The 288,358-nt window shown below is 33.2% G+C and overlaps 1 long non-coding RNA gene and 1 pseudogene across 1 annotated transcript; both read right to left on the bottom strand.

Annotated features, from left to right (window-relative positions):
• Nucleotides 1–37,439: 37,439 nt before the first annotated feature.
• LOC134475690 (uncharacterized) lies at nt 37,440–44,234 on the bottom strand. Its single transcript, XR_010046874.1, has 2 exons — nt 44,003–44,234; nt 37,440–40,854 (listed from the first exon to the last, which is right to left on the bottom strand). It is a non-coding gene; the product is annotated as an uncharacterized LOC134475690 (long non-coding RNA).
• Nucleotides 44,235–99,022: 54,788 nt separating this feature from the next.
• Nucleotides 99,023–257,868, bottom strand: LOC100714216 (elongation factor 1-alpha 1-like; annotated as a pseudogene).
• Between the last annotated feature and the right edge of the window lie 30,490 nt (nt 257,869–288,358).

Below are 288,358 nucleotides of genomic sequence, written 5' to 3'. Positions count from 1 at the left end.
ACATAATAGTGTTCAAGTCATACTCAAATTTTTATCATTCCAGAACACATGAAATCCATATATCTTCTCTATTTACATATCCTACCAGAGACAGATATTTGCTTCTGTTGGTGCATCTCCACTGATAGTTAATCATTAAAGTCCATAATATATATTAAGTTTAATTCTTGATGATGCATTTTCCACAGGTTGGGATACATTTATAATGGCAAATATCCATCATTAGATAACAGAGTACTTTCACTGAAAGTATCCTCTATCTGTTCACTGAAAGTATCCTCTATCCACTACCTATTCATGTGTATGTCCCACCAATCCCCTGTGAGGGGGATGAGGTTTTTTTTTTAATCTCCAGAGTTTTGTATTTTTTAGAATGGTACGTATTTAGAATTATACTGCATATAATGTTTTCAGTTGGATTTCTCTCACTTAGTCATAAGCATTTAAATCTTTCCCATGTCCATGTGTAGCTCCATAACTGATGTCTTTTTAGTATTAAAAAATACTTCATTTTCTAGAGGCACAACACCATATTCGACACTTTCTCCTCATTGAAAAAAAATTTGATACCTGCAGTTTGAAAGATGTTTATTTTGTCTCATGATGTCAGTGTGTTCAGCCCATTACCAGCTGGCTCCAAGGCAGAAACTGTAAGAGAGCATAATGGAAAAGTATGGTAGAGGATATCTGTTCACCACAGGATGACCAGAAAAAAAGAGAGAAATAGAATGAGCCAGGTGTTCAAGTACATTCTTACAGGTAATATCCCTACCAATAGAAACCATGTTGCACTGTCTCACAAGACATCAAACTGTAGATTCATCAACAAATTAACCCGCTAATGGTTAATAATTCAATCATGTCCCAAAAAGCCCTACCTCTGAACAAGGAAGACTTTTGTGGAGCATTTCAAATCAAAATAATAGCAGTTTATCCATTTTCCTACTGAAAGACACGTTGGTGTCTTATAGTTTGTGGCAATTATGAATAAAGCGGAGATAAGCATCCATGGGCAGTTTTTGTGTACATGTAACTCTTTACTTCAAGTAAATATAGCAGAATGTTTGGTGTATGGCAAAAGTATACTGAGTTTCATAAGAAATCATTACTTTGTCTTCCAAGATGGCTGTGCCATTTTGCATTTTCATCAGCAAACAATGAAAATGCTCATCAGACTCTGGTGGTTTCAGTGTTCCGCACTTCAGGCAGTGTTCTGGTGGTGGCTAGTGTAACTTCTTGTATTTATGCACATTTCCCTAATGATATGTGATTAGAACATCTTTTAATATGTTTAGTTTGAAAGTTACTGTCCTGTTAGAAAATAGCTGAGATATTCATGTTATAAAAGGTAAGTTTATTTTGTCTTACATTTTGGAAATTTTCACCCTATGACTAAGCTAACATAAAACTTTGGACCTACCATAAAGGTGTACCGTTATAGAAAAATATAGACTAGAGACACCTATCTCATGATAGGTACAAATAATGACGATATGGTTGTGAAAAACAAGAGAGAAAGAAACAGAAAGAGACAAAGGGACAGGGGAGATGTGACAAAAGGATCTGCTGTAAACTGGTTTTTAGTAATGTGGGAATGATAGATATATAGGTTAGGGATGAGGGTGTGTTCTGTATCTCATTAGTATTCTTTTGGTGACCTTTTCTCTCTGGAATGAGAACCTTTATCAGTGTTTCTCATGTCTGCTGATTCTTGACTAGATATAACAGGAGGGTTCCAGCAGGCTGATGTTGGGTATTTCCTTTCCTTCCCATAAAAAGCAAGCCTTTCGCTTTCTGAGTTTAGGTTTTAATAAAACTGAAATATTGTGCTCTATTTCAAAATTACTCACTTAGTTGTCTTTCTCAATTGGAAGCATGAGGAGATTTCACTTTCAGATCATGGTATATCTCTTGATGATAAAATCATAAACATTTAGCTACTCTCCAGTGACAAGGTCTTCTTGGAGGGTTTACCACACAGACTTGGCCTCTGAGCTTCTACCAGTGAGTTCATTACATTTCAGGTATTTTACAGAAAGTTGTGATTCTCTGTTTTGCTGTTGTTGTTGTTGCTGTGTTTTATTTTGTTTTGATTCCCCTATTTAGCTGAAATTTCAACATTACTTGAGTTTTGTTAACCTTAAAGTTGTCCTTCTACAAGACAATATTCTTCTGTATATGAATTAATTCACTGCTTTTGTATAGATACAGTTTTATGTGTATTGGTGGTTTTCATAATTTTAGAATGAAGTAATTTTAGATATTGCTTATAATTTAGAAAAACAGGGAAATCACAAATGTCACATAGTTCTAATTTGTTTTCATGTTTCTCTTTCTAGAATGCATTTCTCTGAGAATATCTTAGTAATTGTTCATGTCATGTTCGATTTCCTTTCTGAGCTTAAAGATAAACAATGATTTACTGGGGGTATGTGTTTCGGGCCTAAGTAAATGAATATACTGAAACATGTTGACACAAAAGATGAATTCTCCTCTGTCGGCGCTTCTGTCCAGCCTCTCATCTTGCTTTATAATTAATTAGCTGTCAGATCTGCTAAACTTCCATGAAGAAACTCCACAGATGTCATTGCAAATTGCTCTTGAAATTAAGATCTGAGCTGGGAATGTTTTTCAGTCTGACCTTACAATATTCTTTATCGATTTTTCTGTCATTTTCACCTGTTAAGAACAGAAATAAATGGAAATAGTGCTTTATTTGAAGATTTATGGTACAATGTTTGAAAAAATAATTACTAAATCTCAAAATTACACACACACACACACACACATGCAGCTTTAAGTACTCAACACTGAATTTACAACATTTAAGTACCACAATGAATTTTACAATTTAAATGACACATATTTAAAGTGGATATATAAAATAAAGTAATGAAAATGTCAAAATGGAATAATCAAAGTATTTTCAAATTTTCATCATTATAACTTATTTTAACAAGATTTTTTTCTAATTTGTTATTCATTAGAATATGGTGATTTTATTCATTAAAAAGCAGTTTAAATTTTTAATATTTTTATGTGACTGATAAAGTTTTGGAGTCATGTGAGAATTAAAGTGTTCCCCGTGGCATAGAGTAAACTAAATGATTACAGATTGAAAAACAATTTTTGGAATGTAATAAACAATGCAAAAATATAAGAAATATTATAAAATATTCATGTTTATTAATATGTGATTAATTTTTGATAATTTATTTTAATTTCAAATTCATATATTATTTTTCTTAATGAACACTATGCATTAGAATGGTTTGATATCAATAAAGCACCTATGTATTCTCATTTTTAATTTTACAATTGTATGATTTGGGTATTGACTATAATAGTACATGAAGATAACAATCTCAAAATATTTTAGTGTATAATTTTTATAAAGATATTTCAATATAATGTCTTTTGCATAAATATTTTTGCTTTTAGAGTTTTTTGTTTAAAAATAATTTATCATATTTGGATTGAGTGTAAATTTTGGACAAAATATAACTTCCCTCTTAGAGGTGTGAAGTATTTTCCTGGCTCACTAAAAAACAATAAACTATACTTTTAAAATTTTGATATGGTCAATATGTTAAATGAAGGATACTAAGATACTAAGAAATCCTTTTTATTTTTGCAGTAATGCTGAGGTTGTTTTTCATTTTTTGTATTTTTAGGATAGGCCTCCCATCCACAAGGGCAATCAAAGCAATTCAGAGAAGGCATAAATGTAAGATTTCTCTGAAGATAGAAATATACTAGAATATAGGGTGGGTATGACAGACATTTAGAAATAACTGAAAATGTATTGCACTGAGCATAAAATTTGATGTAGCGTTTTCTTTTGCAATGCATGCTAAATGGAAAGCAGAGACATAAATCAGAACGAGGTTTTCAACCATTGTTTGGTTTTGAAAAATACACATTAGAATCTGCCAAAGAAGTCTAAATTCTATATTTAGCCACTGTAGCACCTCACATTAATGTATTTAACATAACAAATCAAATCAATCATTAATTTAACAAAAAAGGTTGACCTTTACCTTCCATAAATTCTAGCTGAAAGAAATCGTCACTCCTCTTTCGAAGAATGTAATATCATCAAATCTTCAAATAATGTCACACATGTCTAAAGAAGGTGTTAATCAAGCAGTGCAGAATAAACACTTAAAATTACCAAAAAAAAAATCCGAAATAGAGTCAGAACAAATATTTATTCACTCACATAGCCTTTAAAACACCTACTTTATCTTCTGAAAAATATAGAGTATCAGGTGAGGAAAATAAACAACGCAAACAAATAGAATTCTGAAAATAAGACAAAATAAAGTAGTTCTGCGTGCCCATCCCTTTCCTTGCTCTGTTTTGAGTCTGCAATGCTTCTCTCATATGCAGCTGGGTACTCCATCCTTGGAAAGCTATTATCACATGAATCTTCCTTCTGGCTACTGACTTCTCTTCCAGAATCTCAATATTAAATATGTAATGCATGCCTGTTTATTTTGTTTTGTATAATCTCCATGTTTTCATTCTAGTTTTATGTTAGTGTTACAGTTTGCTTATTTTGTCTGGTTATCTTCCATCTCTTGAGGGCTTTTTCAAATTTGTCTAATTTAACCCACGATTGGCATAATGAGATGCACCCACTTTATTTTTTTATTTGTATTTTATCTCTCTATCCAGCTAGCTACAGGATCTGAGTAAGTAGCTAAAAAGCCCAGCCAGGGCCAGAATTGCATTTTGTAAGTCCAAATTTCAAAATCATTACAGACTATTTAGTTTAACTACTTTTGTTATTGTTACCTGAATAGAAGTTAATATATAAAACTCCAGTTAAGTTCTTTAAGTCAACATGAAAAACTAGAACTACAATTCATAATTAAAATGACAAACATGCCTCAGAATATCGTTAAACTGAACACTTATTTGCTACACATATAAGATTCAAAAATAAAAATAGATTTCAGGCACATAGATCAACACACAGGAATCTCATAAAATATCCTTGAGGGAAATTGTAAGTTGTAGACTAACTGCACAATGATATTTGTTATATACAAATTACAGACACAAAACATCAATATAAATGTACAGTGGTAAAAGTACAAAAAGAGAAATTTTGTGTGGCTAATACAGTGTAAGCAGATTTTCAACAGCTTTGCAGTAAAATAACCAAAATACAAATTCTAAGGTAGAGCATAGCAGGATCTTCAGAAACATTAGTAATACTTTTTAAACAATTCTTTATGGTTACATAATTATTTTTATTTTAATTATTTTGTTCTAAATGTCACATACACATAATTATCTCCTCTTGCATATGATGATACACTCTGTTCACATAAAATTTTAATATGTTTACTATAAAATATGATGAATTTAATAGAAACAAAATCTGGAATCAGATGTATTTTAATATTACTCATATTGGAAGAAATACAATTCAATAAATTACCTTTGTTGTTAGATTGAGAGGAAATATTAAATATTGATTTACAGTGGTGATGTAAGTTAGTAAAAAATAAAGCATCTTTTTTACATGTAGTTGATAGACAAGTAAAATAATTATTGCAATTTATATAAATCATAAAACACATACATTCCATATTCTAGAATTTACACTTCTAAACACTATCTTAAAGTGCTAACTACAGAAAATAAGGAACCATTGGATAAATGTCATTCTAAAATGATTAAAATATGCACCATGTTTTATAGGCTATACTTTTTTCAGTAGTTTTGTATGATATTGAAGTGATTATTGGCTTCAATGCTTTCTTATGTAATATCTATTGATAAACCTCTAAGATACCTTTTGTATGTGATTGGTTGTTTTTCTCTGATGTTGTGAAGTTTCTTGTTTTCCTTAACTAATGATGACTTTATTGTAATGTGCCTAGAGATGAGTATGTTGGAATTATAATCTGTGTTCTCCGAAATTTATCAATGTTTATGATCATGGCTTTCACTAAAATTAGCATAATTCTGGGACTTTAGAATTTTCTACATGTTTCTGTCTCTAATTTTTAGAATTTGTTTCCATTCATTTAGGTTATTTTACTTGTGTTAATCTGGGTGATCTTAAGTGATCTATCTTTTACTTTGTGGATTATTTCAGCTTAAACAGCTGTGCAGCCTACCTAATTATATTTTCATCAAAATTATTTTAATTTTATTTCATAATTACTTTTTGGATTCATGTTGTTATTTCTGCCCCTTTATTGATATACTTTATTTGGTGAAACACTGCTGTAATTCTTTTACTTACTTAGAAATGATTTTCTTTAGTTTTTTGAAATACTTAAAATTTGCTAATTAAATATCTTAGAATAAATGTTCCTCTTGAGTTCCTGTTATCTGAATATTTCCCCAGTCGATGTAACATAATTTTGTATTTATGACATATCTAATTTTTGTTGTTAAAAACTGAGTTTTTAAAAATAATGACATAAATCTAGAAATCATATTAACCATATCTCAGCTATTTTGGGTATTCATTGTGGGTGTTGCCCCTGTTAAAAATTCAAGTATCTTGGAAGAATTCTGTGAGGACTGTGCTGTATATTTTATGTAGTCACTGCAGTGTGCTTAAAAAATTGAATCATCTCTCAATCACTCAATTGATTTTACATGAGACTAAATATATGTTCAATGATTCTAAATGAACAAATTTTAATAAATTTTTGGTAGTAAAATGAGAATTTTGCCATATTGACTTCATATTTAATTTCAGTTTATTTCATTGGTGAAGATGTTTTAAAATGTATTATTTTTCAACTTACTTTATAAGATGAAAAACAATATGACCATGCACTTAGTCATTCATCTCTCCTGAAAGAAAACAATAGATACCAATCACATAAATTAGTTATTCATTGTGAGTGCATAAAATAATTTTGTAATGTATCCAACTCACACCTTTATGTATGACACAATAAAAATTCAATGATTACATGACTATATTTTCTAAAATGTACTATGCACTGCTATAACAATATTATTCTTTTGCAATAACTATCAATTTTCTTAATTGTAACCTGAATTTAATATAAATGTAAGTAGAGAAATTCCACAATATCAAAGAATCATTAAATTAACATATATTAGAAGGAACATTAATAGAGAGAAAATGTAGATTATTATGAAATAAAAGTCTAGTTATATATTTTGCCATTTAGAAAATGATTTGTATTATGAGACTAAAATCTGTCAATAACTCGCAAGCCTACATAATATTGAAAATCTCTGACATAAAATATTAGAAACACATAGAATTTATATTATGGTCTCAGTTCAATGACTCTTTCTATCATTTATAGTTTTCAAGAAATTTTTGGTTTTCAAAATGCTATATCTCTTGAATATTCTCCTAGGATATTAATAAACAAAAATCCTATATAAACAGTGCAAAAATGTACAGGGTACAATACATCATTTTATATATTAAATTCTATGTCATTTTCTCTGTTTCATGATTCTTACCAGCAATAGTCACATGCTTTAAAATATCTCACTTTTTAGATAATCCAATTATGTATTCATTAATAAACTGAAATTCATCAGTATTCTATGTACATTAATCTACTGAATAGTAAAATATTTGCAAATGAGAAATGGTGTGAATTAATATTACATTTTTAGGATAGATCATATTATTAAAACACATGTTTTGAATGTTGAAAATTTCTAATTCACGTATTATGTAACTTGTCACTGATAGATATATGAATGTATATTTATATTCAATTTTAGATATTCAGACTCTATTCCCAAAATGGGCAATAGAACATACACAAAGTAGTATTACTACTTACTGCACATATATTGCTGTTTCTTCACTTAAAGAAAGGTAAATATTAGTATTTTATGTGTTTTAAATAAATATAAATCTTTATATTTGAAATTCTCTGTGACCTTTGAAGCAATGCATTCTGATTAACTGTTTCCTCGTGTTTATCGTAGCTTTCAGGGAGAGGACTGAATGGCGACTGAATCAAGACACAGAATTTTGAAAAGGTCATTGTGGCATGCTGGTGAAAATCACCTCATAAAACTTCCTAGAGCTATTTCCTTCTAATAAAATAAGCTGAAAATTGGCAGAGTAAAACATTCAAATCAAATACTTTTTGACATTAAATATAGTTTATTTTTAAAATTTGGTTTTAATTGATGTGTAACAACAATGGTGCATATTAATGTGGTAACTTGTGATGCTTGGATATATGCATGCATTCTACATATTGCATGTATGTATCTTCGTAAATATTTATGATTTATTTATGATAAAAACACTCAAAATACATTCTCCTAAATTTTGAAATGTATAGTACATTATTTTTCTTACAGTTACCATACTACGGAGTGGCACACCAAAACCTCTCAATCCTATCTAATTGCAACCTGGTACTCATTGATCAATTTTCCTCTTTTCTCTCTCACATTGTTATTTTTAAAAAAGAATTTTAAGTTATGCATACATTAATATAAGGTTTAAAACATGGCATATATTTTTAATATATTGTGACCTTGATCATAACACTGGGTCCCACAAAACATCCCTTACATTTCTACTGTAAAATTTTCCTTTAGTGTAAAGCACCTGACTGTGCATGTCAGTATCTTTACCTGAGAGATACAGAAAGCAATCTTTGGTACAAGGAAAGGCAAGGTGTATAGATGTGTGTGAAATGTCAATCCAGGATTTCACACATTATCCTTCATGAAACAGTTTTTTTTTCATATGCTTGTCTAAGCATCACAGAAGGCATAATACATCCACAACACTAGGATTTGTTTTTAAAAAGTTTTCTTTTGATTTTTTTCAGATTGCAGCAGCCTAGTTCAGTACAATGGCTCATGTTAAACCAGATTTACACATTTTGAAGGAAGTCAAAAGTGAATCATCATATTATTCATGCATGGAGGATGAAGATGATCCATTATGGAAAAATATATGTTTTTATAAGGGAAGAGTGTTTGGGTGGTGGATGATGATGCTGTTGATGATGATGATAATGATAATGATAATGATAATGGTGATGATGTTGATGATGACTTTAATGTTGGTCACGTGAGTCTAAGTTCCAGTGAAAGTGAAAGGGAGCAAGAATTGACTGGTACAGACATAGGCCTCCTAGATTCAGATGACAAAAAAAAGTGAGTGTATATTTGACTAGATAAAATGCTGCAAAATTATCACACAGCCAAATGGAATAATCCAGTGTTAGAACTAGATCTGAAAACAGAGTGAGGGTCTTGGCAGAGATGTAATTTATTGAACAGAAGGCCAGCAATGCATTCTGTGTTGTAAATTGAAGCATAAAATGCTACAAGATGCTGTGAAATACACAAAAACTGAAATACATGTAAAACGTTCTGTATGCACCAAAAGCCATATTCAAAAATGTATTTATATTATGACTCCTCACTAGTAAAACTGAAAGCATCCTTAGGTCTATTATACTTAGTAGGGATTTCTCATGATGATTGCAGGAATGTAAATGATTATGGAGGAATGATGGGTCAAAACATGGCATAAAAATTAACACCATTTTAGATGCAAAGCTTACTATGATTTCAGCCAAGAAATTTATCCTGGAATTCAGCCATTGAGTCCTTTTTTGAGTAGTAATAAGTCAAATAATGTGAACAGTCTTTTTGTTCCCATCTCCCAAACTAATTAGAATATGACATTTAACAATTGATTTGCCAGTTTTGAAATGTTACATTTCCTAACCTAGCACAAATTGACTAGTTCAGGAAGTGTACAGGGAAATAAAGCAGAAAATGGAAAGTTTCAATTTCAAAACAGACAATTGTATAGTATAACTTTTGGAGTTCAAAAAGATTTATATTGGCCTCACATATGACAAAGAAATCAAACTGATACTGCTAATATTAACATTGCACCATGATGAAAATATTGATAGGGAAACCTTAACAAGATGGAAGCCTGAGATAGAAACTCTCTACAAAATCAAAGGGAGAGTAGATGTTGTTAACGAGTTATGCAGCAACTATGAACACACTCAGAACAGTCACTCAGAACACAAAGCATTAAGAAATGTTTGTGTTTTATTCGAACCTTAGTGTGTGGCATAAAGATTTTGACAACTTACAAAGAAAATAAGTACAAAACATCGTGGAGAAGTTTTCTTAAGTAGATTGGGACTAGGATTCATAAGATAACATGTAGAGCAGAAGAAAAACTAAGTCTCTCCCCAGGGAATATACCAAAAAACAAACAAACAAAAACAACAAACAAAAAGCTGTGGACCATACTGGTGAGCTGACAGGTCAATAAGCAGGAACAACATTCCAAAGGCCTATTATGACAACAGGAAAACTAAATAAATGTCAACTGTACCTTATAAGAAAGGACAGGAAAGCAAAACGTATGTGTTATTAGTATAAGTGATACTTGTTTATAAAACATGCAGTTCTGTAGTGTGAAGACTGCCTTGGATGTAACAGGTGGATCAAAGATTATTTTTTGCTGTAGATGTGCTGATACTTCCCATGTAGTTCACATACTTTTTATTTCTGATGTTACCTCTTAGGTAATGAATGCAAGTACACAACTGATGTGAAAATGGTGATGTGTATTCTAATCACCCATTAAACATTTGATATTTTATATATTTTATTTTATTGATATCTTATTTCTCTGCAAAAGGCACATTGCAGAACATGCTGGAAAGCTTCTGACAAAACAGAAAGAGAAGAGAGGTGACAATAATGGCCTACCACATAGGCAGGGAAAGCTAAGCACATGTGGTATTAGTGTAAGTGAGATGTGTGTGTGTGAAACGTACAGTAGTCACGTGTAAAGACTGCCTTAGGTCTGACAATTGAAGTAAAGATTATTTTTATGGTAGATTTTAGTTTGTAGTTTATATAGGTTTTAATTTGATGTTACTTCTAAAGTGTTATAAGCAACTAAACACTTGAAGCAAAATTTTTGTGTATTGTAAATGCATAATACTTATTAAATATTTAATACTTTATGCTATTGATATTTGATGTTTTTATTAACTACAGATTGCATCATAAAACAAAAACATCCTGAAAAAGCAGAAAAAACAGTGAGAAGCCAAGTATGTCCTACAAAAGTATGAGGAAAGCAAAACACATGTGCTGTCAGTGTAGGTGATATGTTTGTATGGAACGTGTGAGATTGGCTTTGATATGGTAATTGAAGTAAAGATTATTTTTTAAAAATATTATTGGTACTTTCATTGAAGTTTATATTGGAATTTATTTTTATTGTTGTTTTTCAGAAGTTGGACACCAAAAACCAATGAATGCTGAAAATTTTCACACTTTTTTTATAAACAATAAATACGTAATCTATCAAATAGTGATTTCTTAATTTTTTTGTTATGCTGTATCATTTCTACCCTTTTTCCTGTTTTGCTTTTTTTAAATAAAAAATCAATATTTCATTTTTGAAATTTTCCCTGTTAAACACTCAATTGTTTAATATAATAAAGCTCATAAAAGAAAAAATAAAACATCAATAGAAATATTCTAAAACATAAAAGTGAGTCTGACAGATCCCTGCTTAAGGATCTTTATGACAAAACTATGATATGCTTTGTGGGTTACAATGTTTCATAGAAAAAATATAACTGTGGATTTAAAAAGTAAGTTCAATGTGTCTAGTCTTTCAGAGGGCCTTGAAGAAATGCATTTGTCTCTGCATTTGATTTGTCTAGAGTACCTTTAGTAAAAAATCCTGTCAAAGATATTAGAAGGACAGTAATTGCAAAGCAACTCCTTCAAATGTGAAAGCAACAGTTATATCACTAAAACTACCAGCAAATGAATTTGTAAAAATAACTACATTGGTAACTAGAAAAACACTAAAATGCACATATGGGCAGATACTTGAAAATGTATCACGATTTCTCAAAACATTCACAGCTGAGAAGCAAGATATTCTTCTCATTAATTAACTAAAATAACAAAGAAAAATGATGTAATGTAAATGAATACTCACTGATGACAATACAATTACGACAAAATACAAAAGAAGGCTTCAGTAAATATTATATTAATTGGTGAAACATTGAAAAATTTTCACCTAAGATAAAATGAGAAAAAAAAAAAAACCCCTCCAGTATCTGGTTGTTATTCACCATTAGACAGCCAGATTCATAACCTATAAATCTGTATAGACCAGCTTGGCTGTGTCACACTAAGTTAGAACAAAGAGAGGAGGAAAATTGAGAATAACCAAATGTTGCATTTCAAAAAGGGAACAAGTGTAGATAAGATGAGCCACTAGAACATAACCAAGACCATTTTGAGTGCAAATCATCTTATTTTTGAATATTCTAAGAGAAAAACAAAAGTAGGAAGCTGCTTGATGTTGTAAAATAGTATTTAAACTATAAAATTCCTGAAAGTCTAATAAAATCAATTTTCATTGAAATGAACACTGGAAAAATATTGACACTAGAACTTGCACCCTGCTAAGAAACACAGAGACCAGGAAAAATAATAAAATCCTCATTGCCAGTGCCTTAAACCAAAATCTCCAAGAAGACACCTACAATTGAACAATTTGTGCCTATTGCTTGTTGCAATAAGAGACCACACTCCAGGAAGAATCATGTGTTTTGGTTACATCATGTATAAAACAGCTTATAATAGTATTGGTGCAAAAGGTAGGTAATTTTAGAGAGACATTTACAGAATTGGAATTTTACTCTATGGTAGATTGAATGTGATCAGGAAATAGGCAATTTTATGAGTATCTTATGAATGTCTAGAAAAATGTTGACAATTAAGGCTCAAACTCATTGGCAAAGCAATAGCTATTATTGTATGTAATATACCTGATAGCTTAATTTTGCCTTTATATGGAAAGTGTGTGTGTTTGAGAGATAATCAAAATTTTTAAAATTTATTCTTTATTTTTGTCTTGATCAGTGATAGTCAAAAATTGTTTATGCTTGCCATGTAAGCTTGGTACACTAAAACTTACCTGTTAGGGTAATTTATCAAAACAGAGTAGGGATACAGCATTTGAAATAAATCTATAAAAAGCTACAAGTCATATGGGTTGTGTTTTGTCAACAAAGTCATAAGCAAAGAAAAATATAAATAAACTATAAAGAACACAAAATCTGTGAGATAAAAGAATTATACATAAAAACAATATGGCAGTGAGTTTAATTATTAAAATTCCCTGTGGAGCAGTGTTTTTAGAAGCTGAGAGAGTCAGGAAATGGGTAAGAAACGAGAAACTGTTGATCAAAATTTAGAGCATTTCAGTTAGATTGGAGGAACAAGTTTTGGCAATCAATTGCACTGCATGGTGAATATAGTTAATAAAAATATATTATTTAATATTGATAAGAATTGCTTTGTAACATTCATCACAGAATTCATAAGACAGTGTGGTGATAGGTGTATTCATTAGCCTAATTCAACTTTTTTACAATGTATACATAGTAAAAATGTATCCAACAATTATACAGTTATCATTGATGAAGTTTTGTATAAAATGAACCTCAATGAACATTACAACAAATGATATAAACGTGATCACAAAACACTATGAATAAGTGTGAGGAAATAATTACTGTAAAAAAGCCATAGGATAGTTAAATATAGTAGTAATAAATGGATAAGATCCAAACCCAGTACATTAAAGTATTTCAAATGTCATTGAAAAACTATATTTTTGTGTATGAATGGTGGTCGCAAGTGTAATTGTCCTACAATCATTCACTAACTTCATATTAGTTTTGTGTAATTTTGTTTTATGATAAAAATCTATAATTCTCAGTGATTATTTTCTATAATATTATACTTAATGCATCTTATAACACCCAAAGATTTAAGGTAAATAATAGGTCCTCAGTAAAAATTTGCTAAGTGATATAGTACAGTTAAAGTTTTATACTTTCATGGAATCATTTTAATTGAATTTAACTTTGACATGTTTTCACGTTGAGCAAAAATTTCCTTTTTGGTGTGTCTCCAGTGTTTTCTACTAGCGCTCCTTGTATTTTCTGTATATTTCTGCAGGCTTTGAAGCTATATGAGTTTTCTTTGTCTAAATTCTGAATGTGAGTGAGACAATACAGCTAATAAGAGTAATTAGCTTTGAAGTATTTCGGAAATTTCAATTTCATTTATTGTTGATTAGGGTTTTGTTTATTTGTTTGCACGATTTTGTGTTTCTTTGTTTCTTTTTTGGTCAACATTGCCCGATCTCAAATTGGCAAACATTGCTAAGGCAATAAAGTAAATTTTATTTTATGTATAAATAAAAGACATATTTGCATATGAATTCACTAATATTTCATAACTAGAAACCGTAGAAATAGTTTTTGCTAAAGTTACTCAACTAAACTTTCAAAGTTTCAAATATCAAAGTAAATAAAATATTTTGAAGAATGTATTTGTGTTAAGGTCTCTTTTGTTCTATATTGTTGTCTAAATATTAGAATTGAACTAATGTAGAGAATTCTAATCTAGAAATTAATAATTTGTTTTATAGTATCTACTGACAAGAAAATTTTTTTTCAATAATGTCATTTTAGGGTTGATCTTGATTAATTACTAGTATATCTCTGGCCCTTTCTGATTATTGAATAGTATAAAAATTATCTATATTACAAATCGTGTTTTTGAAAAATGAGTCTTCCAAATGCAAAGCATTACAGTTCACACTGTTACAGATAGAAAAGAAAAAAGAGGGAAGACAAAAATCTTCTTTATCTTGAAAATAAATTAATTTAATTTTATGGAATGTAATTTACTTTGCAGAATGAGGGTTTAAAGGAAAAATCCAGCATATGATAAGAGTGATTGAAAATAATTTGTCAGAGTAAAATCCTCTGATTTCTGTAATGATTTCTTTCATTATAATTATGATTCTTATACCATTTAGAATTGTTTAAAATTATTAAAAAATTAATAAAATTACACTAATAATTATTATTTTGTGATACAGTAAAAGATGGAGACTTAAAAAGTCTTCAGAAGTGCACCCCATCCTAGTTATTGAGACATGTTCTATCAGTGGGTATCATTGCTTTAAATTTGTTTCTTCACCAATTTTCGCAAGGATCACATGTATAAACTTGGTTGCAAGATCTATGTTTTTTTAAAAGCATAATTTTCTAGACTGAAAATCTGATATAAGAATGTACAAGAAAATTTGGTTAAGCCACAAAAATTTCATCTCTGATAGTATATACGTTACTTGCATCCAGAAATCTGAGGTTTGTTTAATGCTCAACATTTAAAATCTTTCTACAGAACATTAGTGGCATCACTTTAGAAGATAATAAAGATATGTATGGCTATTCACTTATTGAATGGAAAAATTCAGTGAAAAATGTTCATTTTATAATCGGTGATATTTTAGCTTGTGGCTCTTTTACAAACTTACTTCAGAAATGTGATTATTGTGGTATAACAAAATGTGTGACAATATGTGTATATACATATCGTATATACATATTGTGTATTTTTTTTCTAAAAATTTCAACTTTATATACAAATTAAAGTTTTCAGTAAATTTATAAAAATAAAATGTATTTGTTGTTAAAATGGATTGTCACTAATATATTTGGCAAACTTTAGTTTTTAATTAGGTGAAACAAATTTTTGTAGTATTTTTCTAAATTGAAATAGGAAACTAAAAATAAAAGGATATGTAAAATTCCATGAATTATTCATGGTTTGTTGTATTTGTGTTAATATGGTGAATCATACTCTAAAAATAGTCATTAAATATCAGCTTTACGTTGCCTTCATTCTTCTCTTTGAACAGTCTCTCTCTGTCTCTCTGTCTCTCTAAAGAAAGCAGGTTTCAGTGGTGTTCACTGACTGAAGATTTATGTCTCTCAAATGTTAGCATGTTAAGGTTGAAATAACCATTCAGAGTTAAACCTAATTTCCGTAATTATAGGCTGTTGTGTTTCCTTCATAAGATTTATTACTAACTCAAAATAATTTTTGTTTTGCTTCTATGTTTATATTTGCTAGAAGATGTTATGTGCATGACTTTTTTATTTAATATAATATATAGTATCCCCAAGTTTAATCTTGGAATCCAGTATACTGTTACGGTTTATATCTAGATGTTCTCTCAAAACCTCACAGGTGGAGCTGTGGAGAGGTGAGTGGACCCTCAGAATGTAATATTCATCCATGTGGATTAGACCACTAATGAGTTTAATATGGGAGGAGGTGGGTTACTGAGGGCATTGCCTGGCAGGACTGTCCTTCTTTGATCTCTCCCTCTCTGATTCCCCTGACCTGACATGATGTGATTCTCTTCTGCCATGTTGTCCTGCCTTGGAACTAGCCAATTACTACTAAAAGAACCATAGTAAGCCTTTTCTCCTTTAAATTGTGAGTGTTGAGTATTTTGTCTCAGAAATAGAGATGACTACAAAGAAAGACATTAAAATCCATCTTTATTTAAAATAAATGCAAGAATTAATTTCATAAATACAAATATAGTTAAATATATCAATTTTCTCTATATTTATACATTTTTTGGACAAGAGTATTACGGCATAAAGTATCATACACACACACACTCAGTTGAAAGAACACATTTGTTTCTAATCTTGTTAAAATACTCTCTTAAACCATAAAAGAATGCACATTCTCAAATCAAACATAAGTTTTACCTTGTAACTTCTGTGAATGTTATTTAATAGACAATGTTAAAAACAAAATGATTTCTCTTGAATTCCATGTCAATTGATAATTTAGTACACTAATTTTAAGGGATGAGGGAAGAAAACCTTGCATGCCATTCCGATTCCACACAGTGACAGATCACAAGTGACTTCCTTGCATATGAGTGATGGACTGGAACAGTTACATATGTTGAGCAAATGAATGTCAAGCATATTAATATGAAAAATAAGCAGGCCTTTGAGTTTTATGACTTGTGTCAATTTTTCTGAAAGTGTATATCACAATAGCTGGTTCAATACAATTTATTTATTGAAATAATCACATTTAAGTATCATACCAAAACAAAATTGAAGTGATTTGCGAATATTTCATTTTGTTGGAAAAAACATGAAGATCAAAGTTTGATGAACACTTTATTTGTATTCTTAAATGTTCTAATGAAGATATTCTGACTTCATTGGTCTCTCAACTTGGAGATAATTTCTTCTGTTTCATCAAATAGTTGATATGGATTTGATTTCTCTTTTCTTATATTTAAATTTATGAGGTTTAAGCCTCCAATATGTAATGCAATCTCAAACATAGAAAAACAACAAATTTGCCTTTGACAGAGTGAATGCTATTTTGGTATTCTTGTGATTCCTCCTTGCAGCAAAATTCTTGGTTTCTAATCTTTTCCCCCCTATTTTTTCCCTCTAGTGACTTGGTTTTTACAGAAATTCCCTTATCTTAACATTGATCAAAATCTCATATCCAAAAAACCTATTTTTTTTAATCTCAGCATGACATACTGGCACAGGTATCTTGGGTCGCATAGGCAAGATGCTTTGCCAGTTTATACTCATAGGATAAAAAGAAATATCCTATATTTATAAAAAATAGAAATAGAGCTATTGAGATCGACTTTATATTGTTTAACTTGCTGTCCACTAAGATCTCAGGAAGAAACATATCTTTTTCAGATCTGTAGGTAAGTAGGTAGGGTGCTTGTGTGTGTGTGTGTGTGTGTGTGTGTGTGTGTGTGTGTTTAGGGACACTTTTTCACTTAAGTAGAGTTTACAAATGTAAATTCAACTAGATCAAAAGTCACACTCTAATCCCATGCTTTCTTCAAATTGTTATACCTGTTTCTCTTTGTTTCTATAGTGAGACTATGCCCCTCATCCATCGGGCTCCACATTGCTGTAATATAACAGCATATTTGCACAATAAATGGGTAAGTGATTGGTAAGATTATATGGAATCATAGAAAATTGTGATAAAGAGAGAAGCAGTAGCAAAAAGAAACAGGATCAAATCTGGATCTGATGATCATGTTTGCATATGACTCATATAAAACAGAAAAACATTTCTGGTTCGTTTAGAGATTAGTGAGCTAGCAATATAATATGATTTAATCGCCTTAGAACATCTGAAAGTAAGGTTTAGCTGTGTTCTATAATGAAGGAAATGAGAAAAGAGTTACACATTTACAGTGAAATATTTTTATCTAAAAGCAATATGCATCTCTTCTCTTTAAAATTCATGGGTAAAACTGATCAAATGAACTTTTCAAACTACCAGAAGCCTTCTTCATGAAGGGTGCCTAAGTGTTCTAGATGACACAGAAAGAGGAAGTATTGTTGAATAAAAGATGTAGGGTTGTTAGATAAAATATAGATGCCCGTTAAATTTAAGTTTCATAAAGAATATATTTATAGTAGAAAAGCAATACATAATTCATACAAAGAGTAATCCTTTGTTTTTCTGAAGATCAAATTAGACAAAATATCAAATCTAGAGACTCTATTCAGAAATATATACCAAATATTGATGAATAACAATATCCTCTACTTCAGTTCATAATCATGTTCATAACTATTTTGTTAACTTTCTTCCTCATGCATTGAAAACACTTTCCATGTAAAACAACCTAAATCCTATCCCATTGAAGTTATCCCTGAATAGTAAAGAGATGTCACTTTCTCGACACCAGATACATTTTTTCCAAAAGTACGCAATGAAATAAAGATATCTGACATACAAACTCCCACTACACTGTTTTGAAACAAGGATGCACCAACAGTAAGAAATGCTCTGAGTCAGAAAGAGGATTGAAGGTTCTGATACCTCACTGGACAGATATGAGGGCAACAAATGCTCTTTAATTAGTTTTTGGTATTGCCATTTAGAAGGAACTGCAAGATGCCTTGCTTCATTGATACGTGTTTTCTTTGATTCGACTTCAGCCTTTTGAGAGCTTCTTTGCTTATCCATCCTCTTTCGAAATGAATGAGGAATTTGATCTTCATAAAATTTATAGCCTTATTTGCACACATTCATGTAATAGACAAAGATTATTTTAAGGTTCAATATTGTATTTTGTGTATATAAATTCTATGTGTAGATATTACATTATACATAGGATACGCTCACATTGTTTGCATGTAGTTACCACACTACCCCAAATTGTAACAAATGACTTTCCTTATCAACCTGCTTCCAGTAAGTTATTTCCAAGATACACACGGTTATGTGCTTTGTTTTTGTTAAAAAAGACAAGCAACACTCAAAGCAATGTTGGATAAGGTAATCTAGAAAAGACAAAACACAAAAAATTTGACTTTTCCCAGGGAATTGCTCTATAGTTATAGACTGTTTGTACATAGTAGCATTAGAATTTGTTGTGAAACTTTTTAGTTTCTTCAAACTTACATTACAAAGGAAATTGCTTTGAAAATGAAGTTATTTTATACTACTTTGTAAAGTATATGCTTTACATTTACACATTACCAAACAATATATGTTAGATCTAATATACAGAAGTACAGTAATGTATAAAGATTTAAAGGTTTTGTGTGTTAAACATATACATTTCATTCTCACATGTTTAGAAATTTATAAATATTTAAAAATCATAGAGATGCAGAAAAAATTTCCTACATATCCTGGTACTTTCAGTAAAAATTAAATCTAAAATATAGGACATGTAACTTTACTTTTAAAAGTAGGTAGTGATAACAGAACTGCTTTGCAATTAACTGTTTAGAAAAATAACCTGACCACCTGAGAAGAATATAAAATTTTTAGAATTGTCTCATTAGGATCATCATTTTTTTGATGGAAATCCTACAACAGAGCTTAAAGGCAGTTCTTATGGGAAGAACAAGTTTTACTGAATAATTTACTAATAACTATTATGTTCCTATCAAGTGTATTCCCTCTGCAATTTAACTGTCCCTATTTGAAAGCATATTCTCAGTTTTTCTCAGACTGACATTACTGCAGATGTCAGTGAAATGTATATGAGCAATTTTTGTGAAAATGAAATAAGTTCAAAGTAATTTAGGTGAATATTTATTGGAGTGTCTGAGTGACTTTTACAATTTAAAGGTACTTCAAAGAAGCTTCAGAACAAGCATGTTACAATTGATTAAAGTATTCCTATTTTATCTTTATAGTTGCTTTCAAATTATCCATATAATATAAACCATAACATAGCAAGTCCTGAGAAATGCTGGTTACATTAGATTTCTGAAATGTAACTTTCTTCTCTCAAAATGAGTCACTGCCCAATTAAAATGTTAATTAGCATTGGCAGGACCAAGATATTTTACCAGCTATCACTGCAACCTAACCTATAAAGAGAAAAATTATGATTCCCCTGTTTTCCTATGAGACATTTCTGTATTAATGCATTGTTGAAATAATTTCCACAAAAGATTTATCTTGCTCACTAGAACTCTGGAAATCATTTATAGTTTCTATATTCTATAAAACAGTTATAAATAGCTAAAGGAAGACTTCCTTTTTGTTATTTATATGAGTTTGGACTTCACACAGGGTCAGATTAAAAAGTCATGCTAGAACCACCAATCCCCCTCTGCCACGTATACACATACATTGATTGCTTCAGTAGAGAAATAGATAGACTTGAGCAGAATTAGGAATCCGTTTTCCTCTACCTAGGTGCATTTTCTATAACTCAAAGACGTAATTACCTCTGCACTACAGGGAGAAAGTAGACAGCTACTCTAAAAGTTTAGGCCAACGCAAGAAATGAATACCACCCAGTTAAAAAAAAATTCTAAAATCAGGAGCAATATCTCAGCCCCAGGTCATGGGAGACTGAATATTGGACCAATAGTATCACAGTGGGCCAGATGGAAAGTGGAAAACCATGATTTGAATGCAGCAGCAGTCAACAATGCAGCCCTGAGGGATTGCGCTATAGTTCCCATCACAATGATATAGTAAAATCATGATCACACAGTCTGCTTTGCAGAAAATACTAAAAGAATCCCAAACAGACATGATGCTTGAGTCTAGGGGCATCCCTGCAGGAACCAGTAAAATACTAGGTACACATGGCGCTAATACATACATAGGTTCGGAATACTCATCTCCATGCTGACCTGCTCAAAGGTGTCATTGTAAATATGGCAGGAAAGACCCCACTCACACCCTCGAAGTGAAGACTCAAAATTGACAAAATTTAATTCATGCTCCTGACTTGCTATCAGTCTATGCAACTGACAGATTCACAGAAGAGCCCAGTTTTTCCTGCACCTTTATTCTCAAGTACAAAAGCAATTCAATTCTTAGCTGGGAGCTAGTGCTGCCACTGCCAGACCTAACTCTGAACAACAAAAACTAGAACAATGTTCACATGCATCCCATTTTTAAATGCATTCCAGCATTCAAAAAGTGTCTCCAATGTAAATGAAACCATAGGAATGAATACTGAATGTGTGTGTTTATATAGCTATTTTGCATGTTTTATGGGGTTGTGTGCAGCTATTGGGGTGTCTTCTTCAGTGCTTTACCATGTCAAACTTATTCTCCCACATCAAGGGTGGTTTCATATGTTTTGTTAAATTTCTATTTCTGTTGGTTCTTTATTTGGAATCCTTTTTCCCTATGTCTTTTCTTTTCTCACTTTCTATTTTTATTCCTTCCTTGTCTCTTCTATTAATCCCCTCTCACACCCTCTCAAATCAACCATCCCCCTATTCTATTTTTGTACATAAATATTAACCTTAAAATTTATTTTACTATTTTTATTAATGAATGTGAGGGTGCAGGGATGGAGGCATATGCATGCAGAGAATTGTGTATGCGTGTTAGCTGTGGTTTTTGCTTCTATGTTGTCTTACCTTGTTTTGTCGGATTCTTCCCAACAAACATGCTTACTTGGGTCTTTTTTGTAGCTGATTGTCTATTAGTTGAATTCTATGTCTATATTGTTTCTGAAAGTTTCCATTTATGTTACCTTTTAAATAAAAATCTTTTGTTTGAAAATGAATTAAAAATTCAATATCATATACCCATAGACACATGTAATGACAAGCTAACAATGGATTTTATTTGAATAATGTCTAGTCTTGTATTTACATTTTTGTTAAGATTTGCAATATTCTGCTAGATATTTTAATTTTAAAACATTGCATTCTATTAATACTATCTATAGATAAAAATAAGTGTGTCAAAACGAGAATTCTTCACTTAATATGCTTATAAAATAAATTTGCACACATTTAGTGCATAAATAAAATCAATATTATTGTCTCATCTTTCTAGAGGTCAACACTGCAAATTATATCGTTAGAAAAAAACAAGATCGTGATAAGAATACATTCATTTCTGAGGACTCTAGGAAGAAATTCATCTTCTTTCATTTTCCATCTTCTAGAGGTTGCATAATTCTTTTCCTTTATGGCCTAGCCAGTAGCAGCCACATGACTACTTTCTTAAACTGGCACATTTTACCCTGTGATACATGAAGTATTCCTGATTCCTGAGAAGCCTTTAAGCAATATTCCCTACTATTCTGATACAAAGTATTTAGCTTATTATTAAAGCTAATTTTTCAGGAACTACATTCACCTGGATCCCAACTTCACAGGCACTTACTTCACAGGCACAGGTCAATAGCAGAAGTGTAGAAAGATTGGAAAATTTTCAAACCTATTTCTTGCTTCTAAAGTTCACAAGTCATACATACAAGCAGCCAATACTATCAATGATGCAGCCTTAATATTCAGTTGCCCTGAAGTTTCCTCTGGTCAGTTGATTTGTGCATCACCTTTAAATTTAATCTCCTGCAAAGGAAATCTCCCCCCCAAAATACAACTTATCTGCCATACTATAAAATGTGTGGCCTATTATTCAGGTTGTGATGCAAGCCTCATTCCCAAATGGACACTCATGAGCCTCACCTGAAGTGTACTCATTCTAGTCTGTATTCTGGTCTGTTGTAGTCTGGTCAGACTCTCATCAATTTCTGTTTACAGCATTCTACAGCTACTCTTGTTAGCATCTTTACCCCTTGCCAAATTACTCCTCTGAACCAGTTCCAAAAGGTTTTAAACCAGGAGATCAGGTTCAGTCTTTCCCATTTTTAGCAAAACATTTTTGTATTCCTCAGGTTTCTCCATCACTGGGGTGATATCTTGACATAATTTAAATGAAGAAAAGTTTATTTTGGCTCATATTTCAGAAAATCTGGTCAATGGTTGATTGCCTACAAGGCAAAAATAGCTGACAGTAGAAAACTGCTCAACCTGTGGTGGCCAACAATTAGAGAGCAAAAGGAGTCGGACAAGAATACACCTTTTGAGTCATGCGTGCCTCCAGTCAACACCCTGCAGCAAGGCCCAGCTTCTTACAAGAAATTTCAGCTGCAACTTCGTCAGACTGATGAAGGTAGCACCCATAATTCAATCACTTTTCAGAAGCTACATTTCTCACAAAAATGACTTTGGGGGACATTTTAGATCCAATCACTAATAATATTATTATTTTCATTTTATATAAGTGTAGTGGTCAGATTTTCTAGTAGAGAACTCCATTTTATTGTAATCTCCAATCCCATTCACCTTTGTGTAATGCAATAACGCATATTGTTAACTCAGAGTTATTTGCAATTAAGAGTTTTATTAGTGTTATAAATGAAATTAATTGTAGCTTTACATTATACTGACAGATGTGTTAGTAAAGATTACTAACTTTTAAATAAAGCAGACAAAATACCCAGCATCCAAAGTTAAAGGAGGTAAGCTTTATTTCAACCCACAGTTATAGAGATGTCAGTCCATAGCAGGCTTGCTCCACGGCTGGGTGATACCCGAGAGGGACATCACAAAGGAAAAATAGTCCATGGCAAAGCAGGCGGGAGATTTTGAAGCAGCAAGCAGCAACAGCAAGACAAGGCTGTCTCTTTCTCCCCTTATATTCAATCCAGGCTTTAAGCCTGTTGTTTGGTGTCACCCAAGCCAGATGGAGCCTTCTTATATATGAACATGGAATATCTTTCAAATTACTTAGTTCTTAGATTTTTTTTGCAAGAGTTTTGTAGTTTTTCTCATAAATCCTGTCATTTGCGCTATATTTATATATAACTATTTCATTTTGATTCATGTTAAATAGTAGTGTTAAATTTCATGCCACTCGTTAATTACTATATCATAGGAAAGTGAGCTTTATAAAAATTGTACTTACAGATTTGCTATTCTTTTGTTACTCTAGGCATTTAAGGTTGATTCTTTAGGATTTCTAAAAAAAGTGATTCATATAATTTGTGAACAAAGACACTTTTTCTTCCTATCTTCCAATCCATTCCTCCTTTTTTATCATTGTTGTCCTTTTGCATTACTTAGGACTTCCAGTATGATGTCAGTATCGTAAGTATGGAATTTTTATGGAAATTATTTAAATTGAGGAAGGTGTCCTCTATTCCTAGTCACTAAAATTTTTTATTATAAATATGCATTTTCATATAATTTGCCATTAATTACTTTAGAGATATATTCTTAAAGGTAAATTGTTAAGAATCCTTAATGTGTATTTTATTACTGAATTAATTTAAAATTAATTGTACTTACTTTTAGTAGCTATTCTTTAAATCATAATTTTAAGACAAGTATTCTTTTACCTTATTGAGGTTCTTCTATGTCATAGTGTTTGTCAATGATTCTATATCCTGCTATTTTTAAAAATGGAAATTGAATTTTCAAAAGTTGAAGGGACATTTTACTCCTATCTTTTTAGAAACAATAAAAGTATATACAAATCTTATTAGTACCATCATGGTACAAATAATAATACTTTAATTAGTACTAATAATTTTTTGTTTCATCTCTGCTTACAAATTGCTATTACATTTCATTATACAAGACTCATTTTCTTGGCATGTTCCTTTCCTAGTCTTATGCAATTGGGATGGAGGTATTCAAACTTCACTATATGATTTTACATCTAAAAAGTACTATAATCTGAAAAAGCAAATTTAACATTAATAATAGGCATAGCCATATTTAAAATTTGACTATTAGAGCAATACTTTCACAAATACAATTAGAAATTCTATAATATTATCTGTATTAACCTTATATTTTTTTGCCTCACAGTTCATTTTTGTAATCTAATACTTTGCCATAGATTCAATATTTTGTTTCTCAATTCAAGTTTTTGTTTTATTTCAACAAATTAGTGCATGAATTTCTTTTTGATACTCCAAATTTCTAAGTTAGATTTTCCTCTCTTCTTAAAATACTCCTATGGTTGGAATCAGCAGTACCATTCTCTTTCCAACTCCATGATTATTTCTTGATGTTTGAATAATCTTAAATTTCTGTCTTACCATCTATATTTCTTTAAAATATTTACACTCTTTAAGCATATTTTATACTATTCCAATATTGCATTTTTTTTAGATTTTCTCTACTAATGATTTTACTAGCATGTAATGACTGTGATTTTAATTCTTCGAAAACTATTATCAATGGCATATATATGTATATCAAAAAATTTGATTGCTAAACACTAATGCTTCAGAATCTAATGCACATCATGTCATCTATTCATTCATTGTAGTATTTATAGTTAGTAAATTTTTCCTATAGAAAAATAAACATATATGCCAGAACATTTTGCTTGTACACTAAGAATGATGTTCAGAGATTCTAAGGTATGTTAAAAAAAAAACATTTGCAACATAATAAATGAATAACATCTCGTAATTACTGAATAACTTTGAAAAATTAAGGATTTTTTAAAGATATGTTATATAATTTAATATATACTATACTTTAATAGATTTTTTTCTATGTATTTATTACATGGGAAAAATTAAAATTTGAAGATTTTTTTCATATTTCTATTTTTTCAAGTTGAAATAATTTCTGTGTTTCAGATGATCCTAGTCAGTATAACAATTATCCCTTTATATTTAAGCATATATATTTATTGAATTTATAATTAAATTCAGTGAGTTTTCTACATTATGATTTCAGAAACATAAAGGACATTACTTACATACATAAATTAACTCAATATTAAGAAAAACTGCCACTTCAAAAGTTAAAGATTGAAAATGATTTTCTACCAGTATGGGAAAAAAAAGATGTAGATGTCAATAAAAAAGACATTATCTCAGTAAATATGACTCAGTTTATGGTGCACACAATGTTTATCTTTGTTTCTGCAGCAGAGCACTCTAAGTAGGTGCCTTAAATTTAATATTTATGTCAAAGAAAAACTAGTAGAAAACAATAAAAAGAAAAAAAGACACGAAGAGATAATGCTAATGGATAAATTAAGAACAATTTTAAGACAACAAATATATCCAGTAGTTAAGTGTCACAGTTTTCCACAAGCAAATATATTTATTTAAATTTATCATCATTGTTTAATAAAACATGGGCACCTGTCATATTAAGTATCCTTGAAGAAAACTGTTGATATCCATATGCTGTCAAAGACATGTTTCTACATGATGAATGGTAGCAACCTGTTTTGTAACCAGGTGTGAGTGAAATAGCTTCCTAACAAGTCATGCCAGTATCTATCTTGAGTAAATGATTTTCTTTTTTTCTCGTATAAATGACTCTTTCCTTAAACAATGTAAGTTGATTTTTATTCTATCATATCATGCAAGTGGGAAATCTATGATTTTCTTTACGAGAAATATTTGGCTTTCAAATATAACACTTATTTTTCATATTTTTGATTTATGTTTGTGACAGATAATGAATGTTTTTTTTTTTTTTTTCTGGTCCTTGGTGCAGACACATAATGAACCTCAATTCTTTTGATTCCCCCGTCCTCGTCTTCCCACGCACAGATCTCCTTTTACTCTAAACAAAGTCTATCTCCCTGTTTGACATAATTTTCTATTTTGACCTTTAACTTATATATTTTTTGTTTTTCTTATATGAAAGAAACCAAGAAATATTTAATCTTTTGTGTACCTGGTTTGTTTCACTTAGCATTTGGATTAAATGTGCATTCTTTTTCCTATAAAAGACTCAAAATTATACTTCTTTATTATTTATTGGTACTTTGAACACTATCATCAATAGATCTAGCAGTTGATTTCATTAAAATATAATCAATATCTGCTATGTTTATCAATTAGTTTTAAAAAGTCTAAAATTCTGCAACAAGTCAACAAATTCTGTTTATATTTGGTAAAAACTATGTATATAATAATATGCATTTTCCAAAATTATTATTAACACATCAATATCTATAATGAATATTTGTTTAAAATGATGAAATAAGACAAAAATCTTTGGCTGTTACTTGAGAAAAAGTATTTGTTTTTTGTTACAATGCAATTTTACGTTCTTAATTTTAACACTTCCATACCCATATCATTATTATTGAAATTACTTTCATCAAATGTACACCACTAGGTTTTAAGTTTAAAAATAATTTATATACAATTTGACTGATCAATTTTAAGTATACAATATTGTGAAATTGATAAATATATCTAATCACATAAAAACACCTATAATGACCCAGGAACAGCACATTTTGACAGCCTCAAAATTAATATGTTTCTGTGATATTTGTGTCATTCTCCATTTTCTTCCTAGCCTTAGTGAACATTGGTCAGTTTTATGCCTTAAATCTATGTATTATTTTCTATTATATCAGAGAATAATATTTCTCCTTAGTTGATTTTATTCCAATGTCTTTATTAAATTTAACTTTTTATGGGTTAATGTTATGTCAGTGAATTTTAGAAGTCAGCTAATAGTTGATCAAATATTATCCTTTTATAATTTGAGCCAGTATAATATTCACCCTCTAACCATGGATCGTGAGCAGATACATGAGGGAATATCTTTGGATTTCAGAGAGTATTCAAGTCTGCCGTAGCCTGCATATATTATGAATTTTTGAAGTCTTATCTGTACATGAACATTGCTTACAAGGTAGGGAGAAGTATATTTAGGACTATTGACTTTTATGTCCATTCTGTTACTATATGAAGCCTCTTAGCCTGCTGTGGTTGTATATAACACTTGTTTCTTTTTAGTGTTTTTTCATTTGTCTGTTTTTGATTTTCCCCATATAAGTACAAACTTCTGTATTCGTTAAGGATATTGGATAGATAACTTTTTACTTATTGACTCCTTTGCAAGACTCATATTTTCCTTTAGTTACCTATCTTGCCAACTGCCTCACTGACAAGACAAAATGCAAATTTATCATGTTATGGGGAACAATGGATTTGAATTTGTTATCTGCATTTGTTTGATTTTCAATCATAAAATATTTTATCTTTTCAAATTATTAACTGCCCAATAAATTGCTATATAGGGTACCTATGATAATGAGGCTTTATTCAAATGAGAGAAGAGATTCTTAAACTTGAACTATATACTTTAGCACGATACATTTTAAAGAGTAGACCAAATAGTCACTTAAAATGTTATCACTAAATATATTCGAAAATGGATATATACTCCAAGTTAAGGACATTTAAAAAGTTAATGGTCATGAGGACCATTAGAATACAATGGTTGTCTACATAAGCTCCATATGTAATATTAACATACATTTTAGTAAGCAATGTAATAAAACAAAATGTTTTCATTACAGATGGTGCCACGTAAGTACAAGTTGACAGTAGAGTGAATTGCATGTCTTAGTCAGAAGGAATAACAAGTACAGAAAATGTGATCAAACATAACTAGTTAGAGATTAAAATAAAATTAACAATTGCACATGTAATAAATAAATAATAAAACAGAAAAGTTAAAACAATTATCTTTTAAGATAATGTTTTTTTAAAAATGACCATGAAGGGAGAAAAAAAGTAAAATATACAAACCTGAGTAGGAAATCAAGAACATAAATTTGAGAATAGAAATGCAAAAATGGATATAATTAGTCCAGCTAATTAGTGAATTATAGAGACAAGATCATAGAAAATTAACAGTGCCAGAAAAATATTTACCGCCAAAGACCGTGGAGAGAATCCAGCTACCAGGTGCACCCTAGTTCACTGTGTATGGTTACCTTGTCACCACTTTAGGCTTCATTCACCATTAAATGTAATAATTTTTCTTTATTTCTAATTATGCAGTTCCTGTTCTTGCTTTTTGTTTAGGCTTGAGAACATTTCAATATTGTTTATAAACTTGAAAACTATGATGTTTAATTTTTAACTTACTCTTTCCCCATTTTTGAGTATCCGTCATCCTGATTATTTAAGGCGCAGATTTTCTAATAAATTTGAATGGTTATTGTGATCATTAATGAATTTCCACATTCTAATTGAAAGTGGAAAACCATGAAATTGACTTAACTATTGTTAAACTTAATATTGAAGAAGAAGAAAGATGACTTCTGAGTTACAGAAAAAGAAGAAAATTCACAGCCATCTGTTTAATGATACTGGCCTTAATCACTTCATTCCCTCATGTATATCAAGTGCAGTAAAATAAAGTTATGCTGGCTAACGCACAGATGATATTTCTTTAGATGAATGACTTCCAATTCAATAATGTGCAAAACTAACTTTCATCATAATGAGAATATAAAATATCCATTAAATTTATGCCATATAGTAGCTGCCTAAGTGACTGGGTCAAAGAAAAATATTACACATAGAGATTTTAGGAAGCAAATAAAAACTCCCATCACACAGATGTGTGATTTTAGTTACTCTATATGTGGACTTCAAGAAGTTGAAATATTTTGAAAGATGTCTTTGGACTCTAATAATAATGATTTGATATTTTTAATGACTTGAAATTTTGTCCATTGGAATTAGTTTATTAATATTTTTATTTATTAGTATATTTTGTAGTCTATTAACGTAAAAATCACTCTGAGGAGTTACTACATGCACATAACACAGCCAGTTTCTTTTCATTTATTCCATTTCTACCCCTTCCCTCCTTCCTCCTCCAATTACAATTTTTCTCTTTTCATTCTTACATTACTAATCTTAGCTCATATTTATGACGTTTAATGCCCATGTTCATTGAGGCTTCTGTACATGCAGTCTACCTATTTCCCTACTCCCTCACCTTCCGCCTGCAGCCCTGGTCCCTGAACATCTGCCCATCTTCAAGAGATCTATTTCCTTGTCTCTTTCTAGCCTTCCTTTAGAATTCTATTAGAATTCTATTCTTGCCTTACTGATATGAGAGATACCACACAGCATTGAAGCTTGTGTGTCTGATTTACTTCATGTAAGTTTATATTTCCCAGGTGTATCCATTTTTCTACAAATGTCTCAAATTTGTTCTTCTTTATAGCTAGGTAGCTAGAGTATTCCATTATGTATAGATGCCACATTTTCTTTAAGCAGTTGTCAGTTGATGGGTACACAGGCTGCTTCTAGGATTTAACTATGAAAAATTGTAATTCTACAAACATTGGTAAATGTGTATTGCTGTAGTATAATAATGTAAGTTCTTTGGGGAAGATACATAGCATGGGATTGCTGAGTCATATGAAATTTCTTATTTTAGTTTTTTGAGAAATCTCCATACTGATTTCCATAATGATCGTAATGTACTGGTTTATATTCTCACCAACAGTGTTAGGATGTTCCTTTTGTACCCCAGTCACACCAGCATTTGCTATAGTTGGATTTCATGATGATTGCTATCATTTATATAATCCATGTACTGTGCCTAGTACAATAGAAATGACCCAAAGGAATGTATAGCACTGGGTGCTCTTTTATATGTTTTGTGGTCAGGTTTTCTCAGAGAAATGTAAACTTGCCAAGAGCATGCTATATTCAGTAACCGTTAACTGTGTTGCTTTGATCCCAAAATAAAACTGTGTGCCATTTTTCAATCGGTATAAAGTTTAATGTAGTGACATTGATGACTGTGAATATGTTGACTGTTGAGGTCATTAGTCTATTTTGTGTTATACAATTATTAGTGATTTATAAAATAGTTCAATGATGTTCACAGATGCTACCTACCATAAATTATTCCTTGGAACATTCCCAATAAAATGTTTTGAGATCTTCTAAAACTTAACTCAAATTGCATATTTTGGTAGTGTGTACAGTTCAGCAATTATCCTACCAGAAAATTTGTTTTCTCATTGGATGAAATACAATATAAAGGGAAGCTTATTAAAAAGTAAAATCTAGCAATATGTTTTGAAATTTTTTGAATTTTTAAATGGAATTTATATTACATGGTAAATAAACCATAAAAACTGGACATTTTACTGGATAACATTTTATTATTTTCCTATATGCATGTACTGCAATGTTTAAATTACATAAGCACAGTTCCTTAAACATTTGTCATTTCTATATGGTAAGATCTTCCAAACTCCTTTTTTCTAGCCTTTTAGAACATAATACATTATCATTGCGTGTGACTGCTGTAATGTAGCACCGCAGAACGCTTCGCTCACTCCTCACTATAAATTAATACTAACATGCAGTTTCCATCACCCACTCTGTATTTTACCAGGCTCCAGAAACCACTATTCTAATCTAACACATATAAAATTGTTTCTGTCATTTCACCAATGAGTGGAATCATGAGTTACTTGTCTAGCTTACTTAATATAACATTTTATGAATGAATAATACCTCACTGTTAATATGTACATATTTTATTGATCCTTCCATCAATTTATTGACACATAAATTGTTTCAATTTATTGGCTCATGTGAATAGTGCGGTAATGAACCAAAGAATGCAGATACTTCTTTAGCATAGTTATTTCATTTCCTTCAGGTTTATACCCACTAATTGAATTGCTGGATCTATGGTAATTCTATTTTTAATTTCTTCAGTAACCTCCTAGCCTTTTCCATAATAGCCTTGCTAATTTACATTCTTACCAAGAATTTGTAAGAGTTCTTTTCTCCATATCATTATCAGTACTTTGTTTTTTAAAAAATGTTTATGATAGCCATTCAAATTAGAGAGCAGTGATATTTCATATTAGGTTTGATTTGCATTTCTCAAATGATTAGAGATATAGAGAATGCCTTCATATGTCTTTTGATTGTTGCTTTTAGCATGTTTTAACTGCTATTTATTTGTTTTTTAGTTTTTGGAGTTACCTAAATATTCTAGACATCAAGCCATGTCATGAGTTCATTTCTCAGATCAATGTTAAGAAGTGTTTTTGCTTTCCTCTGGTAGTTTGTAAGTTTGGGGGTTCTGTATCCAAGTCCTTAACACATTTTGAGTTAATATTTCTATAGCATGTGATATTTCAATATCATTTTACTGAATGTGTATATCCAGAATTTTTATACCAATACTTACAGACTGTTGTGGCCCTATATTATACTGAAATATATTGCTTCATAATAAGAGTAAAGTGATAATGATGAATAGGTGGAAGGGTAAACTTATAAAACAGAATAAAAATATATAAGATCCAACCAACATACATATACTCAGACTCACTAAAAATGACATTTTAAACTCTTTGGAAAGACAGACTTAAAATAACCTTGTATTGATAAAACTGATAACAACAATAAAAATATAAAAACTCAATTTATTTTCCCACTGTGCTTAACAGCTAACTGCAGTGAAATTAGATATTTGATGAGACAGCATAAATTATAAATTTTTCTAATGTTCAAGGAGAAAGTTACCCAGATATAATTCTCTTCAAATATAGTAAAAATTGATTCATTTAATAACAAATAATATAAATGACAAAAGTACATTAAAATGATAAGTTTTAAAATAAAATCGGGACTGGTAAATGTGTTTGTGTTTGTGTGAAGAAAATGTCTGTGGTCATTTCTATTACCTGATCCATAGCTTGCAAAAGAAAGTGAAATTTTGCTGAACACTTTGTTTGCAAACAGAGGTGTTTATGAACCAAGATATTAAGGTACACGGTGTGTGTGTGTGTGTGTGTGTGTGTGTGTGTGTGTGTGTGTGTGTGTGAATGTATATATACACATTACCTGCATGTGGAAGGAGAAAATATAAAAGGGGTAAAATGTAATGTAGATTTCTTTGATTATAACTTGATTTATAATTGCAGTTTCTTATGAGCTCTACATTTTATATTACAAAAACTTTTATGCTACTGATTAGTTGTGTTTGGTTTTATTCTCTTTAAAATAAAAATTTTTTAAAAAACTGATGGCACTAACTTTATGTTGGCATAATCACATGACAGGAAGTATAATAAGGTTTTCTAAAACACAGCAATGTGATTAACACTTTTCTGAAACTGATTAAGGCTCTTAATGTGACATACTTTATAACTAAAAATGCAAAAATTAGAAGTGTTTCATGTCAGCACATTATTTAATTTATTATCGATATGCAGTGTATTATGAAATGGCAAATATATAAAATATGTTAATTTACATATATCCAGTTCCAACATATTTTTGACACTGAAAAATGATATATAAGTTTTTTAAGCCTTCCATAGACCAATATTTGGAATGGAAGTGTCATTCCTAATTTATGAAAAGTAATTTACATTTTGTTTTCTCTTTGTTTTGTTTAATTACCACAAAACTGACCATTTTCTTAAATCCATACTGCTATTATATTTTTAAAAAGAAAAAATAAACAATTGAATTGTTTTCTGTTTGGCAAGTGTACTATGTAAAGTAAAAAATTAATATTTTTACAGCAAATCAATAGTGGAACGAACCAAAGATTTATTCTTACATTCGTATATGAACTTTACTAAATTGTTAATAAGGGAGTTGTCAGTCAGTGAAGTAACTGGTGAACAGATAAATAAGGAATAACACAACGAATGCATTGTCATTCTTTTACCACCAGTGATATTGAATCCAGTCAGTGGTCATCACTAATTGCTAATGTTTCAGCCCATCACTCACTCATACGTTATGTCCACACTGACAGAGGCACAAAATCACATCCATAAGTGTATCACAAACACAGGTCTCCACTGGTATCTAGACATTAAAAGATACTTAAGGAAAAGAAGGATATCATGAGGTAAAATATAGTTAAACAGTCATTTCTAGCATCTGGGTTGCAAAAATTACAAGATAAATGACTGACAATTCCAAAACTAATTTGTAAAATGAATGGACAAGAGATTTGAAGGGTATTAACTGCTTGCGACTTATGAATCTGCTTCAGTCCTAATTTGAAGAAAATAAATTAAAAGCTTTTCATGAAAAATGAAGGAAATTTTAAATGTGTTTATTTTAATTGGTTTTTGAGATCATTACCGATTCACAGGCAAGTGTAATGATACAAAATGTGATTAAGAAAGCTACTACAATAAAAGACAAAATGCCAGTAATCTCTCTAAAACCTTTTCATTCTGGCTACTTATTGAAACAGATATAAATAGTCCTTTTTTAATAATATCATTATGACACATAATTTCTCCAGCTATACCACACATTAAAATTGACCAATATGAATCCCCTCGCTTTTTGCTTCTTTGGGATTATATTCATTATTCCTTTATCTTTCCAATAAAATACTCTAATTGGGGTGTCAATATCTATTAATATTTTTTGGTTGGAATCTCACAAATGTCATATAATACAATTTTAAAAATAACATCATAATATTTTCCTTTGAGTTCAGTGATATGGAATATTTTAATTTTACTCATAAAAACTAACTTTATTGTTTCTTTAAAGTTTTAGTATCCTGATTGTACATCACATACATGACCTGTTTGGTACTACCTGCGTTTTTCATCAGCGTGTATTTGCATTGGCCTTTTATTATGTGTCCATAAATTCATTATAGAAATAAATACAATTCATTTCTGTTTTATCTTGTATCTTATAGCACTACAAAACTGGTTGATTATATGTTGCTCTTGTTGTCTAGATATTTTGGGATTTCATACATAGATTTACATATGGTCTGGCAGTAGGAAGATATTTATTTTTTCTCTTGCTTTCATTTCTGCTGTTTAATGTTTTGGCTGGAACTACTACTACGGTGAATGAGAGTTGTGAGAAGAGCTATCCTTGCCATTTCCCCAAGGCAAGGGATACAGTAAAATCATTCAGTACTTTTGGCATTAAGTAAAATGTGAGCTCTAACGTTGTAAATGTTTTAGGTGGTTTAATTATTTTTTTCAAATTGAGATGATGCTACTGCATTAGTTCTTTTTTGGGGGTGGTTAATTTAATTTAATAGGTATTTAATTTAATTAAATATTTATTTATTTCCATATAGACTTAAGTCATCATGTTTTGGGAATTTATTCTAAATAACATTGTTAAAAACATTGATTTTCAAACCCTTACACAGCATTGCATCACTGGAATAAGCACCATTTGGAAATAATAGAGAAATGCATATGGATTCTATATTTTGTTCCATATTTAGGAAGATAGTTTGCATATATTCAGGAGGAATTGTGAGATGTAATTTTAAATTGTGTTTGTTAACCTCAATATCAATATAGTTTAGATTTTATAAAATGAATTTTCAATCATTCTTTTACAATTTAATTATGTAACCATAACAATAATTATTTATTTTATGAATAATCATATTTTATACAATATTAAAAATGATACTTATAATGAAGAGTACATGTTGGAGTGTTTTAAATAACTTGTTTTTTAAAAAAGAAATTTAAATTAAGATGTATATAGAAAGTTGATTGTGGCTTACGATTTATTATTGACAGGTACATAGGTTAATTCTTCCTGTCTATTTCTGGGTATGTTTAACTTTTTCTTAATTCAATTTTATTATACTACTCCTGTATTTTATATCATTATTCTATTATTTTGTATGTTATTGCTTAATTTTATTGGATGAATGAGTGGAAAATTGCATTGGTTATACTTTTATTTGAAATGAAAGACCACTTCTAAAGTAAGCTTTCACTTTATCTTGTTCTTGATATTCTTTTTAAAATACACTGAAAACAGTTCTGGGAGAAAAAGCCATATGGCATCTGTCGCTATTGTTGAATTTTTCTAAAACACCATTTAATTTCTTCTCATCTGCTGTCAGTCTCATCGAACAAGAATAAACATGACAGATTCATGTTTGGAGGACATAGGAAAATAACTTGTCACTCACTCCCCAAATCTGTCTTGTTTCAGAACACAGATGTGGAAGATTGTTTAGCTGATGAAATATTTTAATGTTTTTATTGTTATTTTGTAATTTTGAAATATGAATTCTTAAGTAGAATTATTCAAGTTAAAGTTTTCTGATTGAAAATTTTTATCTAAGTCATATTACATACATCTCTAAGTTACTTTTCCAAATATTTTTAACTTATATTTTCTTGTGACTTTTATAGTGATAAAAGGAAATACCATTAAGGAGAAGTTGAGTAAAACTTGTTGGGTTGTGGTTATAACTCTGACAAGATTAATGTATTTGCAGAAAGATTTAAAATAGTATTTCTTTACTTATCCCATTCCACTTATGACTAACAAAGTAGTTACAATAATGAAATACATTGTTCTGGAGAATAGACAAATAAATTTATTTTAAATAAGACACACTGATGTAGTGTATAAAATAAGGTTTTTAAAACCATAAAGAACAAATAAATAGGTTAATAAATACTTTTAGTGTGTCATGAAGTTTAGATGTTGAAACTACTTTGAATTGTCTGTCTGAATATATCTAACAAATTGTTCCCTTTATGGCCAGGGGTTTAGCTCAGTGGCACAGTGCCTGCCTGGCAAAGTGTGAGGTTGTGAGTTCCATCTCTGGTACAAAAAAAAAAAAAAATTGTTCCCTTTGTATTAAACAGAGATTCAAAATGAATAAGCAATGAATCTGGTAAACATATAGAAAATGAGGAAAAAATAAATTGAATTTTCTGTAGCTGGATCAATTGGTATACGTGCTGCCAAAGTGAGCACATAATTGAATCAACTGCCTCTGAAATTAAATGTTGGCTCAGGCTTTAGTTTTCTGCAAATATATTAATGTATTCACCTAATAACTATTATTTGTTTTGTATAATGCGTAATATAGAAAATTAGAAGCAGGTTATAAAATGGAAAAATGCTGATATATTTTATTTAATAGGCTTGCCAATATTCAAAGTACAAAAGATTAAATTTTTGCTTAGTTTAAAATCCATCATAAGTTTATGGAATCAAAATTTTCATTAGCATTGCAAATTTTTTTGGTTACATAAAACAAAAACTATTAGAATGAGACTATCTTTCATACATAGCTAGAAAAGTATTAACGTGTCCAGTGCTAAAATGTTTATAGCATTTTTGGTAGATTTAAAAAAATATATCCCCTATTACCTCTGATATCTATCATTGCTTCAGTTATCATAATATATTAAAATGTCTGTATGGTAGTATATCTGTATGATAGTGAAAATATTAATAGTGTTTTATATGGTTATATTCATTATTATTAAATTATTTGAAAGTACTGTAAAGTGTTACTAAACTTTTCTATCATTGAGACAGCATACTGAAAAATCACCATTTAAAGTAGAAGTAATGTAATTTGGCTCATGGCTTCATGGCATTCAGTCAGTGCTCAGCCCACTTCAAGAAAAAAACATCATGGTAAAGAGTATGGCAAAGATGTTTACTTTGTGGTAGGTAGTAACCAGAGAAAAAGAACAGAGGGAGCAGAAAAGATATCAGTCACCAATTATAGTACCCAAAGTTACACTTCTATGACCCTTTCAGAAGTATGAATTTTTAATCTTTTGGGTATCTTTTAATTCAGTCAAGTTGACATGACATGATTAATGATTGCCATCCATCCCTTTTCAGCTTTACAGCCTTGATGCTTCTCCCTAATCCTCACTCAAAGGCAGGTTTCTATTTTCACCAAACGTGACAACAATATACTGCACACAACTGGAAATGCACTAATTTCTTCACAAATATCTCAGGAGTTCCAGTCTTTTCCAAAAATTAAACTTTCTTCTTAAACTTAAGGTAAACTCTATTCTAATATAAAAAGACAAGCTACGTAATCTTAAGGTATAAAGACACATGTTAAACATTCTTTTTCCAAAAGGAAGGATTATGAGAATAAAAGGGTCTAAAGCAAGCTTGAAACCCATTAAGCCTCAGATCTAGATTCTGTGCACACAGAAGTGGGATGTGAGTTCCACAGGGCTTGAATGGCCTCCTTCCATGACCCTGCTGGCTGTAGCTCATCTGGTCCTTCTCTGTGGTTTTTCTTGTCAGCTTATCCAGCAAAAATTCCACTTCTCTGGCATCTCCAACAGCTTGGGGTGCTGGTATGACTTTGACCTCTTTCCCACAGCCACAGGCACAGCTGCCTCGGAGAAACTGCGCTTGCTCTCACAGCTCCTTAGACATCTGGGTGAAAACTCCCGCGGTACCACGACTCGTACGATTTTCACCCCCACATATGAAAAACAAAACAAAACAAAAATCAATCAAACAAAAAGCATTAAGTAGATGTTTTCAAACTTTGGCAGGAGTTCCTGCAGGAGCTGGGACTCCTCCGCAGTTTCAGTGGCTTCTGAATGCCTGAAACAGTGACCATGGGGAAATGAGACCCAGGGAAACAGGCAGCTCCTTCTGATTGGGCAGTGGGGGTTTCTATTAAATAAAACATTTACACCCTTCCACCCTTTTGCCTCCTGTCAACGCAATATTGCTGATTTTTAAAATATCCTGGAGACATATATCTTCTTGTCTAGCTTCAAAGTACCAGGTGTCTCTTGAACTCCTCCTAACCTCTAATCCCTATAAAAACCACACTTCCTCTGCCCTCAACTTTAGTTTTCTTCATAATAAAATTTAAGTCTTTCAAATTTTTATGCTCTGCTTCTTACTTCTGATTCTATAAATCTAGCAAAAGCAGCCAGTAGGTCTCACACAAGAGTCACCATTTAAATGGTGATCTGTAATAACTTCTATTAATCTATCACTCAATCTCAGCCCTCTACAAAGAAAAGTATAGACATTATTTTCCAGAATGTAAAGCACATTCTCTTTAGTCTACTTCCCAATAGATTCCTTAACTCCAGTTGAAACATCATAATTTAGGCTCTTATTATTTACATTCCTATCAGCTTTTTGTTGCTCTAAATTCTGACCAATAACACCGATCAGGCACTGCTTACAACACTCAAAGATTACTCCAGCTCACCTTCCCTATACCTCCCAAAAGTCAGTTCCAAATACAGTTAACCACAGTTCATGTATACTCAGTAAGACACCCAACTCTCACTACTGATTTTCTCTAGCTGTTAGCTGTCCCATTGCTAAACACAACTCCTGGCACCCACAATTTAAAGGATGTGAGGTATAATTTGACTCACATTTCCAGAATGTTCAAACCACTAACTTGAAATCAGAAACCTCATGATGAAACAGTGTGGCAAAATAAAGACGTTCAGTTAATGGTATCCAGAAAACATCAGGGAACAATAACAGAGAGGAAGAGCTCAGGGACCATGTACGGTACCGAAAATTATGCCTATATAACCTACTCAGGTTCATCGAAAAATGTTCTTTGCTAATTTCTAATTTTTACATTCAATAAATTTGATTTATCAGGAATAACAGTTCCACTCCAGTTCTGTGTGTATGGATCAACTCTGATATAATTCTATATAAGTTAACTAAAGTTTTATACTAAAACTTTATAAAGTTTATAAATACAGGATAACTAAAGTTATAAATAAAGTTTTGTACTACATAAGAATTTTGGTCAAAAATGGGCCACCTATTGGTGATGCTCCTGTATAATTATAATTGGGCAAAAAAATGTACTTGACTGGTGATTTCATAACTTCATAAAGCAAAACACTGCTCAAAATTTATAGCAATTAGTGTGAGTATATCTACTGCACTAATAATGTAGCACAGGCAATTATGTAGTCCTTGATCATAAGCAGCTATGTTGATGATTTATTTTTAACTATATTTTAATCATTATTGATAAGTTCACTCTATATAAATATTATAATTTAAAAATAGCCACTTATAGGTCCTGTAGAAGGTACTGTAGAAGAAGGCAACATTACCATAGTGTAGTTATGTTGTGATTTTTGCCCGCTGAAAGACTATAACATGGTATAGAATATGGCAGTGGAAGACAGAAAACATATATTGATGATTCTGAATCTGTGTAGACCAAGTCCTGATCTTGTGCAGACCTGATTGATAGGGTTTTGTGAATTAATTTTCAGTGAAAAGCAAAATAATATATGAAAATAGCAATATATTTGTGTAATATTGTCTTTGCTGCCAAAGTGAGCATGTTTTCATAATAAAGACAGAAAAAATTATTTTGTACAGTGCTAACATGTATATTTTCAGTGTTATTACAAGAGTTCAAAATTAAAAGAAAAATGTTTATGTAGCTGGGTCTTGAGTTAACCAACCTTAGATATTATGTATGAGAGGAAATTTTATAAAAATACTGTAGCATAATTGTATGTTCACAAAGTTTCAGTAATATAAATAAATTCTTAAGCCTTTACATTCACCAACAACTCCCTAACTCACACTGAGAAAATTCCATTCCTCCATACATTATAAGTGCTTGATGCAGGGCTCTATTTCTGATATCTTATTGTGTATTTTGACTGAATCTTCTTATTAAAGTGTGTTTACATACAAGAATGCTTCCCATGGCTTACAATTGATTTTGATACCCAGGGGAAAAAAAAACATATTCTGCAGATTTCCTGGCTTAGAGCAAAATGATACACCACAGAGCTTTAATTTGTTGTAGACATAACATTCAGTTTTGGGTGTGTACACTCTCTAATGTTGACACAAGGACCTAATTGTACAGGGACACAGTTTTCAAAATGTGTCTTGTCATTAAGAAATGTGTGACTTTATTCTCACTGTGACCCTTTAATATAGAAACTGAAGTAATCTTCAGATCTAGGTCACACTCTATTATGTTCTTACTCACTGCTTGATGCCTCCCCAGTTTGAAGTCCACAGTGATAATAATGGCCGGCACATGACCCAATACTCTGTGAGAATGGAAAAAAGATCAAAGGCTTTAGAAATCAATTTGACAGTTTTTTAGAATGCTGAACCTACAACTACCACATGCCCAGCAATTCAAGAATCCATAAGAAATGAAAATTTGTTCAAAATATTTATGAAGTCTTTACCTTTAGTCAGGAAAACCAGAAAACAACACAACGGTCTTTCAAGCAGTGAATGGATAAAGTATAGCACACTCACTGTTATAAAGGAATACTAATTGGCAATATCAAGAGAACAAACTGTTCATACAGCACAGATGAAACCTGATGCAGTTTGCTTGAGAAACCTCAGACCTCAAATAATAATGCTTTGATGTTTATGTTTTCTGTAAAGGGAATTATACATATATAAGCTGATAATAATTAATATCTATATCTGTCTATATCTACATATTATTAAGTGTCAGCATTTTGAATTTAGGGGCAAAATTGAGTACAACAAATTTGTAAGAGCAAAGTTTTGCTGCCAAACATATAAGCAATGTAGTTCTAAACTTGTAGCGATGCATACATGACTACTACACACTTGTCAAATCCTATCGAGTTCTGCATTACAAAAAGTGAATTTTAACTAACAAAAGATTAAAGAGAAATTAACCAGGACGTGTAATGCTCACAGTGGAATCTGTAAGTGATAAATGATTTTAAATGTACTAAAAAGAATGCAAACATCAGCTTTTATCAATACTATGGGGAGAAACAAGATGACCAAAGTGAATTTGCAGACTAGTTTTTACAGAATACTGCATGCTGAAGACAACAAAACTATAGAAATGCTACATTCTGAAGCCAAAGGTCTTTTGGGGTCTTTTTTTTTTTTTTTTTTTTTTTTTTTTTTTTTTGCTAAACTAAAAGAAGTTTACCAAATCTAAAAGTAGTTTATATATGTGATAGGATTAAATAAGTATATACCTATGTCCTGGCAAGTGTCTCACATGACATGAGAAAACAAAATAGTGTAAACAGGAAGAGGAAAAGCCAGAACTAAACCTAAAGAGTTTGATTCGAGGCTGAGATATAAAATAGTTACACATATAATTAAATTCTGGTTAAACAAATAATTATATTAAAATGATATGATTAATAATTTTACTTATTTATGAGCACATATATTTATAGTCAATATTAATTTTCTAATTATATCTGTTTAAAAAGACGAGAGGAATATGACCTCAGCAATCTGTATACCTCGTGCCTAGACCTTGTTTTCTGAATATGTTTCCCCATAAAGGAAGCGTTAAGGTTCCCTGGGAAAGTGGTTACTTCTTGGACCGCGCTGGTGATAATTTAAATGAGCCTAAATCATCTTGTACTCCCAGAAAGCCAAACTGGCAAACAAAAAACAGCCAAGAAAAATACACACAGAGAAAAGTTAAACAGTCAAAGATAGAACAATTTATGCAGTAAATAAAAAATCATAATTGGATTGTACTTTAATGAATATTCTTTATTCTGTGATGGTACATCATCAGTAGATAAAAAAGAACAACTCTCCCATACAGAATAATTCCTATTTCAAATATGGATGAAATAAGGAAAATAGCAAACCCCTGTTAAAATGTCATAGCAATTTTAAAAAGAAAAGAGAGCACCACAGTAATACTTATCACAGGAAAAAATCCATCAGTGTTGGCCAAAATAATTGGTTCACAGTTAAAAAGAAAGATTTTTGAAATTATAACAAATAGTGTTTGGACAAATCTGAAATTCTTTTACCCCTATAAAGATACAAATTATTTTATCCTTTTTCTGTGCCAGGGATTGAATTCATGACCTCAGGCTTGCCAGGCAGGAACTTATGCCACTACGCTAAATCCCCAGGTCTAAATTATTTTACAAACTTTGTTTCTCCTTATTGTTTATTTACTATATAATGATACTGTTTTAAATTTAAAATTATAGTATGAATATCAACTAAGTAGTAACCACAGAGTATATATAATTTAAATGTAGATGATTTTAATCTGTGAACCATAATGACATGCAAATTAATAGCGCATATACATATAGAGAAGTAAACACAATAGCTAATCGCTGAAATTATCATGTGAGATGATACAAATATCACCATGTGTCATATTTTATCTGTTCTGAAAAATTTGCCTTGAAGTACTTACCTAATTCTTATTTAAAAGAATTATGGAAGTGACTGAATTAAATTTACCAAGCTACGCTTTTGCTTTTGGGACATCTAATTTTCTTTCTCCGTTGTTCTTTTTTTATTGGAATTTTTTACAAAACTGCAATATTGCTGTGTTAGTTTGTTTTTCTTCTGTGAAGTTGTTTATTGTCCATGCTTTGGCTGTTTTTGTGAGTACTCTAGAGGTCCCATGTAATCTTCACATACTTAAATTCATTACAAAATATTGCTGCATTTATTTCCCTGTTAAGACTAAAAGCATACATTTAAACCTGTTTATTTCCTTCTCACTTACTTCATTAGTCTTGTTCCGCACTGTAATTACATTTTAAACTCAGCATTTCATTACTACCAAACATTACCACTTAATATTTACCAAATAGTCATTAGATTTACCTAACATTTAACTTTGTGACGACCTTTATTAGTCTCATGTGTCATTTTTCTCTCCTGTGCTAGCAAAAGGAAGGTTAAAGCATCTCCTTCCTAAGAGAGATAACATTACTTGAAGTCATCATGTTGGATGACAAGACTGCACATTCAAGAATCTAGACTTACACACATAGTCTGTAAAATCAATGTTGTTTGCCAGATAACAGAAGAAAAGCACTCTAGATAATTTAAAGGATGTGGTACAGAAAATAGAGAATAAAATGAGCAAAAAAAAAAAAAATAGGATAAAATGAAAGCAGGAAGCATTTCAATGGAAATCTGAGACATAAAAAACAAATCTTATTAAACATTTAGAAAAGTCAAATATCATAGGTGATCTTCACACTCATAATGAGCCTAGCAGCTAGCAGAACTAGAAGAGCAGAAGGCAGGAAAACGGACCATTTCAGTAGCCAGCATCTACACAAAACACAGAAAGCACTAATAATTTAAAATACAGAAAACATTAGAATCCCACAGAATAAGGTTAAAATACCTAACTTTGAAATGAAATAATGGGGTATCAGGTTCAGTGAGAGAAGAATCTCAGTTCCTCACCAAACAGATCAGGCCGTATAAAGCTGAATCGATCACAGCTTCGCCTCTTAACCTCCAGTACCATCTGCTAAAAACCCATCTACTTCCATCGCTAGAGTGCTGATACACCCTGTTTTCCACAAACTTTTCAATCAAATATTTGTTGCCCAATTCACTTCTACCTCTGCAGGAAAAGGAAACAGGCTTCAGCCAGAGAGCTCGGGTTCTCCCCAACCCTCTGGCCTGCAGTTTGTGCCCCGAGGCAGCCCCCTCCGGAATAATCCGAATTCTTTCCTGCCTATTATTTTTTTCTATTGCTGCCACAACAAATTACTACCAATTTTGCAGCTTAATGGAACACGCAGTAATTATCCTACAGTTCCCCCAGAGAGAAATCCCCTCTGTTCTCACCAGGCTAAAATCAATGCATCCACAGAGCTGAGCTCTTTTCTAGAGGCTAAAATGAGAACATCAGATTTTAGCTTTCCAGTTTCTAGAGACCACTTAAATTTCTTAACCTGCACACCTTTGCTCACTCTTCAGAGGTAGTAACATACAATTTTTTTAAACTTTTCTTCAATTTTCACTTTTTTTTTCATCGTATCCAGGGAAAGTTCTCTACTTAGAAAGATTCGTGATTTGATTTTGGCTCATTTAGACCATCTATGACTTCTTCGTCAGGGTTACCTGATTATTAACCTTAGCTGTATCTGAAATCTTAGCTCTTTTTACAATTTCTGAAGATTATAACTCTTTATAATGAGCACCCCCAGAAATATAAGATACCTCCAGGGTTAAAGTTTATAAAAGCCAACTGAACTGACTTTCCCCCTGTTGAAGGTTTGACTCTTTGAATTTCTCTATTGTCTCCAACCACATCATTTCTTTATTTTAATATTAATTTTTCTTCTAGTTTTATTGGAATTATTGGTCACTAGATAATCATTCTTTGAAATTGAAATATTCTTTTAGAATTTTGTTTTTTAACAAAAATATATGTAACAGAATTTTTATAATATATAAATTGAACACAAACAAGGAAAAAATAGCTCAATGACATTAGTAAGTAAATTGTCTAATTTTGTCCATTGAGGTAAAAATATTGTGCACGGTTCTGTTGATGTTTGGAATATAGTATTCAAATTACGTAAGAATGTATTTCAGTCTTTGCTCATATAGAGGGTTCAGAAAACCAAAAGTACTTTAAAAGTTATTATGTACTCCACAAAATTAGAAAAATACTCGCTGTTCAAAAGCTATTTTGTCATTTGTAAAGTCCTTTGGAATAGTTTCTTTGCATTTTAACTGTTACATAATTAGCCAATCCTAAATGGAAATTAGATTATCTCCTTGTTGTTCATTTAACTGAAATATGATTAATTGTTAAAACAGTATTTTAATCACAATTTGCTTTTAAGGTCTTAATTTCTTGTGATATATAATTTATTGTGGTATATATTATATACATGATGTTATTTTTGATAAGGAATTCTCTTGAAATTTAGATAGTCAAAGATTATGAGTCATGAAGAGTTGAGATCAATAATATTGCCTTCTGAAAAAGCACAAATATTATTGAATTGTCTACATAATGATGCATTTTTATGGTTTATTTTCAGAATTCAAATGTTATAAGTGCCTTTTAGAATTCTGTAATTATTTCTGTAGAACCACAAGATGTTCAAAAGTTATTGAGACCATATTACTATATCCCTAATGCAAGTACATTGGGACCACTCTAGTAAAAATAAGTTTCTTGGATATTTCTAATAAATGCTGAAAACTTCAATTGTCTCTCATTATGTCCTGATATTATTATTCTGTCAGGCAAATAGTTTGATATCAAACATTTATTGTTTCTTTATGGCAAAATCTTGCAAAATCATTTCTTCTATCCTTTTGAGATATACAGGTACATTATCATAATCTATACTGACACTACTGTATAAATAGCACAATGGAGTTTCTTACATGTATATCACTGTAATTAAGTAAATTTTCCCTCCTCTCTCTGTTCTTACACATTTCAGCTCCATTCTACTCGCAGCTTCTGTGAGACCAAATTTTTAGATTATGCATATGAATAAATTCATGTGGTACTTCTCTACACCTGGCTTACTTTACTCAATATTCTGGAATTGCATCTTTTTTCTTGCATGGCAGAATTTCATTCATTTTTAGGCCTTAATACCATTCCATTTCATTATCCACTCCCAATTGAATGACACCTTGTTCACTTGTTAAGTGTAGTTAATTCATATAAGTATACATTTCTCAAAAGAAGACATATAGATAGCCAATAAATAGATGAAAAATTGTTCAGTATCACTAAACATCAGGAAAAGGCAAACCAAAGCTGTAATGATATATTACTTCACCTTGAAAAAATGACTAATACAAAAAAATCTACAGAGAAAAGTGCTCGTGAAGAAGTGGAAAAAAGGGAACTTCTACACATAGTTGGTGGGAATGTAAATGCTGTTGCTTTATTGGCCATTTTTAATTTGCATTGCTTGTTTTTGTGCTAATGATATTTGAGGACATACATAAATCCTAGTTATTAACACCCTGTCAAGTATTTTGCAAATATATTCTCCCATAATGTAGGCCATCTCTGCACTTTCATTATTATATCCATTAATGAACTGCATTTTTCTGTAATATAACTGATTTCACTATTTTTGCATTTGTTTCTTGTGTTCTTGTAATGTTGTCTAAAAATGTCAGCTAATTTCAATGTCTTAAAGCATGTCCTTAGGTTTTTTTGCTAGTACTTTCATATCTTACTCTTAAATCTATTTACTGTCTTGTTGCATTAGATAGTATTTGAAAATCAAAGTCAGTTAGATGTAGATTTGGGGATTCACTTCAAAGCTCTCTATTACTGTCTAATGATCTATGTGTATCCTTTTATTCCAATACAATGCCGATGGCTATAATATGTATATATACATATTATATATATTATGTATTTAATATGTAGTAATATATATAATTTTATATATACTTTATAATATGTATTTATATATGTTAATTTCAATATACATATATTGAAGTTAGATATGATTCCTCTTGTTTTGTTCTTTCCACTCAGTATTTCTATTGATATTTGAGTAGGATATTTCTATTAATTTTGTGAAAGTGATATTAGTATTTTGGTAGAGATTACATTGAAACTATTGGAGAGTGAAAGATTTTTTTTTTCAATTTAGGGGAGTGCCTTTCAATTTCCTTCAATGTTTTGTCATTTTCAACGTTGGAAATTTTCATTTCATTACCTAAATTTACTTCTGTTTTTTTTTTCTTATTCCCAAGAGAGTTGCTTTTTGTATTCCATTTCAAATACAGTGAGTTCAATATTGGGTACAGCAAAGCTAAAAATTCTTTCTGATTTAATTCTCATGTGTTTAAAGTTCAAATTAAAAGCCATTACAGAGGTCAGTATGAAGATTTCTCAAAAGACTATACATGGGAACACAATTAGACACACATATCTTGTTTTGGGCATATTCCTGAAATAATCAAGGGTTGCATATTTTAGTGATACTTGCACATTCTTATTTATACCAGTAGCATTCATAATAGCAAAGCTATGAAAATATTCTAGATGCCTACTGATGACTAGATAGAGAACATATACACAATGATATATGACTCAGCTATACACAGGAAATCAGGTCATTTTCAGGAAAATAGACAGAAAAACCGTCAAGATGATTGAAATTAGACTTAGAAAGTTAAATATTGCATGTAGTCTTTTACATGAGAAGCCAAAAACATCCTGCATAAATAAAAAAAAATAATTACAATAAGAGAGAAAGGACAGGAAACCAGAAGGTAGACTTATGCAGTCAGGGAATGGGAAAAGCAGAGTGGAAAATTGAGCAAGACAGGGAAAGGGAGCAAGGGAAATGAGGTAATTTAAGATTTGATAATGCACATACAATGTTTCAAAATAATCACAATCGTATTATATTCACATTCACTACATCATCATATCATAGTAATTCTTGAGAGAGGGAGAAGGTCAGAAAGACAGCCAGCTAATATAGTTTCTACTGATGCTATGAATTATAACAGATTTCTTAATCGCTTCATGCCTTAGTTTCTGTATTAGTAGCTAAAAGCAAAATTGCCTTTTTCATTGGGTTTTGCAGTGATTAATTACTTAGGCTTTTAAAACTTTTAGAATAATATCTAGCACACAATAAGTGCTGAAATAATTGATTTTATTTTAAATATATATCAAATGTAATATTATATAAATACATATTTACTTATATTTATACTTTAATGTGTTATTTTATACTATTCACTCACAGAATAATATATTCATGAGAAATATTAATCTTATGTATATTCTTGTTTCTATATGTTGAGTATTTATCATGTTTATTTGTTGGCACTGCACTGTTTTTATAAATGTCACTTTGATACTTAAAATAGTTATTTAGGATGGGAACTATTGTGACTACATTAATGAGGCATCAATAGCACAAATAACTTACTTATTGTGGATCTAGATATAACTAGACAAATACACTGAGCTCTGTCTGATCTCAAATAATGTTCAAAGCTACTTCATGGCCTAGACATGGAAAAAAGAGAGCTTAGACCATAAAATTATTGGACTAATTAGAAATAGGTTAAATTCAATGTTAATCTGTATTTTAAGATTTTTTTGTTTTATTGCTACTAAAAATACAAATTTATAGTTTACAAAAGTGAATGAGTATTTTTTCTCCAATCTTTTTGACCAACTTGGTCTCAATAACTTAACAACTCGTCCCTTAGCTTTACTTTGCAGGCACAGTCAGCTATGCATTTGTGACTCTCTGCCATATTTAGAACTTTTGAACGAAGATCTGATTTTATATTTCCTTTATCCTATTTTAAATTCTAAGGTAAAATGCATTGGTGTTCTCATTCATCACCATTGTCTTTGCTGTTCACATCTGCTGTCTCTTTTCAAGTGATTTTTGACCCATTTTTGAACTTGATATGTACTGAAAAAAAAGTTTTTTTGTTCAGCAAAAGAACTTGCTGCATTAATATTAAAATTTGCATTTTGCCTAAGTACTTTGAATGGTTACACTCTAAATACACAGTTTTATTTACCTAGTTAGTAATATACAAGATGACATGTTGCCAATTCCCCAGTAACAGGATTGGTTGGACTCTGTTACCTTGTTTGTACCAACAGAGATAAAAAGAAACAAAGTGTAAATGTTCATATTTCATCATCTATCAAGTCAGTATTTACAGAAAAAAGCAATAATAATATACATTTCCTGTAAAATCATGTTCATTCATTTTATTGCAATACCTTCTGGAAACTTTGTGCTAACACTGCTCTAGAAGAGATTATAGAGTGTGACAAAGTGATGCAATAATAAAGAAGACACTGATTTTGGATACTCTAATCAACCCTGGAGTCTTAATTTATTGTCAAATATTTATAAAAGAAATGACACAAAAACACTTTTACATTTCTATTACAATAGACTCCCCGGCAATCTTATCAATAGCGTCTGATTTTAATATTTCCTGCTGCACATGAACAAGTGACATATTTTGGTTACAGAAATACTATAAAGGCACCACGTGAAGACATACTTGTTCATAAGTGAAAGTGATCAACATTATACCCAAGCTTTCATATTTCCATTGAAAATTCACTGTTTAAAAACATTTTTAATTGGAATGTATTCACTGATTTATTGATTCATAATTATATTTTACATAGATTTAAAAAATATACACTTCGGAAATAGTTTCCAGCTTTCTTTTGTCTTTTATTTCAACCATTTTGTTGATTTTTATTTTTAATTATGTAGTCAATCTTAGTATTTTTACAATTTGTATTATATTTTATTTTTATTCTTCTCATATTAAAATTTTCATTGAGTTTCTTTGCCTTCTCTTGCTATATTTTCTTTTGATCCTTTTCCTTTGCTTTCTCTGCCCTTTCATTTATCTAGAATGAAAATCAGAGTTTATCTTATTTTGGCTTGATATGAACATTCATTGTTTTTAGTTACATTAATTAACAAATTAATTTATCTCATTTTTCTTTATATTCTACTATGTTTACATTGATAACAATAACCTCTTTTTTCACATTTTACATGCTATGATGCAATGGAGATATTTAAAACTTTTTCACTTTTAGTTATTTATGGGTCTATATTGGCACTGGAAGTATATAATTTAAATACAGAATTATATATTTAATTTTCTCATAAAATTAAATTGTTTTACCTCTACTATCTTTAGAAATTTCCATGGATATATTTGTTGATTTTATTTTCCTCCTAAACTTTAGAATCAGAAAAAAAAAATTCTGGTATTGACAGTACAGTACATATTTTAATAAAAGGAAGACTCTCATTTTGTGATTTTGAATATTCCCACTTAAAATGTATTTAATGTGTGTCTTGGTTCAATTAAAATGTAATATTTATGAAAATTTTAAAATTTTGAAAAATATATATGTTTTGTAATTGTGAAGATATATATATATATGAATTTAGTGGTGTTATACTATAAATAAATAATAGTTATTTGTATATGAGAAAGTTATTTTTTCCTAAATATTGCTTTATAACCAAACTGTGGTCTTTCCCATTTTGTATTAATCTCTTTGATTTTTGAATTATCAGAAGTTCTAGTACATAATCATTTTTTTTGTTTGTTTGTTTCTAAGCACATTGCTATCTTGTGGGATATTAGTTCCTATTTCCAGGACATTGTTGAATAACAACGCTGATGACTATGTTAGTTACTCTAACCTTACTGGGACACAATACCCAAAGGCCACCAATTAAAGAAGAAAACGTTATTGGGTTTTGGAGTGCTGAAGTCTCTTTCTGATGTGTTCTTTCCATCTCCAACAAATTGAATGAAACCAAGAAACTAAGAAAATTAGTAGCAAAGCTTCCCATTTATTTAACATAGGAAAAATTAAAGAGATTGGGAAAAATTAAAAAGTAGGGAGAAACTAGCTCTGCAGAGCAAATTTGAGTCAAGTACAACAAAGGAAAGATAAAACCCAACATAAAAGACAAAAATATAGGAGAAGTTAAACGTGTACCCAAGGGCACAAGGTGGTATATCATGTGGAAAATTGTACTACCTAGATTCCAATTCCATCTGTCTCCTTTTATTCAGTCCATGTATCACAGGTTCTCAGAAGCAGTCCACATAAGGAGGCTGAAAATTGTTTTGCATATGTGTCCTGGGATCTGTTCATACCTCATCTCCCAGCCAGTTTAAACCACACCCTAGTTTCCTAACTTACAAAGTTTTTATTGGCTTATAGTTTCTAGAACTTTCCATTCATAGTTGGCCGGCTCCAAGCCATCTCAGCATGGCAGAGAGACATGGCAGAAGAAGCTTGCTCAGTGTGGAAGAAAGAGAAAGAGAGACATCAAGAGAAGAGGATGAGGACAGACTTTCGCCCACACACCTACAGGGACCCAGATATTCCAAAGTTACCTTCCAAGTCTCATTTAGATATAAACCCATCAGTGGGATCATCCACTGAGAAGCACCACTCTCATAACCAAGCACCTCCCCAAAACTCTACCTATGAATTTCAGAGGCTTTGGGGGAACATTCAGATATAAACCATAGCAATGATGGTGCCTGAAAATACATACAGGTTTTAAATTCAATGGCACTGTTTCTGACATTTCTTATTAAGCCTTAGTCTATTCATCGTTTAACCTAAACATATTTTTATTATTAAAAACCATGTTTGTTATTATCTTATATCAGCTTCTCTTTCTTGTTGATAGCATTTTATCAAATGCCTCTTCTCAATCAATATATATTATATATAGTGATAGAAAAGCATCTTATTATTTTGCTTTTCAATCTATCATTTGTGTTTTCTGACTGTTCAGTGTTGCACAATGCTCATGTTTATGTAAATTTGCATCCTTGTGTTTATTCTCTACCATCATAAACTTTGGAAGACTTGAATATGTAGTGAAGATCAATTGTAGTTTCAGGTCTAGTTCTAGATACGTGACCAATAATTCAGCCGCATACTTACTGCTAGACTATTTGTTCAGAAATCAGAAGCAAAAGTAGGTACAATTTCTATGAAACTCATTTTGCTGGTAAAAGTATATAGATTTCAATATCAATAGAAGCGTAAGTTTGAACACTAACACTAAAATCACATTGGTGTGGTGATATCAGTGGAGTGATAAATCTTTTGTCCCATGGTTTCAGTGATTTTTCTCATCAAGTCAAATTCATAGCATTATTTTGAGCAGCTTAATTGAAAGATTAAATTCCTGTTTAGTCAGAATCAATAAATTTTTTATTAAAATTAATCATTGAAATTTACTTGAATTGAAGAAAGATATAAATAGAAGCTACTGATCTTCAGGGTACTGTTGGAATTCCATATTTTTTTAAAAACAATAAAGACTTAGACAATTTTAGTAGAATTTCATTGAGAAACAAAAAGATTCATGAACTGAACAGCACCCAAGAAAAAAACAGTAGCTCGGCAAATTTCACTCTACAATTTTGGCAAGAAATAGATAGATACAGGCAGAAAAACAGAAGTGCTATTATGGAAATAGCTTGATTGACTACAGCTCACAGTTTGCTTTATTTGCAGTGGTGTGATCAGTTGGCAATCAGTGATTTGCATAAGCTCTATTTCTGTGATTGGCATTGATTCAAGTATTGGTTACATGAATATACTGTTTGTTTACAAAACTGAATTAGGGTGCTGTTCACTACATCACCACCAAAGCGTCAGAGGCACCATTAGGCCAAAGTGAATATATTTAGGAGTTTATAGGTCTGGCTTGGAACTTGGTCACTTAAAAGGATAATTAAAGTCTGTGATTTGTGAAACTCTATGATACACATTGACAGAGTTCCTAAATTACTTTGAACAGGCAGCAATAATAATGTACATTTATGTATAACACATATAGGTGTCATATACAGATAATGAGAATAAATCATAGTTTTATTACTTACTTTTTTCATTAGTAGGTATTGGACTTATACATGCTAGGTAGACTGTCTACCTCTTGGTTATCTAAGACAATTTGGTGTAAATTATTCAGGAAACACTTGGATTTGTGATGCTCATATCTCCATCCCCTTAGAGAAGACTCTAAGGTGTCTTCCACATCATCACCCACTTTTTGTCTTTATACTGGGAAGCTTAATGGAATGCTCGTGGTTGTAATTTCTCAACTGCAGATAAAAGTTGATGATATAGCTGCAAAGAGATAGGTAAAGAACTCCTTACCAATCATATCTGCAGGGAGGATACACTTGAAAGGTAAAGTTTGTCTTAATGTTTTGTAAATTACAATATCTGCTGTACACAGATTTATTTGGTACAGTAATAAAATCAAGAGCATTAAAGACTACATTGTTTCAGGTGCTATTCTGTTATTCTTAACTTTTGTGGCATGGGAGACATTTCTGAACATCAATTTTGCCATTGGGTATCTGTTATCTAAGGTAGTGTGAGGAGTGAGTTTCTGCCTAGGAATGCTCAAAAAAGTGTCAAAAATGTATTACAGTGCTCTTTGATTTGTGATTGCGTTGTGTCTCAGTAAACTCATGATAAAACAATGATACTATAAGTTGAAAATACTGTTACTGCTTCTAATACATTAAATATTGTAGCTCAGGAACATGGTTTACACTAAAGAATTGGTTGCTTATTTAGCTTGGGGTCTTATGACTGGCTTGCATTCATGTTTTCTTGTCATTGCTCAGTATTGTGAAAGAATGTCTACCTACATTGTACTTGCCCAGAATAATTAAAACTGAAAACCCGAAGTACAATTTCTATGAAATGATATAACTTTTGCGATGTTGAAAATTTTAAACCTGAGTGTGGTGCTGTGCGTGTGAAATTCCAGCACTCAGGAGGTTAAGGCAGGAGGATTGTTACGCATTCAAGGGCTGGGTGATACAGGGTGTTCAAGGCCAGCCCAAAGTATGTGATAAGACACTATTTCAAAAATCAAAACCATACAAATTTAAAACTTAGAAGACAAGTATCATAATTCAGAGATAATTTCACCTTTGTTAATTACAGAAATTATATTTTCTCATAGTAAATTTAGAAAATAAAGTTTGTAAAGGAGATGAACAGGGGCTGGGGATTTAGCTCAGCAGCATAAGTGCCTGCCTTGCAAGCAGGAAGCCGTGAGTTCGATCTCTGGTACCCATAAAAAGGAAAAAGACAAAAAAAAAAAAAAAAAAAAAAAGGAGATAAACAGGAAGACAGATGTGGTATAATAAGGGGATTACTAAATTGCTGAAATATTTTCTAAAATCACTAATCAAATAACTTCTTTATCATCAGAGCCAAGTCTTCTTCCCCAAGGTCCAATGAAACCATTCTTGACTTAATCAAAGCACCTAGCACTACAGCAGCACCCAGAGCTATGAAATCTACTCCTTCACAAGTCTCTTAATTCTGATTTTATTTTAGCCAGATTAGTTTTCAGATTGAGAGTCTTATTACACAAGGGTCTAACTATAAATTTAGCCCTTAGAAAATAAGTAAAATTCTCACAAAACTTTGTTAACCTATATGGAAGATAATTCATGAATAAGATTTGCGAAAAATGGTTCTTGGAGTAGTCAACTAAGTATACAGCTATATAATTTTAATAGATGTGATTTTTGGAATTCACACTTGTTAAAAATTGTGGCCTAATATTCAACTAGAGAAAATGGACAAACAGTATCTCTAGTTCTTTGTGACTGGCATTTGAACCTTAACTAAATAAGAATGAAGAGCCAGAAATTGTTTGGCTGCATGTAGCAGAATAAGTAGGAAAATTAGTATTCAACAGTTTTGAAGTATATATAAGCAATATAATCCTCCATTATTTGGATTTTAATGTTTCCACAAGTGACTTATATAAGATACTGCATTTATCAGGGTGAAGAATCATTAAATTTATATGAATGAAAATATTATCAAAATATTGATATGTATTTCAATGAAAGTCTGAAATGTTGCTAACAGAATTTACTGGTTAACTATGTTTCTGTAATTTATTTTGGGATGATGTAACCACAGGGTAACGGAGACAAATACAACTTTACTTAAGTGTGAAAAACAATTGATCATGGAATTTTCAGGTCTAAAAGAGAGAGATAATTTGTTAAAATTCAATCTGAATTGTAAAAAGGCAAATAATTACAAAAAGCAAAATGAATTGAAAACAATTAATTTTGGGCTGGGGATTTAGCTCAGCAGCATTAGTGCCTGCCTGGCAAGCGTGTGGTCCTGAGTTCGATTCCCAATACAAAAAAAAAAAAAAAAACATTGAATGTCTAGGTCAGTAAAGCAGAGGTCTACTTTGAATTAGTATGGTGAAAATTTGAGACCTCTCTTATGATTTATATGTTGCTGTCCACCAAAACTCTCAGACTCTGATAGGTGGGCTTTCAGAAGGTGACTGGATGACTGGATAATAGGGCTCCGGCTGACTTGCTGTTGGGAAGTGGGGGTCTCATATTAAGAAGTAGGTCACTAGAAGTGTGGCCTAGAAGGCTCTAGATCCCTTTCTTGCTCCTTAATGACTTTCTGCTTCCCAGTTACCATGCCTCAAGCAGCTCTTTGATCATGTCCATCTGCCTCCTAGCGTGGAGCCAGCCAACTATTGAATGACACCTCTAAGAATTATGACTCAAAATGGAACTTTCCTCATTTAAATCTTGTGCATTTGCCATTGTTTCTCAGCAACAAGGAAAATGGCTACAACATTTTATCTGAGAAGCATTCAGTACCATTGTATAAAATGAATGAAGTTCCAGTTCACAATCTCAGATCTACTTTACAAAGTATACTACTGTTGTAGTCAGGGTTATAAGGAGAACAATTAGAATCAGGACACAGTATTTATGTTATTATTTTATGATGGTCACCCAAAGTTAACACAAGAAAATGCAAGAAGTCTGTCCACAACATTAAAGACTCAGAATATTCAGCTAAGGACCTGGATCCTATAGCAATGTCCTGCATGAGTCCCATGACAATACCTCCCACAAGCCCAACTGGAGATCTAGAGTCCACGAGAAGGACTCACATCAGTCTGTTTTATGGATCTGTGATGAGAAGGATCAGTAGTGGAATCCAGAAAGTCTATGCCAGTGGGGTGAAGGAGCTGTGCTGGTAGGTAAGAAGTCACACTCAAAATAAGAACCAGGGCTGCCCTGAAAAGCACCACAGCCATCCTCAGTGACATTTGGTCTGGAGCTCCCCTAACAATAATAACAGTGGAGTACATGCCGGAAAGCCAGCATGACAAGTTTGTCCTGGAGATTAAGTGGCACTTGTCTTCCTCTCTGAAGTCAGGAAGCGATGCTTGATGTAAGGACAAGAGCTCCTCCAAAATGAATCACAGCCACTCTCACCAAAAAGGTCCCAAGCTCCTCTGATGACAATGGTTGAACTCACACTGGGCAAGCTAGTCATGAGGAACTCCTCCAGGAGACCCAACTGTTCAAACAACAACACTTAGAGAAACTCTTAAGGCCTCACTCGTCTTCTCCATATCTCTATTGAAAGAGTTGCTGGCCCAGACCGGACACTTTAACCAGGAAAAGCCTCAGCCAAGCTGGGGGGCTCCTGCCTCCCCCGCCCCTATAGATTTGCCTGTAACCCTATACCCCCATCCCTGTAACCCTGGCACCAAACGTGTGCCAATGAAATACCTGTGCATCCCTAATGCCCTTTGGGGTCCGCCCCAGACAGAGGCTACTTATGGGCCTCACTCCACGTGGAGAAGAAGAAGAAGAGGAAGAAGAAGAAAGGGAGAGTGTGTTCCAGAGAGAGACCATTGGCCCCGGGGTGGAGATGCTGCCCCCCCCGGGGCCGGGGGGTCTCTCCCCGCCTTCCCGAAATAAAGGTTACTTATATTTTATATTTCTTATCTTTGCAGCCACCGCCGCCCACTACTTTCACGGCCGTCCACTCCACTCCTTCCACGGACCTCTTTCCCTTCCTTCTCCTCTTCCTCTCCCCTCTTCTCAGACCTAACATCTATCATGCTGGCAACTTTCTTCAGGTGGAACATCTATGCTCAGCACCAGGCTGATTTAATTCAGCTGGTGTTAAGTTGACCACCAGTTTTTAATCCATAACAACTACATACTACAATATACTGCATTATACAATATATCACATACTACATATTTATGTAGTATTATGTATACTTTACTGTTATCTTCATACTCCAATGTATAAACCCTATGACAGCAATATATCTTTCTATATGCCAATGTGTACTACCTCTTTCAAGTAGTGCCTGTCATATATTAGCTACTCAATAATTATAGAGTAAAATGTTTGTTGACTGAAAGAAATTCATATTCTAGAGATCATTATATCATATCTCTTGTCTATATAATTTCTCTCTAAAAGAGATATAATTATAACTATTCCTTTCCTTGAGTTTTTATATTTCTACTTTGTTCCAGTGATGTTAGATGTATTTACAGCTTTAAGTATCATATTTGTGTTGACCAGTTTTATCACAAGGTAACAAAACAATTCTCTCATTTTTTATATCAATTTTATATTTTTATTTTTCCTTACAGTATCTTACACTATCTTTCTAAATATTTTTTCATGGAGGAGGTATATGTTCCTGCAGCTGTTTATTTGCAGGAGGTGTATATTATTACATGATTAGTAGTAGGTGCAAGATTATTGTAACTTTCTTTTTATCCAAGGATTTTCAGGATAAAATTGTTGACCCTTAATTTTCACTATTGAAATAGGAAAGAATTTTCCTGTCCTGATGTAGAGAATGCTTCCTCAAGAACATGTTATTTGCCTGAGATTTTTTGTTTTGTTTTGTTTTTTGGTATGGGAAATTGAACTCACAATCTTGCACTTTCCAGGCAGGTACTTGTGTGCTGAGCTAAATCCATCGTCCTTCCCTGATATTCTTTTGTATTCACTTTTAGGTAGAAAGCTCATTTTATTACATTTATTTCACTCTATGCTGTTTGTCCCTTGCTACACAAAATGGATTCACTGTAGGCAAGGCCATGAACTTCTGGGAGAGTTTTTAATAGTGACTTCTGGATTTAAAGCCATATTGTTTTCTCTAGAGCAATTATTAGTATTCAGTACCATTGTATAAAATGAATGAAATTCTAATTTTTTCAAGTTTTAGGAATATTTAACTGAAGTTCAGTGTCCTGAATAGCTTTTTTTATGCATGCTCTTTCTGGTTTAAAAACATGAGCTGCTTTTTATTTTTAATCAAATATAGTTAAGCTTTAAATAAAAAAATTGATACTTTTATGTTAGAATGTTGGCATTTTTATTAGAATGTTTTGATGATTTAAAAGTGATAAATATTGTCCCTTTAAAGGGTGCATAATTTTTCATGTAGGTTTAAATAATATCTGACTCAAATTCTCTATTTTCTTACTAAATTTTCTTTTTACCAAATGCTTTAGCATCACAATTTAAACACCCATTGACTATTCCGTTAGCTCATGTATTAGTTTCTTCTACTTTTATCTTAATGGTCTGTATAAGTAGCTTGCATTTAACTAATATGAGATTATATTAATCAATCATTTGCTCAAAATTGTGACAGAAGTTGCTGGCTGCTCCAGAGATCCAATTTCCATTTTATACAGTGACAGAATGCTACCACCAGAGTTGGGTGTATGGTCTTTATTCTATGGCCTCTTATCTTTTCCATAGTTGTAATATGGTCAGTATAGCACAGGAAAGTATTATGAGTAATCTGTAAGGGGACATGCCTGTTTTTACTTTTCCTTTTAATCTTACTATTAGAACACTGACATGATTTTGCATCTGTTTTGTATACTGAGAATGAGAGATGATTGAAAAAATGAAAGTACCCTAGTTATCCAGCAACTACGCAAATATAGCACTACATGTGGTTGCAAATATAGCACTACATGATTATCTATAAATTCTGGAAGTCTTTTCTGGGTTCCTGTCTTATGGTAGTAAGAGTGTTAGTACAGAGTGAAAAAGTCAGGAGTGTTTGACTTACGTGATAGATGGCTCTAAGACTGTGTTCCTGTGTGCTGTAGTGCAGGGCTGGGCAGGGCACTTGGAAACAACCCTGAGGTAGTCTTCTTCCATCCACAACCTAAGATTGCCAAAAGCTCAGTATTCAAGGTGTGTAATATCTAATGCAGAATAAAAACTCTAACTTAATGCAAAATTATTTGATAAAACACAGCAACTTTAAATACATTCTATTGTTTTTTTTGTTTTTTTTGCTATACTAAGTTACTGTCAATTCAAAGCCACCTACCTAATAATGGGTGTGTGCATTTCAAATGTCTGAGTGTTAACAATAAGTAGAGAATGGATTGCATAAATGAGCACTTAAAGAAATTCACTGATTGAGAATACTTACATTATATTTTTATTTTAAAGTTAATAAAACAAAACAGAATAGAACAAAGCAGATCAATGCAAGTAATGCAAGACTTCAAACCAACACAACAAGAAATCAACAGTGGCTACCATAATGTCTTTTGTTTTCTTTGAGATAGTTGACTATACCTTCACACACAATAAATTCAAACAAAACAAAATAGTATAAAACCAATCAAAACAAAAAACAAAAGCATTACAAGCATTCAAAACCAAACAATGGCTACCAAGATGTCTCTTTTTTTCTTCAAGATAGCTATCCATAGCTTCACACATATTGAAATCAAATAATAGAAAACAGAATAAAACCAATCAAAACAAAAAATAATAGCATTATAGAACTTAGGGTTTTTTGTTATTGTTGTTTATTTGTCTCTTTTATTTCTTGTTTTTCTTGGTTTTTTGTTTTGTTTTTCTCTCAATACAGAAATGAAAGATGTACATATATAGGCTTACACATGCCTAGAACTTCTCCTCAAGAGTTTACAAGAATTGACTTTATTACGTGTGATGTATGAGCAGCTATTTTGAAGAAAACAAGAGACATTCTGGTAGCCATTGCTGATTCTCTGTCATCTTGCATTATTTTTTCTTTTTAGATAAAAACAATGGGAGACATTTTTCTAAGTGTATATAACGGTGCATATTTCTCCTTTTGCCCCAGGTTCTGACACTAATTGGTAGGGCACTGTCCCCTCACTGTAGCAGTGTTTGCAGTATCTGCACAAAGTATCTCTACAAAGGGGAACATTTCCTACTGCCTTTATTTACATTACACTGTTTGATTTCAAGAGGTGAGAGCGGCCCTTGCCTTTCACCCTCCCTAAATTCCTGCATACTGCTGCCAGCTACTGGAATCAAATCACACCAGACACTGAATGCCCGTGTTTTCTAAGGTTTATCTGGCATGGACCTTACACCTGATGTTTAGTTTTCTGTATTTGAATATTTGTGGATAATTGACAAATGTTTAGAATGGATGTGTTACATGAAATTTATTGAGTTACCTTGACCACTCATTAACAGCTGCCAGAGCTATGCATAGAACTCAGGGTCTTGTCAAAGCTAAGCATGTGTTCTGTCACTGAGTTACACTTGTGAACCCCAGTCTTGCATATTTCCCAACAAATGATAGGACTGAATTCTAGAAAACTGGGTGGATTTTGTAATACAAATGCCACTGAGGATGTTATGTTACATATGGTGCTCCTAATGTGTGTGTATTTGAGAGTTCTACATGAGTGAGAGAATTAATTAAACCTAATTTGTAATTACTAGGAAATAATACTGGGGAATGCATATCTAGAGCAATTTACCACTTCTCTGACTATCCTATTATCAAGAATTGAATACCTTTGCAAAGCTATTTTTTCCTTGACGGTAGTTGATCTAATTATACAAACCTATAAAGGAAAATGTTATTTATTAGGTGTGCATTTGTTTTAACTTTCCTCCTACAGTGTGATTTCTTCTGTGGAGCCACACTGACCAAAATTTCTATTATAAGAAATTATTTATTTTTCTCACTTTAGCATACATGATGGAAAATAAGTGCATCCATTTCAAATATTTTTTCATAAGTTGTGGAAGTTTAAAATGTCACTGATTAACTTTTAATTAATATTCAGTGTTTCATTAATTGAAGCATAGATTAAAGCATTTATTATATATATCTGAAAATATTTGATATTAGTTTATAGGAAAGATTTACTATCACATATTTAAAAACTTGAAAAATTGAAAGTCTGAAAAAATAAGAAAATTTCTGAGTAATTTAACACACAGTTTAAAAATACTATTTTTGTCTAATGTGTATCTTTGTAGATTTTTCTAAAGAGTTAGAGGATTGTTTAAATAAAAAAAAAAACAGAAATAAAATCCATTTTCAGTTAGGATGTTTCACCCAAATTAACGGTAAACTTAAAAATTACAGAACAAAAAATTCTCATTATTCTATCATTTTTTAGCATATTTTATAATGCAAGTGATTTTCCTGAAAACACTTCAGCCTGAAAGACATTACTTTGTAGGTCAATCTAGGAAACTGACAATAAGAATAACTTTACTGTTCCAGTCCAAATGCCACACAGTGTAGCTCAAAGGGAATCTGAGTATGCTGAATATTGATTCATGGTTCCTACACAGAATGTGAGAAACGACTTTTATTTATTCAAATAGAGAGCATTTGAATGTGTTCAGTATCAGGAATCCTCATGGATAACCTCAGTGACAAAGGTATAACAATGCATTATTTTAGAGAATATCAATACCCCTGACTTTTCAGGCTGTACAACAGTGGGACCTTAGTCACCACATGTATAAATGATACTCTAGGTGAACCGCAAAAATGGTGTTGAGCCATCATTCAATTTGAGAATTTTAAAGACTATCATTCTTTTCCTTTTTCCAGTTATACTTTATGAATTTATTTCATACAAAATGCTGTTTGATATACATACCACAATCATTAGTACAGTTCAGAAAATTACTGTGTTAATCACCTTCTGCAGTTTTATTTTCCAGTGGTTAAAAAAAAGCTAAAATTATGGTTTCTTGGAAAGTTTAAGTATATAATGCATTATCATTAACCATAATTTTCAGTCTGTATGTTGGATCGCTAGAGTCATTCATTTTACGTAATTGTACTTTTTCAATCCATTCACCTACTTTACCCACTTCTACCATTAACATACCTTACAGATCTAGAGAAAACACTACTAAAATTCTTTTAGAAACAGAGGACAACTAGAATAGCCAAGGCAACTGTGGGCAACAAAGGCAAAGCATCAGGCACGTCAATTCCTGACTTAAAACTATACTACAAAGCCACACTGATAAAATCAGCATGGTACTGGCAAAGAAATCAATCTGGATCAATGGAGCAGTTTAAAAGATACAAACACAACTATAAAGACACTCAGCCACTTTATATTTGACAAAGAGGCTAAATGTGTTCACTGGAAGAAGGATAGCCTCTTTGGGATAAATGGTGTTGGAAAAACTGGCTTTCCACATGCCAAAGACTGAAACTAGACCCAAGCCTATCACCATGCAGTAAACTAAAGTCAAAATGGATCAAAGATCTAAATATTAAAATAGAAACACTAAATCTGTTGGAAGACAAGATAGGTAGAAAACTTGGAGACATATGGGTAGGCAGAGAGAATTAATGAACAAAACACAAACCTCATGGGAAATACTTAAAAGAATCAACAACTGGGATCTAATTTTTCGAGTAGTATAATTAAACCATGCCTGCATTCCTGGAATGAATCTCACTTGGTTATGATGTATAATCTTATTGATATTTGTTGCATTCTATTTGGGAGTATTTTTTTTTTTGAGAATCTTTGCATCAATGTTCATTAATGAGATTGTTCTATCATTCTCCTTTATGTTTGGGTCTTTTTCTGGTTTTGGTATCAGAGTAATACTTGCCTCCAGCAATGATTTCGGGAATATGCTCCTCTTTCAATTTCACTGAAGAGTTTAAGGAGTGTTGCCATCAAATCTTCTCTAAATTTCTTGTAGAATTCAGCTGTGAATCCACCAGGACCTGGGATTTTCTTGATTGGTAAATTTTTAATCATGTTTTCAATTTCAGTAGCTGATATTGGGTTATTCAAAATTGTTATATCTTCTTGATTGAGCTTTGGTGATTCATATGTTCCTAAAAACATCTCCTCTGTGTTTTCCACCCTATGTGAGTAGAGATTTTTAAAATAAGTATTCATGATCTTTTGAACTTCCACGGGATCTGCAGTGATTTCCCTCTTTTTGGTCTTATTGCATGAATTTGAGTTTATTTTTTTTCTTGGTAAGGTTGGCTAGAGGTTTATCAATTTTGTTTATTCTCTCAAAAGCCAGCTTTTTTATTTGTTGTTTGTACTTTTTTTAGTTTCAATTGCATTAGTTTCTGCTCTGATCTTTACAATTTGCTCTCTTCTATGAGCTTTGGGTTTCACTTGCTCTTCCTTTTCTAGGAGCTTCAGATGTAGCCTCAGGATGTTTATTTGCATTCACTCCACTTTCTTGATGTGAACATTTATTGCTATATATTTCCCTCATAGGACTACTTTCATGGCATCCCACAGGTTATGGTATGTTGTATCCTCATTTCCATTGAATAGCAAGTATTGATTTTTTTGTTCTATAATTTTTCCTGTGGCCCACTGGTTGTTCAGAAGGTTATTATTTAATTTCCATGTATTTATGCAGGTTTTGAAATTTATTTTGCCATTGATTTCCAGTTTCAGTGCCCTATGATCAGACATTATGCATGGGATAATTTCAATCCCTTTGCATTTAATTTACTTAAGAATATTTTGTGGGATAATATATGGTCTATTTTGGAGAATATTCCATGTGCAGCTGAGAAGAGTGTATATTCTGATGTGGTTGGAGAAATACTCTGTAAACATCTACTAAATCCATTTGCTCACAGGTATGAGCCAGTTCTACCATTTCTTTGCTTTTTGTCTAGTTGCTCTATTTCTATGAGACAGTGGAGTATTAATTTCTCCTACTACAATTGTGTTCTTGTGTATTTGATTTTTCATGTTCATTTACATTTGTCTTATAAAATTCGATACTCCTGCATTTGGTGCATATATATATATATATATATATATATATATATATATATATATAATTGTAGTTTTTTTCTTGAAGGTTCCTACTAACAAGAATGTAGTGACCATTTTTATCTCTAAACATTTAGGTTTGAAGTTCACATTGTCTGCAAACAGAATAGCTACTCCTGCTTTTCTCTGGGCTTCTATTGCATGGAATGCTGTTTTCCATCCTTTGACTTTTAATCTATGAGTTTCCTTTTGAGTCATACATGTTTCTTGTATACAGCATATTGTGAGTTCCTGTTGCTTGATCCATTCTGTCAACCTATTTCTCTTGATAGGTGAATTGAGGCCATTTATATTTATGGATATAACTGATATGTACTGGCTCAACTTTGGAGATTATTGTCATTTTTGTCTCTGTCTAGTATGTCTTTCAATACTCTTTCTAGGTTTCCATTGGTAAACATGAATTTCTTCAGTTGTTCTTTGCATGGAAGTACATATTGTTTCTCCATTAAATTTGAAAACCAGTTTTTCTGGGTTCATTAGTCTGGGTTGAAACTTGTTTGCTTTGAGGGCTTTAAATACTGTACTCCAACCTCATCTTAACTTGAGAGTTTGGTTTGAAAAGTCTGCCATAATTGTGATGGACTTTCCCACATAGGTGAGTTGTGTCTTTTCTCTAACAGCTTTTAGTATCCTATTTTTATATTATGTCTGGGTTTTCTTATTATTATATGTCTTATTATTATATGTCACATGTTATTACATGTGACTTTTTGGCATTCTATATGCTTCATTTATCTATACATCAGTTTTTTTTCCATGTTTGGTAAATTTTCTTCTATTTCTTCTGTGAATAGTTTACCTGTGTCATTCGTGTTGACACCTGTGTCTTCATTGATGCTTATTATTATTATATTGTTTCTCTTGGCATCATGCTGAAGCTACTGTGCTGTAATTTCATGCTGATTTGTTGTTTTTAAAAGTTCTACTCTTTCATGATCACTAATTGTGGTCTTGTTCTCAAGGTCTGAAGTTCTATCCTTGGCTTTGGTATGCCAACTTTAAACAGAAGTTTTTGTTTCTTGCATATCCCTTTGAGTTACAGTCATAAATTCTGATTGTTTTCTATGTTGTTCATTCAAGGTTTTAATCAGTTTCTAATGTTTCTGTATTTTTTTTATCTATTTCTTCTCTAGCTATGCTGAGTAATTCCTTTACTAAGGTTGTTATTTCTGTCTTTACATAGGAAACTATTTCTGATTTGATTTCTTTTATAGCCTCATGAATTAGTTTCTTTATCTCATTTGCTATATTTTTGGAGACTTCTGGGGTATAACTTTTAATATCCTCTATTTCAATGTCACCTGTACTTGCTCCTGATAGACTAGATGTTTGAGATTGCATTTTGCCTTTTCATTTTGTCACTTCATTTTTTTGATAAATATTTGGTTTTTCAATTCCAATAGTTTCAGCTGCCCATAGTGTGAATCTTAGTTCCTACTGTGCGGTTGATGTTTGTCCAGGTACTGGGTACCACAATGAAGAGGAAAGGCATTCACCTGAGTCCCTCCTGCAGGGCCTGTTGGGTGAATCCTATATTCTCCCTGGACTAACTATCCCAGGAGTATTGATGTAATGAATATTGGGTAATGAAGAGTTTCCATGAAATTCTGAGATTCTTGCTTTCTAGTAAATATTTTTATGTCCAGTTCATTAAACTTGGGATCTGGCAGAAGAGTGTGAGACTTTCACCCAATTAGTAAAATATTTTAACAGAGAAATAGATAATAATAAATGTTTTCTTATTTTCTAACTATAGTAATTAGCAAAACAACCCAGGTAATACAAAATCATATTGTCTTTGCTCACACATACCATCATTTATTTGACTGAAAAATGTTTTTCACTAATTACAACATGTATGAAAGGGCTAAAAAATAAGTCAAGATGGATAAACTCAAATAAGACTTATTGGCAAAAATAAACATTACCCAATCTTTATAATGAAAAACAAATGTATTTGCCCCAGGTAAGTGTGTGTGTGTGCGTGTGTGTGTGTGTGTGTGTGTGTGTGTGTAATTTTAGTGTGTATTTAACACTAAATACAATCATTAACAATATACATAAGCATTTAATTCCTACACTGTAAAGTTTATTTAGTAATAATGACTTAACATGGTTAGTTTGACTATTCATGGCCAATTTTCCATGCTGTCCATTAACCTTTAAAGATCTATCAGTAAACAACCAGTAACAAAACCTTTTCTATAAGGGAAAACATAAAATTCAGCATATGTTTCAAGTTAGGAAATTTTTAATTTTAATTCAGTTATCCTACTTCCAGCCTGAGTCACATTTGAATGTATGTGATTGTTTCATTCTTATAATTTGACCTATCCTTTTCTTCACCCTCATTCATTAAGAGCATATCAACTTGACACATAATTATTACCCTAATCTAATTGGTAAGTGCAAAATCTTTGCACAATGCTTTGCATTTAATGAACATTTGGAAATATTACATGAGTCCCATTAAAAAGCAAATGTTAATCACATTGCAAGGCAGTTTTTTTTTTCCTAAAAGTTAGAAGTGCATCTTTAGTCCACATTCCTACCAATTCTCTTAACTATTCATTTTGTTAAAATTTTCCTCAATTCTGTTATATATTTGAGGATTTTACAGTTTAGTTATGGACATAATTTCAACATAACATTCTCATATTAAAAGGTTAATTTATTCTATCTTTTTGTTATCAGTTGCATACAAATTTTTCTTTGGGAAAAATCATGGGAGGACAAAGTAAAGATTGCAAGAAAGGTTGAAAATAGTCTGATTGCCAAATTCTACCTATTGGATATGTGAAACTGGTTTTACATATTCATGCTGTCAGTTCCTTATCTGGTAAATGGTCCCAGTTTTGTTGAAGTGATATGTGTATAAAGCATAAAAACAGTGTTTGACATTAGAGTTGAGTCCTCGGTGGCCACTATCATTTTACCATTAGATTGAAACTTGTTATCTAAATGTTTGCATTCATCAGAGACAGCACCATGATCAGAAAGACTTGGGTAAAGCACAAAATATATGCAATAAAGTATAATTAGCATAGCTCAAACTCATACATTTTATCATAAGATTCTGAGTTTTAACAAAATCACATATTTGTGGAAAAATCACCTGAATTAAGACATATAAGACTGTATTTTTCCCAGAAATTGTTTGTGTCCAATTGTAATCAATGCTTTCCTGTGCAATTGCAGCCTTGGAAAAAATCACACTTCTGGTTTTTTTCCACGTATTTTTGATTTTTGAGGAAGTAAACTCATATAAATATACAGACAGGAACAGCTAGGCAGGTCTGAGGCACCTGCATCCACCTCCTCATTCCAGCTGCACATGGAGAACTCTGGAGTTCTAAGCAAGAAGGCAGGCACCCACTTTCCCCAGAGCACAGCCTGTTTGGGACCCTTGTACCATCTGGGTGCAGTGGAACACCTAGGCGGTTCTGGGGTGCCTACATCTGCCTCTCTGTGTGTCTGGAGGACTGTGTTGTTCTAAGCAGGCAGGCCAGCACCACAGGTTTCAGAGGCTTGGTGTTCTGGGGTAAGTGTCCCATGCACTTTCCCCTGAGCCCAGCTTGGTCACGATCCTTGAGTCTTCTGGGTGCACTGGAACAGCTAGGTAGATCTGAGGTGCCTGCATCCACCTCCCTGTTATGGCTATGCTTGGAGAACTGTGGAGTTCTAAGCAAACAGGTGGGTGCCCACTTTTCCCGGAGCCTAGCATGTTTGGGACTGTGGAGTTCTAGGCAAGCAGGCAAGTGCCATGGGTTCCAGAGGCCAGGGGAATTGGCTACCAGAATCCCAGGAGCTGCAGGCATAGAAGTGGATTTCCAACAGACCCTGAGGAAGCTTTTGGATAACACTTGAAACACAGAAATATAGGAACATGACAAGACAAAAAACCAAATTATAATCTCAAACCTCCAGCCCATCACAAGAAACCCTAGGAGCAATGGGTACAGAAGAAAATATATGCCATACACCTCAAATATTGGAAATAATTGCAACTGAAATAAACAAGCAACTCTGGGAAGCTTTAAAGGAATTCAAACTAGAAATAATCTCCCAGGTAAAAGAAGAAATAACAAAAGAAAAGAGATGCTGAACAGATCTAAAGAAAACACAGTTAAAAAATTGGAGGAACTAAACAAAAGATAGAATCCCTAGATGAGCAATATATGAAACAAACAGAATACATAAAGCAGATGTACAGAAATATATAGAAAATCAAAAATTCCACTGAAAGCTGTAAAAACCACCTCAATGAAAGTGAAGATAGAACTTCACATCTTGAAAACAAATTGCAGGAAGTGAACAGGAAAGTAAAGACCTTTTAAAAATAACAAAGAATCAAGAAATAACAATTCAACAACTGAAAGATGATGCAAAGAAAAACAACATAATATTGACAGGGATTAATGAAAAAGAAGGGGATGATATAAAAGACCTCAAGAGGATATTTAGAGAAGTAATAGCTGAAAATTTCCCAAGCATGAGATCAGAAACTGACATCAGGTTCAGTGAAGCATACAGAAATCCAAATAGTCATAATCAAAATAAAACTACATGCAGACATATAATAATCACCATCCCAGATGCAACAGCAGAGAGATAACATGTCAACAATAAACCAACATATAACAGTTATAACCATTAATGTAAATGGTCTAAATGCACCAATTAAAAGAAACAGACTGGCAAAATGGATCAAGAAACAAAATCCAACCATATGCTGTTTACAGCAAACCGATCTAACCCAGAAGGATACTCACAAACTCAAAGTCAAAGGATGGAAAACAATACTTCACACAACAGGAACCCCCCCCAAAAAAGCAGGAGGTAGCCATTTTGTTTGAAGACAAGGTGAACTTAAAACCAATAATGATCAGAAGAGACAAAGAATGTCACTACATACTCATTAGGGGAAAACTTCAACAGGAAGAGATAACTATCTTAAATATATATGCATCAAATTCCAGAGCACTCAGTTATATAAAACAAGTATTAACAGAAATGAAAAATCAAATTATCAGTAACACAATTGTAACAGGAGACCTTAACACACCATTGACACCAAGGACAGATCAACCAAACAGAAAATCAGCAAAGAAATAACAGAACTGAATCACACCTGTGAACAAATGGACTTGATAGACATGTACAGAGTGTTCCATTCAACAACATCAGAATACACATTCTTCTCAGCAGTACATGGGGCATTCTCTAAAATAGACCATATATTAGCTCACAGAACATATTTAAATAAATGCAAAAGAGTTGAAATCATCCCTTGCATGTTATCGGATGATAGCGCTTTGAAATTAGAAATTAATGATAAAAGATACTGCAAAAATGCCACAAATACATGGAAACTGAATAACACACTCTTGAGTAATCAGTTAGTCACAGTGGAAATTAAAGAAGAAATTAAACAATACCTACCAAAAAAAAGGAAAATACATATACAACTTACTGGAATCTGTGGGATGCAATGAAAGCCATCCTCAGAGGAAAATTTATTGCACTGAGTTCCCACATCAGGAAAACAGAATGAATACAAATAAATAGCCTGATGCAGCACCTCAAACAGCTAGAAAAAGAAGAGCAAGTCAAGCCCAAAGCCAAAAGAAGAGAGGAAATTATAAAAATCAGAGCAGAAATCAATGCAATAGAGACTAAGAAAAAAATCCAAAGAATCAATGAATCAAAGACTGGTACTTTGAAAGAATAAATAAAATTGATAAGCTCCTAACTAGCCTCATTAAAAAAGGGAATAAAAAGCTCAAATTCATGCAATAAGAAATGAAAAAGGTGAAATCACTACAGACTCTATAGAAACACAAAAGATCATCAACACCTATTTTGAAAACCTCTACCCTCAAAGGTTTCATAACAGAGAAGAAATAGACAGATTCCTAGAAACATATGAAGTACCAAAGCTAGTTCAAGATGATATAAAACTGCTGAATAACCCAATCTCTATTAGTGAAATTGAAAATGTAATTAAGTCCTTACCTACAAAGAAGAGTCCAGGCCCAGACAGATTCACTGCAAAATTCTACAAGAAATAAAACGAAGACCTAATGCCGACACTCCTCAAACTCTTCAATGAAATTGAAAGAGAAGCAATCCTTCCTAAGTCATTCCTGGAGGCAAATATTACTCTAGTACCAAAACCTGAGAAAGACCCAACTGAAAAAGAGTACTATAGACCAATCTCCCTAATGAACACAGATGCAAAAATCCTCAATAAAATATTGGCAAATAGAATGTAGCAAATCATGAAGAAGATTATACACCATGACCAAGTGGGATTCATTCCAGGCATGCAGGGATGCTTCAACACACATCAATCAATAAATTTAATCCACCGTATCAATAAAGCCAAAAGTAAGAATCACATGAGCATTTCTATAGATGCAGAAAAAGCTTTTGATAAGCTCCAACATTCATCCATGACAAGAACTTTACAGACAATTGGTACAGATGGTCTTTACCTCAATATAATAAAGACCATCTACAACAAGCCAACAGCCAGTATCATACTAAACGGCCAAATATTGAAGGCCTTTACTTTAAAATCAGGCACAAGACAAGGATGTCCTTTATCACCACTCCTATTTAATATAGTACTGGAAGTACTAGCCAGAGCAATTAGACAAGAGAGAGAAATAAAAGGGGTAAAGATAGGAAAAGAAGAATTTAAATTATCATTGTTTGAAGATGACATGATACTCTACATAGAAGACCCCCTAAACTCCATTGAAAGACTCTTATATGTAATAAATTCAGTAATGTAGCGGGATACAAAATCAGTACTCAGAAATCAATTGCATTTCTATACACTAACAATAAAATCACAGAGAGAGAAATAAGAGAAGCCACACCCTTCACACTAGCAACCAAAAAAATGAAATATTTAGGAATTACTCTTACGAAACAAGTGAAAGATCTATACAGGAAAAATTATAGTACACTGAAAAAACAAATTGAAGATGACCTCAGAAAATGGAAAGACATTCCTTGCTCATGGATAGAAAGATAAACATTGTGAAAATTGCCATTCTCCCAAAACTTTTATACAGATTCAATGCTATCCCAATAAAAACACTATCAACATACCTCATAGATTTAGAGAAATCACTCCTAAAATTCATCTGGAACGAAAAGAGACCTAGAATATCACAGAGAGCTACAAAGGCAACAAAAGCAAGGCAGGAGGCATCACAATCCCTGACTTGAAGTTATACTACAAAGCAACTGTAGTAAAATCAGCATGGTACTGAAATCAAAACAGAGCCAAAAATCAGTGGAATAGATTAGAAGATACAACGACAACTACAAACACACTCAACCACCTTATCTTTGATAAAGGAGCCAAACAGGTTCACTGGAAGAATGACAGTCCCTTTAATAAATGGTGCTGGAAAAACTGGCTCTCCATATGCCAAAAACTAAAACTAGACCCATGCCTATCACCATGTACTAAATTAAAATCTAAATGGATCACAGATCTGAATATTAAAACAGAAACACTAAATCAATTGGAAGACAAATTGGGTAGAAACCTTGAAGACATAGGGGAAGGTAGAGAATTCATGAACAGGACTCAACTGCACGGGAAATACTTCCTAGAATCAATACCTGGGGCCACCTCTTATTAAAAAGTTTTTGCATGTCAAAAAAAAAAATCTCCAGCATAGTGAAAAGAAAACCTACACACTGGGAAAAAATCTTAGTGAACGCTCCCTCAGACAAGGGAATTCTGTCTAAAACAGGTAAAGAATTAAAAAAATTCAGACCCCCAAAATTCAAACATCCATCCAAAAATGGGCATCTGAGATGAATACACACTTCTCAGATGAAGAAAGACAAATGGCAAATAAATACATGAAGCAATATTCATCATCATTAGTCATTAGAGAAATTCAAATTAAAACCACACTGAGATTCCATCTCACTCCTGAAAGAATGGCCAAGATCAAGGAAACTACCAATAACAAATGCTGGAGAGGCTGTGGGAAAAAGGAACTCCCCCTGCACTGTTGGTGGGAGTGCAGACTGGTACAACCATTGTGGAGGTCAGTCTGGAGATTTCTCAAAATGCTAGGATTGGAAGTCCCATTTGTTCCAGCTATTCCACTTTTAGGCATATTCCTACAAGAACTGAAAGCATGATAGCATAGTGATATATGTGCACCTATGTTTATAGCAGCACAATTTGTAATAGCCAGATCTTGGAAACAACCTAAGTGTCCATCAACTGAGGAATGGATAAAAACTTGTGGTATTTTCATACACTGGAGTACTACTCAGCTATAAAGAAGGAGCACATTGAGATATTTATAAATAAATGGACACAGCTTGAGACCATACTCATAAGTGAAATAAATCAAACTCACATGTGTGAATGCCAAATAGTTTCCCTAGTATAAGAAATGATTCAAATATATAAAAGAATGTGGTTATCATGATTCCCCATTATGTGGCCTTGAAGCCTTATAAAATTTTTACTCATTAATTGGAATGGCTTTATTTTAGGCTGCTTGATATTATTGCCTGTTATGAAATGAACAGCTATTTTAAAGAAAACAAGACATCATAATAGCTAGTGCTGATTTAATATCATCTTGTTTTGAAGTCCCACCAAACTGTTTCTCTTCTGTCTCCATTAGTTTTATTATGTTGTATCTTACTGGATTTTATTATATGTGATAGTATAAATAAAATTTTTATAGGCAAAGAGATAATATAGAAACCATTGCTCGTTTTCCGTTAGCTGGTTCTAAATACCCTGTAATACTTTCATCCACTTGAATGGTTTCACACTGTCTTGATATGTTTGATGCTATAGTATACGAAATTGTTATATTCAAATATTTCAAGAAAAGAGACACTATGGTAACTACTATTACGTCGGGTTATTTGGTGGTGAAGCACTAGGTTGCTGAAATTGTCATGCTTTGACCTGTATTGTTATGTTGTTATGTCCTCTTTTATCTCAATCTCCTCCTTATTCATTAAAAAAATATTTATTTTTATTTTTTTATTATTTTTTAATTAAGGGAAAAAATCAACACAATTAACAGGATATATTATAGCAACATTTTGATTTCCTATTAACTTGATTTGAAGCCCTGCATTACTCCCACTATCTTGTTTTGACTGATTAGATTCTGTTCCATTCTGTTTGATAGTATCAAGTTTGAGGGTATAGGCAACTCCTTTGAAGGCAATAAGATTCAGTACGATGCCCATTCTGGTTTGACTATTATCTTCTTTTGCAGTCCTGTAATATTTCCAATGTTTAGGTTTTATTGGTCTTGTTCTATACTGTTTTGTTCAATTTTATTATACCTAATGATATAGGCAATTCTTTTTAAGGAAGCAAGAGGCATTATGGTAATCATTGTTTAAAACCTTGAACACTGTTTTTACATCATGTGCTATGTCTATTCTTTGTTTTGATTGACTGCTTTGTTTTGTCATATTTGGTTTTATTCTCTTCCAAAAAAAAGTAATAAGAACCATGGGAGTAATAAAACCCAAAGTGGTAAATTTTGTTGTAAAAAAGAGAGGGAAAAAAATGCTCTAAAGGATACAATTGCAAATGTGTTTAGATGACCATATTACTGAGTTTTTGTTGGATCATTGAACACAACTGTTTGCAGTCTCACTGTTTGAATGCCCACTTTGTATACTTTAATCCTGTAACTAGAACAACTATTTCTAAGATGACAATATGTAATCTATTTACTGGTGATTTCTTACCTTTTTTTTTTTGTAATTTTGTATTACTTGTGCCCTTATACTGTTTTGTTTTGGTTTTTTTTTTTTCCTTTTTTTTTCCTTCTAAATAAAAAAAAAATAAGAAATATAAATATACAGGCATAGGCTGTTGGATTAAGGTATGACTGAAATACAAAAAGCTCCACAATTTAATGTATACAATTTGATGAGTTAAGAGACATATATGCCCTCATGGGACCTTCACCGTAATGTATATCACAAATATATCCATTAGTTCCTAAAATTTTCTCCCAGTACCTTTATATTTTTAAAAATCGGAACACTTAACAAAGATTTACCCTGTTAACAAATGTGTAAGCCTATGTATGTATTATGGACCTGGCCAAGATTCCCAATCTCCCAAAAAATGCATAACAAAACCTTAAATAAATGAGACAAGTGATACGATTTTAGGGCTTCAGGAAGACCAAATCGTCTAGCAGAATTTGAGACTCTGGGGGCTGAGACAAGGAATGTGTCTGGGCAGCCTGTATATTTAGCTTTTCAAACAAGGAAAGGGTCAAAATGAAAAACACAGAAAATTGAGCAAGAAATTGCAAGTAGTTCAAGGACTTTTCCAAGTAACAGACTTTATTAATTTAGGACAACTACCTTATGTTAATTTAGGAGAAGTATCTTAGGAGAAAGTCTCTAGGTGACTTCACTCCAGGAATGAAATGACTGTAGCTACAATGTCTGTCTTGTTAATTGAGGTTGTTAATTGAGATGGGAGCCAGATGTCCTCAGCTGTGGCCTATCTTACCCTTCAAGGAGTCTCTTTCTTAGGTCGGCCATGGCACAGCCCTGCACATGTGTTCAATTTCTAGCTTCAACAGCCCCCAACACATACAAGACTATATTGTTAATTATTGGTAATACGCTTTGAAATACATCTAGATCTCTATAACTGTGTGTGAATTTTCCCTTTTCTCCATATTTTAATTTTTTTCCTGCTTCCTGATACTAGCCATCCAAACAGAGATCATATTTCACTGTGATGGCATTTAGCACTGTGCTTTTTTCTGACTAATGACATGGAACACTTTCTGATGTATTTGTTGGCCATCTGTATATCTTCAATTAGTCATTTGAATATGTTGTTTACTTAACAAATTTAATTGTTTTATATATGTTGCTGTATGTAGTAATATTATTTCTTGCTAGTTATTGTCCACAGTATGTCTAAAAGCAGTTCTTATCCATACACCAGTTGTAAAATTTTAGCTTTCTTCCAGTCACTATTGATTATAAACATGTTTTCTGTAAATATAGAGTTATATATATATATATATATATATATATATAAAATCATATAAACACACTTTTAATAATACTTGCAGTCTTTTGAGAAACAGTAATGTAGCTTTTGTTTGACCGCACTTTGTAACCTGTGCTTTGTATTTGAACATTTTGAGAATTTTTATATTGTAATGTCTATATGTTAAAGAATAAGAAGCAGTCATTAATGCATTCTTTTCTCTTGACTCAACCATTTATGATAAAAGCAGGACAAAATTGTTTGCTCCTTGGGAAATTATAAACCTAAGGTAATAAAAATAGCAAGATTATCTTTTTATCCAATTAATAAAGCAATCACTAACTGCAGATTCCAGTAAGCTGACCAAAGCATTCCAAAACCATAATTTTTCATTATCATTTGCTTGACCTTTCTCACAAGAAGGTTCAGATATTACATAAAAATGTTTACAAAGAGCAAACACAACCTGCATTATTGCAATATATCCATTGCTATTTTTAGCAACAAAATAGATACATGCCAACAGGTGTTAAAATAATAATACTTAAATATTTCCATGCATGGCATGTTATTTGAACATTGAATTGTTAAATATTTTAAATAATTTCAAAATAAAAATGGGTAAGTAATATAGATAAATGTTGAAAACATTAATAGTAACATTTAAATAAATTTTTAATTAATATATGCATTATCAACTTTGTAGTAAATATAATATTTAACCACAGGCCTACAGCAAAAAGATTATTATATTACAAGGTAAGATTTCTCCTGTGAAAAGAACAGTTCAGTTAAAAATTATAACTTCTGATATAAAGTTTGAAATTGTAAGAGTTTTTTGTTTGGGTTTTGTGATACAAAATAATTTGAAATAATATATATTTTTTCTTTGGAAAGAGAATATAACAGAGAAAGTAAATATGGTTTCCATATTTTTAGCACAGCGATGCACTATGAAAATGTATCACATAAAAGTCCAAATGATAAAGTACTCAACATTATTAAAAGAAACACAATTCATTCCATAGTCTAGAACTTTCCACAAAAATATTTAACTTGATTTTGAATTGTTTTGTTCTTTCCTGTGGTTCATCACCATGTTTAAATATCTAGAAGAGGCTAATATATGATTAAATTATCTTCTCTATTTCTCTCTCTGTCTCTGTCTCTTTGTCAATCTGTCTCTGTCTCTTTTTCATTGGTGACATTATTTCTGCACCTTGACACATTTGCTATGCTCCAATATTAGGAGAGAAGTAAAAGCCTAGAGCTAACAGAGCTTCTCTTTCTTAAGTTAAGGATATGACTCTAAAAAGCTACCAGTGTTTGTGGATGCATCTCCCAGATGCTTAAAATGACAAGAATCACCTCTGTACTACTATGAACCTGCACATTTGAATGCAAATTGAAAAAACAAAAAGTCACTATTAAAATTTATTTTAGTATCTTTTTGAGATTCCATAGGGAATCATAAAGTTCTAATTCTCATATTTTGAAATATTTACAAAATGAGAATTCACCTTGCCAGGAAAAATGTTTTTCAGTTACTTCTGATAAAGAAAAAGACAGACCTCAGGATATAATTCTAAGCAGATAGTAACTTATATCTTAAGATATTTTATAGCTCACTGACTTCTTAATTTCCTTTGTTGAACAAGAAAAATCACCATATAGTAAGCTAAGGTAGAAGCTCAAGAAACTGTTCTTAATCCTAAATTTGAAAATAGAAAGAGGGATTTTCGTTCCGCTTTCCCAGTATCATCAAGTATAATGGATTAGTATTTGAACATTATCTCACTTAAATTTCTTAAATAAATATTATGATAATATAGGACAGGATTATCAACAAATATTTTCTTTATTGAATTGTAAACATGTATGATCAAATTTAATATACTTCACTCGATAATTTAGACTGTACACATGTAGTAGTAAAATTATTCTTCAAGTATAAACATTGAAAGCCGGATTTCTATAATCAAAGTGATTTTCCCTTATAAATGGTCTTAGAAACTGAAATGTTCTCCAGATATCATTAAGTTTCTCCTAATCCTTTTAAGGATATATCTTGTTTCCTTAATGGCCAACAATTTTTATTTGCTTATTAACTGCCATTATATTGAACTTTGGGGAGCAGATTGCCATCTAGTTTATAGTTGCAAGTATTTTATATATTACATAAGGAACTGCATTTCTCTGTCCTTGCCTCAAATTAGGAATCTACCTAAACAGTATTTTGTTCACTTGTGTTATGTTACAGTCTGGGTTTACATACACTACCTTTTCATATTGGATTTTCTTGCATGTGATAAGTAACTATACTGTTTGTCCCTCTCTCTCCTCTTAAGGGAATAGTGTCTCTCCTGGCTGGACATTTTCATGACAGTCTCCAGGGACAACAGATGGCAAGGTCGGAAGAAAGCTGTAGACAAACTATCTATAAATGAGTTTGGTTTATCAGGTTGGAATTTTGCTAAATTTCCCTAAATTTAAGTAAAATGAAGCAAAAGACCTCAATTACAGTTGATTTATGGAGATTTATATACAAGTAAAACAGCAATTAAGATTATTCTGCTCCAATCTGTTGAAAAACACATGTATTTCTTAAAGGAATGTATTGAAAAATATCTGTTACAAAACTATAAACCAAGATACTTTGTTTAGATTTATGCTGTTAAAAGTATGAAAACATTTAGATTCCAACTAGTATAAAGCATGACTTATAAAACTGCTCATTAAAGAAAGCAGACATTTGACCTGTAGCGTGCTATGCTATTACTTTAATTCAATATACATCTAATTCAACATGTCTGTATTTTTGGTCTTCTTTGTACCAAATTTAGTCAAAATCATGATGTACTGACCAATTTGTACTATACCAATGCTAGCCACATAAAATTGATACTTGAGGGAAATTCTTACAATTTGATGGGCAGATAAAACTTAGAGTGGGTTACAAAAGTGATAGATGTAGTAGGTTGCATTATTTCAAGTTTAAAACACTTCACTTTTGATTATTTTCTGTGGAAATATACTCTTTTTATCAGTTACTTCAATCTAGTTTTGATAAATCAGGTTGGTGTTTAGCATCTTCCTAAGTTTACTTGCTAATAAAATCCCTTCCTTAATATTACTCATGCTTTCCTCCCATACTTTAAAAATTCTCCCAAAAGTGATCAAATCTTATTTTTTGTTATTTTTATTAGTATGCTTACTGTACAAAATGCTTGCAGTTAGCACATGCGCAGAACACATCCCAGTTCCCTTGCTCATCCCTGTCCCCTTCCTCACCTCCAACCTTCCTCCATCCCTTGATCCCTCCCATTTCCTAAAGTTCTGTTTGCCCACTTCATATTACTTCTCTTTCATTTTGTTCTTTATTTGTAATTGGGATGTGTATCTAAGAGAATCATGTGATAGCTAAGCTTTTGCACCCTTTTTAAAATTTCACTTAATTTATGGTTAATTCAAGTCTCGTTTTTCTAGTCAAGATCACTTATATCCTAAATTAACAATTGTGAAATTATATTACTTCATTCTAAGTATGACAAAAATCACAAAATAATGGATGTATTTGAATGTTGTGTTCCTGGTAAATTTAGGGTATCATATCCAACAACAAACAATGAAGAGAAAAGCAACTGATATCTCTATGGTAACACAGATACATATTCCATTATACCTGGGTTGGGAGGCTGGTGATGGGTTATAGTGGTGCCTGAAACATTATAGGAGGCATGTGAAGAAAAGTAGTGATCTGAGAAATGTAAAACTGAAGAAGAGATCACAATTATAATGTCTTCACAGGTAAGATCCATATTGTTGCTTTTTTTAAAAAAAAAAAAAGGTAATTTAGGTAATCTGCAAAAAAAGAAGTGAGACAGAAAGACCATCATAACTTGGAGGATAGCCTTGCCTACATAATGAGTTTAAGGATATTTTGAATTACATATTGAGATCTTGTGAAAATTAGAAAACGAGAAAGTAGACAGACTGATAAAATAAATAGAGGAAATGATTACACAGGAAGCAAAACTATCTTTACCATCTCAAGTATGTTCAAAATTGATTGATTTGTATGTGCATTCAGTTTGATGCCGGTATACATGCGGTTACAAACACAATCAAGTTAGTAAGTGCTATAGCAAATTGGAACACAGTTAATATCCAGAGACTTTAGGTGTTTGTCTTGGTGCAACTGCAGTCACATCCACAAATACAATTTCTGTTTGAAATAAAGGTAAATTGTAATTTCTTTTCTATATGGTTTGTGTGATTTTTGTTTCTTAGGGTAATGACTAATACATTTCTCAGTATAAAGATAGAAAGCACCATGAGTATTATGAAAATAGTCCTAGCAAATGATGTTTCTTCCCAGGAGAAGCATATGGGGATAATCAAGTAATTTCCTTTGGTACCGGAGCAACATGGTCATTGGTTAGTAATTCAAAACAAGGAACAGTATCAGTGGCCTTATTACTGCCATTTTGCATTAGTGACTTACGTAACTAATGACATAAATATGTACGATTAATATAACCAGATTAAATTAGAACTCACAATATGAAAGGTAAATCTTTTAATTCCGCAGTGATTTTCTTCAAAGCAGTAACAAGGGCTTTCAAATATCTGTCAAAAAGATAAAACTATCCTTGCTATACGAGTTCATAAGAAACTACAAAGCTTCATCCTTTATTTTTGATTCTAATTTTTAATTCTTTGTCTGTCACCTTTCCTTCCTTTCCCTCTGCCCTCGCTCCATCTCTTGATCTCTTTCACTTTTACGAAAGATCTATCTCCCTGTTTCCTATTACCTATCTTATCCTTTAAATGTCACAGTAATAAGGGAAGAATTACTGTTTCTATCTCTCAGCAAACCTGGTAGTACCTGAAGATGTAATCAGCTCTTCTCTTCCCTGGTATTTAAGTGCTAAATGTCCCAGACCCTGAATTGTGAAATACTGCACTATCGCATCTAGTAGAAAAAAACAGGGTTAGATCTCTGCCAATTTGACAAGGTCCTTGTGAAACAGTTCAATATCATCAGCAATGAAAATCTGCTCTCCACTTACTCCTTCTTCATAATATTTATTAAGAATTTTAAAATTTTCTTAAGTCTCTGGTCTGCATACCCTGCCCTGATTGTTAATCTTGTGAGTTAATCATTTCCCCATGTTTGGAAGCCAATCATCAGGGACTAAGGATTTTCCAGTTTCCTGACCCTTTGTAACATGATTGCATGTAACATTTTGGCTTCAAAACTCACATCAGTACTGTCATTCATTCTTCTAGATTATTTCATATTTTAAGCATTTTTGTTAGCATTTCCTAGGGTTACCATGCAGAGTAGTTGCTATGGAGATGCTTCCTATACAAATCAATGAATTTTTGACTGTTTCTGGATGTATATCTTACACCTTTTTCTTGATTTACAGTCAACATCATTATAAACTATGGCTAAGGGAAGTCAGTATTTTGTCCAAATCCAGACTTAAGTTACATAAATATTAAATGGTAAATTCAGCACTGTGTTTGGGATCCATTTTCAACAATAAAAACATCCAAGAAAACACAAAAGTCATGCTAAGTAGACTGTAAAATACATACTGGTATATAGGAGGAGACTTAAAACAGATGCCTAGTTCAGTCTCAGTTGGGAAGGTGAATCCTGAGTGAATCAAAGTTTTTGTGGTTTTGAGCATGTCTGCACATAACTAAAAATATTGTGGGAATTGATTTTTGACTAATAAATTTCAATGAGTAAATTCATAGGTATGGATTTCACAAGTAAAATTTTAATCTGTATAGGTCAATCAATGCCTATGCCACATTTGGAATATATGATTTTGATTGCTTTGACAGGAAAACATTTACAGCTAGCAATGAATATTCACATTTATGTTAAAATTACTACTGTATTAAATATATTTTTTAGTACTTGGAACTTAGCCCAGGGCCTTTTCACTGCTATATGACCTAACTGTGTTTTGTTTTAATTTTTTTTATTGTGATGCCACATCTTGGTTATATTGCTAAGTTAGTTACATTAGTCTTGAACTTTTAATCCACCTGCTTCAGTCTCCCAGTTTGCTTAGGTTACAGATGTATCTCACCACTCTGTTAAGCGTGTGATTATTATAGTTTAATCTTTGTAGAAAATGTGTTGACAATAACTACTATATTGACAGCTTATGGGCAAACAAATGATGAAAACTGATGAACTTTTACACTAATCAATGGAACCTAAGTGATAGAGGTTATATTCAAATCCAGGTGATATGACTCTGCCATTTTTAATATATGCCACAGTCACACAGATTGTGTCAGAATTTCCTCAGAACACGATGACTGACAGAATGGTTTAAAGGCAAAAGCAATATCAAAAAACAAAAAGAATGTTCAATTTAATGTCACAGTAGAAAGAGCATTAGACCTCAGGAATGGGAACAGACATTCAGCAACCTAATAAATAGAAAATATGGCATAAAACCAGAAAAGAGCATAAAAATGAGTATCAGACACATAGTCTGAACTCATAGCTTGTGGAATTGGCAAAGAAACATAATCAGCTGGCTCCAAAGCAGGGTGGCACATGGCAGAGGGGCAGCAGTTGATGGTGGAGGAAAACAGCAAAAATAACAAAGGCACAAAAAGGGGGAGCACAAATCTCTTTTCTTCCTTTATACTGTACACAGGCTACCTCCCATTGGGTGGGTGTACCACTAATCAACCTGTGATCTTCTCTTACTCAGAATGAGGATGTTTACAAGTGAGGATCCTGGTCCACTGATGAGTCACTTAGTTACACTTTGAACTTCTCAAATTGTCAAAATGAATCAACCATTACAATCCACCCCTTGTCAACCCGGCAGTCAGACACATTTCTCTCAGCTGGTTTCCAGATACAAAGACAGGCTTGTCCTCCTCATTTCACAATTTGAACGTTAGAACACACGCTTAACAATCTTTAAGAATCAGTATTAAGTCTATCAATGTTATTTTTTTTTCAATGTTATATTTTTTTCTGGATTTCTTTGTCATATTCGTAATCTTCACTGATTTCTAATAAATTTTAGGGGTTTTTTCTAGTTCTGCTTCTTATAGGTGATGGAAATTGAATTAAAATTACATCCATTTGGTATTATTTTTTCTGCCAACTTTGGAGTGGGGAATATCTTTCTAGCATCTAACATTCCCCCCAGTCTCTTGTTTAGAGTCCTATAGTTTCCATTAAAGAGTAGTTAGTCTAATTCCTTGGTATTTAATTTTTGAATCTACCCTGAATGAGACTGCTTTCCTGATTTAATTCCAAGTGGGTTCTTTCTTGGTGCTCAAGAACACTACTGATTTTTTAATCAGAATTTTGTATATTGCCACTTTGCTGAATTCATTTGTTAGCTCTCAGTCTTCCTCTAGAATTTTTGTGTCTTCTATGTAAAAGCATCACATCATCTACAAACAAAGATAATTAGTTTTATGCTTTCCTAATTCTATCCGGTTTAATTCTTTCTTTCTTTATTGCTTTGGCTCACTTTTTGAGTACTATAGTGAAAAAAAAAGCAGTGACAACAGATATCTTTGAATCCATTTTTAGAGGATTGCTTTTTATTTTTTTACCTATTTTTTAGGTTGTTGCATATGTGTTGAATGTGTGCAATTACTGTGTTGGGAGGAGTAGGGATTGATAGAGGTAAGGAATATTAGTTTTGTGTGTAGAGATATAGAGTGATTGCTATTGTTTAAATATATAATACCTGAGTTTTCAAATCTGAAGCCAATATGTTTTAGCTTAAAATATAATGAGTTCTCAAAGCAATTAATCTTCACTTAAATCAGTAGAGGAAATTTGAATGAACCTAAGTAAGCAGAAGAAAAATCACTGATACCAGGAACTATACCTAGTCTCTGTGACAAAATGTGCAGGATGATTAAAGCTTGTCTCTATCTCATTTTAGCCTATGGAGTCATCTGGCATGGATTTTAAACCATTGCTTTTAGCTTGATGATCGAAAGTCAACATTCTGGATAACTAAATTTAAAGATAAGATAATGACATACTGCAGATCCTGTCAGCCAATTTTCATTAGAAATATAACAGAAGCCATATATGGTATATTTGTAAAAGAATGGGCTCAGGGGCTGGGGATTTAGCTCAGCGGCATAAGCGCCTGCCTTGCAAGCAGACAGTCATGAGTTTGATCCCCAGTACCAATAAAAAGGAAAAAGACCAAAAAAAAAAAAATGGGTTCAAAAGCTTTTATTCAAATACAAGTATCAATTTCCTTGGATGTGTAGAAACATTTCAAAATAACCAGAGAATAGAAGAAATATTCTGAGCTAAAACAAGTTTTGACCCTAGATATTTCTTATAACTTTATTCAAACAGTTTACTTATATGATAGTCTATTTCTTGTACTTTCAAGAAAACAGAGTTTGGAATATCAACTGCTGCATTTTTAAATCAATCTACAGAGTATCTACAAATCTATAAATTATATATCTACCAGATATTATGGAGTGCTTTGTTGAAGGAGACTAGTCAGATGGTGACAAATGAGTAAATTTATCAACCAGTTCATATATACATATGTGTAATTCTGTTTGAAGAATATTTAATCATAAAACACTAATGTGTTACTTTATGATTTTATTCTGTGATCTTACAATTTATAGTTTTTTGGCAAAGTCACTTAAAAATCCCTACTGCTTTTTAATGCAACTGAAATAATGTTCTCCTTAATATTTTAAGCACTTATGAAGAATTGACCATTTACCAGTTATTACACTATTATAGATAAATGTCTCCGATTAATAATTAGCTTGAGACTAAAGGAAGATATCATTATTCCCTCTTTTACATAAAGTAGATAAACATAAAAAACTCATAGAGCTAATAAATGATAGGAACATATTAGAATATAATTTTATTTCTATAATGTTATGTTCTTAAATAATAATTTTATATTTCTTTGTTTCAGAGTGCTGGAAGAATCAAATAATACAATTTTTAAAATCCTCTGTAAACTTTGAAGGCACTTGTCTGCAGTGCCTACTGGCAATATTATTATAAAGACATCAGGTCCCTCTAGAAAAGTCAACAGAGGTTTTAAAAAATAAACATTCGTTTTCTGAAGTATTAATATAGGATATTGCATATAAATATTTTAACATTTATTTTATACATCATATTGTCTCATATTTGATAATTAAAAGTACAGTGTTTTCTCCAGGAAAATTGCTGTGTTCTAGGCTGGGTTTAAAGTTTTGAACAAAATGTATTATTGTCTTTATGATGACAAGTTTAATTATATGGATAACAATGGACATGACCAAAAGTACAAGGTAAAAATTTTGTAAAAGATAATCAACGGTTTGAGGTATGAAATACAAAGAAATGGATAAAGCATGGCTTGCTTAAGTGTATAATGTATGTATGTTAAGTCAATATTAATAACAGTAATATTAATATTAATAATAACAAACTATACACCAGTAAATATAATGCTTTTTATTACCCTAGATCAGAAGAATAAAAGGTTATGGTTTTAAAAGTCTATCTGATATATATTTATTATGAATAAATTACATATAAAATATTATGGTCTAGAAAATGCTTGACTCTACAAAGCACTGTGTACATTGAAAGGGTTACATTTTATTGAGGAATATATTTTAATTGTCTCTTGAGGTATCTGAAAATCACAATAACAGAATTTCATGCACAGAAATACTAATATTTATTTATTTATTTATTTATTTATTTATTTGGTACCAGGGATCAAAATCATGACTGCTCACAAAGCAGACGTTTATGCCATTGAGCTAAATCCCCAGCCCAAATACTAACATTAAAAATAAAGTTTTATCAAGAATGTATATGGAAGAGAATATTTTAATGCTAATGATATATTTGGGAAAATTAACTTACTGAACACAAAATGCTTTTGTGAAATGTAAAAGAGACTATTATTTAGTTTTGGAAAATAATAAGTTTTTAAAACAAAGTATTGCGTTCTCTGAAAAATGAATAAAAGTTTGCTTCTTGATTATAAAAGAATATATAAAATATAAATGTTTATTTGTCAGATAAACATGAAGTTTCAATAATCAAAAAATAATGAACAGTATTTTAATTTTCTAAACTATCAAGGGAGTATCTATGCCCCACAATTAAGTAATTAGTATGAACATAATTAAAGATATAAAAAAGTGTTTCAAAACTACATAGTATGAATTTTGACGTCAAACTCATTTGGAAGTTTTGGATCTTCCATCAATGAACACATTAAATAATTACTTTTTAAATTTATTAGTATCTTGAATTATTTCTTCAGGCTCCTAAGATTATATTTCTTTTAATTATGTTGAGAGAGATAAATCTTTGCATTTAGCTTTCAGAGTTTTTTTGGGTCATTAATTCTTAAATCATATGGTATCTAAAATCAATCATCATTATTATTTTTTACCTACCCAGCGTTATCATCCCAGGGTCTTACTACATGGTCCAGTCTGCAATTCAACTTTAGATCTTTCTGGCTGCCACGTGCTGGAATTAGTGATATGTATCTCCACAGCTTTCCATGATTTATAGGTACATATACATGTGTGCAGTTAATGTAAATTTCATAAGATTTTCTTAATGCCTGGTGCATCTTTGTTTACTTGTTCTGACCATTTTTGGTATCATTGGTATTGCTGTGACACTGATTTCATAAATTGTTCTGGCAAATTTTCATCCTATACTATTTCTTGAAAAATAATTCTTTCTAATTGGTACAATCTCTTCTCTAAACATTTGTCAGATTTAACCAATAAAGAACTAGACTTGTCTCCGAGAGACAGTTTCTAATTACAATTTCAGCTTTTCTAAATTATAAGGACTAGGGATTTAGCTCAGCAACACAAACACCCGCCTGGCAAATACAATGATTGTCATGAGTTTGAATCCGGATAACAAAAAAAAAAAAAAAAAAAAGTTACCTAAATTATAGGTTAGTAAATTTTTTTTTCTAGAATCTGTTTGGATAATTTATCATATTCAAATAATTCATCTATTTTATTAAGGCTGTCAAATGTATTGACATAAATTAGTGTAAAATATATTCTAATTTCTCAATTAATGTCTGCAGTTTTTTACAGCCATGTCCTTTAACTGATAGTGTCTTTTCTGCTGTTTTTATTCTAACTATGCACTTTAATTTTGTTATACTTTTACATGAGAGAGATTTTTGTTTCACTGGTTGTATGGTTTTTCTACTTTGAACTATATTGTGTCTCACTCATTATTTTCTTCCATTTCCTCTGTTTTGACTTCATTTATTGTTTTTTTCATATAATTTTACCATGAGGAGTTATAGAAGTAATTTAGATCTTTACTCTTTTCTAATATGAGCAATACATTCATATGTAAGCAATTTAACATCTTTTTCAAATTACAGATGAAATTTTCATTGTCATTCAATTTAAAATGCTCTCATATTCTGTTTTTAACTTTCCTTTGGTGAATTATTTAGAATTTGCTATTGTCAAAATGTCTGGGTTTTAAAAAGTTGTTTTCTCAGGGCTGGGGATTTAGCTCAGCAGCATAAGCACCTGCCTTGCAAGTGTGCGGTCGTGAGTTCGATCCCTGGTACTGATAAAAATGAAAAAGACAAAAAAAAAAAAAAAGCTGTTTTGTTATTGTTTCTGCTCTTATCCAGTTACAGGCATTTAGATAGAGATGTTCAGAATTATTTCCAGTTAATTTGAGAGTAACTATTATGCAAGAAAATTTTGCATTATGCATTACACAGTTGGAAAATTTTGTTACATATTTTAAAACTCATACAATTATTTGACATAAGCTTTTTAAATATAATTTTAGGCAAGGTGTTTGAGTGTATAACATTGATTTTATAAATTATTATTAAAGTTTGGACTAGTTCTATCAAATGCTGAGACATATTTAAGTCTTCAACTATGTGAAGTTGCTAATTTCTGCTTATATTTCTCTGAATTGCCCCATCATTTATTTTGAAGTCTTTAATTAGGCAAATGCATAATTATGCACATTATATATTTCATATAGAGTAACAGTTTTATCATTGAAATGATATATTTGGTATTACATTTTGTCTTGTAATCTACATTAGCTAATCAATAAATCCTCTCCACTTTCTCAGCATAGGTTTTCAAGGGCTATTATCATGCAAGATTGAATGCTAGCGTATACTTTCTAAAGTATTTCTTTTGCAGACAGTATATAATTTATTTTATTTTATATTTTGATAATATCTGCCTTTTTATAAATAAATTAATATATGTTTGAATATACTTTGTACATATACATCTATTTGTTTTATTTTAGTCCTCTCTGGTCTTAGTTCCTGTATATTTTTGAATTTCTACTGAATTTCTTTTTTTGTAAAGATAACATTTATTAAGTAATTATTTAGGGTTGACTATTTTGCACATTTTAACTTATTTAATACATTTAAATAATTAACCAATTAGCTCTTAGTATAATGTAAAATAAATTTTGTTATCACCAATTTAAAAATAGCTAATAATAAAAATAAAAATATTCATTAACTACTAATAATATGAAGCCTGGATGAGAACTTATGTGATTTTAAAAATTGTACTGAAATCTGTCTGCCTACCTATCTATCTGTCAAATGATGTTTGTACTAATCATTTGAAAATAACATATTTGACAATTCCTTTCAAGTGCTTATAAATTACATTTATTTGATCTATTGTTACTTTTGTGATCATTTTACAGGTTGCTGTACACACACGTATATGTATCACAGTGAGCTTTGAATGATTTCATGACAATATTTTTCATCCACAGACTTCTATGTATATATTGCACATCCAAGAGGACAATATTTTAGACTTAACTGTGTAAAATTTTATAAAAGATTACAAAGAAAGAAGGAACAAGAAAAAATTTTTTTTCTTTTATTAAATATTTCCCTTATCTAACACATTTTATTCTTATCTGAGGATACAGGTTTTCATTATCCTTTTATGATAAAATTATTTTAAGCATTTGTGGGTGTATGACTCCTCTATCAACAAATTTTCTTAATCTATAAGCTAAAATGTATTGCCTCATTATTAAATTATTAAAAGCTATTTTCACTAGATATAGTATTATTTACTGTAAGAAAATACCTTTTTCCATGTGAATCACTTTAATCACTTGCAAATATATTGCTCCACTCGGTAGCTATAAAATTTGTTTTGACTCTTTTTATCTATTCCTCTTATGTCTGGCTTACATGATTTGCTCAGAGTTTCAAGTCTTTATTCATATCAAAGTTTACCTGAAAGTAAATACACTGCTTTTCCCTTGCTGTGTTCAAATTTTCTCTTTAATTTTTCACAGTTTGATGTTGGCATATTTCAGTGTGGACTACTTTGGATGATTTCAATTGATGTTTGCTTAATACAATGCATCATTAAATCTCATTTCTTTATGTCAAATCTGGAAAGTTTTGGAACGTTATTTCTTCTGTTTCTATTCTGTTCAGTATTTCAATACTAAATTTTTTGTGTCCTTTGAGATGCTAATCACTCTTAGTTTTGCCACGTGGTGCCTAACAATTCTCTAAGACCCTGTAATTCCTTTTAATAATTTTTACATTGACACATAATTACACATATTAAAGGGAAAATGTGGCAATTTATTATATGTGTACTATGTACAGAGATTAAGGAAGATTAATTAGCTTTCTGTTCTCTCCTTAAAATATTATATTTTCCATGTGCTGTGCAGCCTCAAACTCCTCTCTTCTAATTCTTTATAAAATATCAATAAATTGTTGTCAACTATAAACATTCTATTTTCTGCAGAACATTAATTAGAATTTATTCCTCAAAAAAATTCTCTATTTTTATATTACTTCTACCCAGCCTAGCATCTGGTGGTCACTATTCTAATTTCTATTGCTAAGAAATTGTTATTGGATTTCCTGTTTCTAAAAGTGGCTCAATAATGAAATGTTACTGGGTTCTGGGTTGCTCACCTCTTTGTCATTGGTTAGGTTCTTCTACTCTCAAAGAATTAAACAAATGAGCAAAAAGTATTGGCAAAGTTTATTTAAGAAACTAAAAGTGAAGAATGAAGGAGAACCTGGCTCTCGTGATCTTAGGCCAAGTAAACGTTAGTTTGTTAAACTTTTCGTGGCTTGTCTCTCCTTTCATGCTGTCCAAATATAGGGAAAACCCACGAGAATTTCCATCTTTTGGTTCTGAGAGGAGGTGCTAGACTGTCGTGTCTCAGGCTGACTCAGGTCTAGGATGCCCTATTTAAAACTATTTGAGTTCTCACATATTCCACCTGCAGGGCTTTGGGAATTGTTCTGTGCATGCTTTGGAGTCAGCCAATTACAAGCTGAAATCCTTACACACTGTGAGCTAAATCTTACCTTTTTAATATTTGGGTGTCAAGTGTTTTATTTCAGCAATGAAGAAAATAACGGAGGCAAGTGATAGCTTATTTGAGTTATGAGTTACCATTCTTTGATGATTAGTTCAGAGACTGTGATTCTAAATATTTATTTGCCATTTATATTTTGAGAAATGTTTATTCAAATAATTTGCCCATTACTTATTTTGTTTACTTACTGTTGAATTGTTTGAGTTTTTATGTATTCTGGATATTTCATGGAGTGTTTGCAAACTTTTTGCAACATGCAAATTGTCTTTCTACTCTGTTTCTTTTTTCTTTGTTTCCTATGAGATTTACACTTTGTTATAATCCATTTGTCAGTTTTTGCCTCCATTTTCTGTACCATTGGTATCTTACCAAAAAAATCTCTTCAAGATCTTGTTAATACTTTTGCTTCTATTTTTCAATTTGTACAACTCTTAATGAAATATCTTCATATATAGTTGCTTGCTTCATTCCTTCTTCATTTACCTGTTAACTGAGTATCTTTTCTCTTTGATTTTTAAGTTCTAAGTGTTAATATTTTTCATTTCTACAGTTTCCACATGGTTTATTTGTATGTTACTATTTCAGAAAAAGCTAACATTACAATCTTCTTGGTTTTGGGATACCTCTATTAAGCTAAGTGATTAGTTATTTAAATAACTTATTTTTAATATTGTTCAATGTTATTAACATCTAATTTTATGACTGAGGGCAGCTGATTTTCTTTAATATGGCCAATGCATTATTTTTACTTCATTTTTACTGTAAAAATTTTATATTATTCCAAGATATTCTGAATGTATATTTCATTACTGCATGGTTTATGTGTCAGTCAGAGATATCAGTATTTTCCCTCGCTGTATCCTTAGTCAAATACTTTCTTCAAAACCTTAATTTCCTCAGCTTTTTCTTTTTCTTTCTTGCTATTTTTTTTACAGTCTTACTGCAATTGTTTCATGAACACACCATAAAAATTTCCTTAATTTAACAAATCTAATAAAAGGGGCCAGGGATTTAGCTCAATGGCATAAGTGCCTGCCTGGCAAGTGCAAGATTGTGAGTTAGATCCCCAGTATCAAAAAAAAAAAAAAAAGGAAGAAAGGAAAAAAGAAGAAAGCCAATAAGAAGCAACACAGTAAGGCTCTCTTCTCTCTTTTTCCATTGTGTACTGACTACCATCATTACCATCATGTGTTTCTAGACCACTTACAGTCTAAAGTGTTCAAGTAATTGCTTTTCACCATCTCAAATATTTAGGATGATCTCACATGGAAGAACCATTTAGCAGTCATAAATACAAATATAAAAATGTAAATGAATATGCTAAAATCAGAAATTCCTTGCCATATTTATTTATTATGTGAAATAAATTTGAAAAAAACTATAATTTTATTTTACAATATATAAATGTACTTAATTGTTGAGATCGGATAGTACCATAAGTTGCACTTTAATAATTTCTTCTAGGCAAGCGTTTGTTTTATTCCTGTAGTTCTTGCTGCATTCACTGTAGTGCTAAGAATAGAACTCAGGGCCATGAATATGCTAAGCACACACACCACGGAGCCACACCCCTATGTCTTCATTGTTTTACCTCTTAATATGGAAAAGTTTATGCTATCTCAAGCTAATTTGTTTTATAAATCCTAAAAGTGTTGTTGCATTAATTCCTATTTATTTTGTAAACAAAATGAAATATTTACAGCTGAATATAGTATACATGCTATTAATTATTGAGAATTTGAAAAATTTTCTGGAGTATCTGGAAAAACTGACTTTAATTTTTCTGATATTGGCCCTAGATTGCATTGCTGGTCTTTTTCTACTTCTTATAATCCTTATTATTTCTTTCAAAAGGTGTTGTCGCCACTCAAATTTAAAAAGTTTAGTACATAAGGTCATTACCTCTATATTTTTTATCCCTCAATTTCAACTGGAAAATTTCATTTATATTTTAATTAAGAAAGAATCAAACTTTGGGAAAATGTCTTTTTTAAATGACATTTCCTTCAGTAATCTTGCCTATTATCCATAAAGCTGTTTATTTTGTGAATATCTTTTTCTGAGAGTCTAATATTTATAAATAAATAATCTATATCAATGTATTTTGAATATTCATTTATTCTTTTGTTAAATTTTTAAATTAAAACTTTAATTTGACCACTCTATATTACATGCTTGAAAGTAACAATACTTCTGATTTGATTCTATTTGTTTTAAAAATAACTTTTTTCTTCTCACAGATATATAATGATATCCACATTTATTTATTTTACCTGTTGCCCAATTTTCTAGTGTTTATTTTTCCATTAACCATTTTCCTAGTGATAAAAATCTTGAATTCTTTCAATTTTTGTTTTCTCTGAATGTTTCACTTAATTTTCACACATAATTTTAACCACTTGTGTGAAAGGTACCATTTTATAGACTTTACCACATACCTTTATTGCAAAATTAGTGAATTCCCAGGATTAGAATTCTCTATTTGTACCCCATCATCTCTCCAGCCTAATCCCTAACTATAGTCAGGATATTGTTTGTAAAATAAGAATCATTTCATTCACCTACTTCTTCCATCTTCTGATAACTTCTCACTACAATGAGAAAAAGCTAAAACTTACAATGAAATTAGAATCTTATGTTAGTCTGGTTCTGTTTCTTTCCCCTCTTAAAGTATCATTTCTTCACATTACTCACTCTGTATCAGTAGCTCTTCCCTGGACTTTTCAAATCAGAAACTTTGCATTTACATTTCACTCTGCTCAGAGTATACACAATATCTGCAGGCAGATATTCATTTAGTTGTCAACATTTTAAATTAAATCTAGATCCCATCATTTTAAATTGAAAATTTTTTTCTGTGACAAAAAAAAAAAGACAAGGGCACTTAACATATAAAAAATTCCTCCACTGACCTTATTTTTCTATGGAAGGTTTACAACAGGGTGTTGTAAAATTATTTCACTTATTTGGGGAAAGCCATTTTTAAAAAATGAAGCTTATAGAAGTATAAATACATACTTTTCATTTCTACCATTCACAGGTCTTTGAGGATGTCCAACTAAGTAAACAGCACCACAGCTAAAATTCAATACACAACAATTAGTTCAAAACTTTCTTTTAACCTATTTACCCACAGCAAAAGTTACAGAATTTTTGTGAAATGTCTTACAATTTTATCTAATAATGAATGTCATTCAAATGCAGTCATACAGCATGTAGACTTCCTTTCTCTAAGTTCCCTAACTTGGCATAACTTATGATATATAAAATAATTTTAATTAATTTACATTTACCTAACATTTAAATTGGACACTCATCCTGTTCAATCATTTAATAGATAGAAAACATAAATACTTTTGAAGTTCAAAAGAAAAAATCATATCATTGTCCCCTCTAGGAATACCTGGTACTGTTTCTACATATTTTATCATATTGAGGCGATGTTCTGGCTGACATTGTAACACTGAGGATGTAGTGTTGTGGCCTAGCTCTAACCAATGCGCCTCCTTCTGCTCTGTATGTGCCATTTCAATAAAGATTAAAATTCCATTTCCAGTAAAGACTTAAGTTTCAGCTTCTTGTAAACCCCCCTTCCCCCAACCCCTTTCCACATGCTTCTGCAAGTTGTGCCATTCTGGGAAAATGTTTAACCACAGAGAACAATGGAATTTACCAAGAATGTTATCTGAAATAGTTCAATAGCTTTGTGGTGTTTAGCTTTAAAAACTCCACCCTTAGCCTGTGAGGTGCGCAGTCTTCCATATTGGCTACTGGAGGCTGTATCGCCAGGCCTGGCCTAAAATAAAGCCTTTGTCCCAAATTTCTTAATTTCTTGCTTCCTTGGATTTTATTCCAGGGTCTGAACAATCACATTTGGGGGCTCATCCGGGATGGAAGCAAGACCCCTAACTCAATTCTGAACTTCTAAAAGTAAGTACTCTGGAGGGTTTATTTAGACTGTGGCCAGTTCATACTTCAGGGAGGGGATGCTCTCAATTTGGGGAGTGGGAACCTCCTGAGGACAGAGTCAAATGGTTTTTTTTGGACCAATTTCATCTGTTTGTGACTCTGCCCTGGGTGGGGAACTACTCCGTTGGTTAATTTGCTAATGCTTCCAGATCCCAAAATTTGACCGATTTTTGAGCAAAGGCCATTTTTGCTGCAGCTTGTCTTGTCTTGTATGTCTGTCTGTGTGTCCATTTGGTCTAACTGTTCTCCTTTTGGTTACCCAAATCTAACAGAATATTTTTCTCCTAGGAACCCCTTCCACAAACCCAAAATGGACAAAGGGATTTTGACCATTATTTGCATCTCATTGTTGTTCTGTCTCTTCCTCCTAATCTTATTTTTGTCTCTTAGACTCTCCCACAAAAGAAAAAAAGGAACCAATATCTTTGCTGGCCATGGGGCAAGCTGAATCTAAATTCAGCACACCCCTTAGCCTTGTGCTTGATCACTTCAAGGAATCAAGTGGTGGGCCGAAAGATATGGGGAAAGAGTTGATAAAGCCAGATTAACAACTTTTGTCATACAAGAATGGCCATTAGGGACCCAGGGGGTCTGGCTCCCCCTCCAGGTCTTTTAACATGGAGACAGCACAAGCTGCTTGCCAGTACGTTTTTGGGCCCCCTGCTCACACTGACCAAATTGTCTATATTCAGATCTGGATAGATGTAATTAATGATGCCCCTTCCTGTATTAAGCCCTCTCAAGATGGAGTCATTGTGGCCTTCAAACCAAAAGTAAAACCCGAGAAGCCGTCTTCTGATCCTACCACACCTCTGGTCCTGCCCTCCAAAGAAGGCCCCCTTGGCCCACCTGGAGGCACTCTCACTGCTCCCCCATCTCCCACCTCTGACCCTCAACCTAACTCCACTGCTCCAGCCCTGCCGCATCCTGTTTGCACCCGCCAACACCTGTGGCCCTAGACTTCTTCAGAGCAAAGCTCTGAGGCATCTCTGCTTTGTCCATTACAGGAGGTCCCTCTGCCAGAGGGGAGCTCAATGTTTGTGTACACCCCTTTCTTGTTTTCAGACCTTCATAATTGGAAAGCCCAAAATCCTCCATTTTCTAAGGATCCTGAAACTCTGATTAACCTTTTAAAATCTGTATTCTCCACTCATCGGCCCACTTGGGATGACTGCCAACAGATCCTGTGCATCCTCTTCACGGCCGAAGAGAGACTGTGCATTTGCATGGGCAAAGAGGGGTCTGAGAACTGAACGGATCTACATCCACTGATCGGCAGAGAATTGCATACCTGTTCCCTTCCTCTCGACCTCACTGGGACCCAATACAGACGGAGGTAAGAGGGCTCTCAGTGATTATTGCCTGAGGCTTCTAGATGCACTCCACACTGCTGCCAAGAAGTCCACCAATTTATCTCAAGTAAGACTGAGGTAAGACAATTAGCCAATGAATCTCCTGCTATGTTTTTAGAGCATCTTCTAGAGGCATATGGATTACATACACCAATTAATCTGATGGCACTTGAAAATGCATAAACAATTAATATTGCTTTCATGTACCAGTCAACCCCAATGTTAGGAGAAAATTACAGAAGCTTGAGGGATTTGAGGGAGTGCCCCACAGATAGTTAATAGAGATAGCACAAAAGGTCTTTGAAAACAGAGAATTTACAAGAAATTACCAACAAGAAGATGGCCAACGTGTTAGAATTGCTCTGTGAGAAAGAAACTAAGAAGCCAACCAATACCAGCAAGAAGGAAGCTCAGGGACAATGATCTCCACTAGATGAGGAACAATATATATATTGCAAGGAAAGGGGACATTGGCAAAGAGATTGTCCAAGGTTAAAGGCTAAATTAGAGAGAGAAGCAAAAACTTTTTGTCTCAACAATGAAGAAGTCAGGGCTCACTGCCACCCCCGAGCCCTGGATAACCCTTCAAGTGGGGGGGGGGGCATCCGGTGGACTTCCTGGTAAATATGGAGCCACCTATTCTGTGCTGACCCAACCATTGGGAAAATTGACTAAAGACTCAGTTAATGTAATAGGAGCCACAGGGGGACGAAGATCATACCCAAAGGTGACCGCTAATTTGGCTCAACCAAGCCATAAGTTAGTCCAGCATGATTTCTTACGGGTACCAGAGTGTCCAGACCCCCTCCTAGGATGAGACCTCCTTCATAAGTTGCAAGTACAAATTGACTTTTTAACACATGAAGCAAAATTAAGATTGGGAACTGACTCAACTCAAACTCCTGAAAAGAGTTTTAGAGTTTTGGCTTTGGACCAACTGCTGTAAAATTTGACCAATCCTCCTAAGCTGTCACTTGCAGACCCAGAATTAAAATTATTAGAAAGGTGGAGGCAAGAAGTCCCTGAGGTCTGGGGTGAAACCAACCCTCCAGGTCTAGCGGTCAACCAAGTGCCCCTTGTAGTAGAGCTCCTACCTCAGGTGTGCCCTATTTGTTTGTGTCAATATACAATAAGTCTCCAAGCTCAAAAGGGAATTAAAATTCATATACAGAGACTAAGAGAAAATGGTATCCTCATCCCTTGTGTCTCCCCTTGGAACACGGCCCTGCTTCCAGTCCAGAAATTAGGGACAGCTGACTATTGTCCTGTGCAAGATCTCCGAGAGGTCAACAGATGAGTATTGACTCTACATCCAACAGTACCTAACCGCTACACTCTACTCAGCCTCCTCAAATCCAGAGTGCACCTGGTACTCCATATTGGACCTCAAAGATGCCTTCTTCACTCTACCTTTCGCCCCAGTGAGTCAACCCATTTTTGCCTTTGAATGGACTGACCCAGATTCCAGGGTCATGGAACAACTGACTTGGACTTGGTTACCACAGGGTTATAAAAACTCACCCACTCTTTTTGATGAGGTTTTGGCTAGAGATCTCTTGGGTTTTTGTAAAGGATACCCTGAAGTAGTGCTTCTACAATATGTGGACGACCTGCTGGTAGCCTCATCCACCTTAGAGTCCTGTCAAGAGGCGGCAGGGAAGCTACTCAAAACTTTGGGATGATTAGGTTATAAGGTTTCTGCCAAGAAAGCCCAATTGTGTAGCCAAACTGTGACTTATTCGGGCTTCGAGTTACAGAGAGGAAAAAGAACTCTATCCAAAGAAAGAATTCAAGATATATTGCAGATTCCAACCCCAGAAACTAAAAAACAAGTATGGGAGTTTCTGGGGATGGTTGGATACTGTAGGCTATGGATTCTAAATTTTACTGAGATGGCTCGCCCCCTGTATGACTCCCATAAGGGAGAAACTCAAAGTTCACTGAACTGGACTAATGAATGTTAAGGGCCTTCCAGCAGCTCAAGTGGGCCCTGACAGAGGCTCCAGCCCTGGAACTCCCTGACGTTATCAAGCCATTCACCTTGTTCATAGATGAACTCGGGGCATTGCCAAAGGAGTCCTAATCCAGGACATTGGCCCTTGGAAGAGGCCTATAGCCTACCTCTCCAAAAGACTTGATCCAGTGTCAGGAGGATGGCCCCTGTCTGAGAATGCTAGCTGCTGTGGCATTGTTACTTAAAGAGGCTAAAAAACTCACTTTTGGACAAAAGATTTCTGTGGTGACCTCCCATAGTTTAGAGACTCTTATAAAAACCCCTCCTGAAAAGTGGCTCTCAAATGACAGAATTCTACACTATCAGGCCCTGCTCCTAAACCCAGAGTCAGTGGTTTAAAGACCTTTTCACCCTTAAACCCAGCCACCCTTATGCCTGACGAAGACCCTGAAGTTCAGAGTGCACCTATCCTTGAGTGTGCTGATCTCCTTGAAACACAGCAGAATCTGGGCTGATCTTACTGACTAGCCTTTGGGGAATGCTGATAACTACTTCACCGACGGGAGCACTTTCATCCAGGATGGCAAACGAGTGGCTGGAGAGGCAGTGACCACCAAAAAAGAGGTACTCTGGGTTAAGCAGTTAGAGCCTGGCACCTCAGCCCTAAAAGCTGAGCTCATTGCTTTGACCGAGGCACTAAAATTAGCCACTGGGAAAAGGGTAAATATCTATACTGACAGTAGATATGCTTTTGCTACTGTACATGTGCATGGAGCCATCTATCAAGAACGAGGTTTCTTAACCTCAGCCGGGACTAAGATAAAAAATGCTCCAAGGATTCTAGACTTGCTGGCAGCTGTCTGGCTACCTCAGCGGGTTACTATTATTCATTGCAAGGCTCATCAGACAGGAGATGACCCTATCACCCTAGGAAACAATTTAGCAGACCAGGCCGCTCAAAAAAAATAGCAACCACATCACAGGGGTCAACCAAGGAAGTAACTGCTCTGATGTTGATTCCTCCCACTTTATCAGAACCAATCTACACAAAGAAAGATCTGAAGTTAGCATCTCAACTTGGAGCAGAGTCCCTCACCCCAGGAGGTTGGTACCAATTACCAGAGAAGCCAGTGCTGTTACCAGAGACACTAGGATGTGAGCTGCTACACCACGTTCACCAAATCACCCATTTAGGGGGACTAAACTTGCTGAATTGTTCAGAACTCAGTTTTTCATTCCAAGACTCTCCAAACTGACTGCCTTTTTGAGCTCCAGATGCCTGCAGTGCTTGTTAGTCAACCTGACCAAAAGCTCTCCACAGGAGACCACCTGGCATCAAGGAACTGCTCCAGGAGAACACTGGGAAGTAGACTTTACAGACATGGTAAAGCCTGGTTTACAGGGACACCGCTATCTTTTGGTATTAGTAGACACCTTCCCTGGCTGGGTAGAGGCTTTCCCTACCAAGTTTGAGTCAGCCTTAGTGGTAGCCAGAAAGCTATTGCATGAGATACCTCAATTTGGCCTTCTATTATCAATGGGGTCTGATAATGGCCCAACTTTCATAGCCCAAATCACCCAAAAGTTAGCCCAGGCATTAAAGATTAATTGAAAACTCCACTGTGCCTATCAGCCACAAAGCTCAGGGCAAGTAGAATGTATGAACCAAACTCTCAAGGACACTTTAGCTGAGCTGTCTTTAGAAACTGGCAATAATAGGGTGAGCCTTCTTCCCTTTGCTCTGCTGGGAACTAGATGTACTCCTTATGTTTCTGGAATTTCCCCATTTGATGCTATGTTTGGGAGATCCCATCCACTGGTCCCAACTCTCTGAGGACCAATTATAACCAACATCTCATTAAGTCCCTGCAGGCACTCCAGCCTGTGCTGACCTCCATTCACCAGCTGTTTAGACAAAAATACCCAGACCTGCCTTCAGAGACACCACTCAAAGCACCCATCGAGCAGGGAACTTCTGTCCTGGTGTGATGTCACTGTTGAGACTCCCTTGAACCCCACTGGGAAGGACCATTTACCTTGGTGCTCAGTACCCCCATTGCCATCAAGGTAGCAGGAAAAACTGCATGATTCACCATACTCATGTAAAGTCACTAGAAACAGTGAAAAATGAGGGACATACTCAGTGGACTATACAACAGACTGGTAACCCCTTGAAGTTAAAATTGACTAAACATAGTTAGATTATACCAGTCATGAGCTGCTTTAGCTTGCTTGCTTTTGATCCTTCTATCCCATTGCTGGGGATTTTAATAACATTGATGCTGACCTTGCACAGTCGCTTTGGTCCCCCTGTAAACAAAGAACAAATGTTAAGTTCTTTGTAAGGGAGCCCCTGTGATTGTGGAGGGGGCTATACTAAAGGCAAAGACACCAGCTGGGGGAATCATACATACAATAGAAAAAAAAAAAGATCATGCTCTTCCCACATAAATGATAAATTATATACATATAGTCTTCAGACAGATTGTGGGGAAAAGTTAGCATTCCTTGTTGCTATACCCTGAGTTATAAGAGGTTTGATTCAAATATGGATGTGTAAGTTAAAGCCCCACGTGATACCTAACAAAGGCAGCCAGCCAGGGCCATGCCATCAGAATTGTTCTTAATATTCAGAAATGCATTCCTCCTGCTATGACTCTGTACAAAAATGTATAGGCATCGATAGCAAAACTTACTTCACTGCTGAGCTCATGAGGACATGGGCTGGAAGTGCTGGAGTGATTGTTCCACCAATCCAACAGTAATAGGAAATTCAAAGTATGCCCAATTCTCACGTCACAGCACGGTTGGTGAATCAGTGTGCTGGAGCAGGTTGGCCCCCAATACATGTGTCTGATGGGGACGGCCCACAAGATAAGATCAGAGAACTCATGGTTGAGGGATGAGTCAAGCAGCTAATAAAAATAATGTTTCCCCAGATACATTACCACCCCTTGATGCCACCTAAATCATGGGGAATTGATCTGGATGCTCAAACTTCTGATATTTTAGAAGCCACACATAAAGCCTTAAATGCTTCCAACCCAACTTTGGCTGAAGATTGCTGGTTACGCATAGCACTGGCCTCCTCCATATTGTAATCCCCACTAATGTTTCTCTGTCCACGCTGGAGGAACAAGATTACTTAAATTGTAGTGCTGGTCCCCCCTTTAGAGTACAACCAGTAGGCTTCAAGGACTCACCCTGTCTCCAAGGATGTTTTCATTACGATACCTCCGACGTTGACGTGGGGTTCATTGCTTTTACTAATTGTAGTTCCATAGTTAACTAGACTACCTCCCTTTATCCTGCTGAAGGACAAGTATTTATTTGTGGAGGAAATATGGCCTATAATTTCTTCCCAACTAACTGGACAGGGATATGTGTAACAACTGTCCTATTGCCTGATATAGATATTAAATAACACCATAGCTGATTTCTCTCCTAAACAAAAAGATAAAAAAATTAATTTAACAGGCCATCCTCTAAAAATCACATGGCATTAGACATTTTAATAACATAAAGAGATACTTATATATGACATAAATGATATGTCAGTTCCTAAAATTCTCTGGACCTGTCCTCCTTATGAGAAGCCATTGCTAAACTCATAAATACCCTGTTGATTATACTTGACTCCTGCATACTTACTTAATTCTACAGATACCTTCTACTGTAATCCAAATCCCCCCCAAAAAGGCAAAACTTGACCTTCAAACCTCATAGAGACCTTAATAAATCCTCAAACTCTAGGGTATATTGAGGGTCAACCTATGCCATTTACAAAAAGGGCCTATTTCGTGCAGGTTCCAGACTGCTTCTTCCCAATCCACCCAGTGGTGCCAAATCTTCCCACCACTACTCACTCTACAGTCCTAAATCTGAAAAATGCTTTTTATTCCCTTGTGTTTATACAGGCTGACCCAGACACTGAGGTCTCAACAGCTCACACCTGTTATCACTAGTAAGCCTCTCCTAGGCATATGGATGAGACTGTCCCCATTCCTTGTTTAGAATACATTACAGGCCACTCAAATAGGCAGTTCAATTTATTCCTTTATTGGTAGGCATAGGAATATCAAGAGCCTTAGGTACGGGGGCAGCAGGAGTAGGGGTTTTCTCCCCCTTTCATGTGACACTCTCAGGTCCTTAGACAGCCCAAGGCAGAGTCTTCTGGACCACCCTGGATTCACACTGAGAGGCTCTCATGTCCTTCAGAGCTTTAAGCTCTCACAGGCAAAGTTGTTACTAAAACCCACAAGAAATCCACTCATGGATCTCTGTGATGACTGAGAAATATGAGCTCATTCACCAAAATCCCTAAGTAATTGGCCAAAGATTTGGCCTTAGTCACAACATCAGATGGGAATGTTGTAGCCTGGTTCTAACCAATGCACCTCCTTCCTGCTCTGTATGTGCCATTTCAATAGAGATTAAAATTCCATTTCCAGTAAAGACTTAAATTTCAGCTCCTTGTAAATCCTTCCCCTCCCCATTCTTTTTAAGTTGTCTCCATTTCCCATAAAAGCCTTAAGTTTCAGTTTCTTGTAATCCACCCACCCCCTTCAGCCTATATGTAATGAAATGTGCTGTTCTTTAAAAAAGTTTAACCACAAGGAAATTACAGGAGATATCAAGAAGCCCAGATGCTATCAAACTGTGTCAAAGTTCACAACATTCCTGTGGTTTTTCAGCTTTAAAAACCCAACCCTTTAGCTGTAAGGTGCACAGTCTTCCATAGTGGCTTCCAGAGGCTGTGTCGCCAGGCCTGGCCTGAAATAAAACCTTTGCTCCCTAAATTTTAATATCTTGCCTCCTTGGATTTTATTCCGGGGTCCAAGCTATCACAATAGTAGCCCCAACAAGCCATTGGTGGGCCTGTACTTCAGGATGGTACCCCTAAATCACCTCAAAAAAGTTTGTTATTGACCAAGATGAAGTTTGCGTATTGACCCAAATTTTACCTAGAATTTACTGGCATCCAGAGGAAGAAGGAAATAGGATCCTCATTTCTACCAACCAACAGATAAACAAGAGAAGCCCAGTCCTTCCTATTGTAGCTGGAATTAGTATAGTTTCGGCCCTTGGGCTGAGAGCCACCTTCCTGGGAGTTGGTAGGTATCAGTACAACTTGCTATCCCTGCAGGTAGATGAGGGGATGAAACAAATTCATGATGCTATTGAAGCTTTAGGAAGCTCGATTGACTCGCTAGCTGAAGTGGCCCTTCAAAACCACTGAGGTTTAGACCTCCTATTAGCTGAAAAAGGAGGATTATGCTTAGCTTTGGGGGAAGACTTTGGGGGAATATTACCAAAAGTAATATTCTTTGATGATTCAACCTTTTTCCTTTGCTCATTATCTAAATATGTCTTCTTCAGTAATAAACCATGCCACATAGATTGCAAAAAAAGACCACTGTTGACAGTTTCAATATATCATGATTTTCAGTTTAAAGACAATATGTTCCAATGCCTAAAACAAAAAGAAATATGAAATAATTATAAAAACAATTAAAGTAATGTAATTAAAGTAGGTAGTATGTTGCACACTAAATTTTCTTGATGTCTATAGCATCAGAACATGTTAAATGAATATATGTTCTTCTAAGTCCAATTATTTAAGGAATAATATGAACTATTAGTGATACATACAATATTGCACTATGATCAAGTACGTTATGGTTGCATATAAACTATGTATCTGTGTAATGATTTTGGAAATATTAATGATAAAATTTCAGTTTATTAATTGAAAGGATTTTGCCCCATTTGGGACACTGTAGCTAGTATAAAGCCTTGGAGGTGGAGCCAGGAGGCTCTATCTTCCCCACCCCTAGGAATTTACCTGTAGCATGAAATGAATACCAATGGGCTACCTGTGCATCACTAATGCCCCTCAGGCACCACCCCAAACCTAAGCTACATGTATACCCCCACTCCATGTGTCCAACAGAGAGATTGCCAGACCCTGGAGAGAATGCCAGCCCCTGGAGACCGCAGAGAGTCAGGGGGTCTCTCCCCGCATTCTTAAAATAAAGGTCATTTATATTTCATACTTCTTATCTTTTCAGCTGTGCAAGAATTCTATCATATGGTTCCCTGACCGGGAATCCAATTCTGTCAATAACCAGTCTTGTAATATTCAAAATCATACTGTTAATAACTTAAGTATTACTTAACATATAATATAAACATGTATGCTCATGAATAGTCATGTATACAAATATATTTATATATAAAACTCAAGAAAATCTACAAGCTAAATGAGTCAGAGAATAAATACATAGAACAACAGATGACACTGATGTTTCCTGTATTTTTGTAGAAAATTTTAGTTACTGTAAGTTCTTATAATTTTGAAAAATTTTGCTTTTTGTTATAAAATATACAAACAAAAATTAAATTTCATGATCAATATCAGGTACTAAATAATATAGTGAATTCTTTTCTTTAGATATTTGAAATGATAAAATAGTTCCTTAAAACTGGAAGTTAATGTACAGCTACATTATCTTCTGAAAACTAAATGTTATTTTTCTATTAAGAATAAAATACATTCACATCAATATTTGCCTATTGATAGCCTCAAGGGAATGAACCATGTCACTTTTAAGTACTTTCAAAAACAGAAATAATCATGTTTTTGTAATTTATTAATAATAGAGTGCTAAAATATAAGAAATTCAGAATATTTAAAGAATATGATAGTTTTAGACAAGAAGAATGTAAAGCTAATGAGAACAAAGTGAAAAAGACTACAATTTACAAAAATTACTCATTGTCATTTGTTCTTAAAAGTAGATCATTATTCACTTACCAAAATTATATTATAAATTACAGTACAATTAGTTTCATTTTTAAAAATTTCTCCCTGCCTTATACATTTAAAGTAAAAAATCCTAAATATAAAATGCCAAATACTTTCTTGTCCTGTAAAAGTTTTTGAAGTATTTTGTAAAAACTCACTTGTAGTTACGCAAATATGTTTAATGCAAGTATGGTTTTCTTAATAAATGTGATATGCGTGAATGTCAAGTCACTGGGATTTTACATTTGCTGTAATCTCTTTATCTCATTTCCTATCTCAAGCTCACACTTGTGCCTCCCTGCTACTTGATATAAGATTGACGACTCACACATCTACTTCATTATTGCTTTTACTTTCAAAACTAATACATAGCCAACTGCACGGTTTCCACGTGAAGTTTATTATAGTGAATTTGATTTAATTAATTGGAACGGACAATACCAATATTTTGGGGTTTTTTTTCTTCTTTTTTTAATACTTGGGATTGAAATCACAATCTCCTGCTTGCCAGGTAAGCATTAGCACCACTGAGCTAAATGCCCCCTCTTCTGATTATTTTTCAACCTTTCTTAAAATATATTTTCATTTACTAATTGTCATGAAACTGAAAATACTGGACCTGAGTTGCTCTTTGAATCACATTCATCAACTCAGTCATATCCACAATACCAATTTGTGAGCTACGTATTAATAATTTAAATAAATGAATTACATTCCAATAAAACTACACTATCTTAAACTAGTTTGTGTTCTTTTTTAACCTTGGAAAATCTAGCTACCATAGACTTTTTTATTTCTTCATATCTACTCATTTTCTTTTATTCTTTTCTAAGTTTATTTCAAAATACTACTAGTTTTTAATTATAGCTGGCTATGAATATGTTATAATCCTTAATTGCTCACAGAAGCTCAAGATTTGTCACTTTCATATTATTGGGCCAAAATACTTGATACCCATGACTTAAAGAAGAGGTGGTCTGATTTGGGTCACAGTTTCTGAAGGGTCAGAGAACGCCTGTTCCAATGGCCTGAAAGCAGAAATGGCATGATGGAAATGCCGGGTCAGTGAAAGCTGCTCGAGCCTGGTGGGCAGGAAACACAGAGAGAAAGAAGAGTGCAGCCGTGATGTTAATACAACCTGCTGTGTTTCACCCTCAGGGAAGATGTACCTGGACCTGGCACCTCCTCACAAGACACTCAACTGAACACTTACCAATGTGAGTATAGCACACCCATGATCCTTAGGTAGGATGAAATAAACCTAGATAACTAAGAGACAGGGACATTCACAATTATAAAGGTGGACTTTGAATACTTTTTTGCTGTTTTTTAAAATTTATTTTTGCTGTTTTTAAATTACTTTTATTATGTTTTAAATACACGTGATGATCACATTCATCATAAGGAATTTATACCTGTACATGGTATGTTTTGATCCCTTTCTTTTGCCCAGTCCCTCTCCTCTATTCAATCCATCTTCTCTTTCCTATTTACAAAGCTTTGTAATTTTAAGAAAAACTAAAGTTCATGACACAAAAGTTATTCAAAACTATTTCTCTTTCAGGAAACTCACTCAAAAACAAAACAAAAACATCTTTAAGAGTCTGAAAGACACAATATGTGGAATGTCATGGTGCAGGAAAGACACACAGCCCAAGGGAGCCAGGAAGCACACAGGGAAGGGAGAAGCAAGGGTCATGAATTCACCTTTCACCTCTCCAGGTCGAGCTCCTGGTAGTGATGGGGGTGGACGCATCACTTTCAGCTTTGACTTCACCAGACAGAAGGGAGGTGTCCCCGTGACCCAATCATCCTTGCTAAGCCTCATCCCTGAAGATAGGGAGCTCTTCTGAGTACTTTAGATAACACCATCTCAGAGTCCTTACCTTCACACCCACATGTAAGTATACTCAATGCCCAGAGTACTTTCACTCAGAATAACCAAGGCAAAGACTTAACATTTAAACAATATATCAAGCATACTCAGTATCTTTGCAGAATATTGATCACTTCACAGGTCAGTGTACAACCTTACAGCCTTTCAATAATCATAACATTTGTGTTCCTAAATTAGCAGTTAAAATGTCCATTTATAACCTTTTTCCACCATGATAAAAAACTTCTCCGGAAGTCATATAGGAACCATGATCAAGCAGCTAACTGGGAAATAAAGGACTGCAGCGATCCTTTATGTTTACTCTACAGGACAGTACTTGATTCATTGGGAAAAAAATTACATTTGCAATATATTAAGATTTATATACTCTATAATAGGAAAATTAAAAATGTTGCTAGTATTATCATTTACCACTCTTGAAGCAAAAAAATTCTTTCATTCTACTTTTTCTATTCCATGTTTTTCTCTCTTTTTTCTCTGTGTCTCTATGGGATGGAGTCACATCCTATAATCGTTTGTCTCCCGAAAAGACATTATGTTGAGCGCTATTTTCTTTTGTCCCCAGCAGCTGCAACACAGCAACACATGTCGACTTTGTCTATGGATTCAGAGAAGTTTGTTGCATACAACTCAGGTCTCAATTTCTCCTAGCCTTTACCAGTCTCCTACACACATCTGTAACATCATAAATAAATAAAATCACATGATTATGCAAATACATTTAAATTAGATGGCAAAACACTGGTTTTCACCACTTTTTTTCTACCACAAAAGTTTAAATCAATAGTAGATTTGTCAGCCTCAAGTGTTTGAAGCGATTTATGCATCTTTTTGATTTATGACTGTGTGATCTGGAACCTTCCTGTCTTAAAGATAATGTGTCCTCCAGAAGGAAGTATGGAAAAGATGCATCCCCATCACCTCAGAGCAGAGACCACTGGCTACAAGCCCCGGATCCAACAGCATGGGTCTGTATGACTACAGACTGAAAGCTCCAAAGCCAACTCAAAATAACTTCCTTTTTTAAATAAATTAATTATGTCAGGTGTTTGCTATACAAATGGAATTAACAGAAGGCCCCACCAAAGAGGAAAGATGAAAGCAATATACCAGTTTTGTGAAACATCTGTTCAAACTGCTAAGTACAGTTTCTCATTCAACCTGTTGCTTGATTTGTCAAATGACCAAATGAAGTTGCAAAACGTTTCCACTGGCTTATTGTCAGCTAAAATTTTTATCATTGAGTTAGATATAGATTCATTTGCAAATACAGTACTATATTATCATTAATCATAAAATATAGAAAACCTAGGAGGTAGGAAAAGAAAACAGTAAAATTTGGCTTTCAAGAAGAGTAATATAATTAATTTTATAATATATATTAACAAAAAATATTTTAATTCCTTTTTAATGTAAAACACAAAGAACAAAGCACTTTCTTATTTCTACATGCTCTCTTATATTTTCTTTTGACTGGTTATGTGTATAATATTGGTGCTTACAATTCTCTAACAATTCTCTTCTAATTTTGAGACTATCAAATTTATCTCAGTTCTTTCATTCATTTTATTTCTTCATTTTGCAGTAGTGTTTACTCTGAAGCATGTATCTATTGTGCGCTTTTCTTTCCATACGGTGGTATAAATCTATTTTTAAAAAGAACTATTCTTAAGGTACTATCACTGTACATAGCCAGTTGAGTGTCATATTACACTTTAAAATAATGAATGAAAGTATTTCAAGTTGTTTCTAAATAGGTCACAGCTCTGCTAGAAAAATAAACCAGGTTAATCATTACTTTATTTTGCAAGCATTAGACAAGTTGATTACAGAAAATTCACACTGAAGAGCTATTTGTATTATAGCTGAAATTATGGCAACAATCTTATTTTATCATTATAGTTAGAAAGGATAATTCTAAAGAGCCAGAGATGCTTTTCTGATTCTAAAGTGCTATATATATGTTGAAATTATCTTGTCACAATTTTGTGGTTGTCTGAATCCAGAAAAACTTCTAAACATCAAAGCAATATAAATGACCATGCTTGTAGCAAATATATTCATAAACATAGATATATTTTCCCTCTGCCAGATTATGTGGCAATTAAATTCTAAGTACAAGATCATTTAATACAATCTATGTGTTAGGAGAATGAGGACATTTGCTTTCTTAGTGATTTATTAAAAATATGGAAGGTACTTTCCCAGCTCTATTGGTTGCAAAATATAAATGAAGCATGAGAGATTATAAATGTATTTAATCAGACATTTAAAAAATCAGAAGTAATGTTAAATTAACATTAATTAGAAACATGATCCCAAAATTCTACATCAAAACATATATGCGTGCATGTATATATAATAAAACTTTTATTTTTATAACAACTGAAGTATACCCATGAAATCTGTATTCTTCAAATCGAGATGATATGTTATTAAACTCTGGGAATAATTGATATATAATTAAAACAAAAGCATTTTACATTCAATAATATATGGAAATGTTCTGAATATAATAGCACAAGGAAGACAAAAGAAATTCCATTTAAAATGACACAGGAAGCAGGTTTGACTCCATTCCATGAGTCAAAAGTAACTGGAAATACAGATAAAGATAGATGATAGAGACAGATAACAAGAGATAGTCCTATTTTTTCTTTTGCTTTTGAATCCAGACAACTGGTGAAATAAATATAGACTATGACTTCATCACCTACCAGTATTACCCAAAATAATATATAATGCATGTGTAAAATATGCTCATACAAAAAGGTTGCATATGCACATCAGAAATCTATCTCCTAAAAATATATAGAATTACTAAAAAGTAAATTTTTGGAAGAACCACTGTTGCAACATCAGATCCTGAGATCCAATAATTGATGCATTATTGATATCCATCATAACTACATTTCTAGAAATATTTTCATGTATTTTATCAGTGTTTCCATATATGTCCATGTCATGAAGTTCACTGTATATAAATCATTTCTATATATAATATATAATATAAATAATATATAAATGACATTAGGTTTTAGGAAATATATATGAATATGTCTTTTGGAGGGGATTTTTCTAACCCATAATGTAACTGTCAATTATAGTAATTGACATATTTTCCAACTAATTTAAACTTAAAATGGCATGACACCTTACCTGTTTCAGTTTGTCTTTTGCCCTTGTTTCTGACATTTCAATGTTATGTTGCCATCTTCAGTAATGATCATCCTAATTCAGTTCTCCTTTTCATCGGAGGCAAGAAGATCACTTACAAATCAGTGCAGTCAGTCAATTATTTTCTTTCCTGTCAAACAGCTTTCACTGTTAAAATTCCTTGTAAATTATTACAGTTGTTTTCTTTTCTTTTTCCTGCAACCTTAGACACCATAGATTGTGATGGTTAGACCTTTATAAATAAAACATGCAAATATGTAATGTTGATTAACTCCTTTGATAATTACTCTGAACTATTGTTTAGCTGTTTTTGAACATTCCCATTAATGGGACATCAATCTTTGTCAAAAGTATCCACCAATATCCCTTTCATTTACCTCCATTTCCCCCTCTATATATACTAACCAGATTATTGAAATTAGTGTTTGCTTTCAAGGAGCCTTCTCATTACTCAGTCCTTTCCATACATTGCTGCCAAAATAAAATTTCTACATACTGATATAAGAATATTTATCACATACAAAAATAATACATAAATCCTGATTCCCACAAATTGGTTCCCTTTTCATTATTACACAACCTCTATTTTAATTCTTTAAAATATTTATTAGTGTATGTTTGAAAAACGTGATTATATTCAGCTTGGGTGACTGATACAGAAACATTCCACATCTTGATCATTTTTGCTTCCCCTGCACTGCTATTGTTGCAATACTTACCTCACTCTCTGGTGTATCCAAACACTGTGGTCTTTACTAACCACATTAGAATTACTTTATATTGAATAAATTTCTGAGCCTGAATAAATCTTTGAGGTTGGCCAATACTACTCTGTGTACATTTATTTCCTTGGTTCAGCACTACTGGTATTTACTCAACTGTCAGTGCTTCTTACCTATGTGGGATGCCAACTCCCCCTCCAAAATGCAATCTAACAGGTGCAGTTGTGGTTCGCATATTTAAGGGACATGCACAATCAGTATGAAAGCAAATCACATGATTCCAGTTCCTCTTTAAGCCTATGTTAAAGAGAAAATAAAATCTGCATATTTTCAATATTTTACTGCAAAAATTATTAAAATTAATAAAAATTATTAAAAGAAAAAATATTCAAACTAAGTGTGTAGAAAAGTACAGAATAGAAGTTCTTGTATTAGGGCTATAGCTCCATGTATCTATGAGGTTCTAAATTTAATTTTTAACAAAAGAAAAATACCACAGTGATGGCAAAAAGGAATAATAATATTAAGGTATAACCAAACTCTGAATGGCAGGAAAAAGTTACTTGGTTTGTATTTGTGTCACTCACACATATTGTGAACACATACTAATAAAAAGAAAAACTGAAAAAAAATTTCTGATTCTCTTGAGCACATATTTTCAGAGAGAATATTCAATATCATGTAAATAACTTTGAATAAGTACAATAAATTTCTATGCTTATAATGAATCCTTATTATGATAAACGGTAATGGAAAACAGTAATATGGAAATTTCTCTTGGTTTGAAATTTTTTGAGATCTTTTGACTCTGCCATAACAAGGGAAGGGACATGAAATGTTAAAAAATAACAGGATGAGGACAAGCACTTGTGTATAAAGATATGAAACTAAGCTTGACAGATTTTTTTTTTGATTCTTTCTTTTTCAAAAAGATCCAGCAACCATAATATACTTGTGCCTACTCACTGTCTTAGATTATGCCTCAGAAAGCACCGCATTTCATACTGAGTTGTCCAGTAACTCTGCAAGTGAGTTTCTATCCCAAGTACTGTATTTTAACAGTGCTTTACTTCACATGTCCTCTTTGCAATCCTCTTTCATAAGTCCTTGCAAGTTTGTAATGTTTTCAAAGAAAAAATTTAAGGGAAATTCTTATTCTTAGAAAATGCAGACATTTGGTCTTTAATAATGAAACATTTTTGATGTAACAAATTGACTACAAAATTGTATATATGTTTATATTTTGTAACAGAAAAAAAAAGGTCTTTAAAGTGATCTTTCACACTAAACAGTGGGAAGAAAGGACACTGCAGAATTTTTCAAAAAAGCACCAGTAACACATCGACAGCCTGCACTTCTGGCCCCCATGCCCAATGGTGCTCATCCTAGCATTGCTTTGTTGTTCTGGTCATGCTTGGATATTGATACAAAAAGTTAAATCCTCTGTGCAGCAAACTTCTTGGCTTCCATTGAGTCTGCCTGAGTGAAAGGGGTGAAAATACTTGCAAAATAGCAAAAGACTGTAACTGTCTCCAAATCACCTATTCAAGAAAATCGTTATATAACAAAAGCAGAATCTTAGCTTATCAATTTAAAAAATGATGAAGAGGTTGAATAAAAATGTTAATATTTCAAAAGTTGCTCCCTCATTCATTTTGTCTTAAATTATAAATTAAATTTATGTATCTTCAATTAAATGTATACTTTGGTTTATAGTTAATTTCAGTAGGACTTCAGTAATATGCCATAAATTTCACTAATCAAAGAGCATGTATACTTTTAAGATAATATGTCAAACATGTTAAAATAATAACATGAAGATTGTCATGGTAAACATCTGCATATGAATATACATCTTTAGTATGCTGCAAACACATGCTTTATATATTCCCTTTGGATAAAGACCAAAAAGTGGAATAGCTGATCCTGTGGTGGACCTATTTTTAGTTTGGTTATGCATCAGCATTGGATACAGTCCTTTCTCTCTTCTTCATCCTTTCCATCATTCAGCATTAATTTTGTGTGCTTGATAATAGACATTCTAGTTGGGGTGAAATGGCATCTCATTGTCCTCTGGGGTTCCATTTTCTCACAGCTAATAATGTCAAACACATCTCAATATATTTGTTGGTCATTTGTTTTTCTTGATTTGAAAAGTGTATATTCAGATCATTTACTAATTTTTAATTTAGTTATTTGACTTTTTGTTGCTAAGGTTTTAGGGTTATTTAGAGATAGGTTTTGAAAGTACCAATGGGAATTCATGAAGTACATGAAAAACTGGAATAAAAGTGATGGATACCAATACAGAGGAGATACTTACGCAACTTGATATCAGTGAATTTTACTTTTTAATTCTAAAACTGCTGAAGCATTAATTGCTCCTAAGTGACATTTTAAAAGATGATACTGGATATAGTCAAACAAATTCATCAGTTATTTACTTAATTTAACTTTACATTCATGGACACTAATATATTTCAATTCTACTGTTCTTAACTTTTGGCAAAACAATCCTTAAACCTTACAGTGCTCATTCCTAAATCAAAGACTATGCATTTGTATACCTGCTGATATTATGCTTGATAGTCACTTTCTGGATGTTTATCCCTGTGCAATTCTTACGTGCCAGATACCTTCCCTAACTTTCCACTAGTGAGATCCCCTATTCCATTCATATTTTATACTTTCTTAGTAGTATTGCACCAATAGATATAATTTATTTATTTGCGTACCTTCAGTGCACATAACACCACTTTACCCTGCAATCTATGCCTAGTGACAACGGCTGGCTGGTTGATGTCATTCTCTAGTATTGTTATACACCATTGACTGTCAAAAGTTTCTTATTATGACTTATTAGACAGAATAAAGTCAATATCTCCCTTAGCACCTTGAAGGACAATTCAACAATGAGAAGATGGTTCTTTAAAAATAGGGAATAGTGGGTGTGTAGAGGAAGCAGATGCTTTCTGGTTGTGTAGCTAAGTGTCATGCTGCCTGTCTTCCTTGTAGCTTGTTTTCTGGGCCTGCTTGACTCCCAGCAATAAACTAGAAATCTGATCTGGATTTTAGGTGATGTTTGTTCCTCCGTACATTACGGTAAATTAAGTTTTCCCCTACGTTCGTTTTAAAGTAAGCATATTGTATTTTGCCAATCCTCTGGTAGCTATTCTATGGTGAATTAATCATGTTTGAGTTAAAATACTTGTTTCTTTTTCACAACAGAAAGTCCTGCATAACAACAATAGGCCTTCTTAATACCCTCATTAGTCTTCTTTTTTTCTTTTGGCTGATGACTTTTTCTCAGTGCCAATGCTTTTCCTTTTATTCCTCCTACAGCAGGGTGGTGATGCTGGCATTCTGATTAAATACTGTGCCTTAGGAGACTGGAAGTTTAAAAATGAACAGGTCCTTTCATGGATGAGAGAACTCATTTTAAAAGAAAATCTTTTTCTTAAAAAGACAAAATGTTTGCTTTAAAAAAAATTCTGAAATGTGTTGACAACAATTTATGATTGTTAAATTTTTTTGATTTATGATTGTTAAATTTTTTAAATGAAAAAAAGGGAATAGGTGAAATACATTTAAATAGTGGAAGACATGTCATAACTTAAAAATTATTTGCAGTTGCTAAAATAACATAAACTCAACCAAATATATCATAGTACTAAATTTTATAAAAGAATACGTCATCGCTTAAATAATTGTAAAATTAATATATAATGTAATAGATAGATATTACCAAAATGTTTCTACTTTTCAATGTAAAATCAGAAATACAACTCTAAAAGGCCTTAAAAATTCCCAATATATATAGGAAAGTTACATATATATATATATATATATATATATATATATATATATTTGAGTAGGAAAATTTGGCATTTTTCAAGCAAAATGATTATAATCAGCCATTAAGATTCAGAATAAAATGTCATAGTGTTTATGCTGCTATAAAAGAAAAAATTACATAAAATTATTTATTTCACATACAACATTTTTCCATCTGTGATATACGTGTTACTTGGGAAGCTGTCATATATTTGCTTTATATATACTAGATAATAATAGGAAAATATATATTTATTATATATAATAAATACATATGGTATTACATAATAAATTTTATTATATATAACATTCTATATTATACTAAAAAAATTCTCCAGTAAATTAAGGATTATATTTATTTGATGAAATAAATGCAATATATATAAAAATCTCATACAAAAATGAGAGACTGAATTTTAGCAAATAGAGTACCTGTCAATTAAAAAATCTGAAAGGCTAGATATTGTAAACTACAAATCCAAACCAAAACAGAACTTTGTGAAAATTTTGTAATAAATGAGTCTCATGTGCTCAATGTTGTCATGAAACTATGATTTTTATTTGAAAATGTCCCACACATTTTTCTTCTATTTAGCACCACTGAAAGATTAGAGTGTGTTTCCACAGACATCAGAATTCAAAAAGTATCTACTGATCAATTAAATACAGTCCAGCTTTTTCTCTCTGGCTGGAAGTGAGAAACTTAGAACTGAAATCTGAGTCTTTTTCCTATGTTTTACTCACCAGTTAATAAGGAAACTAATATCAATAGGTAATTATTACAGGCAAGACTATTTTCTCATATATATATATATATATATATATATATATATATACACACACACACACACACACACACACACACATGCATACATATATCACAACAGAGCTTAGAGTTATGAACACTATGTTTTGGGAAAACCAATTAAGTTATCTCATCTATATCTAGGTCAGGTCAATATTCATTGAAATTATTTCATAGAAAAGGAAAAAAGAGACATTACATGCTTAGTTACTGGCATTACCCATCCTTACTTCTCTTTTCAGTTCATTCTTTCTGATTCATAAACAAAATCCATCACCCACAGTGTTTCATCTTCTACTATTATTTTTTAAAAATTGTAGTTACACTCTTCTTTTGTAAAGTATTGAGAAAATCACTTAATCAAACAGTTTCTCTTCTTAACTCAAGTTATTGCCATAACTGTTCACAGAATAATAACAACCATCCTTATGCTATTTCTGTGAGCTACCTGTTAATGCCTTGACAAAAGATATAATAGATTATTAAAGGTATACTATTTACTTAGGTAGCTTTATTGTAGCATTTTCCTGAGCTGATTTATTGGGGTCTTTAATAATGGAACTGGTGAGAATAGTCACATTGTTTCTCTACATATGCCATTTATTTACAAAAATAAAAATAATTTTTAATCAGATTTTATTGGTAAGTTTTAGACACACATAATGATCACTTCATTATGTAGAGAATTTATACCTGTACCTGGTATAATGTGATTCTTTTTTTATCTCATTTTCTGACCCTCCTTCAACCCACTCAGTCCCTCCCTATTTACAACAGCTTAATACACATTAACAAAGGATACCTTGTTATTTTATATAATTGTCACACTAAAATAATTTCAAGTTACAAATTAAAGGATTGTTTATATTTTTATATAAATTACATAGTTGTTATACTTTTATATAGTTTTTCAACATTAATTATACATCCCTGCCAATATCATCATCAGATAAAACTTCAGATTTAATACATCGGCAGCAGCTGCAAGGAATCCCACCCAGCCTAAGGGAACTTTCTTCCTGGCCTGTTTACCAGGCCAGCCCCTGGTGAGTGGAGCAATGGCAGCTGGGAATCCCACCTAGCCTGAGGGACCTCTCTCCCTGACCTGGGGACCAGGTGGGCTCCCTACAAGACCTTTGAGTGGAGCAGTGGTGGCTGGGAATCCCACCCCAGCCTGAGGGAACTCTCTTCCTGGCCTGGGGACCAAGCTCTGATTCCCTGCCATGTCCAGTGAGTGGGGGCACTGCAGGGCACCCCAACCCAGACTGGCAGAATTCTCTCCCACACCTGGACCAACAATTGAAGCTCCAAAATACAGGCAGGCAACAAAACAAAGACCAAAATGCAATCTCAAACATCCAGCCCATCCCAAGAAAGCCTAGGAGCCATGTGCATAGAAGAAAACACATGCCACATAACTGAAATTCCTGAAATAATAGTAACTGAAAAAAAGAAGCAACTTGGGGAAGCCTTAAAGGAATTCAAACTAGAAATAATCTCTCAGGTAAAAGAAGAAATAATAAAAGAAATGAAGCAGATGCTAAACATAGCTAAAGAAGACACAGTTAAAAAATTGGAGGAACTAAACAAAAAGATAGAATCCCTGGATGAACAATGTAAGAAACAAACAGAATACATAAAACAGATACAAAGAGATATACAGGAAATAACTCCATTGAAAGTTGCAAAAACCACCTCAATGAATATGAAGATAGAATCTCAGACCTCAAAGACAAGATTGCAGCCAGTAAACAGGAAAGAAAAGATCTTTTAAAAATAACAAGAAATCAGGAAATAACAATTCAACTCCTGCAAGATGACGCAAAGAGAAACAACATAAGGTTGATAGGGATAAATGAAAAAGAAGGGGACAACATAAAGGATGTCCAGGGGATATTTAGAGAAGTAATAGCAGAAAATTTCCCAAACACAAGATTGGAAACTGATATCAAGAGCAGTGAAGCATACAGAACTTCAAATAGCCATAACCAAAATAAATCTACACCCAGATATATAATAATGACCATCCCAGAAATCAAACAAAATAATAGAATATTAAAGGCCGTCATAGAGAAAAGACAGATGACCTATAAATGAAAACCTATCAGAATCAAAGAAGACTTCTCAGCACAAACAATAAAGTCAAGAAGACCATGGAGTGAAGTATTTAAGATCCTAAAGGAAAATGATTTCCAACCTAGGCTCATGTACCCTGCAAAACTGTCCTTCAAAATCAATGGAGAAATAAGATACTTCCATGACAAAGATCAGCTGAAAACTTTCATGATCACCAAGCCAACCATGCAAAGAATACTGAAAGATAGCCTAGGTACATTTAGGAAAAAACCACTAAACAAAGCAGACAATTAAACACAGCAGAAAGATAAACATGCTGTAGCATGATAACATGGCAACAATAAACCAATATATAACAGTTCTAACTATTAATGTAAATGGTCTCAATACACCAATAAAAAGAAAAAGACTGGCAGAATGGATCAAGAAACAAAATCCAAACATATGCTGTCTACAAGAAACCCATATAACCCAAAATGATACTCACAGACTGAAAGTCAAAGGATGGAAAACAATACATCATGCAGCAGGAACCTCCCTCCCCCCAAAGAAAAGCAGAGGTTTTCTGATTGTAGACAAAGAGACAGAGAGATTCTGATTGTAGACAAAGTGAACTTCAAGCCAATAATGATCAGACGGTATAAAGAAGGTCACTACATAATGGTTAGGGGAAAACTCCAAGAGGAAGAGATAACTATCTTAAACATATATGCACCAAACTCCAGAGCACCCAATTATTAAAACAAGTACTAACAGAAATGAAAAACCAAATCAACAGTAACACAATTCTAACAGGAGATCTTAACACACCATTGACACCAATGGACATATCAACCAGACAGAAAATCAACAAAGAAATAAAAGTACTGAATCACACCTGTGAACAAATGGACTTAATAGACATATACAGAGTACTCCACCCAACAACAACAGAATACACATTCTTCTCAGCAGTACATGGGACATTGTCTAAAACAGACCATATATTAACTCACAGAACATATTTAAATAAATGCAAAAGAGTTGAAATTATCACTTGCATGCTATCAGACCATAGCGCTATGAAATTAGAAATTAACAATAAAAGATACTACAAAAATCCCACAAACACATGGAAAGAGAAACAACACTCTTGAATAATCACTCAAGAATAACACACTCTTGAATAATCAGTGGGTCACAGAGGAAATTAAAGAAGAAATTAAACAATACCTACAAGAAATTGAAAATATGGATACAACTTACTGGAATCTGTGGGATGCAATGAAAGCTGTCCTCAGAGGAAAATTTATTGCACTGAGTTCCCACATCAGGAAAACAGAATGAATACAAATAAATAACCTGATGCTACACATCAAACAGCTAGAAAAAGTAGAGCATGTCAAGCCCAAAGCCAAAAGAAGAGAGGAAATTATAAGAATCAGAGCAGAAATCAATGCAATAGAGACTAAGAAAACAATCCAAAGAATCAACGAATCACAAAGTTGGTTCTTTGAAAGAATAAATAAAATCAATAAGCCCCTAGCCAACCTTATTTAAAAAAGGGAGGAAAAAGCTCAAATTCATGCAATAAGAAATAAAAAAGGTGAAATCACTACAGACTCTACAGAAATACAGAAGATCATCAACACCTATTTCAAAAACCTCTACTTTCAAAGGTTTGATAACACAGAAGAAATAGACAGATTCTTGGACATATGAAGTACCAAAGCTGGATCAATAGGATGTAAAACTGCTGAATAACCCAATCTCTGTCAATGAAATTGAATGTTATTAATTCCTTAGCAACAAAGAAGAGCCCAGGCCCAGACAGATTCACTACAGAATTCTACAAGAAATACAAAGAAGACCTAATGCCGACACTCCTCAAACTCTTCAATGAAATTGAAAGGGAAGCAATCCTTCCCAAATCATTCCTGGAAGCAAATATTACCCTAGTACCAAACCTGAGAAAGACTCAACTAAAAAAGAGAACTATAGACCAATCTCCCTAATGAACACAGATGCAAAAATCCTCAATAAAATATTGGCAAAAAGGATCCAGCCAATCATCAAGAAGATTGTACACCATGACCAAGTGGGATTCATCCCAGGCATGCAGGGATGGTTCAACATACATAATCCAATAAATATAACCCACCATATCAATAAAGCCAAAAGTAAGAATCACATGATCATTTCTGTAGATGCAGAAAAAGCTTTCGATAAGGTCCAACATTCATTCATGATAAGAACTTTACAGAAAATTGGAATAGATGGTCTTTACCTCAATATGATAAAGGCCATCTATGACAAACCAACAGCCAGTATCATACTAAATGGCAAAAAATTGAAGGCCTTTACTTTAAAATCAGGCACAAGACAAGGATGTCCTTTGTCACCACTCCCATTTAATATAGTACTGGAAGTACTAGCCAGAGCAATTAGACAAGGCAGAAAAATAAAAGGGGTAAAGATAGGAAAAAAAGACTTGACTCCAGTCCAGCCCCGCCTGCTGCCTCTCCTGCCTGGGGCCCATACTACCACTGCTGTGGGCCTGAAGTTGAGTGCCCAGCCAAGCGGAGGCAACTCCGGTCCGGCCCTGCCTGCGGTCTCTCCCGCCCGGGGACCACATTAAGACTGCTGCCGGCCAGAAGGAGAGGTCCCAGCCCAGCGGGGGGGGGGACTCAGGTCTACCCGCCGTCTCCTCTGGCCAAGGAGCACACCACAGATGCTGGCCGGAAGGAGGGAGCTGGGCTGAGCTGCTAAAACTTGCTGTGGCCTCCCCTGTGACCTTCTTATGATCTGGAGAGCACCAGCACTACTGCCAGTGCCTGGAGGAAGGAGCAGTCCTGCTTAGGAGGTTTGAGGCCTACTTATGCCATAAAGGAACCTTCTATAAGCCTGGGGAATTTTGCCATCCAAGGAGCTGGATTGTTACAAAACATCCAATCCCTGTGAGATTATGAGATCCTTGCTTTAGGGGGTTGTGGGCCCACTGGCCTTGCAGCCACACTATACTGGGCTTAACAGGATTTGGGATTGCCTGGATGACACCAGGTGGCCTTCTATCCCTCAGTGGAGCTTTGCTACCAGAAGGGGAAACTGTGCAAATTGAGGAGGCTTTAGCTCTACCTGAGAGGAGCCTGGCAAGCCTCTTTTAATGCAGGGGCTCCACTGCCCAAGGAGGGAGCTACTACCTGAGGAGTCCCAAGAGCCCAGGACATAAGAGTCAATTTACAACACGGCCAGGAGAAACTCTGGAACAACACTTGAAACACAGTAATATAGGAAAATGACAAAAGGAAAGACCAAAATGCAATCTCAAACATCCAACCCATCTCAAGAAAGCCTAGGAGCCACGTACATAGAAGAAAATACATGCCATATACCTGAAAGACCTGAAACAATAGTAACCAAAATAAAGAAGCAGCTCTGGGAAGCTTTGAAGGAATTTAAACTAGAAATAGTCTATCAGATAAAAGAAGAAATAATAAAAGAAATGAAGGAGACACTGAACATATCTAAAGAAGACACAGCTAAACATTGGAGGAACTAAACAAAAGGATAGAATCTCTGGATGAACAATATAAGAAACAAACAGAATATATAAAACAGATGCAAAGAGATACACAGGAAATCAAAAGCTCCACTAAAAGTTGTAAAAACCGGGCTGGGGATTTAGCTCAGCAGCAAACCCTAACCCTGCTTTGAAAGCAGGCAGTCATGAGTTCAATCCCTGGTCCCAATAAAAATGAAAAAGACAAAAAAAAAAAAAAAAAAAAGAAAGAAAGTTGTAAAAACTGCATGAATGAATGCAAAGATAGAATTTTGGATCTCGAAGACAAGATTGCAGCCACTGAAGAGGAAAGGAAAGATCTTTTAAAAATAACAAGAAATCAAGGAATAACAATTCAACACCTGCAAGATGATGCAAAGAAAAACAACATAAGGTTGATAGGGATAAATCAAAAAGAAGGAGACAATACAAAGGATGTCAAGAGGATATTTAGAGAAGTAAATGCTGAAAACTTCCCAAACATGAAATTGGAAACTAATATCAGGATCAGGGGGGCATATAGAACTCCAAATAGCCATAACCAAAATAAAACTACACCCAGACATATAATAATCACCATTCCAGAAATTGAACAAAAGAATAGAATATTAAAAGCTGTCAGAGAGAAAAGACAGATTACCTATAAAGGAAAACCTATCAGAATCACAGCAGACTTCTCAACACAAACAATAAGGCAAAAAGAGCATGAAGTGAAGTATTTCAGACCCTAAAGGAAAATGATTTCCAGCCTAGACTGATGTAACCTGCAAAACTATCCTTCAAAATGGATCAAGAAATAAGATACTTCCACGACAAAGAACAACTGAAGAAATTCATGATCACCAAGCCAATCCTGCAAAGAATACTGAAAGACAGTATAGATACACTTAAGAAAAAACCACTTAACAAAGCAGACAATTAAATACAACAGAAGATAAAGATGCAACAGCAGAAATATAACATATCACCAATAAATCAATATATAACAGTTCTAACCATTAACGTAAATGGTCTCAATGAACTAATTAAAAGAAATAGACTGGCTGAACGGATCAAGAAACAAAATCCAACCATATGCTGTCTACAAGAAACCCATCTAACCCAAAAGGATACTCACAGACTGAAAGTCAAAGGATGGAAAACAATACTTCATGCAACAGGAACCCCCCCAAAAAGCGGGGGTAGCTATTCTGTTTGCAGACAATGTGAACTTCAAACCAATAATAATCAGAAGAGATAAAGCAGGTCACTACATACTGGTTAAGGGAAAACTTCAAGAGGAAGAGATAACTATCTTAAATATATATGCACCAAATTCCAAAGCACCCAGATATATAAAACAAGTATTAACAGAAATGAATAACCAAATCAACAGTAACACAGATCTAACAAAAGATCTTAACACACCGTTGACACCAATGGACAGATCAACAAGACAGAAAATCAGCAAAGAGATAAAAGAACTGAATCACAACTGTGGAAAAATGGAATTGATAGACATATACAGAGTATTCCGCCCAACAACAACAGAATACACATTTTTCTCAGCGGTACATGGATCATTGTCTAAAATAGACCGTATATTAACTCACAGAACATATTTAAAGAAATGCAAAAGAGTTGAAATCATCCCCAGCATCTTATTAGATCATAGCGCTATGAAATTAATAATTAATGATAAAAGATACTGCAAAAATCCCATAAACACATGGAAACTGAGTAAAACACTCTTGAGTAATCAGTGGGTCACAGAGGAAATTAAAGAAGAAATTAAACAATACCTACAAACAAATGAAAACACATATACAAATTACTGGAATCTGTGGGATGCAATGAAAACTGTCCTCAGAGGGAAATTTATTGCACTGAGTTCCCACATCAGGAAAACAGAACAAATATAAATAAATAACTTGATGCTACACCTCAAACATCTAGAAAAAGCAGAGCAAGTCAAGCCCAAAGCCAAAAGAAGAGAGGAAATAATAAAAATCAGAGTAGAAATCAATGCAATAGAGACTAAGAAAACAATACAAAGAATCAATGAATCAAAGAGTTGGTTCTTTGAAAGAATAAATAAAATTGATAAGCCCCTAGCCAACCTTATTTTAAAAAAAGGGAAGAAAAAGCTCAAATTCACGCAATAAGTAATGAAAAAGGTGAAATCACTACAGAACCAATAGAAATACAGAAGATCATCAACACCTATACCAAAAACCTCTACTCTCAAAGGTTTGATAACACAGAAGAAATAGACAGATTGCTAGAAGCATATGAAGTACCAAACCTAGGTCAAGAAGAATTAAAACTGCTGAATAACTCAATTTCTATTAATGAAATCGAAAATGCAATTAAGTCATTACCTACAAAGAAAAGCCCAGGCCCAGATGGATTCACTGCAGAATTCTACAAGAAATACAAAGAGGTCCTAATGCCAACACTCCTCAAACTCTTCAATGAAATTGAAAGGGAAGCAATCCTTCCCAAGTCATTCCTGGAAGCAAATATTACTCTAGTACCAAAACCTGAGAAAGACCCAACTAAAAAAGAGAACTATAGACCAATCTCCCTAATGAATACAGATGCAAAAATCCTCAATTAAATATTGGCAAATAGGATGCAGCAAGTCATCAAGAAGATTATACACCATGACCAAGTGGGATTCATTCCAGGTATGATGGGATGGCTCAATATATGTAAATCAATAACTGTAATCCACCATGTCAATAGAATCAAATGTAAGAATCACATGATCATTTCTATAGATGCAGAAAAAGCTTTCAATAAGGTACAACATTCATTCATGATAAGAACCTTACAGAAAATTGGAATAGATGGTCTTTACCTCAACATAATAAAGGCCATCCATGAGAACCCAACAGCCAGTATCATACTAAATGGCCAAAAATTGAAGGCCTTTACTTTAAAATCAGGCACAAGGCAAGGATGTCCCCTGTCACCAGTCCTATTTAATATAGTACTGGAATTACTAGCCAGAGCAATTAGACATGAAAGAAAAATAAAAGGCATAAAGATAGGAAAAGAAGAAGTTAAATTATCACTATTTGCAGATGATATGATACTCTACATAGAAGATCCCCAAAACTCCATTGAAAGATTCCTATATATAATAAATTCAGCAATGTGGCTGGATACAAAATCAATATTCAAAAATCAATACCATTCTTATACACTAACAACAAAATCACAGAGAGAGAAATAAGAGAAGCCACACCCTTCACACTAGCAACCAAGAAATTGAAAAAATTTAGGAGTTACTCTCATGAAAGAAGTGAAAGACCTATACAGGGAAAATTATAATACACTGAAAAATGAAATTGAAGATGATCTCAGAAAATGGAAAGACATCCCTTGCTCGTGGATAGGAAGAAAAAATATTGTGAAAATGGCCATTCTCCCAAAACTGTTATACAGATTCAATGCAATCCCGAAAAAAATACCATCAACATACCTCATAGATCTTGAGAAATCAATCCTAAAATTCATCTGGAGTGAGAAGAGACCTAGAATAGCAAGGAAATTTCTAAGCAGCAAAGGCAAGGCAGGAGGCATCACAATCCCTGACTTGAAGTTATACTACAAAGCAACTGTAGTAAAATCAACATGGTACTGGAATCAAAACAGAGCCGAAGACCAATGGAATAGATTAGAAGATACAACCACAACCACAAACACAATCAACCACCTTATCTTTGATAAAGGGGCCAACCAGGTTCACTGGAAGAATGACAGTCTCTTTAATAAATGGTGTTGGAAAAACTGGCTTTCCATTTGCCAAAAACTAAAACTAGATCCATGCCTGTCACCATATACTAAAATAAAATCTAAATGGATCAAAGATCTAAGTATTAAAACAGAAACACTAAATCTATTGGAAGACAAATTGGGTAAAGACCTTGAAGACATAGGTGTAGGTAGAGAATTCATGAACAAGACTCAAACCACACAGGAAATACTTCCCAGAGTCAATAACTGGGATCACATCTTATTAAAAAGTTTCTGCACATCGAAAGAAATCTCTAATATAGTGAAAAGAAAACCCACAAACTGGGAAAAAAATCCTAGTGAACTGTCCCTCAGACAACAGACTTCTGTCTAAAACATACAAAGAATTTTAAAAAATCAGACCCCCAAAATTCAAAGACCCCATCCAAAAATGGGCATCAGAAATGAATAAACAATTTTCAGATGAAGAAATACAAATGGCAAATAAATATATGATAAAATGTTCATCATCATTGGTCATTAGAGAAATGCAAATTAAAACCACACTGAGTTTTCATCTCACTCCTGAAAGAATGGCCAAGATCAAGAAAACCAACAATAACAAATGCTGGCGAGGCTATGGGGGAAAAGGAACTTTCCTGCACTGTTGGTGGGAGTGTAGATTGGTGCAACCATTGTAGAGGTCAGTCTGGAGATTTCTCAGAAAGTTGGGACTGGAAGCACCATTTGACCCAGCTATTCCACTTCTAGGCATATTCCCAGAAGAACTGAAAGCATCATACCACAGTGATATATTTGCACCTATGTTTATAGCAGCATAATTTGTAATAGCCAGATCTTGGAAACAACCTAAGTGTCCATCAACTGAGGAATGGATAAAAAACGTGTTTATTTCTATACAATTGAGTACTACTCAGCTATAAAGAATGATCACATTGAGACATTTATAAATAAATGGATGCAGCTCGAGACCATACTCGTAAGTGAAATAAATCAAACTCACCTGTATAAATACCGAATAGTTTCCCTAGTGTAAGAAATGATAATAATACATGAAAATAAATGGTAAACATGATTCCCAGTCACTCTGGTTTGAAGCCATATAATGTTTTCACTCATTAATTGGAATGGTTTTAATTTGGGTTGTTTTATTTTATTGTCTGTGATACCACAAATAACTTTTATTTTATTGTCTGTGATACCACAAATATTTTGAAGAAAATAAGAGCATAATAGCTAGCGCTGATTTAATATCATCCTGTTTTGAAGCCCCATCAAGTTGTTGTTCATTTGTTTCCATTGATTCTAACATGTTGTATCTTATTATATCTTAATGTATGCGATAGTATAAGCAAGTTTTTTATAGACAAAGAGATAATATAGAAATTGATGTTTGGTTTCTGCTAGCTGGTTCTAAATACCCTGCAATAATTTCATTCTCTTGAATGGTTTCATGCTGTCTTGATAAATTTGATGCTATAGTATACGAAGTTAGACTCAAATAATTCAAGGAAAGAGTCACTATGGTAACTACTATTAATGTCAAACTATGTGGGGGTGAAACACAATGATGCTTAAATTTTTCGGTTCTGACTGGTGTTGTTCTATTGATATGTTCTTTTTTTATCTCAGTCTATCCCCCTTTTTCTTTCCTTTTTTTTAAATTAATTTATTTCTTAGTATATTTTAACTAAGGGAAAACTAAATTAAAAATAGTGTGATAGATTATAGTAATTTTTTTTGTTTCCCTATTAACCTGATTTGAACCCCTGTATTGTTCTCCACATCTTGTTCTGACTATTTTATTATATTCTGTTTTGCTTAATAGTATCAAGTTTGAGGGTATAGGCAACCATTTGGAAGGCAATCAGATATTCTATGATGCCCGTTATTATTTAACTATTATCTTCTATGGAATCCTGTAAGCTCTTAGGGTTATGGTTAGGGTTAGGTTTGTATGCTTTAATTTTGTAATCTGGACAACTGTTTGTAAGATGACAATGGGGGATCTATTAACTGGTGAACTCTTACTATATATTTTTTCTCTTGAAATTCTGTATTACTTCTAGCCTTTTACTGTCTTGCTTCGTTTAGTTTTGTTTTTCTCTTTAAAAAAAAAAAAAAAAAAAAAAGGAAAAGAAGACTTCCGGGAGCACATGGTGGACAAATAACTGCAGCCACGGGCTCTCTGAGATTACCAGCTTAGAATCCAGGATTGGGGGGCTGGAGGTTGTCGTGAGTTCGATCCCCAGTACTGATAAAAAGGAAAAAGACAAAAAAAAAATTCCAGGATTGGCACCCTATGAGGAGTCCTAAGTGAGGAGAGATATATCCTGCCAACCCAGGAATGAGCTAAGCTGAGAGAAACCAACTGAAAATGCAATCCTGGAGCTATAATCAGAACAGATAAAATCTCAGTGCTGAAGCTGGATCCCGCACCATTGGAAGCCGTGATTTGAATTTCCTGATGCCGCTGTTGTGTTCCAATTGACACGGCAGGGAGAGAGATGCGTGAAAGTTCTGAGAGCAGGAATCAGCGAATCAAATGGCATTGAGAGCAGGACTGGCAGGTAGCACTGCATCGATCTGCAGTGAGTGAGAGAAATGGGGACCCTTTCATAGACTGGGAGGCTCCAAAAGAGGACATTCTTTTGGAGAACAGGCAGACTAGCCAGAAGAGGATGCTGCAGTGACTTCAGTCACATATTCCCCTCTCAAGCAGGATTGGTGGGGAGCACTTGGCCTGGGTCATGCCGCTGACTAAGATCCAGTAGGCTACCCAAATCAGGTCCCTGCTCCTGGCAGTGCACTCTAGCAGTGAAGCTTTCACTAGGTTGATCTGGAGGGAGGGGCCCAGCAGAGGCTGCCCAGGTCTGTGTCTTCCTAGTACACTGCAATGGGTGGGAACACCTAGCCAGCAGATTCAAACAAACTGTAGAGAAAGAGGAAAAAAAAAAACTGGGCCTCCTACATACGCTTGTATAGAAGGAACAAAAAGTATGGGAAAAGGGAGCAACAAGAAAGGGTCCTCAGTCCCCAATCTTGAGAACACTGATCCAGGAAAGGTAAATGCAAAAGAGAATGAAGACAGAAAACATGCAATATCAGAGACGGCACCAATAGACATAAAGCAGTATCTCCAGAGCCTCATAGATGAGTTCAAAAATGAAGTATTTAATAAAATAAAACAAGAAATAAGTAGAATAGTTAGAGAAATGCTAAGCACCGCCCAAGAAAAAACAGATGGTAGAATGGAAGAACAGAAAAAAAGGAGAGAATTGTTTGATGGAGAAAATAGAGGAAACATAGAATACATGAAGCAGGTTCAAAGAGATTGTCAGGAAACTAAAAACTCTATTGAAAGCTGGCATAACAGCATGAAAGAAACTAAGGATAGATTATCAGAACTGGAGGACAGATTTGTAAGGTGGGAGCATGAAATGAAAAACTTCTTAAAAGTAACAAGAAAACAAACAGCAATAATACAAGGGCTAGAAGATGATAAGAGGATACATAACTTAAGAATTAAGAGCATAAAAAAAGAAATAGGGATACAAACAAATGAACTACAAAAGCTATTCACAGAAATAATCCAGGAGAATTTCCCTAATTTAGCAAAAGGTAAAGATACTCAGATGTATGAGGCTTACAGGACCCCAGCCACCTACAACCCAAACAGAGCTACATCCAGGCATATAATAATCAAAATCCCAGAAATACAATATAAGAACAGAATACTAAAAGCCATCAGAGACAAGAAACAGATTACTTACAAGGGTACACCCATCAGAATTACAAAAAATGTTCATCATCATTGGTCATTAGGGAAATGCAAATTAAAACCACACTGAGATTCCATCTCACTCCTGAAAGAATGGCTAGGATCAAGAAAACCACCAACAACAAGTGCTGGCGAGGCTGTGGGGAAAAAGGAACTCTCCTACACTGTTGGTGGGAGTGTAGACTGGTACAACCTTTGTGGAGGTCAGTCTGGAGATTTCTAAAAATAAACTGGGATTGGAAGTCCCATTTGTTGCAGCTATTCCACTTCTAGGCATATTCCCAGAAGAACTGAGGGCATCATACCACAGTGATATATGTGCACCTATGTTTATAGCAGCTCAATTTGTAATCGCCAGATCTTGGAAACAACACAAATGTCCATCAGCTGAGGAATGGATCAAAAAGTTATGGTATTTCTATATAATGAAGTATTACTCAGCTATAAAGAAGGATCACATTGAGATATTTATCAATAAATGGGCGCAGCTTGAGACCATACTCATTAGTGAAATAAATCAAACTCACATCTGTGAACATCGAATAGTTTCCCTAGTGTAGGAAATGATTCAAATATATAAAAGTATGTGGTAACCATGATACCCATTATGTGGCCTTGAAGCCTTATAAAGTTTTCACTCATTAATCGGAATGGCTTTATTCTGGGCTGTTTGATATTATGGCCTTGATGCAATGAACAGCTACTTTGAAGAAAACAAGACATCATAATAGCTAGTACTGATTTAATACCATCTTGTTTTAAAGCCTCACCAAACTATGGCTCTCCTGTCTCCATTGGTTTTATCAAGTTGTATCTTGCTGGATTTTATCATATGTGGTAGTATAAACAAAAATTGTTATAGGCAAAGAGACAATATAGAAACCATTGTTCATTTTTCTGTTAGCTGGTTCTAAATACTCTACAATTCTTTCATCCGCTTGAATGGTGTTATACTGTCTTGATATGTTTGATGCTATAGCATATGAAATTATATTCAAATATTTCAAGAAAAAAGACACTATGGTAACTACGATTAAGTCGGGCTATCTGCTGGTGAAGCACTAGGTTGCTGAAACTTTGACCTGTAATGTTATGCTTTGACCTGTATAGTTATGTTGTTAAGCTCTCTTTTATCTCAACCTCTCCCTTATTCATTAAAAATTTATTTAATTTTTTTTCTATTTTAAACTAAGGGGGAAAATCAACAAAACTAGCAGGATATATTATAGTAACATTTTTTGATTTCCTATTAACTTGATTTGAAGTCCTGTAATACTCCCACTATCTTATTTTGACTGATTAGACTCTGTTCCATTCTGTATGATAGTATTAAGTATCAGAGTATAGGCAACTACTTTGAAGGCAATAAGATTCACTTGATGCCCATTCTAGTTTGACTATCATCCTCTTTTGAAGCTCTGTAAGGTTTACAATGTTTAGGTTTTATTGGACTTGTTCTCTACTGTTTTGTTCAACTTTATAATACCTAATGAGATGGACAATTCTTCTTAAGGAAGCAAGAGGCATTATGGTAACCATTGTTGATAACCTCGTACTCTGTTTTTACGTCATATGTTATGTCTATCCTTGGTTTTGACTGACAGCTTTGTTTTATCATGTTTGATTTTATTCTCTTACAAAAAAAGTAATAAGATCTATGGGAACAATAAAACCCAAAATGTGTAAATTTTATTGTAATAAAGAGAGGGAAAAAAAGTGCCCAAAAGGATACAACAGCAAGTGTGTTTAGATGTGTTAAATAGATGACCATATTAATATTTTTGATTGGATCACTGAACTCAACTGTTTGCAGTCTCAGTATTTGAATGTTCACTTTGTATGCTTTGATCCTGTGACCTGAATTACCGTTTCAAAGATGATAGTGTGTAATCTATTAACTGGTGATTTCTTACTGTTTATTTTTGTAGTTCTGTATTACTTGTACTCTTACACTGTTTTGTTTTGTTCTGTTTTTTTCCTTTTAAATAAAAAAAGACACACAAAAAAAGATTTATTACATCAATAATTTTTAAAAAATATTAAAATAATGATTAACTTTGTAATATTTCTAAATTTTTATTATCAGGTGATGTTCTCAGTTTTTACATAAATCAATAAAATGATTGCATCATATGAGTTTTGTGAAGTGTTATCTTACTTTCAAGATGAGAAAACGAAACAAGAATTAAAGAATTTAACAAAAATCTCACAACTAGCAATGGTTAACATCTTCATTGAAACTTAAAAATATTGTCCATAGAGTTTGCAAGCCAGACCTGAGCAGTCCAGCAACCATAACTGGATAAAATCTAATATTTAAAACTGAATATGGTATCAGGTCTTGCAATGCCAGCACTGAAGAGGCTGAGGCAGTAGGATTGTCCCAAGTTCAAGGTCAGCCTGAACTACCTAGCAAGAACTTTCTTAAAGAAAACATTGATATTTTAAACAGAATTATTTCTTAAATTCTTGATATTATATGATATTAAATATGAAAAATATGATTATTGTTATATGCATAATTTCTCTTTTAATCATTTTTGTATGATACAATTAATATTATGGTCATTGTCATATGATGTAATTTGTATTACAGTATGCCTGATCACTGAAGACCTGAGAACAGGACAGTGTGGATAATCAGTGGCACAAAACCGTGGCTATTACAAATTGGTTGTCTTGGTTATTTTCTCACACTATTGATTGTTTTCTGTTATTTCTCAATGACAAAGCAATCAGCATATTTATGTTATCTATATATTATGAAGTATGAAAATTTTCATCAGTTTGTCCTTAATCTCAATAAAGTAAAATTACCTAAAAAAATACAGATTTTCCAAAATTTGTTTTGTACCTGTCACTGACATATTTAATCCAATTTTGTTTCTAGGAAAATATTAAATAATACATTTAGTACATTGAATGGAAACTTCTGATGGAGTCAAAAGAAGAAAATTAAGATACTTTATAAGGAGGCGGAAGATTTTTAAGAATTACCACAGACAGGTTATATTTTAATATTTTTAATATTGACATGATACAAATTAAACTTGATTTCATTAAAACTGTAAAAAGTAGGTCATTAAAAGATACATGAATTCAGAAAATTTAGAAAATTTAACAAGACCCTATTTTAAAATAAAATCCAAAAGTTGGTGGTGTAGCTTAGTGGCACAGTACTGGCTGAGTATGACCAAGGCTATTTTTAAACACTAGTGCTGAAAAAAATCAAATCTCAAGAGAATTATTTATAATAGATGCATTTTTGTTTTACACTTCTGTACAGTTTTCTTCAAAAGTTCATGGAAAGATGAATTGTATTACATGGAAATAATAGTTTAACAAAACTGACTTGACAATATAGATATCATGGAAAATTCCACAATTATTTCTATTATGTTAGCATATCAGCAGTTGAACTGTTTTACTTTTTGTATTAAAATTGGAATTATAGGTAATGGATGATGATGACCATTACATTATTTGATCATCTGCTTTAGGAGTGACATATGGAAGTAATAAAAGTTGTTTTTCTTACCTTTGTAGTTACTGCATAAGACAACACAAATAGTGACATGATTGTTATTTTTTTTTCAGTTCTTGTGTGGCAACAGACACATACAAGTACATACTAATGTATTTGATAAGTTAAAATCCATTAAAAAAAAAACTTTCCTGCCTACAGTGATGGGCAGGTTTTTCTGAAGCATAATTACTAGAATGGACACAATGCCTATCTTCTATTTCATACTTTATATTCCAAGATATTATTGTGTATTGAATAATTGAATATTCAAAATTTTATAAGAAAGGAATAAATTGTACGATTTACACATACTAAACACTAAAACCATAAACGGTTGAGTAACTTATTTTTGACTTGTATACTCTACTATCAAGATTTCTCTGTGCTTTGATAAAAGTCTCTAATCTCCTTAAAATGAAAGGATAGGTAGGGACTTTTTTTTTAATGTAGGGCAAACCAATTACACAAAGGACCTCTTAAAGGAAAAAGAATAATTAAGGGAATGACAGGAGACAAATGCAGCTGGGACACACATAATACCGGAACAAATTACATCAAGAAATCACAGACAAAGAGAAAACAAACCAGGCAGAACTTTGTAAATCACAGTGAAGTTGTAGATTCCATTATAAGGGCAAGGAAATGGTGGTGTAGATTTAAGTATGCAGTGATATATGCACACAGTGTGAAGTATAGGCTATAAAACATTAAAGTTCCTCATTTCTCTGGCTTGCCTTCTGATACCATAGAGTTGATCAAGCTAAATATTCAACTCTCCATATTAATTTAAAGATAAGCCTCTTGCAATTAATTACTTGGTTCAGATATTCTTATGAGAGACATGAATGGATGATAGAAAAATAATGATGTTTCCAGTAACATATGGATCCATAGAGTCTGAATTTAGGAAAAAAAGTCACTAGCTTTAATCACACTTACTAAAATGCACTAGGGCAGCCCTGCTCTGAGATGCAGAAGCTACAGTACGTTTCAGTACACTCAAAAAATAGAAACTGAGAAACAGGATGGTCATGGAGATTAATTGGGAACAGTGAGATCTCATTATTTTTTGGCACAGGATAAATTTTTTGCCTAGCAACCAATGTGGATGTTAGTTGCATTAGGAATGTGTGTATGATGTTATCATTTTACCAGGGGTCTTGAGAAATCTGTTGTTCACTTAGGTATGTATAAACTCCATGTCTTAGTTACTTTTTACTCATCACTGAATCAAAATATCTGAAGCCCAAAGTTGGGAAAGGAAAGGTTTATTTCTTGCAGTTTTTTGGAGGTTTCAGTCCATATTCAGTTGGCTCCAAGGCAGGGTGGCATGGCAGAGCCACAGTTGATGGTGGCTGGAAACAGCAAGGCAAAAACAAAAAAAAAAGAGGAAGACACACCTTCTTCCTGCCTTTACATTAAATCCTGGTTCCACCCCTTTGTGGTTGTAGCACTGACACCATCAATCCAAGCTCTAAGACAATGAACCAATCACAAATGCACAATGCAAACTCATGAGGCCTGGGGCCACAGACATAAACCATGACACTCCATATTACATAATAATTTCTTTTTAAATTATGTGTTAGTACTAAGCACATGCATGGGCTTAATTGATATAAATATATGTAACATTAATAAAACATTGTAAACAAATCAACTTCATTCTATTTTTCCTCTTTGGATTCAAAATTTAATTGCCAGACCTCTATTTGACCTTTATTTGTTCTTATAATAGTGATAGTTAAAAGTTGAATTTATTGAACATAAAAGAACACTTATGGGAAAAATTAAATATATATATCTTTACATACACAAACACACACCCCACTTTGCGCAAATGATGAATTAAAACATTAAGTTTTTGATGAGACAAAGGAATTAAGCAATAAATTATTAACTAGTTTCTAAAGAGAAAATAATAGAGTGTAGAGCATTTATGCATATTTAAAAAATATATCACCATGCGTATTTTTAATTTTATTACTCAATATTGCCATATTTGTTGAGTATAGTTGAAAAAGTTACTTTATTAAGATGATAAAATGCTAAATGTAAAACAAAAATTCAAAAATATTAAAATTGATAATATGCAGTTTAATATACTAACTTTTCTTTAAAGTGTAGCACTTTTACAATTTAAACACTTCTAAAGATATAAATGGATGTTTTAGAAAAAATGTTTCTGCACAAAGAAATATTGACATTCAGGAGCTGGGCGGATCCGGAGTGCCTGCAGAAGCCCCTTCCTTTGTCTGAAGGACTGAATATTTCTGCAAGCAGGGAGGGATCGCAGGTTCCTGAGGCACCTCAGCCTGTGGTGAGTGCCCAGCACAGTCTGCCCAAATCTCAGACTGTTCTGGACCCCCCAGGCTTCTGGGTGCAGTGAAGTGGAGCAGTGGGTTAGAGGCCACTACAGCCGCCTCCCCATCCCTCCCGGCTACACTTGGAAGTCTGCTGAGCTACTGACGAATGGGCGGGCCTACACTATCCCCCGAGCCCAGCCGCGCCTAGCCATCTGCGTGCAGAGGAGGAGCTGGGCAGATCTGGAGTGCCTGCAGAAGTCCCTTCCGTTGTCTGGAGGACTGTGGATCCTCTGCAAGCAGGGAGGGATCACAGGCTCCTGAGGCACTGCGGCCTGTGGTGAGCACCCTAACCCGGCTGTTACTGAAGAGCTGTGGATCTTCCAAGGGGCAGGTGGGTGCACAGTGTCCCTGAGGCCCAGCTTGTCTGGAACTGCGGAGTTCTGAGCAGGCAGAGGAGGGCCACTGGTTCTGTAGGCCCAATGGCTTGGGGTAGCGCGGTGCCAGAGTCTCAATAGCTCCAAACATAGAAGGGGATTTTCAACAGATCCGGAGGAAGCTTTCAAATAACACTTGAAACACAGAAATATAGGAAAATGACAAAACAAAAGACCAAATTACAACCTCAAACCTCCAGCCCATCTCAGGAAACCCTAGGAGCGATGTATATAGAAGAAAATATATCCCATCCACCTCATATATCGGACATAATAGCTACTGAAATGACAAGCAAATCCAGGAAGCTTTAAAGAAATTCAAACTTGAAATAATCTCCCAGATAAAAGAAGAAATGATAAAAGAAATGAAAGAGATTCTAAATATATCTAAAGAAAACACAGATAAAAAATTGGAGGAACTAAACAAAAAGATAGAATCCCTAGACGAGCAATATAAGAAACAAACAGAATACATAATGCAGATGCACAGAGATATACAGGAAATAAAAAAACTCCACTGAAAGTTGTAAAAACCGCCTTAATGAAAGTGAAGATAGAATTTCAGACCTTGATGACATGATTGCAGCTAGTGAACAGGAAAGGAAATATCTTTTGAAAATAACAAGGAATCAGGAAACAACAATTCAACAATTGCAAGACAATGCAAAGAAGAATAACATAAGAATGATAGGGATTAACGAAAGAGAGGGAGACAACATAAAGGATGTCAAGAGGATATTTAGAGAAGTAATAGCTGAAAATTTCCCAAGCATGAGATCAGAAACTGACATCAGGATCTGTGAAGCATATAGAACTCCAAACAGTCATAACCAAAATAAAACTACACCCAGACATATAATAATCACCATCCCAGAAATCCAACATAAGAATAGATTATTAAAAGCTGTCAGAGAGAAAAGACAGATCACTTATAAAGGAAAACCTATCAGAATCACAGCAGACTTCTCAGGACAAACGATAAAGTCAAGAAGAGCATGGAGTGAAGTATTCCAGATCCTAAAGCACAATGATTTCCAACCAAGACTGATATATCCTGCAAAACTGTCATTCAAAATAGATGGTGCAATATGATACTTCCATGACAAAGAACAGCTGAAGAACTTCATGAACACCAAACCGACCCTGCAAAAAATATTGAAAGACAGTTTAGATACACAAAGAAAAAAACCACTAAGCAAAGCAGATAATTAAACAGAACAGAAAGATAAAGATGCAACAGCAGAGAGATAACATGTCAACAATAAACCAGCACTTAACAGTAATAACCATTAATGTAAATGGTCTCAATGCACCAATCAAAAGAAACAGATTAGCAGAATGGATGAAGAAACAAAATCCAACCATATGCTGTTTACAGGAAACCCATCTAACCCAGAAGGATACTCACAGACTGAAAGTCAAAGGATGGAAAACAATTCTTCATGCAGCAGGAATCCAAAAAAAGGCAGGAGTAGCCATTCTGTTTGCAGACAACGTGAACTTTAAACCAACAATCACCATAAAGGACAAAGAAGGTCACTACATACTCATAAGGGGAAAACTCCAAGAGGAAGAGATAACTATCTTAAATATATATGCACCAAACTCCAGAGCACCCAGTTATATAAAACAATTATTAACAGAAATGAAAACTCAAATTATCAGTAACACAATTGTAACAGGAGACCTTAATATGCCATTGTCACCAAGGGACAGATCAACCAGACAGAAAATGAGCAAAGAAATAACAGAACTGAATCATACCTGTGAACAAATGGGTTTGATAGACATATACAGAATGTTCCACCCAACAACATCAGAATACACATTCTTCTCAGCAGTACATGGATCATTTTCTAAAATAGACCATATATTAGCTCACAGAACATATTTAAACAAGTGCAAAAGAGCTGAAATCATCCCTTGCATGTTATCGGATCATAGCGCTCTGAAATTAGAAATTAATGATAAAAGATATGGCAAAAATCCCACAAACACATGGAAACTGAATAACACACTCTTGAGTAATCAGTGGGTCACAGAAGAAATTAAAGAAGAAATCAAACAATACCTAAAAGAAAATGAAAATACAGATACAACTTACCGGAATTTGTGGGATGCAATGAAAGCCGTCCTCAGAGGAAAATTTATTGCACTGAGTTCCCACATCAGGAAAACAGAACGAATACAAATAAATAACTTGATGCTACACCTCAAACAGCTAGAAAAAGAAGAGCAAGTCAAGCCCAAAGCCAAAAGAAGAGAGGAAATTATAAAAATCGGAGCAGAAATCAATGCAATAGAGACTAAGAAAGCAATCCAAAGAATCAACAAATCAAAGAGTTGGTTCTTTGAAAGAATAAATAAAATAGATAAGCCCCTAGCCAACCTTATTAAAAAAAGGGAAGAAAAAGCTCAAATTCATGCAATAAGAAATGAAAAAGGAGAAATCACTACAGACCCAATAGAAATACAGAAGATCATCAACACCTATTTCGAAAACCTCTACTCTCAAAAGTTTGATAACACAGAAGAAATAGACAGATTATTAGAAGCATATGAAGTGCCAAAGCTAGATCAAGAGAATGTAAAACTGTTGAATAACCCAATCTCTGTTACTGAAATTGAAAATGTAATTAAGTCCTTACCCATCAAGAAGAGCCCAGGCCCAGATGGATTCACTGCAGAATTCTACAAGAAATACAAAGAAGACCTAATGCCGACACTCCTCAAACTATTCAATGAAATTGAAAGGGGAGCAATCCTTCCTAAGTCATTCCTGGAAGCAAATATTACTCTAGTACCAAAACCTGAGAAAGACCCAACTAAAAAAGCGAACTATAGACCAATCTCCCTAATGAACACAGATGCAAAAATCCTCAATAAAATATTGGCAAATAGGATCCAGCCAATCACCAAGAAGATTATACACCATGACCAAGTGGGATTCATCCCAGGAATGCAAGGATGGTTCAACATACGCAAATCAATAAATGTAATCCACCATATCAATAAAGCCAAAAATAAGAATCACATGATCATTTCTATAGATGCAGAAAAAGCCTTTGATAAGGTCCAACTTTTATTCATGATAAGAACTTTACAGAAAATTGGAATAGATGGTCTTTACCTCAATATAATAAAGGCCATTTATGACAAACCAACAGCCAGCATCATACTAAATTGCCAAAAATTGAAAGCCTTTACTTTAAAATCAGGCACAAGACAAGGATGTCCTTTATCACCACTCCTATTTAATATAGTACTGAAAGTACTAGCCAGAGCAATTAGGCAAGAGAGAGAAATAAAAGGGGTAAAGATAAGAAAAGAAGAAGTTAAGTTGTCATTGTTTGCAGATGACATGATACTCTACATAGAAGACCCCCTAAGCTCCATTGAAAGACTCTTAGATACAATAAATAAATTCAGTAATGTGGCTGGATACAAAATCAATACTCAGAAATCAATAGCATTCCTATACTCAAACAACAAAATCACAGAGAGGGAAATAAGAGAAACTGGACTATTCACATTAGCAAGCAAAAAAATGAAATATTTAGGAATTACTCTTACAAAAGAAGTGAAAGACTTATACAGTGAAAACTATAATACACTGAAAAAGGAAATTGAAGATGATCTCATAAATGGAAAGACATCCCTTGCTCATGGATAGGAAGAACAAACATTGTGAAAATGGCCATTCTCCCAAAACTCTTATACAGATTCAATGCAATCCCAATAGAAATACCATCAACATACCTTATAGATCTAGAGAAATCACTCCTAAATTTCATCTGGAACCAGAAGAGACCTAGAATTGCAAAGGCAATTCTAAGCAGCAAAGGCAAAGCAGGAGGCATCACAATCCCTGACTTGAAATTATACTACAAAGAAACAGTAGTAAAATCAACATGGTATTGGAATCAAAACAGAGCCGAAGACCAATGGAATAGATTAGAAGATACAACCACAACTACAAACACATTCAACCACCTTATCTTTGATAAAGGATCCAAGCAGGTTCACTGGAAGAACGACAGTCTCTTTAATAAATGGTGCTGTAAAAACTAGCTCTCTATTTGCTGAAAACTAAAGCTAGACCCATGTCTATCACCATGTACTAAATTAAAATCTAAATGGGTCAAAGATCTGAATATTAAAACAGAAACACTAAATCTATTGGAAGACAAATTGGGTAGAAACCTTGGAGACATAGGAGTAGGTAGAGAATTCATGAACAGGACTCAAACCACACGGGAAATACTTCCCAGAATCAATAACTGGGACCACTTCTTATTAAAAAGTTTCTGCATGTCAAAAGAAATCTCCAGCATAGTGAAAAGAAAACCCACAAACTGGGAAAAGATTTTAGTGAACTCTCTCTCAGACAAGGGACTCTTGTCTAAAACATATAAAGAATTAAAAAAACTTAGACCTCCAAAATTCAAAGATCCAATTCAAAAATGGGCATCTGAGATAAATATGCAATTCTGAGATGAAGAAATGCAAATGGCAAATAAATACATGAAAAAATGCTCATCATCATTGGTCATTAGAGAAATGCAAATTAAAACCACACTGAGATACCATCTCACTCCTGAAAGAATGGCCAGGATCAAGAAAACCAACAACAACAAATGCTGGAGAGGCTGTGGGGAAAAAGGAACTCTCCTGCACTGTTGGTGGGAGTGTAGACTGGTACAGCCTTTGTGGAGGTCTGTCTGGAGGTTTCTCAAAAAGTTGGGATTGGAAATCCCATTTATTCCAGCTATTCCACTTCTAGGCATATTCCCAGAAGAAATGAAAGCATCATACCACAGTGATATATGTGCACCTATGTTTATAGCAGCACAATTTGTAATGCCAGATCTTGGAAACATCCCAAGTGTCCATCAACTGAGGAATGGATAAAAAAGTGGTGGTATTTCTATACAATGGAGTATTACTCAGCTATAAAAAGAGTCACATTGAGATATTTATCAATAAATGGGCGCAGCTTGAGACCATACTCATAAGTGAAATAAATCAATCTCGCATGTATGAATACCGAATAGTTTCCCTAATGTAAGTAATGATTCAAGTATATAAAAATATGTGGCAATCATGATTCCCCATTATGTGGCCTTGAAGCCTTATAAAATTTTCACTTATTAATTAGAAAGGCTTTATTCTGGGCTTCTTGATATGGAAATATTTGAAGCTATAGTATATGAAGTTTTATCCAAATATTTCAAGGAAAAAGACAGACACTATGGTAACTACTATTCTTTAAAAAAATTATTTAGTTATTTCTTATGTTTATTTTAATTAAGGGAAAAATTTTAAAAATTAGGATATATAATAGTAACTCTTTTCGATTTCCTATTAACTTGTTTTGAAGTCCTGTAATACTTCCACGATCTTGTTTTGACTGATTAGACTCTGTTCCATTCTGTGCGATAGTATCAAGTCTGAGGGTATAGGCAACTACTTTGAAGACAATAAGATTCACAAAGATGCCCATTCTGGCTTGACTATTGTCTCCTTTGGAAGTTCTGTAATGTTTACAAAGCCTAAGTTTTATTGGTCTTGTTCTCTACTGTTTTGTCCAACTTTATAATATCTAATGAGATAGACAAATTTTTTTAAGGAAACAAGAGACAACGTTGATAACCATTGTTGATAACCTTGTACTCTGTTCTACATCATGTGCTATGTCTATCCTTGGTTTTGACTGACAGCTTTGTTTTGCCATATTTGACTTTATTCTCTCCCCCCCAAAAAAGTAATAAGAACTAAGGAGTAATAAAATCCAAAATGTGTAAATTTTGTTGTAAAAAAGAGAGGAAGGGAAAAAAAAAAAGAGCTCTAACGGATATAACAGCAAGTGTGTATAGGGCTGTTAAATAGCTGACTATATTAATGTTTTTGGATCATTGAACACAGCTGTTTTCAGTTTCTCTGTTTGAATGTCTACTTTGTATTCTTTGATACTGTGATTTGAGCAACTATTTCCAAGATGATAATATGTAATCTATTAACAGGTGATTTCTTACTGTTATGTTTTTTTTTGTAGTTCTGTATTATGTATAACCTTACACTGCTTTGTTTTGTTTTGTGTTTTTCTCTTTTTCCTCTTAAATAAAAAAAATTTAAAAAAAGAAATATTGACATTTGTTGAAAATTTTGTGCTGGATATATCGCTCTTGTTTTTCTATAGACATACAATATTATAATGTCATATAACCTTTTTCTAAATTGTGACCTAAAAAGTATACAGCTTGCCAAAAATTATATTTAACAGAGCAATGTTTATTTTTAGGTTACAAACATTCCATGAAAATTATGGAAAGTACATATAAATGTGAATATTTCCAAATGAAATGTTTTATATATGCTAAATTGAAGGTTGTGTTTGTTTATAGTTTCTATTAATTTCTTTAAGGTTTCTAAATAAGACAGATTTATTAAGCATGCCCATGTACAGTCATTTAATATGTATTGTCCTTTTTATGTAATTATGCTCAGAAAATGGCAAACACTATCTTTCTCAAGGAGAATTTTTTTATTTTCTAACTGTAGTGCAGTATTTGACTATTTTAGTGGACTGAAGTTAGACATATGTAAAGCTACAGTAATTTTGATCTGCTTTAATTAATAAATTGTTATTATGCATATAATAACATATTTTTAGAAAATAATGATTAAGCATGAGTCTTTCGTGTAAGGGAATGTAACTTATCTAAGGCTATATATTACAGTGTTTATTAGTTAATTATGTGGATTTTAATATAGCTATTTTCTTATCCTTTTGCCATACTTATATATTTTTTTCTATTTCCTCCTGTATCCCTGAAAAATTGTACTCATTTCCAATGAATATAAATGTTCAAAAGTGAGAAATACTAATCAAATGTATATTCTTCATGGTAAATATATAGCTATGCCAATAAAACATATTAATTAGGATGGTAAAGATATTAGGAGCAGAAAAGCCTATCATTAAAAAATGTGACCTAATTTTTTATAAAGAACTAGATATATGTTTTTAGATAAGAGTATTTTTTAAAATTTCTCTCAAATATATGTCAATCATAAATGTCATTGTAATCAGGGAAACAGATACCAAAAGACATAGCTGTAGATTTTAATAATGTGACAGTTTACAAAGATTTTGGAATCAATCAAAAGTTAAATAAGAAATTGCTATCAAGATATGCAAGTAAATATATATTGGCATGTATATCATTCCACTGAAAGAAATCCAGGATTCTTGAGAAATGGCTATTGTGTGTATGGGACAGGAATTATCAAACATATTTCAGAAAGTAAAGAAGAGCTAAGAAAAACAATAATAATAATAATAAAGATAATATGAAAGGCTTTTGGAGCTCCCAAGAAGTTAAAAATTCTATAAACAAAATAAATATAATAGTATTGCATATAAACCCCAGTCTAGAAAACAAATAGCCACTTTCTTTTCCCCATACTAATGAAACAGACATGTCTCTCAGGGAAAGTTGTCTCAGAAGTCTTTATGATGATGCCATGTACAGGCTGTCACAGTCAGTATTTTCTTTTTTTTATTTAAAGAAAAATTTAAAAAAACGGTAAAAGGGTACAAGTAACACAGAATTTCAAAAAATAAACTAAGAAATCATTAGTAATAGATTACATATTGTCATCTTAGAAATAGTTGATCAAGTTACAAAATTAAGCATACAAAGTGGACATTCAAACAGTGAGACTGCAAACAGTTGTGTTCAGTGATCCAACAAAAACTTAGTAATATGGTCATCTATCTTATATACCTAAACACACTTGCAGTTGTGTCCTTTAGAACACTGTCTTTTCCTGTTTTTATTTACAATAACATTTATACATTTTGGGTTTTATTACTCCCACAGTTCTTATTACTTTTTCTCTGGAAGAGAATAAAACCAAATGTGACAAAACAAAGCAGTCAGTCAAAACAAAGGATGCACACAGAACATGTTGTAAAAAAAGAATACAAGGTAATCAACAACAGTTTACCATAATGCCTCTTGCTACCTTAAAAAGAATTGCCTATATCAGGTATAATAAAATTGAACAAAACAGTACAGAACAAAACCAATAAAACCTAAACATTGGAGACATTATTGAACTTCAAAACAAGATAGTAGTCTAACCAGAATGAGCATCATAGTGAATCTTATTGCCTTCAAAGTAGTTGCCTATACCCTCAAAATTGATAATATCAAACAGAACAGAATAGAGTAAAATCAGTCAAAAAAAAAAAAAAAAGATGGTGAGAGCAACACAGGGCTTCAAATCGAGTTAATAGGAAATAAAAAAGTTACTATAATATATCCTGCTAATTTTTAAAAAAAATGTTTCCCTTAATTAAAAAAACAAATTTAAAAAAGGGGGGGATTGAGATAAAAGAGGACATAACAACATAACAATACAGTTCAGAACAGAACAATTTTAGCAAAATAGTGTTTCACCACAAGATAACCCAACTTAATAGTAGTTATCATATTGTCTCTTTCCTTGAAATATTTGAGTATAACTTCATATACTATTGCATCAAACATATCAAGACAGTGTGAAACCATTCAAGAGGATGAAAGTATTACAAGGTATTTAGAACCAGCTAACAGAAAACTAACAATAGTTCCTATATTATCTCTTTGCCTATAAAAAAGTTTTGTTTTTACTATCACATATAATAAAATCCAATAAGATACAATATGATAAAAGCAATGGAGACAGAAGAACAATAGTTTGATGGGACAGAAAAACACATTTAATGCAAAACACAGAAATTGACAATATCCACCCACAGAGTTAAATATAGAAGATTTATATTAAGGTGTATGCTAGAGATCTCAAGAATCCAGTCTAAGACCTGGAGAGCCCAACAATAATGATGCAATTCCGTATTAGTAAGAGGAAGAATCTGCAAGAGAAGACTAAAGTGCTTGCAGTGGAAAGCCCAAGGGCTGCTGCTAGTGCCTAGAAAGCCTGAGCCAGCAGGCCAAAAGGCATGTGCTGGAAACTGAAGAATCCAAAAAATGATGTGCAAGGTAAGGGCAAAGACCAGGGCTTCTCCAAAGAGATTAGAGGCCATTCTTGTAAATGATGAGACTGGAGCTCGAAAGACCAGCCAAAGTTCCTACAAAGAACATAGGCTGAATGAGGCTCCTTCAAAGAAAATCAGCTGAAATCCGTCCCTGGGTTCTCCTTTTACACTGCTTAGACAACATCCCCCCTTAAGTGGGCCTTCCTTGCCTACAACCAGACTGACTGACACAGTTCAGTTGGGCCTCCCCACTCAGGTTGGCAGTTAATCCATGAACCACCACTCAAGCCTAGAAGTTAAGGCTATTACATAATGGGTGATGGCTGAGACAGCAAGGCAGGACTCTGATACATGGATGAAAAAAGTCACAAAGGGGGTTGATTGACTCTGGGTTTTAATGTTAGTTCCCACAGGTGGGTTAGGGCCTTCCTGTAAGGTTTCAGTCTTCCTCTAGTGCTAAGGGAGAGAGCTGTACTTCAGCAGCAGCATCTGCTAATAGCTGGACAGGAGAGAAGTCACGTGCTTTTATAGCTATCAGTGCACAGAATCAAAAGCCAGACTCAGAGTCTTCCTAAAATATGAGTCTGTCTAGTTATGAATCAGTAATTAAAGATAAAAGAGACTATCTCTTGTGTACAAGGATTCCAGGTACTTTTAATGTGAAATGCATATGATTATCTCTTTTTTTGATTTTTGTACTATCACTAAGAGAAGTTTGCAAATGTCTTTGTTCTGGAGTTCCCATGCAATTTTGGTATCAATATTATCCAAACCTTGTAAAATGGCTTGGTATTCATTTCTTAAATTTTTTGAATAATTGAGGAGAATAACCTAAATCTACATTTCACTTTAAACTATTTTTTTATTTAAACTATATTTTAAACTATATTTTTAATTGCTGGAAAGATACTCAGTGTAGAGGATGATGTACTATGGTATCTGGACTCCTTTGAGAAAATAAAAACTTGTATTGCTACCTACCTTGTGTGCTTGTGACCCTGATGTGTGCACCCACTTTGGGTGTTACCCTCTTCTGAAGAGAGGTACTTCACATGAACTTTAACCCTCACCTCAAGAGCAGCTTGCACACACCACCTGTGAAATGTCCTAGGCAGTTGCCCTGACTCATGTCAGTAGATGGTGCCTCCCCTTCAAAACCCAGTGTGCTGCTGTTACTGCATTGTACCGTTGGTCTCCCACTCTATTTTGTTTTCTTTTCTCCTAGAAAAAATTTTCATTATAAGATAATTAGAAAAAAAGTTTCACTTATATTATCTCAGTGTTATTTCTGAGAAAACCAAACTCTGAATGTTAGTACTCAAGTGGCCTGAGGAAGTAGGTATGAGGGTGAGATTTAGGTCCTCGACTGTGATAATGACTGTTTCACTGCTGGAAAGTGAATCATGAGTAGTCCCTGGAGTGAAACATAAGTGCAATTCTTAGAATTTTCAAGGTAGTAAAGTGGGTTGCGACACGAAGAAATAGAGTAGTAAATGCATTTATGATGGGGTTTAGACATATGAAGGCAATTGTAATTACAAGCAAAGAGAATAGTGTGGCAGTTGCTGGGAGCAACTAATATTCCAGAGACAAATTTTTAAAAGTCTGAGGTTGATTAATTATCAAGCAAAACTAAATGTGAAAACCAGAGGGCTCCCATGGCAGCACCTAAAGAGTCTATCATTTTCTGTAGACAAAGTATAGAGAAAGCTGGGGAATCATGCTAGAACTAAATCATAAGAATAGCTGCAGGAGTCTAAAATTTAAACTGATGTAGGGTGCCTATGACTCCTGAAAGGCATGCCTTGAAAGAAAGGAAGTGATAATATGTGGAATAAAACCACATAGGATGTGTCATGGTTTATGTCGGTGATCCCTAAGCTTAATGTATTTGCATTGTGCATTTGTGATTGTTTCATTGTCTAGCACTTAGATTGATGGCATCAGTGGAGTGGAGCCAACATACAATACAATGGCAAGAAGAAGATGTGTCTCTCTCTTTTGCTGGTTTCCACCTTGTTGTTTACAGCCCACATAAACGGTGGCCCCGCCATACCATCCTGCCTTGGAGCCAACTAAATACAGACTAAAACCTCCAAAAACTATAAAAAATAAACTTTTCCTTTCCCAACTTTGGGCATCAGGTATTTTGTCTTGGTGACAAGTAAAAGTAACTAAGACAGGATGATACAATTGAAGGTATTAAATGTCCACAATACTCAGAATCATTTGTGTCTGAAGAAGCGATGAGGGAAAATCTTGGTTTAAGGTAGTGCTGGAGCCCATCTCCTGCTACAACAGACATCAAATTTGTTAATGTTTCCTTTTCTCCCTAAAATATAGGCAAATAAATAGATCTAAAACACACCACAGCTCCTGCCAATGTAGCGCTGGCCCTTCAAAGACAGGAAGTCACATATGCTGTAGGAGTTACAAGCCTCGTGTCAGGACAGTCTACATGGGACTCAATAAATTATACTGCATCAAGAGAAGTGTAAGATAAAGCTGAGCAATAGAGAACTTGTGAATATGGGAGCACACTCATCAGATTCAAATTCAACAAATGGATGAGATTCTTGAGGATTATTCATCCTATTATAATTCCTTGTAGAAACTTAGTGAAAGTGACAGAAAATATTAAGGAAGGAAAAACTGAACTCATAACAGAGAGTAAGAGGCATCATGATTCAGGAGCTGATTGGGCATATATTCCATAAGAGTGAGCACGCTATGGATAACTCTGTTGTATGGAAGCTAGAGGGAATATTTCATTTACCAAAGCATGATCACTTTAATTTGAGAGTGGAATCCACACTGCTTTAAAGATAGGGTAGCATTCTTCGGCAGCCCAGGACTCATAGTAAGAATTTCATTCATAGAACTATCATAGATCTCAATAGCTGCATTTTGAATGACAGTAGAGGAAAAAGTTGAATGAATTCATCACAAATGCATCAACAAAAAGGTGTTCAGAAAAGCCTAATCTACCACATTGTGGAGATTATTGATAAAACAATTCAGATAAGCAGTAACTTTTCCACTACTTAACATTCTTTTATATTAAACATTTTCAAGTACTCCATTTTGTAATTACTAATTTGATGACTGTATATTCTTCTGTGTACCTTCTGTTTTTACCATAAAAATTATAACCTGCATTCCTGCTGTATGATATAAATATTTGTGACAGAATATTTATTATGTACCTATTTTCAAATATAAATTCTGTGGTATATTATGATTATCCAAAGAGGAAAAAAATCATTAAGAAATACAGAGAAGAGAGAAACAGGCACAGTTCTGTGGGAGAGATATAGAGACAGAGAGGAATTATGCAGAATTGTTTTATGAAATTATAGAGGCTAACAGGCCCCATAATCTGAATCCATGTGCTAGAGACACAGAAAAGATCATATAATCTAGTCTGAGTCTGCAGGTCTCAGAATTAGATGTGATGGCAGAAATCCAGGTCTGAGAACAGAAGATGAAATATGTCCCACTCAAATCTTGAGGCAGAAAGACGTGGCAAATTCCGTTCTTTTAGGTTGTTAAGGAACTGATTTATGTTCCCCCAAACTGGAAAGGGCAATTTATTTTACTGTGCTCACTAATTCTAATGAGAATGTTACTCAACCCAAAACACTTCAGATATATCTATAAATGAAGTTTAATCTGGACACCACATGGCTCACTTATATGTCATATAGGGTCAACTGTGCAAAGTGACACAAAATGTATTCTTTGAGGTCATGTCACCATGACCCATTCAGAATAATCCAATATTATGAGTTAATTGTGTCCTCTAAAATTCATTTATTGATGCTCTAACAAGTATTCAGAATGTGCCTGTGTTTGGAAATAGAACACTTAAAGAGGTCATTATGATTGCATGAAGTCATTCAATGGTTGAATGGATTGTCTTTAATTCAATATTATTGTGGTCCTCATAAGAAGATGAAGAGATACCACATATCATGACTTGAATTTCTAGATTCCAGCATGGTGAGGAAACGAATGTTTGGTTTTAAAGACATTCAGTTCTGTTCTGCCAAATTTATTTAACTTTTTAAAATAGATTTATTACTGGGTACATAATGCCTTAGATTTTTAAACTATTAATGTATTTTATATTTCTCATTTGCATTGCTTATTTACTAGTATATAGCAATACAATTTATTATATTGATCTTATTCTAAAGTTTTGTTGAATTTTGTCATTTATTCTGATAATAATCATTGCCATTGCTTTTATCTCCATATCAATTTGGCTTACATTTGCATATAATTAGCAATAGAATGAAATGCAACATTTAAAAAACTAATCCATTTTACATCCTTGTCTTAAATTATAATATAAAATGTGAGGTGAGGATTCTGTCTCTAGTGTAAAAAGTAATAAGAAATGAAGGGGTAACATAACCCTAAATGTGCAATTGCTGTTGTAAAAAAGACAGGAAAGAAACGTGTTCTAAAGGATATGAGTGCATATATGATTTATGTGTAGGATTGAAAACCATATTACTTTTTGTTGGATCACAGAGCAGAATGATTTACAGTATCACTGTTTGAATGTCTACTTTGTATGATTTACTTTTGTAACTTGAACAACTATTTCTAAGAAGATATATATAATTTATCAACTAGCGATTTATTACTGTTTATTTTTTTTAAATTATGCATTATTTCTACCCTTTTTCTGTTCTGTATTTTATTCTCTTTAAATAAAAAAAAGTAAGATGAGGAAAAAATCATGTACAAATATCCCTATGATGAGTTCAAAATACAATGTAAATTGTATTTCTAATATTAAATTGTAATAAATTATACCATCAGTTAAGCAATTAATAATGTTCTAGTTATTAGGCAAATAACAGTAAAATTTTTAATTCCCACTAGAAAAGTACACTTTTGCCTAAAATATTGAGGTATGCTTATAGATGCAAAATTATTTCTTTGTTAAGAATGATCAGTCAGGGGGCTGGGGATTTAGCTCAGCGGCATAAGCGCCTGCCTTGCAAGCAGGCAGTTGTGAGTTCGAGCCCTGGTACCGATAAAAACGAAAAAGACAAAAAAAAAAAAAAAAATTAAAAAGAATGATCAGTCATTCACTGAATCTTTTATTCTTTTTGCTACACAATCTGCAGCTATCTAGAAACTATAATTTCTGATTCACTAATACAGCTCAAAATCCTTGTAGTTATTTTCTTAAAATATGTATATATTTAAAGGATTTTAATTTTTCCCTGTAAAAAATTTGTACTTATAATATGATTTCTCCATGTGGTTCAGTAAAATTCATTGTTCAACATACTTCAAAACAATGACAATTCACATGTAAAAATATAGAGCAATCTTATTAACTTCTTAAACAACTAGAGCTTGAATCAGGATTGGAATTATTTCTCAAGTAGAGTCAATCATATGATTTACAAATAAATATTTAGATATAGAAATTTTCTCTTTATTCTCTTTTTAAACCACAAGATAGTACAGATTTGATTGGTAATGTTAATTAATGGCATCCCTCATCTCATTTGGAAAGAATCTCAGTCAGAATATCACCAAAGTGATATATAAATACAATTTCTTCAAACTCTACTTGAATTAGCCATGTTGGATTCTTTTACAAACAGGGATCAAAGGAGAAATTTGTCAGTGGTGCTAGGAAGAAAGTAGCATAACCTTTGTCAGGGACATAAAGATTGATAACTTACATAGAAAATAAGAATAGAACCCAGGGAAAAGTCAAGAATATCCTGAGGAAATAGAACCTCTTACCCGATGATCTTCAGTGGTGAAATCACTACATAATATAATCAGATAACTATAATCACATTCACTTAATGAAGTGAAATCATTAGAATTTGTTAGAATATCACTTATCAAAAACACATATACAAACATTTATTAAGAAAGTCATAAGAAAATACTGCACATAAAATACAACAAAAGCATCCTAAGTAGAACACTATCTTTACTGATTTTTCTTTATTCAAGTAAATCTCTCATGTTTAAAAGGAAGCAGCACATACAGTAATCTTTAAAAATGCTAAAACTTTTAATGAAAAACATTGATTTAAAGCTCTTCTTATTATAAACAGATGTTCATAATTTCATAGTCTCACTGAAAGTTAACAAAAACTCTTCCTTGGATGGAATAACTTCCAGTTGTTGAGGTTTTGATGATTCTGGCTGAATACAACACAATTAGAAAAGCTCAGGGTACATTACTTCTACTCAAAATTTATATAAGCACTGGCATAAAGATCTCAAATGTCTAACAGAAACATGCACTTTTATAAATATACAGTATACTGGATAAATAATATTTTCTAAAGAAGTAATAAACAGTTTGACATTAAAATTTAAAAATAGAATTTCTACAGCATTAATATTGGAAATAAGGGGCTGGGGATTTAGCTCAGCGGCATAAACGCCTGTCTTGCAAGCAGGCAGTCGTGAGTTCGATCCCTGATACAATAAAAATACAATATATATATATATATATATATATATATATATATATGAAATAAAATATCAAACAAAAACATTGAAATTTCAGAACTGTTATGTTTTAAGTAAGTCATAATGTAAGAGAAAATGAAGGACTTTGCTACTTTCCTGAAACAAAACATTAAAATGCAAAATATGTACAACTATGGAAATTTGGATGCTTTCCATATATTTCAAAATTCTTTATAATTAGTACATATTATTGTTTAAATTATGTGATTTTCCCTGCTGTTTTTTTACTGTTGCTTTCAGTATTAGTCTTTATAAGAAATAATATGTTGAACTGTTTGTCTAGCTCTGTTCTGCATTAAGACACATTTTGTAGCCATAGTAGCAAAGTAAACATGAGATATATACCAAAATTGAACCAAGAAAAACAAAAGACAATATTTACAATTATACCCTGGCATACATTTAAAACATAACACTATGGCAAGAAAAAGTCTATAAAATTTTGCTTAAACTGTATATAATTACAAGAATATCAAATAAATGTATATAATTTGTTAGGAAGATAAAAAAAGATGTTTTAAATATTGCAACCAAAAAAACCCCATTTAATTATCTTTAGAGCTCCCAAAATAAGGAAATGATGTTGGAATCGACACTAAGGTAAATACTCAGTTTGAACAGGTATTGTGTAGATGTGTTTCATCGATATTAAGTACATTGAATCCTTAAATTTATTGCAATTATATGAGTCAGTATTCATCTTATTAAGACAAGTCTGCTGAAATACATTACAAATTAATATACCATTATACAATCATACAATGTAATATGTTTTAATACATAGCTTATGTATGTCATTTTTAGCATATATGTTGTTTATAGTACATACAAATCACTAATTTATATATCAAATGCATGGGAATATGACAAAATGATGTGATGAACTTATGTCTCAGGTACACAATTTACAATATTTTTCACTAATGTGTAATTTTTTTCATAATCATTTTAATAATTCATGAAAGGAAAAAAGAAGAATCATAGAGTAGAATTATAATGAAGTCAGCTTTTCAATAACTTTAGTAGTCAAGTATTCTTATGTATTTATGCATTATTAAAATGATTTTATAAACATTTTCCTGGTTTCAGTGTCTAACATACAGCTCTCTTTGCATGTAAAATCCAGTTAGAAAAATGGTGCTACAAATTTTTAATTAAGTTTATTAGCACGATGTACCTATACATAAAATCATATTTATCATAGAGAAGCTGTAACTGTATTTTAATTCCTCTTTTTTCCCTATTTTCTTCTCTTGCATCAATCCCTCTTCCTCTTCCTATTTTCAAAGTTCTGTCTCTATTTTATCCTTTTTAAAATATTTTCTGTTTTCCTTTCCTTTGTTTTCCCCTTCCTAGCTCTTTTATTCTTTTGAAAAATTTCTTTCATTCACAATATTTATTGTATATTTTGGTCTTTATTTACTCTCTTAAGAGTAAACATTGGGCAAACTGCAATGTTTACACAGGTGTTTGATTTGTTTCATTTAAAAGTATGGTCTCAAGAAATGTTTTGATCACTGCTTTCCAAACGCATTAGTTTTCTATTATCTGTAGAAACAATAACAACTGTTTAGAAATTTGTTTTGTTGGAATCTCCTTACTATCCTATCGATAAGTTCCTTTCTTTTCCTCTGACATGGAAATCTCTATTTCAAGGGAACTGTCTTATCATATTCCAGGGCCCATGACAGAACCAAAGCAATCATACTAGTATTCTGTCAGATTCTACATTCAGACACTTTTGAGTCCTGTTATCCAAATTGGTGTGGTGTTAATACATTCCCAATCACTGAGGACTCAGAGGAGCATGATACTTCAATATGTTTATAGAATGCATTTCATGCAAACAGGCACAAAAGGAACAGTTTGCATAATTATCTGCCAAAAAGAACCCATCTGTTGGATAAGCGGAAGCTGGTATCACACAAGTTCACACTAAAAAATAAACCCTCAATTTCCATTCTATGCACTTCATTTCCTTGAGCATAATTGTCAGTGTGCATATAAATGAAGGAAAATCCTTCTTTTTGGTTATGCATCAAATTCTGGTACTAGTAAAAATTAATAGTTGGTCTACCTCTCATCACTTCTAGAAATAAACCATGTAGCTGAAAGCATCAGAGCTTGGAATCCAAGGCCAAATTTCTGTGTGGACAAAGTGAAGCTTTCCTTTACTGATTGTGGCAAATGTGTTCAGGGTGAACAACAGATATATTATTTCATTTCTTTAGTGTTAATTATTCCCGGTTTGGCTCCAAAGAAGAAATTCAGCCCAGTTTCCCCAAAAAGCATTCATTTTCATAGTGTTTTTTTTTTTTTTAATGAACTTTCTGCTCAGTTGACTATGAAAGAAACATCAATCTTCAGGGTGAAAAAGAAACAACGTAAAGGCTTGTTTCTGAGACTATAATGAAGTTCAAATGTTCAGATAAAATTGCTTAAAGAGAATTTAATTATTTGGTTCACAAAATATCCTTACACAAAATTATTTGTACATAATCTTGCACATATTTTCAAAACTCCCTTCCTCAATTTTAATATAATTTAATTACATGTGGTGTAAAAAAGAAAGATTAGTGTAATGAGTGATAATTCTGTACTTTCTGAGAAATGTGTTAAAAAATACTGAAGAATATTTGAAAATTCAGTACCTGCAAAAATAGTTAAATGCTGCTGGAAAAAAATATTAGGCTATCAAAAACATTCTAAAAAAGTACAAACAAAAATAATTACTTGCAAAGATTCTATTCATTCATTAATTTATTAGCAAATATTTGTCAAATATTTGATTTTGTCAGGTAGTTCGCTAGAACTGGGTTTACTGCAATAAACAATGGGTAATACCTGTCTCATGGAACTTACATTTTAGAGAGTATATATTTTTAATATGATATTGGAAGTAATTTGCTTAATTGAAAACATCACAATTAAGGGTTTTGCATAATTTCAGTAAGTCCACCTATATCATTCATGTACATAATTAATATCTTCATTAACAAAACAAAAAACCCAAGTATTCAGCAACTTAAAATATTTCTATTTACTGGCTGAATGTGATACAGTAGGAAAATGATAAAAATTAAAAAGAAAAAATAGAGAGAGAGTATGGCCTTATGGTCCATCCATTTACCTATAAATGCCCCAAGTTTATCCTTCTTTATAGCATATTTTTTGTCTCCTGATTACTCTCTAGCCCTCTGCACTGCAAATCACCTAAAAACATGTTTTGAAAATTCCCTCTCTAGTTTTGTAAGTGACCTCCTTTCATGTCATCTAAATTGCTTTCCCTGTTAGTATAGTAATTTCAGATGTGTCTTTATCCATTACATTATGTGACCTATACACAATCAATTTCAAAGAGAAACAAGGTAGAAAAAGCATTTTTGATAAAATATATACATAAAACTATATATGTTTAGGTAACATATATTCATAAACCATAATATCAAATATTTTCAACTCAGAAAAGCGTTTCATAATCTTGATTATGGATCTTAAATAATTATGAGGTAAGCATACATCATTTGTATACCTCGTTATATGATAATTTCCAAGAAATGTCAGTTTCTTTATTTTCACATTTCAAAGAGCCAAAAGCAAGTAGATAGCAGTTTGCCATCATCAGTTAGAGTAGTGCTCAATTATAAGAAATATTTTTATTAACCAAAAAACTTATAGAAGAAACTTGTACTGTTTAGTCATAAATTTTCTATGATAATTTTATATGTCATATCAGTGATTCTTAAAAATTAATGATACATCTATATTTCCCAATTCTAGAATATTTGCTGATTGTATTATGTGTTCAATTAAATACATATCTCCTGAACAGAAATATTCAACTTTTTATCAGAATTTATGAAAGTTTGAACTGAAATACTGAAAATAGAAAATGAGAAGACCAAGGCTAGGGGTTTAGCTCAGCAGCACAAGTGCCTCCCTGGCAAGCATGAGGTAACGAGTTTGATTCCCAGTACAAAAAACAAAACAAAACACCATAAGAAAGTGAAAAAAAAAATATTCCAGCCTGATGTTGAAATTGCTATAAAATATTAGCTGTCATATTACAAATAAATAAGCTAAAAGCGTGTAATGGCTTTAGAATTGCACAGGTGTCAGTCATCCTTGTGATTTCAGGAACCATACTATTACTTGCTTGCTACTACCTCTCACTGTGTATCTGCTTCCTATGACCATGTATTATTTCATGTGGTGTTCCCAATGGAACAGTCGTTATATGTACTCATAATGTTAAAAGGTTCACTGTCAGTGTTTCATGAGGGTGGCCTGCAAATAAATCTAAGGAATGTTGAACAATGTGCTGTCAGTCAGCACCTGTTGCACTCACTGATGGCATGCATGTATTTTACTATCAGAATGCTGACTCAGAAAGAAGAGCAGTTCCTCATATGGGGACTTTTAAATATAGTTTGTTTTCTACTCCATGTTAAATCCCTATCTGAAACATGACCTTACAGATGTATTATATGAGCGACGGGACAAAGTGTACATTGCTTTTCTGTTTTAGAAAATCACCACAGATTGTTACTGATCTTTTTTTTCTCTCAGCAGCATATTATCCTTAACACCAGGAAGATTCTCTCCAGTTCTTGAAACTGGGCCTTCATGTATTGAGTGCAGTTATGATATATCAACATTTTATGAAGACATTTAAGCCTAACTCTTGTGAAGTTTTATTAGGCAATATTGATGAAAAGAGTTTCTTCAGACATGTTTGCTTAGACTTCACTGTTCTTTAGGTAATATTTATCAGAAAAGTCCAGTCTTTGTCTGTTTACAGTGTTCTCTTGAATTCACAAAAGTATTGGGATTGCAATAGTAGCATCTTAGAGCTATGATGCTAAATTCCTTAACTTTTCTCAGGAATGATACAGTGGCCAATTCCAGAATTGTTATAAACACTTTTTGTTGTTTAAGCTGCTCAACATATTATATTTTGTTAAAATAGCTCCAGTAAATTAATATATGGCATGAAGACAATAATTCAGGTAAATGGTAATAATTTTTTGAACATTAAGTAAATTTATTTGTGACACATTATTGATTTCTAATTGGTTAAATAAACCTTATTTGTATAATTCTATTTTTGGACTTCACAGACTAATGAAAAATCTAGTTGTCCCAACAAAATATCTACATAATTGGCCTAAATATGTCAAGCAAGTGCTTTCAATACTAATTAGTTAGCATGGGACTTTAAATTTTGAAAACAGGTATAATATAAATCCCAATAATCCTGTATGCTTTTGTATGTCAGGAACTTTAGAACCTAACTAATGGCAGACTCATACATATCATGTGGTAGAAACTGAACTTTTGGAAGTTATCAGAAATGAAAATCTTTAGGATAACATTGACATGGAAGATTAGGGTTTGACAGAGCTGGCCAGTAAAGCAGGCCTGAACTGGTAGTTAAAAATCCCAGAACAAGAGCAAAGAGCAATTCCCAAAGCTCTACAAGTGGACTTCTCATAGAAACTAGGCAGGTCTTCAGTAGGATGGCCTAGACCTGACACTCAGGAGTAGAAACCCAGTGCCACCTTTCAGGACATGTATGTAGAAATTCTAGTGGGTTTCCTCAATACTTGGACAACGTATAAGGATCCAGACGCCTCAAGGAGCATTCTTTAGTGACTTTCCTCAGGCTAACCTTTGCTGCTTTCTCCAGGATGTCCTTTAATATTATTGTTTCTCTTTTCACTTGGTTCAAGCTTGTTTTGCAAAGCTGTTTTTTTCTTACTTTTAGCTTCTAATATTAAAAAAAAAAACTTCGATATCACATTTTGCTCATTTTACTCAATTTTTTGTTTGAGATATGAAGTTGCAATCTAATTGCAGAGGGAGAGCCAAGCAATCCAAAAACTGGTAACACTGAATTGGTGAGCCATGTTTAAAAGGAGCTACCCTGTAACAGCATCAGGGAAAAGGAATTCCCATGAAAAGTCTACCTGGAGAGCTCTTTGAAATTGAAAATCTGTCACAGGACCTCAAGAACATGCTCACTATTCACCTACACTAGGACTTTGCAACATACTGAGAAGCCTACTCCTGGAGGTGATAAGATCTTACCGTTATTAGCAGAAGTCATATGATCCTGGGCAATTCTAAAGTTCCCATGATTTCTGAGTACAAAGAACTTTCTCAAAATTCCACAAAATAAGTGAAATTTTAGTGAAGCCAAGCTGTAGGACTAAGGGCTATCAGGGAATGGCATTATACTAAATTCAAAATAAGTGTGGACTTGGAAAAAATCTAAGGGAATTCCAAAGATTTGTCAGTAATTTAGAACATTTCATGTCCTTTTAAAGACCATGAGAAAACACAGCATCCCTTGAACCATATACACCATATGTACCATGGCTCTGAAATTGATGTAGGGGAATGAGACTCCCGACTTACTATGTCCAGCTCGTGTTCTCTAAAATCAAAGAATGAATTTTAGGAACAACAGAAGTGAAGAGTAGAGTATGTTTATTGAGAGAAAGAAAGCTTCTGTCTGAAGAGAGACAGAAGGGGTCCCCAGCAGTTTGCCCAGGACTCTGTCTTTTCTAGGGACTTTTATAGATTAAAACCATAGGTTCAAGGTGGAGGAAGACTGGGAACTCACAAAGCAGATGAGCATAAGGTGGGACATTACTCTAGTTAGCCAGTAAGGTCAATAGTATAGGTAAAATTGATTACATTGGGGACAAATGGGAAAGCAAGTCATGTAGAAAGTGGGCATTCTTAAGAAGCAGTGACTCTTCTCTTGGGGTTGGAATGGTCACTCCTGCTTCAAAATGATACAGACTTAATCCCTAAGGTTTCTACTTAAGGGTGTTGTTGCATCTGTTTTGCCTTTTGTCTTGAGATCTGGCCCACAGCAAGAGGTGTGGATCTTCTCCAAGGTCATCAGGTATCTGGTCCTCTGTGCCGGCTTCCTCAATGGCCTAGCCCTGTCTGACTGCTTATAATATTTCTAACTGGCTCAGCTGCCAGTAACAAAATGATTGCATAACTGAGAAACACAATGACAGGGGTCAAGTTTCAATTATCAACATTTGGAGATCAGCTTCCCTAGCACCGCTGAGAAGAGTGTCCTTTCTTGAAGTTATTCCTGTTGATGGAGGCCACTAGGAAGCCATTCCTTGCAAAATTTAAAATTAACCAATTGACTTCATAAGTTTACTTGCGAGTCTGTCCAAGGTCTACACTGCCTGTCTGGAGATAGGCAGCAGACTCATAGTAAGTGAAACTATGTGTCACTGGTCCTGCCTGAGGAATGGACCTCAAAGGACAGGGTAAAGTCACAGCTGGAGACGGCTGGCTCCTATCACAGTTAAATAAATAGAGACTGTAGCTGCAGGCATCTCACTCTTATAGTGAAAGTCAACATGGAGACTTTCTTCTAAGATAATTTTCCTAAATTAGCATAAGCTACTTCTCATAAATTAACTTAGGATCCTTATTTTAAATTAACAGAGCCCATTACTTGGAAAAGTCTTTGACCACTCCCAAGGTCCTGCTCAGTTTCCCAGTTTTTCCACCGTAATCCCCTCCTTGTTTGAAAACCAAATAAATATGGACCACCCAGAGAAGTTTCTTGTCTAAACCCCAAGAGAATCTCAAATTGTGCTAAAGGGTTTTGATCTTCCCACAGCCCTAAAATCCTATCACTTGTCTCATTTATTTAAGGCTTTGTGGTCCGCTCATTTGGGAAGTTGTGGGTTTGATTAACCTGCAACACCCTGTCACAAACTACATCATCCTTCCTCAAATGAATACATACAATAGCTAATGGAAAAATGAAAAAATATTTAATTATAAAGGAAATACAAATCAAGACCACAATGAACTATTTTACTAAGCTCCTCTTATAATGGCTTAAAAAAAAAAAGATCAAAAGAAAGTTAGAGAAACTTTCCATACTCCTTATGGGAATGTAAAGTAGGACAATCATGGGGAACAGCATGGAAGTTCCTCAATAAATTAAAAATGGATCTGCCACATTAAGATAGGGGAAAGAAAAGCCTGACCTACTAGATGTCCAGGCCAAGTTTGCGCTCTTTAAAATACAAGAATGAATTTTAGAAACAATGGAGGTTATGATCAGAATACATTTATTGAGAGAAAGAAAGCTTCTGTTGTACTCCAAAATGAGCCCCAAAAGGTGTCCAAAAATGGGACAAGATGTATTTTTTAAAGAAAAAGGAGCACTTTTATTTATCCTGCTGGCATCAGTGACGCAGTGCAGTCCGAGTTTGCAAAACTGTGTAACTCGCTTAAAATTTTGACAGACTTTTACAGAAAGGACAATTATAAAGTAAATGATGTATGGGTCAGAAATGAGGAAATCCTTTTGTTTCTCTTTGCTTGAAGACAGATAAGTTTCGCAGGACTTTACAATCCTTGGTCAGCTAAGGAATGAGGAAGACCTTTGTTTCCCTTTGCTTGAGGACAGAGAAGATTCCCAGGAATTTACAAACCTTTGTCAGCTAATTTCAGCACTTAATTGCAGAGAACATCTGTCCTTTGCAGAGGGGAACAATGGTTAACATATCAATCAGGTCACCCAGGAAGATGGCACGTACAGAACAGTATGACAGTGCAAGAGTTGTTGTAACCCACCCAAAAAACATGGCCCCGTGATGAAAAACGGGGCAAGACTCCCGAGATAACAAATGGGGCAAGATGTCTTTTTAAAAGAAACACTTTTATTTTAGCTGGCCCAGATACACAGTGCAGGTGGAATTTGCAAAGCTGTGCAACTGAATTAGAGTTTTGACTGATTTTTATAGTTCATCTATGATTAGCTCACTGATCATTAAGTACATAGTGATGAGAAACAGAAATAAGGTGGGCCTTTGTTCCCCTTTGCTGGAGGTCAGAGGTGGTTAGCCAACTCATAGCCCTTGGTCTGCCAATTCCAGGAACATTTGTCTCTCATAAAGGGAACAATAGTTGACACAGCATCATTTGTCTCTTACAAGGGGAACAAAAGTTGACATAGCACACAGGTTACTAAGTGGGGGGGGGTGATGCATTACAGAACAGCATAAGGATGTGGTCAGTTAATTTATAACTATGTGGTTGGTGCTTGGTTACTAGGGTAACGAGCTCGGTATAGGATGACAATAACTAATAACTATCTTTTTAAGTAACTATTTTTTAATTATCTTTTAATCAATTATTTTAATTTTTTCAGCATCTTAGTATAACACAGTTATTTTATAACAATGTGGTCTGTGTCCCTGGGTGTCTGGTTGTAGAAAATAGTTGCATTTGCAAAAGGAATTAACAGGTAATTTGGTCATATAACTTGAGCATTGGCAAACATATCACAAACATAACAAAGCTCTTTTGGTTAGTGTACAGCAGCTTCTAAGAGAGACAAAGTGGATCCGAGTGTTGCCAAGGACCCTGCCTTTTCTAGGGATTTTTATAGAGCAAAGCCATAAGGTAAGATGAGTCTAAAGTGGGAAGGGGGGACTTGCAAGGTGGGCATGTGTGGGGACAGAACTATGGCCAACCAATAAGGTTAGTTGTTAAGGTAAAATTGATTAAATTGGGGACAAATACTGAAGCGAGTCACATACCCAATGGGCATGCTTAAAGAGCAGGCACTCTTCCTGTATGGAGTTGGGATGGTGACTAACTGGCTCCCTCAAGGTGACCCATACCTATGTAGAATATCAATCCCTGATGTTTATACTTATGGTGTGATTGCATTTGTTTTGACTTTCGTCTTGCTTTTTGACAGTTGCCTGTCTCTCCAAGGTTGCAAGATACCAGGGCTTCTGAATTGGCTCCTTAAGGCCTAGCCCTGTCTGACTGCCTATAATATTTCTATCTAACTCAACTGCACACAAGATTGAGCAATACTAGATATTTATCTAAAAAAGTAAAATAAACATGTCAAAAAGACATCTCACTCCCATATTCATTGCAGCAATATTTATAATAACCAAAAAATGGAAAAAAAAACTTTATTGTTCATCAACTGATAAACAATGAAAATGTGATACAGGCAGAATGCTGAATACCAGTCAGACATAAAATCAATGAAATCCGTCATTTATGGAAACATAGCTAGAACTAAAGGAAGATCATTAAATCAAGTGAAGCTTGAAAAAAAATCCCTTTTGGTTCAATTCATATATTGAATCTAAACATATTAATTGCATACATATTGATAATAGAATGGTACTTCTGAGAGGCTGGATCGTAGGGGAGACAGATAGCGAAAGGCTCCTCTATTAGGGAGTTAGCTATAGGTAGGTGAGAAAATAATTTCTGGTGTGCTATTTCACAGTATAGTGTGTCTAAATATGGTGAATGCATTTTGTAAATCTAAAAAGCTAGAAGAAAGGATTTTAAATGTTTTCACCATAAATGATAAAAATGTAAAGAGAGATATATTTGAACTATGTGAAGTATTGTACAATGTACTCAAACATCAAAATAGGTCATGAATGCATACAATGTTTATTTTATATATCACTTATAATAATAAAAGTTTATAATTTATGTTTTTAAAAAATGTATTTTGACCTTGTATTTGTCATTCAAAAGTATATCATGAGTACCACAACTTGTCTATTAAATTGTTAGACTTACTGGTTACACAAAATTAATTTAATCCATAACTCTGGCACTTAATCATACATATAATTTTGATAGCAACATTATTCTGTAAGTGTCATGAATTTTCAGTTATAAAATTCTATTAAACCTTGTTTACAGAGTTGTTATAAAGATTAGCAAAATAACTCAAAATAATACATATATGTTTACAGTAGATTTTTAATGTTTAAAAATAACAATAATGGTGCTTATAATATTTTGACCTAATAATTCCATTATTAATTCATTGAAGGCTGTGATAAAATATTATTGTGGCATATGTTCTTATATAAAAGTTGTGACATCTTTCTTTAATGATGCATGACTAATTTTGAGATAATAATAATAACCATGACAATGTAAAAGAGAGAATGTTTTTCTCACAATAAAATATATGTAGTATACATGCATATTACAAATTTTAAATATGTTTAAGAAAAGCAAGTTGTTAAAAACAATAATTAACTATGACACTTAGAATTATTGAGAGTAAAGAAGGAAAATATCTAATTAAGATAAGAATTCCCTAAGATATTCTGTCGGAAATTAATGTTCAGTCCATGTTGAAGGAGGTAATAACGGAAATTAGAAAGTGTAAATCTGGTATGTTGATGAACTGAGAATAAATTAGATGTAGCAAAAGAGTTTAAGTATTTACTGTTGCATTATATTTGCTGATAAAATTTTCAAAAAGAGTCCTATTATGAAAACATGGAAAGAAGACAAACAGAAGAATTATTTGATTGACAGTTTCTCAATACATCTGAGAAAAAGAAATGTTACATAAGGTAAAACAGAAGACATGAAGGGGAAAAATGAAATGGGGACAGTTGTATGAGCAAACTTTGAGTGATATAAAAGGTGAACAAGGATTTGAAAATGCCTGGAAAAGAACTGATACTTAAAATTTTAATGAAAGATTGTGTAGGGGAACATAACATATCATTCTGAGGCTAATTATCACTAATAATGACAGACTTGTGATTTGTTTAATTGCAAATGAGGAGAGCAGTGTGAGGAGAAATAAAAGCATGTAAAGTGGTAGAGTGATTAATCTTTATCAACACCTAGTAAGACAGCTGGGTACAAATAGCTAGCTCATATTGCAAGCAATTTAAACAATTCCCCAAATATAATAGCAAGAAGATGAGTTTATTTGAAACCTAAATCCAGATCAAATATGTAGACAATCTATCATAATTATTTATGTCACCATCATCTTTTATGTTGACATGTGCCGAAAACCTGTTCCCTAATGTAATCATTCTGAAAAAAATATTTCAGAGGCAGCTAAAAATAAATAATACCTGCATTTAGTATAATGCAATATATTTCTTTAAATATGGATTTTGAATTGTGAAGTAGAGAAAAACAGAAGCAGCAAGTACTTTGGCCCTTAGGGTCTAAAAATTTTTCCTAAGCTCATATAATTTAAACACAACTGGTTTAATTGGCTTACCTTATTTGTAAAACAGAAATAATGGCTGTCCCTTGAAAGTATGGTGAAAATTACAGACTTCATAACAATATTATTCACGTTAATATGCTGAAATAATACAGCTTGGCCACTTGAAAAACAGAACCTCAGGGGGCCCGGGATTGAGCTCAGTAGCACAGCGCTTGCCTGGAAAGCATGACATCCTGAGTTTGATTCCCAGTTACTCCTTTCAAAAAAAGAAAAGGGAACCACAAATAAAATTATGTTGAATCATATCTAATTAAAACTACCTTGTGAGATAACGTTCTTCAGTATCTAAAATTAGCCTGAATGAAAGAACTAAATGTCCATTTAAGTGTCTATTATGAAATAGATCCAACTTGTGCATAAAATATGGATCTGACATGTGCATAAAATATGGAAGAAATACAATTTAATATATATGGATTACACATGCATATATGTGTTGAATTTTTATGGCTTCAATTACAAATTCACACAGATGTATAAGAATACCTATCAACACTAGGTCAGCCTAGTAAACTGAGACCTATTAAAATACTTGCAAAAACATTAAAATTTATGATTCGGGTGCATTGCATTTAGATATGGTACTAAGGATCCTAATGTGTAGGTTTCCTCACCAGAAGAAAAACAGGAAGTATGTGAGAGTACTTGTCTTAACACTGATCAGAAGAGAAAGGAACCGCGTAACATCTGAACATTTCAAACACTGACACATACTAGGCAACAGATGACTTAGCACTTTCTAACTCACTTTTTCTTCTGTTATTATTATTGTTACCATTTTACCCTTCTTCACTACTTACCATAATTACTTAATCACATCCCAAAGTGCTATTTGCCCTGCTGGAATATTGTATTATTTATTCTCATTCATAGGAATAAACATAGAAGGCTCACTTTCAAAATAATGATTCTTTAGCTTTGAATTAATACATTTAACAGACATAGTTAAGAAAAAGATTTTGTTTTCATCACTTGTTATGTACACTTGTCGATGGTGACTAGGACTTACATCACATGACAATATTTAAATTTTCACTGTGTCATTGGTTTAAGACTAGTTTTTATTTGGCAGATGGAAACAAATTAGACCTTTAAAAAGAATGTAATTTCTTCTTAACAGAAATAAAAAAAATCCAAGAAGATAATTATCTATTTGTATTTCCTCAGTATATTAAAAATTATGAAATCTAAAAAGTTCATGGCTATCATTTTGGTGCATTGAATCCATCTGAGCTTAGCAGGTAAATATTTTGATTTTTTTGTGTGTTTAGATAGCATTTTTTTTCTTTCCCCTAATTAGAATCTCCATTAACTTGAAAAGATTTAAATTGAAAGGTCAAATTTAATTTATGGATCACTAAGTGAATTTGACAATTCTGATTACAACATTTAACCTGTATATTGGCAACAGAATTGGGGAGTGAAATGATAAATACTTCACAATGATTGTGTTAAAGCAGTATTCCTTGACTGTTTTTATCAAACTAATCTTTTTAATTACATCTGCTGTTCAATGATGCTCTGTTTTACATAAATATTAGTAGTACTCTAATCAAATTTTTACAGTTTTTCAAATATAGACTCAACTTATGCTATCTCAAAGTTTTCCTAAGTTCTACGTCCAGCTGTTTTAACACTTAACTTAGTAAAACTAAAACCCACTCACAGCTATTAGGTATCAAATGTGAAACCCCATAAAAGTTCTACTAATCTAATGACTAGCAGTGAATGAATATCATTAAACTTTGACTTTTCAGAAAGTTTTCTAAAATGCATTCCTGAGCAAAGCAAGGACGATTAAAAAATAATGTACACTTATAATCTGTTGAGATAAGTATTTCTATCATGATAATAAGTATAATGATTTTAGTAATCATTGTTATACATCTTGGTAATACTTTTTCATCAAAAAAATACATTTTATATTAGAACTTTTAAAAGTGAGGCTTTGCTTTGTAGTTAAAATCATTCTAAATTTAGCCTTTATTTTGAGTTTAGATATTATGAGCTATAAGATATTTACATTATGATATTCTGCAAGGATTTTCTCTTGTAACATATGGGCTCTAATCTTTGAGTCTCAATTAAAACTTATTTATCTATCACATGAACATACCCATATGGTCATATAATATCCATTGGTAGAGTCATATAATACAGTTATATCTTAGGTTAAATGTTTTACAGCAAATGTATTTTTAAATGAAGGATTTTGTCTTCAGGGAAACTAAAAATATGCTACATATGTTGGTGTGCATGGGTTTAGAGACCAATTTTTTATAACTATTTTCTCCTGAAAGTAGATAAATATTCCAAAACTAAAATTTTGTGTTAAGAATATTATTTTTTACTGATTTGATAGTTTAAAATATAATATTTGCCATGATCATATTTCAGGTTATGCGTGAAAACTTTCATGAATCAAAACATAATGGGAGGATAGGGACAGAAGATGGAAAAAATTAAGATGCGGCATATACATGTACCCACTACACACAAGGAATGTGCACATTGTTTACTACAAATTCTTGTATACACAAAGAAAGTGGAAGTGAGTCAGCAATGGTGGATAAGGAGGGAGCAAAAGGAAAGGAAATGGAAAGGTGAATTAAGATACACTATGTATGTGAATCACTCCCCGCAAGGAAGTTGTACATTGCTACAAACATGAAGTAATAAAAATATAGACTGAGGAGGCATTGGCCAGAGAAATGCATGACATGGGTACACAGAAATAAGGAACTTTTGGGGCCTAAAATCTCCCAGAATGCACAGTTGGAGAGTAAAAACTAGTCTCCAAGGCCACAGGCCCAAGTAGTATCCAAACAGATTGCCTTAAGGAACAAATGCTTTGTCTTCTCCCTCTATATTCTGATTTATCACTTAGATTCATCCAAAGGTCAATCATATAGCAAAAGATTTTTACCTTCCCCTGTCCTTTCTCTTTCTATCAATAAAAACCACCGAAGCTTCAATTTGGGGCATTTTTTCCTGAGACTCTCTCACCCTGAAGAACCTCAGTTAAGGTCAAGGTAGCACCTCTGGGCCTTCTCTGAGTTTCAACTGGAGTTTGACTCAAGTAATCTCTCAACCCGTGTGCCATGCCAGAGTTATGAACCATGTTAATAAACAAACACACAAAAATATGAAATCTCATAAGTCACTCTCACTGACTACAAATATGTAGATCCATGTGTCTATAGGTTTACAGTTTTTTTAAAAGAAAAAAACAAGCTAAGACAACAAATAAAATCAATTTAGTTCTTCTTTGCAAAAATCAGATATTGAACATATTAAATGTTTCAAATAATTACAATTTAAAAGAGATATTGAACCTATTAAATGTTTCAAATAAAATATTACAAACATGTCAATTGTGAGTGATTCTGTGTGTACATTATAAAATTATGTTCAAAAATGGGGTTCTAAAACACACACCATATATATAACAAGTAGTTATATATATACATATCACAAAGTACCAGTCAGATCTACTGAGTGGGCATTGTACATTACATATATAAATAACATTGTTTGATGTTTTTACAAAACATATTATCAATGAAATTATGCATTTTATTATTTATATTTCCATTTGATGTATTTAGTTTGTAGCTCTTGAAGTTGAAATATCTGTTTACATGGTCTTCTTAAATTTTGAGATTAATAATTAAACAAATAAACCCTTTGTTTCATAAGCTAATTTATGTAGCATGAAACAACAAGGCTCACATAAAAATTACAATTGTCTATTTCCTTCTGAATTGCCCTGGGTCACAATTTCATAGTCACTTGGGTCTTTTGGGTAAGATTTGAAAGTTACTTCTCAGCATGTAATTCACTAATCCCATTGTTTCTAATGCAAGGAAACATAACATGAATTAATAAGAGTCACATTTTTGCTCTCATTTTTAGATGATGATGAATGTTTTATTACCATTTTTGTGGTCCAAACAAAGGCATAACAAATGACCATGCTTTTGGCTTGAGTTCTATACTATGTTGATTCAGCCAAGGTGAGCAGTTTTGGATGCACACACACAGGAAACAAGCAGATCGATGAAATTTGTTCCAGCAGTGTTTATATTTGGGTAATGAGGCAGCATAATCTAAATAAATGACCTTCCCATGACATTTTAACAACCCAGAGGAGAACACTGTAAGTGTATCAGAAGGAAGTAGCCAACTCCTCTCATTACTATAAAATTTCAATGATTATAAGACTAACGAGAGGTTAAAAGTAGGTGACATTGTACAAACAATTTTCTATTTTCAGAATTGAACATACCTGAAACGGTTGTGATGCTGCATGGTTTTTCATATTAGTCACAATAATCTTTGAACTGAGTTTGCATCCATGGTTTTATATGATATCTATTTCCATAAATATAAATCTTAGCATTGTATCAAGTTTATTTAAATTAAAATTTCTAGAAGTAACATTTAATCTTATCTAATGTAAAATATATTTATCATTGCTATAGTGCTGCTCTTATTTGGCATGAAGTTAAAGGAGTTCTATGCATCCTTCCCTAACAGATGGAGACTCTGATAACCTCAGGATCATGGCTCTGCATCCCCAACAGGATGATGTGCACAGAAATCCATTCAAAGTGATATCATCCTATGATACTTCAATTTCTTTAAGTTAAATTAAAAATGTAGCATATACATATGTACTACACATTATTATCAAAAGCTTAAAGACAAATAGTTGAAAACTCTATTGTTTTGACTCCAAATCCACTCAAATTTGATGCACTGTAGTCTAGTTCTGAAATATGCAAACAGAAATTATAGTATATACTTTGGCATTTTAATTTTTTCAGTAGTTTATCACTTATGTATAATAGCATACACATTTTGATCATATTATTGCCTTTTTGAGTGATTTATTTACTTAAACTTAATTTTTAAATTTTTCATCATCTGTTACTAAGTTATGTTTTCTCTTTTCTTTCAGCTGTGCAGTGTATTGCGAGGAACAGTTTTCAAAACATATCTTGATGGAAATATTCATATTTATCATCATGTTAAATTGCTGCCAGTAAAAATAGTGGCCAGTGATTTCGAATGATTTGTTAAGCTGACCTCTGAAAATAATTTCAATATGTACTAGCATTAAAATTGTATGGAAAGTTATGTTTTCATCTTCACAATCATTATTTTTAAAATCTAATTATATTGCCTTCATTCAATTTGTTCTAGTTCCTACTGTCATTATAAGTCGTGCTGCTCAGATCTTTCAAAACTCTATGAATATCTCCTCAGCTGGACATACTGGACAGGGACTTAAAAGTAATAATTGGCTTTTTAACCATTCATTTCTGGGATCTGGAACTAAAAAAGTGACTGTAGCAGAGGGACATTAAGCCTAGAAAAAGTGGGCAGCTATAGAAGTTAATATGAATTAAAACGCAATCACATTTGAATGTCTTGAAATAATATTTAACTGAAAACCTACTGCTGAAAAAAATAGGGCAATCAGTGAAAAATCACAGTTTGCATGTACTGAAGTTTACAGAATATAAAATATGTGCATTTTTGTATGCAGTTTTTTGAAACCTTGTATTTTACATTTTTTATCAAAATATTCCTTTATCTTTTAGAACTATCTTCATCAGTTAAAAATATAAATACAGCAATGATGTCATAATGCTAATAAAAGTTTCATAAGTCTTGATTGTACTTAGCCTGTCCTCTAGGGCTGTCTTGTAAAATAGCTTGCCTGACGCATACTGAAAAATAAAGAAAAATGAACTCTAGTTAATAGCTAACGTGAACACACATATCAAAAGTAGTTACATATACACAAGGTTATTAAGAACTATTGAGTTGGCCTTGACTAGATCTCCACTTAGCAAATTGTCCTGATAATCTTTCCATTTTTTTTCTCGAAAAACAGCTAATGTTCTTCAAGAGCGAGCCCCAATCAATGACTGATAGAGTGTGATACATATGCATGCTGGATCCATCTTAGGAGACAACTGGGCACTAATGCTCGCTCTCAGAAAATCCTGGCCATAAATTCCTGGTCATTGGCCCTTTATTGATTGTCCTTTCCTTACCCTACTTCCTGGGGATTTTAAAGGAAGTTGCCTCCCAAATAATTGGAATTCACTTTGTAAATACTCTCTTCTTTGGTGTAGCTCAACGAAAGAGAATAATTAAAAGGCACCTACCAGATCATAATCATAAAAAAGTAAGAAACAGGCAATAGCACCACCACCAACCCCCTATATCATGCTTTCAAGATTTTAAATAATTCCTTGCCCTCCTGGCATTACAGTTTCTTCTGAGAAATTGACTGTTCTTGTGGGTTTTTTTCTCCTTTTTTCATAAATGACTTGGTATTTCTTGCAACAGTTTTTCCTTGTTATACTGTCTGAAATATAAACTGAAAAATATTTTTCTGGTCATGACTGCTTGGTTTTATAAATGGCTTTTTTACGTGAATATCTGTATGTTTTCCAAGACTTGGTAAATGTTCCATTATTTTATTTTATATTATTATATGTCTTTATGCCGCAGGCTTGTTTTCTCCACTAAAAATTAATGTTGATTTTATAACCCTCTCCTAGCTTTCTTGGCTGCTTTGTTTGCTTCTTTATTCATTTTTGTTTTTCACAGAGTATTACAACTCATCAGCCTTGTTCCCACACTCTACAGTTCTGTCTCTACTGGAAAGGATTTCTACTAAGTGTTTTTATTTAACTTGTTGAGTTTTTTTATTTTGATGATTTTGATTTATTTAATTATTCTTCTGAATCTCTTTCTTGTCACTGAATTTGTTTCAGATTTTGCATTGTCTTGCTTCATTTTTTCAGCTATTTATTCTATATCCTATGAAATTTTTGAAAATTTTAACAATCAATCAATTACCTTTAAAATCAATGATGACATTCCATCCATTCCAATATATATACATTCAATTGCTAAAAAGATGGGAATTTTTGGAAATCACATGTTTTCTCATTATTAGCTTTTCTTGTGAATCAATCCTGAGATTCATGTATCTATTAAGATGTAAATCGCAGGCTGAGAATATAGCTCAGTGGCATAAGTGCCCCCTGGAAAGCACAAGATGCTGAGTGTGATTTCCAGTACCAAGAAAATAAAAATTTTTAAAAAGATGCAAAACTTTTCTAATTTATGTGGCAGACTTGGCAGTGACCAGCTTTCTATCAAGAGTTTGATTACCAGTACCACTCAAGAGAGGAGAAAACAAACATTTTTTTAATAATGATGAAGCAAATATTAGAGTACAGATAATACCAATTATTGAACTAATAGAAGCAACTATACTGCCATTAAAAACAGAAAATGACAGTCATAATGCAGATTTTTAAAAAAATTATTACTAAGATTAATAAAAGTAATACAATGGAGAGATGGAAAAGGAAAAATTGAAAGAAGATTCTAACATAAAAATAAGGGAGACCTGAGGAGCTTCCAAAAGGTGGGCGGGCCCACGCTATCCCCAGAGCCCAGCCTGTTTGGGACTCCCACACCTCGCCATCAGTGTGCAGAGGAGGGGCTGTGTGGTTCTGGGGCGCCTGCATCAGCCTCCCCGTGTGTCTGGAGGACTGTGGATGTCTCAGTGGGCAGTGGAGCATTGCAAGTTCTAGAGGCCCTGCAGCCTGTGGTGAGTGCTCAGCACACTCTGCCCAAAGCCCAGACTGTTCAGGTCCCTCCAGGCTTCCAGGTGCAGTGAAGTGGAGAGGTGGGTTTGAGACATCTACATCCGCCTCCACATCCCGGCTGTGCTTGGAGAGCTGTGGAGCTTCCGACGAGTACATGGGTGCACAGTGTCCCTGAGGCCCAGCTTATCTGGAACTGCAGAGTTCTGAACAGGCAGAGGAGGGCCATTGGTTCTGCAGGCCCAGTGGCTTGGGGTAACGTAGTGCCACAGTCTCAGTAGCTGCAAAAATAGAAGGGGATTTCCAACAGATCCTGAGGAAGCTTTCAAACAACACTTGAAACACAGAAATATAGCAAAATGACAAAATGAAAGACCAAATTACAACCTCAAACCTCCGGCCCATCTCAAGAAACCCTAGGAGCAATGTATATAGAAGAAAATATATGCCATTCACCTCAAATATCGGACACAATAGCTACTGAAATTAACAAGCAACTCCAGGAAGCTTTAAAGAAATTCAAACTCGAAATAATCTCCCAGGTAAAAGAAGAAATGATAAAAGAAATGAAAGAGATTCTAAATATGTCTAAAGAAAACACAGATAAAAAATTGGAGAAACTAAACAAAAAGATAGAATCCCTAGGCGAGCAATATAGGAAACAAACAGAATACATAATGCAGATGCACAGAGATATACAGGAAATAAAAAACTCCACTGAAAGTTGTAAAAACCACCTTAATGAAAGTGAAGATAGAATTTCAGACCTTGAAGACAGGATTGCAGCTAGTGAACAGGAAAGGAAAGATCTTTTAAAAATAACAAGGAATCAGGAAACAACAATTCAACAGCTGCAAGATGATGCAAAGAAAAATAACATAAGAATGATAGGGATTAATGAAAATGAAGGAGACAACAAAAAGAATGTCAAGAGGATATTTAGAGAAGTAATAGCTGAAAATTTCCAAAGCATGAGATCAGAAACTGACATCAGGTTCAGTGAAGCATATAGAACTCCAAATAGTCATAACCAAAATAAAACTACACCCAGGCATATAATAAGCACCATCCCAGAAATCCAACACAAGAATAGATTATTAAAAGCTGTCAGAGAGAAAAGACAGATCACTTATAAAGGAAAACCTATCAGAATCACAGCAGACTTCTCAGCACAAACAATAAAGTCAAGAAGACCATGGAGTAAAGTATTCCAGATCCTAAAGCAAAATGATTTCCAACCTAGGCTGATGTTTCCTGCAACACTATCATTCAAAATCGATGGTGAAATACAATACTTCCATGACAAAGAACAGCTGAAGAACTTCATGAACACCAAACCAACCCTGCAAAAAATATTGAAAGACAGTTTAGATACACAAAGAAAAAAACCACTAAGCAAAGCAGATAATTAAACAGAACAGAAAGATAAAGATGCAACAGCAGAGAGATAACATTCCTACAATAAACCAGCATTTAACAGTAATAACCATTAATGTAAATGGTCTCAATGCACCAATCAAAAGAAACAGACTAGCAGAGTGGATCAAGAAACAAAATCCAACCATATGCTGTTTACAGGAAACCCATCTAACCCAGAAGGATACTCACAGACTGAAAGTCAAAGGATGGAAAACATCACTTCATGCAGCAGGAATCCAAAAAAAAAAAAAAAAAAAAAAGGCAGGAGTAGCCATTCTGTTTGCAGACAATGTGAACTTTAAACCAAAAATGATCATAAAGGACAAAGAAGGTCACTACATACTCATAAGGGAAAACTCCAAGAGGGAGAGATAACTATCTTAAATATATATGCACCAAACTCCAGAGCACCCAGTTATATAAAACAACTATTAACAAAAATGAAAACTCAAATTATCAGTAACACAATTGTAACAGGAGACCTTAATACGCCATTGACACCAAGGGACAGATCAACCAGACATAAAATGAGCAAAGAAATAGCAGAACTGAATCACACCTACGAACAAATGGATTTGATAGACATATACAGAATGTTCCACACAACATCAGAATACACATTCTTCTCAGCAGTACGTGGATCATTCTCTAAAATAGACCATATATTAGCTCACAGAACATATTTAAACAAATGCAAAAGAGTTGAAATTATCCCTTACATGTTATCGAATCATAGAGCTCTGAAATTAGAAATTAATGATAAAAGATACTGCGAAAATCCCGCAAACACATGGAAACTGAATAACATACTCTTGAGTAATCAGTGGGTCACAGAAGAAATTAAAGAAGAGATTAAACAATACCTAAAAGAAAATGAAAATGCAGGTACAACTCACCAGAATTTGTGGGATGCAATGAAAGCTGTCCTCAGAGGAAAATTTATTGCACTGAGTTCCCACATCAGGAAAACAGAACGAATACAAATAAATAACTTGATGTTACACCTCAATCAGCTAGAAAAAGAAGAGCAAGTCAAGCCCAAAGCCAAAAGCAGAGAGGAAATTATAAAAATCAGAGCAGAAATCAATGCAATAGAGACTAAGAAAACAATCCAAAGAATCAACGAATCAAAGAGTTGGTTCTTGGAAAGAATAAATAAAATCGATAAGCCCCTAGCCAACCTTATTAAAGAAAGGGAAGAAATAGCACAAATTCATGCAATAAGAAATGAAAAAGGTGAAATCACTACAGACCAATAGAAATACAGAAGATCATCAACACCTATATTGAAAACCTCTGTCTCACAAGTTTGATAACACAGAAGAAATAGACAGATTATTAGAAACATATGAAGTACCAAAGCTAGATCAAGAGGATGTAAAACTGTTGAATAACCCAATCTCTGTTAATGAAACTGAAAATATAATTAAGTCCTTACCTATAAAGAAGAGCCCAGGCCCAGATGGATTCACTGCAGAATTCTACCAGAAATACAAAGAAGACCTAATGCCAACACTCCTCAAACTATTCAATGAAATTGAAAGGGAAGCAATCCTTCCTAAGTCATTCCTGGAAGCAAATATTACTCTAGTACCAAATCCTGAGAAAGACCCAACTAAAAAAGAGAACTATAGTCCAATCTCCCTAATGAACACAGATGCAAAAATCCTCAATAAAATATTGGCAAATAGGATGCAGCAAGTCATCAAGAAGATTATACACCATGACCAAGTGGGATTCATTCCAGGTATGATGGGATGGTTCAATATATGTAAATCAATAACTGTAATCCACCATATCAATAAAGCCAAAAATAAGAATCACATGATCATTTCTATAGAGGCAGAAAAAGCCTTAGATAAGGTCCAACGTTTATTCATGATAAGAACTTTACAGAAAATTGGAATAGATGGTCGTTACCTCAATATAATAAAGGCCATTTATGACAAACCAACAGCCAGCATCATACAAAATGGCCAAAAATTGAAAGCCTTTATTTTAAAATCAGACACAAGACAAGGATGTCCTTTATCACCACTCCTATTTGATATAATACTGGAAGTACTAGCCAGAGCAATTAGGCAAGAGAGAGAAATAAAAGGGGTAAAGATAGGAAAAGAAGAAGTTAAATTATCATTGTTTGCAGATGACATGATACTCTACATAGAAGACCCCCTAAACTCCATTGAAAGACTCTTAGATACAATATATAAATTCAGTAATGTGGCTGGATACAAAATCAGTACTCAGAAATCAATAGCATTCCTATACACGAACAACAAAATTACAGAGAGGGAAATAAGAGAAACTACACTCTTCACATTAGCAAGCAAAAAAATGAAATATTTAGGAATTACTCTTACAAAAGAAGTGAAAGACTTATACAGTGAAAATTATAATACACTGAAATAAGAAATTGAAGATGATCTCAGAAAATGGAAAGACATCCCTTGCTCATGGATAGGAAGAACAAACATTGTGAAAATGGCCATTCTCCCAAAACTGTTATACAGATTCAATGAAATCCAAATAAAAATACCATCAACATACCTTATAGATCTAGAGAAATCACTCCTAAAATTTCATCTGGAACCAAAAGAGACCTAGAACAGCAAAGGCAATTCTAAGCAGCAAAGACAAAGCAGGAGGCATCACAATCCCTGACTTGAAGTTGTACTACAAAGCAACAGTAGTAAAATCAACATGCTATTGGAATCAAAACAGAACCGAAGATCAATGGAACAGATCAGAAGATACAACCACAACTACAAACACCTTATCTTTGATAAAGGAGCCAAGCAGGGTCACTGGAAAAACAACAGTCTCTTTAATAAATGGTGCTGAAAAACTGGCTCTCCATTTGCCGAAAACTAAAGCTAGACCCATGTCTATCACCATGTACTAAATTAAAATCTAAATGGGTCAAAGATATGAATATTAAAACAGAAACACTAAATCTATTGGAAGACAAATTGGGTAGAAGCCTTGAAGACATAGGAGTAGGTAGAGAATTCATGAACAGGACTCAAACCGCACGGAAAATACTTCCCAGAATCAATAACTGGGACCACTTCTTATTAAAAAGTTTCTACATGTCAAAAAAAATCTCCAGCATAGTGAAAAGAAAACCCACAAACTGGGAAAAGATTTTGGTGAACTCTCTCTCAGACAAGGGACTCTTATCTAAAACATATAAAGAATTAAAAAAAACTCAGACCCCAAAATTCAAAGATCCAATCCAAAAATGGGCATCTGAGATGAATACACACTTCTCAGATGAAGAAATGCAAATCGCAAATAAATACATGAAAAAAATGTTCATCATCATTGGTCATTAGAGAAATGCAAATTAAAACCACACTGAGATACCATCTCACTCCTGAAAGAATGGCCAGGATCAAGAAAACCAACAACAACAAATGCTAGAGAGGCTGTGGGGAAAAAGGAACTCTCCTACATTGTTGGGAGTGTAGACTGGTGCAGCCTTTGTGGAGGTCAGTCTGGAGATTTCTCAAAAACCTGGGATTGGAAGTCCCATTTATTCCAGCTATTCCACTTCTAGGCATATTCCCAGAAGAACTGAAAGCATCATACCCCAGTGATATATGTGCACCTATGTTTATAGCAGCACAATTTGTAATCGCCAGATCTTGGAAACAACCCAAGTGTCCATCAACTGAGGAATGGATAAAAAAGTTGTGGTATTTCCATACAATGGAGTATTATTGAGCTATAAAGAAGGATCACATTGAGATATTTATCAATAAATGGGCGCAGCTTGAGACCATACTCATAAGTGAAATAAATCAATCTCGCATGTGTGAATACCGAATAGTTTCCCTAATGTAAATAATGATTCAAATATATAAAAACATGTGGTAATCATGATTCCCCATTATGTGGCCTTGAAGCCTTATAAAGTTTTCACTTATTAATTGGAAAGGCTTTTTTCTGGGTTTCTTGATATGGAAATATTTGAAGCTATAGTATATGAAGTTTTATTCAAATATTTCAAGGAAAAAGACAGACACTGTGGTAACTACTATTAAGTCGGGTTATTTGGTGGTGAAGCACTAGGTTGCTGAAACAGTCATGCTTTGACCTGTATTGTTATATTGTTATAACCTATTTTATCTCAATCTCTCCCTTATTCATTAAAAATTATTTAGTTATTTCTTATGCTTTTTTTAATTAAGGGGAAAAATTTTAAAAATTAGCAGGATATATAATAGTAACTTTTTTGATTTCCTATTAACTTGTTTTGAAGTCCTGTAATACTCCCACAATCTTGTTTTGACTGATTAGACTCTGTTCCATTCTGTATGATAGTATCAAGTTTGAGGGTATAGGCAACTACTTTGAAGGCAATAAGATTCACTAAGATGCCCATTCTGGTTTGACTATTGTCTCCTTTGGAAGTCCTGTAATGTTTACAATGCTTAAGTTTTATTGGTCTTGTTCTCTACTGTTTTGTTCAACTTTATAATATCTAGTGAGATAGACAATTCTTTTTAAGGAAACAAGAGACATTGTTGATAACCATTGTTGATAACCTTGTACTCTGTTTTACATCATGTTGTATGTCTATCCTTGGTTTTTGACTGACAGCTTTGTTTTGTCATATTTGATAGACAATTCTTTTTAAGGAAACAAGAGACATTGTTGATAACCATTGCTGATAACCTTGTACTCTGTTTTACATCATGTTGTATGTCTATCCTTGGTTTTTGACTGACAGCTTTGTTTTGTCATATTTGACTTTATTCTCCCCCCCCAAAAGTAATAAGAACTAAGGAGTAATAAAACCCAAAATGTGTAAATTTTATTGTAAAAAAGAGAGGGAAAAAAAGAGCTCTAAAGGATACAACAGCAAGTGTGTTTAGGGGTGTTAAATAGCTGACCATATTAATGTTTTTGGTTGGATCATTGAACACAGTTGTTTGCAGTCTCACTGTTTGAATGTCCACTTTGTATGCTTTGATACTGTGATTTGAGCAACTATCTCTAAGATGATAATATGTAATCTATTAACTGGTGATTTCTTTCTGTTTTTTTTTTTTTTTTTTTTTTTTTTTTTTTTTTTTTGTAGTTCTGTATTACTTCTACCCTTAAAACCGCTTTGTTTTGTTTTGTGTTTTTCTCTTTTTCCTTTTAAATAAAATTAAAAAAAAAACTAAAATAAAAATAAGAAAATAATAAAGAGGAGGGGGGAAACAGATAAAATATTAATTAAGGAACAAACAGTGAACAAAATCAGATTTTAAAAAACTGAACATATACTGAAAGAGAAATAGAAAACAAAAACAAATAACCTAAACAAGAAACAAAGTAAAAGCATAACATAAAGTAAAAGCATGTTTCCAAATATGCTTTCATGCTGGGGTATTTGGATGGGCAGCCTGCTTCACAGGGCCTGCAGTATTGGATCCCACAAGGTTTAGCAGAGGGAGAGGGAGATGCAGTAGGGGTCTGTCCAGTTGCCTTTCCACAGCCAATTAAAAGGCAGTTGTCCTGTGAATGATAAGAATTTTCTGCTTCCTCCCGGGTGTTTTCTGCCTCAGGGCTATATTCACTCCTGAGGGCTTAATGGTGGTGTTGTTTTCCCTGCACGTGGAGCCACAGACACTCCAACTCAATAAAGCTTGGACTAAGGAGGTGCTTCATTTGCTGCAGAGCCGCTGCAAACCGGGACGCGCCAATCATCTAAGCAGAGGCCAATCACCAAACACACTGGAAGATGGTGGGAGCACCGTGTTCTCTGCTGAAAATTGCATTAAAGGGAGCCAAGCAATCTGGTTGGCCGAGTCCCAGCACTTACTGATTAGTTTTCATGAAAAGTCTAAGTGATGGGTCTTTCTCCTAATCATAGAGGTCAGGGCTGCTGACCATTGACTTCAAACCCTGCCTTAGCCCAACTCCCCTTTGACTAACCCTCTTGGCTCCATGATTGTCTCTTGTGTCCCCACTACACTGCAGTATGGTTCTGATCTTATGATTTATGAGATAACTTAGTCTCAAACCATGAGCCCCATCTCACAACTTCTACTGGTTATTTCACTGTGAGATATGATGAACACTATGGCATTTTGTCTTTTTTTTTTTTTTTACAACCATGCCTGCCATGCTAGGGGAGTTTTTTGCAGACCAATTCCTATCCAGGGCTTGAAGTTTGCAATAATTGGGTTTCTCATAGGCCAGGGTAGCCAGTCAGTATGTCTTCTAGTGTCCTCGGGGCTTATCTGGTTGTCGCACAGTCAAATCTTCTCCCAGCGTAGAGCCAGAGTTAGTACTGCAGATGCTTTGCTTATTCCTCTGAATTAACTTTCTGTTTCTTAGAGATTTTCAGTTTTTCTAAAATTCATTTTTTATTTATTTAGTTTTTAAAATTTTATTTAAAGAAAAAAAAAAAGCAAAACAGAAAAAGGGTAGAAATAACTCAGAATTTCAAAAAAAATCTCTAAGAAATCACTAGTTGAAAATTACATATTGTCATCTGAGAAATCATTGTTCAAGTTACAAAATTAAAGCATAAAAAGTGGACATTCAACCAGTGAGACTGCAAACAGTTCTTTCTGAATTCCTAGAACTCCTGGTGTTCCTTTGTTCTCTTCCTTGGATTTTTTCCCTAGGCGCCTGAATTCCCAGGCACAGAGAGCCTGAAAACTGCTGCCCGTTCCTACTCTACCATCTTGACTTTCCCTATTCAGATTAAGTTAATTTAAAATACAAGTATCAGGCCTGGGATTTAGCTCAGCAGCTCAAGTGCTTGCCTGGTAGGCTCAAGGTCCTGAGTTTGCTTCCCAGTACAAATGAATAAACAAACAAACAAATATCTGTATTTAAAAGTCTACTGCTCACTGTTTATTAGTCAATAAATATAGTTTCCTATCTCTCTAGATACCTCATCTGTATCATTTATAATGTGTCATTTCTTGGAGAAAGAAGTTAAATTTGATACAAATCTTGTGCCTTTAGAAACTGTGTTTAATATTTCTGTGTTTCTTCCCTGACAAAGGAACAAGTTTTGAGAAAGAAAGTAGGTTATTTAGTAGGGGTTGAGGTTGGATTCTAAACATCAGTTGTAGCTGGTGGTAATAATGATAGTGGCTGGTAATGGTGAGTGATAATAGTGAGAGACAACAAGACACACATTTTTAGATGACTGGATTTAGGTGAAAAATATATCACTGTGACTTGAGAAATATGCAAAGCTCCTGCAGTTATGAACAAGAATAGTTGTTCAAATAGAAAGATAAATCTGTGATGTTTAATTTTAGATAGTGACCTGAATAAGCTAAGGGCATCTCCAGTAACTGGTTTATGGTTAGTTCTGAATATGTCTGTATGGTGCTTCTTGAAAAGCATGACCTTTGAATCCCTGCACTGAAGATCTGTTCTCAGTGTGGGAGGTCACCGAAAAATCATCTCAGGTTCTAGGTAAAATAAATAAGCAGAGAAAATGCAAATTGTCCATCTCTGTTTCTTCTGGAGTTGAGACATTCATTTACTCTTAATTTTTGGCATCAGAACTTCAGGTTCTCTGGCCTCTGGATTCCAAAACTTGAAGCAGTGCCTCTACAATGGTATGAAGTAATTCTTCTATCTGGCATTATCTATCTGCATGTCTATCTATGCACTCTATCTATACCCTCTTGTCTGTCTGCCTGTTCTTCTATCTTACTTTTCTGTTTGTCTGGAGACACCTGATTAATATAGAAACTTTGATAAATATTTTTCCAATTCATCCACTGATGTATTGAATATTAAAAAATTGTGAAGGTGGCAGATTTGTCTTAAGTGTTACCTCCCGCAACACTGCCACTGGCATCACTTGTACACTGTGGCAGCCCAGGTACTTTATGACCTTTGCTACACAAAGATAAGCTACTAATCCAAAAGCAGTGCTTTTTTTTTTCACTAAGAAAACATCCCTCCTTAACATTCTAACTTCTTCTAGAAAAATTGGAGTAATGTACTCTAGCACATTTTGATAATTAAAGCACAAAATTGAGTAGGAGGGGAAAATAAGTTTTTACCCTATTACTAATTATTTTGTAAGTAATATATTCAAAAATTCAGATGTTACTATGGCTATATTTATATTTTATAATCAGTTATTAAAATAACAAAGTACACTAAACAATGCTAAGTTTATTGCAATAATTGTGTTTGGTAATGCATCTAAATTTCTCTGATTTATACATGGTTTTTAAAAAATTTTGTGTGTACAAATTTCCTACATGAGTGTTACACTGAATTTTTGATAAATTAATGCTCATTGATATAATAATTTCTAAAGAGAAATGATAGTTTATCACTTCAAAGACATGAAGAAATTTGTTAATAATTCCACTGTGGAATACCTTTGGACATCATTTTTAATGCGTAAATAAAAGTAGTTTTCTTTGGAATTCATTCTAAGTATGGCAGGCACAGCAGTTCCTGAGCTGCCTAAAGAAAATTGAGGGATATTAATTGATATTGATCTGAAGGGGATGATAGTTCTATTACTAAATATGCTGCTGCAGCTGTGGTCTCCTTAGAGAAGCATTCAGTTATTGGCTATGCCACACTTGGCTTCCTTTTCATGACTGACTGCATATATTATGCCAGTTTGGATGCACCCCATTACCTTAGCTCTGAGACTCGCAGGGAGGTAGAGGAACATAATCCATGTTAACCTTGGCAAAAGGCTGTCCCAAGAATTAATGTTAACAGTTCTCAACTATACTACAAACTAGGTCCATACAATCAATATTCAAACAGAGCATTAATCCTTTTGTACTCCTAATTAAGTTTTAAAAATTAAAAAAAACATAAACATTTAAAAAAAACTAGTATTATTGAGTCATGCCTTACTTCAGACAGTAGCGAAGTTGAAACTTATTCTTGAATATAATAAGTACCATTTTGAAGAAACATACACTTTTGAATATTTAGTTTATTGTTCATTGTCAATAAATATGACTGAATTAAATATATCACTTCATTTTTGTTTACACTTAAAGAAAATAAATGCACATTGTAAACTTTTCTTGTGTATGTCTGGCAGTTTGGAACACAAAATGTGATTTTATTTAGGTATATAAAATAAAGTTTGTTGTGAATTCTGTTTAAATAATTCACAATAAATAAAATTATTTAATGTTTTCTAGGAAAACACCTACCAATGGTCTAATGAGAGTAAACATTCCTTGCGAAGTGTACTCTGTAGACATTGATCAAAGCAATTAAAGATTAACTCAGATGTCTAAAAATATTTAAACCATTCACTGATATTTCTAATGCTGAGACAGATTTTGGAATGATTTTAATCTTAATTTATAATGGAATCAGTGTTTTTACAAAAACAGTATATTTTATAATGCTTCAAGATTATTAAGAGGTCATTGTTTCTTTCAAATCTATCAAGTTTGTGCACTGCTAACATTTAGAGAAGTTGAAATTTTATGGAATTATATAACTTATCTAACTAATTGTCCTGAACAGAGAAATAGTTCCAGATGGTATTAGAAATATGATTAAATATGTGACATTAAATTAACATTTTCACACTTGAGTTCCCAAACAACTTATTTAAAATGTTAGCATCAGAGTTTTAAAAATCATTCAAAAGCAAAGGATGAAATCTTACCAAATCTTTCTATGAAAATTTTATAACAGCAATATCACAATTCAATACCGATGATAAAATAAATATATACGACCAGATATAAAGACGTACACATTATTTGTTAAAATGTTAAAAATACAAAAGCAACTTAATAGCATTAACTTTGAATAGCATTCACACTTGGAATTTAAAATAGTCTGCTAGTGGAAATTTATTAACACAATTCATCTCATAAATAATTAAGTGAAGTAAGATAAATAAATATATCCATTATTGTTACTAAGCTATCTGGTCATCTTTATCAAGATTTTCTATTTGAATTGATAAGAGATAAAAGAGAAGATATTAGCTTAAAAATCCTATTTTTACTAAAAAACAAACCAATTTTATTCTTGCATATAAAATCTAAATTTAAATAACAGAGACTTTTTGTTATTAAAATAATTATTTTAATTAACTTAAAGTTACAATTTTTAAAGATTGGATGTTGTACGTGATGACAGATTTCATTCATGTGTGAGAGGGCATTATTTCTGCCAGAAAACTTTAATATCTAAGAACTACTTAAAAAGTATGTTCAACACGAGATGTTAGTAAGTATGCGATTTCTTTTTTGAAATAAGTGTATAAAACTCATTGATAGTTTCTATAGCACCTAACATATGGAAATAAAAAAAGAGGAAAAGTGGTTTCAAATTATTAACAATATCATCGAATGCCTAAGAAATAATATAAGCAAATAAAAGATATGAAAATATAGGAAAATACAATATTCTTTGTTAGGAAATAATATTGTCAATTCATTCGTTTATATAATAAATGCCACTGATTAAAATCAAATAAGAATACTTTATTTTATGCAATAATTTTTAATTTCATAAAAACAGTTTGAGTTCCAGAAAGGTCAAGAAATTTATAAATAAGATTAAAGAGGCAGAAAAATTCAGTAATATACAATATAAATTCCAACAAAGATGAATAAAAAATGGTGATTCTTGAAATCTATGTTGAGCTTGATGTTAATACACACAACTTTAATTGTTGCATGTACTAACACAATACATAAAGTAGGAAATATGACTAAATATAAAAATTAATAGCTATAAAGTGATGTATCATATTTAAATGTTTTTATCATTTCCTTTCCTCACTATAATGCTGCATTCTATATAGATACACAATAACAACATGCAAAACTCACCATTTTTCAATTCTTTTCATCAATGAACATAGCTGATATTTTCTCACTATGTTTCATCAGATAGGAAGAATTTCAGAGTTTTGATTACACAAATACAATTCTGTGCTTTGCAACTATTTTGTATGTTACTGCTTTAACTGTTCTTGAATATTAGCACTTGAAGAAAACATTGCAAATGTGACAGAAAGTTTTCTTATATTTTGATGTTTTAATTGTCTTAAAGAAATACCATGTTTACCTTTCAAAATTCAAGGCGAACATAAACAAAAATTGATTATATCTACCAATTTATGTAGTATAAGCTTTCTTAGTAAATATTATTTTATAACATAGATAAAAACTTAAAGATAAGTTTAAATAAGGTCATCTATGACAATATTGCATAAAGATGACCATATTTAAAATGATGTGATTGTTCTAATGAATGATAGTATAATATAATATATTTTATAGCAATATTTAACAATATCAACAGGCATTGCTGTGTTATTACACAATTTAATTGTTTCATTTAACAGGTCAAACCCTTCTGCAGGAGATATTTATTCTAGGAGTTTCTACAGGTTCTCATTCATTTTATTTTCCATAGGTCAATGAATACATTTGTTAAACATGTTAATTTTAACAATAATATCAGCCATTTCCTGTATGCTGCATGGTGGTGATATCTTGTGTTTTGTTTAGTATTCTCCCCGTAAACTTGCAGTATCTTGTGGCTACCACTGTTCTCCCCACCTGTTTGAAAGAACAATTTGATCCTTGAAGAGCTAGTGTATAAAGTCTTGGGAAAAAAACTTCTTTTCTTTTGCTATCTTACTTTCTTATACCTAGCTATAAACCACTACATCTACTGGGGAGTTTTGAAATATGATGTGCAAAATAATGTTTATATTATTAAAAACAAGTTATTTTAAAGGAGATTTAATCAGTGTGCTCTTTTGTTATATTACAAAACTTTCTGTTGAAGAGAACAAATATCTTTTAAACATTAGATTATGCTTTTAATTCAAAATATATTCATACAAGTACAGAGCAAATGAAGGGCAATATATTAATACAACTTAATTATGATAATTGAGTATCATTGTCTTTCATTTTGCTTTCTGAAGTCACAATGAAAAATATTAATATTTATTGGTAAAGTTCAATTGCTGAATCTATTTATATGACTTGAGAATATTCATTGTAGGTTTTGAGATGAAATTAGTCCTGAATTTGCAATACAAATTTGACATAGATGTTGTATTACTATAGTGGAAAAGACCATAAAACTGTAGTTTGTAATTTTAGTTCAATCAGAAATGAACAGGTTATAACTTAGTTACATTAATATGCTTACATTTAATCATAAAACCATTTTGTATTCATTTTACATTTATACTTTGAAAACTTGTTTTAATGAGAAAAACTGGAAAAGACTGCGCAATTCATTCAACCAATGAAAACAAGTAGCAAATAGGTTAATATATACCCCTGTGTCACCATTGTGAATGGTACTTTCATTTCAAGTTGGCCATTCTGTAGTAAGATAATTATTAAACAATCATGGCCTTATCTTGACTATTATAGCAGGACATTCTTAGGTATTTGTATTGTGAAATCAAAGGCTAGACTTTCCTTGAAAGCAAAAAATTATTCTGGGCTTTGAATCCAGTAAAATTTCAATTCTGTTTTCCACAACTAATTATTTTGCATCTTTACTTCTTTATTACTGACTGTTGGCTGAGGAAAGAAATGCTGAAAGTGCAAAAACAAAAACAAAAAAAATTACCGCAGCTTCTTAAGTCCTCATTGCTGTTATTTTCATATTATTTTCTTATATGTAATTTAATGTGTAGAAGGACAAAACCACTCTAAATGCGTGCAAAGATTTAAGGACATGTTAGTTTGGTATTTGTGCTACCAATATTAAGGTGGATACAGAGATTTTCTGCCGCTTGTGTTACTGGCAGGTTTAAAGGTGATGAGCAATCATTTGAAGTCTGTAATCTCTCTGTGTATGCTTAACTGAATACTTTAGAGAAAAATTTAGTAGGCGAGCATTTTGCTCAAGCTGTCAGCTTTCTGTTTGATTGTGAGTGCAACTGGAAGTAAATAAAGAATTGCAAATAAAAGCAAATACATTTTGTTCTTGTGTGCAGAAGACTGCTTTTAGTTGAAAAGTAAATCTGTCTCCACACGGCTTGCTTTGACAAGTTAAAAGTCACTTGATTTTATGGAGATCTGCCAAGAAACTAGTGACTGGCATGATTTTTGCAATTAGTGATATTTTTGAAATGATTTATTAAATACTGTACTCTTAAATCTTATTTTTATGTAAATTAATTTTGCAAGACCTATAATTTTTATAAAGGATTTCTCTCTAATGTTTATATTTAGTGGATGTACTGTGTGAGAAGCATCACTTTGGTCAGTAATATTTTATCAAGTTGTGTGTAGTAGAAGAAACTGAACACCTAAACCTTGACTACAAACACAGCTGGAATGATTACACTGAAGATAAGTAAAGATTTATTATACATATAATTTTCAATATTAATATGAGAAAGTCAAAATGAAGTAGGCAAAATTCTTTTCCAAAGAGAAAGGAAGGAAAAATAATGTAAACAACACTTTTGTAAATGGAGAGGGGAAGAAGAGCTGGAGGGAGGAGAAGGGAATGGGGAAGGAGAAGAATTAAAATGAATTTCGTACAGGTGCAAATTCCCTAGATGAGTGTGATAAACATGTACGACAAATATACTCTAATAAAAATAGTTAAAATATATCGATCTTAATGTACCAATAATATTTTACTGTCAGAATTCATAATATATAAAAACTTTAATGAAATATTTTATATTGTTTCTTATACTGTTTAAAATTTTGTACTTTATATTTAGAATGCTTCAAAGACAATAAATTTCATCAATATATACAGATAAATTTCATAAAATTTACTGCTAAAAAAGTATGTTTTCAAGCTAAATGTTTTGTAAACTACTTAAAACTTTCTAACAATTATCAGTTTGATAAATTAAAATTAATTCAATTCAGTGAAATTTATCAAAAATTTTAGATTTATAGTTGCATCCATCAAATTTCCAATGTGTGAAGTTAAAGCCATAGGAGCTACTATCTAGAGCAGTGTAGGTCTCTAATGTGAAATTGCCTGCCATACAAAGGAGATTTTTTTCTACCAAAGAGAATGTAAATGCAACTGAAATTCGAGAGATTTTAAGTACTGTTGTTCTACAGTATATTAAAAGTGTTTCGTTATTGTCCTCGTTTCCTTTTCTCTCCATTTTTCTTCTCTTCCCCTCTCCTGTGCTCTGTTTTCTCTTTTTTCCTTGCCAGAGATCAATCTGGGGCATTGAGCACACACTCTGCCCCTGAGGCCTGTCTACAATTCACTTATCAGTGTTCTGTTCGATTCCAGTTAAGCAATCATTACTATTACAAATTCTATAACATTAAATGACAGATGAAGTATTATGAAAGAGAAATGCATATAAAAAGCAATCAAATGGTTGTATAATAGGAGATACAAACACAAGTTTTATTATTCTTTATGTGTTTTAGAGAGTTTCTTGAAACTTCCATGTTTTCTTTTTTCATTCTGTAGATTTAATCTGGTCTTTAATGTGTTTAATAGAACTTCAATAAACCCACAAAGAGTTTTAAATGAGAGTTGGCTCATTAGTAAATAAAAAAGGAATCTAGCATATAATTAGTATCTAATATTGTCCAATATTTTAATTAACGTGGTCATATCTGTTGCCTGTTCAGATTCATAACGTGTGGAGCAGAAAACTTTGACAGAAACATTACAAAAGTGATAAGTACTTATATAATATGACATATCAGACAAAGAAAAAATAAAAAATAATGCATAAATTAAAATACAGCATCATGTTAAAAGCCTAATTTGTTAGTCATCTGTCTATTTCTGATTCTTGAAAATGATGAAAACTCCAACTAATAAATATTTTCGTATTAATAATATATTTTTCTCTTACATGCTTGGTACAGTAAAATGAGAAAAATTGTCAAATTAATAAATTACCAAAACCAAGATGTGAATCTGTCATGCATCTGAATCTATTTATGCATACTAATATAACGACTTGATGTAAGTCTATTTTAATATTGTTTAAATCCAGGACAGTGAGACGAGGCCACTGCTCTGGAAAGATACACAGTTGAATAAATAGGATGTGCTCTAACCTCGTATGTTTTTCAGTTGTGAGTGTGAAGCTGAATACTTCTTAGTGCAAATCAACAAAATTGGAACTGACAGTGCTATAAAGTAAATATTCTTTATCTTTTATATATAAAAAAGAAATACATAGCACCAAAAGCATAATTCAGGAATCATTTTAATTTAACATAAATAAGTAAATTATGACAGTCACTTTGTTTTACATAAACATAAAATACTATCTGTAAAAAGGCCATTTTAACCAAGACAGGAATACAGACTGCATCAGTACACCACCTCTTACGGAGAGAAACAATTTTTCTGCTTATGTGATCGTTGCAAAAAATAGGTTAGCAACTACTATTACCTAAATACTGCTTTCTTATAGGCCTTAATTGCAGTTTGACAAAGCTTTTATATTTTAATGAACTTTTATTTTTCTTCTGGATATAGAGATTCAGTGATGCGTGAGGGTGGCACCCAAGACTGTGTTGCCAATGGCTAGCAATAGAGTCAACAGTGAATGCTGGGCATAGATACTGCAAAATGTTTTCATGCTTTGCTGTATTTTCCTGCTATATTTTCCCAAGTTTACATGTTGACATTCTAATGCATATGATATTTTATATTCACAAACTTTCTTTACAATACCTTTAATAATATGTTACAATTTTGTTTTTTAGTTACCTTTTTTGTCATGTTAGGAGCAATATTTTGGAATTTAAACACACACAAAGCCTAGAGTAATCTTTATAGTATTCTGGTAAAGTGGATGAAATATAAGACAATGCAAAAGGATAAGATTTAGTGATAACCACAAATTATACAGAGATAGAGTTTTTCTGAAATGAACATTAAGATATGAATGTGTAGTTCTTAATTTTAATTTGTATTATTTATATTGGCCACATTTCCTTAAAATCCAGCTACAATAAATATTCTGCCCTCATCTGGATCATGTTAAACATGCAAGGTGTCCATATGCATGCCCATATGAACATAATAACATACACATATCTAAAACTTTCCACAAATAAATTAGCTTTATTCTTGATAAAGATGTATTCTGTTTTAGTTTTGATCTTTCAATAGGAACAGTGTTCTTCCTTAATACAACAGAATAATGTTGATATTTAACTAAGGTAACAAAATTTACTGTGACTAAATGGCCTTTTAGAAAAAGATAAAGTTTCACTTGATGTAAGATTGGCTAAAAATATTGATTATTAATATAAATCATTCTCATGACTCAGTATTTATCTCTTAATTTCTATAACTAATTATATACTTTTTGAGATATAAAATGCAAGTAAAGAAATTCTTTCTCTATAAATACAGATATAAAATAAACAAAGACAGGTAGAAACAGTGTTTAAAATAATCTTTAACTATAGTTTTACATACCTTGCTTATTCAAAGTCCTTAGGAGAAAATAACATAATAAATTGCATATATTGTCAGTCATTCTTTTTTTTTTTTTTGAGGAAAGATTTCACTTAGCTCCTGACGTTGGTCACAAAATTGCAGTCTTCCTGCATCAACTTCCTGAGTTCCTGTGATTTACAGGGGTGTGCCACTCTGTCAGACAAGACTTATCAACATTTTTAAAAGAATAAAAAATTAATTATGCTTAGAGAACAAGGATCTAACTATAAAAATAGTTTGTAATAATTGGTGCTAAAAGTCGTGGAAAAATTTAAATCCTAAAAATGTGACAATAAAACATTAAGTTATAGTAGGAATTTAAAAATTCTAAATTGTTAACAGAATAAAACTGCAAATACAAAACTATTTCATAGGTCTCCTTCAACAAAGTTATTTCAGGAATGGAGCACCATGACAGTAATTTAAATGAAAAATGTCCGAATTACCACAAAGAATAAAGCGGCTAAGAATTCTGATCTTTTAGGATCCTTGGGATAGGAAATCATCAAAAGAGAATAGAACTTGCAATGTCAACAAGATTTAATATAGTCCACAGGGAATCTGAGACAACAGAGGAAAAAATGAGTAGGCGACAGCAGATGTTTCCCCGCAGGGACAATTATAAAGCAATAATTAAAGATCAAGATGGTATCTTGAGAAGAGCACAGTGATGCTAACAAGAGGAGCAAATGAAGAGAAGGCTGACACCGTCACAGCCAGCACTCCACAGTGTGCTCCCACTTCGCATCTCTAATCAGAAGCAGACATGCTAGCTCAGAGACAAAACTAAACTACACCAATAAAAACAGCCTTAGATAATCCAGCAGGGCAGCTGGTGAAGGACATTCACGTTATTTAGCTCAGAAACTAACTTAACATCAGAGAGATACATGTACACCATATTAGCAGTTATATGTTTCATAGTCTGTTCTTATTTCTTTATCCAATTAATCCTGCACTGGACATTCCTGGACCAAGAAATTGCGGTTAACTCCCATTTATCCTTATGGTGCTGATACAAATTTCACTTGAAAGTAGTCTCTGAGAGTGCTTGAGAATTAACTTTAAAATATATTCAGAAATAATATTCATACCACATGATTTGCTGTTATATTTTTCTAAGTTAGCATTCCAAATCTAGTGATTTGTGATTTTTTTTCAAAAATATTATCTTAGAGATTTCCTATGCATATATTCTCAGAACACAAATTAAATTCATATGAACACTTATCTAACCATATTATTCATGATAATTATAGGAATATGAAGATATTTCATATGTTAACAATCATAACGTGATGAAATATTTCTAACTCAGATCCCTAGGTCCTTACAGTTACATTACTCAGACTATGTTAAGTATGTAAAGTTTATGTTTTAGTATTAAGTTTCTTATTTACTATGATAAATACCTAAAAACGTTATTATTTTAAAAATATGAAATAAATTAAAAAATAGTATTCATTCTATTGTTGCTTCAATTATAAACTCCTCCTTTTGTGCCCAATAGGGAGTGATTACTGTCAATCTACTTTCATACAGTTATTAGAAAAATGTTTTAAATTTGAGGAGCATTTCATGAATAAAAGAAGAAGAGAAAGGAACAAAAGGAAGAAAAGAGGGAAAACAGAATCACAACTACTTCTCAGTGACTTTTTAGAACTTAATGCACAGTGCATGCCCATATTCACCCATTGAAAGAAATTAAAAGAAGACCATGAAATTACTGTGCTCCATAATTAACATTAATTGATAGAATCTGTGTGTCCTGTTAAACCTGCTCTCCAGAACACATAGACACAGTAACACAATCAACACTTGATAATTGCTTCAAACTATGATTTCAAGAACAAGCACTTATTCTGCCTCACATACACAATTCTTTCACACTGCACACTAATTTTAGTATTAGGAGACATAATTAATGGCCTGATGCGCCTATAACTTTTCTTACACTAAATGTAAATGTAATCATAAGACCCAGTTGCGTGATTTCAAAGTTTGAAAACAATCTACTTACAGTAGTAGGTGCTTTGCATTTAATAACACTTTGAAATGAGTTCATAAATTAAAATGCTCTAATCGAATTTTTCTTTTAACACTGGATTTGTTTGTCACATAAACTGAATAATCAAACTCAGACTATGACCACTGACCAAGTTATACGCAGAGATAAATAGCCTACTTTTAAAAAGCTGGCTCAAAGAAAAGAATAAATACTTATTCTAAATTATTTTCACACTATACTAAACAAAGAAATATAAACAATATAGTTTAATGTATAAGCTCTCTGGATAACTTTAGAAGCAGACATGGGACAATAGAGTCTAAAGAAAATATTCAAAAGAGAAAATATTCAAAAGCCAAATTGTGACCAAAATATATAAATTAGTAAAGAAAGAATAGGCAGTGGAACAGAAATCCAAAAGACCTAGGAAGCCCCTGAGTAATATCTGAGGCATAGAGACAATGTAATTTTTTAAATAAGCAGATAAAATTTTCTGTTCAAAATGCCAGTATAAAAGGACAAGCCATTTTTAGAACTGAGATTTGACTAAAAAGAAAAGAAGGAATTATAGCAAATATGATACTTGAAATGAGTTCTATGAGTCTTAATTTGGAGTAAGAGTGTGGTGATATTAGAATAAAAGGTATTCTTGGTACTCTCTATGAAATTAAAGCCTGACTACTAAAATTGACAATCTTGCTTAGGTTTTTTACTTTGCCTGAATTCATGAAAAATATTGATCTTTGTTTTCTTCCTAGTACTATTTTTTTCTACTAATTTTCTTGCAAAAGGTAGCATTAGCCTTATCAAAGTCAGAGATTTTCATTTCACTTTTTAAATTTTTTGGAAATAAAAAATATAGGATTAAATATCTGGAAGAACTTAGCAATTACACCCAGACTTTCTTTTCTGGAAATTTTAAATCTGAAAGTTAAGTTTCTAACATCAGCATTCAGTAAATGTTTTGCATAAGGGTCAAATAAAAAATACGTTAGAATTTTGCTAGTCAGATAAAAAAAGTCAAAAAATTATGTAGCTGTTATTTAATATTAAATGAATTTCTATAACAGTTACAAATTTTTAAAAGTGATAAAAATAGGACATTTTTATAATGACTCCCACTGATCTGTTTTTTGTAGGATGTAACATTTTATTCAGTGAAGTTCAAAGTGAATGTTTTAGGTAATCAAAATCAATCACAAGTTTTCAAATGCTCATCTTGATCTCTAATTAGATCTTGTTTAGTTTAATTTAAAATGTTTTTCCTCACAGATATGAACTATACCTTCTAGTATCAATCCCTGAACATATGGTTTTAAGAGATCATACCTATATTTATAAATCACTCTTAAAATTGTGTTGTTTTACTCTTTTATATTAGCCTTTTAGTATGTCACTTCACTTCAGATAAATTACTTCCAGTTAGCAAAATTTCCTAAACTGAGATGTAATTGGATTTTAAAATATAAAAATATCATTTTTGTTTGCCTCCAGTAGTTAAAAACTGACAAAAATGAAGTTTGAGTTTGGAATACAAAATTACTGCAAATTTGCCTGGAAATTGATGTTTTGTTTGTTTATTGTGTTTGACATCCGAGGACTGTGTAAAGCCGCTAATTACATTTATGATTAAAATGACTTACTTATGATCAAAAACATTATTTATATTTATTCAATAGCTCACTTCTTAATGATAACATGAAACATGTCTGCCGCAAAACATAATTTTAAAGCAAACTAGTTATACAATAACATCTGAGGATGGTTCCTCTATTTCAAGAAAATTTATATTTTGAACTCTTATGCCAAAAGTATTAATAATGCTCTGTGGTGGGCAGTGAAATCTTTGGCTTTTATGTATCACAGGAAATATAAAATTGGTGATGCCTAACCCTAACAGAGTGAATTGCATTTGATAATGAATACTGAATAATACTAGATATTTCAATAATTTATTCAATCAATAATGAAAACACTAAAAAGGAAAATATTGCAAACATTAAATAATAAATGTTCATAATTTTCACAAATTATTCTCTGATGATACAATAAACAATCATCAGTTTTAAAATGTCTTGTTTTTTTTTAACAACTTTAAAAAATTATCTAAGTACACTTTTTTTTTTTCTCTCTACAAATATCGGTTTTACTAATTCTTAGCAGATTCCATTTCAGGCTGTAACTAGCAAGTGTTTTGTCATTACACTCTAGAGGCCACACAGTCCTTCAGTCACTACAAATTTGATATTGCTCAACCAACAAAATGTAAGTGGAATCTACAACCTGGACTACATGGGAAACTTCTTGAAACAATTTTATATATCTTGATTTTTCATTTACCTTGCAAGTATCTATTGTTCATGTCCTCTGATTTCCATTTCCAACAATTGTTCTTATTAAAAACCTGAGAGTTAAGTTTTTTCAGCTTTATTTTCTCTGGATAAATTTGTTTGCTTCAAACTTGCATGAATTAATTAGCCATTAATAAATGCACCCCTGAGAAAATAACTTTTTTATGCTGTATTTACTTTTCTTTTAAAAGTATGAAGAGATTCTTCTCTGATTAAATATTTTACTTTACTCTGAAAACAATAGTGCCAGCTGAAGAGCGAGCTTTAAGTGAATACAATGAAAGCAAGGACCAGTTCCTGTACTCACTTAAAGCTCACTCTCCAGCTGGTGCTACCTTTTAAATTAAAGTAAGAGACCATGTAGGATTGAAGTGGATTCATGAACAATATAGGAATCCAAGCCTGTAGACCCTGTTTCAGAATCAGAACGAGTGGCGCTGAACTGGAAAGTTGCAGAGCTTTTAAAACAGAAAACCAAATAAGACATCCTGATGGAAACCATTTAGCTAGAATCTTACATTTTAGTAATAGTATTTCCAATTTTACCTTCATTTTTCTTATTCAGGAAAACCAGTGGCCTTCTATCCAAAATGCAAAGTAAATCTTTACATTGTATTGAGGATATTCTGCATAGTGCTTTCTATTCAGTGAGATTTATATAGTGATGGGTCTCATAATGCCTTGTTTGAGAAACCTGCAGAGAAGCACAGATAACCAAGCCAGTGTAAGGTTGTAAATGATTCCTTTGTTTCTGTGTCTCAGATAAATACTACTCCCTTTATAACTGGAAGACTTAGTTATAATGAGTTCAAACTAATGCACAGTGAATTTTAGAAATAATATACTAATCCAATTATAGTTGGCTGTATGAAGAGAACCTGTTTTTGTAATTCATCACAGCGAAAGTTCATTCCAGTTTAACATTAAAATAAGTTCACTATAATATTTCTGAGTAATGTACTGGAGAACTTCTGACTCTATTATGTGAACATCAGAAATCAGTCGTTTTTTATGAGAATTAAAACTATGAGCATCTATAAGGATCTATCATGCAGTGTTGCAAAATCTACCATACATGATATACAAATCAGACTCACTATATCTATGATCACTTACGTGTAATCGTATGGTTATAGATTTCTGGTTGTTTAATTATGACTATATCATTACCATTGACACATTGTGAATCCACTTGGATCATTGAAAGAGGAAAGATAATAAATTATGCATCTGATTTAGGGGACAAGTTACTTGAATTTCTAAAGGTGATCTCCAAGACCTATAGAAATATTTTCCTTTTAGATTAGTTGGAAAACAGATTTTACCATCAATTTCTAGGGACAGTTGTGCAGGATATATCAATGGTTATGCTTTGACCTGCGCTGTTTTGTTGTTATGCCCTCTTTTATCTGTCTCCTTTTTAAAATTATTTACTTTTTTATTTTTTTCTTTTTAATTAAGGGGAAAATAAAAAAGCAGGATATATTATTATAGTAACCCACTTTGGTTTCCTACTAACTTGATTTGAAACCCTGTATAGCCCTCACCATCTTGCTTTGACTGATTTTCCTCTATTCTGCTTTGCTTGATAGTACCAAGTTCGAAAGTATAGGTAACAATGTAAAAACAATAAGATTTATTATGACGCCCATTCCGGTTGACTATTATCTTCTTTTAAAGCCCTGTAATGTCTCCAATGTTTTGGTTCTATTCTTTAATGTTTTGTTCAATTTTATTAAACTGATGATATAGGCAATTCTTTTTAAGATAGCAAGAGGCAGTATGGTAAGCATTGTTGATCACCTTGTATTATGTTTTTACATTATCTATTATGGCCATCCTTTTGATTTGACTGACTCTGTTCTGTTATGTCACATTTGGTTTTACTCTCTTCAAAAAAAAGTAACAAGAACTGTGGGAATAATAAAACCCAAAATGTGTAATTGTCATTGTACAAAAGAAAGGAAAAGAAAGTGCTCTAAAGAATATAACTGCATATATATTTAAGTGTATAAGATAGATAACCATATTACTGAGTTTTGTTGGATCATTGAACAAAACTGTTTCCAGTCTCACTGTTTAAAAGTCCACTTTATATGCTTTAATTTTGTAACTTGAACAAATATTTCTAAGATAACAATATGTAATCTATTAACTAGTCATTTCCTATTGTTTATTTTTTCTGAAATTCTGTATAACTTGTACCCTATTTCTGTTTTTTTTTCTTTTTCTCCTTAATAAAAAAAGTACTTTAAAAACAAAAATTGAGATTTTTAGTTGTGAGCCATAATATGAAGACTAATATTAATTCTTCCTTCATCCATTTCTTCTTTAGAGTTGTGTTTGTTTAATTTCCAAATATTGGTACATTTCTCATGATTTCTGGTTTTACTACATGATGATACGGTGCTTGGTAAATTTTCAATAATTTTTAAATAGTGAGATTCATTTCATGGTTTATTATATGATCTATCTTGAAAAATAGACATTTCACATATATTATAAGTAGTTCAGACTAATCTTGAACTCACTATGCAGCCCAGACTGGTTTTGAATTTGCAATGATCCTCATGCTTCAGCTTCCTAAGTGCTGGCATTACAAGACTGCACCACAAGGCACAGCTAGGTTCATCTTTAAAATAGAGTAATTCTGAGGCAACTTCATTGTGTCCAGTTGGTAAGTGTATAAGCACCATTTTATTTAAAAGCATTTGGAGTAAAAATTTCTATTGTTATATCAACTCAAAAGTTCCAAACATGGTTATCACTGTATGTCTCTTTTAAGGAATTAAATAGTCTTTTACTATGTGGAAATAGCTTAAATCCACTAGCAGTTTTAAAATCAGATAATTTTGATAAGATCCTAAAATAGGAAATCCTTCTATTAACAATGGAGAAACTTGAAGAATTAGGAGAAATTCAGTGTTTCTGTCAGTATTTTATTCTAGTTACTTTGAAATATGGTGGTGGTATCAATATAAAAAAGCTAAAATATTTTCTCCCTTTTCTCCAAATCTGTTAGAGAAGGAAAATAAAAAGAGATAATACAGTAATTTCTAAAGAAAATAATTAGTTTATCTATTATATAATATTTTAAAACATGCATTTAAAGAAGTTATTGATAAAATATTTTATTACTATGAATTATATTAAAAATCACACTATTATATAACTGATGCAATTACTATAATACTTTCAATTATAATCAGATAAACAATGAAATAGTATATGGATTAATTGGAAAAAGGTATTGCTCTTTTTTTTCTTAAGGGCTTTGGTACATTGAAATAAACATTTATTTTTAAAAACAAATGGAATATAAGATCTATGCTATTTTAGAAAAAAATGCTTCAAATCAAGAATGAAAATTTAAGATTATATTTGAAAACATTGCTATATGAATTAATATAGTTTTCATATAAAGAAAATTCTAACAAAATTATCATAAACTGCATTCTATACTAATATTTGACAAAATTTTCTGATTATTCTTTTGGAAAGTATTTTGCCATTGTTTCAATTTTCCCACATTTATTCATCAAACACATATAGATATAGATAGGTAAACTACCTGGAGGTTGCCCAAATATTTCATGTAATTGTAATGTAAATAAGAAATTAGTTTTTCAGTGGACTCTCTTTAAAGTGAATTATCCTCTCACTTTATCTTATGCTATTCAATTTGCTGCAAAACATTTATATTATATTCACATTTGGATCACCAATTTATCTATATGTGAACTTTACAGGTCATGTTTTAGTGAATTTATTTTAAGGATATTTAAGACAATTCTTGACAATTTTTTTCAATACCAAATAACTATTCTGAAGGTCTACTACATAAATGAATATCAAAAGTACTGTTTCATGGAAGCACTTGTGGCATCTTTTCCAATTTAAATATATTAGAGAATTTTTGATGTCACTGAGTGCTGGAAGATTTATGGTTTTAAAGTACAGCAACATGTAAATACAAATACAATTAGAAAATTCTTATAAAATGTAACTTTTAAATCATGATTCCCAAAGTAATGAATTCTGCAAACAAAATGTTTGAAAATATTCAAAAATATCCGGGTAACTAAGCATAACTAAAGGCATTCACAAGGAAGACTTTTAGAATCGTTTAGAAAGTGGCAAGGATGATGGTACAAGGGTGTTAAAAGTAAATAAAATTTGCGCAATGTTTTGTAATCTTACTTCAAAGAGATTGCAAATAATTGTGGTGTAAGCAACTGGAGATAATTTTTTTTTCCTTACATACAATTCCAGACGACTGTTCACATCAGAGCAGAAAATCACATTTCCAGCGTTACTAAGAGATGCATAACTCATATCCTGAGCTTTCCATACCAAACACACTAAAAACTTTATCTCACTGCCTAACGTTGGCTGATAAGTTATACAAGGGCATAAATATTCAAATAAGTCATTTGGACTTAACATAGGAGACTTACACAAGATTATTTATAAACAATCTTGACCAAAAAGTAAAAAAAAAATAATAATAATTAAAAAATAATAAGATTCAACAAAAGGAGCAGTTGAACGATTTGTGATTTATTTTAGAATTCTCTGAATTAATACTACAAAACCTTCAAATTAATAGCTGTCCAAAAAGATGAATTTTCGTAATCTAATAGTAAATGCAAAAGAGAAAAAAGCATATCATTTTATAATACACACTACATATCATTTGTATTAAAATAATTAAAATAAACCTAAAATTTTGGTAGATTACACAGATATCCATATAAACAGTAAAATAATTAAAATTAAATCAAATATACTTTTTTAGGGAAGCCAGAGCAATGAATTATGTAGTTAAATTAGTTTACTTTTAGAATCAGGTCATAGTTTTTATTGTATTAAGTGACTTTGAATGAATTAAACATTGATTTAGTAACAAAATTATTCTCTAATTTTATCATTGGGAATGCAACCTTAAATAAAGACTGAAATTAGCCTATTTCTGGTAATTTCTTTTCAAAAGTATTATTTAAGGGTATTTCTATGAAGAAATCATCATAAATGAACATAATATAGAGAGCTACTGTTAATATTATATAGAAAATAATAGATAATTTCATTATATAAACTATTTAAATGCATTATTGTTTTACATGGTTTCTAGATAGTTACATATGTAATAAAAAAGTTACTATATATTCTTCATCAATACGTCTTTTGGGTAGAGATAAGCAAACTGTCTCCTTGCTTAAACCACAAGGTCAGGCTTATTGCCATGGACACAATTACTTGTTATTCAAATTGGTACTGCATTGTTTCTAGTAAGAATGAAACTGTTCATTTATCTACTGCCTGTGTAAGGCACATGCTTCTTGGCAAGTCACACACCTGTAAGTCATGCAATGGGTTGATATTCTACGACTGCTGTCCTGGTGCTAGGCAGTGTCACTAGCTGGACTACAAGGACATTTGTATCTCAGGAGCATAGTGTGAAACAGATAAACTTCTAATTCAGTTAGAGATAAATCCATCTATTTCACCAAAATAAAAGACATAAGAAGCTCTAATATTTAGAAACACAAAAATTTAAAAATAACAAAAAATGAAGTAAGATTTAAGAAGGTTACTTTAAAGGTGTAGGAGTTACACTGTGGGAAGGTATGACAAGGCTTTTAAAATTTTTTTAAACACAAGTATATTTTACTAGAAATAGTGAAAATAATATCTCACTAGAATGCTTTTTCTTAGGCATTCCAAAGAAGGAACTGATTTTTATCTTGGTCTCATTCTATTTATATCTCTCTAGTAGTTTTGGAAAGTAATGGTTAGGGCTTGTGGGGAATGGAGGCACAGAAAAATTAGTTATTAAATCTCAAAATTCTTTTGAGGTTTTATTTTGGTTGAGACATTCCTTGCTTTGAAGTTTTAAAAAGTCAATAGGTTTATAGATTTTCTTTTTAACCTTCAAAATGGAAATAACGGTGGTGGTGTATTTTGCAAGAGTGTTAAGAGAATAAATAATGTGTGATAAGCCTGGTACTCGATATTTTTACACTTTTCTACTCTTCTGGACCTCTCAACTCTTTAGTTCTTGACTTTCAAGAGCTTCAAAATTCACAGAAGTGATATTCAGGGGATGGCATAAAAAAGACTTGAGATGTTCATGTCAAAATCAGTGTAACCTTATACCAAGAACATACTTAGGTCTTCCCAGGGGCCACTCTGTGGGTGAAAGGATTCTCTTCATTTTCAAATCAGCTCAGTGCATTTAAGAACAATCTCTCTGCAGTAGCAAATGCTTTCTCTCTTTACCAGCTGTGACTACCCACTGGCTTCTGCTTTATAAAAATGGTTTAAGTCTGAAATAAAATATACAATTAGAAATGTGTCTGTATATATGGTATTTTTCTTGCTTCAGTAAATATAAATATATGAAAGTTGATTAATTACTAACAGTGGTAATTAGTTGGCTGGGTATATGACTTTCTTTGAAGATTTTTATGTAATTCACCACTAAAAATCCAAACTTTTAAATTCATTAAACTTAACTAATGTAAACTTATCTAATGTAGCTGATTTTCTCATAGTAGGTCTTTGGCCAGAAATAGCAAACGTGCAGTATTAGATTAAATTTACTTTACTTTTATCAGAACTTTGAATTCTGTAGTTATTTTAGTCAACTGGATGCTAGGATTTCCACTGCAGAATCCTTTCGAAGCTCTGTGTTATTCATTTATAACATTCATTTGAAGAAAAAAAAGGTTTAAACTGAATATGCTTCTTCATACGGTAAGTTTCAGTAATTCTCCTTTATGCTGAAGATTTCCATGAACTCACTTCCAGGATTTATAAGATACCAGTAGGGGAAAAATATTGCATTTAATAAGCTGTTATCTCTTTAGAGAGTCTGGGTACTGTAAATGAATAAGAAATAAAAAAATAGCATAACTTCACCAAAATACAATCACAATATAATATACTGCCAAATGCTTTGAACAAATAAAACACAAGAAAAATTTTTTTAACAACTACATTTTGAAATATGCTCTCTACTATAGGGCATATTCAGGGAACTCAAATGCTTATATATTTGAGGCCCTATTCAAACACACTGCCAATGTCACTAAATAAAAAAAAAGGCATCCTATTTTACTCCTATTCTTCCCACATCCCTCAATAGGGAAGATTTCACTGTTATGTGTACATGCTGAATACCCTGTCATAGAAAAATTCACGTTAATTTGTACTCACACACTGACACTGTCTAAAACCAAACCTACGTTTATGAAAAGCTTTGCAATTCAGGAAGTTTATTCTTCTTGTCTGCCCTGTGTTAAAACTTGATCCCAACAAACCAGTCTTGCATTGTCTGCTGACCCATGGTTGGCTATGATAGCACTAATGCTTTTGAACAGTGCAGGATCACTTCATCAAAATTAACACGACCAGTTCAGATAGGTTCTAGTTTGATCCTTATCCATCATGCAATCACCTAAACTGAAACTCTTATATATGTAACACTTGCAAATGAAATACTAGAGCAAAGAAAATTTTAAAAGAAAGTGAGCTATTTGATTAGTTGTCATCAGTTTAGTGATTTAATTAATGAAAACAGTATTTTTAAAACTGAATGTCTTATTTAAATATCTCCCTATCGATCATTAGCTTTTTAAATAAAAGTTGTGTGTACAGCTTGCAGTATGTAATGCTTACAGTCCTTCTGTTGACTTTGTATATAAACGGAACACATCTTAATTTCTCTTTTTAAATCCGGTTTCCCTCCCTTTCGTTGTTCCTTGTGTTCTAACCTTCCCTTTTGAAAGAGATCAGTCTCCCTAGTTCTTACTATCTGTGATGATATGTGTCAACTCCAGAAGGTCAGAAGTTTAAGTGATTCAACAGGAGGCCAAAATCCTTACATTACAACATCTTCAGTCTGTACAAGAGGAGGGCTTGGAGACTTGGAGACCTGAGAGTGCTACACCCATCCAAAGGGTTTAGCCTGCATACAATAAAAGGGAAATGAGGAAAGACTGGTTTCGGAGGAGCCCCGGTCTTTACCTTTGGTTTAGACATTGTCTCTTGGCTTCTGGTTCAGATTGTTCTGCTTCTGTGGGGGCTCTTCAGCCTTCCATCACAGACCCCTCAGCCTCCGGATAAGGACCTTCATGGAACACTGCAGTGAGCAACAGACCTTGGACTGGACCCTTCAGCCTCCAGCACGCAGACACCCTCTGAACACTTCCTCATCTGACCCAGTATTGATCACCTAAGCCAATGTCCTTTCTCATATGTTTGTGTATCTTGTGTTACATCTGTTTCTCTAGAAAACCCTGAGGATAAACTCTTGCAGTTTGCTCTACAACTTATTGTCTTCTCCACTACTCTGTTCAATGAATTTGAGTCCTCCACTTAGCCACTCACGGCATCCTACATTCTGTCATTTATCACATTCCTGCCTTCTAGTCTCTAAGGATGTATTACTGAAGATCACGTGCATTTATGTGTTTCTCCACTTCGAGGTTGCTGTGTAGCCAGAATGAATAATGATGCTCTTTAGATTTTTCCGCTAATGTCCATTGCCAAGAAAATAGATACTTTGAAATATTCTTTGGTGATGACTGATGGAAAAAATGGCAGCAAAGAAAGGAATCTATACAGAAAATTTTGTTTTATTTACCTTGATGTTTGCCTTCTCATTTTTTTCAATTTATCCAAGTGTACACTCATTGTTGTAGTTCCTAATCTAAAATACAAGTTTTATCATATCTATTCTTTGTTTAAAACTTTTCTGAAGTTTCACTTGGGTGCATACACAAGTACTTTACTAAAAGACAATTTTAGTCCAGATACCTCTCATTTACAAATATCCATTAAAATGATTAAAAATCAAATACAAATGGTTCATAAATTCATTCATTGAACTTTTTTTTCCCGCAAAATCTTGCCTCTTGTATGAGAAATTAAACGAACAAAGATGGAATTGGATAGTTGGGTTTTATAGTCTCATGAAAATAGGGAACAGTAATTCAACAGAGCCAATGACAAATTTTTTATTTTATTTCATTGTCAAAAACTTGTATGTGATAATTATTATAGATAATGTCTCATATATTGACAGACTATTACTGACTAAAAGTAGCATTGCCACTAAAATGGGCCCCTTCTGAAGTCATTTAATGACACCTCTGTTACAGATTTTCTCTAAGTGGTACTTGTCACATTAGGTTTGAAACTGAGTTAATTAGAACAAGTCTAATATAATCTTTGTATGCTGAAGTATGAACATTACAGACATCTTAAAAGTTGTTTTGACTTTTTTATTAAATTTTATTCATAAAAACATATGATTTTTCTTACAATTTCAAAAAGTGATAAAGTTATTCTTTTTAAAATAAAAATCCTATCTTTTCAATATTGCCAAGAAAATATTTTTGGTATTAATTTACAGATTTAAAAGACCTGGAAATGAAAGTCAAGAGGATAAATGGACTAGTAAAAGGTAACTTGTAGAACTCATGGAAACCATGAGAATTTAAGAAACCTGGGAACCAGAAGAATAAGGAGATGGGCATCACCAGCCATACATTCAATTTGTGGGCTAAACCTTAATGAAAACCTGGACTATTCGAAGAACCTTCCAAACATTACCCTTTGAATTAATTTCTATATCTGGCTTTTACTATATGAGCATGTTTCAGAGCTATAGTAAATACTGTCATATGATTTATGCTTGGCCATGAGGACAGTAGTTATCATGATAATATTGTTGCTAATAATTTTATAAACATTGAATAATATATGTATAAGCTCATAACATAAAACAATTTCATATCCATTAGCAAAAAAATAAAGATTAAGTAACTTTGAAAGATACCTATTGTAAATATTTTAGTAAAATATAGAGAAATAACCCATGAAGTTGGATTGCTATTCTTCATTTAAATGGTTCATATGATTTATTTTGTAAGATTCTGTTGTTAAAGACTGCAAATTCATAAGTGATCCTCTATATATTGAAGAAATGTCTTTTATTGTGATTTTATGCTGTAGGGCATTTGTAGGTATTTTACGCAAGCATATATTCCTATGAGAAAAAATTAATGTTATCTAGTGAAAATAATTTGGAGACATTTATATAACCACAATTTTAGTAAATCCTCAGAATAACTTGTTAAAAGCAATATATATTATCAGTTCAATCAAAACACCAAGAATCTCAATATAGTCACAGGATGAGAACTATGTGTATTTATTATCTGAAATTATTTGAAGAATGGGAATATCACTATTTTTTAAAATTTTATTTTGAAAGTATACAACAGAACAAGTCAGAATAAAGCCAACTAAGATCGTACAGTGAAATTGATACAGAACTTCACAGCAGGTTACCGGGATAACAGTAGTAAGAATCACAGTATATTTTGTTATCTTTATAATAGTTGTTCTTTCAATCACGTATATCAAAATGAGATGAAATATAAAACACTGTAGAACTTATCAAAACAGAATATTGAATAGAGCAGTACCATTAATCAGAAAAGAGCAAAACAGTAATAAAAATATTTGCCTTCAAAGAAATGGTAGAAGGAAGTCCCCCTTATTTGCTATGGTCAATCTCCCTGGAGATGCTCAGATTTCTGGTTCCCATTTGCTAATGGGTGGGGGAGAAGGAGGATAGGGGAAGTGTGATATTTGACTCTAGGCCATGTAGCAGTAGGTTCACTATTGCTTAGCAGGGAGGCAGGATGGTCATTTGTTTTCACAGCGTTCTCAGTTCCAACATGGCGCGGATCTCAGGAAATGCTGCTGGTTCTCCCCCTGGAAGGGCTGCAGTCGGCCAGACCACCACTGCTTACCTGGGAGGGGAGGTGCTTGCTTGGCTTCCCAGTGTCCTAAGTTCCAACATGGCGGGGATCTCAGGAAATGCTGCTGGTTCTCCCCCTGGAAGGGCTGCAGTCTGCCACCCTGCCTCCGCTTACCAGGGAGGGGAGGTGCTTGCTTGGCTTCCCAGAGTCCTAAGTTCCAACATGGCGTGGATCTCAGGAGACAATGCTGGTTCTCCCCCTGGAAGGGCTGGAATATCACTATTTTAAAATCCATAAAATATCACTATGCAAAAACAATTCTTTTAAAGTATAAGCCTGTTTTATTTATATTTCAGTTTCTATATTTTCTTTGTTTTGTTAACCTATCGAGCAGTTCGCAAGCATATGTCTCTTGAGAAGTGAACCAATCAGACTCAATATCCCCATGTTCTCTCTTCTATTCTATCAAAGCTAAAAAGCAGCACAAATGTCCCCAGAGAACAACCTTAGTTATGAAAGCCTGGCTAGGTGGATGGCTGAGAGGAATCCCATGGGGTCATAGAAAGCATTTCATACAGAATACATTTTCACCATAAGAGGTAACTTATTTTTTATTAGGCTACGTTTATGGTTTTGCTTGTTGCTCTAAACCCTGTTACAGTGGATTGAGCCATTGACACTGTGTTACAGGAAAAGACATATGGGATTTGAAGCTCTCAAAATGTATTACCTTTCTACTCATGTTTGGCTATTGTTTTTTAATACTTGAGTCTCAGTTTTTACAATTCATTTTAAATATAATTTCAGTTTTCCAGAAAAGTCACTCATTTTTCTGTTTAGCTGAGGAAACTGACAAACGCATTTTTAAATGAGGACATCCATCTATGGAAATTTTTGGCAATTTATATTATAAATGAATTACTTAACATAAATACATTTATCTTTTTCCCTTTTAGAGAACATCATCACTATGAATGCTGAGCATTATAGAGAGATATATCCAAGTTCAAGTTACTCCTTTATGAAACTGTTAAATAGTTCTGGAAATATAAATTAAACTATGCTTTAGTTTTCTTGATAACTATGCTAAAAGTTATTACTAACTGAAATTAACTTCATAAGAGGCACCAATTCAATATGATTTAAGTTTAATTAGCCCCAGAGTTAAACTTTGCATAAAGTATTATGTCTCATTTTCCAAACAACCAATAACTCCAATCAATAGATTTTCCCAGAAGAAGAAACGAGAACAAATACATCCATAATCACTTCTGTTTCAGCAGAATGAACTAAATAAAGCCATATTACTTTATATCTTACATTAACCAATTTAATGGAAAACAAATTTTGAATAGATATTATAATGACACCAAGTAGTAAACAGTTTAGGGCAACTTTTTAAATGAAAATGAAATCAGCATTTAATACATTTAAAAGATAAGGTCCTATAAACTCATTATTTCTAGTAATATTCTTTTCCAAAGAAAAATAACTAATTCTTTTGGATTCAAAAGATTATTTCTGAATGAAAATATAAAAGTGCTTTAATTACTTTTGACTTACAAATGCAAAGAGAAGAACATTTTCTAGTTTATGCATTTGCCTATAGTATGGTTTGTTTTTTATAAGGAATCAGGACTCCTCCAAGTTTATTTAAGTATCTACTAAATGATAATAAACACAAGGAAAAGTATGCATAAGCATTAAGAACTGTTGTTTAATATTTATTCAAATATATTTTATCCTTACTGTATGTAAAAGCTATGTTCATATTAATGTGAAGTGTCTGAGATTTTACTCTAATCTCAACAAGTGTTGTAGCTTATTACTATTTCATGAAGCTAACAGAAGGTATATGAATCTTGATTAGAAACAAAATATTGCTTCTTCATCACAGCAGTACTAATACAGTCTGATCATTTCTCATGATTCTGAGCTTCGATCCTATAATTCTCTGCAACAAGGATCTAAAAGCATTCATACATACAGTGTTTTGAGATAGAGGAGAACTCTGATTTATAAAAGCAATGTTTTACAAAGGAGCTTGAAAGTAACCTGCTAAATTCTGTTCTAGTGAGAAGCTTATTTATCACATGGGCCTGGAAACAAAACTTCTCCCAGCTTTTCCAGGAACTGTTTCTCTATCTTCCAATGACATGTCTACATTAATGGATCAGAGAAAACACTCTTGAAAAGGCTGCCAGTGTGTCTGCTTATAAACTATGCAGAGATGCAAAAGACCTGAAATAAGTGGCACATTGCAATAAGTTTCATTTTAATGAGTTTTCTCAACCAAATACATTTGTCACAATGATAACCTGTCAACAGTGAACATTATCAGCCTATTGTGCCTGCTAGCCATTTCTTTTCACCATACATGACCACAATCCTGAAATCTAACTGCATAAAACGGCATTGAATTCAGATCAACTATTTATATAAAGTCCTTCTACTATTAAGAGGTGAAAAGACACAAATTTGCACATTTATAATAAGAGGTTTAGAAAATGTATTTAGTTTCTTGCTTTTAATGAATCTCTGAAAACAAATGTACAGCACAGATGCAAGCTATAGTGATAACTGCTGAGAATAAAGATAAATTTACCATCTTTTTTGGCAGCTATAGTGATAACTGCTGAGAATAAAGATAAATTTACTATCATCCAACCCTGAAGCCCTACCAATTAAGAAGAATAAAAAGTGATCTTTGTGTCGCGTATCATACTTTACTCACCATTTTATGTAAAATAGCTCCGTACTAATAGCACACTGAAAAATTGTTACTGTTTTCCTTTCATTGGCGAGGAAATGAAGACATAGAAGTACCTAAAACTAATTTACACATTTGATATGTAAAAGATTTAGCCATGTATCAATTTTCTGTCACTTCATTCAAGATCGTACAGTTGCTCTGTATAATAAATAAGCAATAACAAACTTATCAGCCATATTTCTGTTGCTGGACAAAATATGAAACAACCACACTTTTAAAGCGGAGGAGGTTTCTGTTGACCTCAATTTCAGTACATGATGAGCAGTCTCCAAGATAACAGCAGTAGAAACAGAGTAGAAGGAGGTCAGGCCGTGGCAGCCAGAAGCAGACAGAAGCAAGAAGACTAGACGGGAATCCATCGTTCCATACCACACTCCCTGTGACCCACCACCCACCAGACCCCATGTGCTGACCATGCATTTATGCAACTCATCCACACCTCCATCCGTGAATGAGTATAGTGCTTCTCCTGACCTAATCATCTTCCAAAGCATGAAGATTTGGGGGGCTATTTTAGATCTAAGGAATAAAACAAGCAAATGCTGAGAAATGGTGACTAATGGTTACACACGATTTTGGGTAGGATGGACCTAATCCTCAGAGAATTTAGCCTACGCTGTTATTTTTTCTTACTACTATGTGATTGATGTTTCACTTTATTTGTTTAGTCTGTATTTTTAGTTACTACACTTAGCTATTGGCTACTTGAGGAAATGCCGAGGAGAAATTCTGAGCGTGTTCATAAAGAGAATACTAAATACTTGATGCTTATCACTTCATCGTGTTCTACTTTAAAATAATTCCTTACACAGAAATTTAATGTTCGTTATGTTGATTTTAGTTTTCCAGACAGAGCTTAGAATTATTTTAAAACCTTTTCTGTTGAAATATATGCAATGGACTGAAGAGTAACATTAGATTGCTTATAAATAACATTATTACTAATGTTACATTGCAGGAATTGCTATACACCGAAGCAGAAAAAGCCTAAGTTCATAAACACTAAATCTGACATTGGAAATGACTCAATATCCTCAGTATTAAGAGTAATTACATAGAACAGCATACTGAAAAACTAGTTTAGAGAAACTGTCTTTGGAGGAGATCATCTTATAGGTAAGTAACTCAACGTTAGAAAAGAAGTAATTCCAAATGGATATTCCTGAAGGAATGAATTATAAGAGAATGATTAAAATGCAGATATATTGCCCATTAATGTGTTAACTTTAAACTATGTGTTAAATCTCAGTTGAGTTTCATTTAGAGGAAAGAAATCTTTGCCTCTGACAATTTCATCTTAAATTTAATTTCAAGTATTTAACAGAACAAGCAATCTAAATTTATTTTCTTGGTGCAGATATAAATCTTCTTCTCTCAGACCTTTAGAAAGACCATCTAATGTGAAACTTGCTTATATTTTAAGCACAAAATTTTGAAAATAATCTAGAAACTTCCTCAGATAAGCTAAATAGTTGACTATATTTAAGTTATTCTGTTATTTCTCAGAAAAAAAAATCTTCCCATTTCAGGTAAAATGTGCACTTGTTCTTTCGGGTGTATACTGCCTTACAAGTTTTCTGGCAAGGAACTACCTAAAATGAATTGCATCTTGGACTTCATTATCTTATATACTGCTCATTTGATAATTCTGAATAAGGGAATTTGATAATTACATTTTAGATTAAAAATGACTTCTTATTTTTTAAGGAAGTAATTTCAAAAATTATAATCTGCCCTGAATTGTCTTCCTATTATTGAATAATAAATTATTCAAAAATATGGCAGCTAAAACAAGCAACAACAACACAGTTTCTCTGGTTTTATAATTTCAGATTTGTTTACTTGGAAGGATCTGGTTTCTAATAAGCTCACAGTCAATACATCAGGTTGGGATGTGGTTGTCCTTAAAACTGGCTCATACACATGGCAGTTGGTAGGAAGCCTTATCTGCTAACAATATGAGGCTGCAAGAGTGTCCTTAGGACAAGGCAGCTGGTCCTCCAACAGCAAACGATGCGATAGAAAGCACAAAGCAACCCCAAAGACTTTTATTACCTATGTCCTTATGTTGGGGCAGGAAATGAGCTCAGTGGCACAGCTTGCTTGACATGCACAAGGCCGTAGGTTTCATCCTCAACACCATGGGAAAAAACTTGAAGATACAGCAATAATCTCAGTAGGTGTCAGTTACTAAGTTCATCAAACACACAAATGTGAGACAAGGAAAATTATTTTTAGAAGCATGTTCAAAAAATTTGGACATATCTGAAGCTACATGCTCATTAGCCTTTTGCTGTAGATAAAATTCTGTGTCCAGTGTCATTTCAGGTTCTTCAGTTTCGGATATGAATTCATATCTGGAATTCCCACATCTTGTGAGCTGAGCAATAGATAAACTCATGAGTGTTCTTCACAAATACTTAAGTGATTTTGCTTATTTGTTTGTTGGTACTGGAATTTAATCCAGGAAGCTACATCTTAGGTCTTACTATTTTTATTCTGAGACATGGCCTTTCTGTGTTGTTCAGGCTTGCCATGAACTTGAAAATCTGCCTCAGGCTCCCGTGGAGAGAAAGTCATAGGTGTGTGTCAAAATGCCTCAGGTCACTGAGACATCAGTTTCAATGTGAATGTGAATCCTCAGGTTCTGTTTCAATGATCTGTACTAGTAAGTGAAACCCGAAGAATTTCTGAGGATCCAGTGAAGTTACATTCATAAAGTATTACTGTAAATGCTGCATAGGAATTAAGTAATGCATATTAGTGATGATTTATTATGATGATAATAAACAGATGTGAATAGGCTTGCTGCATGTTTATTTTTTTTTTTTCTTCAGAGATCCTGCTTGAGGAATTTCAACTTACCAAGAAATGCAAAGGAATACTTGGGTTTTGCATAATGTCCAAAGACTCTTCCCATAAAGCCCATTGTGAAATATAAAAAAGAAAAAAAAGATTATTATAAAAGACTAAATTTTTCCAGCCTACACATCTTACTGTAAAATGGATCTTTTACTTTGTGGATTTTATTACATTCTTCGTGCATATCCCACCTTACTGTTTGTTGGAAACAAAACAGAAGGAAGAAGGAAGAGTTGGGGTCCCTTCATGGGGAAGAGATTTTTAGCACTTTAGTTCAGTGCTTGGTCTTTTAAAATCTCAAGGAAAATGTACTGGCCTGACTCTAGTTTTAATTATTAAATATATCTTGGTAATATTCTACAGCCCCAAGTGAATATGTTATATTGAACTCAGTTTGCGAAGTATTTCACTTGGTTGTACTGTTAAAATTATACAGAAAACAAAACAAAAAGGCCAAAAAAATTCACTAAATTGGGGTTAAAAGTTCCCTCGCTGATTAGGTCAATAATGAGGGTATTTATTTCCAAAATAGCTGCTTTAATCTCAGTACTTCCATTTTATTTTACCAAATTAGAGCCGTTTCTAGGATACTATAAGAAGATAAGTTCTGCAACTATCGTCTCTCTTCTACTTTTCTAGAGACAAAATTAAAATCCACGCCTGCAACCTGCTGAGTTCCAAAGGAAAATTACTCGCATGCATTCTCATTCCAAAAATACTCCAAAAGCAATTTTAAAATGCTATTTAATCCTATGTTATTAATAATGAATTATTAAACCAAGTAATATTCTTTTAAAAAGAGTAGCAACAGGCAAGCAAAGGAGCTGAGGATCTATTTCCCTTTTTATTCATTTTTAAGTAATCTGATACAGTAACTGTCTAACTTTAGTGTCAGAGTTTTCATTTGGCTATTTTGGTCAGATTATACCTGAAAAACACAGTAAAGTCATGACAGCACTATAAATTGTGTCTCTTTTTATTGTTTTTTTTTTCAGAATTAGTAAAGTAACAGAATTATTTTTAAAAGATCGCTTAAATATTATGAGTATTGCAAAATGAACAAATCAAATATTAATAAAATAAAAGGGCAAACTTACCTAAAATAATAAAATTACTTTTGACATAAAATTGGAGAAGTTAATTTTTATATTTTGTGGATTTTTCCCCTCTTTTTAAGAAGCACAAGTCACAACATAATTTTCATTCAAGGGGCCAGGGATGTAGCTCAGTGGCACAAGCACCTGCCTTGCAAGTGCAAGGTCCTGAGTTTGATTCCTGGTACAAAAAAAATGATTTTCATTCAGAGTATAGAGTAAGTAATGGTCTTGTGCTTGTTTCTTTTTTACATAATTAACATGAGGAAGAAATAGAATCTAGGACAAAATGTCAAAATACTATGAAAAATAAATTATTCTCCTAATCTGATGGTGGGAAGAAGCAGGTGCTTTGTTTATCTACTTTGAACCTGTGTCCCCATTTGACTTTCATCTCATACTTAGAGCTACCACATCGCAGTGGTAAAAGTAGACATTCAGTATCTATGTCTGGGTGCAACAAAAGGACCTTTGTGAGAGCATAATCAGAAGCTCCAAGGAGATTTTGTAAACTCACCATTAATGTTTTGTTTCTGCTTCAGTCTTATTATCAGTACTCAGCAAAAGTTCTTTTGGTGGGATGCTTTTTTAAAAGAGAGTTCATTCTAGTGGAGCTATAATTTTGTAAACAAGGGAGATTAAAATACCTACTGGTTTTGAAAGATTTCTACTTTTGTTTTATATATTAAGTTTTTGGTACTAGCAATCTAACTCAGGTCCTTGCACTTGCTAGACAAGCATTGTGAGATTTCTACTTTTAGAATTAGCAGAAGGTGTGGAAAAAGAAAGACAGATCCACTTTGTTCTAGACTATCTTCCCTTGACCAGCTTCCCTTTTCAATAGCTTGATTTTCAAGATCGCTTTTCACATAATTCATGCTTATGGGTAGTAAATAGTGTCAAAATAATCTGAAATCTCTAGAGTGCTTTTTTCTTGAATCACAGATACTTTAGATAATTTTTCTGATAATTTTATGAGGAAAATTAACCTCTTAGAATGAAGTGAACAAAATGAATTTTATGATGTTGGGACAACATTTTCATGAAAGGGTATGGTTGAATAGTGTCCTGAACATTTACAGCATTAATTTAGAAATGCTGACTACACATAATGATATCAATTAGGTAAATAAGACGTATTTTATATTTCTGCCAAAATTCATCCTACCTGAATTCTTGTTTGGGGAGTAGATTCATTATGAATAGAGCTGCTTGGATCTTACAAGTTAGAAGGAATGGCACATACTAAAATTTTGCATTAGAAACAAGTAGGTAGGAAACTTCCTTATACAAAACACAAGTAGCTACATACTCAACCTGTATATTTTTTGAAATTACACAGAACTTCTCATAAGTTAGACTGTTGATGTATGTCAAAACAAAGTAATAAATTGTATCAGAGAACAATCTCTGATGATCTTCAGAATGCAAAACTGAATGAATTATGCTGAAATAGTCTGAATCAGTATAAACAATATGGTAAACATTTCTTTCAGGATTATTCTTAAATGTAGGCTTTAGCAAAAGAGTTATGAGTTGAGACACATTAGGGAAATTCTAAGCCCTTTTTTCCCATTTAAAAAAATTGAGAAAAAATATATTTAATGTCTATTACTGTGACCCTAAGGAGATACTTGCGATGCTTCCTTTATGCCTCTTATTGACATTATAGAAAGCTGAAAGGAGTATTTACTGCTTAACAAGGTAAGAAAAATAAAATCACATTTTTTCTTGAAACTATCATAGAGTGAAGCAAAATAAATTCAAGAAATGAAGGGTGTCATGAAGAAGAGAGGGGTGATAACCACAAGCCTAACTGGAACCCAGCATTAGGAAAGAATATTTCAACTAAAGTTTTAAATAGTGAGTTTCTGTGGTGGTAGAGAATACATGAGAATTTTAGAAATACAGGAAGTTCATTTTGGTGAGTAAACTCTTCCCATTGACCTTATTCTTGGTTCTATTTAAGGCCCTATTTACCAATATAGTCATGTTTATATGTACTGAAACTTAAGACTTCAACTAAGACTTTTAAAGAGGATGAGGTTTATCTGTATCATTTTCAAAAAGTAAATATTAAAGTTGATGCAATATTATATAATTGTAGAAGCGTAAATAGACTGAAGAAAGACATTTTTGAAATAGGTACAGCAGGAAAATCAAAAGCTGAAAATAATTGTGGAATTTCCTCTGGCATCCCAACTCCATCACCCAGAAAAAGTCAATATTAGAGAAATTTTAACCCAAATGTAAGTTCAAGAAAAGTAAGAATAGTCAAAATGTTCAAATCTGACCTACATACAGACTAACTCAAGCTATGAATAAACACTCATATGAGCACAGAGTTCCAACAAAGAGCGAGTACTGTATTATAGTATGAATATTCTTTACCTCAGTCTCTGTTCTCCTATAACCAATGCTGTGAAATCAAATAGAAAAATAATACAAGGTCAAGAAAAATCATGTCTTACACAGACAAAAAAATTATAAAGAGACAAAAACACAAGATTTAGAGATGATTCAGATACAATGACCATTATTCACCTAAGACTAAGAAACATGAAGTTATATTTAAAAAGTTAAATTGGAATGCTGTGTAACAAAACAAATCAATAGCAAAAAAGATGAATGAGGAGTGTAGCTATGGACTGCATATTTGTGTCTTCCCAAAAATCATATGCTAAAACCTCTGCAGACAAGATCTTCTCCACAATCACTTGTTGGAAGATGATCATCCCCTATCCTGCAGGGGCCGAGGGACATTGACTTAGTTGTGATCATGTGATAGTTGACATTGCATACTACTTGCACTGCAAGACATTGCTTGTTTGTCAAGTTAAAAGTCATTAGAAATACTTGCTCATCTTGTGGTATATTTGCAGAATAAATTATTTAAAATGTAAGGTTTTGCTCTTGAGTTTTCCATTTGGCTAAGTGCACTTTTTTCTATAACACTACATGTGCTAAGACAAGATCTGTTTTATTACATCAACAAATTTAATATTTTAAATACCTACTGCATGTTATTGCCTCACATTAATTTTATAAAGGAATATTTACCCCTGGAAATTAATAAATATAAAGTGTAATCCAATATTTTTCTATGTCTTATATATGGGTCTGGATATTTGAACAACAGTTTCCATCAGAGAAATTTAAGGTCTAAGAAGAACGGTAAGGGTTTCAATCTTCCTCATTTGTTGGATGGAGAACTTGTAGGGGCCATTGGAGAATCTTGATGCTTTGAGGATTGGAATGCAAAGTTAAAACCAAGAAAATGTGAAAGTCTAAAAAGGAGTGGAAATATGTTTGTAAGTTATCAACAGAGTGTAACTGAGCCACAAATACTAGGACTCGCAGAAGATATGAAAAGTACAACCTTTTGTGAAACAAGACATATTCTTATCACTTATGAGATTCTCTCCCACGTTAAGAGTTCTCAAGTCTCAGTTCTCAAGAATATGACAGACAGAGACAAAGAAACAAGAAGAGCCAGAGAGGGAGAGAGAGAGGGGGAGAGGGACAGGTAGAAGAGAGAGAGACAGAGACAGAGACAGAGAGAGAGAGAGAGAGAGAGAGAGAGAGAGAGAGAGAGAGAGAAAGAAGGAGGAAGAAGGAGAGGGAGATCCTGGAATGGAATAGTTATACCTTACTTGTTTATTCTGTATTTTAGCTATATTCTTATAAGTTTGTATAATTTTAACTTCAGGGATAGAAATTGAAGATCAGGTATAAACAAGAATTTGAGGTTAAAGGAATATATTTTTGAAAATGATTCTGTAGTTATCTGAATGATATGATACATACAATGATGTTTTATTTAAATTTCATTCATTTATTTAGTATAGACTAAAAGGTCTTTATCATGATATATTATTAACTCATGTCTTGAACAACAGCCTATATTATAACCTTAACTAAAATTGTTGAACTAGGCGTGTTTTGTCACTGTTGTTTATCTCAGAAGTAAACAGTACTGAGAATTATGTATCAACTCTGTATTTTCATGGTCATGTAGGATGTAACTTCTGAGGTAACTTTTCTCATTTTTGAACACATTTTACTTATAGATACTGGTCAAATGAATTAATAGCAATAAAACAAAAATGAACACAATAATGTATGTATGAATAGTTTACTCAAAATCAATTTTAGACTAGTAAGAAACTGTATATAGATTTACATGTCTGGGATTTGGCTAATAATATTTACAATAGAGCAGAGTATATAGCATTATATTGACATGATTTTATATATTATTTTGAATAGTCAATGGGATGGACACTGCCTAATTTAGTCTGTAATTTTTCTGCATCACGTCACTTCTCCCTTGAAATTTGCTCAGTTTTAAACAGTTTGGTCCTTTGAAAAAGTGAAGAGATGGTAACTTACTGCTTTAAGAATGTATTTAGTTTGCTTTATGGTATAACTTACAGGTTATATATTTTCAATAAATGGCCTTCCTAATTTTCTTTACATAATTAGATTATACAAGATGAAACAAGGATCTGTTTGGTCTTGGCCCTAGGGAACTAACAAAAAATTTAAAGAAAAGTTTTAATAATTTTTTTCTATAAATTGAATTATCTTATCTAGGGAAACCTGCTTATATAATAAAATATCTATTGTTTCTATGAATGTTCTTAAACAAAATTAAAAATAAGTTGACATGGTTATTGATAACTTATACCCTACATGACAATCACTATACAAGGTGGTAGAGAGTCAGATTTATTGATTCATACGTGATAATTGATATTCTCAAGGTGAGGGAAAACATGGAAAACATATCAATCAATCATTAAATAAATATTTAATTAATAGTGATAGAAATGGGGAAATGAAACAACATTTGACAAAAATATTTGCAAAATATTAAATATAAAGAATAGGGTTTTTTGTTGCTTTTTCTTTCTTTCTTTTCTTTTTTCCCGCTTTATTTTGCCTGGAGCTCCTGGCTGAATTCTGTATATTTCAATGTCACTGCCATTATTATTTTCACCATAGAAAGTGTCAAATTTTACAAAATATTTAAGTGATGGATGAGTTGCTCATTAGTGTATTCAAATATTAATTACAGCATTGCTTTGTACCCCATAAACATCTGTACTATAATTTGTCAGTATAATACAAAGTAGGTGATTAATAATAAGACAAACCAAGCTTTAAATCTTATTCATCATATAACCATTTCTCAGCAGAGAATTACTCTCATTTAAAGACTCATAAATTCTATACTGTTATGTGTTTTGACTTTTCCTCTGTTACTAATAACTGACATAAGTAACTCAAGAGAGGAAAAGTTTCTTTAGGCTAATGGTTTTGGAAACTTAACTCCATGACTACAAGTTAACAATATCATAGTTGAATGGGATCATAGAGAAAGCTGCAGGCTTCAGGGAAGAAAGAAAAAGAGAGAGAGAGAAAAAAAAAACAGAGAGTAGAGGTGAGGGACCAGCTATGATGCTTAAAACTACAGTATAGTTTCCACCCAGGAACACCAGAATTATGCTTTACCAATCTCCTAGGTATCATTCAAATTCATCAAGGTAACCATCAATATTCCTCATGATGCACAGATATAATCTGAAGAAAATTGTTCAACAGAAACTACAGTAGAAGAGAAAGATAGCCTCTAGTACTGCTTAAGTCTTATATTTCAAAAATATTGTACCATTTTTAATATTTTGGATTTAATATTTTAGATTTTAATGACATCCTTTCAGAGATTTATAATTTTCCCATAAACCAACTTGGACTCAATTATAAAATAATATAAAAGATAAGAAAACATTATAATAACATCCTAAAACTTGTGATTGTTATTTGAACATTGTGTTTAATTTTCTAACCAAATATATCTTGAATACTTTCTTTCCATACTGGGTTTTAAAATAGAATCCAATTGCTTTGGTTATGGGTTTGAAAGAGACCATTGCTTTGCCTCTCTAAAGGAATTACATTAAAGAAAGAGAGGTCATAGAAACTACATGGACTTCACATGTACAGAATAGATTATCCATGTGTATGCTATAAAAGACTGATATAGTGCAGGGAAACTTTCATGAGAAGTAACTTTTCAATGTAGATGACAATGATGAATAGGGCAGGAATAAGTTAATTTCAAAGAAATAATAAGATGGTCAGAAGAATCTGAGGTGAGAAAAGAGTTATATATGAGAAAATAAGGTAAAGTTAGTACACATATAAAAATGAAGTGGAAGGGTTAGGTAGTGACCAGTTACAAAGTTTAGCACAGAAATTTCTCTCAAAAAATTAGTCTCTAATCCATGACTGGTAACAAAATTATCAAACTGTTTGAAGTTCCAAACTGAGAGCATTTGTTGAAAATCTTAGGATAAAGATATAAGAAACTTTAATGTGGTAGACAAAATAAATTATCATTTGATAAATATGTCTAAGTCAAATAATTTCTAAAAGTGGAGGGGACATCACAGGTATGTGCTAAAATGGTAGTTAAGAGAATTCAAGTTGATGAGACTAAGGAAGGCAGATCACTTTGGTCATATGAGGGATCAAGTGTTTATGGAAGTCTAATGTTTATATTAGGCTATATTAAATTTAATATTCAAATGAGTTAATTTATGTGAATTTGATTTTATGTTGCATACATGTTGACAAAATTTTTGACTACTTAGAAATACATTTCAAGGAATAAATATATAGGAATCAAATATGTTCTACTGGAATTAAGAAAGACTTCTGGCTGTGTAAGAAAGAACAAATCATGATTCTTGGCTACTTTGCTTTGGAAAGAGTCGAACCCTGGGAAGAGAATTTTGACAGCATGAGTAGTTACCAAATGGAAACTATAGGCAAGAAGATGGGCCTGAAAATAATTTATACACTTAAGTATTTATTTATATGCTACAAAAGTTAGGTACGATAATTGTTGTTTAGATTTCAATGCTCTTTTCACTCTTTCAAGTTACTGATCGTTATTAAATCACATCATATTAGTTACCACTGGTTACAGTATTTATTTAAACAAATATTTAAATAATAAAACACTAAACGAGATCAAACACCTGAATGAAACTAGAGGCTACTTAGGTCTATATGTTCTAGTCTATGCTTACCTCTGACCAAACCAATACACACCATTTATTTTTGATAAAAACAAAAAAGACTTACTCAAAATTATTATCAAAGAGAAGAAAGACTCTCATTGCTTCAAATCACCATTTCACTACGTGCGGGAATGCAGGAAGCTTTTACAGTAAGCAGAGAGGGAAGGGACTACTATGAGACAGTGCACATCTCCAGGCTAGCTTTATCACTATTGAATATTGGAGATATTTTACTTCTGTTTTGGTGTTTCCAGGGGCTCAGATATAAAAGCATTTCTGCAAATGTATTTTATTGGACACAATATTAACATTAGATTCATAGATTTTGTGTAAAACACAAGGCTTCACAATAAGTTTGGAGATTATCTCATTGGTGATTGTTCCAAGTAGAGCAAATAGATACTGACTTTCTGGAAACAAGAAGGATTATTCTAGAGGATTATTTTTGTAATTATATTGCAGCTCTTCTCTGGGCCTTTGTCTCACAAAGAAAAATACACATACACACACAAAAGAAAAGCAGAAAGAATTAGAGACAGAGAAAGAGAAATTGCATATTTAATCCATGTAAGAATATGTACATACATATATTCATACATTCATACATACACACAATATATTTAGTTGTTTTAATATCTAAGTTTGATTTCATAATCTGAAATTGAGCAATGCTGCATGTTTCAAAGAGCAGAAATTAGTTGATAATGACATTCATTTCCACAAATTTGTTACTTTTATGATGGTCTGATCCATGTCATTGCCACACACAAGATACTGAATGTTGCCTATACAGTAGTTTTCCAAAAAAAATACCTGTAACTGCTCTTTGATAACAATGCATTTTTTAAAAATTCTCATACCCTCATCTTTAAAGTTCCAGTTCGTCATCACTGTTCATAACTATGTTCCTATACTTCTAAGTTGATTCTATAAAAACACTTTTCTATGTAGTCTTAAATGAATTTATTAACATTCTGTCATTACATCAAAAGTTATGTCACAAACATTTTCCTACTATTTCATCTTGTAAAAATATAACGTTCATTTATTTTTATTATTAATTAAGTTTATTGGTACAGTTTAGATATGCATAATGATCACTTTTAGCGTATGAAACTTGTACCTGTATATGATATGCTCAATTCTTATAGTTCCCCCGTCATCCTCTTTCTCTCCCTTCATGTCTTACACTTCTTATATACGAAAGCTTTGTTTCCATATTTTCTTTGCATTCTCATTTTTTTAAGTGTCTTTTACAAACTTGCTCTTGTGGAGTGCATAACCAACACCTCCTCCTCTCCTTAGGCAAGATGAATAAAAATTGAACATGCAGGTGCTGGTGCTAGAATTTCCTTCTCAGGGGCACACTGCCTGTCTTCTGAGGCATTTTACTAAAATCTAGATGGAAGCCTCCGTGACTCCAAAAGCCTCACAGTAACACGTTAATGCTGTAGAAGTATGTCACCAACTTTAGCAGTAATTAGGTCATATTGTACTATAGCTGCAGCGTCCTCTGAGGTCCTGAATGTCTGAGCACTGTGAAATGAATCTCAGGGAATCAGTTCTCTAGACAGCCTTTGTACATGATGGTGCCGTGTAGCTCTATTTTCAAAACAGTGTTTGAAGGTAGTTTACCATTTTTACCAGGTTTGAGATACCTTTGTTCCACCTTTCCCGTTATCTTGACACAAAGTATTGGGGTTATTTTTAAAGCTAATTTGTGGCCCCAGTAGATGCTTACCTTCTGGTGAAACTGCAAACTTTTTATAACTGCGTTATTGTCCTGATTCTCAATATACAACAACCTGAATACATCCAATAATATCTCAGTGGTATAAGCACCTGCCTGGCTAGAGCAAGGTCATGAGTTTGATCCTTAGTACCAAATAAATAAATAAATAAATATCCATGTCACAGCCTGAATAAATATTGGGCTGCAATGAAATATCTTCTGCCAGATAAACTAGTTCAAGGTTTTAAACTCTATTTCTCAGAAACTCAGAATTTGCATAAAATGCAGGCAATTTTTTTTCAATATATAATACATATGACCTCTAGTCCAATTGTCAGTGGAGTTCTTGAACCCAACAGAAACCTCCTCTGCCTGACCTTTGATGCTCTCATTCCCATGAACATGCTGGCCTTCTAAGCTCTGAGGAGAATCTCTCATCAGTCTCTGCTTACTGAATTCATCTTAGGTTTCTTTAGCTTGCATCTCTAAATTTCTCCAATATCTCTTGCAAAACAGTTCCAAAGTAATTTAAACCTCACAATTAGGTATAGTCACAGCAATGTCCATACTTGAAGCATTAACTTTCTGTATTTGTTGTCCCATAAGTGGGACAAAAAAGGATTTATGTTGACCCAAATTTTTCAGAAGATGTACATAAGGCTGGCTGCTTCCAAAGCAAAATTCGCATGGCAGAAAGACAAGGCAGACTACTCAATCTATGGTATCCAGGCATGAGAGAGCAGGAAGGAGGAAATGAGGAAGAGAATACACTCTTTCAGATCCCTTTCCCTGTGATGTGCCTAGACCCCACCTCCTGATATTAAGATACCAATAAATGCATCAGTGGACTAATCTACTAATGAACAGAGCATCCTCCAATCCAATCACCTTATGAACACTTGAGACTTTCAGGACACATTTATATGTAAGGCAAAAATGCATTACATTATATTGTATAGTTTATTAAGCTTATTGGTACAATTTAGTTATATAGATAAAAATTGTATTCATCACAAGGAATTATTACCCACATATGATATATCTTATTTTCTCTTTTTTCTCAATTGAACCCTCCTTTCAATCCTTCTCCTCCTCCTTATTTACAAAGTTTCATTTCCATTTTATCTTTCTTCTATTATTTTTTTTCTTTTTCCTTTCCAACTTTCCCACTCTTCCCTCCCTAGTTTTCTTTCTTTTGAACCATTTCTTACTATATCATAATACATATTACACATTTATATCCTTATTTACACTTAAGGTTTGTTACACTGCAGAAATAATGTGAGACATTTATTTCGTTTATGAGTATGATTTCAAGTTACATCCATTTCTCTATAAAAGTCTCAAGTTAAATCTTTATGGCTGAATAGTACTACATTGTATAAAAAAATACCACATCCAACATTTGTTATTGGTTGAATTTTTGATAATACCCATTTTTTTGGACTTAGATGGAATTTCACCTTTGTTTTATTTGCATCCCTCAAAAGACCAGTGATGTCGAACATTTCTTCATATACTTATTTGCCATTGCATTGCTTCCTCTATGAAGTATGTATTCACCTCAGGTTCCTATTTTTGGATTGAGTCTTTGAATTTGGGGGGTAAATTTTTTTTCATTTCTCTCTATGTTTTAGATATTATTTCCTTGTCTGAGGAAAAATACCTGAAGATTTTTCCTTATCTGTGGATTGTTTTTTTCATTCCATTGTTGATTTCTTTTGCTATACAAGAGATTGTTTTAATACAATGAGGCCCCAGTTTTTGATTCATTGTATTACTTCTAATGTGACCAGAATTTTGTTCATGAAACCTTTCTCCACATCTATGTCTTCAAGAGTTCTACCTATTCTTTCTTCCAATGTATTTAGTGTTTCTGTTTTAATATTTAGATCTTTGATATATTTCACCTTTATTTTGTTGTATGATCAGAGGCATGCGTCTAGTTTTAGTCTTTGGAATTTGGTAAGTCACTTTTTCCAGCACCATTTACTAAAGAGGCTATCGCACTTCCACTGAGTTTTTTTGGCCCTTTTGTTAAAGATAAGTTGACTGATTGTGTTTGGAGTTATTTCAGGATTTTCTAATATATTCCATTGATCCTCAGGTCTGTTTGATTTTTCTCCAGTACCATCCTGCCATCATAATAGTATTTTGCAGTAAATTTTCATACACTGAAAGTCAAAAGCTGGTAAACAATACTCCATGCAACAAGAATCCAGAAAAAAGTAAGGGTAGCTATTCTGTTTTCAGAAAATTTGAACTTCAAAACAAAACTGATTAAAAGAGACAAAGGTTACTGTATACTTGTTAATGGTAAACTCCAAGAAGAAGAAATAAAAGTCATAAAAACATATGCACCAAATACCAATGCATCCAACTACACAAACCATATATTGAGACTTGAAAAATCAAAGAAGCAATAGCACGGTTGTAATGTGGGACTTAATAATACACTGTCATATATAGACAAATCAAGTAGACAAAAAATCAGTAAAGGAATATCAGAACTATAGTAAACCTGTAAACTTATGGGTTTAATAGATGTCTAAAGAGCATTCCATCCCACAAGATCAGAATACACATTGTTCTTATACGCACACGAGACAATCTCCAAAATGGATCATACACTAGCACATAGTATATATGTAAGTAAATGTGAAGGAGGTGAAATTATCTATTATATTACTTAACCATATTACAATAAAATTAGAAATCAACCACAAAAGAAGCCACCAAAATATATTAACAACTAGAGATTAAATCACATTTTCTGAACAAAAATTGGTCACAGATTAAATTAAAGAAGAAATTAAACAGTATCTACAATTAAATGATGGTGCTCATACAATATACCGAATGTGTGGCACAATGAAACCAGTCCTAAAAGTAAAATTAATAATTGTAAAGTCACATATCTGAAAAACACAATGAGCTCAAATAAATAACATGTTGGACATCAAACTTCAAGAAAAATAAGAGCAAATCAAACCCAAATTCATACAAGGGAGTTAAATTATACATATAAATACAGAAATAAATGCAATTGTGACTGAGAAAATAATAAAAATAAGAAATGAATTGAGGAGTTGCTTCTTTGAGAGACTAAATAAAATTGATAAACCCTTAAGTCAATCTTTCAAAAAGATTAAAGAAAAGACACAAATTCATGCAATTAGGACTGAAAAAAGTGAAGTCAGAGCAGATCCTGTGGAAATCTATAAGATCGTCAATACTTATTGTAATGATTTGTGTCGGAGTGTCCCGTAAAGCCTCATGCAATCATGGAGACAACTGATTGGCTTACTGTACAGTGTTGGGATATGCAGTGTTGAGTGCTGCACCCACCCAGAGTTGGTGCCATCATACAATATAAAGGAGGAGAGGATGTATGCTCTTCCCTTTTGCCCTTTTGCTTTTATCACTTTGGAATGCACTGCAGCCACCATGAACAGTTGCCCCTGAGTTAAGCCACCCTATCTTGGAACCAACTCAATATGGATAAAAACCTCCAAAAGCTGTAAGCTAAGTAAACTTTTCCTTCATTCACGTTGGGTGTCAAGTATTTTGGCTCAGGAAGGAGAGAAAAATAACCAAGACATTTACTTTGAGAAGCTGTATTCTAATAAGTAGGAAAGAACAGAAGAAATTGATAGATTCCTAAATACTTATCACTTGCCAAACTGAATCAAGAGGATACAAAATTCTAAATTAACCAATATCAGTCAACAAAATTGAAAATATAATTATAAATATACCAACAAAGAAATCACAGGTCCTGATACAGTCACTACCGAATTCTACAAGAAATTTTGAGAAGATCTAATGCTGCCACTTATGAACCTGTTTAAAGAAGTTGCAAATAAAGAAACATTCTCAAATTCATTCCTGGAATCAAATATTTCCCTGATACCAAAACCAGAGAAGGTCCCAAACAAAACTGAACTACAGGCCAATTTTTCAAGTGAACTTAGATGCAAGTCTCCACAACAAGATATTAACAAACAGAAGGCAGTAAATTGTCAAGAAGACTATATACCATGATCAAGTAGAATTTACCCCAAGGAATCAGGAATGGTTCAACATACACAACTCAATAAATATAATATACCATAACAGCATAATATACCATAGCAGCATAATAAATGTAATATACCAAAATCACACAATCATTTCAATAAATGCAAAAATGCATTTTATAAAATCCAACACCATTGACTGTAAAAACAATAGTACAGAAAATAGGTATAGATTGTCTATCTCAATTTGATAAACCTCATCTATGACAAACCAACATCATAGTGAATGATCAAAAACTGAAAGTTGTACTCTAAAATCAGAAGCAAGGATGTTCAATATCACTACTTCTACTTAATATAGTTATGGAAACTAACTAGAGCAATTAGATGAGAGAGAAATAAAATGAGCTATGATAGGATGGAAAGAAATTAAATTGTCATTATTTGCAGATGACATGATATTCTATACAGAACACAAAAATTCCACCAAAAGACTTGTAGATTCATATTTTTATAAAATGATTTGTTCAAGATTTTTAGCAGACATCTCTTTGATAGTTATTATATAATGATAAAACAAGGCATTTCAATAATTAACTTATTTGCTTTATGCTATCTCTTTGCTATTAGAAATCTACCAGCATTACCATTTCTGAAGTTGGTGTGATGTCTCACATTTAAATAAAATAGTTAATTATATGACAATTGAGGATGGAGCTCATCATACATTTAAAAACTGTGGTGTTAACTTTCAGCTGATAACCCTTCAATAATATATTCTACATAGGATAAGTGGATGAAATATCACCCACGCTACATGTTGTCAGGGATTCTATCATCATAAGACAATTTTTTATTGAAATGGATGTATTAGTTACAAAACCTTGCAATAATTTTGCATATAAGTGAAAATTAAGAAACAATTCAATCTTAAATACGCCTTAAAATTTCACATATGGAAATCAAAGTTCTAGTATATGTCACTCATAGATTTTAGCAATAATTATGTGCTGTACAAGACAATGGGTAAGGTTTATTTGAGCCTGATGTATTCTGAATTTTTAAAATGTAATAAATCTATGATATCATGCTATATGTTTTGCAAAATAATATTTTTTTCTCTAATAAAATATCATTGGAGGGAATCTATCTCTTTCTAAAGTACTTAAACATTAAAAATACTACCTTATTAATTCAGTTAAATAAAGCTACATTTTACATTTTGAGACCAAGAAATTCATCACTTTAAATTGAATCAGGCTTCTGTTCTAATATATGATAAGGAATTTAATGTGATCGCTGTAACTATTTTAACTGCACTTAAGAAAGTAACTGAAAATATATGAAATGAGACTGCTAATTAAGTGTAGGCACTGGAAAGTCTTACATCTGTCAGTTAAGCTTTCATTATTGATTAAGACATTTATGGAAGTAGGTAAGTATGTTTTCTGTGGTTAGTTTGAAGCTATGTGCTATTATCTTCACATTTAGGGTCAAGTACTGCAGCTGTGATTCAACTGATTTCTTCATGACTTCAGCAAATACTATGAAATAGCTCAATAAACATGTATAATCTCCTTTAGGCACATAATACAAGTTACAGTTGTGACAAGTTGGACTGCAATTTACATCTAAGATGGTAGATTGGCTTCCTTTGTACTATAGAATGAAGGCTTAATGGTGATATCACAATATATTAAGTAAGCATTTTTTAAACTGAGAAATGCCAATGAGGTGAAATGTATAGAGAAAGACAAAAGAAAAGGTGATTGCAATAACAACCTAGAAATATGGCTATGACTTAATTTTTACTCATATTCCATTTATGACAAAGATCAATATGAAGAATTATTGCTCCATAATACTATGTAAAGTATACTATTTAAAGTGGGTAGGATCTTGTATAAATTTCTACTGTAGTCTTTGGAGAAATTAAGAAAATAAAATGTTATATGAAATTTGTTAAATGCATCAGCATTAATGCTGCTTTAAAGAGATTAAAAAGTAACTAAAATTTGTCTCAGTAGGTATTTGAGAAATTATTGAGAGGATTTCTGTATTGTAAAACATATCCTAATTTAGAACAATTTTCTGTGTTAAAATATATATTTCAAATAACATCACTGAAGCCCCAAAGTTGAAAATTCAATTTTTAGCATATTCACCTAGTTGAAAAATTATAAATGCTGTGTCTGTATTCCGTCCTACTGCAACACAAAGAAAAACTAAGAGATCCTAATCCAATATTTACTTTAAGGAAAACCCAGTGCATTTTGTACTTAGTGAATTGCTTCTGATTTGCATTCTGTGACAGCACCCACCCAAACTCATGGGCTACAGACTTAATCCACAGAGCCACAATACTGGAAACAGGCACACAATGGGAGAAATTTTGGTGTTGAGAGCTCCACCATTATGATTAATGCAGCTGTAGAAAAACTTCTGACTATGTTTTCTCTCTTCTACTCACCCATGTTGTGATGACACTCCTCATCTGTGGAGGATGAAACAAGATAAGATATTGAAACCAGAATACTAAACTACTAGTGGTTCATAATGGATTCTCTGGCTTCCCAAACTGTGGTTAGTAAATTTCTAATTTTAAAAAAATTACAGATTAACATGTAGCAATGTGTTATAACACAACAAGATAGACTCCTATCATTCATTTTAACAGGCTATTAACAAGGCCAAATGATAAAATTTGGTTATTTTAGCTCTTACTCATTTTTTAAACTCATGTTTAAACACTAGAGGTTTGGAATCTTGAACATATCGTTAAATATTTCATTCTGCATCTAATTTTTCTAAATATTTATTACCAATCTTAACCAACCATACGACACAGGAAAAAGTACAGTACATGAAAAGTGTTTTGACACTATCTCTGAATTTTGAAAAGTAGGGCTTGCTGACTTGTACTTGTAATTAAACTAAAGGTGAAACAGGATGTTTACCAGATTTTATAAACTTGGATCTGAGATGAGGTGATATTTTGCAGAGATTTCATAGCATGGCCAAGCCACTAGAAGCTTTTTGATAGATGTGATTCACTAGATTTACCTCACTGAAAGTATTGTTTATTTCAGATGGGCATTTTATACAAGCATAGATTGTGATATTGAAAATAAACCACTGTAAACAAGACAACAGAAGGGCTCTGTACTTCCTCCATTGCCCCAGAATGTGAGCAGAGTGTAAACGCCAGGGAGCAGAATGTAATTCCACACTCTGTGCGTTCTCCATTCCCCTGGCACAGTGTTGCTTGCTGCAGGAGACATCCTGAGGAACATATCCCCCGCTAAGAAAGCCTTGATATCAGTGATAAGGCTATCCAACATCAGAAATCTAAAAGCATCAATGCAGAAAACAAAATAAAATAGAAAACAGAGAAAGAGAAGATGAATTAACAAAATGCAATCTGAAACACTCAGCCCACCCAAGATAAATCCAGAACACAAAGAGAGAAAGAAAATTGAAGACAAAAAATGAAACTCTCTGAAATTACAGCAGAAGAATTTTTTAAAAATGGAAAGGGCCATGATAAATAATCTTTAAGGTGAAAAAGAAATGACAATCAAAATATAAAACGTTAAAGCAGACACAAGTGAACAAATAGAGGAGCTTCTGAAAATGATGAAAACTAAGAATCTCAAACAGATAAGAAAGGGAATCAATGAACCAGATCAAAACAGAAGTGCATGAGATTAGAAAGTCCATTGAAACTGTATGCAGCATATTAAGTTAAGGTAAAGATAGAATATCAGATCTAGAAGACAGGAACACAACTAGTGACTAGGAAAAATAAGCCTAAAAATTGCAAAGGATCATGAAAAAATCAATCCAGTAGCTGTAGGATGAAGTAAAGAAGAACAACTCAGAGTTGAATGGAATCAGTGAGAAAGCTGGAGATAGATAGCATAAAAACTATTAAAAGCTTTTTCACAGAAATAAACCCAAAAAGTTCCCAAACATGGACAAAGAATGGGACATATAAATAAATGAAGCATATAGAATCTCAAATAGCCACAACAAAAATAAATCTGCACTAAGGCATATAATAATCAAGATTTCAGAAACTCAGCCCAAAAACAAAATGTTGAAGGCAGCTAGAGAAAGTAAAAATATCACCTATAAAGGAAAGCCATTCAGAATCACAGTAGACTTCATTCACACAATCCCTAATACCAACAAGAGCTTGACATGAAATATTTCAAGCATTAAAAGAAAACTTTCTTCAATCAAGACTGATATACTCCACAAAACTATCTTTAAAAATTGATAGAGAAATAATATACTTCCATGGCAAAGAAATTTATGACCACGGACTAGCTCTACAGAATAATCTGAAAAGACATATTAGAAAGAGATAACGAAGTCCACAAACACACAAACACCAATAGAAAGCTGTTCATCAGGTCAACAATTATACAGGATAGAAAGACAGGGAATAAAGAAGAGGGAAACATGGAAAAGAGAAGCTAATATTTACCAATTATAACCATCAATGTAGACAATCTCCATTCATCAATCAAAATAAAAAGGCTGACAGGAAAGATCACCAAGCAAGACCCAAAAATATGCTGCATTCAAAAAAGCACATTTAACCCAAAAAGAAGTACATAGATTAAAAGTCAAAGGACAGAGAACAATTCTGCATGTTGCAGGAACCCAGTATAAAGCAAGGGTAGCTTTTTCATTTGGAGACAAATCAAATTTAAACCAAAATTGATCAAAAGAGGCAAAGAATATCATCACATTCTCATTAAGGGAAAACTCCAGGAAGACAGATAACAATCATAAATATTTATACACCAAACACAAGCTCTCCCAACTATATAAAATAAATATTAACTGACATGAAAATCAAATAAGTACCCTATTCTCACAAATGGATAGACAAAGTAGTCAAAAAAAACCCAACAAACAAATATTAGAATTAAACCAAGCTTGTAAAGAAATGGACTTGGTAGCTGTCTGCAGAGTTCCACCCCAAAACATCAGAAAACACATTCTTCTCAGCTGAACAGGGGATATTCTCCAAAATAGATCATATATTAACTGACAAAACACGCTTAAATAAGTGGAGAGGAACTGAAATCATCCTATGCCTACTACTTGGCAGCAGCACAATGAAACCAGAAACCAATGACAAGCAAACCACAAAAACTATATCAACACATGGAAATTAAACAACACGTTCCTGAACAATCAACTAAAAGTTATTTTAATTGTTACAGAGGAAACCAAGGATGAAATTAAACAGTATATACAATTAAATGATAATGTAGATACAACATACGTAATTTATGGAATGCAAGGGAGCAATCTTATGAGGGAAGTTTATAGTGATGAACACATACATCGGGAAAGCAGAATGAGCTCAAATAAACAACCTAATGATGAACCTCAAACTTCTAGAAAAAAATAACAAATCAAACCCAAAGTTTATATGATGGAGGAAATTACAAAGATAAGACCAGAAAGTAATGAAAGTGAGTCTAAGAAAACAATACAAAGAATCAAAGAATTGAAATGCTATTCTTTAAAAGAATACATAAGATTGATAAAACATTAGCCAATCTCATCAAATAGAGGAAAGAAAAAACACAAATTCAAGCAATTAGAAATGAAACGGGGGAAATCACAGCAAAACCACAGAAATTCAGAAGATCATCAATACTACTATAGTAATAATCTCTAATCTAATAAGGAAGCAAAACACAGAAAAAATATGTCTGTGAAAACACAGACAGAAATATGTCTGGGAAAACACAGAAGAAATATGTCCATACTTGTAGCACAATTGAATTGCCAAAACTAAATCAAGAATATAAAAATTTTAAATAATCCAATATGAACCAATGAAATTGAAAATGTAATTGAAAGTGTAATTAAAATGTAATGAAAAGCTGATGCACTGATGGATTCACTGTTGAATTCAATAAGAAATTTAGAGGACAACTAATACTATTAATGTCAAAACTCTTTAAAGAAATTGAAAGGGAAGAAGTACTTCCAAAGCCATTCCTGGAAGTAAATTACCCTGATCCCCAAACCAGAGAAGAATCCAATCAAGAAAGAAAACTATATGCCAGTCTCGCTAATGAACATTAATGCAAAAATCCTTAATATGATACAAGTAAACAGAATGCAGGACATCATCAAGAAGACCATACATCATGACCAAGTAGGATTTATTACAGCGGTGCAGGGATGGTTCACATTATGCAAGTTAAAAAAAAAAAATGTAACACACCATATTTACAGAATCAAAATTAGAAAATCACATGTTTTCTCAATACATGCAGAAAAAGCATTTGACAAAATCCAACACTCATTCATGATAAAAACCCTTCAGAAAATTGGAATAGGTGGTCTTCATCTGAATCTGATAAAAGCCACATATAACATACCAACACCAGTATCATACTAAATGGTCAAAAGCTGAAAGCTTTTGCTCTTAAGTTGGGAAGAAGACAAGGATATCCATTATCACCATTCTGGCTCAATATAGTTCTAGAAACATTAGCCAGAGCAATTAGAAGAGAAAAAATTGAATAAAATAAGTAAGGATATGAAAAAATAATTTGTTTCCCCTGTTTGCAGATGACATGATACTCTGCATAGCAGACCCCAAAAACCCCACCAAAAAACTTGGAGATTTAATACCCAAGTTCAGTAGTGTAGTGGGATACAAAGTTAACATTCAAAAGTCAGTAGAATCCTGTAAACAAGCAACAGACTGAGAGAGACAAATTAAGGCAAGCACACTTCACAGTAACATCCAAAAAATGTTTAGGAATCAATATAAGAAACAATCTAGAAATCTATACAGTGAAAATCACAGTACCCTGAAAAGGAGCTTGCAAATGATATCAAAAAATGGAAAGATACCTCTTGTTCTTGGATAGGAAAAACCACCACAGCGAAAATGGCCATAGTCCCAAAACTGATATATAGATTCAATGCAATTCCAATAAAAATACCATGAACTTACCTCAAAAACCTAGAAAAAACATTTCTAAAACTCATTTGGAACCAGAAAAGACTTAGAATAGCAAAATCAATTCTGAGCAACAAAGATAAGTCTGAGTGTGTGTGTGTGTGTGTGGGGGGGGACATAGTTCCAGACTTTATGTTATATTACAAAACTACAGTGACTAAATCAGCAAGGTACTGGGAAAAAAACAGGCCTGAGAATCAATGCAGCAGAACAAAAGATGAAGCTGCATCCCCAAACACATTCAGCCACCTTTGACAATGGGGCCAAAAAGGTTTATTTAAAGAGATCACCCCTTTAATAAGTGGTGCTGGAAAAACTGGCTCTTCAAATACTGAGGATTAACTCTAGACCCATTAAATTCACCATGCGCTAAACTGAAGGTAAAATAAATGAAAGATCTAAGTAATAAAATAGAAACACTGTATTTACTGGAAGAGAAAATAGGCAGAAATCTTGAGGACAGATGTGGGCAGAGACTTCATGAACAAAACACAGATTGCAAGAGGAATAGTACAAATAGTCAAGAAATGACATCTCACCTTATTAAAAAGATTTTGCACAACACAAGAAATCAATAACCAAGTGAAAAAATGACCCACAGGTAGGGGAAAAATTTTTCCAGTGTTTTCTCAGACAAGGAAATAATATCTAGCACATACAAAGCATTGAATAAAAAATCAGACTCAAAGACCTACTCAAAAAATGGGCATCTGAGATGAATATACTTTTCTTAGATGAAAAAATACAAATGGCAGAGCCGGACATGATGGCACGTGCCTGCAATCCCAATACTCAAGAGGCTAAAGCAGGGGGATTCTTGCAAGTCCAAGAACAGCCTGGACTACAAAGTGAGCTCAAGGCCAGCCTGAACTGCATAGCAAGGCCCGGCCTCAAAAAGAAACAAACAAACAAAAACAAATGGCAAATGAATACATGAAAAATGTTCAACATAATTTGACATTTGAGCGATGCAAATTAAAAACAACACTGAGACTCTCTCTCACCCCAAAAAGAATGGTTGTCATCAAAAACTCAACCAATAACAATCCCTGCCTGGGCTGTGGAGAAAAAGGCATCCTTTTCTGCTTTGGTGGGTGTGTAGGCTAGTACAGCAAGTGTGGAAATCAGTGTGGAGATTCCTTAAAAATTTGAGATTAGTGGTCACAATCAAACCAGCTATTTCCCTTCTGGGTATCTTCCTAGAAAAATTAAAAACATCATACCACAGTAAATTATGTGCTCCCAAGTTTATAGTGGCACAATTTGTAATAGCTAAATCCTGGAAGCAAGCTGGATGCTCATAAACTGATGAAAGGATAAAAAAAGATGTGGTAGTTTCATACAGTGGAGTACTACTCAGCCATAAAAAGAATAAACATGAGACTTTTATAGGTAAGTGGATGCACTTTGAGGCCATACCTATAAATTAAATAAAGCAGATCCATAAGTTTAAACATCATATTGCCTTACTACTGTAAGAAACTGAACAAGTAAATAGGAGCCAAAATGTTCAATAGCAATTTAAACTGGGGAGATTATTCAAAAGAAAACACAAGCTATGATGGGGGAAAAGGGAAAAGAAGAAAAGGAAAAAGAAAAAAAATATATATATATGTATACACACAAGATAGTTAAGAAAGTTATACAGCTAACTTCTTTTAGTTACTTGAAAAGAAAATTTTGTGCTAATATTATTTGGACAAGACATCATGCCTTTATGTTGTACTTTGAATGACTACTACAAAGACAACAGTATGCAGTGGATCAACTATTGTAACTGTCCTACTAACCTGTTTTGAAACCCAGTTTCACTATAATGTTTATCTTTTTTGTCTTTAAAAAAAAACAAGACAACAGAGGATCAGCTATAGTCCCCTGAATTTCCATAAATCTCCCTGATCCATATAATTATATTTGATTTACTGTAAAATTCTCTTACAAGCCTTATTGGAACATTTTATAAGTATAATTTGTTGATAATTGTGGTGTTAGAAATAGGATTGTCATTTAGAGGGTGCTGTTTGTGTCTGTGTATAGAATCTAGTGTATCACACAATGTGTGTTTCAAGTATCAATAGTTCAAACTTTGACTAATGAATATTTTACTATTTAGGCTTACTTTTTCTAATTATTATTTATATTCATCTAGTAATATGTTTATTTATTTAATTAGCTTTAACTCAAGTAATATTATAATAGAAAATTACCCTTAAATTATCACAAAGAAAAGCAGTTGCGTAAGTGAATGAATATTAAAAATTATATATGTCTAAGGTAGCTTGAAGCTATCTTTATTTTTCTACTGTTATAAAAATGATAAATATTTAACCCAGAAACATACTTTTATTATTATGTATTTGATCTTTTCTAAAAATATTAAGAGAAATATGGACACTTGTTCAAAAACTTGAATTTTGAAGAAAAATTAAAAAGTCTTTGTAATTTATTCATCAAGCATCAACTAATATTAGGGTGTTGCTGTCTTCAGTGGTAATATACACACATGTTAGAACACCTGAACACATCGTAATAAATGCCTTTCCAAGAAGGTCAGAAAAATTATCAAAGGATAAAATTATAAAACTCATCAATGTATTAAGTACAGTTCCAAAGTTTTCTAGTTGCCTGGCTGTCTATTCATTCACACATATAGACTTGTTATACTTTGCAATTTATTGTTTCTGTCCTCATTAATAGTTTTTTTCTTCTTGTAAGCACTACTTCATTTCTAATTTAGGATATCGTCCCATGGCCATTTAATTTTCTATGCCTTTAACTATTATATAATTAATCTTCTACATCATATTGTTAGTATTGATTTCTAATTCAGTTACTATGTGGATAATCATCATTTTCTCATTCTCATTTCTATAAACTTGTGGAGATTTATTTTATGGTCCAGAATATGGTCTAATTTTGCTTATGATTCAAATAGATTTTTTTCTCATTAAGCTTTCTTTTAATGAGTCTCATAATTTTGTGAGATTTTTGGTCAAGTTATTTCCATTAAAAAGTATTGATTTGAAAAAGTAACTTAGAAACTTTCCATATATACACATACAAATGGTCCAAAAAGCATTCTTTTCTTCTGAAGTTTTTTTTTTTATTTAAAGGGAAAAAAAACAGTATAAGGGGTCAAGTAATACAGAATTTCGTAAAATAAAGGTAAGAAATCACTAGTTAATAGATTACATATTGTCATCTTAGAAATAGTTGTTCAAGTCACAGGATTAAAGCATACAAAGTGGACATTCAAACAGTGAGACTGCAAACAGTTGCGTTCAATGATCCAACAAAAACTCAATAATATGGTCATCTATCCTAACACACCTAAATACACTTGTAGTTGTATCCTTTAGAGCACTTTTTTCCATCTCTTTTTTACAACAAAATTTACACATTTTGGGTTTTATTACTCCCATAGTTTTTATTACATTTTTTGGAAGAGAATAAAACCAAAAAATGACAAAACAAAGCAGTCAGTCAAAACAAAGGATAGACATAGTACATGATGTAAAAACAGAATACAAGGTTATCAACAATGGTTACCATAATGCTTCTTGCTTCCTTAAAAAGAATTGCCTATAACATTAGGTATAATAAAATTGAACAAAACAGTACAAAACAAGACCAATAAAACCTAAACATGGGAAACATTACTGGGTTTCAAAAGAAGATAACAGTCAAACCAGAATGGGCATCATAGTGAATCTTATTGCCTCCAAAGTAGTTATCTATGCCCTCAAACTTGGTACTATCAAACAGAACGAACAGAGTCTAATCAGTCAAAACAAGATAGTGGGAGTAACAGAGGTCTTCAAATCAACTTAATAGGAAATCAAAGAAGTTACTATAATATATCCTGCTAATTTTGTTGATTTTCCCTTGATTAAAAAATAATAATAAAAATAAATAAATAAAATTTTATGAATAAGGGGGAGATTGAAATAAAAGAGGACATAACAACATAACAATACAGGTCAAAGCATGACAATTTCAGCAACCTAGTGCTTCAATACAAGATAACCTGACTTAATAGTAGTTACCATAGTGTCTCTTTCCTTGAAATATTTGAATATAACTTCGTATACTATAGCATAAAACATATCAAGACAGTGTGAAATCATTCAAGTGGATGAAAGTATTACAGGGTATTTAGAACCAGCTAACAGAAAATGAACAATGGTTTCTGTATTATCTCTTTGTCTATAAAAATTTTTTGTACTATCAAATATAATAAAATCCAGTAAGATACAACATAGTAAAAGCAATGGAGACAGAAGAGCAACAGTTTGGTGGGACTTCAAAACAAGATAATATTAAATCAGCACTAGCTATTATGATGTCTTGTATTCTTCAAAATAGCTGTTCATTACATCACAGGCAATAATATCAAACAGCCCAGAATAAAGATATACCAATTAATGAGTGAAAACTTTATAAACCTTCAAACCACATAATGGGGAACCATGATTACCACATACTTTTATATATTTGAATCATTTCTTACAATAGGGAAACTATTCGGTCTTCATACATGTGAGTTTGATTTATTTCACTTATGAGTATGGTCTCAAGCTGTGTCCATTTATTTAGGATCAATGTGATCCTTCTTTACAGCTGAGTAGTACCCCATTGTATAAAAATACCACAACTTTTTTAAAATCTATTCCTCAGTTGATGAAAACTTGGTTTGTTTCCAAGATCTGGCGATTACAAATTGTGCTGCTATAAACATAGGTACACATATATCACTGTGGTATGAGGCTCTCAGTTCTTGTGAGAATATGCCTAGAAGTGGAATAGCTGGAATAAATGGGACTTCCAATCCCAGCTTTTTGAGAAATCTCCAGACTGACCTCCACAATGGTTGCACCAGTCTACACTCCCACCAACAGTGCAGGAGAGTTTCTTTTTCCTCACAGCCTCTCCAGCATTTGTTGTTGGTTTTCTTGATCCAGTCCGTTCTTTCAGGAGTGAGATGGAATCTCAGTGTGGTTTTAATTTGCATTTCTCTAACGACTAATGATGATGAACATTTTTCATGTATTTATTTGCCATTTGTATTTCTTAATTTGAGAAGTGTGTATTCATCTAAGATGCCCATTTTTGGATTGGAACTTTGAATTATGGGGATCTGATATTTTTAAGTCTTTATTACGTTTTAGACAAAGTCCTTTGTCTGAGGGAGAGTTCACTAGGATATTTACCAAGTTTGTGGGTTTTCTTTTCACTATGCTGGAGATTTCTTTTGACATGCAGAAACTTTTTCATAAGAGGTGGTCCCAGTTACTGATTCTGGGAAGTATTTCCCATGCAGTTGAATCCCTGTTAATGAATTCTCTACCTACACCTATGTCTTATAGGTTTCTACCCAATTTGTCTTCCAATAGATTTAGTGTTTCTGTTTTAATGTTCAGATCTTTGATCCATTTAGATTTTAATTTAGTACATGGTGATACACATGGGTCTAGTTTTAGTTTTTGGCATACTGAGAGCCAGTTTTTACAACAACATTTATTAAAGAGACTGTGGTTCTTCCAGTGAATCTGTTTGGCTCCTTTATCAAAGATAAGGTGGTTGAGTGTGTTTGTAGTTGTGTTTGTGTCTTCTAATCTATTCCATTGATCTTCAACTCTCTTTTGGTTCCAGTACCATGTTGATTTTACGACAGTTGCCTTGTAGCGTAACTTCTAGTCAGGGATTGTGATGCCTCCTGCCTGGCCTTTGTTGCTTAGAACTGTCTTTGCTATTTTAGGTCTCTTCTCACTCCAGATGAATTTTAGGAGTGATTTCTCTAGATCTATGAGGTATGTTGATGGTATTTTTATTGGGACTGCATTGAATCTGTATAAGAGTTTTGCGAGAATGGCCAATTTCACAATATTTATTCTTCCTGAGAGGAGAGGCTGGGCGGATCTGGGACACCTGCATCAGCCTCCCTGTGTGCCTGGAGGATTGTGGATATCTCAGCAAGCAGGGAAGGATCTCAGGTTCCAGAGGCACTGTAGCCTGTGGTGAGTGCTCAGCATACTCTGCCCAAAGTCCAGACTGATTGGGACCTCCAGGCTTCTTGGTGCAGTGAAGTGGAGAGGTGGTTTTGAGGTGTCTACATCTGCCTGCACATCCCATCTGCGCTTGGAGAGCTGTGGAGCTTCCAACAGGCAGGTGGGCGCACAGTGTCCCTGAGGCCCAGCTTATCTGGAACTGCAGAGTTTTGAAGAGGCAGAGGAGGGCCATTGGTTCTGCAGGCCCAGTGGCTTGGGTTAACAGGGTGCCAGAGTCTCAGGAGCTGCAAACATAGAAGGGGATTTCCAACAGACCCAGAGGAAGCTTTCAAATGACACTTGAAACACAGAAATATAGGAAAATGACAAAACGAAAGACCAAATTACACCTCTAACCTCCAGCCCATCTCAAGAAACCCTGGGGGCAATGTATATAGAAGAAAATATATGCCATTCACCTCAGATATCAGACACAACAGCTACTGAAATTGACAAGCAACGGCAGGAAGCTTTAAAGAAATTCAAACTTGAAATAATCTCCCAGGTAAAAGAAGAAATGATAAAAGAAATGAAAGAGATTCTTAATATCTCTAAAGAAAACACAGATAAAAAATGGAGGAACTAAACACAAAGATAGAATCCCTAGATAAGCAATATAAGAAACAAACAGAATACATAATGCAGATGCACAGAGATATACAGGAAATTAAAAACTCCACTGAAGGTTGTAAAAACCACCTTAATGAAAGTGAAGATAGAATTTCAGACCTTGAAGACAGGATTGCAGCTAGTGAACAGGAAAGGAAAGACCTTTTAAAAGTAACAAGGAATCAAGAAACAACAATTCAACAACTGCAAGACGATGCAAAGAAGAATAACATAAGAATGATAGGGATTAATGAAAGAGAGGGAGACAACATGAGGATGTCAGGAGGATATTTAGAGAAGTAATAGCTGAAAATTTCCCAAGCATGAGATCAGAAACCGACATCAGGATCACTTAAATATATAGAATTCCAAATAGTCATAACCAAAATAAAACTACACCCGAACATATAATAATCACCATCCCAGAAATCCAACACAACAATAGATTAATAAAAGCTATAAAAGAGAAAAGACAGGTCACTCATAAAGGAAAACCTATCAGAATCACAGCACACTTCTCAGCACAAACAGTAAAGTCAGGAAGAGCATGGAGTGAAGTATTCCAGATCCTAAAGCAAAATGATTTCCAATCTAGACTGATGTATCCTGCAAAACTATCATTCAAAATTGATGGTGAAATACTATACTTCCATGACAAAGAACAGTTGAAGAACTTCATGAACACAAAACCAACCCTGCAAAAAATATTGAAAGACAGTTTAGATACACAAAGGAAAAAACCACTAAGCAAAGAAGATAATTAAACAGAACAGAAAGATATAGATGCAACAGCAGAGAGATAACATGTCACCAATAAACTAGCATTTAACAGTAAAAACCACTAATGTAAATGGTCTCTATGCACCAATCAAAAGAAACAGACGAGCAGAATGGATCGAAAAACAAAATCCAACCATATGCTTTTTACAGGAAACCCATCTAACCCAGAAGAATATTCACAGACTAAAAAGCCAAGGATGGAAAACAATTCTTCATGCAGCAGGAATCCAAAAAAAGGCAGGAGTAGCCATTCTGTTTGCAGACAATGTGAACTTTAAACCAACAATGACCATAAAGGACAAAGAAGGTCGCTACATACTTGTAAGGGGAAAACTCCAAGAGGAAGAGATAACTATCTTAAATATATACACACCAAACTCCAGAGCACCCAGTTATATAAAACAACTATTAACAGAAATGAAAACTCAAATTATCAGTAACACAATTGTAACAGGAGACCTTAATACGTCATTGACACCAAGGGACAGATCAACCAGACAGAAAATGAGCAAAGAAATAACAGAACTGAATCACACCTGTGAACAAATGGATTTGATAGACATATACAGAATGTTCCACCCAAAAACATCAGAATACACATGCTTCTCAGCAGTACATGGATCATTCTCTAAAATAGACCATATATTAGCTCACAGAACATATTTAAACAAATGCAAAAGAGTTGAAATCATCCCTTGCATGTTATCAGATCATAGCGCTCTGAAATTAGAAATTAATATAAAAGATACTGCAAAAATCCCGCAAACACATGGAAACTGAATAACACACTCTTGAGTAATCAGTGGGTCACAGAAGAAATTAAAGAAGAAATTAAACAATACCTAAAAGAAAATGAAAATACAGATACAACTTACCAGAATTTGTGGGATACAACGAAAGCCGTCCCCAGAGGAAAATTTATCGCAGTGAGTTCCCACCTCAGGAAAACAGAATGAATACAAATAAATAAGTTGATGCTACACCTCAAACAGCTAGAAAAAGAAGAGCAAGTCAAGCCTAAAGCCAAAAGAAGAGAGGAAATTATAAAAATCAGAGCAGAAATCAATGCAATAGAGACTAAGAAAACAATCCAAAGAATCAATGAATCAAAGAGTTGGTTCTTTGAAAGAATAAATAAAATTGATAAGCCACTAGCCAACCTTGTTAACAAAAGGGAAGAAAAAGCTCAAATTCATGCAATGAGAAATGAAAAAGGTGAAATCACTACAGACCCAATAGAAATACAGAAGATCATCAACACCTATTTCAAAAACTTCTACTCTCAAAAGTTTGATAACACAGAAGAAATACACACATTCTTAGAAACATAAGAAGTACCAAAGCTAGATCAAAACGATGTAAAACTGTTGAATAACCCAATATCTGTTAATGAAATTGAAAATGTAATTAAGTCCTTACCTACAAAGAAGAGCCCAGGCCCAGATGGATTCACTGCAGAATTCTACCAGAAATACAAAGAAGACCTAATCCCGACATTCCTCAAACTATTCAATGAAATTGAAAGGGAAGCAATCTTTCCTAAGTCATTCCTGGAAGCAAATATTACTCTAGTACCAAATCCTGAGAAAGACCCAACTAAAAAAGAGAACTATAGACCGATCTCCCTAATGAACACAGATGCAAAAATCCTCAATAAAATATTGGATGCAGCAAATCATCAAGAAGATTATACACCATGACCAAGTGGGATTCACCACAGGAATACAAGGATGTTTCAACATACATAAATCAATAAATGTAATCCACCATATCAATAAAGCCAAAAGTAAGAATCACATAATCATTTCTATAGATGCAGAAAAAGCCTTCAATAAGGTCCAACATTTATTCATGATAAGAACTTTACAGAAAATTGGAATAGATGGTCTTTACCTCAATATAATAAAGGCCATTTATGACAAACCAACAGCCAGCATCATACTAAATGGCCCCAAACTGAAAGCCATGACTTTAAAATCAGGCACAAGGCAAGGATGTCCTTTATCACCACTCCTATTTAATATAGTACTGGAAGTACTAGCCAGAGCAATTAGGCAAGAGAGAGAAATAAAAGGGGTAAAGATAAGAAAAGAAGAAGTTAAATTATCATTGTTTGCAAATGACATGATACTCTACATAGAAGACCACCTAAACTCCATTGAAAGACTCTTAGATGCAATAAATGAATTCAGTAATGTGGCTGGATACAAAATCAATACTCAGAAATCAATAGCATTCCTATACACGAACAACAAAATCACAGAGAGGGAAGTAAGAGAAACTACACTCTTCACATTAGCAAGCAAAAAAATGAAATATTGAGGAATTACTCTTATGAAAGAAGTGAAAGACTTATACAGTGAAAATTATAATACCCTGAAAAAAGAAATTGAAGATGATCTCAGAAAATGGAAAGATATCCCTTGCTCATGGATAGGAAGAACAAACATTGTGAAAATGGCCATTCTCAAAAAACTGTTATACAGATTCAATGCAATCCCAATAAAAATACCATCAACATACCTCATAGATCTAGAGAAATCACTGCTAAATTTCATCTGGAATCAGAAGAGACCTAGAATAGCAAAGGCAATTCTAAGCAGCAAAGACAAAGCAGGAGGCATCACAATCCCTAACTTGAAGTTATACTACACAGCAACAGTAGTAAAATCAACATGGTATTGGAATCAAAACAGAACCGAAGATCAATGGAATAGATTAGAAGATACAACCACAACTGCAAACACACTCAACCACCTTATCTTTGATAAAGGAGCCAAGCAGGTTCACTGGAAGAACGACAGTCTCTTTAATAAAATTGTGCTGGAAAAACTGGCTCTCCATTTGCCGAAAACTGAAGCTAGACCCATGTCTATCACCATGTACTAAATTAAAATCTAAATGGGTCAAAGATATGAATATTAAAACAGAAATACTGTGCTGCCGTGCCTGGCCATCGCTGTGCAGAGGAGGAGCTGGGCAGATCTGGGGTGCCCTCATGGGCCTCTCTGCGTGTCTGGAGGACTCTGGATATCTCCGCCCAGACTGTTGGAGTCCCCCCAGGCTTCCAGGTGCAGTTAAGGGGAGAGGTGGGTTTGAGGCTTCCACATCAGCCTCCCCATTCCTGTTGCACTTGGAGAAATGCTGAGCTCACGACGGGTGGGCGGGCCCACACTATCAGCCGAGCCCAGCCTGTTTTGCGGCCACACCTAGCCATCAGTGTACAGAGGAGGAGCTGGGCGGATCTGGGGTGCCTGCATCAGCCTCTCTCTGTGTCTGGAGGACTGTGGATATCTATGCAAGCAGGGAGGGACCACAAGTTCCTGAGGAACTGAGACCTGTGGTGAGTACCCTAACCCGGCTGCTATTGAAGAACTGTGGAGGTTCCAAGGGGCAGGTGGGTGCACAGTGTCCCTGAGGCCCAGCTTGTCTGGAACTGCGGAGTTCTGAGCAGGCAGAGGAGGGCCACTGGTTCTGTAGGCCCAATGGCTTGGGGTAGCATGGTGCCAGAGTCTCAGTAGCTGCAAACATAGAAGGGGATTTTCAACAGATCCTGAGGAAGCTTTCAAATAACACTTGAAACACAGAAATATAGGAAAATGACAAAACGAAAGACCAAATTACAAACTCAAACATCCAGCCCATCTCAAGAAACCCTAGGAGCGATGTATATAGAAGAAAATATATCCCATCCACCTCATATATTGGACACAATAGCTACTGAAATTGACAAGCAACTCCAGGAAGCTTTAAAGAAATTCAAACTCGAAATAATCTCCCAGATAAAAGAAGAAATGATAAAAGAAATGAAAGAGATTCTAAATATATCTAAAGAAAACACAGATAAAAAATTGGAGGAACTGAACAAAAAGATAGAATCCCTAGATGAGCAATATAAGAAACAAACAGAATACATAATGCAGATGCACAAAGATATACAGGAAATAAAAAACTCCACTGAAAGTTGTAAAAACCGCCTTAATGAAAGTGAAGATAGAATTTCAGACCTTGAAGACAGGATTGCAGCTAGTGAACAGGAAAGGAAAGATCTTTTGAGAATAACAAGGAATCAGGAAACAACAATTCAACAACTGCAAGACGATGCAAAGAAGAATAACATAAGAATGATAGGGATTAATGAAAGAGAGGGAGACAACATGAGGATGTCAGGAGGATATTTAGAGAAGTAATAGCTGAAAATTTCCCAAGCATGAGATCAGAAACTGACATCAGGTTCAGTGAAGCATATAGAACTCCAAATAGTCAAAACCAAAATAAAACTACACCCAGACATATAATAATCACCATCCCAGAAATCCAACACAAAAATAGATTACTAAAAGCTGTCAGAGAGAAAAGACAGATCACCTATAAAGGAAAACCTATCAGAATCACAGCACACTTCTCAGCACAAACGATAAAGTCAAGAAGAGCATGGAGTGAAATATTCCACATCCTAAAGCAAAATGATTTCCAACCAAGACTGATATATCCTGCAAAACTATCATTCAAAATAGATGGTGAAATACGATACTTCCATGACAAAGAACAGCTGAAGAACTTCATGAACACAAAACCAACCCTGCAAAAAATATTGAAAGACAGTTTAGATACACAAAGGAAAAAACCACTAAGCAAAGCAAATAATTAAACAGAACAGAAAGATAAAGATGCAACAGCAGAGAGATAACATTCCTACAATTAACCAGCATTTAACAGTAATAACCATTAATGTAAATGGTCTCAATGCACCAATCAAAAGAAACAGACTAGCAGAATGGATCAAGAAACAAAATCCAACCATATGCTGTTTACAGGAAACCGATCTAAACCAGAAGGATACTCACAGACTGAAAGTCAATGGATGGAAAACAATTCTTCATGCAGCAGGAATCCAAAAAAAAGGCAGGAGTAGCCATTCTGTTTGCAGACAATGTGAACTTTAAACCAACAATGACCATAAAGGACAAAGAAGGTCACTACATACTTGTAAGGGGAAAACTCCAAGAGGAAGAGATAACTATCTTAAATATATATGCACCAAACTCCAGAGCACCCAGTTATATAAAACAACTATTAACAGAAATGAAAACTCAAATTATCAGTAACACAATTGTAACAGGAGACCTTAATATGCCATTGACACCAAGGGACAGATTAACCAGACAGAAAATGAGCAAAGAAATAACAGAACTGAATCACACCTGTGAACAAATGGGTTTGATAGACATATACAGAATGTTCCACCCAACAAAATCAGAATACACATTCTTCTCAGCAGTACATGGAACATTTTCTAAAATAGACCATATATTAGCTCACAGAACATATTTAAGCAAATGCAAAAGAGTTGAAATCATCCCTTGCATGTTATCGGATCATAGCGCTTTGAAATTAGAAATTAATGATAAAAGATACTGCAAAAATTCCGCAAACACATGGAAACTGAATAACACACTCTTGAGTAATCAGTGGGTCACAGAAGAAATTAAAGAAGAAATTAAACAATACCTAAAAGAAAATGAAAATGCAGATACAACTTACCAGAATCTGTGGAATTCAATGAAAGCCGTCCTGAGAGGAAAATTTATTGCACTGAGTTCACACATCAGGAAAACAGAACGAATATAAATAAATAACTTGATGCTACACCTCAAACACCTAGAAAAAGAAGAGCAAGTCAAGGCCAAAGCCAAAAGAAGAGAGGAAATTATAAAAAGCAGAGCAGAAATCAATGCAATAGAGACTAAGAAAACAATCCAAAGAATCAATGAATCAAAGAGTTGGTTCTTTGAAAGAATAAATAAAATCAATAAGCCCCTAGCCAATCTTATTAAAAAAAGGGAAGAAAAAGCTCAAATTCATGCAATAAGAAATGAAAAAGGAGAAATCACTACAGACCCAATAGAAATACAGAAGATCATCAACACCTATTTCGAAAAATTCTACTCTCAAAAGTTTGATAACACAGAAGAAATAGACAGTTTCTTAGAAGCATATGAAGTACCAAAGCTAGATCAAGAGGATGTAAAACTGTTGAATAACCCAATATCTGTTAATGAAGTTGAAAATGTAATTAAGTCCTTACCCACCAAGAAGAGCCCAGGCCCAGATGGATTCACGCAGAATTCTTCAAGAAATACAAAGAAGACCTAATGCCGACATTCCTCAAACTATTCAATGAAATTGAAAGGGAAGCAATCCTTCCTAAGTCATTCCTGGAAGCAAATATTACTCTAGTACCAAAACCTGAGAAAGACCCAACTAAAAAAGAGAACTAGACCGATCTCCCTAATGAACACAGATGCAAAAATCCTCAATAAAATATTGGCAAATAGGATCCAGCAAATCATCAAGAAGATTATACACCATGACCAAGTGGGATTCATCCCAGGAATGCAAGGATGGTTCAACATACGTAAATCAATAAATGTAATCCACCATATCAATAAAGCCAAAAATAAGAATCACATGATCATTTCTATAGATGCAGAAAAAGCCTTAGATAAGGTCCAACACTTATTCATGATAAGAATTTTACAGAAAATTGGAATAAATGGTCTTTGCCTCAATATAATAAAGGCCATTTATGACAAACCAACAGCCAGCATCATACTAAATGGCCAAAAATTGAAAGCCTTTACTTTAAAATCGGGCACAAGACAACGATGTCCTTTACCACCACTCCTATTTAATATAGTACTGGAAGTACTAGCCAGAGCAATTAGGCAAGAAAGAGAAATAAAAGAGGTAAAGATAGGAAAAGAAGAAGTTAAATTATCATTGTTTGCAGATGACATGATACTCTACATAGTAAACCCCCTAAACTCCATTGAAAGACTCTTAGATACAATAAATAAATTCAGTAATGTGGCTGGATACAAAATCAATACTCAGAAATCAATAGCATTCCTATACACGAACAACAAAATCACAGAGAGGGAAATAAGAGAAACTGGACTATTCACATTAGCAAGCAAAAAAATGAAATATTGAGGAATTACTTGTTGGGAGCCACCACATTGCCGAGCCGCCGCATATAGCGATCATGCGGCCTGTGGTAAAGAGCAAAGCCTGAGTTAGATTACCCCTCCCATCGAGCACGTTAGTTTCCTGCTTACCGCGTAAACAACCCGCTCAATAATATGTTAGCCAATCAGCTTGCCTTGCTTACTTTAATATGATTGGACACTGTATCCATATATATACTGGTGCCACCCCTGGGGGGAAGTAGAAGCCCGGAAGGAGCCGCGGAGAGCGGACCGGTAGAGGCTTCGGAGCGAAGCAGGGAAGGAGCTGCGGGGAGCGGACCAGAGGAGGCTTCGGCTGGGAGCGATCCCAGGGCAGGCTGTACGGAGAGAAAATAAAAGAAAAGGTTGTCCACTGCCAGACTTTGTCGTGTGTCCTTCCTGCCGGCCGGGAGCGACATCGACATCTGGTGGCCCGTACGGGGAACGACTGATCACCCCCGAGACGTGGCAGTGGACAACGCTCCAACGCAGAGCTGCAAGACAGGTGAGTAGAGGATAAACCTGGGCCCTGGGTGGCGCGCACCTACAGGGTTTTTAGACTCCCCTCAGGCTCACGCGTAAGTGGCGGATTTTGGGGCCTCACGCGGTGAGTAACATATTAAATATGGGTAACGTACCGAGTAACGACACCTAGCCCTTGGTACAGGTCCTCCGGAAGCTCTTAAAGTCCAGAGACCTCAAGGTGGGACGCAAAAAGCTGGAGAGCTTTTTTGAGGAGATTGATAGTTTCGCTCCCTGGTTCTTGCCCACAGGGCACTTAAACCTGCCCTCGTGGGAGAAGTTGGGCAGGGATCTTTCTCTAGCGGAAAGGGAGGGCGGGGCTTCGGTCTTCGCTCGGCCACTGTGGGAAATGATATATGCATGCTTGAAGAGCGAGGGTGGTTGCAGGGAAGGTTCTCAAGAGCTCATTAAAGTGCGTAGGGCATTCGAACAGGCCCAGTCAGGGAGCTCCCGGGAGGGGTCCGTCAAAGGAGACAAAGATATAAAGGAGGAAGACAGGGCTCAGGCCTCAGAGTCGTCTGACTCCGAGAACGAGGAAGGCTTAGACAACGATGAGACCAAGGAGCCTAGATGCCAAGAGGATAGGCCGCTCGATAAGGAGTCGCAGGGTTCTTTCCCAGCATTGCGCCGCGAATTGCGCTCCGCTCAACTTGGTCTGCGGAGGAGTAGAGAGCTCCTGAGTGCCCCCTGGCGCGAGAGGGAGGCGAAGCCTTCTGCCCCACCTTGGGAGCTGTTCCCGGAAGCGATCCCTCGCCACGAGGCGGCCACGTGGGAGCTCCCTCCCCTTTCGCCAGAACAGGAAGTGATACACGGGCCCCCATTTTCCGCCCAATCACAGCTGCCGTCTTATGCTCCGCCGCCGGCGGGTCGGTATTTTTACAGGCGGCTTTGGCAGGGGGGACGTTTGTCTCATGAGGTACATCCACCACCTGGGATAGATAGTGGCCCCTACGGGATATTTCCTGTACAAGTAGCTATGGGCCAGGGACGTAATGCATGGGAGCCTTTTGAGATAAAGCAGATTAGAGAACTTAAAAATGCAGTTACAACCTTTGGGCCGACTGCGCCTTACACCATTGCCATGCTGGAGAACCTGTCTTCTGGGCCCCTCACCCCCGCAGACTGGATTCAGCTGGCAAAGGCGTGTCTGCCCTCGGGTAGTTACCTGGATTGGCGAGCCTGGTACACAGAGTTCTCTGCCGAGCAGGCTGAGAAAAACGCCGGTCGAGGAAATGGGAGCTGGGGATTTAGCTTAGCGGCATAAGCGCCTGCCTTATAAGCAGGCAATCGCGAGTTCGATCCCTGGTACCGATAAAAAAAAAAAAAAAAAAACGAAAAAGACCAAAAATAAAAAAAAATAAAAAATAAAAAACAAAAAGGTGGAGTAAGCCAAGGCCTGCCTCCAAAGGCGCGGTTATCTATGGCATGACAATGGATGGGCCCGGATCCGGTAATTAGCTGGAACCGAGGCGCGGTTTGTGTTTTTCTGCAGGAATCGGGACGAGAACCACTGTGGGTACCGGAGAGACTGACACGGGCGACAAAGCCCTCGACTAAAGATCAGACCTGCCCTACCGGAGATCCATCACAGACCAACCAACAAGATAAATAAAAATAGCGGTAGCCCAAAATGGACAAGAAGATCCTCAGGCATATGCATGGCTCGCTCGCCTAGCCTACGACCGAGTCTAGGGACGGTGAGCTTCCCACACTCCTCCTCTAAAAAATTATGATATAGCAGGGTAGATGAGTCAATGACGGGTAAGAGCATGCCTCCCCAGCATGACTCAACCTAAGACAGGCCCTACCCCATACCGCACGAAAGCCGCTGAATTACTAGGTTTCGCCCAAACCAAATGTCGCCCCGGGGGGATCATGCGGAGCGACATGAGTGTGTGCCTGTGTGCATCCAGGTTCCGTCCGGTTCCTTCCTGGCCCTGGAAAAAGGACGAGGGCCTCGGGGCCTCGGCAGACTCGGGGACGGCCGACCCGGGCCAACGCCGAGAGCCCTTGGTGGGCCTCCTATCAGGGCACAGGCCTCTACACTCAATTCAGGACGGGCTGCGATGCGTAGACTTATTTAAAATAAAAAAGGGGGAGATGTTGGGAGCCACCACATTGCCGAGCCGCCGCATATAGCGATCATGCGGCCTGTGGTAAAGAGCAAAGCCTGAGTTAGATTACCCCTCCCATCGAGCACGTTAGTTTCCTGCTTACCGCGTAAACAACCCGCTCAATAATATGTTAGCCAATCAGCTTGCCTTGCTTACTTTAATATGATTGGACACTGTATCCGTATATATACTGGTGCCACCCCTGGGGGGAAGTAGAAGCCCGGAAGGAGCCGCGGAGAGCGGACCGGTAGAGGCTTCGGAGCGAAGCCTGGAAGGAGGCGCGGAGAGCGGACCGGTAGAGGCTTCGGAGCGAAGCATGGAAGGAGCCGCGGGGAGCGGACCAGAGGAGGCTTCGGCTGGGAGCGATCCCAGGGCAGGCTGTACGGAGAGAAAATAAAAGAAAAGGTTGTCCACTGCCAGACTTTGTCGTGTGTCCTTCCTGCCGGCCGGGAGCGACATCGACAATTACTCTTACAAAAGAAGTGAAAGACTTATACAGTGAAAATTATGATACACTGAAAAAGGAAATTGAAGATGATCTCAGAAAATGGAAAGACATCCCTTGCTCATGGATAGGAAGAACAAACATTGTGAAAATGGCCATTCTCCCAAAACTGTTATACAGATTCAATGCAATCCCAATAGAAATACCATCAACATACCTTATAGATCTAGAGAAATCACTGCTAAATTTCATCTGGAACCAGAAGAGACCTAGAATCGCAAAGGCAATTCTAAGCAGCAAAGACAAAGCAGGAGGCATCACAATCCCTGACTTGAAGTTTTACTACAAAGCATCAGTAGTAAAATCAACATGGTATTGGAATCAAAACAGAACCGAAGATCAATGGAATAGATTAGAAGATACAACCACAACTACAAACACACTCAACCACCTTATCTTTGATAAAGGAGCCAAGCAGGTTCACTGGAAGAACGACAGTCTCTTTAATAAATGGTGCTGGAAAAACTGGCTCTCCATTTGCCGAAACTAAAGCTAGACCCATGTCTATCACCATGTACTAAATTAAAATCTAAATGGGTCAAAGATCTGAATATTAAAACAGAAACACTAAATCTATTGGAAGACAAATTAGGTAGAAACATAGGAGTAGGTAAAGAATTCATGAACAGGACTCAAACCGCACAGGAAATACTTCCCAGAATCAATAACTGGGACCATTTCTTATTGAAAAGTTTCTGCATGTCAAAAGAAATCTCCAGCACAGTGAAAAGAAAACCCACAAACTGGGAAAAGATTTTAATGAACTCTCTCTCAGACAAGGGACTCTTGTCTAAAACATATAAAGAATTAAAAAAACTCAGACCTCCAAAATTGAAAGATCCAATCCAAAAATGGGCATCTGAGATGAATACGCAATTCTCAGATGAAGAAATGCAAATGGCAAATAAATACATGAAAAAATGCTCATCATCATTGGTCATTAGAGAAATGCAAATTAAAACCACACTGAGATACCATCTCACTCCTGAAAGAATGGCCAGGATCAAGAAAACCAACAACAACAAATGCTGGAGAGGCTGTGGGGAAAAAGGAACTCTCCTGCACTGCTGGTGGGAGTGTAGACTGGTACAGCCTTTGTGGAGATCTGTCTGGAGATTTCTCAAAAAGTTGGGATTGGAAATCCCATTTATTCCAGCTATTCCACTTCTAGGCATATTCCCAGAAGACCTGAAAGTATCATACCACAGTGATATATGTGCACCTATGTTTATAGCAGCACAATTTGTAATCACCAGATCTTGGAAACAACCCAAGTGTCCATCAACTGAGTAATGGATAAAAAAGTTGTGGTATTTCTATACGATGGAGTATTATTCAGCTATAAAGAAGGATCACATTGAGATATTTATCAATAAATGGGCACAGCTTGAGACCATACTCATAAGTGAAATAAATCAATCTCGCATGTGTGAATACCGAATAGTTTCCCTAATGTAAGTAATGATTCAAATATATAAAAATATGTGGTAATCATGATTCCCCATTAGGTGGCCTTGAAGCCTTATAAAGATTTCACTCATTAATTAGAAAGGCTTTATTCTGGGCTTCTTGATACGGAAACATTTGAAGCCAGAGTATATGAAGTTTTATCCAAATATTTCAAGGAAAAAGACATACACTATGGTAACTACTATTAAGTCAGGTTATATGGTGGTGAAGTACTAGGTTGCTGAAACAATCATGCTTTGACCTCTATTGTTATATTGTTATGTCCTGTTTTATCTCAATCTCCCCCTTATTCCTTTAAAAAATTAATTAGTCATTTCTTATGTTTGTCTTACATAAGGGAAAAATTTTTAAAAATTAGGATATATATATAGTAACTCTTTTTGATTTCCTATTAACTTGTTTTGAAGTCCTGTAATACTCCCACGATCTTGTTTTGACTGATTAGACTCTGTTCTGTTCTGTATGATAGTATCAAGTTTGAGGATATAGGCAACTACTTTGAAGGCAATAAGATTCACTAAGATGCCCATTCTGGTTTGGCTATTGTCTTCTTTGGAAGTCCTGTAATGTTTACAATGCCTAAGTTTTATTGGTCTTGTTCTCTACTGTTTTGTCCAACTTTATAATATCTGATGAGATAGACAATTCTTTTTAAGGAAACAAGAGACAACGTTAATAACCATTGTTGATAACCTTGTGCTCTGTTCTACACCATGTGCTATGTCTATACTTAGTTTTGACTGACAGCTTTGTTTTGCCATATTTGACTGTATTCTCTCCCCCCCCCCAAAAGTAATAAGCACTAAGGAGTAATAAAATCCAAAATGTGTAAAATTTGTTGTAAAAAAAGAGAGGGAAAAAAAAATAAAAGGAGCTCTAACGGATATAACAGCAAGTAAATAGCTGACTATATCAATGTTTTTGGATCTTTGAACACAGCTGTTTGCAGTCTCCCTGTTTGAATGTCCACCTTGTATTCTTTGATACTGTGATTTGAACAACTATTTTCAAGATGATAATATGTAATCTATTAACAGGTGATTTCTTACTGTTATGTTTTTCTTTTTTTTGTAGTTCTGTATTACGTGTACCCTTACACCGCTTTGTTTTGTTTTGTGTTTTTCTCTTTTTCCTGTTAAATTAAAAAAAAAACAGAAATACTAAATGTATTGGAAGACAAATTGGGTAGAAACCTTGGAGACATAGGAGTAGGTAGAGAATTCATGAACAGGACTCAAACCGCACGGGAAATACTTATCAGAATCAATATCTGGGACCACTTCTTATTAAAAAGTTTCTGCATGTCAAAAGAAATCTCCAGCATAGTGAAAAGATAACCCACAAACTGGGAAAAGATTTTAGTGAACTCTTTCTCAGACAAGGGACTCTTGTTTAAAACATATAAAGAATTAAAAAAAACTCAGACCCCCAAAATTGAAAGATCCAATCCAAAAATGGGCATCTGAGATGAATACGCACTTCTCAGATGAAGAAATACAAATGGCAAATAAATACATGAAAAATGTTCATCATCATTGGTCATTAGAGAAATGCAAATTAAAACCACACTGAGATACCATCTCACTCCTGAAAGAATGGCCAGGATCAAGAAAACCAACAACAACAAATGCTGGAGAGGGTGCGGGGAAAAAGGAACTCTCCTACACTGTTGGTGGGAGTGTAGACTGGTGCAGCCTTTGTGGAGGTCAGTCTGGAGATTTCTCAAAAAGCTGGGATTGGAAGTCCCATTTATTCCAGCTATTCCACTTCTAGGCATATTCCCAGAAGAACTGAAAGCATCATACCTCAGTGATATATGAACACCTATGTTTATAGCAGCACAATTTGTAATCACCAGATCTTGGAAACAACCCAAGTGTCCATCAACTGAGGAATGGATAAAAAAGTTGTGGTATTTCTATACAATGGAGTATTATTGAGCTATAAAGAAGGATCACATTGAGATATTTATCAATAAATGGGCACAGCTTGAGACCATATTATAAGTGAAATAAATCAATCTTGCATGTATGAATACTGAATAGTTTCCCTAATATAAATAATGATTCAAATATATAAAAACATGTGGTAATCATGATTCCCCCTTATGTGGCCTTGAAGCCTTATAAAGTTTTCACTTATTAATTGGAAAAGCTTTTTTCTGGGTTTCTTGATATGGAAATATTTGAAGCTATAGTATATGAAGTTTTATTCAAATATTTCAAGGAAAAAGACAGACACTGTGGTAACTACTATTAAGTCGGGTTATTTGGTGGTGAAGCACTAGGTTGCTGAAACAGTCATGCTTTGACCTGTTATATCCTATTTTATCTCAATCTCTCCCTTATTCATTAAAAATTATTTAGTTATTTCTTATGTTTTTTTAATTAAGGGGAAAATTAAAAAAATTAGCAGGATACATAATAGTAACTTTTTTTGATTTCCTATTAACTTGTTTTGAAGTCCTGGAATACTCCCACAATCTTGTTTTGACTGATTAGACTCTGTTCCATTCTGTATGATAGTATCAAGTTTGAGGGTATAAGCAACTACTTTGAAAGCAATAAGATTCACTAAGATGCCCATTCTGGTTTGACTATTGTCTCCTTTGGAAGTCCGGTGATGTTTACAATGCTTAAGTTTTATTGGTCTTGTTCTCTACTGTTTTGTTCAACTTTATAATATCTAATGAGATAGACAATTCTTTTTAAGGAAACAAGAGACATTGTTGATAACCATTGTTGATAACCTTGTACTCTGTTTTACATCATGTGCTATGTCTATCCTTCATTTTGACTGACAGCTTTGTTTTGCCATATTTGACTTTATTCTCTCCCGAAAAAAGTAATAAGAACTAAGGAGTAATAAAACCCAAAATGTGTAAGTTTTGTTGTAAAAAAGAGAGGGAAAAAAAGAGCTCTAATTGATACAACAGCAAGTGTGTTTAGGGGTGTTAAATAGCTGACCATATTAATGTTTTTGGTTGGATCATTGATCACAACTGTTTGCAGTCTCACTGTTTGAATGTCCAGTTTTTATGCTTTGATACTGTGATTTGAGCAACTATCTCTAAGATGATAATATGTAATCTATTAACTGGTGATTTCTTACTTTTTTTTTGTAGTTCTGTATTACTTGTACCCTTACACAACTTTGTTTTTTTTTTGTTGTTGTTTTGTTTTTTGTTTTTGTTTTTTCTCTTTTTCCTTTTAAATAAAATTTTAAAAAAAATAAAATAAATTTATTCTTCCTATCCATGAGTAAGGGATGTCTTTCTATTTTCTGATATCCTCTTCAGTTTCTTTTTTCTGTTTATTATATTTTCCCCTGTATAGGTCTTTCACTTCTTTCCTAAGAGTAATTCCTAACTATTTCATTTTTTGGATGCTAGTGTGAAGGGTGTGGCTTCTCTTATTTCTCTCTCTGTGATTTTGTTGTTAGCATATAGGACTGCTATTGGCTTTTGAGTATTGATTTTGTATCCAGCTACATTACTGAATTTATTTGCTACATCTAAGAGTCTTTCAATGGAGTATAGGGTGTCTTCTATGTAGAGTATCATGTCGTCTTCAAAGAATGATAATTTAACTTCTTCTTTTCCTATCTTTACCCCTTTTATTTCTCTCTCTTGTCTAATTGCTCTGGCTAATATTTCCAGTAGTATATTAAATAGGATTGGTGATAAAGGACATTCTTGTCCTGCGCCTGATTTTAAAGTAAAGGCCTTCAATTTTTGGCCATTTAGTACGATACTGGCTGTTGGCTTGTCATAGATGGCCTTTATTTTATTGAGGTAAAGACCATCTCTAAAGTTTCTGTAAAGTTCTTATCATGAATGAATGTTTGACCTTATCGAAAGCTTTTTCTCCATCTATAGAAATGATCACGTGATTCTTACTTTTGGCTTTATTGATATGGTGGATTACATTTATTTATTTACATATGTTGAAGCACCCCTGCATGCCTGGGATGACTCCCACTTGGTCATGGTGTATAATCTTCTTGATGGTTTGCTGCATCCTATTTGCCAATATTTAATTGAGGATTTTGGCATCTGTGTTCATTAGGGAGATTGGTCTATAGTTCTCTTTTTTAGTTGGGTTTTATCACAGGTTTTGGTACTAGAGTAGTAATTGCCCCCAGGAATGACTTAGGAAGGATTGCTTCCCTTTAAATTTCTTTGAAGAGTTTGAGGAGCATCGGCATTAGGTCTTCTTTGTATTTCTTGTAAAATTCTGCAGTGAATCTGTCTGGGCCTGGACTCTTCTTTGTAGGTAAGGACTTAATTACATTTTCAATTTCATTAATAGAAATTGGGTTATTCAGCAGTTTTACATCATCCTGACCTAGTTTTGGTATTTCATATGTTTCTAGGAATCTATCTGTTTCTTCTGTGTTATCAAGCCTTTGAGAGTAGAGATTTTTGAAATAGTTGTTAATAATCTCCTGTATTTCTATAGAGTCTGTAGAGATTTCACCTTTTTCATTTCTTACTGCATGAATTTGAGCTTTTCCTTCCCTTTTTAAAATAAGATTGGCTAGGAGCTTATCAATTTTATTTATTCTTTCAAAGACCAACTCTTTGATTTGTTGATTCTTTGGATAATTTTCTTTGTCTATATTGTGTTGATTTCTGCTCTGATTTTTATAATTTCCTGTCTTCTTTTGGCTTTGGGCTTGACTTGCTCTTCTATTTCTCGCTTCTTGAGGTGTAACATCAGGTTATTTATTTGTATTCATTGTGTTTTCTTGATGTGGCAACTCAGTGCAATAAATTTTCCTCTGAGGATGGCTTTCATTGCATCCCACAGACTCCAGTAAGTTGTATCTGTATTTTCATTTTCTTGTAGATATTGTTTAATTTCTTCTTTTATTTCCCCTGGTACTCACTGATTAATTAAGGGTGTGCTATTCAGTTTCCATGTGTTTGTGGGATCTTTGTAGTATCTTTTATCATTAATTTCTAATTTCAAAGCGCTATGATCCGATAATATGCAAGGGATAATTTCAACTCGTGCATTTATTTAAATACATTTTGTGAGCTAATATATGGTCTATTTTAGAGAATGACCCATGTATTGCTGAAAAGAATGTGTATTCTGAGGCTTTTGGATGGAACACTCTGTATATGTCTATGGAGGCCATTTGTTCACATATGTGATTCAGTTCTGTTATTTCTTTACTGATTTTCTGTCTGGTTGATCTGTCCCTTGGTGTCAGTGGTGTGTTAAGATCTCCTGTTACAATTGTGTTGCTGATAATTTGATTTTTCTTTCTGTTAATGCTTGTTTTATATAAGTAGGTGTTCTGGAATTTGGTGAATATATATTTAAGATAGTTATCTCTTTTTTTGAAGTTTCCCCATAATGAGTATGTAGTGACCTTTTTGTGTCTTCTGATCAATATTGGTTTAAAGTTCACATTGTCTGCCAAAACAATGGCTACTCCTGTTTTTTTTTTTTTTTTTTTTTTTTGGGGGGGGGGTTCCTGTTCATGAGGTATTGTTTTCCATCTTTTGACTTTCAGTCTGTAAGTATCTTTCTGGGTTAGATGAGTTTCTTGTAGGCAGCATATGGTCAGATTTTGTTTCTTGATCCATTCTGCTAATATGTTTCTATTAATTGGTGCATTGAGACCATTTACATTAATGGTTATAAGTGTTATATGTTGGTTTATTATTGACATGTTATCTTTCTGCTGTTGCGTCTTTATCTTTCTGTTCTGTTTAATTATCTGCTTTGCTTAGTGGTTTTTTTCCTTAGTGTACCTAACCTGTCTTTCAATATTTTTTGCAGGTTTGGCTTGGTGATCTTGAAGTTCTTCAGCTATTCTTTGTCATGGAAGTATCTCATTTCACCATCGATTTTGAAGGATAGTTTTGCAGGGTACATCAGTCTAGGTTGGAAATCATTTTTCTTTAGGATCTGGAATACTCCACTCCATCCTGTTCTTGACTTTATTGTTTGTGCTGAGAATTATGCTGTGATTCTGATAGATTTTCCTTTATAAGTGATCTATCTTTTCTCTCTGACAGCTTTTAATAATCTATTCTTGTGTTAGATTTCTGGGATGGTGATTATTATATGTCTGGGTGTAGTTTTTATTTTGGTTATGACTATTTGGATTTCTATATGCTTCACTGAATCTGATGTCAGTTTCCGATCTCATGCTCGGGAAATTTTCAGCTATTATTTCTCTGAATATCCCCTTGATGTCCTTTTTGTCATCCCCTTCTTTTACATTAGTCCTTATCAATCTTATGCTGTTTTTCTTTGCATCATCTTTCAGTTGTTGAATTGTTATTTTCTGATTCTTTGTTATTTTTAAAATATCTTTCCCTTCCTGTTCACTAGCTGCAATCTTGTCTTCAAGGCCTGAATTCTATCTTCACTTTCATTGAGGCAGTTTTACAGCTTTCATTGGAATTTTTGATTTCCTGTATATCTCTCTTAATGTGCTTTATGTATTCTGTTTGTTTCTTGTATTGCTCATCTAGGGATTCTTTTTGTTTAGTACCTCCGATTTTTTAACTGTGTTTTCTTTAGATCTGTTCAGCATGTTTTTCATTTCTTTTGTCATTTCTTTTTTTACCTGGAAGATTATTTCTAGTTTGAATTTCTTTAAAGCTTCCTGGAGTTGCTTGTTTATTTCAGTTGCAATTATGTCTGATATTTGAGGTGTATGGCATATATTTTCTTCTATATGCATTGCTCCTAGGGTTTCTTGGGATGGGCTGGAGGTTTGATATTATAATTTGGCTTTTTCTCTTGTCATTTTCCTGTATTTCTGTGTTTCAAGTGTTATTCAAAAGCTTCCTCAGGGTCTGTTGGAAATCTACTTCTATGTCCACAGCTCCTGGGACTCTGGCACCCAGTTCCCTCCAGGTCGCCAGGCCTCTGGAACTGGTGGCACTAGCCTGCTTGCTTAGAACTCCACAGTCCCAAACAAGCTGGTCTCTGGGGAAAGTGGGCACCTGCCTACTTACTTAGAACTCCACAGTTCTCCAAGCACAGCCGGAACTAGGAGGCAGATTCAGGAGCCCCAGACCAGCCTAGCTGTTCCAGTGCATCTGGAAGGCTCAAGGGTCCCAAACAAGCCCCAGAAAAAATTTGTGGTGCACTTACCCCAGGATGCTGCACCTCTCAAACCGGTGGCCCTCACCTGGTTGTTTAGAACTCCACAGTCCTCCAAGCACACGGGGAGGCGGATGCAGGCTCCGAGACCCGCCTAGCTGTTCCACTGCACCCAGATGGTGTGAGGGTCCCAAACAAGCTGGGTTCTGGGGAAAGTGGATGCCCACCTGCTTGCCTAGAACTCCACAGCTCTCCAAGCACAGCCGGAAAGTGGAGGTGGATCTCTTCTGAAGTTTTTATGAGGCATTGTTATCATTAACCAGTCTTTCACTATTAATTTATTTTTTTTTTTATTTTAAAGGGAGTAAAACAAAACAGGAAAGAACAAAACAGATCAGAAGAAAACAATCTAGGTGGTAGAGATTTCAAAGCAAGACAACAGAGATCTATAGTGCCTATCACAACACCTCTTGTTTTCTTCTAAATAGTTGTCTGTCTCTTCACACACAATTCATTCATATAAAACAAAATAGTATAAACTGATCAAAACAGAGTAATGAGGATACTACAGGCCTTCAAAACCAGACAATTGGAAAATTGGAAAATCAGCAATGGCTACCATAATGTCTCTTGTTTTTTTTTTTTGTTTTTTTTTTGTCTTTTTATCGGTACCAGGATCAAACTCACAACTGCCTGCTTACAAGACAGGCGCTTATGCCACTGAGCTAAATCCCCAGCCCCTTGTCTCTTGTTCTTTTTAAGATAGCTATCCATACCTTCATGTATGTTGAAATTAAATAATACAAAACAGACTAAAACCACTCTGAACAAAGAAAAATCATTACTGGATTTCAGAGCATGATGATACAGAATCAGCAATGGATATCATACTGTCTATTTTTCTTCAAAGTAGTTGTTCATTTCATCACACATAATATAATCGATTCTCGTAAATCATTTAGGAGAAATTCTAAGCATGTATAAACTGCTGCATATATACCTATGCTTTATGCATTTGAGGAAAAAAATTACTAGAAAAACAAAAACAAAAAAGACAAGTAACAATAGTAAAGAGCCCTAAACGGGAAATATTTCCCCTGCGGTTTGATTTTTGTTCATGAATTCTCTACCTACTCCTATGTCTTCAAAATTTCTACCTACTTTGTCTTCCAGCAGATTTAGTGTTTTTGTTTTAATATATTGATCTTTAATTCATTTAGTTCAGTAGATGATGATAGGCATGGGTCTAGTTTCAGTTTTTGGCATGCGGAGAGCAAGTTTTTCCAGCATCACTTATTAAACATGCTATCTTTCTTGCAGTGAACATGTTTGGCCCCTTCATAAAATATTTGGTGGCTGAATGTGTTTGTAGTTGTGGTTGTATCTTCTATCATTATTAAATTTAAATGTCCATCTTGGAGAAACAGTTCTAAGACAGCAACTGTTTGTCTCATATGGAGAACAATCAAATGACTCAGACATGGAGAGTCAGAGAACTTCTCAACACATATGGGCTTTCCTGGAACCATGGCAACAATGGGAGCATAACCAGATTTTAAGACTGTACAGCCATCTTCCAGTTTCTTACTAGACCAGAGATCAATTTTTAAGCTCAGTAAACTTGCATGCAATGCAAGCTGTGTGACAGTCCAGTAGAGGATTGTATCTAGCTCTGATCTGGCCAGGAAGATTTAGGATAATTACCTGAATCAGTGAAACAGCTGCTTCTATTTGTGGGTCCTTTTTGCTGTTGCAAGCAATGTTGCCACAATGAACATCTTTGACAGAAACATTCTTGATGTTAAAGCCCACATTGTCCCCGGGAAGAGCTTCACTCAAGTCTTCATGGTGCATTTCAACAGACTTTCCTTCAGTGTGACACTGACTGAAGGTCACCACTATGCCAGGTTTGAGAATTTCAGTCTCCACTAAGTCCACAGGAACAGTGCCAGTACTACCTATTTTGTAGACATCCTGGAGGGACAGCAGCAAAGGCCTGTCAGTTGGGCAAGTGGGTGGAAGGATGTTATCCAAACATTAAAGTGACGTGGCTCCACTGACCTTGCCATCTGTACCTTCCTTCCCTGAACCAAGGTATATTAGCACTTGGCTCCAGCATGTTGTCACCATTTGAACCAGAAATTTGCACAAAAGCTACCATGCCAGGGTTGTAGCTGATTTTATAATGTAGATGCTGACCTCCTTAATGATTTTGTTACCTCTCTTTTGGTTGTAGGGTGGCTCAGTGGAATCCATTTTGTTAACACCAACAATGAGTTGTTTCACATCCACCGTGTAAGCCGGAAGGGTCTTCCCATTCTTGGAGATACCAAGTTTGAATTCAAAACACCAGCAGCAACATCAAGACAGCACAGTCAGCCTGAGATGTGCCTATAATCATGCTTTTGATGAAGTGTATGTGTCCATAGGCTTCAATGATAGTCACATAATACCTGCTGGTCTCAAATTTCCACAGGAGATGTCAATGGTGACACCATGCAAGCTCTCCGCTTTCCATTTACCCAACACCCAGGCAGCCCATCCCATCTCAGCAGCCTCCTTCTAAAATTTTCCAGTGGTTCTTTTGCTGATGCCAGTGCGTTTGTAGATCAGGCAGCCAGTAGTGGTGGACTTGCTGGAATCCATGTGTCCAATGACTACAATATTAATATGACTCTCTTCCTTTCCCCTATTGGCTTTGAATTAGTGATGGTTTTCACTACACCTGTGCTCTCACAGCACACTTATTGTTAAAAAAAAAAAAAAGCGCAAATAGATTTTCTAAAGTACTGTGAGCCATTATATCAATTAGCTTAAGTTGTCATGGCATTATTCAAGTTTTCATGTCAATATTAACTGACTATGAAACAAGCTTAATTTCAATTTGGCTCAAATAAAGACTTGTAGAAGGGTGAATGGATCTAGGGAAGCTGGACTCATCATGGATAAAATAACTCATATTCATGGCTATCCTTCCTGTTTCCTAAATCGGGGCAAGTTACAAAAAGTAGTTTACTGGGAATTTATAATAAAAATTATAAATAAAAATAACAACAAAATAGCACAGAAATACTTTAAAAACTTAAATTTTGCCCTGAAAAGAATCATCTGTTATGTTAGACCCAAAGAAGTTATAATTTTTGAGGATATTAATAAAATTAAAAAGAAATGAAGTAATTTAAGCCTAGGCAGACCAAAATATGCCTTGAGGGTGTCTCGGGAATCAATAATGCCCACACATTTAGAACCAAGGAAGTGAATCTGTAAGCTTTTCATCTCTGAGGAGGCTCTTTCACCTATGAGAAGGAATGCCTAGGGAGTCGGTTTCCTGAGATTTATGTCATCCTTTTCAGCCTTCCAGGCACTCAAACCCACTGAAGTCATAGTCCAAAGGGGCATACCTGTTGCCATGGACATGACAATATTTTTTTGCAGCTGCAGCATACAAGAGTTATGGAAATTTCAATATAGATTTCAATGAAGGTATTGGAAGGCTAGGCCATGTGCTCCTCACAGGTAGATGCATGAAGTTGTGGTAATGAAACCAATTTAGTTTAGTTGAGATCCCAAGTTTAGTAGAGATCCCAGAAACTGAGACACTCCAGGAAAATGAAAATTCTATTGAGGAAAGGTGCTGGCAGTGGAGGTAGACTGAGACAGAACTATGTGGACCATCAAAGCCATAGAGACGCAGCTGCTCAAACCCTGTTCCCTGGGTGCCAATTATAGAGTGGTATAATTTCCTTTATCCTGCTGGATGGGATCCCACTCTTCTCTGTTTTTCTATTCCTCCCTTTTATAATGCAAATGCTTATCCTGAACCATCAGACATCAGGGACATCAATTTGCTCTTTGAATTTTATAGAAGCTCAAAATTAAGGGTTTTTCTTGAGTGTCAAGACATGTTTGATTTGGACATTTGAGCAATGCTGGAGAAGTTTGGAGAAGAAATGTCTGCATTTTTAGTTTTAAAAAAGCTAGTTGAATTGGGTTAGATGGGATTTTGACATTGTTATTTTTTGCATTTGAAAAATAATTCTTATTTAAAAGATGTGTTTGGGGGGCTGGGGATTTAGCTCAGTTGCATAAGTGCCTGCCTTGCAAGCAGGCAGTCGTGAGTTCGATCCCTGGTACCGATAAAAAAAAAAAAAAAATGTGTTTGGTTGTTGACAAGAGGTAGAGTGTGACAATTAACACTGTCAATTGACTGGATTGAGAGACTCCCATAAAGGTTTCTGGATCATGTGAATGCTCATCATTACATTAACTCATTGATGTTTTTAGTTAAATGTGCTATACAGATGTGTGCTATACAGACTCACAAATGTGTATTTTTTGTAGATATTTTAAAAGTTGATTTAGAGCTTTCATTTCTTTCTAGTTCTAATGAAAACAGAACTACATAATTAAATTTTCTTTTCAATGGGGCAGTAACAAATCTCTTAACATCAATAGTATACAACAACGTCTATTTTGTTAGCACCAATTAATATAGAATAGAATTCTTGGTCCCTGTAACTGCTTCTTAAGGTGTCATTCAAGACTGGTCTTTAGAATATCAGGGTCTTGTTTGAAATTCATTTTTTAAATTGTTGGTTAAAGTCAGCTCCATACAGATATGGTACTACGGATTTCAAAGGTTTAACACACAGGAACCCCTCATTTTAAATCTGCAATAGCATCTTGAGTCTTTCTCACACTTCAGATTTCCCTGACATTGTCTTCTGCACCAATCCTCTGCTTTGAAAGAATCACGTAAGATAATGAGTTCATTATATCTTTGTTACTAAAATTACATTCATAATATCTACTGAATGATGGGAACACTGACCAAAATGAGATTATAAATTTTATAAATTAAATTTCAGAAAGAATTTATCATAAATTACAAAGGTACTTAAATTAAAACCTCCAAAATTTGTGACAATCTGTACTGTGTTTTTTAACATAAAAATTAACCAGAATAATTTTTTCCATGGTTTAAATTGGGCATTTAATTTTAGTTCTACTAACATTTTAAAATAAAAATCTTTTAAAATGAAACTTATTGGAGGCAATTAACCTATTTCTATGGTTACATTTTGTATGTAAACATAAATAGGTCTGTTTACAAAGATTATATAGAGTCTTAGGAAGTAATTACTCTTAAAAGCAGTTTTTACACAACAGTTTACTGCAATATTTTGTGGAGTTTAGGTTAATGGAATGTTTTCAATTTGCTACTTTGAATATTTTCAGATATTGAATCAAGTTGAAATCAAATTGAAATCAGATTGAAATATTGATAACATCAAAATATTTTCAGATATTGAATCAAATTGAAATCAAATTGAAATCAGATTGAAATGTTGATAACATCAAAATTCTAGAGGAAATAATTGTTGTTTTCCAAAATGAATTCTGTAAATAAAACACACATTTTTCACAAAACATGGTATTACAGAAAGGGCTAGTATGAATAGGACTTGTGGTCTTATTTTCAAGGGGTCACATTTTCACCTTTTTCAATCAATGTTAATACATACTTGTAAATTGAACTTCCAGGATTAAATCAAATAAATTAGAAAAACTACCAACAAATTAGAATAAATGTTTATTGGGTAATTGCATCTATATTACATGAATATACTGTAATAACTGCAAAAATATATGTATACACAATATAAACTATTAGAATAAAATCTATTACAATTCATATCAGTCATCTAATTAGATATACAAAATATTTTGTTCAAATTCTTAAAATCATAATGGTCTAACAGTATGTTTGACTGAATGCAAAGCTGTAAAGCAAAATAAATAAAAATGTCGCTAATGTTAAATGAATGTCACCCCGCAATACTTCCTTCAGTGTGGTCTGTATCTCCACTGCCCAAAACAGTAAACTTTGCCATATATGTGTGTGGAGTATTTGAATATCATTAATGTCACTGAGGAAGTGAATTTTCAATTATATTATATGTTAATTAGTTAAAACATAAAGCCTGTATGCAACAGTTGTTTCCTTATTACATAACCTAACTGGAGTCTTTTTAGTATAGTGGGATTATTTTTTAATTTACAGTGACCTTTGATATACAATGAATGGATAAAGGAAATGTATTTACATACAATGGAGTTCTACTTGCCATAGTTAAAATCTGTGTTCCTTGTAGGAAAATGAATGCACCTTGAGATGATAATGTTAAGTAAAATAAATCAAAAACACAGGCTTAAATATTCATCAATTATCTTATATGAGAGACCCAAAATATAAATAAGCAGAAAAATGAAAGATAAATATTAGAAAGCCAAGAGAGAAATCATTCACAAAAGAGGAAGAGATTAAGAGATGCAGGGAGGTCAGAGGGAAGGGAGGAAAGAGGATGAAAAAAGCAATCAAATGTAAGTGTACATGGACCTGCTCCACAAAAGGGAGGTAAAGCATTTTATACTGCAATCACAGTCAAGTACAGAAGAAAAGAAAAGAGAAAAAAAGGACAAGAAAAGCGATCAAGTGATGGGGGGGGCGGATAGGAAGTTAAAAAGGATGAAAAAGGAATTAAGATTTGTTATGCACGTGTACCAGTCCCCACAAGGCATGAAAACATCGTGTGCTACATACATGTACTAATAACAAAAATTTTGGCAAAAAGGGTTTCTCCTAAACACCAAAAATGTACTTTTTATTATAAGCCTATATGCATATAAACGGATACAAAAAGACTTTTAAAATGTTTCCACGTGCAGTGACGACACTGAGCCTGAGAGTCTGATACATACATATTGTATATCGCGGTTATTTTTATTCCTCACCCACTCCTCTTTCCTTCCTCCTCAGACCCTCTTTCAATTTCTGCAGAGTGTACATTCTTGTTTCTTAACATGAGATAAAACCATTTTTAAAGTTTCACAAAACTGTCTCTTACCCATACCTTACTTTTTAGGAAGAACTCTCTTATTTTCCACTGTATTGTATTGTACTTTATTCTGTAATCACTTCAAATATTCTTCTACATAAAAGGCTGTCAGGTACTATTTTCCCTATCAGAATTTCAAAAAGATCACTATTTGACTTCTTTGTTCTCAAATTTCAGGAAATATCTTTATCTTTCCCTAGACATTACTTTCCTGAATACCTTTACTAAAATATACACCACACACACACACACACACACACACACACACACACACACACACACGTGCAAACCGCACCCTCCTCTACTGCTTTAATTCTGTCACAAGATTTGTCAGAATGGAAAGTTATTTTACATGGCTGCTTATATGTGTATCATTTTACTTAACAGCTAAGCAAGAATAATAACAGATTTCTTATATTATTCAATGTCAACATTTTCAAGGTATGTATTTTATTTAAAAAGTATTTACTAAATGAACAGATAATTTAACAGTTGGATTACATAGTCAATTGTACGTATTATATCAGTAAATATCTTAATAGATCAATAGCAAAATTAAAGAGGCAAAAGTTTGAATACTCTGAAGAATGGTTAGTTGAAATTTCTCATCCATCTAATGTAGACCTTATGAAATAGAGTTCTAGTAATTGTCAATAATTTTTTCTATTGGTTTCAAAGACTGTAAAAATCTCCACAATACATATTTGATTATGTTAACTGTCCTTTAACATACTGTGAAAATTAAAATGCATTGATTGTAGGATGATAAATTGCTTCAAAGTATAATTTCCAAGTATCTACAGTTTTCTATAGACATACCACATTTTTACCTGGATTTAGAAAACATTTGAAAGGAGACATACACATGTCAGATGACTACCAACTTCAGAAATACTAACATTGTAGTAGCAAATCACATCATAACTGTAAGTTATTGACGGAATATAGTTTATATTTGATGGAATGCATTTCTATACCATCTTGCTTTCATGCATCTTATAAAAATAAATAGTAACACAACTATTTATTTCCTATTTCACTCTATGTTGCTCCATGTGGAAAAATAAATATAACACTTCAAGAGGGTTAAATCATAATATTAAATTTAAGATATCTGTATTAGTTGGTTGAATAACAGAAAGAAAGAAGACTTCAAATACTGTTGATCAATTGTAAATGTGATTACACCTGTGCAACTTTCCTTCTTCCCAAGTTTCAGTCTCCTGTATGAAAATGTTTTGAAAATTACTGTTATAAAGGTATCATAGTATTCAGCCCCTCTACAACCCATATTCATCTGAAGGGTTGTTAAAGCCAACAACCATAGCCAGAGCCTGTCAAATTTGTGGCTTTACAGAAAAGTACCTCCTCCAAGTTATATAAATATTGTCATACGATTTTAATGCAAGGCAAACCTCGGTATAAAATTTGAACTGCCACGATCATTTGCCATCTTTGCTTATCTTAAAGCTAATCCCTTCTGTCAAGGCATATGCTATGTACAGGAAGGATACTTTTTAAATGAGTCCCCGTGTTATACACGTAAAATTATTGAAGAAGAATGTTTGTATGTGAGATAAATATTTATTGATGAAGAGCAAGAAGGCAGGTAGGAAAGGAACAAGAACAATACACCTGGCTTGAGACAATGTGGCTTACATAGGCCAAAATGAAAGCTAAAGCAACTGTGCATGAGGATAAAGTAATAATAGACATATTTATTAACAATTTTGAAATTTATATTTTGACATTAAGTTGGTAAAGAGGAGGATAAATGTTTTAGTCAATTTTGAAATGGCTGAATCCACCTTTTTTTCCACAGTAGCCGTGGGAAGAAAGTATTAAAGGACTGGAGTATAGTAGGAAGTTTTGTTAGGTATAGAAAAGCGTAGAAAGACGCTCCTCAGAAGTCCTTTCATTGAAAAGTGTGCTGAATTCAGAATTCTAGCCACAATGTTGCAGAAAAATGCCACAAGATTCAACCACAATGTTATACATTCAGAGAAAACCTAAGAGGCACTTTAACATAGTTCTAGACTTCTCCCATGTACGACATTTATTATGAATCTCCCTGTTGCATTGGTCAAGACATTGTCAATTCTTCAGGAGTGTGAGGGACTCTCCCCGTAAAAGTCTACTTATTTAATCAAATTTCAACATTAGGATGCAGATATGTATTTCAGATAAGAATTAATCTCCTGCCTGGGGATTTAGCTCAGTGATATACCTTGGGTTCTGTTAACAAGAGAAATTAAAAGGAATTTATGGATCATTCCAACACTCCACTTCATTTTCTCAGAAGTAACTCACTAACAAAAATTTTTGCAGTGACAATCTTTTTTCAATATCTGTGTTTAGTGAGGATTCCAACTGAAAGAAATGGAAAATAAATTAGGAACATAACAATATTCAAGGTACATCAATGAAACCTTTAGTGCAGTATAAAATATAAGGTAGGCAAAGAAGTAATAAAACATAAAGAATGTCAAATATTGATAATAATTTTTAAACATTAATTTTCAAAATTCAAGTATAATCAGATTATTCAGGAGTAGATAAAACAGAGGCACATAACAAACAAACCTATCCTTTGTAGGTTTCATATTACAAATATCCCCGTTACAATGAAGAAGGTGAAGCAAGTTAAATACTTTAAAGAAATAAGGCTGCAGTAACGAATTGTAATCCAGAATTCTAATCTAAAGTTTGTACTTTTAGTCACTACATTAAAAATGCCAACCTCAAACATATAACTATAATTAGGGGGGGGGGAAGGAGAGAAGTGGATAATTAGCATATTTTACCCTATAATTGGCATGGAAATTATATTTTGTTTGTTTCATGAGGGGAAAATATTGCAATGTTAGTGTCTTGTTTTTCCTCAAGTTAATAGCAGGCTGTTTGGTACTTAACCTGAAGTTTTAGGCTGAAATTCTGAATTATGTCTTATTGTTAGAAACACAGAAGTTTAGATAATTATTTAAATAGTCATTCAAATATTGAAACTCTCTAAAGAATGCGTTCTTGCTAATATTTTGAAAATAATATCAAACTTTTGAAATTTCAGTTGCAATTAGAGGATTTTTTCCTGTCATGTTTACCGTATCAGTCAACAAATAGCCTCGAGTATAATGTGTCATGTAATAAGATTAAATAGCATCATTAGTGTCAGGTAGAAGGAGAGCAATAGGGAGAATTATATTAAATGAGAGCATTTGCCTTTTAACATAGTATTAATTATAAACTTGCTAAACAGTAATTTAAAAATCACAGAATTAAAAAATAAATGCTGTTACATACCAAATTCCATATCAATACTGACTCTAGTGTGTGTATATATGTGTATACATATATGTATATATATGTATATGTATATATATATATATATATATATAAAATTCATATTTTTACTCCACAATGATGCTTCGAAGAAAAGTAGGAGTAGTGAAGAATTGTTAGGGAAAGAAGAAACAACTATGTCATTCAATACATAGTCTAAAATATCTTCCATAGTTACAATGATTTTCATTCTATGTGATGTTAAGCTAGATGATTTTTTAAATTTAATATCAAAGGATATTGTTAATATAATTTAAATAAGGCAATATTTATTTAACCGATTATAATTAGATCTCAGATACTATTTCAGGTAATGATGATATATCAGTTCAAATGAATTACTAATAGAGATGTTGTTGCTAAGCAAAGGAACAAAATAAATGTATACTTTATAAAAGCAAAGCAATAGGGATGAGGAAGTGTGGAGAGGACTGGTTCTCTTACTGGTTAGAGTTGAGTGCATCATGAAATGACATTTGAATGAAGACATAAATTCAATAGAATAGTGAATACAGAAAATGACTTTAGAAGATTTTTCACCGAGAAAAGATAGTAGTCTACCGAAAAATGACCAAGAGGTGTGAAAAAAGGGGGGAGAACAACACTAATACTAAAGAAATTGGAAGTGAGATAGAATTATGACATGAGATAATAGGATAGTCAGAACAGCATGATAAAATTTTGCATTTTATAATGGACAAGTGGGAATGTATTAGGTAATGTGGATCAAAGAAATAAAATGACCTATATATCTAAATAGGATCATTCTGGCTGCTTCCTCGGGAAGAATGTACAAAGCACAGTACATGAAAGAAGAAATGTGTACCTGGGAAGATGTTTCAAGATTTGAAACGAGGGAGCAGTGGGTGAGACCTGAGTTGCACTTGGATAATTTGTCAAAACAGACTAGGATGAGGAACTACTTTAAAGATTAATAAATAAACACTTTCAGGAGTAAGGTAAAATAATACAGTTCATGTATGTATTTATTACAAAGGGAAATGAACAAAGATACTTAATATTATGGCACTTAGCCACAGATGAAAGGGGCTGCCATTTATTGAGACAAGATAAACAAATGGAAGTTATACAATAGGATCAGAGAAATCGTGAGTTCCTTTATGTCCCCTGTGAGGAATTTGTTTGAGATAATTAAGTAGGAATGTTGAACAGGCTTCTGGTTGTATAATTTTAGAGTTCAGAGAGAAGGTAATTCTGAAAAAACTACTTCCGTATTTATGAATTACAGTAGCACCTCAGTTTATGAACAGAATTTGTGTAACAATTTTGGGGAAGATGGCTGTTTGTGTTTATGTGGGGAAGATAGGAATGTTCGTGTTTGTTAGCTGCCAGAGTTCACAAATGGAAGCAAAATTTTTCTGAAAGTTTTTGTTTTTCTTTTTCAAACAGAAGCACTCATGAAGCAAAAATTACTGTATTTGAAATTTCACAACTGATCTTATTAAGGCAATGAGTGTAGACAGAAGATACCTGAGTCAGAAACGTAAAAAAGTACTTCTGGATGAGAAAGAAACAGCAGTGGTACGAAGGACAATGAAGAAATTTGAGAGGATTAGAACAGAAGTGCAGAGTGCAGAGTGCCTGGATTTTAATGGGAAAATAATATGCTATTGTATAATTGCCAGATGACTTATTTTTAAAATCTTCTGATCCTGTTCTCTTTTTTTTATTATTTTAAAGAGCTTAAAAGAAAACAAAACAGTAAAACAAAAGAAAACAATAAAAATAATACAGGATTTCAAAACAAGCTGATAGGGAATTGATGATGGTCACTATAGTGCATATTGTTGTCTTTGAAATAGTTGCTCAAATTACAAGATAAAGGCATGTAAAACAGATCAAATAATACAGGCACTCACATTTTCTCCCCATGACTAATAGAATTAGTAGTATAATTATCTTAGGGATTGTATATACATATATTTTTTTCCCACTAGGGGGACAACATGGTGCTTACACATTTGAGCCTGATTTAACTTGTATGTTTTTTAGTTGCATTTGTTTACACATAAAACCTTAAAGTTATTTTTCTTTATAGCTGAGAAGTGTATGTACCATTGTATAAATATATCACATCTTTTATATCTATTCCTTAATTGATGGGCATCTGCATTGTTTCCACGATTTAGCTGAATTTCTTTCCTGCTTTTTCTTAGTGGATTAATAATGAGCATGTGAAAATCTAGTTGATTTTTGCATACTGACTTTTGCATCTTGCTTTGTGCTGTGTATGTTTATTAGATCTAAAGTCTCTCACTGGAAGTTTTGGGGAATTCTATGTAAAGAATAGCATTATCTAGAAATATACATAATTAGCCTTCTTATTTTTATTTATGTCCTTTTTATTTATTTCTCCTGACGTCATGTTCTGGGTAAATTTTTGAGTGTTTTATATTGAAAAAAATTGAAGAGAATGGAAATCCTTGCTTCATTCTTAATATTACAGGAAATTCTAATGTTTCATGATTCTGGCTGATATTCACTGTTATCTTAACATCCATGGCTTTTATCAGTTGTACATAAGGCCTTCGTGTATCTATTTTTGTAAAGGTTTTTATCCATTGAAATGGTTATGTACTTTTTACCCTTTTGTTCTATTTACAGGGTTTGAAACATGTATGTTGAATTATCTTGCAAGCCTGGGATTAAGCCTTTTTGGTCATGGTATGCAATACTCCCAATAAATTTCTGAGTTTTGTTTGTTTGTATCTTATATACGCTTTGTACTTGTGTTTATGAAGAACATTGGTCTGTAGTTTTTGTTATTATTGTTGACTCAGTATACAATTTAGGAATGAAAGTAATGCTGGTTTTATTGTGAAACTTTGGAAACACTGCTTTCCTTTCTACTACATGGAAACATCTGAAAAGTATTGGTATTATTTTGCCTTAAAGATATGGAACATTTCACAGTAAATCCATTAAATACTTTACTTTTTATTTATAAAAATTTTATTAATGTATCACTTTCATCATTTGTCATTGGCCCATTAATTATATTTTATACTTTCTTAGTTGAGCTTTGATAAGTGATGTGTGTCTACAAATTTATCAATTTCTTTTATACTCTCTGATTTATTGGTCTACATATTTTCAAAATAATTTCCATTAGTTTTCTGGATTTCAGTACTATTTGTGGGAATTTTACCTTGTATTATTTCTAATTTTATTAATGACGGTCTTCTCTCATTCCTCCATTCAGTTTGTGTGAAAGAGGATTAATCTCAATTATCTTTTCAAAAATCCTGCGTTGTCTTTGCTTCACTGAACCTTTGTATTATTTTTTAAATTTAATTAATTCCTTCCCTAATTTGTTTAATTTCTTTCCCTCTATGATTTTTGGGTTTAGATTATTCTGTTCTTTTTTCTAGACTGTTGAGATGTATCATTAAACTATTTATCTGGCACTTCTTTGCTTTTCTAAGTAGGCACACAAGCTCTATACTTTTTTTTTACAATGTTTAATCTGATTTTTTTTGTTGTTAATTCTTTTGATTGGTTGAACCCATCTATCTGTTAGATTAGGATTTCAAAGTCCTGAATTATAGTTGTATAGGTGTCTATCTGTTTATTTGTGCAAGAAACTGTTTGGTAAATCTGAGTACACCACCATGTGCTGCATATATTAAAACTATTATTTCTCCTTGGTGACTTATTTCCCTTATCAATATGTAGTTAACTTTTTTCTTTCTTCTGACCATTTTTCGTTTGAATTTAACATTGTTAAATATTAGAATAGCTTTTCCTGCTTACTTATGGACTCCAACAGCTTGGGGTGTCATTTCTATCCTGTGTTTTTCCTCTGTATGTGTCTATGTGGATGGGATGCGCGGCTTGCAGGTAACACATGGATGGGTGCTGGTTGTGCTGACTCCTGTCATTAGATTATTTCCCAGGGCTGCAGTCTTTTGTTTTTCATTCAATTAATTACTCTCCCAGTGAACATTATTCTATCCTTTTGTTTCATGGATACTGTTGTCCAATTGTTTCTACTTAGAATTCCCTGAAGTATTTTTTTCAGTGCAGTTCCTTGGTCACAAGCTTCTTCGTTTTTTCTTTTCCTGGTGGTTACTTATTTTTGATTTGATGTTAAGAGACAGATCGGCAAAATAAAGAAATCTGAGCTTTTATTATTTTAGGGCTCAAAAATTTCACTCCAAGTTTTCCTGGCCTTTAAATCTTAAGTTGAAAAGCCTGCTATTTTTTTGATGAGTTTGTACTTACAGTGATTCAGTGCTTATCTCCAATAGCTTTTATTATTCTATAACAAAAATGTCAGTTTTCCCATAAAGTACTTGGAGAGATAGATTAAACTAGTTTCTTTCACAATGAACAATTTTAGCCTAACAAACTATAACAGAATTCTGTCACAATACATTCAGCAAAGCTAGACATTACCTTTTTTAGTTTTATTTTTTAAACACACCTATATACTGTTCTGCCTATATAACATTCTACTTTTGCCATTAGACAGTAAGCCACGAGTAATAAATTAAAGGTACATCAATGGCATGAGAAAGGCATTAGATATTTGGGTATATTTTAGACATGTAAATTTGCATAATGACACTGGCATCAAAATGCAAGTAATAAGATGAAATAGGAACATAGAAACCCAGAGAAAGAAAAATGCATAGTATGGTAATAAATAAATGCACCTAAGGACTCCAAAGCAGAACTGCCCCTTTAAAAAATAATTTCACATTGTTTTTCAAACTTCAAAATAATCTCACCTTGTTACCCAGCTATTGCATTCTTTGGTATTTATCAATCTGTTGGAAAACCAATGTCCACACAAAAAACATATTGTAAATTTGTACACCCATTTAACTTGCATTTACCTCAAACTGGAGTGTCTTTTCATGTATGAATGAACTTCTAATGTTTGTGTGACATCTGTACAATGAGATACTTATGAACCATATAAAATATGATTTATGAAGACATTCATGAACAAGTCAAATGTGAAATGGGTATTGCTAAGTAAAAGAGGCCAGTAATTAAAGAGTGTATCCAATAATTTATATTATATAACATCCCAGAGGAGACAAAACTGTGGAGATAGTAAACAAGCCAATGTTGCCAAGAACGTGGAGAAAGAAAGAGCTACTGAATGGAGAATGAGTAATTTTCCACATTTAAACTGTTCACTAAGACATTAATTCTGTACTTATGATACTGAGCTTTGCCAGACTCCATTAAATTTGCGGCACAAAAATGAAGTGGAATGTGTACAAAGTTTAAAAATACATTGCTTGCGAGATAGCATGAGACAGAATTAAGAATGTGAATAATCAAATCGACAATATCACTAGTTAATAAAATCCTCACAGAACAGGGAGGAGAATATGTGCTAGCCTAAATATGTAATGACTGAAATACGTCAAAATAAAAGCAGATGAAATTGTACATAACGCCTCTAATCCATTTGATTATTATTTTACAGGAATGCATAAACATTCTTCAACTGCTATATATGTATATAGAAATTAAATGAGTAGAGTGACAGCAGAGGGCATGAATTAGTTTAATCTCTTACTGAGTGGTGATTGCATACAAACACAAGAATAGGCCTGAAATAGTCCATGGGGCAATGGAGTGCATTTACAGAAAGCAGCAGTTTACTGACTTACCTAGGAAGACGGAGCAATTTTCATCAACATAATCATAACCATGGGCTTGCAACTACATATACTTACTTCCTCTCACAGGAGAGTTGGCATATAAGCAATAAAATCTAGTAGCAATCTCCATATTTACATATCTAAGACACAAGTACACAAATTATGCTTGTAATGCCTTTTGTTTTGTTTTGGTACCAGAGGTCAAACTCATGACCTTGTGCTCCCAGGCAGGTGCTGATGCCACTGAGCTAAATCCTCAGCCCCTGTAATACCATTCTTCAACAGGAAAAACCTACATCTCCGTGGAGAATCATTCTGGTATAAAAAAAATACAAAAATAGTCTCAAGTATCTTTCAGAGTCAGAGAACAGTATTTGGTTCTAAATACACACACACACACACACACACACACACACACAAGCTCCAGATGGTCAAAGTGGCAACAATTTAAGAAACAAAGAAAGGAAGATAGTGAGGGGTATAATTCAAAATATAAAATAAATAAAATGAGTTCATGCTACTGCATAGAAATATTTGAGTAGGTTAAAAAAAAAAAAACATGAGAGAGAAGATAAATTTTCCCTGTATATTTTCCAAGTGATTTATGTACATATTTCATTCTAAAGGGATTACTACTTTTCATAAGTAGATTATTACCTTTCACAAGTACAAGTTATACTTAGAGAATTATTTTTTGAGTATATGGTTTTTGTTTTTTCCCCTCTAATAAAGAAAGGACAGATGTACATTATAGGCTTACATATTCCTAGAACCTCACCTAAAGAATTTAGAATTGATTTTAGTATGTGTGATAGTATGAACAACTGCACTTAAGAAAAAAAGATACCATGGTAGCCATTGATGATTTACTCTCATTTTGATTTTAAACGAATAATGCTTTTATTCTTGGTTTTGATTGGTTTTAGTTTGTTTTCAATTATTTAATTTCAATATGAATGAAGATATGAATGAAGCTATTTTAAAGAATGCAAGAGATATTGTGGTAGCCATTATTGATTTCCTAGTGTCTGTTCTTGAAAGTCCTTAAGGCCCTCATTCTTGTGTTTTGCTTGCTTTTATACTATTTGATTCGCATTAACATATTGTGTCTGAAAGTATGGACAACTATTTCAAAGAAAACAAGAGACATTATGATAGCCACTGTTGATTTCCTGCTGTCTTTTTCTGAATTCCTGTGTTATTTGCATTGTTTTACTCTACTCTGCTTTGTTCTGCTTTGTTTTGTTTTGCCTCGTTTTGTTTTATTCTCTTTAAAATAAAAAATTAAAAAAATAAAAAAGTGTGTTGGAAGTGGGGTAGATACTAAATTTACCATGGAGAAAACTTAACACAGTACATCAACTAGATGACCAAGATAAGTCAAAATGTTGGTTTGGCTGGTGGGTGGGGGGGAATCCTTTAGCATGAGGATGAAAGTGATTCCTTCGTACTCTTTTGTGCAAGAACCAGGAAGAACAATGGAAAAATCCCATACAAAAACATCAGCATAAAAGTATCCACTGTGTCTCAATAAAACTGTATAAGAGCTGGCATGGAAAAGAGAAGCCCAATGAAACAAAAATAATGTGATAACCTGGATGAATTCCTGAAATAAAAAAAAAAGACAAAGCTCACCTAAATAAAATCAGAAACTTCACTGACAGTAAATGTTAAAATTAATTCACCACTCTGAATAAATATAGTGATACAAGCTTATTAATTAGAGAAAATACACAGAATTCATATGAAATATCTGAATAAATTCATTTCCTTAAAACCAAAAAACATTTCTTCTAGGAAAGTATTTGAAACACTTTATCATGATTAATAAATAAAATTTTCATTGTCATTCATATTTGTATTTATTTTTCAGAGGATCTAGGTAAAAGGGTTTAACAAGGAATCAAATGTAAATTTATAATGTCTAGAATGTAAATTTTAGCTCAGTATGTACAAATATTCTGATTGATCAAATGTAACAAAACTTTAGAACTGCTCAAAATTAAGAATATAATTGTGAATTTAGGAAACTGAATTCAAGAAAATAATTGGCCAATCAACAAATGAAAATGGAACTTATCAAACAGGAAAATATGTGAAAGACATACATCAGAGAAAGGAGTAATAATTGGAATAAATACAAAGAACTAAAACTTAACAGCCATAATAAAAATAATTAGATATCCTAATTTTTTAAATTATGGGCAAAGGATTTAAAGAGATATTTTTCAAAAAATAACGTACATACAAATGACCATATGCACATCAAAAATGTCCTGCATCACTAATCATTAAGAAATCTAAATTAAAACTCTATTACATACTAATTAATATTTATTTTAATGGTTATTAAGAAGAGACAGAGAGAAAAAGTTAATTAAAGAGGATACAGAGGAAGAATTGAAATTCTTGCCCACTCAACAGAACTATAAAACGATGCACCTGCTATAAGAAACTATGAGAAATCCCCTCAGTGAATACAGAGCTGCTACATCATCCAGTATGTCTTCTTCAGGATGTATCTGAAAAGAAACCCATCTCCCTAGTAAAATCATTTTCAGCAGACAAAAAGTAGAAGCAATACAGTTGTTCATCAATGGATGTATGGAGAAACAACATGTGATGCTACATAGGTGGATGATGGTACATTTTTGGCTTTGAACAAGAATATTGTGATACAGCACAGATGAAACTTTATGATACCATGTCAAATGGAACAAGAAATTTAACATTAAAGTACTCAATGAGTTTATTCATATGAGATATTAGAAAAAGAAATGGAAAGGGGAGTCAGCAGGGATTAGTGGGAAACAGTGACAAGGAGGAATTGTTTAATGGGTGTAGGCTTCCAGTTTTTTGATGTAAAAAGAGTTCAGGGTATCAATTATATAACTGTGAATGCACCTCATATTACTGAACTGAACATTTCAAAGTGATTAAAATGGTAAATTTTCTTATAGATACTTTAACCTAATTAAACATTTCGTTTTCTTTAAAAAAGATAATTGGCTCAAAAGTCAAATAAAACTAATTATATTCTCATATCAGTAGAAGATCATGAAATCATAAATAAAAGCATTATTGATTACTGCCACACAATTCTAAAGAAACTAATACTATATAATGTAACAAAATACATTAAATATCTTGTTAAACATTGATATGTAGTAAAGAACATTTAAATATATAGAGCTGTGCATTGACTACTGAAAAATCTTGCAAATCTTATTTTTTAAGAAAACGCAAATTCCAAACACTATATACTGCAACACCCGGGTTAATAACCAAGTACAAAGGGGAGGCAGACCATGTTTTAAAGCTGCTTTTCAGAACCAATGACAAATGCACAATTCCAATTTATCTCTTGGTTAGAGAGCAGGAACGTAGGCAACTGGAAGAGAATATAATTAGATAGAATATAAGTAGCCACTTTTAAAAATGACTAGTGGATTCATAGGTATATATTTAAAGATAAGAATCATTTTGAAGTGAAAAAAAAAGAGAATCTGAACAAATTCATCAAAGACCTATGATTTGGTAGCAATCACATTCTAACTTTATTTTTTCAGAAACATTGACTTTGGAATTTCAAATTGTTTGCTTCCGGAACAAATTCTGTATTTAAGATTCTTTAGGAACAAAAGCTGAGGAATGCATAAACAAACTGATGCTCAAAAGCCAAAAAACAAAAAAATGAAGCCAAAAATATCATCCTTCAATTTCTTTTTGAATAAATGTATTTAATGCAGGTTTACTTTAGTTTTTATTAACATTTTTACCAGCATTTTACCAACTTTTTCCTAAGTGTAATTTTGCCATGTGAAGACCTGCTTCATCTGACTTTAATGGTACCTGATTAAATATTATTTTTCTTAGTGCATGATCAAGCAGGAAGTCATGTAACAATTTTCACATCCACTACTAGAGTTTCATTCTTGATTTGTGTGTTCTTATTACACTGAGTATGATGATTTCATGTAGATTTGATGTAGAGGTTAATAGTTTACAATAATGTCATAGGACACATATAGTCTGCTTGAAAACATGGGCATTACATTAAAACATCCTGATAAAATCATTTTAAAATAGGCATTTGACTTTATAAAAAGGCAGTTACGTTAAATAACAAATTTATTCAACCTTAATGAATATTTGATTGGCTTTCAAAGATAATTGCCCTCTATCAGGGTCATAGCATTAACATGAAGATTAGTCATTATCTTCTCAGTGAGGATTGGAAAGGAATTCCTATTAAAGTTTTAAATGAGATTTTCTATGAAATAGCTTTGCATACTGTTGACATTGTATACTGATCAGAAATGGCTTCAGTTTTTCTATGTATGTGGAACAGAGTCACAGTTCTGTGGGTGTAACATCACTTCAAACAGATAAGGATAATACCCTTTTATATGTTTATTCCTGAAATAAAGTGCATATTTTCTAGAACTTCTATTATGAATTACCACATATTTCTATTTTCAGTTCATAATTTTTCTTGCTGTCATCAAGCAATAAAATATTTTTGGTAATTAAAAATTAGCTAAGTCATACATTTTAAAAGGCTTTTTCTTTTCTTAAAAATATGTAGAAAATATTATTGAGTAGGTAGATGATCATAAAAATTTACATATTATTTTCAACCTGATCTAGGGTTGTGATATTCATGTCATCATTAAAAGTAACTTCCTAAGTTCTATATCGAACTTAAAAGTAACTTAAGTTCTATATCGTCACAGGATACATGTATATTGTCTGCATTTTACAGAAGCATAATAGCAGAAAACTTTCAGAAGAACCATGGTGTCAGTACAAATTTAAGGCATTTCCACCTGAAATGCATCAATGTTAGATCAGTTTAAAAAAGAGAAAAGTATGAAATATCGAGTTGCAGAACTAATAGTTGAAGGTAGTTTACAAATCATTACAGCACATACACAAGGTAAAATTCTTCCATTTAGATTAAAAACCAAGTTCTGAAGAAACAAAATTTGAAACTACTAAAGTAATGACGGGCACCGAGAGCAGTACTCAATAACATACTGCATGAGTGCGCTTCATAATTACCATAATGCATTTTACTGTTGTGTCACTGCAGGGAAACAGAAGTCAGGCACAGAACACTGATAGTATTTTCTTTACTTAAATGTGTATCCATAAATCCCCTACCTATTTTATGGTATTTCTTAAACATTATTTATCTTTTCTGACATGGCTTAAATAACCTCATTTCTGTTCTCCCAGGCATCGTGTAATTTAATGGTTTCCAGTCCCACTCGCTACTCTGTCTGCAGCTTAATAAAGCATTATTCAGTGCTACTTCTTGGACTCAAATTGTCATCAAAGGGTCATGTGCTAAAGGTCTGCAGCTGATCCCAGGGTGCAGTTGGGGATGGTGGGACCTTAAGACCTAGCGGTAACTGGGCATGGTTAAGACAGGAAGCCTGGCCCTGGTGGGGAAATTGACATTCCCTGCCTTCTATTTCTCTTTGCACCCCAGCTGCCTTGAGTTATGCAGCGTCTTCTGCCACATGTCCCTATTATTATGTACCGCACCTTTCCACACACTAAAGAGCAATGCAGCCAACCAACCACTGACGGAAGCCATCTGCCAAAATATTTTTGTCATTGGAAGCTGATTGTCTCTGGTATCTCAGATATGTGGCCACAGTGTGGGGAAGCTAACAGAACTGTATGAATGAGCCTGTCATAGTTCCCACTGTATAATATCACTAGCAGCTCAGTGTGTGCTAGAATTGAAGGAATCAGATGATTTTTTCAAAAGGAAACAGGTCACAGTTTTATGGGTGGTATTTTTCTTACATAATGATTGGTAAAATTACTGTGGGATAATCATTGATACTTAAATTTTGCTAAAGTAGAATAATAAATACACATGCTGCTCACATGGTGACTTATCAAGGGTGACATGGACAATTCAGTCTGTTCTGTTTCCTACATGCTAAATGAAACTGATCATGTTGGTTACATGAACACTAGATAAGGAAGTGATAGTGCTGTTTTAATAGCAATCTATTATTACTTTATTAAATAACAATTCTTAAAAATTTTAAATATCTTTAGTAAACACAGAATTTAAAAAATGGTTAGAAACAAAAAACATGTGTTCTCTGTATCTAGAATATTTTCACTGAAGCAACATTATTTTCAACATGTTAATAAGCAAAAAGAGAGCAAGTTCGTGTGTGAGAAAAGGCAATATATAAAACCACTACTAATAAGCAGATGGCAAAGCCTAAGACAGTTCAGCAAGTCTTGGCTCAAATGTAGCCACTCAGTTAACATCTTGTCATCAGAAAGGTTAAACTGTTACTGTATAATTTATTGTACTAGGAATTTTTGAGCCTGAGAAGACATTATTAATTGTTGCATTTTAAAATCTTTTATAAAGTAGAAAAAATGCAGTCCATTGAGTCATTTCTAATTTATAAACACACACACACACATGCACACACACACACACACACACACACACACACACACACACACACAGTCTTCACCCAAATTCAGAACACCTTCAAGTGTGATAAAAGTTTTATTATTTAGATTTTTCTTTTTGTATTAGTCAATTTTATTAGTATTAATATCAGTCATTAGATTTAAACATTTTGGTGAGACATAATCAACAGCAATCAACTAAAGGTCAGAAATAAAATTCTATAGATTTATTAATTTTTAAAACTAGCGTCATAATCAAGATACAAAACATTTTCCTCCCCTGATTTATAGTTCATCCCTTTCATTACCCTAAGATCTATGCAACAATTTTTATTTATGTAGAACTATTTACATTTCATCAAATGTTATATAAGTATACACTTGTGTGTGTCAAAAGAATATTTCATGTAGCATAATGATTTTGAAATTCAACTGTATCAGCAATCAATTCTTTCTACCATTAAGTAGAATTACATTGCATGGTTATGCAACTTTGTTTTTCTTTCAGCTATGATTGAATATTTTATTTTTTCTTTTTTTTCCAATTTTATCTTTTTCTCTGAGAATTAAACTATAAATATTTGCATTCAAATATTTGTACTGATCTATATTTCACTTTAGCTTGTCATAGATTACTAGATTATGTTTGAGTGCTATGCTTAATTTTACAAGAAAGTAGCAAGTAGCATTCTCACCAATAGTATAGTTGGTCCATACTAACTCTAGCAAAAATTTGTCTGTTACTTCTCTCTCTGTCTCTCTGTCTCTCTGTCTGTCTCTCTATCTCTGTCTCTCTGTCTCTCTCTCTCTCTCTCTCCGTGTGTGTGTGTGTGTGTGTGTGTGTGTGTGTGTGTGTATTCTATTACATAAGCCACTAAAATATGTGTACAGGGTTTTAAAAACAATTATTATTTTAATTGTACATGTTAATGGTTTACAGTGCAATAATTCGAAACAATACAAAATGTGGATCAATAAAATTTGGGTAGCTAACATTTAAAAGTTAACAAAATGTAGTTTTTGGTATTCCTGTGAGAAATACTAAGCATTTTGTTGTTCTTATTATTGTGGTGGTAGTGAAGGTAGTTACAGTTGTAGCCCTCTGTAAGTATTTTATCACTGAGCTAAATTACTGGCTTTTTCACTTTGAATTGTAGACACACTAAGCTACCCAGGCTGACCTGGAAATTATGTCTTTCTTTCTTCAGCTTACTATGTAGTCAGAATTACAAGTCTATACTAACGTGATTAGCCATTGTGAGGCAATTTTTATGTGTTATTTGTTATCTACATAGTATATTATTTTATGAAAAGATAGCTTAAGGATTAGGACTTTTTAATAGGATCATTTATGTCATTGTAATTCAATTCTCACTTGCTCAAGAGTTTTTATGTATTTTAAATATAGATATCAGCCAACATAATTCAATTATCTTTTAAGACCGCCTTCTTGTTTTGCCAGGCTTGGTGGCATAGTCCTATAATACCAACACTAAGAAAAGAGGCAGGAAGATCACATGATTTGGAGGTCACTTGAGGGTACATAGTGAGTTCATATTTAACCTGAACAATATAGTGAGACATCCCTCAAAGCTGATTTTTTGTTTTCCTTTTAATGACTTAAATTTTTCACAAACAACATAACAAGTGACCGTGGTGCCATTAGAATGAATGTAATCTGTTCCAACTGTGATGTTTACAGTGATTTCCAATGAGTTCCACCTCTCAGAAGCTCTGTCACATCTTATTACACCACAATGGGAATCGAGTTTTCATGATCCATTAAGAGACAAATACACTTCATCATAGCAAGTGGGAAGAAAAATGATCATTCTTGTCATAATGTTTAGAAATTTTGTCTTTTAAATATCCACATTTTATTTTCCCCTGATGTGCTAGTTCAATACTATTGCAAGTACACAGGTACAGCACTGATTTTACAGTAGGTAAATGGGAACTGTGCTCCTCCACAGAGGTTTTGTATCTTCTTTTATTGACTGAGTTTAGCCAGGGCCAACAGTGCTAGAATTGCCTCTAATTCTTTATTTTAGATTTCTTGAGTATGTTCAGCTGAACACATTCAAGAGCTCAAGGACCCCTGTTGATGATGTCAATTCAGCTCCCAGTGGCCGTATCAGCCATAAAATGGTGTCGCTGAGGGCAGGTCACATCTTCTGACTGCAGCCACTGACTTGAGAACATTAGAGAGTGAGTGACAAGAAAGGCTCCAATACTAATTCCTACATAGACTCATTTTTGACACATGGAGAGTTCATGTTCCTTAAATCCAATCTCTATTTGTGATCCTGAGTCCATATAGACTTCGTGTGCCATCTGTCTCACTGATTATCTACTAATCAAGAGCACTAAATGTGGTTAGAAACAGAATGGAGAGTAGAGAGTTGGCAAATATATTTCCTACTTGTTGCCTGCTGCCTATATTTAGGATATTCCCTACTTCCACGATAGTCTTGCTACAACTCAGATTGTCTTCTGTGCCATAGAAACACTAATGGCTGTTTCTAAGCAATGATATCTTTTGGTTCCAAATGTAATAAAAATGTCATTCTATCAAATGTTCTAAGTCTAAGTTAGATGAGATGTTGACTTTCTTACAATAATTTAAATAAATTTCTTTCTTTGTGTGGATTACTTTTTCTTCCCAGGTAGTTGACCTATGCAAAAGACAAGGTTCACTTTAATATTTGAAAGAATGTGTATTTTATAAACACAGACTATTCATAAAAATTTTCATGATTCTGTTAGGATATGTTCTGTTTTGTATTTATACTGCAATATTCTGAGTGGTAAATTATCATGACCAGAAACTGAATTAGAGTTCACATTCTCTACATATCTAAGGGAGGTGCTGCATCTGTGATAATGACCCTGAGAGTAACTAGGAGTCTTCATGTATGAGCTCTATGATGGAAAATGCAACCAATTGAATAATGGTATAACTAGCATTATAAAGAATGTAGAGATGAGACAGAAGCAAAGGAAGACATATTGTTTCAATAGAACAGGAAAATCACTACTGGTAACGGTGTTGCTACTGCTTACATTGAGTGATAGATATGAAATTAGTTGTGAGCAACACCTTTGACAGTACAGGACACAAAAAGGTGATTCCTGGAACTTCATAGACAGGCATGGCATTTGATCTCTGTGTAAAAAGTTCGCTTGCACTAGTTTGCAAAATAAATGCAAATGTTCTTTATTGACTTTTTTCTCAAGAAGCATTGTAATTGATAAAATATTTCAATTCACATGGGTCTGAAATTTTTGTGACTCTGTACTCCTGTTAAAATGTGAAATGTCTTCTAAAATTCTCATGTGTTCAGAGGTGACTGGATCATGGCAGTGCTACAGTCATCAGTGAATTAATCTATTCATGAGTTTACAATGAATCTGTGTTAGAAGGTGGGGCCCCATCATGAGAAGCTTGTGTAGCTTGAGCAATTTATTCTCTGCTATAAACTTCCACCATGCCATTTCTGCAAACCGTAGACTAAATCCTCTGGAAATCATAAGCCAAAATAAGCATCTCCTTTAAATTGTGGGGGTCAGATATTTTGTCACAGCAATAGGACAGCTGAATAACACAACTCCCTTGTATGTATTTATGTATAAGGCCATGTTTTTCTTAGATTTTATATTAGTATAGGGACAGACCAATGTATGGAAACCGTATTGTTTTCTATTTCAACTTGTTTTCCTACAATTAACAATAAAATTATCCTCAACATCAAAGTAATAAAAACACATTTCTTTTCACACATTTTGAACCCATGCTTCAATTATAATAGAAATTACAATCAAGTATATATTTTTGTTTTCTTTTAATTGGGTAAAGTAGTAGGGTTATTTGAATATTCATTAATCTATAGCATATGCATTTCTCTGCTTCCAAAATCTTGAGATGTTTATTTTGAAAAGATTAGGAAAAAGTTTTAAAAATACTTAATAAAGAAAAACATAAGAATAAGTATTGCTGATTAGATAAATAAAAGGAAAATAATATAATTATAAAAATTGTTATCAATTTGTGTGACATCCTTAAAGGCAGCATTTTTATTGGATTTTTTATTAAGCTCTGACTCTGCTTAATAAAATGCAAAATAATATTGGTCAAAATTGTCAAAATATGCAGAAGCAGAAATAAGAAAATTGGTCATATATCAAGTAAATCAGAAATGTGCTGCTTCTTGTAGGTTGCAAATTGAAACTGAGACTACAAATCTCTATCATTTCACCATTGATCTTACAATTATACGGCTCCAAATGGAGTATTTCTTTCCAGAAAGTTGTCTCCATGCAGAAAAATTTATATAGAACAATTTATAGACAACGCAAAGTGTGAATTTACCTGAAAATATGTCAATATTTTGCAAAAACATTGGTTTTTAAACCTGTAGAGTTGATAATGTATCACTACTGTTTTTGGTCTATTTTGTTGTAAAGTATATATAATTTCAGCCAATCAAACTTTTATTACATTGTGGTCCTTGTGCATAATGTAGCATGACATTTTAATCCTAAACACCTACTAATGCGACTCTTCGCCTTGGGAAGTAGTAAGTGAACTAAGTTTTCATAGTTGCCAAGTGTTTCACATCTAAGAAAAAATGCCTTATTTGAGTTTGGAGAGACTGGTGTTGGTGATGTTACTGATAATTAATCCTTTAAACAAATAAAGTAATTGGACTGACCGCTGTATTATTTATTGAGCATGAAACGATGAAGCAGAATAACTAATTACCATAACTTATACCAAACAAGTTGCAAATGTAATTCAGAAACTAATTAGGAGCTTTTATTTAGAAAAAAGAATTCAAATTTATTGCCTATACAAACAACATTATTTTGTCATTTGTCATTTGTTTTTAATTCTACCCGTCAAATGCAAACCAAGTTTGTTAAATAGTTATAGCCTAGTATGTTTGGGCTTACCCTTAACAGTTTTAACATTAAAATGCAGTATTTATATTTTGACATTATAGAATCTAGATATTCTTTTCTCTTTTTGGCACACAAATTGTTTTTAAACATCTGTTGTATCTATGTCAGTTTAAATAGTTGTGGTAGTTAGTAAATTTTGGAGAAAGTAATGTGCAATATTCCATTACTAACCATACAAATCTCCCAGAGATGACTTTTTGCCCCCAGCTCTATCCAGTGGAGGCAGCTACTGCCGTTGATGGAGCAGCCATGAGTACAAAGCATCGTGCAACAAACAAAATCCTTGCCTGACAACTTGAAGAAATTCTGTACAATTCGCAATTCACTGGGATTATTAGGTAAGGAAGAAATGAGGAATAGGCACTAAAATCTGGTGATTATTTTCAATAGTTACCTTTATCTTTAACTATCCGTTAATGATTAAGTGGAAAATATAGAGAGAAGCAGGAAACCTAATTACTATTAATAGCTCTGTTCTTTAACCAATAAGACAGCATTTGAAAGTTCTAGATCCCACTTTCATCTGTATAGTATTGAGGAATATATATACATAATACATTTATATAATGCATAATATATATTTATATAATATATTTATATTATAATACAATATATTATGGTGTATTTATATATTTATGTTATAATATAATATATATTATGATATATACATAATATAAATGTTTGTGTTATATAAATATTTTATTATTTATTATTTGATATATATTATATATGTATATGTTAATTGTGTGCATGTCAGTGTCCTTACGTGTACTGAGCATCCATTATATTCCCTTGTGTGCCAGGACTTCACAATAGGCTGAAGCAGAAACATCGTTTGTTGGACCTAAATCATTACACCACTGCCTACCAGAGTCTCATTAACTGTACCCAGCAGTACAAAAAACCAAAATAAACAAGAACCAAATTATAAATTATCATATTATTTACAGTAAAAAATGAGAAAAGAAAATCAATGTGTTGCTGATATGCAGTTGAAAATGCATGACAGTATTGAAGCAATACATAAGTGTTCTTATTGTTCCTGACACACTGGGAAAAACTTAGGTAAAAATGTTGCTATCAGAAGCAAAGAAACTACTGAATCAAACAAAATTTGTAAAATGTTTTCATGTTCTGAAAGATACTCTGTATGCTGTTGTAGATAAAGGCTTTAAGAACATCCATGGAGATAAGCAGAATGAAGAAATCTAACAAATTAAAACAATAACATTGGGGCAATACTGTGTATCAGAAAGCTGGAGTGAGACCGGGAAAGCAATCATATCCTCTCCCAGTTTTGCAACTGACTAAAATACAATGGCAATGAGCCACAAAAAAAACAAAAGTGTTAGAGTTTGAATGTAAGTTTAGAAATTAAAAATTAGAGATTACTGCAAGATATACTAACGTTAATGTTACAATGCTAAAGCATATTTCTTGATTTATTTATTTAAAAACCCCAGGTTTAGAAATATATTATATATACAGGATATGTAGATTGCTGGATAATTATAGTTTGTTATATAATGAAACTGGGAAATCTAAAAAATGAATAATGTTGATTTTACCTTTTTAAATGTATTATTATCATGTTGCTTGCTTTGCTATTATTTAATTGATATATGATAAACTGAATATTTGTAAATGAAAACTTTAATGAAATTTATTATATATTTGTGGTTTTATTGTAACTTCAACACCACTGTAAAGATGATAAAAATATCTGATACACCAATAGATTTTTGAAGTTCTTTTAATTATACACTTTTTCACTATATGAACACAAAGACAAGCTTTTAATTATTATATAATAATTTTTATCTTTTAGAATAAAAAAGGAATCATATTGGCTGCCATATTTGTATATATGTATATATATATATATATATATATATATACATATATATATCTTCTAGCACAAAATATTCTTATTTTCAGATTTATCCAATTGATTGTAATAGAAATTTGTTCCTTTTGTGTTGAATTCCTCTGAATGAATATTTGTTTATCTACAGGATACTTCAGTTTACAAACTTAATTTCCTCCATGATTCTGGCAGAGTGGGCACGGTTGTGTTTTTCACCTGATGTGGAGTTCATGAACGGAAGCAAAATTTTTCCAAATGCTTCTGTTCACAAACCAAATTGTTCATGAACAGAAGCATTCGTGAACCTAGTTATTATTGTTGTACATATTACTGATACAGATAGTTATTACTTTATAGATACTTGTGTCTAATTTGGGGCCACTAGAAAAAGACTTTATGGACTTCGCGTGAAATTTCTTGTGGGGATATAGGCTTTAATTTACTGTGGGTAAATAGGTTGAGTGGCTGAGTCGAATATTTAGAAGAAAGTTTAACTTTTTCAAGAATTCACTAACCATTTTATTTTACTATTGAATGTATAATTGCAATCACTCCACTTTGCCAATATTTGATAAGACCACTCATTTTATTTCTTTGTCACTCCTCAGGTTATATGATACTGTATTGTTATAATATTAATATCCCTTTGCCTTAACAAGCTAATGCTGCTAAGGGTATTTTTAAGTGCTTCTATCATTAATATATCTTTTTTGGTAAAGTAATTGTTAAAAATTTTATTATTTAGCATTTATCTTTTTTTACTATCTTTAAGCATTTTTCTGTGCTCTGAATCAGCATAGGTAGATATATGACTTTTGATAGTCTTTTAACTTGCATAAGTGCATTTTGAAGAACACACTAAATTTGAAGTCATGTTTTTAATGCTTGTATTACTTTATATTTTGTATTTTTTCATACATTTAAGAAAATTTTGCTAATCACAAAGTTGGTAAATTCTTGTTGGGAGTGCTTTTTTGAATTTTATCTTGTTTGCCCCACTATGTGTTCAATTTACTTTAGTTTTTATATACACTAGTGTTGGAATGATATAATTACATTTTACCCTACATATGGCCATCCAGTTGTAATACAATTTTTCATTGGAAAGATTATGTTTTGTCAGTGATTTACATTGGCAACTTTTTAAAAAAAATTTATTTGAGAAAAAGAAAAAAAAACAGAAAAAGGATACATGTTATGCAGAATTTTAGAAAAAATAAACAGTAGGAAATCACTAGTTAATAGATTACATATTGTCATCTTAGAAATAGTTGTTCAAGTTACAAAATTAATGCATATGAAGTGAACATTCAAACAGTGAGACTGCAACCAGTTCTGTTCAATGATCCAACAAAACTCAGTAATATGGTTATCTATCTTAAACATTTAAAAATACATGCAGTTATATCATTTAGAGCACTTTCGTTTCCTCTCTTTTGTACAATGACAATTGCACGTTTTGGGTTTTATTAGTCCCACAGTTCTTATTACTTTTTTTGAAGAGAATAAAACCAAATGTGATGTAACAAAACAGAGTCAGTCAAATCAAAAGGATGGACATAATACATAATGTAAAAAAAATACAAGGTGATCAACAATGGTTACCATAATGCCTCTTGCTATCTTAAAAAGAATTGGCTATATTATCAGTTATAATAAAATTGAACAAACCAGTAAAGAACAAAACCAATAAAACAAAAACATTGGAGACATTACAGTACTTCAAAAGAAGATAATAGTCAAACCAGAATGGGCATCATAATGAATCTTATTGTCTTCACAGTTGTTGCCTATACTCTCAAACTTGGTGCTATCAAGCAAAACAGAATAGAGGAAAATCAGTCAAAACAAGATAGTGAGAGCAATACAGGGTTTCAAATCAAGTTAATAGGAAATCAAAGTGGGTTACTATAATATATCATGCTAAATTTTACTTATTTTCCCTTAATTAAAAAGACAAAATAAAATGTAAATAATTAAAACAGGAGATTGAGATAAAAGAGGACATAACAACAAAACAGCACAGGTCAAAACATAACCATTTAAGCAAAATAGTGTTTCACCACAAGATATACGACATAAAAGTAGCTACCATAGTGTCTCTTTCCTTGAAATCTTTGAGTATAATTTCATATACTGTAGCATCAAACATATCAAGACAATGTAAAACCATTCAAGACAATGACAATATTACAGGGTATTTAGAATCAACTATCAGAAAATGAACAATGGTTTCTGTATAGTCTCCTTGTCTATAATAGTTTTTGTTTATATTATCACATATAATAAAATCCAATAAGATACAACATGTTAAGACTGATGGAGACAGAAGAACAAAAGTTTGATGGGACTTCAAAACAAGATGATCAACATTAAATCAGCATTAAATCAGCACTAGCTATTATGATTCCTTGTTTTCTCCAAAATAGCTGTTTCTACCATCCAACCTTCTCTGCCTCATCTCTGTTGAGCTCTTTTTCTGTCATTAGTTGTAGGTTTGTCTTCTTCATTTTGCTTTCTGCTCCATTCATTGTGGCCTCTCTGCCACTGTTTCAAAATCTTGGTATTTTTCTTTTTTAGAATGTCCTATAGTATTCTCTGTAGAGTTGAATTGGTGGTTGGTTCCTCTATATCCTGGAAGCATCTTGTTTTTCCTCAATTTCTAGAGACAGTTGTGCAGGATATATCAACCTTGGCTGGAGGTTATTATCTTTCAAAGCTTGAATTATTTCCCCCCACACTCTTCATGATTTGATGGTTTGTGCTGAGAAGTCTGCTGTAATTCTGATGTGTGTTCCCTTGTAAATGATCTGTTTCTTGTCTCTCATGGCTTTTAATATTCTGTTCTTATATTGGATTTCTGGAATTTTCATTATTAGATGCCTGGGTGTTCTGTTTGGGTTGTAGGTGGCTGGGATCCTGTATGGCTCATACATCTAAGTATCTTTACCTTTTGCTAAATTAGGGAAATTCTCCTGGATTATTTCTGTGAATAGCTTTTGTAGTTCATTTGTTTGTGTCCCTACTTCTTCTTTTGTGTTCTTAATTCTTAAATTATAGGTCCTCTTATCATCTTCTAGCCTTTGTATTATTGCTATTTGCCTCCTTGTTATTTTTAAGATGTTTTTCATTTCATGCTCCCACATTGCAAATCTGCCCTCCAGTTCTGATAATCTATCCTTAGTTTCTTTCAAGCTGTTATTCCAGCCTTCAATAATTTTTAGTTTCCTGGTAATCTCTTTGAACCTGCTTCACATATTCTATCTTTTCTCTATTTTCTCCATCAAACAATTCTCCCCTTTTTTTTCTGTTCTTCCATTCCACCATCTGTTTTTTTTTGGGGGGGGTGGTGGTGGTGCTTAGCATTTCTCTAATTATTCTACTTATATCTTGCTTTACTTCATTAAATACTTCACTTTTGAACTCGTCTATGAGGCTCCGGAGATATCGCTTTATGTCTATTGGTGGCATGTCTGATATTGCATGTTTTCTGTCCACATTCTCCTTTGCATTAACATTTCCTGGATCAGTGTTCTCAGGATTGGGAACTAAGCACCCTTTCTTGTTGCTCCCTCTTCCCATACTTTTTGTTCCTTCACTACAAGCGTATATAGGAGGCCCAGTTTCTTTCTTTGTTGGTTACAGTTTGTTTGAATCTGCCAGCTAGGTGTTCCCGCCCACTACAGTGTGCTAGAGAGACACAGAACTGGGCAGCCTCTGCTGGGCCCACCCCTCCGGGTCAACCTACTAAAGGCTTCACTGCTAGGGTGCACCGCCAGGCACTGGGACCTGGTTTGGACTAGCCTACTGGGTCTTAGTCCACTGTGTCACCCAGGCCAAGCGCTCCCCAGCAATATCACTTGAGAGGGGAATATGCAACTAAAGTCACTGCAGCGGCCTGTTCCAGCTAATATGCTAGGTCCCAGAATGTCCTTTGTTGGAGCCTCATAGTTTATGGAGGGGTCCCCATTTCTCTCACTCACCGCAGGTCGATGCAGAGCTCCCCAACAGTCCCGCTCTCAACTCTGTTCACTGATTCCCGCTCTCAGAGCTTTTGCATTCTGTCCCTGCTGTGCCAGTTCAGATGCAGCAGCGGCAGCAGAAAATTCAAATTGCGGTTTACAGAGGTGCGGGTTCCAGCTTCTGTGCTGAGATTTTATCTGTTCTGGTTATAGCACTGGGATCGCATTTCCAGTTGGTTTCTCTCAGCTTAGTTTGTTCCTGAGTTGGCAGGGTATATCTCTCCTTGCTTAGGACTCCTCACACCGCACCATTCCTGGATTCTAAGCTGGCTATCTCAGAGAGCCTCCATAGCTGCTATTTTCTATCTGCCATGTTCTCCAGGAAGTCCCTGATCACCCACATCGGCGACTTGTTAATATCCTATTGTCTCTGAAAGCAACTACTTCTGTATTCTATTGTTTAATTGACTCAATTCTATCTTTACATCAAAATACACTTTTTGTTAATTTTAAAAATTGAATTAACTTTATTTCTGTTAAGAATGTTTACTATTTTATTCTTACTGCTGATATTGTGGTTTTTGTATTTTTCATAATCTTTTTCCTGATAAGTTTAGCAAGATTTTTAACTCTATTTTTGTCAAATAAATAAACAAGCATTTGGTATCATGAATTTTCCATATTTTGAATCTCATTTATCTCTAAAAGTTATTTTTTCTAAGTATTTATTTAAATCCATGTTTTATTAACATATATTAATAGTACACCTTA

The sequence above is a fragment of the Cavia porcellus genome, unplaced genomic scaffold (genome assembly GCF_034190915.1).
Source record: "Cavia porcellus strain 051 isolate PalLab524CR breed Dunkin Hartley unplaced genomic scaffold, mCavPor4.1 scaffold_1, whole genome shotgun sequence".
Lineage (NCBI taxonomy): Eukaryota > Metazoa > Chordata > Mammalia > Rodentia > Caviidae > Cavia > Cavia porcellus.
This window is presented reverse-complemented; position numbering and strand designations above follow the sequence as displayed.